Source organism: Nycticebus coucang, chromosome 10 (assembly GCF_027406575.1).
Source record: "Nycticebus coucang isolate mNycCou1 chromosome 10, mNycCou1.pri, whole genome shotgun sequence".
In the NCBI taxonomy this organism is placed as follows: Eukaryota; Metazoa; Chordata; class Mammalia; order Primates; family Lorisidae; genus Nycticebus; species Nycticebus coucang.
In genome coordinates, this window is record NC_069789.1 from 39,979,003 (window position 1) to 40,222,795 (window position 243,793).

The window sequence follows — 243,793 nt, forward strand, 5'->3', positions numbered from 1 at the left end:
CTGGGACTACAGGCACCTGCCACAATGCTTGGCTAATTTCTCTAATTTAGTACAGACAGGGTTTCACTCTTGCGCAGGCTAGTCTCAAAATTCTGAACTCAAGGGATCTGCCTTTCTCAGCCTCCCAGAGAGTGTAATCCCATGAGAAGATTACAGGCATAAGCCACCATGCCCAGCCACATTATCTCATTTAACATTTATATCCACCTGTCAGACAGCATAGGAATTATTACTTAACCTCTATTTCTAGAAAATTGGTAATATAATAGTACCAATTCCCATGGTTATTGTGAAGATCAAACAAGTTCATATACACATATCACCAAGCCCAAATTGGACATCCAACAATTTAGATGATGATAGCTATTACCCTGTTTCCTCGAAAATAAGACATCCTCCAAAAATAAGACCTACTTACAGGAAAGATAAGATGTCCCCTGAAAATAAGACCTAGCGCATCCTTGAGAGCACACCTTTCAGGGAAACAGGGTATCTCATTGAGGAAACTGAACCAAATCAGAGTAACTTTGCCAAGTCACCAAATCCATGTCAGAGTGAGTCTAGCAGCAAAGGTGACTTGATGATGAGTCATGGTGATCTTGACGTTGAACTCTTTAAATTTCCTCTAAGGGCAGAATTGGTCTCCATGTCTGGGACCAGGGGCTGAGTTTGCATAGGGGAACAGGCAAGTCACTTCTGGGGAATGCAGTCACAGAAGGACTCAAAGCCCATCTGATGATTCAGATCTCTGCTGCTGCTCCTTCCTAGACATCTGCCTGCCCCAGAAATGTCCTGAGCGTTTTCTTCCCTAACCTACTCACAGAAGGAGAAATGCAGCACGCCCTAGGACCAGTTTCACAAAACTGTCTCCTGGGTACTTGAACTAGGCTGGGGTCAGCAGGAACCATGCCTAGGAGAAGAAAGTAGATGGGTCAGGCCTAAAAAAGCAGCTGAAGGGTGTGCACCTTCCAGGAAGGTGGTAAGGGAAGAAGGGGTTTGGGAACAAGATGGAGAGAAAGAATGGACACATTATAAACATATATCAAAACATCACATTATATTCCACAAATATATGCAATTATTTTTTATCACTTAAAATCAAAATTTTAAAATAAATAAATGAATGAATGAAAAGTAAATTCCACATGGGCAGAAAACAAAGCCTGTGGTTTCAGAGATGGTATCAAGAGAAATCTCTACCTCAGTAACGAGTTAAGAGAAGAGGCAGAATGGGGAAGGGATACCCACGTAAAGGCACTGACATTCTTGGCCGACCTGACTTAGAGACGGAGCCAGTGCTCACTCCGGTATTGTCAAAAATGTTCTGCAAGAACAGGCAAAAATAACCTACAATGGGGAAAAATCAGAGGTGAGTCCCAAAGACTGGAAAAGAGCACACGGGAACCTTCTGCAGATGGTAATGCTCTATACCTGGATGGGGGTTTGGGTTACACAGGTGTATAAATTTGTCAAAACTGACTGAAAGATGTGTGCCTTTGACCAAATCCACCCTGCACCTGAAAAAAATAGACTCTACATATTGTTCTCTATTTAATGGACACATAGTGAAGTACTTATAATAAAGTGAACTGATGTCTGAAGTTCACTTTGAAATGTATCAAAATATGAAGTGGATTTATGAATGAATAGAGAGATGAACCGATATTGCTAAACAAACACATCACGAATTAATTGCATAATCTAGTTGGTGTTCACTGTAAATTTCTTTCAATCTTGTTTGAAAAGTAGGTTTTTATTTGTTTTTGAGATCAAGTCTTACTCTGTTGCCTGGGCTACAGTGCAGTGGCATCATCATAGCTCTCTGCAACCTCAGACTCCTAGACTCAATCCATCCTTCTTGAACAATAAGAAAAATATATATATTTTTTGTAAATAGGATCTTACTATGTTGCTTATAGCAAGCTGGTCTTGAACTCCTGGCCTCAAGCAATCTTCCCACCTCAGCTTCCCAGAGTACTAGAATTACAGATGTGAGCCACTGCACCCTACCTGAAAGGTTTTTTTTCTTTTTTTTTTTTTTGTAGAGACAGAGTCTCACTTTATGGCCCTCGGTAGAGTGCCATGGCATCACACAGCTCACAGCAACCTCCAACTCCTGGGCTTAAGCGATTCTCTTGCCTCAGCCTCCCAAGTAGCTGGGACTACAGGCGCCCGCCACAACGCCCAGCTATTTTTTTTTTGGTTGCAGTTCAGCCGGGGCTGGGTTTGAACCCGCCACCCTCGGTATATGGGGCTAGCGCCTTACTGACTGAGCCACAGGCGCCGCCCAGAAAGGTTTTAAGATAAAATGTGTGTAGGGTTGAAAAACAACCTACAAAAATATTTTTTCTTTCCTTTTTTTTTTTTTTTTCTTTGAGACCGAGTCTCACTATGTTGCCCTTAGTAGAGTGCTATGGCATCACAGCTCACAGCAACCTCAAACTCTTGCCGCAACAATGCCTGGCTATTTTTCTGTTGCAGCTGTCATTGTTGCTTTATCTGACCTGGGCCAGATATCAACCTGTCAGCCTCGGTGTGTGTGGCCAGCGCCCTACCCACTGAGCTATGGGCACCACCCAAAAAAATATTTTTTCATTGCCTTAATACTCAACATATACTTGATTTCAGACATGCAGCTTACCACACAAGACAAACCCAACTATTTTATAAAAATGCTACAATAATGCTGATATGAATTCTTAGGAAAATCCCCTCACTAGATGGCCCAATCTGAAGACATCATCTCCCAAACTCTGACTACAAATGTTTCGAACGCTATTTTCATTTTTAATCAATGACTGTTAGGTAGTAGTTCTTTACTGATTGCAAGAATTAAATTCTTGAAGCCCTAATGGTATGAAAACCCCAGTATGGAAATTAAGGAATTTAGAATCTTATTAGAAAAGGGCCATATAAAAGCTTATGCACAAATTTCACAGCAGCTTTATTTGTAAAAGCCAAAAACTGGAAGTAGCCAGAAAGTCCATCAATAGCTATATGGAGAAACAAATTGTATATTCCTACAATAGACTAGTACTCAGTAATAAAAGAAACCAGCACATACAAGAACGTAAAGGAAGCTCATATTAATTGAATTTGTTGATTCGAAGATGCTAGAACAAAATAAAGAATGCATGTTTTATGATTCTATTTTGGGACAAATGCTTGTATGCTCCCATAATTTATATGTTAAATCTCTAACCTTCAATGGGATGGCATTTGGAGATGAGGACTTTGGGAAGTAATTAGAGTTAAAGGTAGTCATAAAGATGGAGTCCTCATGGTAAGATAAGTGTCCTTATAAGGAAAGACACAGGTTGAGCTTGCTCTGGTTCTGTCTCCCCCTAAGCACACAAAGCAGAGGTCATGTGGGCATGTAGCATGGTCATGGCCACCCACCTGCAAGCCAAGAGACCAGGCCTCAGAATCAAGCCTACCTTTCCAGAATCTTGATCTTGCACTTCCCAGCCTCCAGAACTGTAAGAATTAAATTTCTGTTGTATAAGCCAAAAAAAAGGAGGAGGAGGAGGGGGAGGGGAAAGTGGAGGTAGAGGAGAAGGAAAAAAGGAAACAAGGCTGAGATATGGAGGTTCTAAAAAACTTCCAAAAAAGAGAAAAAAATTCTACCAGATATGTTCACAGTTAATGAAAGACAAAAACAGCAAAGTAAACAATTTAAATTTTTAAATATTTCAAACCAATAATCATTAGTACCACAAAACTAAATATTCATTCACCATATTTTTCTCACTGGACCATGGTTTCTCAACCTCAGCACCAGCAGCCCTTTGGGCTAGACACTTCTTTCTGTTTGTGGGGTTATCTTGCACACTGCAGGACATTTGACAACACCCTGGTCTCTACCCACTAGATGCCAGCAGCACCCACCTCAGTTGTGACACCAAAAACATCTTCAAATGTAGCCAAATGTCCGCAGAAGCAAAACTGTCCCTGGTGAGAACTATTTCCCCAGATCCCTTTCCCAGTGCTCCTTTCTCACTGTTTCAGCGTTACTGGTCCTCCTTCATGTGGCCCTTCTGGATATGGACAGCTCCTAACAACCCCTTGGAGACTCAATGCTCCACTGAGTTAGGGGTTAAGGTTTTAGCTCCAATACATTGCAATAACACTGGATAGAAATATTCAAATTATCCGGGCTCTCAGAGACAGGGAACAGTGACCTGCTACACCCTAGTAGCACCTCCCTCGCCCACAGCACATGGAGCATTGTTCTACATCATCATAAAGCACACACACGATTTGACTATAAGCTCTGTGAGAGCAGGGGTGTATGTCTTCACCTTTGATGGCCCAGCACTGAGCCAGTGGCTGGAACAGAGTAGATGCTCAATAAACACTTAAGGAAGAGAAACGAGAAGGGGCATAGTTGCAAGAACATCTGAATTTTACAATCTTTGCTTTCCTGCCAGGAGAACTCAACAGAGGGAAATAAGAGTTCAGAACACTTGCTCCAGGCAGCAAGCTTAACCTAATTGGTTTCTCATTCTGCATAAACCTAACAGATGTTTACATGAGTCAGACATTTGTTCTCTGGTCCTATTTTTTTTTTTTTTTTTTTTGTTTAACCACAGATCAATGAAAGTCAAGAAGACCGAGTCTCTCTACTTTTGCTTCAAGGCCTCTCCAAGTCCTCCTTCATGTGGATGGACCTCAACATTCTGTCATAGTCTAGGTCACATACTCATCTATACTACACCATTCACCTGCCAAGTTACCAAAACCCAAGTGCAAAACTTGAGACTGCCGGAGTTCAGACAGTCTGGAGCTGAGAAAGGATTTTATTCATTGTATCCCGTCTATCCGCAATGCACTGACGATAAGACAGCATATTGACAGTGGATGCAAAGAAGAGCCTGTGACCAGGTCCACACTGACTGTAACTCCAACAAGGCTTGACAGTAAACCTCTTTTTCAAGCAATTTTTTCTTTTAAATATGGACAACAGAAAGATTCAGGCACTCTTATGCTGGCCAGGAGAGAAAAATCAGAACAATTTTGAAGAACAATTGGGCACCTGATAACTTCGAAGTTCTACTTCTCCCCCTGGAAAACACATATGAATAAGTAATAAAGTGTTTTCAAGATAGTTTAATGAAATGTGGCTGATAATAATGAAAAACTGGAAACAAACTAAGTGCCCATCAACAAGTGAATGGTGTGATGAAATTGTACATTCATGCCAAGGCATGCTTGTGGCATCCAGCTGCTAAAACTAAAGTAACCACTACAAACTGAAATAGCTGGATTTCTAAGGCACTTTATTTTTTTTTAAGTGCAAATAACGTTTGTAGTAGGAACCCACACACACACACACACACATGTCCGTGAGTGCGCACACACAAACACACTCTAAACACTTTCTAAGAGCATAACATTATGCTTGTAAAACAAAAGGAAAATATGAGGGAAGATACACACCAATCTATCAACTGTCTTAAACTTGAGCTCCCGCGGCGCCTGTGGCTCAGTGAGTAGGGCGCCAGCCCCATATGCCGAGGGTGGCGGGTTCAAACCCAGCCCCGGCCAAACTGCAACCAAAAAATAGCCAGGCGTTGTGGCGGGCGCCTGTAGTCCCAGCTGCTTGGGAGGCTGAGGCAAGAGAATCGCGTAAGCCCAAGAGTTAGAGGTTGCTGTGAGCCGTGTGACGCCACGGCACTCTACCCGACCGCGGTACAGTGAGACTCTGTCTCTACAAAAAAAAAAAAAAACTTGAGCTCCAGAGCAGCAGGGGAGAAGAAGAAAGAAAGAGTGAGAGCATCGGTCAAGGGAGATTATACTCTTGTGTCTTTAGTATCTGAATTTTTTTAAGGAGAAAATATTCTTCTATAACTTAAAAAAATACTAAGAGGGAAAAAAAAGCTTACCTCTCTCTTCTCTGCAAGGGAAGAAAGACTATTAGATGAAACTTTCAAGGGAACAGCAGCTCTTGGAATTGATTTGGATGATCTGGGACAGGATTTTCCCTTTATACAGTCAGGGTGACATAGTTTAATTAAGGTGACTATGCATGTTCCCAATGCAAAAATACAAGTTCTTCCCTGCAAGAATTCTTCATCACTAGGAAGGGAAGCCATTTATATGGTGTGACGTTGGACTAAATAACCACTAGGGTTTAATTCTTACAATATAGTCATCCAATACATACAAGTAATAACAGTAGTCTCCATCAACTGAGCATTAGTATGTGCCCAGCACTGAGCTAAGTGCTCTCCAAGGCAGCCTCTCAGTCAATTGTCATAACCCCCAGGGAATGTGTAGTTACCCTATGCTGCCAATGAGGAACCAACTCCAGAATAAGCAGTGAGCTGAGAAACATGAAGCCACACTTGTTTCATTTCAAATTCCACTCTTTTACACACTATGCTATCCTGTCTGCCATTTGGGATATGCTTAAAAAAGGTATTGTTGGCCCTGTCTAAAATGAATGCTTCTCAGAGTTCTGAATGCGCCCTGCTGCTTATTGGTACCATGGGATAGTCTCTCTATGTCTAATAAAATGAAGTTGCCTCTATAGAACATTTTCCTGGATGTGGCATTCCTCACATTTTCTCCCAGAAGCTGTGTGATAATGAAGTTTCATTGTCATTTGAATGAAGTTGTAGAAAAGAAAATGAGTCCCAGGTCAGGAAGATGTGAATGGGAGGAAATGCTGTCCCAAGAGCACAGGCAGCTGGGTGCCTGGACGCGTCATAAAATTTTATTCTGAAATGCACAGATGATGGCTGTAAAACATCAGAAGTGTTTATCATAATCCCAAAGCATTCTGGGTGTGCTCCCCTTTGACAGTATTTTTGTGGACTTAACCTACTTGAGATGAAGACATCAAAATCACTTCAAGGCACAGTCCTACTGGGAGGCATGCCATGGGCTTCCCTCTATGAAGTCATTGTGCCACTTGTCATAGAGGAAGAAGGAATAAATAGGAAGTATTAACATGAGATGATGGCATGACCTGGAGTCTCACCTTTGCTGGTCACGTCCATATCTGACCAACCTTAGCAGTACCCAACCCACAGGGAGCCCATGCTACCGACCATACTTCACTGTTAAATGAGATCTTCAAACTCTACCAGCTATACAACTGTACATGCATGTGTGTGCTGTGTGTCACAGAACGAGACGATCTCTAGGCCAAAAATAGTTTTACTCTCTCCCTTTCTCTCTACCCACCTCATACAATTGTGCCCTTATAAAAAGTTCTATCCTTGGCATCAATTCCTTTTCTACATAAAACTTTGCTGTTTTCCTTAAAGACCACAGCATTTTTAATCAGTGTTCTTCCTCTGAATCACAGAACACAAAAAATTTTCTGAATGACTAATTTCTCTTTTTCAAGAATAGTACATAATTAGTACTACTCTAGATGCATAGGATAGAAATTAAATCATTACATACAATGTATGCTTTATGCATTAGGCCTTAATTCTCTCACTGAACCTCAGCTGAAAAGGCCTCAAGATGTACACAGCTATAGAATTAAGTCATGGAATATCATAATGGAAAAGGCTCTTAAAAGTTGTCCAGATCACACCTCCTTCTTAGGTATGAATTTCCAGTGTTACCCTGAAAAGTATCCAGTGAGCTTCTATCTGAACTATCAGAGACAGCAAACACCATTAAGGAAAGTCTTCATGTCTGGAAGTTCTTCCTCTGATAATGGTAAAAAGGGTCAAGATGATGAGGACCCTTAAAAGCTAGGTTAAGACATTTGGACTGCATCTTGTAGTAGTAACTGTCAAGTCCCCCAGTTCTCTGCAGGACCAGCAAAATCCCAAGCAAGTTCTCTGATTCTGCTGGGCATAATTATATTATTACAATGTGAATCATCCACAGACTTGCTGACAGGTTTAGAAAACTGATGCGGAGCTATCAGGTAGATGCTATCAACAGGTAATGCAATTCATCTCACTCACTGGGATTAGTTATCAGGTAGACAGTGCCTCGAGGAATGCTATTGCTGCCTGTAGCCTACCATGATTTCCCGCTACCTCCTTAAATAACCTGAAAATACCACATCCTAATGTCTTATGTTGTTTTCTCACATCAAGCCCAGGCTGAGGTTTCAGGTGTCCCATTGCAGCCAGAAGGGAGATTTATGGTCCTGTTATCAGCTCCAAACAGCAAGAGGCTGTGGTCACATTGGGGGAGGAAACAATAGCCCAGCAGGGAAGACCACAATGGAGGCTGCTGGTCAGCACCTGGAATCACCTGTGCCATACAGTCCCCGCTGGTGGGTGTACTGGACCAAATACTGGAAATAAAAATGTCCCATGAGTCTCTGGTGAACAACCCCATCCATTCAAGTGCTATGAACACAATCACTCATCAGAGGATTGGTGCTTGCGGCAAAATCCACGGTCACACATTTCAGAAGTGTTAAATCATCCCAGTAATATATAAGATAAAAAAAACCTATCACAGGTGTTTAGAACTAAAGAGTTCATGATAAATGGAGAAACAGTAACAGGACCCCTTTGAGGCTTATACATGCCCATGTTCAGACCACACCAGGGACATCTTATTCGCTTGTTATTGGCTTGTCCAGATGCATGCATTCCACTCTCCAAAGACAAAAAATGAGATTGTATAAGACAACTTTGATTTGTCAGACATGGGAATGTAGAGGACCTATTTAATTATTATTATTATCATCATCATTATGATGGCAACCACATATTTTCTCCAGTGCTATCAACCTACCACTATGGGACTCCCCTCTCCACTAATTGGGAACAACTGTTCCTCAATTAAATATAGGATATCTTCTTTTTCCTATAGGTGTTTTAAAATACATATCCTCTTTGTCATTACATACCCTGTATTATAAACTTCTGAAAGTCAGCTTTTACTAAGTATCATACAAAATATAGCACCATGCAGCCCTACTATGAAACTAATTTAGGGTTTTCACATGAAAGCTATAACCCAGTTACAACCTAAGAATAGGGGGAAGGGGGAAAGGGAGGGGAGGGAGGGGAGTGGTGGGTAGAGGGAAGGGGATTGGTGGGATTACACCAGCGGTGCATTTTACAAGGGTATATATGAAACTTGGTAAACGGTCTGTGAAGCTAGTGAATGATGCCCCATGAATATATCAATGTACACAGCTATGATTTAATAAAAAAAAAATAAAATATGCTTCTAAAACAGAAAAAAAAAAATATATAGCACCATGAACAAAGTGACTCCCATCTCTGACTCTTCCCTCACGCCGCTGTATTCTGCCAACCCCCCATCAGTAAGGGTTCACTAGGAGGAAGCCTCTCCTAGTCCTTCCTCTCACTCACAGCTCTCTCTCAGCTTTCTGGCATGGGCAGAAAAGGTGAGATCAGACTTCAGTTGACTTCAGAGAAATCCCAGCCCTAGGCAACAGGGAGAACCATTGAGCTCTTCCTGCCCTCAGATCAGGCTGCCAAATCCTTAGATTTGCCAAAGAATTTTTTTCCATTCTGACTCTAGGCTAAAGTCACCACTTATTCCCCTTGGTCTGTCACACGGATATCATTGCCTGCTGAGTCAGGACCTGGGATGAACCTGAGCTGGTGCCCCTAAAGGAAATGGCTCCAGGGTACCCAAGAGCAGCTGTCTTTTTCAGAGCCCTGCTCAAAGCACAGCCTCTCCAGAGACACTTCCCTGGTATATCCAGAGTAAGTGAGCAGGGGCTGGTCCAACCAACAATATTTACTGAGTGCCTATCACAGGGAGAGCATGATATCAAGGAGCCATTTCAGTAGTGTTCAATTCAGAAAAGGTTTACTGGGAAGCTTTCATTAGTAAGAGGTGGCATATATGGGCTCATGTTTAAGCTCTGAACCGTCCGGCCTGGTTCACTTCCTGGGTCGCCATCTCTGTGGATGTTGCGAAGTTAAACGAGTTAATATATCCAAAATAATTAAAAATCATGTCCATGATAAAATAAACAGTGTATAAGCCAGGTCGTGGGGATGCAATCATCAATAAGTTATCCTCCAGCCCTTTAAGTAAAAGGCAATCTGTAGAAGACAAGACACTGAGGCAGGGTGTTTCAACATGGTAGCGACTCTCACCCAATCTGCTACAACACGCTGATATACCTCAAGCACCTTACAGGTACCATGTCCTATTGTAAACTATAAGTACTCTAACAGCTACATTCATCATATGGTGAGTAGGGAGAGAATATTCTGCGGAAAAGGAATGGCCCCCAGCTTGTACTCCCCAAAATAAATCACATATTACTAGAAAATGTCAGAAATTTTCTTCCTAAGTGTAGAAGAAAACATTACTGGTCCACAAGTAGTTCTATTTAAACAACAAGAGTACTTAAGGATACTTTTTGTCTGCTATGAACAGAATATCCAGCAAAAAGGAATTTAATATAAGAACATGTTTTATCTTTTATAACAAAAAATCTAGAGGAAGACAGTCCCAAGTTTGGATCAGTAGCTCAATTACGTCCTTGAATCCCAGGCTCATTCCATTTTTCCAATCTTTAAACTTAAGCTCATAAAAATCTACGCTCATGGATGCAGAAAGTCTACCGTAGTTCAAGTCCTCCCAGGTAAACATGGTAATAATCAGCCAAGAAGTTTCCAGTGGTTTTCTTTTTTAGAATCACATTTCCCTCAAGTACCATTTACCAATATTGAACCACATGGCCAAGGCCTAGCTTCAAGGGGATCTGAGAAGCAAATGTCTGACATTTTTAGCCTCTGCAATGGGACATGAGTTATACCAGAAAAGAATGTAACCAACAGTTTCTGCATAGTGAATAGGTGAAGTGTCCAGAAACTGTGTTATTCACAGTTGAATAATCGGGTTATTCAAACCCTATTTTTGCTGGGATATAGTAATGATTGTACACTAATCATTAATATCTCATCAAATGTAGTTTTAAAACATTTAATCCCTTCAAATGTGCTGCCCAATCCTCTAGCATTTAAAAAGGGACCACAAACATGGAAAGGTCAAGCACTAGTTTGGTACATCCTAATAAATGTCACCCATGCAAATGAAATGCTATGAAGGAGGCTAGAAAATCAGCCAAGAAATTTGTATATAATCAAATGCTCATTTAGTAATTAATTTGAAACATCTACTATGTATCCTACACTGTGTTACATTAGTGAATAAGACAAAGTCCCTACCCTCATGAAATTTAAATTTTGTGGGTGTGACCATATGGCCTTTAGTTCCAAATACCCAATTGTCAGGAATTTTCTAATTTCTACTGTCCTAAGTGTATAGGAGTTTTAAGCATCTTATCCTCTGTGTCCCTTCTGCCAGAACCTGTGTCCTTACACTCTCCAACTAGGCAATTGTCTCTGTCATTTATAAATATTCTTATACAGGTGACCCTTGAACAACACAGTTTTGACTTGTGCAGATCAACTGATGGATTTTCTTCTACCTCTGCCTCCCCAAGGCAGCAAGACCAATCCTTCTGCTTCCTTTGCCTCTTCGGCCTAGTCAACATGATAACCACAAGCATTAAGACCCTTGTGATGATTTACTTCCATTTAATGAAGCATAAATATATTTTCTCTTCATTATGATTTTCTTAATAACATTTTCTTTTCTGTGGGTTACTTTATTGTCAGAGCATAATATATAACATATATAAATATACAAAACACATGTTAATCAACTTTTTGTAAGGTTTCTGGTCAACTCTAAGACTATTAGCAGTTAAGTTTTGGAGAATCAAATGTTACAAGAATTTTCAGCTGTGCTTGCAGTTAGCACCCCTAATACTGCATTGTTTGGGGTCATCTGTACTTATAAGAGTGTGTTTGTTTCATCAGGTCTATAAAAAATAAGAAAAACAAGACTTCTGATCATTTTGTGCACTCTAAAAATAACTAATGAAGTACAGATCATTCACTTTATTTAAGTGGCAATGTATCAGGGTAGAAAAAGTACAGACTGGTACGTACACATCCCAGTTGCTTATCAGCCACATAGCCATGGGTAAGTCACTTTTTGAGCCTTAGTTATCTCATCTGAAAATGGGCATGGGGATAATTCCTACGTTGCTATATAACGTTGCAATCACAGTACTAAATCTTGTTGCCAAGCATACACAAAATAAGTGTACAATAGCTGGCCTATTGTAGACCCTTGCTAAATAGAAGCTAGTAATAGTCACCCCTGCTCTTTGACCTCTGGTCTCACTTGCCATTTGTCAAATAAAGCAAACCCTTAGCAGCAGGTGGTCAGGGAAGCCAATTAATGCCTGCAGATGGCATGGTGATCTGCTAATTGCTCAAGGCTTCCAAAATCTAAATTGGTGTGGCTGTTCAGCTGCCAAGGACATCAAGTCTTCCTCTCTCTCTGCCCCTGCCTAAGTCCTGCTCCTGAGAATTCTGATGAAAACTCTCAGTTCTCTGGAGACATGTCAGCAGTTTGTGCTGTTAAAAATAAGTCTTTTGGACCCTGACCTGACATTTATGTGGAAACTGAAGGTGCCGAGTGCCATGTTTGATTCCTTTTATGCCAACCACCACTAGAAAATATAGAATATTTTTAATTTAGGGAGATTCTGACAGTTTTCTCAGGACTCAATTCTTTGACTATCACCCAGACAAATTTCATGACCAAGTATAAGATGAACAGAGAGAGGGTCTAAGAAGATATAAAGTAACTCAAGAAAATATCACTCAGCCTCTTTGCCTCTTGGCCTACTTTCCTTGGCAACAGAGGCTCATTCGCTGTCTCTGGTGAACATATCTTGCTCTTACTCTGTAAATCTACCTTCTCTTTAGCAATAAACTTTGTCTATGATTGCCTTTAAAAAAAAAAAGAAAGAAAATGTTGCTCCAATTAATTATTCAAGTAACAAAGCACAGTGTACACTCACTACTATGAATTAACAGACTTTTTAAGTAACTGAGTATTTCTGCGTAAGTAAATACAGTAGAACCTCCTTGGCTGACCACCTCCCTATACTGACCACTTCGTTAAGGTGACCTGATTGTCATAGACTGGACATGCACCACATGTACGTATCAGTACATTTGGCCTAGTTCCTTATGTTGTCCTCTGTATGTTGACCAGTTTGATATAGTCCCTTGGGTGGCCAACTTACAGAGGTTCTACTGTATATACTATGCTTTTTTTCCTAATAAATAATCAACTCAGTCTCCCAGCAACTCAAGAAACCATCTGTTTTTGTGAGCTCTGTCATTCACAGATGTCCTTCCTGAGTTTTAAACCACGACTCAGCCTGGGCTTCCTGCTAGGAAGTATGGGTAGTTTGCTACATATTGGGGAAGAGCCTAAGCTCATATTTTTTTCATTGTCATTCTAAAAACATGACATGTCACCCATACATCAAGACATCAATATGTCTCTGGCATTCTATCCTATGTGTTTAATATATGTGGGGTGAATGCAATTAAAAGTATTGGAGAAATGGACTAGGGAGGGAGGGGAAATAGACTGAGAGAAAAATCTCCCTTTTATAACTCAAAAGAGCATATGTCTGTGGAACTGTGTCTTCTTAAATAAGAAAAGTAAAAGGAAGGATTTGGGGAAAGGCCAAGCAAAGAAGAGCCGAGTGCTGTCCATTGCCTTTCAAGACCAGCATTGACAGGAAAATGTTGTTTATTTTTTTAATTTTCCAATATTCTATTAGGCAATTTTTCAAACATACAGTACAGTTGAAAGAATTATATGGTGATCAGCCATACACCCATCACATACATTCATACTGTTTTTCTTCTTCTTCACATGAAAGGAGTCTTTTTGTAGGGAGGCCACAAGTTTTGTGCCCCTCATCACAATGACCCTAGATTCCTGTCAGGTGTGTTATAAACAGAGGAGCTATTTTTTAGGCCCCATGCTCCGAGCACACCCTGGAAAGGGTTTTTAAGAATTGATAATTGCATGGCAAATCTCAGAAGCGAACTGTAGCTTTGCTGTTTGTCTCAGTCAGCTCAGGCTTATGTAACAAAATGCATGGCTTAAAGAACAGAAATTTATTTTCTTATAGTCCTGGAGGCAGGGAATTGTGAGATCAAGGTGCAGCTGATTCAGTCCCTGGCTGGTGCCCTCACATGATTGGGAGACAGAAACAGCAGCTCTCTGGTATCAATTCTGACAAAGACGGGAACCCTAATATTATGGCTGCACCCTTTTACCGCACACGACCTTAATTACTCCCTTACAGGCCCTATGTCCAAATACAGTCACATTGGGTGTTGAAGCTTCAACTGTCAATTTAGGGGAGACACAATTTAATCTCTAGCACTAGCAAAGGATTCTTTCCTTCTGAAGGCCCCTTTATAAACTAGACAGAGGCAGCCTTAGCACATATTGCATACTCCAAGACATAGTGACCAGGGGTCTCTGGCTCACTAGAAGTCCACAACTCAAGTTTTACCCTCCTCGTGGTTACACGCTTTTAAAAAGTTCTTTATTAATACTCAAATTTATTATTTAAAAGGAATCAAGAATTCCTGTGATAACATATGTTTTATGAATTCTTAATTCATAGTGGTAAGAATATTTGAGTGGGAAGGGTTTGAGATTCCTGTCCATTGGAGAATTATTAGAAATGAAGATAAGGAGAGATGAAAACCATAACACAGAAGAACGGTGGATAGGCTTTGAGTTGGACCCTACTTTGGGAGAATGCCTCCATTACTAAAACAAGGCCAATACACTCCACATTATTGATATTATTTTTAGTGCTGTCTTATACAGCTCCATTTTTTTTTCATTTAAAGAAAAATAGTGCCTCAAGGCCACAGAGAGGAAAATTCTAGGATTATATGTCCCTCTCAAATACCACACATACCCTGTTTAACTCAGCCAGCATTCATTAAGTCTCTACCACAGGCCAGAGGTCATTGTAGGCACTGACAAAGCTGAGGCTTAGGAGAAGTGATCATTTGCCCCACTGACAGATCTTTCCCTCTCCATGGGTCCCATGCCCTGCAGGTCTGGAGGTTGTGCCTGGCAGCAGCAAAGAACTGGACAAATACATCCAAATGTCCCCAGTCTAATAGATCAGTAGGATGATTATAATTTACAAAAATTTATTGTAAATTTCAAAATAGCTAGTAGAGAAGAATTTGGATGTTTCTAGCCTAAAGAAACAACAAATATTTAAAACAATGGCTATCCCCGATTTGATCTTACAAATTATGTGAATGTATTAAATTATCACAAGTACTGTGAAAATATCTACACCTATTATGTATCAATGAAATTTTTTGTTTGTTTGTTTAGCAAGCCCTGGCCAGGTATCAATGAAATTTTTTTAATTGACCCCTGCACATTCTGGTCCTGCTCCATCAGGACATGCCCAGAAGGAACTGTTGAGTAAAGACAACCTTGTATTCCACTCTGTAGAACTCTCCACCCCCAGCCCCAACAGTGCCTTGTGGAATACTGAGCCTTTCTTCTCCAGTTGTGACCATTTTGCACTGAGTCATCTATACTCCCTGTTGTAAACCACAGAGTCACACTTACAAGCCAGTTATCCAGAGTAGGAATCCAACAGCGCTCACATGCCAGCAGAGGAGTCAATCAGAGGAAATGTGGGCGTTTCTGAAAAGACTACCAGGTCCTATACCACTCCCCATCGCTCATATAGCTCTCCTCTTTCTCTCCCTGCTTCCTCCTCTTTATTCTCTTTTGCTTCTCACCTGACAATGAGTAAGAGAGTGTGTGAGCCTCTCTTAGAGATGCACAGTGCACATCAGTGAGAAATCTTTCACTCGAGAAACTTAGCTAACCCAATATTTCCCAACACATTTCTCTCTGGAGGCAGTGCACAGCCCTGTGGGTGGCTTCCAGGGGTTGCTGACCTGTTTCTAAGGATTTAAGCCAGGTCACTAAACTGCCCTAATTATAACTCTAGCGAAGATAGTGTTTGCCTTCAATCCCCTCTTATCTCACCTTCCTAGGAAATTCTCCTCACTTTGGGCATCCACCATGCATCGACTCTACCCCCACTCCATCCCTTACCACCTAAAATTCAGTATGTAGGAAACCACCAGGCCCTGTGCTTTCCAAGAAGGATGTGGTGCTTTAAGCCAGAATTTCTCACTGTGAGCTCTAAGGAATACTTATCCTCAAGAAATTGTTAAAGAAAAAGAGAGCGTTCATTGTTGAATGAGTTTGTATATTAATTCTCATATTGTGTATCACATTACTTATTAAAGGCTCTGAGAAGTCCTATATTAGAGAAATTTATCGAACCTTACTTTCCCAAATGCATTTGATCACAGCCCTCTTTTTAACTGATAACGGCAGAAAGAATTCTTACTCTGCAGATGCATTTTGAGAAACTGCTGCAGAACAATCTTCTCTTTTCAGCTTCTTCTTCCCTACTCCCTGTCTCATTCTGTCAGGATAAAGCTAGATATTTGAGCTAATCATAACATGTTGAGCTAACCACAATAGCAGCACATGCATATACATATTGATTGTTTGGTACTAGCTCCCGTTCTCTTGAGTACTACCCCTCCCCCAAAAAAAGACAAAAGCATCCTCACTTTACAGGTAAAGAAACTGAGATTTTTAAAAGGTAGAGAACTTTCTCAAGTCTCACCTAACCAGGAATGTCCAGTTGGGATGTGAGCCCAGGCCTTCTAACAACTTCTTCTGTACTAGCCATTCTGTCAATAGGGGTTGATAAGCTCTCTTTCCCAGACCTGTTTACTTTTGAAAGCCAAAGCAAAACCACAGTTTACTACCAGAAGAATGAAATTAATCCCTATTCTCAGAAACCAGGGAAGACTTGGAGGAAGTCAGAGGAGAATTTGGGGAGGCTGGTCTTCTTTTATGTCTTTCAGATGGCAGTCCCCTCTCTCCATGAGTGCAAGGAAAGCTCTGCCTGCTTGGGCCAGGGACCCTCCCAACCTCCTGTAAGCTAAGGTTGTAAGAATCTGCAAATGTCACATACTAAGATGTGTGAGGTACGTCTATGGAGTTGGGTTGTACAAAAATAACTTTGAATATTCTAAATTTGTGCAGCCTGCATATTTTGCTACCTACTTATAGCTTGGTTTGTAGTAGTATTCCAATGGGCTGAACTAAAACCTTCTTACCATCATAAATGAAAATTTTCTAACAAAAAAGGTAGGCCCATGACATAGTAGCTGTATCATGCTCCGTGTGCTACCTTTCAAAACCTAGAGATTCACTTACTATACTAGGTATTTTCTGAAAATCACAATCCTGAAAAGTCAGCACCCATTTTCAGCATCTATTAGTTCTCAAATGGATGGCAAATTCACCAAGTCCCCAAATCAGAATTTGGGGTGAGCTTCAATTGAAGACATTTTCTGGGCAGTGTACCTTCTAATGCATTGTCTGTGATGATAATCTGGTCTGCAGTGAAGCAGCAATGGAATCTCATTAGGCTCCAATCCAGCTCTGTTTGTACTTCTCCATCACCTTTATTTGTTTAAGAGGCCTGACAAGGCAAACGATCCTGATGTGGTGTTTACATTGCAGCTTTCACTAGAGCTTATTAAACTCATCCTTAGTTCATATAAGCTGCAGATAGGTGGCGAGGGCCAGTTAGTGTTGACAGTAAGTAACAGACACCCTGCCACAAGGTAACATGTTTATATTCTCCACTGGATGCCTGATGGATTTTGTCCCTGTAAAACTATCACAGATAATGAAGCTCCTATCAGATAAGTGACTATAATAAATGACTACAATTAGGTCTCTGGTTGATGAAAACACTTGGTGGTCTCTCCAGCCCAACTTGGATAAATCCCAGGCTAAGTTCACTTGGAAAAAAAAGAAACAAAATCAAATTTAAATGAAATTGACTCAGTAAAACACCATTCAATTTCAAAAGAAATAAGAGTTAAAAGAAATTGAGCTTTCATCTTCTTCCTTTATGCTTTCTCTTTTACTTTTCTTCCCATATGATTAATTAATTTCTGATATTGAATCCTTAGAAAATTCAAAGCACTCAATATGCCTCCTCTGGGAATGTTTCTATGAAATCTAGAATGGTGGAAAACACCACAGGACATCTAAGGTTGAGGAAGCTTCTCCAGAAGAAAGCTCTTGTCTTGCCCTATTACTGCATCCAGAAGAAAAACTGGACTAAATCACAGGGGGTCTTGGCATGGACTTCAGTCTGGCTGGATGGTCAAGGATCCATTTGGCAGCTCTCGAGGCATGACTGTAATCACTTATTTAAATGGTTTTTGTTTACACCAGACAGGCTCTCATTACATGATGGTGAAATGATAGCACAGAATTCAAGTGCTCTGATGAAAAGATCTTTAGAAGACATTTACTTTCTTATACAAAATAGTCATTTCCAGGATGACTTATAGATTTACAGTGAATATATATTATATGTAGATGTAGATAATATATGTATATGTAGATGTATAACTTAAGAATGTGCTGAAAGAAGGTTTGTATAGCCCTTTTAGAGACCTAAAAAGATGATACCAGCAAAGTAAAAAATGATTGGCAGGCAAACATGCCCTGCAGTTCACTGTGGAATTATTTTTCATCAGTGACAACTATCTTGTTTACGTCGTGTCATGTCAGCCTGCCCTAGATATCTCCCCACTCCTTCTCCCTGCCCTTCCCCCCTTATTTCCCTCCCCCTACTTGCCCCCAAAATTCCTACCATCCTTTCAGCCTTCTTTGAGTCACAACTACATTTTTCAAATTTGAATAGAAGGAAAATACTTTGCTGTGAAGGTATATTTACTCTGGGGGTTTCCATTTTTAATTTGATTTAACATTTTCTAATAATAGTTTTTGGAGAAATTACCCTGAATGGTAGAGTGATTCCCCCTAGGAATAAATGCTTTGGGAGTTGGGGGTGGGGTGGGGGTGATTGATGGGGCTTTTGTACATCCCTGTTGCCAGAAGACCTCATAAACTCAGGAAAGCTGCCCAGGCATCAGTCTGTTTACTTTTTCACGACTTTAAAGGTGATTTATTTGACCTTTGAAAACCAGGATCATACTTCTTGCTGAAAACAGTGCACATTTCAGCATAAATGGTGACTGTCAAGATGGTAAAGTCGCCAGTTCAAGGTTCTTTATCATTTTTTTCCCTGTTCTAATCAGAATGGGGAGTGTCTGCTGGATTCTTAGTAGAAACATATTTGAGGGACATTGTCTAAATATACGGAGATAAGTGTATGTCTATATACCATATGTACATACAGTTTCCATAACGATTTTTTTAAACTATTTATAAATGCCCTGGATATTAGATAAATAAGAGGTAGCATGGATAGAGAAAAGGCTTGGCATTTGAGATAAGAGTCCTTCCTTTACCAGCTGGTTTACTCTAATTTTATAAATTAGCATCTTACAAGTCAGAACTCTGCGGCCAAACCATCTGCATCAGGTTCCCAGATCTACCACTTACTCACTGTGTAATCATGAGCAAGATAATTAACCTCTCTGTGCCTTGATATCCTAATCTGTAAAATGGAATAATAATAATGCCTGTACCTCATGAGGTTGATGTGAAGATTAAATGAGTTAGAACATGTAGATTGCTTAACCCAGTGCTTGACATATAGAAAACAAGGTTAGTAATTATTATGTAAAGGGAGTAAAAAATCATACCTGCAACAAATAATGTCAGAACTAACATTACACAATTCATCTTAACACCTTGTACAAGGCAACAAGCTATAAGAACGCTACTCACTCACTGAACTGAAGAACTTCGTTCATACATGTATCTCTAAGAGTAAAGCCTGTGACTAGACAGGTTTTCAAAACATTGTAACCATAATGGGATTACACCTGCGGTGCATCTTACAAGGGAATATGTGAATCCTAGTAAATGTGGAATGTAAAGGTCTTAGCAACATAACTAAGAAAATGCCACGAAAACTATGTTAACTAGTGTGATGAAAATGTGTCAAACGGTCTATGAACCAAGTGTATGGTGCCCCATGATCATACTAATGTACACAGCTATGATTTAATAAAAAAATAAATTAATTAAAAAAAACATTGTAACTAAACTGTGAAGCAATAGGGCAGCAATATTATTTTACATATGAAGAAACTGAAGGTCAGAAAAATAAAATTACTCCCTCAAGGTCATGTAGCTCCTCAGAATATAGTGTTATGTGCATTCTACTGAAAATTCTAAGGTATCCTAATGTTACTTGTTGATGAGTAAGGGGATGCAGAAACGGCAAGTGTTTCTTCAGGTTCGTGAGGGCTGCTTCCCCTTCATGGGGACACAATCAGCAAAAGAAATGGCTCCCAGAACAGAGTGAAGGTCATTAGCCAAGGTCAGCATTTCCTTAACATTTAAAAATCAAGGAAGGAAATGAGGAAAAACACTCAACTGCACAGACTGGATTAAGAGAATTGCTTTACCAACCGTGTTCTTGGTTTTACTTCTTAGGGACATCAGAAAAGATATTTGGTACCAATAAGATTTTTATTTTAAAGTATTTTACGTATTTTTATTTATTTTTTTATTGTTAAATCATAGCTGTGTACATTAGTGCAATCAAGGGGTACAATGTGCTAGTTTCATATACAATCTGAAATATTCTCATCAAACTATTCCATAGCCTTCATGGCATTTTCGTACTTATTGTATGTAGACATTTGTATTCTGCCTTTAGTAAGTTTCGCCTGTACCCATTCTAAGATGCACCATAGGTGTGGCCCCACCCATTACCCTCCCTCCATCCTAACCTCCCCACTCCCTTCCCCTTCCTTGGCCCTTTCCTCATAGTCTTGTGCTATACTTGGGTTATAGCCTTCATGTGAAAGCTATAATTTAGCTTCATAGTAGGACTGAGTACATTGGATACTTTTTCTTCCATTCCTGAGATACTTTGCTAAGAAGAATATGTTCCAGCTCCATCCATGTAAACATGAAAGAGGTAAAGTCTCCATCTTTCTTTAAGGCTGCATAATATTCCATGCTACACATGTACCACAATTTGCTAGTCCATTCGTCGGTTGATCGGCACTTGGGCTTCTTCCATGACTTAGCAATTATGAATTGGTCTGCAATAAACATTCTGGTACAGATGTCTTTGTTATATTGTGACTTTTGTCTATATTGTGACTTCTGGGTATTGTGACTTCTGGGTATAAACCTAGTAAAGGAATTATAGGATCGAATGGCAGGTCTATTTTTAGGTCTCTAAGTATTCTCCAAACATCCTTCCAGAAGGAACGTATTAGTGTGCATTCCCACCAGCAGTGTAGAAGTGTGCCCCTTTTCTCCACATCCACGCCAACATCTCTGGTTTTGGGATTTTGTTATATGGGCTACTCTTACCGGGGTTAGGTGATATCTCAGAGTAGTTTTGATTTGCATTTCTCTGATGATTAAGGATGATGAGCTTTTTTTCATGTGTTTGTAGATTGTGCATCTGTCTTCTTTAGAGAAGTTTCTCTTCAAACCCCTTGCCCACCCTGAGATGGGATCACGTGTTCTTTTCTTGCTAACACATTTGAATTCTCCGTGGATTCTGGTTATTAGACTTTTATCAGAGGTATAACCTGCAAATATTTTCTCCCATTCTAAGGGCTGCCTGCTTGCTTTACTTACTATGTTCTTGGCTGTGCAGAAGCTTTTTAGTTTCATCAGGTCCCAGTAGTGTATTTTTGATACTGCTTCAATTGCCTGGGGAGTCCTCCTCATAAAATATTCACCCAGGCCGATTCCTTCAAGAGTTTTCCCTGCACTTTCTTCTAGTATTTTTATAGTTTTATGTCTTAAGTTTAAATCTTTTATCCAGTGAGAGTCTATCTTAGTTAATGGTGAAAGGTGTGGGTCCAGTTTCAATCTTCTACAGGTTGCCAGCCAGTTCACCGAGCACCATTTGCTAAATAGGAAATCTTTTCCCCACTGAATGTTTTTAATTGGCTTGTCAAAGATTAAATAACGGTAAGTAGCTGGATTCATCTCTTGGTTCTCCATTCTGTTCCAGACATCTACTTCTCTGTTTTTGTGCCAGTACCATACTGTTTTGATCACTATTGATTTATAGTACAGTCTCAGGTCTGGTAGCGTGATTCCTCCTGCTGTGTTTTTATTGCTGAGTAATGTTTTGGCTATTCGAGGTTTTTTCTGATTCCATATAAAACGAAGTACTATTTTTTCAAGATCTTTAAAATATGACACTGGAGCTTTAATAGGAATTGCATTAGAATTATATATTGCTTTGGGTAGTATGGACATTTTAACAATGTTGATTCTTCCCAGCCATGAACATGGTATGTTTTTCCATTTGTTAACATCTTCAGCTATTTCTTTTCTTAAAGTTTCATAGTTCTCTTTGTAGAGATCTTTCATGTCCTTTATTAGGTATACTCCCAAATGTTTCATCTTCTATGGCACTACTGTGAAAAGAATAGAGTCCTTGACTGTTTTTTCGGCTTGGTTATTGTTGGTATATATAAAGGCTACAGATTTATGGGTGTTGATTTTGTAGCCTGAGACATTGCTGGATTCCTTGATCACTTCTAAAAGTTTTGTAGTAGAATTTCTAGTGTTTTCCAGATATACAATCATATCATCTGCGAAGAGTGAAAGTTCGATCTCTTCTGACCCTATGTGGATAGCCTCAATCGCCTTTTCTTCCCTAATTGTGGTGACTAAAACCTTCCATTACAATGTTAAAGAGCAATGGAGACAATGGGCAACCTTGCCTGGTTCGTGATCTAAGTGGAAATGATTTCAATTTAACTCCATTCAATATGATATTGGCTGTGGGTTTGCTGTAGATGGCCTCTATTAGTTTCAGAAATGTCCCTTCTATACCAATTTTCTTAAGAGATCTGTTCATGAAGGGATGCTGGATATTATCAAAAGCTTTTTTCTGCATCAATTGAAAGGATCGTATGGTCCTTATTTTTTAGTTTGTTTATGTGCTGAATTACATTTATAGATTTATGTATATTGAACCAGCCTTGAGACCCTGGGATAAATCCCACTTGGTCGTGGTGTATAATTTTTTTGATGTGTTGTTCGATTCTGTTTGTTAAGATCTTATTGAGTATTTTAGCATCAATATTCATTAGTGATATTGGTCTATAATTTTCTTTTCATGTTGGGTCTTTCCCTGGTTTAGGGATCAAGGTGATGTTTGCTTTGTAGAATGTGTTGGGTAATATTCCTTCTTTTTCTATATTTTTGAAGAGGTTTAATAATATAGGTTCTAGTTGTCCTTTAAAGGTTTGGTAGAATTCTGACGTAAAGCCATCTGGTCCTGGGCTTTTCTTTTTAGGGAGATTTTGCGTACTTGATGCTATTTCAGAACTTGATATAGGCCTGTTCCAAATTTCCATTTCATTCTGGCTAAGTCTTGGTAGGTGGCATACTTCCAGGTATTGGTCGATTTCTTTCAGGTTTTCGTATTTCTGAGAGTAGAGTTTCTTGTAGTATTCGTTAAGGATTTTTTGAATTTCTGAGGTGTCTGTTGTTATTTCATCATTACCATTTCTGATTGATGAAATTAGAGATTTTACAGTTTTTTTCCTGGTTAGGTTATAAGAGGGAAATTTATTGCACTACAAGCCTTCCTCAGGAGAACGGAAAGACAGGAAGTTAACAACTTAATGGGACATCTCAAGCAACTGGAAAAGGAAGAACATTCCAACCCCAAACCCAGTAGAAGAAAAGAAATAACCAAAATTAGAGCAGAATTAAATGAAATTGAAAACAAAAGAATAATACAACAGATCAATAAATCAAAAAGCTGGTTTTTCGAAAAGGTCAATAAAATAGATAAACCTTTCACCAACCTAATCAGGAGAAAAAGAGTAAAATCTCTAATCTCATCAATCAGAATGACAAAGATGAAATAACAACAAACTCCTCAGAAATCAAAAAAATCCTTAATGAATATTACAAGAAACTTTATTCTCAGAAATATGAAAATCTGAAGGAAATTGACCAATACTTGGAAGCACGTCACCTTCCAAGACTTAACCAGAATCAAGTGGAAATGGTGAACAGGCCCATATCAAGTTCAGAAATAGCATCAACCATACAAAACCTCCTAAAAAAAAAAAGCCCGGGACCAGATGGTTTCACGTCTGCATTCTACCAAACCTTTAAAGAGGAATTAGTACCCATTTTACTCAACCTGTTCCAAAAGGTAGAAAAAGAAGGAAGACTACCCAACACGTTCTATGAAGCAAACATCACCCTGATCCCCAAACCAGGAAAAGACCCAACAAGAAAAGAAAATTATAGACCGATATCACTAATGAATATAGATGCAAAAATATTCAACAAGATCCTAACACACAGAATCCAGCAACACATCAAACAAATTATACATCATGACCAAGTCGGTTTCATCCCAGGATCTCAAGGCTGGTTCAATATACGTAAATCTATCAATGTAATCCAGCACATAAACAAATTAAAAAACAAAGAGCATATGATTCTCTCAATCGATGCAGAAAAAGCTTTTGATAATATCCAGCATTCCTTCATGATCAGAACACTTAAGAAAATCGGTATAGAAGGGACATTTCTTAAACTGATAGAGGCCATCTACAGCAAACCCACAGCCAATATCATATTGAATGGAGTTAAATTGGAATCATTTCCACTCAGATCAGGAACCAGACAAGGCTGCAGATTGTCTCCACTGCTCTTTAACATTGTAATGGAAGTTTTAGCCACTGCAATTAGGGAAGAAAAGGCAATCAAGGGTATCCATATAGGGTCAGAAGAGATCAAACTTTCGCTCTTCACAGATGATATGATAGTATATCTGGAAAACACTAGGAACTCTACTACAAAACTTTTAGAAGTGATCAAGGAATACAGCAGCGTCTCAGGTTACAAAATCAACATTCATAAATCGGTAGCCTTTATATATACCAACAACAGTCAAGTTGAAAAAACAGTTAAGGACTCTATCCCATTCACAGTAGTGACTAAGAAGATGAAATATTTGGGAATTTATCTAACAAAGGACGTGAAAGATCTCTATAAAGAGAACTATGAAACTCTAAGAAAAGAAATAGCTGAAAATATTAACAAATGGAAAAACATACCGTGCTCATGGCTGGGAAGAATCAATATTGTTAAAATGTCTATACTACCCAAAGCAATATATAATTTCAATGCAATCCCTATTAGAGCTCCACTGTCATATTTTAAAGATCTTGAAAAAAAATACTTCGTTTTATATGGAATCAGAAAAAACCTCGAATAGCCAAGACATTACTCAGAAATAAAAACAAAGCAGGAGGAATTACGCTACCAGACCTCAGACAATACTACAAATCAATAGTGATCAAAACAGCATGGTATTGGCACAAAAACAGAGAAGTAGATGTCTGGAACAGAATAGAGAACCAAGAGATGAATCCAGCTACTTACCGTTATTTAATCTTTGACAAGCCAATTATAAACATTCAGTGGGGAAAAGATTCCCTATTTAACAAATGGTGCTGGGTGAACTGGCTGGCAACCTGTAGAAGACTGAAAGTGGACCCACACCTTTCACCATTAACTAAGATAGACTCTCACTGGATCAAAGATTTGAACTTAAGACATGAAACTATAAAAATACTAGAAGAGAGTGCAGGGAAAACCCTTGAAGAAATCGGGCTGGGTGAGTATTTCATGAGGAGGACCCCCCAGGCAATTGAAGCAGCTTCAAAAGTACACTACTGGGACTTGATCAATCAAAAAGCCTTCTGCACAGCCAAGAACACAGTAAGTAAAGCAAGCAAACAGCCCTCAGAATGGGAGAAGATATTTGCAGGTTATGTCTCTGACAAAGGTTTAATAACCAGAATCCACAGAGAACTCAAATGCATTAGCAAGAATAGAACAAGGGATCCCATCGCAGGCTGGGCAAGGGATTGAAGAGAAACTTCTCTGAAGAAGACAGGTGCGCGGCCTTCAGACATATGAAAAAATGCTCATCATCTTTAATCATCAAAGAAATGCAAATCAAAACTACTTTGAGATACCATCTAACTCCAGTGAGACTAGCCTATATCACAAAATCCCAAGACCAGAGATGTTGGTGTGGATGTGGAGAAAAGGGAACACTTTTGCACTGCTGGTGGCAATGCAAATTAATACATTCCTTTTGAAAAGAGATATGGAGAACACTTAGAGATCTAAAAATAGATCTGCCATTCAATCCTGTAATCCCTGTACTGGGCATATACCCAGAAGACCAAAAAGCACATCATAACAAAGATATTTGTACCAGAATGTTTATTCCAGCTCAATTCATAATTGCTAAGTCATGGAAGAAGCCCAAGTGCCCATCAATCCACGAATGGATGAATAAATTGTGGTACATGTACACCATGGAATATTATGCAGCCTTAAAGAAAGATGGAGACTTTACCTCTTTCATGTTTACATGGATGGAGCTGGAACACATTCTTCTTAGTAAAGTATCTCAAGAGTGGAAGAAAAAGTACCCAATGTACTCAGCCCTACTATGAAACTAATTTAGGGTTTGCACATGAAAGCTATAACCCAGTTACCCTAAGAATAGGGGGAAGGGGGAAAGGGAGGGGAGGGAGCGGGGAGGTGGGTAGAGGGAAGGGGATTGGTGGGATTACACCAGTGGTGCATCTTACAAGGGTATATGTGAAACTTGGTGAACGGTCTGTAAAGCTAGTGAATGATACCCCATGATCATATCAATGTACACAGCTATGATTTAATTAAAAAAAAAAAAAACAGCATGCTTCCTAGGTATGTATGAGATCAGAATATTCAAGAGTGATTAGGAGTAAATGCGAGTGGCATTTCTGAGTATCCAGGCATTTTTGAAGATCTGGCTTTAACACCTACCGGGCCTAGTTGGTAGCCTGGACTATTTGCAGCACCATGGAAAATGCATTAGAAAATCACAAAGGTACATAATTCAAACCAACCTTCCCATGAGGTTCACTTAGTCCACAGTAACAAACAACAAACAGAAAGAAAAAATTTTAATTATTGGCTTATTAGATTTATCTAATAAGAAAAAAAATCTATATTATCTATTGTAGTACATCTCATGTACATAAAATGCACCAGTTTAAATAAGATTTATCAAACTCTTCCAGCAACTTGTTGTTCTGCATTAAAGTTCATTTCTTTATCACTTCCCATGTCACATCTTTAAAGCCAAGGAGGATAAAACTTGAATGGTGATAAATCTTGACAGAGCAATTCAGTTCCCTATCAAATTCATGGGTCTCAAGTAAAACACGGATGAGTGTCAAAATGTAAAAGGTCTACGTATTCTCTGGAACCTAACATCCTGGAACAGTTACTGCCTATTCCAGGACTAACACACACACACAACAGTGAGGATGCCAAATCTAGAGCTTAATGCCCTGTCAAGTAAGGTCAGGTTGGCTTCACTACTGCAAGGCCATTCTCCACATTTCTCTATGTCTAAGCAACCCTCACACACTTATGATGGGAAAGCAAAGAGGTCAGAGTGTCCATATGACCCAGAGAGTTCTGAGTTTATCCTCAGTTACCACTAAAAAGTAATAAATGAGGCTCCACCAAGGGTTAACTTCATATATGAAAACCAGCACACGTGCCCCTTTACCTGTGGTGATTATTAGCATACCCTTCTTAAGCATAAAAGGGATAATGGTGTATCTGGGTGTGTGCACAGTTAAGATTCAACTGCAAATATTCAGGCTGTTGTATTTTTAAATTACAGATCAAAAGTGGCTCCTGAATGAAATTCTGAATTTCTTCATAAATGAAATATTGTATATAAAAAGCTGGAATGATGGTTAATTCAAATACAAAAACTCACATACAAAACCCCTACTTTTTTCTTCCATAGAGTTCATACTAACATAACTGTTCTGTACTATAATTACACCACTACAGTAAAATACTAATAAAATACTTCAGTTAGCAAACTGAGGTTCTACTTCTTGACAACTGCATTAAAACTGCAGCCTAGGCAGAGCTGAGCAGCAGCATTCTTAAGCATGGTTCCCATCTTCCTGTTCTTGGGTTCCAAAGTGATTATCAAAGGAAGAAATCTGGTCTGTAAAGGACTCGGCCATCCACTGCCCATTTGGAATGCTACTGAATGCTGATTCGTCTCTTAACTCCACACTGTCGGCTGTTAGCCCATTTGAAGAGAAGCTGCGGGGTTCACCACCACATGGATTTTCATTATAAGCACCACCGTGTGCTGCTTCGTAACCTGGATCATATTTTTCTTCCTTAACAGCCATTTTCTTTGCATCCTCTTGTGCAAGCTGTAGGTCAAATATATACTGCACTTCTTGAACGTCTGTGTTTCGTTCAATGCCTTTCAACTGATCTCTTAAGTCCTTCAGCTTAATGTAGTAATGAACTTTGTCCTGGGCTCGAGGAAACTGAGCACATCTTGCACTGAATGATGGCATAACGTAACAGAGTTTCTGTGTCTGGATTTTTATGGGGCTGAAGACCAAATTCCAAGTTCTTAACCTTTACTCCAAAAACTTCTTTACTAAAAATTTCATAAATACATTTTCCATTAAACACTGCTATTCGTGGCTGATATTTCTGTAATTTCTGTACTAGAATATGTCCTCCTTCACAAAATTCTTTACTAGAAAGATCTTTGCTGCCCAGTGTTGTCCTTTCCACCATATTGGTAAACCCAATACCATACTTTCCTGGTAAAGTATGATCATATGATTCAGTTGGACTTCACTCAGCCCCAACATGAACAAACACTTCCAAAAATGGTTTCCAGGTCCAGGGTAATGATGCCCTTTGTATGCAGCCATGAGTCCTGGGTTTATGCCGATAATGATGATGTCCAGATTGAAGGTCAAGATATCAGGCAGAGTCTTGGTCAAAAGTTCAGCTTCTGAAACACCATTAAAACAGTCCACTTTTCTTTTCACTTTAAACGTGTCTGTAATTTTTTCTTGCTTGTCTTTTGATTTTGGGGACTTGCAAGATTTTTTTGACTCAGCAAGTTTTTTGGGTTCCACTGGTTTTTTTGGTTCTGTTGTTCTAGGTTTTCTTTTCCTTCCTTTGGGTGCCTCTTGTACAGGTTCCTGAGTAGGAACTGGCACTGGAACTTCTGCTGGCATGTGCTTTTCACTTGGAAGTGCCACATTAGGAGCTTCAGCCATCATTTGTTGAAATGGAAAGATACAGAAACCTGGAGGCAGCTGAAGGGAATAGCTGCCAGCATTCTCAGCTTCCATTCCCCATGGCCACTCGTGAGGGCAGATTCACCTGCCAGGCAAACAGATGACCAGCCTCTATAGTACGGGGGTGTACACAGGGCAACACGACAGTCAATTGTGCTGGTCTTTATGGAGGATAGGTCTGAGAATATCCTGGAGAGCTGGTTTAGTTATGGCAAATTTCTTCAACATGTGAATGTTGTTAAAGTATTTAATTTCTCCATCATAAATAAAACTCAGTTTATCTGGATACAGGATCCTGGGTTGAAAGTTGTTTTGTTTTAGGAGATTGAAAGTCGATGACCATCCTCTTCTAGCTTGAAAAGTTTCAGCAGAGAGATCTGCAGTTATTCTAATATCTTTGCCGTTGTAGGTGATGGTTTTCTTTCATCTGGCTGCTTTCAGAATTTTCTCCTTCATATTAACTTTAATGAAGATGATTATGATTTGTCTGGGGGATGTCTTATTTGGGTTGAGTCATGCTGGAGTTCTGAAACTGTCTGCTATCTGAATTTCAGAATCTCTTGGCATGTCTGGAAAGTTCTTCATAATCTCATGGAGAAGAGACTCTGTGCCTTGTGAAGATACTTCATCGCTTTCGGGGATCCCTGTAAGACGAATATTGGTTTTCCTCTAATTATCCCAGAGCCCTCTGAGAGAGTGATCTGTTTTTGCCCTCCATTTCTCTTCCTCTTTGAGAGTTTGGGAGCATTCAAAAGCTTTCTCTTCCATGTCAGAAATCCTTTCTTCTGCTTGCTCCATTCTGTTACTGAGGGATTCTACTGTGTTTCTCAGATCTTTGAGGGCTGCAACTTCTTGTCTCAATGTGTCAAAATCTTTGGTCATTTGGTCTTTGAATTCATTGAATTCTTGACATATCTTTTGGGTTACTGCTTGGAATTCTAATTCAATCTTATTTGCTATCCAGATTCTGCATTCGATTTCTGACATCTCAGCTATTTGTTTGTGCATGGGATCTTGTGCTGTGTCTGCCGCATTGATCCTTGGGGGAGTTGATCTACTCTGACTATTCATATTGCCAGAGTTTTTCTGTTGATTTCACCTCATGATTGCTTTTCACCGTTGCCTCTGGCTGTCCTCAGAGTTGGGGAGGTGTTTCTCCAAGATTAGACCCCAGCAGAATCACTCTATTGTTGCTGGATCTTTGTAGGGAGTGGCCCTGTGTAGTTCCTCTGGGGCTGCCCCAGCCAGGGAGTTCTGGTTGTGGAAGCAGCTCCGAAGTGTGACACACCCAGATCCAGCAACAGGGCGGGAGGTGGTGCGCATGGTTCTGGGAGTGCTTGGCACCCAGTGACTTCAGCACAGAGAGCCCAAGGCTCCAGCAGTCTCTGGCCAGGAGAAGGGCTCTGCGCAGAGGCAGGGAGGGCTCTGGAGGGCCTGCGGCTACCCGAGTCCCTGGCCAGACAAGTGGGCTGGTGTGGAGGCAGGGAGGGACAGGAGGGAGGACACAGGGTTGCTCAACTCCTGCAGTTCCTGGTCAGGGCATGTGGAGGCTCAGCGGGCATGGGTCTCAGGTTGGGGGTTGCAGCGCAGCTCTTATGGAGGTCCAGGCAGCACCAAGCCCAGGAGTTTGAGGTTGCTATGAGCTGTGATGCCATGGCACTCTACCCAGGGCAACAGCCCAAGGCTCTAGTGTGCCAAAACTGGTCTCACTCTGCCCGTGAGGGTTAAGGCTGTAAGGCAGCTCAGTCCCTGCCTTTAGGCTGCTCAGTCATTAGGTTACTACCTCCCACCTAATCCTTGCTCTGCGACCCTGAGGGCAGAGCTTGCTGGGCAGTTCTCTCACAATGGCTCCCTGTGGCCCACAGCCGAACACTATTAGCTCTGTCCGGCTCAGCAGCTCAGTCTGGGGCCCTAGACAATGCCCAAAGTTCTCCGCACTCCTGCTCAAGCTCTCCCCAAAGCAGTTCAACTGAGTGCCAAGTCCAAAAACACCGAAACAGTTCACAGGTAAGGCCTTTCCAGTTTGCAGCTTCACTGCTGCTTGTACTTACAGCTGCCAGCGGGATTAGGTCAATCAGGCACACGCAACCACTTGCCAGCTTTCCACTGTTTTTGTCCTTCTCTTGGGGTCCAGAAGTCCCTTGCTGACTCCTTGTATCCTCAAAGGGATGATTATAGGCAGATCCCACCAGCCAGAGATGCCTGGAGTCTTATCTCCCCAGACTCACTGTGCCCTGTTGCAGGGAGGCTGTTACTCAGCCACCATCTTGGATTATCCCTTTTTATATTTTTAGAACTCAATCCATCAATAGAAGAATAGACAACTGCAAAGTGAATCCATTCTCTTAAAATAGAGTTGGGTTTGTTTCTGCTGATGACTTTGCAAGCTTTCCCAACAACTGGCCAGCAGGAGAGGGTGGGAATACACGAGTGTTGAGGGGCGTGCGGGCAGGGACCAGGACACAGTGCACAAGCCAGTTGGGAGCTTATGGTAATATTTTGGAAAGCTGCTGGGAGCCCCATAGGTGCTGGGTGAATACTTAGGGTACAACAAATTGATATGTCCTAGAAAGCCACATTTAATGGACAGAGGGGACAAGCCTGGGGAATCAGAAGACAAATCCTTGGGATAGCAAAACTGTGTTTTCCCCGGCATTGAGGTTAGGAATGAGTGGCTGTTCCCTAGAAACCAGTTAGAGGCCATTCATTCTAGGAATAGACCAACTTGCTTCCAACACTTTCAGAAAGTAGAAACTGCTTACAGGCCATGCAGTTTGATCCCAATATCTCAACCTCTCCTGTGCTTCTCAGAGGTATCATTAATGGCTGCTGCAACAAGGTACCCACCCTTGACCTTGCACATGCCTAGCCCCAAACCTCACAAACTGAGAAGAACTCCATAGTTGCCCCCATTCTCCACGGTGACAGCCCATAATTTATTAGTCACTGCATTTCTCTTCAGGACGTGACAATTGCACGTGTTCTAAGGAGACAGCTGAAGGCCCATTAATCTTCAACCTGGTAGGGAAGAGACTGATGGTAATTTAATTTAACTGGATGGGTGAGGTAGATATAAAAGACCACAAGGTAAAAATGACAAGATTATTAACTGCACCCAGAGCCATCTGTTTGCCAAGCTGCCTCAATAAATGGAAGCAGGTTGGTTAAGCGTGAACCAAGGTTCAAGCAAGGTTTACAGAGGGGAGTTTCTGGCAGATGTGGGTAATGGCAAGGCTCCACATTTCCAGGGAGAAAGCAAAGGACTTTTGTGGTTAGAAGAGGAACTTGAGCTTCAACTAGCTTAGCAAGCAGGCTAAGGTTTAAAAGGTCAGGGCAAATTCAGAAATATTTCTCCCTTACACCCACAGAAAGGAAACGGTTGAACTTAATCACCAAGGTCCCCTCTTCGAGTCCTCCCTTGACTGACCTTTCATTCCAACTAACTCAATTTTTCCTCCTGTTCAAATTGTTTTTGAAGGCTGAGCTATAGCTCTTGGCCTAAGGGGAACCGAGTCCTCTAAAACAATCCTCACCAGCTCATAAAAGGACTATAGCACCTGCCTCATGCAGTTTCTGGGGAGCCCCACACCCCCGGAAGAGAAAGCATCAAGTAAAGGCATGGGAATTCATGACACCTCCTTGTCAGCATCCACTGTGCACAGACCAGCTGTGGGGGGTGGGGGGATGGCATTTATTCCCATTTCCTGCTATGGCTCAGGATTTGTGCGCAGAAACGTAAGGACCCACTTCCAGCTCTTTTCAATGTCCCACATTTATGCCTAAACTGACCATGATCCCAGCTCTGCCAAGGGCCTATTCTTTGCCCCACCTCCATGCCCAAATTCACCATGCCAAACAATAGATCAAGGGAACCCTATAGGTTACCATAAAACACTGGCACTATTTGTGTTAAAAATCCAACAGGTATAGGTATTCAGTGCCTTCTGCTTGACAAGGCATTCCTCTAAAATGAACCCTACTTAGTCCCATATGTGGGCAGAGCAATTAATTTCTCCACTTAACAGATGAAAAAATTGAGACTCAGAAGCATTGGGTTTACCCAGGTAGTAGGAAATAGGACAAATCTTAGAATCCCTCTATAAGTACTAATTTCACTTTAGTGTATATATTGTATACATGGCTATCTCTCTGTAGCAGACACCATTACTTGCCTCTACAAAAGTAATTGGCCCCCCTTTCCTCATTCACAAAACCAGAATTTTGTTCAGTAGTGGCCAGAGATACATTGGTCTCCAGAAGTGAACCCAATCTCTGCTCTAAGAATATGTGTGTGACCCATTTCTGACCTAAAAGATGAAAGAGGAAGTCTGCTAGACGGTTTCTGGAAAGATTTTTCCCCTGTGATAAGAGGAAGGTACATGAGGGAAAACACTGTTGGCCCGCATTGCCGATTCTCCCCTACTCTTGCCCACAGATGAATGAGGGTCTAATGATTGGAAAGATGCAGCTTTTCTGCAACAATGAGAGATAAGGCCTAGAACATCTAAGAGATACTAACCTTAAACCTCACAATCTTTAACCTGTTACACTAGCATCAATAACTGCATATCAACACACTTCTAGTTGAAGCCATTCTTAGTTGGGCATTTTACTTATTTAGTTGAGCTGGAGCTAAAGGCATTTCCAGTGAATATGCTGCCCCCACAAAATAACTAGAAGCTCAAGGACAAAGACTACATTTTATTTATGTGTGAGTCCCTTCTAGAATTTAGTCTAGGAGTAGGCACTTAATAAATGTTTGCTAGAATGAAGGAAAGAAGGGAAAAAAAGAGTGTGCTGCTGCCCTGAGTGTGATGAACTTGTCATAACCAGCAGAATAACACTTTGGGTCTTTGTTTGTACTTGCTGGTATTCTAAAGGATTCTGTATTATTATTGGTTTGACTGTCCAAGGACTTGTCTTACTTCTACCATTACTCTGCTTGCTTTCCTAGGAATGCTTTACTATGTCTACATACTCTGAACAATAACAACATGAGGTGAGGGGGTTGTTTTGTTTTGTTTTTGAGATAGAATCTTGCTCTGTTGTCCTGGCTGGAGTGCAGTGGCTGACACATAGTTAACTGCAACCTCAAAATCCTGAGGTCAAGCAGTCTCCCAAAGTGCTAGGATACAAGCATGTTTTTTTCAAAAAACAGAACAAGGCCAGGCTTAATAGTTCATGCTTATAATCCTATCACTCTGAGAGGCCAAGGTGGGTAGATTGCCTGAGCTTATATGTTCTAAATTGGCCTGAGCTAGAATGAGACCCCACCTCTAAAAATAGCTGGGCGTTGTGGCGGGCACCTGTAGTCCCAGCTACTTGGGAGACTGAGACAAGAAAATCACTTGAGCCCAGGAGCCTGAGGTTGCTATGAGCTATGATGCTGTGGCCAGGGGCTGAGAGTCTGTCTCAAAAAAAAAAAAAAAAAGTTAGTAATACATCTCTATGATGAAGGGATTTTTCCTATTTTACAAGAAGAATCGCATAAAGGTGATGGTGGAAATCAGTAAAGGAAAGAAAATTATTCAATAAATGATGAAATAATCTAATAATTATTTGAAAAAATTAAGTAAGATTCCTAATACTACACACCAAAATAAATTCCAGATGAATGATGGTTCACTATATTATAGGATAAATAATTATTAAATCCTTAAAAGAACTAAAGAACATGTTAATGAATATTTACATCAGCTTTGGAAGAACTTCTGAAGGCACGAACCATTAAAAGAAAAAATTGAAAAGCTGACTACATGAGCAGAGTCTGTGGCTCAGAGGAGTAGGGTGCTGGCCCCATATGCCGGAGGTGGTGGGTTCAAACCCAGCCCTGGCCAAAAACTGCAAAAAAAAAAAAAAAAATGCTAACTACATAAAAATTTATTTTTTATATAAAAAATCAACATGAACAAAATTAAAAGAAAAATAACACTGGAAAAATGTTTACATGCAAAGAGTTAATGTTTTAATCTGTCTGGGAATCATATAAGAAATCATGGCATAAAAGAACTCCAATTAAAAACATGCAAAAGACATTACCTCGAAATTGGCTAAAACAAAATAAAAAACACCAACAATAAAGAAGCATATGTAACTAGAGAATCTCACTGGTTAGCAAAAGACATTCAAATTAAGATGAGATTGCCTTTGCCATTTTGCCTATCACATTGGCAAAGATTTTTTTTTTCATTGTAATGTCAAGTGTTTGGGAGAGGTAGAAAGATGTGCTATTCATAAGCTTTTATGGGAACCAGAAAATAGAAAATGAAAATTCACAGAAAATGAAAAACAAAAAGAAAAGGAAAACCTTTCAGCCATAATATTATTTTATAGGATGCATCTACTCTTCCAAGATGAATACAAAAATATATCTGTAAATATATTGACTGCAGCATCATGTATCAGAAGTTTAGAAAGAATTAACCTAAATGTTGGCTAAATGACAGCATATCTGTTCAGTGTGGTTACAGAAAAAACATTGTCACAGGGAGATACAGTTACATGAAACAGGCAAAACAAGGAAGTCACTAAATAGTACACGCACCTTAACATAAAGTGGAAGTTGCTAGTGAGGCAATGGCAGCAGGCAATTTTTGTTGTTGTTGTTTTAGTCTATCTCAGTTTCTAAATGTTTCTGGGAATCACATGTATTATTTTTTATAATCAAAATAGTTAATTTTGCATACAAAAAAATATATAGCACAGCCTCTCTTGTTCTAATATCACAAACCTAGAAACAACCCACTGGGTCCTGATAGTGTGTCCAGTCAGGACTCATCACTTTCTAGTCCTTTCACGATACTGGCACGCACACCTAACAAGGCTGTGGTGCTAACAGAAAGAAATCCATATTCTCAGTGCACTAACAATCAATATTTTTGAACAAATTCTGTTCATGAACCTAACAAAATTATCTCCAGCCACCACCCTTACCGAGACATTATCTGGTATAATCCTGTAAGAGCCCTGTTCTGTTTTAGAGGAGGGTGGGCCCTCTGACCAGCACCCACAGAGAGCAATGGGTCAGGGCTGAGGGTGGTTACACACAAAGCCTGTGGGAAAGCCCAGTCAAGCAAGATCCCAGCCCAGCCAGAACTGCCAACTGGTCTGCAGTGTTTTGTCCCCTGGAGGTCCTTCTCCTCAACATTAGGACAGGGCTCAGCAAGAAGGTCTGAAAACACTGCTCATTTTCAGATTCATGCTCAGTAAGTTTTCTTCTCTGACTGATGCCTTATTTAGGATGATCCTAGGAATTTTTTTTGATAGAAAGCAAAATAAATTCATAATGTAGATCTATTTTTGTCCCATCTACTCTTACAACACAGATATCCAGACCAAGCCTCAGGCCTTAGTCTTCCCAGGTAACCCCCTCCCCGCTCCACCCACCCAAGCAGCAGTGCCTCATATCTGCTGAGGCTCCACTGTCTGTCACTTTCCTGAAGCCATTATTGTCCTGCTTGCTTCGCCAAAGCCCAAATGTACTTCACTTGCCCTCTCAGTAGTGTCCCTAAGGCACCCACTCCCTCGATCCCTATGTCATGGCACATGCTGACCGTGCTATGATCAGCAGTTACCTCTCTCCTCCACTGTTCTCTGAGCCCCTAAATAGCACAGCACATGTCTGATTCCCTCAGTGCCTGGCACAGAGGCTGGGACAGGGTCAGGTAGCTGCTCCCCTTTGGTGAGACCCACTGACAGTACAGTTTCCAAGTACTGTGGCCCCAGGAACCAGAAACCTTAGAAACCAGAAACCAAGAACGCTTAGAAAAAAACAGAAAATAGGATCTCATAGCCAAATGAAAGGGGAAAAATTAGAATCACACACATTGCTGCTGCAAAACAGAACACAACTGCAAAAACTGAATGAATGGGTGAATGAATAAATGCGTACACACATGCATACTCCTCTCCCTGGCCTGAGAAAGATCAAACATGGGGTAGGGTGGGCAAGGACCTAGCTAAAATATCTAGAAAATTATCTTTAGCTATGAAACAAGTTCTCCTAGAGCAGAGATTCTCAACCTGTGGGTCGCGACCCCTTTGTAACAATGAAAATACATCCTGCATATCAGATATTTACATTACGATTCATAACAGTAGCAAAATTACAGTTATGAAGTAGCAACTAAAATAATTTCATAGTTAGGGGTCACCACAAACATGAGGAACTGTATTAAAGGGTTGCAGCATTAGGAGGCATTAGGAAGGCTGAGAACCACTGTAGAGGAGGTGTGATTATTTTGAATCCTGAAGGACTGCATAAACCAATCCCAGACAAGGCAGTGCCTGGTGAGGCCCTGTCTTTGTACTTGTTGAGTGAGTTTAATGGTAGCCATACAGCAGTCAAATAACTAACCAGGTTACAGGGGAGTATTGAAATAGGCTTTATTCCAATCTTCTTGCTTTACACATGGGGAATTGATGCTCAAAGGAAAGCAGAGAATACTTCAGGAAATATTCTCAGTTACGTGGGTCTAGAATGCAGGTCTCCCCACCTCTAAAGTCATTAGAAGAGGGAATTCCTCCCTCAAAGTGAAAACAATATGGTAAATTGGGGGGGGAGGAGTAGAAATAACAGAGAATTTGCTTTGGGGGAAGCATGTGCTTTTGGAAAAAAGATGCTTTAGAAGCTATTTTTTTTTCTTCCAAGAAACTGTCCATACTTTTTTCTTTTGTCAAATATCTAGATTATTACAAAGAAGAATTAATGAGGAAGATGCCAAATTATACCTGAGTTGTTAGGACAGTGACTCTGAAATGGGGGTTGACTTCATTATTGTTTTCATAACATCACAGAAAAGATATGCATTCTTCATTTTAAACAATACCAATCACAGCTTCATCATGAAGGATGGTAAGTTTGGGGAAGTTACTTTACCTCTCCCCAAATTCAATTTCCTTAACTACAAAATGAAAACAATCATATCTACATCATCTAGACTATTTCTGCTGATTAAATTAGCTGTTGTACAAAGGCCTGGCGCACAAAAGGTACTTGATTAAACATTAGTTCTCCTCTTCCATTTTCCTCCTCTACAAATTATTCAAATGCATAATCAAAGCATGAGGAAACTACCACCACCTGGTGTACGGGTCTCAAAACTGCATAACCAATAGTAAAGGTGAAAATATAACCTCAACTGAGAAAACTGCAAAACGAATGTTCACAAAGAACAAAAAAAGATTATGCATAAAATACTTCAGTTATATGTGAGAAAGAAGACATCAGATATTCCAGGTTGATGCAGAGAATTAGTCAGAGTGAACTTCCTGGAAGAGGTACATCTTATTTTGAAATCCAAAGGGGGGTCGGGGTGGGTGGAAGGTTGTAGACTGATTGGAAAGAAGAAAGGAAATTTTTCTGAGAAAAGTTGATTTTAAAAAATCTTGAAGCAAAAGGTCTCGTTGGCAAATATTGTCAACTGGAGACTTTAGCCACCCTGCCTGCTAAGCCTTTAGGTATTTGATTAAACATTAGTTCTCCTTCTTCCAGAAGAATAAAAAGGGTAAGCATGGATGGCTGGATATAAGTCACCCCCACTACAAGGCTGGGACAGCCAGATGGTAGTATTTAAAGCACAGCATCTCTACCTAGTGGATGTCGGCCCTCTGTTCAGGACTTACTTTAATGAACAGGAAGTGTTGGAGGCAGCCATGTAGGCCCATTCTTCTGGGAGCCCCTGAAAGGATGGAAACGTGTTGCTCCAGACATGCACTATTCAGAATGTATAATTAGAGCATTAGGAAACTGCCTACCTCAGTGGGGCGAACTTTAGCCAGTGTATCTCCACCTGCTCTGGGTTTACGGAGATCTATTTTATCCCACATCCCACATCTCACTCTGAGTATGCATCCATGTGCCGAACAGCCTTGGCAACTGAACTGGGTGTGGTGCTGCAATCACGAGGCTAGCCAACACAGATCACAGCCAGGCACAATTGTCTCACAGACTCCATTTCTTGAAATGAAGGAAGAGATCACTCTGATTCTTCAGCAAAGATCAGACAAAACCATGAAGAATTTAGGTAAGAAGGACTAAACCTAGTAGGACCCAGAGCCAAGAGCCCTGGACAGTCAGAGTGGGCACTTCCATACGCTCTAGGCGACATTGGGTTAAAAGGAACTTCAGGATAATCTGAGAGTGGGAAAGAAGACAGCTGGACAGCTTTTAAAGAGAAGGAGATATGAGTCCCCCAAAACAGAGAGCCAGATTTGCAGCCCAATTCATAATTGCTAAATCATGGGAAAAGCCCAAGTGCCCATTGATCCACAAATGGATTTAAAAATTGTGGTATATGCACACCATGGAATATTATGCAGCCTTAAAGAAAGATGGAGACTTTACCTCTTTCATGTTTACATGGATGCAGCTGGAACATATTCTTCTTAGTAAAGTATCTCAAGAATGGAAGAAAAAGTATATAATGTATTCAGCCCTACTATGAAATTAATTTATGGCTTTCATATGAAAGCTCTAACCCCGTTATAACCTAAGAATATAAGGCAGGGGGAGAGGGAGGGGGGAGGATGGGCAGAGGGAGGGTGATTGGTGGGATTACACCTGCGGTGCATCTTACAAGGGTACATGTGAATCTTAGTAAATGTAGAGTATAAATGTCTTAACACAATAACTAAGAAAATGCCAGGAAGGCTATGTTAACCAGTGTGATGAAAATATGTTAAATAGTATATGAAACCAGTGTATGGTGCCCCATGATCGCATTAATGTACACAGCTATGATTTAATAAAAAAAAAAAAAAACAGACAACCAGGCAATATCACCCTGGTTGTATATGGCCCCTGGCATATTAGTACCAGCTGCCAAAGTAACTACCTCCTCCCTCACTCAGCAGCTTCTTTCATACTCACTATCCAGTGGCAGCAGCGTAAGATCCTCACCAAGGCAGAGAGGCCAGCAATGGTCCTTGTATGATGGTACTTAGAAACATCCTAAATACAGAGGCTTTCCTCTGACTTCACCCCCTTCTCCCTCCTATCAACATCAGGAAAAAACGAATTCTGTCTCCCTAGATCTAGAAGATGCATGATGGTGCCTGCAAGAGGAAAGAGTCTATTCCAAGATACATAAGAGGTGTCACAGGCATGTAGCATCTCCCAGCAGCAAACTTCAAAACCCTGTTTCTGAGTAATAGCAGTAATATTTTCCTCCCCTCCTTAAATTCTCAGTTATTTATTAATGTGAACTCACTTATCACGCATATGCCCTTAGGGCATACTCTTCCCTTCAGCTACATGTGATCTGGATGGGCTGTTTCTGCCAAGAGTCCTCCCAAACTGTTAGATCACTTATCCTTTAGAGGCAACAATGATGTCATTATGCAGCTCTGCAGCTTTTGATACCCTGACATCCTTTTTGTTTGTTTGTTTGTTTTGTTTTGTTTTTATTGAGACAGAATCTCGCTTTGTCACCCTTGCTAGAGTGCTGTTTCGTCATAGCTCACAGCAACCTCCAACTCTTGGTCTCAAGCGATTCTCTTGCCTCAGCCTCCCTAGTCACTGGGGCTACAGGTGCCCACCACAATGCCCAGCTATTTTTTGTTTGTTTGTTTTTTGTTTAGCAGGCCCAGCCAGGTTCGAACCCACCACCTCTGGGGCATGCGGCCAGCACCCTAACCACTGGGCTGTAGGCATTCAGCCAACCCTGACATTCTTATGTGGTGGCTGCTCACTATCATAATATATGGATTTGGCAAGTACTTGCTGCCATAACAAGAGTTCAATCCTCTTGAATTCCTTACCTCCTCTCTTATAACACCCCCTCCTTAATTCCAGATGTTGCCCTTAAAAGTAGACCCTGGTTTTGGCTGGGATCTGCTTCATAGACCACTTATGACATAATTTCTTTTGCTTTGTGACTATGTATCTAGCCAAGCCTGACCCTCACTCTATTGATTCTCCCTGAGTCATTTATCAACAGGGTGGCTGATTCCCCATGTCTGGGTAAGCACAGGGAGGTATTTCATCAAGACATTTGACACCTTCCCTTGAAGGATGAAGGACAAAACATATGAATGCCTCTAATTAACATCTAAAGGCAGCCTGGCCTCCCTGAAATTGCCCCTCCATGGAGCAGCTCTCAGTAAATCCACTGTAGGGACCTCTACCATTTCAACTCATTTATCAGCAATTCCATCTGCTTCAGTTTGGGGCACTCCATGCCTCTGTGGGTCTATCCTGTTTATCATGCTCCCTCAAGAGTCTCTGGCTTCCATGTGAGGCCTAATCCACACCTGTCATCTTTGCCAGTGATATAGCAGGGGCAGCTGTTGCTTCTTCCTCGATAGTATGGTGATTGCCAGAAAGCCAAAGAGGCCCACCATCTAATTTCCATGCTTGGAGCTAAATCTGTGTGTTCATGATCTTTCCTTGAAACGGTAGCAGCAGACGATGGTCCTTCTACCTTTTACGCCAAATTGATTTAATGTAATGTCTTCTTAAAGAGTGGTGAACTTATTCTCTGCTCCCAGTCAACTTCAAAGGCCAGCAGTCTCATTAACCTAATTGCCTGACTTTAAGTAACTTGCTTAAATTACCAATTAATGGATGGCCATTTGTGTCCAAACAAGACATTTTAAAGCATTCCCACTGAAAAGAATTTGCTTTCAACCATGACAGATGAGTGTCTCCTTTTAGAGAATTATTATAATAATTACAGTAGATAGGCTTCCAAGCCCTGAGAAATTTGTAAAGGAAAGGTGAAAATGACAAATTTACATAGAGCAAACTATGGAATGTTTCGTTAGTGATGGCATTTTGAAAAATTCTGTCATTCAACTGATATACACGAAAATTATAAAAGCAATTAAATGTCAGGTCTATGGAACATCTGTCCTTGGGGTGGGGGAATCCCTGAGGAAAAAGAATACTGAAACTATCAGTAGCCCCAGTTGGCTATGTTAAAGCTAATAAAATTACTAATGATAAATTCCTTGTGCTGTGCTGCTTCTGCTGGCTTTAGTCACAGTGAAGGAGGCAGTGAGATTGAATTATGGGCGGGATTCTTTTTATTGGTTTGAGATTTGGGAGGTGAGGGGGTTCCTTGGGAGATTCCTTTTATGTTTTGCTTTTTTCCCCTCTCATGAAGCGGCTGGTTTTCTCTTCAGTTCAAATGTCAATTTAAAATTTTATATATATATATATATGTGTGTGTGTGTGTGTGTGTGTGTGTGTGTGTGTATATATATATATATCAGGGCAATCATTAGAAGGCAAGAATTTGGACATGGGTGCTTCCCAAAACACCTGATATCTGCCAGGAAGGGCTTCTCAAGTCTCTACTGGGAGAGATCTGGGGGATGGGGAGATAAGGGCTGAACGGATGGCTGATAGGTGGGCCCTGGTAGAGAAAGGGAGAGAGTCCTTCAGTATAGGAAGTGACAGAGAGAAAGAAAAGCTGTGTAATGAGTGTTCTGGGGCTGTAGCCCCTTGGGCTCACTCACCCTACTGAGGCCAGACCCTTTCCTTTGCTGATTCAAGCTTAGTTTTAAATTTCTATCTGGAGATAGCAGCTATGGTATGCAAGTTATCACAATTCCACTGCAAGTCTTGAGAACAGCATGGATTCCTGAAGACAAGACGTACAGCCTAAGTTCCCAGGAATGGAACTCTGTGATAGTGAGGGCTGGTACTGATGTACTAGAGCATAGTTATCTAAAAGCCTGGGATTTTTATGGCTGCTCAGTCCCCTTAACATTAACCAAATAGGCTTTTTCCACCACAGACTAGAGTACTGGATAACAAACAGAGAAATCCAAAAATACTGGAGTGAAACTCACCTCAGATCTATCTCCTCTCTCCTCTTAACTGGAAGGTCCCAGATTCAAGACTCCATGAAAACTCTGGAACATGCGTATCAGTGTGTTAAGCAAAAGACACTGCTCTGAGAAGCACTGCCCAGAGACCAGAACTGCAATCATGCTCACAGCTCAGCAGTGGTCTGGGGTTTATTCCCACCTGCAGGCTGGTTTTCCTCCAAATCTAGTCATTGTTCTTTTCTGCGCTGTGCTATACCCAGGAGATCAACTTCAGTGGATTTCGATTTCTGCCTGAACTGATAGGACACACTGGCAGGAGACTGAGGCAGAAGGGTGGGAGGTGAGAAAAGAAAGTTCAGGTTATCTCTTCCTCCTGCTCCCCCTGGAAAAGGGGACACCTTTATGACAGAGGCTGTGGAGGACAGCCACAATGGAGTGCCTTCTCCACCCAGATCCAGGCTTCAGCAGCAACATTCTTAGTGTGGAAGGCTGAACAATGGTTCCCGAGGATAACAAGCTCCTGATCTCTGGAACCAGTGACTGTTAGCTAATATGGAAAAAGGGACTTTGCAAATGTGATTTAGTTAAGGAGTTTGAGATAAGAGATTATCCTAGATTATCTAGATGGACACTAAATGCAGCCACAGTGTGCTTATAAGAGGAAGACAGAAGAGAATTCTATGGGACCAGAGAAGCAGAGACTGGAGTAACTCAAACAGCAGCTAAGGAATGTTGCCAGTAACCAGAAGTTGAAAGAAGCAAGGGAGGTATTCTCCACCTGTGCTCACAAAAGGAATCAGCCCTGCCAACGCCTTGGCATTAGTCCAGGGAAGCACATTTTGGACTTCTGGACTCCAGAGCTGTAAGAAAATACATTTCTATGGTTTTTTGTCACTAAGTTTACATTAATTTGCTACAGCAACCTAGGAAACTAATATATCTCCCCAACCTCCTGTTGCTATTGGAAACATCACTTGTTGGTCACCACTGCTCTGTAAATAGTCCTTGATGAAAAAGTCTTTTTAAAAAATCCTGGTGGAGTGTGGTTTCTGTACGTTCTGCCAGAATCCTATCTGATATATTTTGTTCCAAATAGAAGTTAAGATGGTATTTTTTGAAATGATACAATAAAATTTTTGCTTAATGTGAAAATTTGAGAGAAAAAGAGAGTAAGAGTAGAAGATACAAAGCGGAAACTAATATTAGTATCCAAACTTCATACCATGTAGGCCTGAATACTTTTCAAGAATTAGCCTACAGAGTCTGCTCTAAATTCTCCAGTAGCCAATACAAAGAGAACAAGCATGATCAATTCTAGTTTGCTATTTCCTAAACTAGCCTGATAATAGAAATCAGTTGAATCCTTGCTCAGCATCCAAATATCCAGTTATAGTCTCATCCAGGACATATTAGAATTTAGTAGGGAAGTAGTAAAAATCTGGATTCAAACAAATATCTGAGATGAATTAGAAAAATCACAGAATTGGTGAGATAAGAATACAACATAGAGATTGTTCACAGAGGAACATTGTTAAGAATGTGAAAAAAGCAATCATCTCAAGGCTAGAAAGATTTCTCCAATCAAGGCTAGAAAGATACCCTTCCAGCAATGGTCATGCACTGTCTTCACTGCTTGTATAGCATACAGCTTTATTAGTAAGGTGGCAGCAGTAGGGATCTACTTATGAGAAATAAAATTTCAATGTAACTCTGCCTTAAATGAGGTTATATACTATAGTAAATTCCTATATTGTCTCTTCACTCTCCATTACCTGTTCCCCATTCCAAATAACCTCCCAATGTCCCAATGTCTATTCAGGGATTCCTGTGGTCTGGGGTAAAGAGGCAGCCAAGGGTAATGCAATTGAGGTATTTCATCCCTAGATCCTAATGACTGGATCAAGGAGAGGTATGTGAACTACATCAATCCAATCAGGTCTTTTCCTCAAGATTTGGGGTATAGTCAATTTCTTTTTCTATCAGGAATGTCCAACCTTTTTTTTCTGTGCTACACATTGGAAGAATAAGAGTTGTTTTGGGCTACATATTAAGTACACAAACACTAGCGAAAGCTAATCAGCAAATAAAAGGTCTGTGTATACTTTTCATGATATCTGACACAACAGACAAGTAAAAATAGTCCTCACAAAAACATCATGCAACTCAAGGGCCACAAGCTGGCCACCCTGTTAGAAGTGAGGCCATGATATCTGGAGGGAGGCCAGATGGAGCATAAAGTAGATACAAAAAGAATTGCAGAAAGTAGATACAAAAAGAACCCCACAGAAAACAGAGCTGGAGCCCTGATTCAACCCTGCATGAAACTCGTTCCACACTTCACTTGCTTTTTTTTTTTTTTTTTTTTTGTAGAGACAGAGTCTCACTGTACCGCCCTCAGTAGAGTGCCATGGCGTCATACGGCTCACAGCAACCTCTAACTCTTGGGCTTACGCGATTCTCTTGCCTCAGCCTCCCGAGCAGCTGGGACTACAGGCGCCCACCACAACGCCCGGCTATTTTTTTGTTGCAGTTTGGCCGGGGCTGGGTTTGAACCCGCCACCCTCCGCATATGGGGCCAGCACCCTACTCACTGAGCCACAGGCGCCGCCCCACACTTCACTTTCTTAATCATGCAAACCAATAAATTCCTTTTACTGGGTATGGCGTATTAGGTTGTTTTTCTTTTGCTTGCATCTACACGCATCCTATGCAGTATGCCTGTTGTATTTATCTAATTTCCTTCATTGGAAATCCACCCATAGGAAAATTCATAAAAAATGAAATCCTCAGAGAGGAATAAACTCTACAAAAAAGAAGCATTTGGTTCTTTTTAGTGACTGTTGTTATTTTAGGAAATTTTTTTCTCTCTGTTCCTCCCACTATACCAAAAGGATTGCTGAATGAGGAGTCTAGGTAACTTGTTCTGATTTTTGTCCTGAGTGCTAACCATCACCAGGCCTTTCCATACAGCCAAGGACTAAGCTTGAACTTATTTTCCTTTATCTGTGAATGTGCCATCAACTTTTCAGGCATTTCCCAGAAAATATCATTTCAAAAACTCTGTAACTTAACTCACCAGCCATCATTAACTCCCTAAACCCAGAATCAGCAGTCACCTGGGGAACCCAAGGGTGTATCCATTATTTAGTCTGGAGGAGACTGTTAGGATCTATAGGGATATAGAGATAAAGATAGAGGAATCAATGGAAATGGCATATTCAATGGAACCTGACTATATTTTGTAGACCCTGGCTATCCTTTCCCAACAACTTCAGCTATTTCAAATGACTGGCATTGATTTCTTAGCCAAAATAGTTAATACTTAGTCAAATACTTCTCATCTAAAGCCTAGAATCTAATTCTGAGCAACATAAAAATATTACTGATGGGACAGAGTTTATGAAATGGGCATAGTCTCAGTTTTGCAAAAGGAAAAAGTTCTGGAGATTAGTTATACAACGTAACCAGTCCTTAACAACACTGAACTCTATCTACACTTAAAAATTATTAAGATGGTAAATGTTATATGATTTGCATTTCACCACAATACACACACAGAGAGAGAGAAGGTTCCCAAAAAGTGTATACATATTTTAAGAAAGAAAAAAACTATCAAAATGTAATACTCAATATATACTGATAACTTTTGTTATCTTGTATGTCCTATAATTGCAGAAGTCAAGTGTGACTTGAGTATTACAATTTTAACACAGTTTTCTCCTTTCTTAAAATGTGTATACTTTTTTTGGCACCCTGTGTGTGTGTGTGTGTGTAACTGAAAGGGATGGGGAATTAAATTTTACTGTCATCCAGTGAGGTTTGCACTTCAGGTAAGTGATAATTATATCTAACACACATATAATATTATATAGTAATTACACTGTTAATGTTTCTTAAGTGCTTTTCAGTTGTCTAATATACTTCTCAAACAACCCTGAAGGAGAAATTATTTTTATTACTACTGCTTTTGGTATTTCTAATTTACTGATAAGGAAGCTGAGCCAGGTAGAGGCTTTCAAACTGGCCCACATCTTCCAAGCTGAGATGAGATACAAGCCCATTCCGTTTTACCCCAGAGTTCAGACTCTTTGCCACCAGCTAAGCTACCTCTCACTAGTTTGTGATGAGGAGCTATTACCTTCATCTTACAGAAGCAGGAACTGAAGCTCAGAGTTAAGAAAATGGTCCTGGGCGGCGCCTGTGGCTCAAAGGAGTAGGACACTGGCCCCATAGGAGGTGGAGGGTTCAAACCCAGCCTGGCCAGAAACTGCAAAAAAAAAAAAAAAAGAAAATGGTCCAAGATCATGAAGACAGGAAATGCAGAATCCAGACACAAATTTGGCCTTTCTGGTTCCAATGCCTCAGAAAAGTGTGCAATCTAGAATGTTCTAAGACAGCAATCTCAAACACTAATCTTAAAAAAATTATTGAAGATGCTAAAGGGCACTTGTTTGTGTGATTATATCTATTTTATATAATGCACAAGTTAGCACTGTGCAATAGAACTTCCTGTGAGGGTGGAAGTAGTCTACACGTGCTCTGTCTGGTGTGAAACCACCAGCCACATCAGCTTTTGAACAATGGGAATATGGCTGGTGTGGCTGAGAAAATAAATTTTTCATTTTATTTCATATTAATTAGTTTAACTGTAAATGGTGTCACAACACAGGTATAATTGCAAAACCAAAACATATTTAAGTGCATTTTTGTTGAGGTAAAATATAAAACCTACACATGTGTAAGACACTACAATAAGTGCACATTTTCCATAAGCCATCGAAGCCATGACATCAGCACACCTAACGTGGCCTCTGGGAAAATCCACCGTACACTTGTGAAAAAGGCAATAATCTTTTATTGTGAAAATGGTTTCACTTCAGGGACCCTCCGAAAGGACCGTTGGGGACCTGAGACCACACTTTGAGTCCCAGACTGACGAACAGCTCAACTCCTGGTGTGCAGGGGGAAGACCCCGCACGCTCCCTGCTCCGCGGTCTCCGCGCTGCCCCTGGGGGACGCGGGCGGTTGGGTTTCTCTGGTTCCCGGACTCGAGGCCTTCGGGGCCGCGGCGGGCGAGAAGCCCGGGGCTCGCTCTTGGTGGACACACGACCCGAGGGAGAGGGAGCTGCAACGGCGGCTCCGCTTGCAGCGGGAGAATTTTCTCTCTGAAGTTCCAAGTCTCCAAGACAGGGCAATCAAACCAAGACGTAGAAAGAAACTCGCAAAGTGAAATTCAAGATGCTGGAAAAGATGTAAAGGCCTCTTCTCCCGGGAGCCTCCGGCTTCCCCCCTCCTTCCGGCAGGCAGGAAAGACGAGGCCGTTCGAGGCGGGGAACAGAGGGCTTCACAGGGTCTTCTGGGGCAATTCAATCAAAGAAATTATTTTCCCACAGACGAAGCCAAAAATATCTTAATGGCTTTTTCCTGATTGAAGGATAAATCTTCTATTAATTTATCACCCAGCCCCAAACCGGTTGTGTCAACTCTGCCGCCCACCTCCTAAAACAATGGGAGAAATGATTCAAAATCCACTTATTTTCACGATTTCCATCTTCCCATTCTTATTTCTTCTTCCTCTTTTTACACACAGTTCTTTCATACTCCACTCCGATCCTTTTGCTCCTACCTCTTCTATTTTCAAATACGTCGCCAACTCCACCAAGGCCACGTCAGGAAAAAGTCGCAGACGTGCCGGATTAGAGGTGCTAAAGCCTTTGCCGGAGGCGCGACCCCCCACCTCCCCGGTGCAGACTGAAGACGACAATTAGAGTAATTACAGAGCCGCAGAGAGAGGCGTAGGGGCTTCCGCGGCCCCGCCTGCTCCACCCACCCCGCGCAGCCCGTGGCTCGCGTTTTAACCAAGCCGTGGTCCTAGCAGAGCGTCTGGGGCAGAGCCCCCCAGCCCCAGTAAATCAAGCCGAGGGCGAAAAGAGAATGTCAGGCAGACTCAGTCACAACTGCGGTGCGCAGTGATCACTCCCTGGGGGTAATCGTTAAATGGACGGTGTTTATTGCCTTGGGTCCTGGCTCCCTGCGCTAACCGCCACCGGCCGCAGCTCCCAGCTATGGGGCGGACCCGCGCGCCCCATCCCCAGGTCTGAAAAGGGGGTACACCGCGCCGGGTTCTGTGGGAATTCAGCCGCTCTCCACAGCGTGACTCTTAATGCTTGAGATTATTTGTTTCCTTAGTACCACAGATGATTTAGTTAATGTAGGCCCCGGAGAGAAGGAGATGTGAGCTATACCCAAATCTACTGTCTAACTTCGTGCCCTTAGGCAAGTTAACTTAATTTTCTTACCACAGTTTACCTACCATCTGTGAAGTGTGAATAATGTAAGTAATGACCTAGGCGGAATTTGGTACAAAGCAAATGAGCTAATACAGTCGAGTTTTTAAAGCAATCCCTGCCGCATGAACACGCAACAATTTACTACGTGTAAATTGAAAAGTTGTGCCTGGTATTGAAGTTAAACTGCTATGCAGTTACAACTCACCAGTTCCGGTGACTTGAGCAAAGGGACCTAGGTAGCCCTGACTGCCCAGCTCCTTTGTGTGGGTGTGGTCCAGCGAAGGGGTGGGGACAGTGTGGACGTGCCTCTTGCTAACCTCAGGCAGTGCAGAGTGAGCAGCAGGATCCCTAGTCTCCGCCTGAAATAGGCTTCCTGCCTGCAGACTGACTCCTCGACCATCTTCCTGCTTCCTCTGACACGGAAGGACCATGGCTTTCTCTCATTTGGTGAAATCAAATCTAGGCCCCAGATTCCCGAGGCCAGAGTCTAGGTCTAGAGGTGACACCTGGGATGGACAACCTGTCTCGCTTTAGGCCAAGGCGGAGGTTGCTGGACCTAGCATCCCACCCCGCGGGTACCGCGAGATTCCAAACAGACAATATAGACGTTCCCCCCACCTCATCCCCCCCACCCGCAAAGAAGCAGGACCTAGACACGTGAGCGTGTTTCCTACGGTTGTCCTTCAGGGTCAGAGCCTCATGGCCTGAGCCCACCTTTCGCCTGGACTTTCGTTTTCAGCCGTGCCCTCCCGGGGAGCTGAATGACCACAGCGAGGCAGAACAGAGTCGGACCGGCAGCATCCGTGACCACGGCGCCTGCGGCCCCAGCTCGAGGCCTCGAGCTTGCAGGGCCCCATCCTTCTGGTGCGCGGGGCTCTGGAGCCAGAAACTGTACACAGACCATAAATTTCCCGCCCGGCTCGGCTCAGCTCTCGGGAGGTCAAGGGCCGCACGCCTCCCATAGCCTCGGTGTGCGCCGACCCCTTCCTGGAGCCCCGGTTTCTGGGTCAGGCAGCAAAACGCTGCTGGTGCCGGCAGCGGCGCCTAGCCAGGTCACGTCGCTGTCCCAGTTGCCAGAGCACTGCAGCAGCCTTAGAACTCTGGCACACCCTGCAGAAGGGCTCCCCACCGCTGCCTAGGAGACGGGTTTGGGAGAGCAGAGCTAAGAAGGAAGGAGGCAAGGCCTGGGACAGGCCAGGTGAGAATGGAAACAGATAAAGCTACTAGGAATAAGAAAAAGGGAAGCTTCTGTGGCTCCCAGACCCATTCGCAGCTCTCTGTCCTGAGGTCTGGGGTAGGGATTACACAGTAAGCTCACAAGGCAGACCATTCGCTTGGAGATATTTTTGCACGGGGCCCCTCTTCGTTCAGCTGTCAATCTTGCATGCCGCCTGGGGGACACCAGGGATGTTCTTTCCCTGGTGGTGCATCAGCCATTTCCTAATAGATTTGTCTATGGTTAAGATGAATATTTTCAAAATGATCAGAATAATAAATCACAAATGACAACAAAGCTTTTCTTGGAATATTTCTTTTTTCCCTGGTTAAAGAAAATCCCTACAGCCCACCAGTTCAGGAATTGGAGCAAACAACTTGCATATTTCTGAGTCAGAGGCTGGGCCACACCCCTTGCCAGCTACCTACCTGGATCGAATTACTCAACCTTTCTGCTTCTCTGGGAAATGGTCACCTGTAAGAGAAGAAGAATAAAGACTTGAACGCTACCGCCCTGAGTTGCTGTGAAGGTTGAGGGAGATACAAGATTTTCACCTTTTGTTTAAAGAATGGAATAACTTGTGTGTCTTTCCCCCATTCTCCACGTGCGCGCTTTCATAGATAATTTAAAACCACTAGTGCGGTGACCCTCTCCCCAGCCAGAAGGAACTAGCAGGGATAGTAGTAGTAACAGGCTATTAACAACTCTCATTTACTGAGCGCCTTCTGTTTACCAGACCTGTGTCTGTGCTTTATATCAGGTTTGGGCCCCTAACCTATGAACTGCTTCAAAGTTAGTGAGCAAAGTGATGGGAAGGCTTAATGGGAGAGCTGCGGAGGACTGGAGAGACGAGATGGCTCTCCTCCCTCACCACCATTCCTCCACAATGTGATAACAAGGGAAAGAGGTGGGATAGAAATTAAAACTTCTGGTTCAGAGGATGTGCCTCAGAATGAGTTCAGATCGCTCCAAAAGGAACTCTGACATCCCCTAATTCAGAAGCCGCCCAGCACTTAGTAGGGGCTCAAATGATGTGTGTGCATATGTAGGTGGGTAACGCGGAGACTGTGAGTGGCCGTGTGTTGAGCTTGGCTTCTAAACATTGCCTCAGGGGACAGCAGTGTCGTGGGGTTTCTCTCTCTATCTTTTTAAAAAATATATATCTATCAGCTGCTCGGGAGGCTGAGGCAGGAGAATCGCTTAAGCCCAGGAGTTGGAGGTTGCTGTGAGCTGTGTGATGCCACAGCACTCTACAGAGGGCAATGAAGTGAGACTCTGTCTCTAAAATATATATATATATATATATACATATAGGCAAATCCATTCGTTTTTCAGCTCTAAAAAAATCGCTGTCTTTCGTTACATTTTGGTTCATAGACTCACCTCCATCTTCTCTGCCCTTCTCTCAGGTCACACAGCCTGTCCTCCAGATCCTCCCCCACGGTCACCCAGAAGGGAACCAGGGAAGCCCAGTTTCTCTGAAAATCCTGAATGGAATCCTCAAGAGTCCCAGGAGGAAAAGAAAGCCAGGGGACAGAGAACAAAGGGGGAAAAGACAAAACGACAAAAAAAGTGGGAAGACAAGAAACAAAGCAAGAAAAACAAGGAGAGTGATGGCCAAGGGAAATGGGAAAAATCAAATTACAGCTGGCATTCGATTTAAAAATAGTTTGTCCCAGAGCATGTCGGTGGTTTGACTCATTTTCTTTACAACTTTTCAGCCTATGTTTTTCAGCCACAAAACTGAGCTCTTAGCCTAGGAGAGTGTCAGCATAGGCTGCAGGGACACCGCAGTGGGCACAAAAAGGGGACTTGGCTTAGATCGCTGCAGGTGACCCAAGGTGACATCAGAGGGACCATCTCCTGGGTGCTTCCGTCGCGCACCAGACTGCCATCTGGACCAGCCAGCGAAGTCGAGGCTGGAGGCCCCACGCAGACAGTGGACTTGAATGCTCCGCATGTGGGTTAAACATATAACACCTCGTAGGAGGCGGTGCCCTCCTCTAGAACCTAAGCAGTGGCGCCCCGCGGAAGGGATGAAATTTCCGAGAGAGATCTGTGCCCCAGACCCGGAAAGCCTGGTTGCGCACAGTCTCCAGGGGGCACCGCTTTGGAAGGCGTGGGCAGCCTTCCATTCTCCGCGGAGCGGAATTCGAAAATATCCGGATTCAAGGGGGATTGCTCGATAAAACAATCCTATTTGCTCTTTGTTAGTTCTTCTGTTCATTGGTTCATTTTTTCATCCCTTCGCTTTCCACCACGTGCGGGCAATTGTGCTGGGTGCAGTCTTCTCCCTGATTCTGAGAAACAAAAATAAACAGTTCTGACAAATCAAATTTGCAGACTGGGAAATCTCAGCATGAGGCTAGCCCGATTTGAGAGCGGCTACACAACTCCGCGAAACAAGCACGCTTTTGCACTGCAGTGGGGTAAGGCGCCCTGAAGACAGACACGACTCGCCTTCGCTCCTTGGCACTGCTCTTCCCGGTTCCAAGAGAGGCTCTCACAGATCTCAGCGCTCTGTGCCGCAGGCCCTAGTGGGGAACGGGAGAAAGCACAGAAAGCTTCTGGTTCCTGTCCTTACCTTGACCGCTGGGGAGGTCCTCTCTGAGAGTGGTTTACCTCTACAAGACGAGATCCGTGATGCCCATCTGCCCACCAGATGAACGTGCGCGGTGTCGCGGGTCTGTATGGGGTCGTACTCTTGCGCTTGTTCTCTTGCAGCTCTGCGATGGCTGCAGGACCAAGCATCCCTGTGGCTCCTCCACCAAATGATTTGAGGCTCCAGCTCCTGAGGAAACCACCTTATCTTGTTGCCTAACTTCTTCCTGTGTTTGTAATGCTAACCATATTGTTACTGAGGATTCACTGGTACTAAAAACAGCCACAAAGGCCACAAGAATTATGTTAGTTATTTATTCAGGAAACACTTTTGGAGGCACCTTCCCAGTGCCAAGCGCTGTGCGAGGTGCTAGAGTTTCTCCAACCAAGAAACAGAGCCCACTCCTGCCCTCAAAAAACTAAGGCTGACTTTGTCCTTCAAAGGGATTACTTAATGTCCCTCATTGTGATTAGTTAGGAACTTGATAAAACTTACCAAATAACATTTTTTTCTTCACATAATCCCCACAGCAGGAGCATAATTTTCCTTTCTAGGATCCCTGCCACTTACTTAAGCTTTTCTCAGATTCTTGGTGTCAGCAAACTAGACTTTTCCTTTTCTAACTCCGCAGGATAATTCACAGTGACACATACAAGCATTATTGGGTGACTGCTGTGTGCACTGGGTACTGGGTGCAGTGCCAGTAACATAGAAGGAAAAAATGCCGATAGGTGACTGATGGATTTGGTGGGAACATGCAGCAACCCCGACAGCATGGAGCAGCACATGGAAACACCCTGGGTGGGCTACACCTTGGACTTTGGGGGTACACTGAGCATAGGGTTCTGGAGATCCAATGATTTAATTTCTTGGAAAGTAAGGATTGTTTTGCATTCTTTTTCCCCCCTACTGTGCAAACACTAACAAAGACCTCAATAAATATTGCAATGAAAATAGATAAATAACATCTAAGCCTTTTAGTACACTGGCCTCTGCCTTCATTTCACCATTTTTACTGCCATTAATCTTCTCAGTAATTTATGACTTAGATAATTTTAATCACATTCTTTTATGCCGTTGAGGAAACTGAAGCTAAAGAAACAGATAAATTTCCCAAAGCCTCATGCTAATGGTTTATGGGTGGGTGAGTGGATGAATGAATGACTGAATTTCTCTGGGGCTAGTTTGGATCCCCAGCACATCCCTGAGGTCAGATGAACACCTCCCAGCACACTCTGCCCTCAACTCCACCTGCTGGCCTCTTTCCTACATCCCTCAACTCAGAAAGTCGCTATAGGTCAAGGGAACCCCAGCTCTGACAATCCCTCAGGTGTTGTTACTGCTGCTGCCTTTGTGGCCTCGAGGTTTGGTGTCTGTCATGGGGGGGGGGCAAGTCCCAGGCTAGGGGAAGAGAGAAGCAGATAACTCAGCCGCTGCTGGGTGGGTGTGGGTGGGCCTGGAGCTTTACACTCTGCCCAGACCCCATGTGTCAAAGAGGACCAACACAAGTCAGAAAGCAACAGAGATGATGACCTTTTTCCTAAAGTAGGGTGTGTCCAGCACCCTGGACAGCATTAAGAAATTTACACGTGTTATTGAGGCAGGGCAGGCCAGAGGGTAGTGTGTCAACCCAGAGGAGGCCCAGGCCTCAACTGACAGAGGGACATCCCTCTGGAGCCACCAAGGGGAAGAAGCAGGGCTAACCCCAAGTCCACAATCTCAGGCAGCTATCGATAATTGGAATCAGAATCAGTTTGTGAGATGAGTTGGGTAGCATTTCTCACATTCTTGCTTAGTGCAGGAGGCAGTGACCCCAAGGGAGTCATGGGGACCCTGGTACTCACTCTCCAGGGCAGCTTGGACAAGTGTCCTTATGTCTCTTGGCCTGGGTTGCATCATCCCTAAAATCAGGGAGTTGGGAGTAATCACACCTGTGGGATGGCATCTGTGGCTCAAAGGAGTAGGACACCTATACCATATACCGGAGGTGGTGGGTTCAAACCCAGCCCTGGCCAAAAACTGCAAAAAAAAAAAAAAAGTAATCACACCTGCGGAGGCATCTACCGCTGGTTTCTAAAACCACAGAGCAAAGTGCAGGAGCAGCGAAGAAACCCAAGGGCCAGCGGTTCTCCAAGCTTGCTTGTCTGGGGGACCTGGGGATCCCTACAGAGCCTGCTGCTCCATTAGAACTCATAGGGAGCTGTGGCAAGGAATATCTTAGGAAGTGCACCTCGCCCTGTGTAAGCAGTCTGGACTGTCCGGATTCCCGGAGAGCGGCTGCAGCAGTGGGTAGGCGATGCGGCCTTTCGCGCACGAAGAGAAACCGCAGAGGCGGCCATTAGTTTGTCCTTGGGAAGCCAGCCAATCCCATCACAACCTCCAGGATGGTGACTGTAAGCTAGATGTGTGCTTGAGAACAGTTAAAACAGGTTTGTTGTTGTTGTTGTTGTTGTTGTTTTTGGCTCAGCACCTGTAGCTCAGGCGGCTAAGGCACCAGCCACATACACCAGAGCTGGTGGGTTCCAATACAGCCTGGGCCTGCCAAACACCAATGACAACTACAACCAAAAAATAGCAGGTCGTTGTGGCGAGCGCCTGTAGTCCCAGCTACCTGGAAGGCTGAGGCGAGAGAATCGCTTAAATTCAGGAGTTGGAGGTTGCTGTGAGCTGTGATGCCAGAGCACTCTACCCAGGGCGACAACTTGAGGCTCTGCCTCAAAATAAATAAATAAATAAATAAATAAATAAATAAATAAATACCGGGGTTTGTTTTTTTTTTAAATCTCTCAGGACCCGAACACCTGCAGTTCAGATCTGCCTTAGAACCCAATGCTTGCAACTTCACAAAGGCCAGGGAGCGCGCAATGCCTCCTTCGCCTCCTCCCCTCTTTGGCTAGAGGCTAAAGAAGAGGGGATGCTATTTCCCTGCGTGTTTAGGGTCCTCTCCGCCATCTTTAAAGCAGTGTCACTTCATCGTCTGTGGAGGGCTGAGCGCGAAGTCCTTCTGCCAGCTCTTCCCTCTTAGAGGAGGATAAGGGCTCAAGCAAACCCGAGGAGGGTGCGTTGACCTCAGCCTCTAGCTTCTCTTGCGCGCCATTTCTTGTTCCAGAGCCTCCCCAGACCCGGCCCATCCTGCGGACTGGGAGTCTGCCTTAACGTCCGCTTAAGGAGAGGTAACCTGGGGTCCAGGAGCAGGTTAAAGCTCAGCAGATTAAAGTGCAAGTCTTAAAATGCCAATGGAAAATCCCCTGCCGCGGGCCCTGGTTCCTGTCCCGCCCCTCTTCGGACCCATACCTCTGGCGTAAAATCCAGGGTCATTCTCCGGTTACTTTGGCCTCTGGTACCTTGAAAAGGAGGCTCTGGCGTGTAGAGCACTCCTACTTCGCCTATTCTGCGCCATCTACAGCCTCCTCTAAGCCGACATCCCACTCCAGATTAGGGAAAGAGAGCAGCCAGAGAAATGAGCCCAGAGCGACTGGGTTTTCTCTTTGGTCCCCTCCGAGGTGCAGCGGCGGTCAGAGGGATTTGCGACAACCCTCTGAGACACTGCCCCGCCTTCCCCACCTTGCAGGGGGTGTGTGAGGGGAGGCTGGAGTGATCTCTTTGTTTGGCCGGAGGGCCGGAGGCTCCCTTGAAGGCACACCTAGCCTTGACGTGCCGGGAGGCCTGACGGTTTTGACTTCGGTAGGACTGAGCAGCGAAGGCGGCATACTGCCTGCAATCCAGGTCTCTGCCCACTCTGGGCTGAAGCTGACAAATGGAGTAGACGGCGTTTCGCCTTTCAGCGGTTTGGGTCCGCGAAACTTGGCACTAGGCATCTTTTCTACGGAGTCGAGCGCCTCACCCACCCACACAGGCAGAATGAGGCAGAGGGAGGCTCCTCACTTTGCTTTGCCACATGGAGAAGATGGGGAAATTTATTTGCGTGGCTTTACCCACACAGCCGTGGGCTAGCTAGTAACCTGCCTGTCTCTCACGTGCCTGTGTGTCTCTCTGTGGGTCCATGTGAGTGCGCGGGTGGGGTCCTGCTGAGTCCCTCCCCCCACCCCAGCAGCGCAGCAAAACAAGTCCTGGTCGCCATCCCTCTATGTGCCTCGGTGCGCCTTGTTCCGTGGTTTCCGCGGGAACTCCTGGGGCATGCTAGGCAGAGCCCTGTCTCAAGGAAAGGGTTACCACTGTCCCAGTCCCGGGGAAGGGGTCAGGAGCGGGGCCGTGAACACCCCCTTCCTCCAAGCCCCGGCGAAGGCGCACTGGCGCCTTGCGGACATCCAGTGCTGGGCCTTCTCCGTGTCTGAAAACTCTCCGTGTTTGTCGAAAAATTTCTAGCTGCCCGGCCGCTCTTGCATCAATGCCCGCCAGGAGGATTCCAGTACCCGGGGTTGAGGGAACACTCCCAGGATGTGCCTACCAGCCCTAAATGTGACCATTTGTCCAGCCGCCTGCGGCTGCTCTTCTTCCAAATGAACTTGCAATTTCCCCTGGGCTTGCCATATGGATATATTCCGTTTCGTATGAAAATGTGGAAGAATTCCACAGCCCAGGATAAAGGGTCGAATAAGTTTCATGGGATAAATGTCCAGGAACTAGGGGTAGGTGGAGGCCCGGGCTCCAGCTTCCTGCCCCCAGGTGCCCATCTCTGGACTCACTTGTTCCTCATGCCCCCAGCTTTACCACTGCCCCTGGCTTGATAAAATCTGGAGGAGATAAGATCAAATACCTGAAATCATATCCCTACGTTCCCCCAAGTGATGGTTTCCTTCACTTTCCAAGGCCCAAGGGGCACCGTGAAAAAATTTAACCAGGGTTTGGCTCCAGCAGCAACCTTGAGGGCTCTATGAAGAGCCAGGGTAATTGTGGTTTGCATAATGCACTAACACCTCCCTATCTCTCCTTCCCTGCCCCGTCTCCTCAGATAGGTGTATATACCACCGAGTTATTCTCTTTAATGCCAGAACTGAATTTATGTGCCCCCAAAGTCAATGTCTTCTTTCCAGAATTTCAGTATTTGTGAAGTCAGAGGAAATGAATATTTAGTAATGAGGGCAAAATTTGAGGTTCAGAGGGAATCCCACAATTGGATGGCAGAGCCTCTGGAAGCCTCTAAGGAACAACTCAGCCCCAACCTGGAGTCCACAGGCAGGAAGGGAGGCTACCTTGACCCTGAACCTCCTGCAGCAAATTAGGGATAGCAACTAGCTCACTTTCTATTTAAGTTGGGGTCCCTTGTAGGGTGATCTGCCTTTCTTTTCTCTTCTCTGGTCTCTCCTCTGGTCTTTCCCTCTGCACTCCCTAAGGCTCTTTCTTCTAGGGGTCTAGTTCCATTTAGAGACTTAGGAAGCCGGCTGGGTCAGAAAGGGTGAATCTAGCATTCTGTGCTAGTTCAGGGACTTGCTTAGGCATCTGGCTACAGTCCTCCACAGAAGGTTAAACCTGCCCCCTTCCCTGCATGTGAAGTCCAGAACAGAGGTCCTGGAATGAGCTCTAGGGGAATGCCGTCAAAGTGGAAAAGAAGATAAGCAAAACTGAGAAGCTGCTGGGGAACCTTCTCACTCTGGTCAGAGGACTGAAGTGCATCCCAGTTCTCTACATCATCATCTCTCTGAAGCCTCTTCTATCTGAGAAATGGCTCCCCTACATGGATGCTGGGTCTTTGAGAAGTCTTGTGCCTTCCAGGAAGTCAGTGCCAAATAGATCCGGCTGGTCAGGGTTCTAACGTCTATTTATTTTAAAATTTCCCCAAACAGCATTTACCAACTCTAGACGTTCCTTAGTTTCAAGGGAAGAAGAGCCAGAGAGGCCACGTGTGAAAGAAAGGTTTGACCAGCTTTGGAAAACACACACACACATGCTTTAAGTGGCTCATCCTTCCATCAGCATCAAGGTGAAATAGGTTTCTATCTTCCAGCCACAAGAGGATGGGAAAGCTGCCTCTCAACTCCTGGTGGCTCAAGGGGAAACGAACTAAACTGGGTGTCTCCAGTGGCTGTATTGCAAAAGAAGATTTTTATGTGACAGGAGGAGTGCAGTTTGTAAATTTATCCCTGGCCAAATGTGAAGCTATAAGGTCACAGTTCCGATTTGGGCTCTGCCTCTACTTAACCTTAAACAAGGCATGTCCCCGCAGCACAATTGTTTTGGTATCTTTAAAACCAGGACCCTGGCACGCTAAGACCCAGGCTTCCAGCCCTAACCACTGTGACATACCTGTCCCTTCTTGCACAACATTAGACCTGCTTGGTGCCCCACCACCTTGAGCAAGGGGAGTTTGCTAGGAGAACCCCACTGTTCTGAGCCAGGCACTGAGCAGTCACCAATTGAGTATGGCTGTGCTCGATTGACTCCAGAGGACACCATCACATTCCCCACCCCACTCCATATACTCTAGCACCAAGGAGGGACACTCACTGCACCCAGACTCTGTTTGAGGAAACCATCTGCTGCATGGTCCTAATGAAGTGTTCAGCCTCCTCCACTCTCTGGCCATGTGCAGGGTTGCAGAGCCAGTGATAGGGAGGTTGGTATTGGCTAGGTCACCTCTGAACTAGGTGAAACCTCTAAGCCCTACCCAGATCTTTGCAGCAAGGTGGCTCTGAGGTTGAGCCTCTTTTCCTCAGAGCTCTAGTTCCCCATCTTCAGCTGCTGTTCTGAAATGCCCCAGGAATAAGGTTGGTGATCTAGAGCCTTAAGACTGATCACCTGATCCCCAAAAAGCCAAGCGGCCTTTACAAACCATAATAAACATTTTATTTACAAAAGTGCAGCACATCTTTGAGCCACAACCCCCGTGTGGGGAGGTACAGTTTCACCTAACACTTCACAGTTCTGAGCTGCTTGTGTCCAAGGAAAAGTGTTCTGACTGGCAATGGTAACCTTTGGCAAGGGGACACAGATTGGCCTCTCCTCAGAACTAAAACCATGTGGGCCACAGCCAGCAAAGGCATCAAGGAGAGAAGGGCAAAATGTGAATGTTAGGAAAGATGTTTCCCCGCTGCATCCCCAGCTCTAGCCCACTTGCCAAAATAAAGTAGGCACAAATCCACCTGTGAACAGGAGGCTGCATGCAGGGCCTGGGTCTCCTCCACCCTAGTCGGGTCTATAAACCGCCAAGCGGGGCTAGGCCAGGCTCAGGGCTCATGGGAGCACTGCTGACTGTGGGCTGGGGTGCGGGGAGCAGCTCTGAGGCGCCGCTGCTGCTGCTGCCGAGGCTGCTGGCGCTCCCCGCTGCGCTGCCGCTGCTGCTGCCGCTGCCGCCGCTGCTACAGATATTGCCGACGTTGCTAAAGCTAAAACTGGTGCCACTGGAGCCAGCACTGCTCCCACCACTCCCACCACAACCAGCAGTGACAAGGACACCAGTTGCAGAGGCCTTGATAACTGTTGTTTGGTTCAGAGACCGCTCAGCCCCCTCAGTCCTCTCGGTGTCGCTAGAAGCCATGTCCAGTGACTCAGAGTCGCTGCTCTCACTCTCAGCCTCGCCTTCGGAGCGGCTGGGGCTCCGCTCGTCCTGTTCGCCATCTGCAGCTGGGGCTCCTCCTGAAGGCTTCTCACCGGCTTCCTTGTCCTTGTCCTTCTGGGCCTGGGCCTCTTTGGAGTGCCGCCACTTCATCCGCCGGTTCTGGAACCACACCTTAACCTGGGCCACACCACAGAGGAGACAAGAAGAGGCAAAGAGGTGAGAAACAGGCTTATTCAGATTGCACTGGAGTAGACGCAGGACACATTCCCCTAAGGCAGGAAAATACCACTTACCATTTCCTGGAACTTCTGGGGGGGGGGAGCAGGCACTGTGCTAGGCACAGGGGAAGCTCCCTAGGGAAGCTGATAAGATGGTTCCCAACATGTGGTTGTCCTACCTCTGCTTAATGACCAGGGTCTGGGTGCTTGCTGGACAGGCAGGTTCCTGTACCCCACCCCCAAACCTTCCCTCTAATTTAAAGTGAAATGTCTTCACCTCACTAGAGGCAGAACCCCCATGACAATCCGATTAAACTTACTTACTTCTGACCCAGAAAAGAGCACATATAGCCCAAGATTTTGCACAAAATTTCAAGGGTTTGGTGAGCCAATGTTAAGAATTCCTATCTACATCGGCCCTCTCCTTTACTGTCCTTACCCAAAGCAAGTCATCCATACAAAAGCAATTCTTTTTTAAAAAGAAACTGTGGGAAGCAGAAAGGGGGAAAGGGGTTCAAAGTTAACCCCAGTGGAGTGGAGGCATTGCTGGACTTTCAATAGAAGAGCATTTCCTTGGCATGTTTGTACTCAGGAACTTATAAAGACCTTGCCCCTGGGATGGATAAACTAATTCTTCGGAAAGCTCAGAAAATGCTGGACTTAAAAGTGTGCAAAGTGGAGAAAAGGGGTAGAGATGGGGCAGACAATCTATATAAATATATACAATACCCTAGAGGACCCAATGCACTCACACAAGTTCCAGCTTCCCTTTTAAAAATAACATCTACAGCTGGTGGAAAGTGGCTGGGCTCCTCGTGTGTGTGTGTGTGTGTGTGTGTGTGTGTGTGTGTGTGTGTGTGTAAGAGAATTGTGTAATGGAGGACAGAAAGACACAGAAACAGCAATCAGGGGACCAAGGAGCTAAGAAGAGAAATTGGCCTGTGGCTTTAGCTTGCTGGGACGGTCAGCATCCAAGCAGCAAAGGCCACTGCTGTGGGGTGTGTAGAACAACAGTGAGTCTTCTACAGTTAAGGCTCACAAGGGGGGGAAAGGCCCAGTTATAGAATTTAAAAAGAAGAAAATATAATTAATTTAGGCACAATAGATTTCCTATTGTCTTGAAAAAAAATCAAATAAGCAGAACCTGTGAAATACTCCCTGGCATTCTAAGAAAAAAAATGTTTTTCTTTCTTTTCCTCTCCTTTCCTCTTCCTAAGCCTTAGAACATTGGACTGATTATGGCTGCTCCAAGCGGACTCCTCACCCTTCTAGAGCTAAGTAATTCCGTTTGAAATGGTATTTTCACTTCCTCACAACTGGGGATTTCACAATCCAACAGCAACATCAGGAGGAGGAGGAGGAAGGGAGAAAGGGCAGGAGGGAAAAAAACCCAACAACAATCTCCTGCCTTTGGGTTTTTATCTCTTCTGAAATAAACTGCCTTTTACAGCAAATTGCAGTACAGTTTAGTACATAATTATTATCTCCTGAGGCCTATTTATTTTCTCAGTTGTTCTCCAGTCTGTTGGCCAAAATAAACAAGCAGTGCTTATTGACATATATCTTCCAGGATGGGCTATTCTCTGTCCTTCTCCCTCACCCCCATCCCTAAGCTCCTCTTCTCCTGCCTCAAGTTGAGAAGTCCACAAAACTTCATGAAATTCACCGCCTTATGTTTTGACTCCAAGGAGTGAATGGGCCCAGTGGCAGTGGAGGTAGCTTGTAGGCTAGGTCTGTGCAATGCGCTGGAACTGGAGCTTCCTAACCTGTGCATCCGTAAGGCCCAGCATCGCTGCCAGCTGCTTTCGATCTGGCTTGGTCACGTACTTCTGAATTTCAAACCTCTTCTCAAGGCCTTTCCTCTGCAGGTTGGAGAAGACAGCACGTGACCATGAGCGCTTCCTCTTGTAAGTTTGCGGCATGGTGTCCTTAGTGAGCACAGCATAGGGACCTGCACCAGGAGGGAGTGAAAGGGGAGAGAAACAAAAGGGCTCCGTTAGTGTGAGTCTGCGGCCTGCCTGCCTGGGGCTCACTGTGCTGCTTCAAACCATTTTGTGTTAACAGTTGCTTCTATTCTTATCAGAAAGTTTCATGAACACAAGACTGGCCTTTCAAAGGAAGAATTTCACAGCTAATACTTAGTGGGCAAGCTTAAAGCCAATGTGGAGTGGAGACACCAGTCGGTTAATTCAAAGGGAAAAACATTAGGCCTGAGAAAGGTGGATGAAAATCGTCTAAGGGCCTGAATGGTCTACAGATGACAGCCCTGAATCTCGTGTGTGTGTGTGTGTGTGTGTGTGTGTGTGTGTGTGTGTGTGTGTGTGTGTGTGTGTGTTTTCCCTCCCGTGTACCTATGCACACAGACTTAACTTCGCTGACAAAGTGTTTAAGGTCATCCCCCAAAGTGTGTCTGTTAATAGACAACACCCCTTGGTGCCCCATTTTCAAACTCAACCTCTTGGAGAAAAGGCTAGGGAAAGTACCCTATCTGTCCATGCACACGTTTTCCAGGCGCCCCCACACCTTTAGGGAGGAGACCGACCAAAGGCTGCACTAGGTTGCTGAGAAATCTTTTGATTTCTCTCCCTGACTTGGTAGTCTCCTGCCCCAACAGAGATTGCGACACTGCCGCTGCCCCTGGAGGAGTCAGTTCTGAAATATCTGACTGTAAGTCGACCTGCCTGTTAGGCTATACTCTGAAATTTTCCGTACCTGGAAATGTGTCCTGGAACTGATGCTGAACTGAGTTTCTCGGATTCGAGCTTAATGGACTCAGGATGGCAGAAGCCTCGTTAATGGGATCTAGAGAGGCAAAGAACTGGCCAGCCGTGGGCTGCAGGCCGGGAAGGTGCACCCCAGAGGGCCGCCCACCGGTTAGCAGGGATGTGAGATCTGTGGGAAAGGGAAAAGAAAAGCCGGTTACACCTCGGGCAAATGTACACTCACTGGGTGGATTGGTTCCTCCTCCTCCCCTAGTCCTTCATTCGATTTGTTTGATTTGTTCGTTGGGAGGGAAATTAGGAGAGACCCTGTTTCGCATTGAAACCTCTCTCTCCCAGCAGTTGCCAGGGAGCTATGTGTTCCTGGCGCCACGTCCACGTATATAGCTAGCAAAGAAGAGCTTTACTTAAAACGGCCTGAGACTGTCACGATTTCAGGTGCCTTCTAAGAACTCCACAGGCATAAAACCTCTGTCCTTGGAAGACTCCACTCTGCTCTGTCCTCGTGGGAGTTTAGATCCCCAGTTTTATCTGTGTTTCTTGGGTGAGGTTTTACTAGAAATCAAGTAAAGTAAAGGAAAATGATCCCAAAAGGGCTTTCCCTGTCAGAAAATATAATTCTTTCTTCAAACACATGACTAAAGAGGTAAATTATAGTCATTTTAGCAAATATTTACAACCATTTTCATGAATGTTGATTCTGTGACATTTGTTTTGACGTAGAGCAGGTGTTTTAGACCTAAAGTTTCATAGTTTCCCATAATTAGTTTTCTCCTCCCCCCCCCTTTTACCAATTTGCCTTTAATTGTAAAAATACTTAAGGGCACCCAGACTGGCCCGGGATCGCGGGCGTGGGTCAGGGCTGTGGTCCGTGAGGCCTGCAGTCTCCCGCCCAAGACCTACCTCTCAGCGTGTTGCCTTCCTTGACTTTCGGGTCAAATTCTGCAGATAAAATGCGGTCAATTCCGAATTTGAGGTCTTTGCTGGAAGGGGCCGGGGCCGAGCTGCTATGGTGAGGGTTCGGGACCACTCGCGTCCCCAAGGTTGGGGGCTGCAGGGCGCCGGCCCGGGGTGGAGGAGGAGGCTGTGGCTGAGGGGGCTGTTGCTGCAGCGGCTGTTGCTGCTGCTGTTGTTGCTGTGGGTGATGGTGGTGGTAGGCGGCCGAGAGCGGAGACAGTCGCTGCGGGAAGCCAGCCGGGACTTCGGAGGGCGCCACCACTGGGGTGGGTCGAAGCGGGGATCTGGCGGCACCTTGGAAAGAGGCGTGCGGGTGAACCGAGCCCAAGTGCGCTGTGAGGGCGGCGGCTGAGGCCCCCGCCAGGCCCTCCGGAGCCGCCCCCGGGTCCCCTACGCCGGCGTGCAGGATGTCTGCAATGCAGAAGGAGGGCTTCTTGACCGCGGCGGGGTCCAAGGGGAAGGAGCAGCCGCCTTGGCCGGCCGAAGAGCAGTAAGCGGCCGACCAGAGGCTGAAGTTGGAGGCGTAAAAGGGAGCCAGACCGGCTGCGAACATCCTGGCGGGGTGAGCCCCACGGCTGCCCGGGTCTGGCCGGATCGGGTGGGCTGGTGCGCCGGGAGGACGTGCTGAGCCCAGGAGGAGGCGGCCCCAGCCGAGATTGATCCGCTTTCGCTTCTTCGCCCGCACTGAGGAAGAGAGGAGGGAAGCCTTAGAGCCACCGAGGGAGAAAGCGAGGGCCGGATCCAGGCCGGTCACCGCCTCGGTCCCTGGCCTCACTTTTAAAGGCGGCGGGGCGCCCGCGCTCTCCGTGGGCTGGAGGCGAGCGAGGGGCGCTGGGGAGGCTGGGCGGGCGGGGGCCGCGGCTCCGCACACGCCTGGGAAGCTAGAGGGACAGGAGCTGCACACCGAAAGAAAAAAACCAAACAGCTAAGTCCTAGAGCTAAATTTAAAACAACAACAATAATAATCCGTTAGTTAAAAAAAAAAAAGTAATACGAGGGTAAAAAAAAAAAAAAAAAAAAAAAAAACTCCTCTCTAAAAACTCCCAAAGTTTTTGGCAGGAGCTTTCGAGTCAGGCCCTGGGAAGGGCCTTGATCTGAGCGCTCATTGGCCAACCCCGTGACCAATGGGAGTGGGGAGTGCAGGGGCCTTGGGAAATGTGGGGCGTGGCCACATCTCTAGGCCACGCCCCGGCCACGCCAAAGTGTTTGCTGCGGCCGCGTGGGCTGATCCGGGTATGGCGCGTCTTTCCCTGCTGCGTATAGGCGGAGTAGTAGCTTCGGTGAGCTCTGACTCTCGTCTGACTTCAGCTCCGACCCGCCACCAAGAGAGCGGAGTTAGTCAAAGGAGATTTTCTGGAGCTCTCACGGAGTTGGGGGAGTTGGGGGCTGAGACTTGAAGGGGGAGAGTTGCCCTGAGATTTGGTGGGATGCAAAGCCCACCTCCCGGTGGACAACCGGACGCGCTCACGGCCCCCTAGCTTTCGTCCTCTTTACCTTGTTCTGCTCTCATCCCAAGAGTCTGGGTCCTCGGCAAAGTCCCCATCTTTGCCGAGCCTATGCCCTGACGCGTTGGCCGTGAGTCCTGGCCCAACTCAGCACCGCGTCGGCCCCGCTGCCTCGCAGGAGATGCTCCGGGAAGTTAGGAGGAGGGGCGTCCGCAAATTAGTTTTATTCTGAGCTTCCACATAGTGACAACTTGAACAAGTGACTTTTCAAACAAAATAAGATGGATGGCTACGACGTCTCCTTTAGAGGCAGCCAAACTTTCCCCGGAGCCTCAGCGACAGCAAAACGGGCTGCCTCCCGAAAGCCAGGAGAGCGGCACTGGCGTCCCCTCCTCTGCTGTACCTGGTAGGAGATGCCAGCCTCCTTTCTCCGCCACATCCCCAGATCACGTGGGGTCCGTTGTTTTGCAAGTGCCCACAAGTGCAGATTTCCACGGGGTTCAACACTACTTTCAATTCAGTGACAGTTTCCTCTGGAACCCGTTGGGCCTGGTCGCTGGAGGAGCTGCAGTGGTGGCCAACGTCCTATATTCACGCTTTGGGTCTTTAGAACGCAGGGTGGGTGTAGTGGGGGGGGGTTCTGCAACATCAACATCTCTATTTTAAGAATTCGTTCTCATCTAAATTATAGTCAGAACGGATTTCCCCACCCCCTCCCAAACAAACCACAGGCCACCCAGATGAGCTGTTCTTGCACATTTTCAGGAAGAAAATAAAATAAAAACAATAATGAAACCACTAAATCTTTTGTTTTCGGTTATCCTAATAAGCCACTCGTAACGGAGCTTCTGCAGCATTTTTATTCCTCTTCAGCACTAAGACGTCTTACCAAATAAACCCAGAAAGGCAGCTGAACTTGCAGTGTCTATTTCAAGTTCTGGATTTGGGCTCATTAAATTAATTTCTAGTAGCTTCTAGTGTCTTCTTGCAGATGCTGCCATTTTAAGCTTTTGATTTTCTTCTTGAAAGCAATCAATCACTTTCAATCAACTAGCACTGAGATCTCTCCCTGTCCCTCTCCCTTTCTTCCCCTCCCCTCCCTTCTTCTCCCTACCCACAGATCTTTTTTACTAAAAAGTTTTCTTGCCCTGCTCCTCCAAGCCGAGTTGGAGTGCTGTTTCCCTGGAGATGAATGGGTGTGGTCGGCTTAGACCAGGGGCATCTGGGGAGGGAGAGAAAAAAAAGTGCTTTGGATCTATCTGGAGGCAAAGGAGAGACAAGTACGAGGCACTGGAGGCTTTGGCAGAGGATTCTAGCTAGACTCAGATGGAAAGGCAGCGTGGCTGTAACTTCACAGCCTCCAGGGAAAGTCACTAGCGCAGAGTGTGTAGGGGCGGCTGTGAGACTTCTCCTCTCTTCTAGTACCACTTACAATTCAGACCTCGGACTAAGCCCAACTCACGGTCCTAAAAAAGGATGCATTTATGCTTCACCCCACTTTCATCCGTTCCAGAGTTTGGGACCCTCCGGGCACGGGTGCAGGGTACAACTTGGGGAAAAAACTAACACTCCGTGTTCCCTGCAGGGCCCACGACCCTCATCTGTCGGGCTTCAAGGCCCGGGTCGTAGGGCAGACGCAGCGAAGGCGAGTCCAGCCGCAACGCTTGCATCTCTCCACAAGGCCAGCGGCTGGATTGCAAGTTGCAACTTCGCCCTCACGCCCCTCTGCATTCCCAGGCAACCACATCAGCGCCATCCAGGGCCTACCCGGAGATCCCCGAGGCCAACTCCATAAGGAAGCTTTTGGAGCGACTCTCGCCTCCCCTCAACCCCCTTCCCCAGACCCAGGCCTCGCGCCTGCGGGCCCCTGGTCCAGTTCTGAGTCAGCAGACTCCCCTCCTCCTTGCTCCCCACCTCTCAGAACCAAGAAAGCTGCAGGAAACCCTGGGCTCGCCAGAGTTCAGGTCATCTCCTGTTTTTTGATGGACTCAAACTCCGACTAAATGAGCGGATGTGCCTGCGAGATTGGTCTCAAAATAGAAGTGGCCTTAGTATTTTAGGATACTGCAGAAATCCTTATTTCTTCCGGAGAAAAACTCTATAATGACTCCTAGCACTTCCCCTTTCAATATTTGTGCAACTTTATCTCCACCGGCAAGTTGCTCGGGTGACGCAAATCCGCCCTTGTGTATTACAACTACCAAAATAAATGCACGGAAATCAATTCCCTTCTAGCAATGAAAATATAAATATACAGCTGCGACTTTCCCCTTTAATCTTTGCTTTCCTAGCGGCTCCGGCTGTGGCGAAATGAACTGGCCCACAGCTACTGAAACCAGAGCTTTTGGCCCAAAGCTACCCAGGGTAGTAGCAGGGCTCACGGAGCCCTGTGGGACCTGTTAGCCAGGAGGGTTGAGGCCTTAGCAGAAGAGAAAAGGACCTAAATAAACCAAATTGACTTGAATTTGGTCTCCACAACTGCGACTCTACTGTGGCTGCATTATTTTAGAAGATAACACATTGAGTGGGGTTTCTGACCATTTCTGATTGATCACTTTCTTTCAACTCTCCCCTTCACTTTTCTTGGGCAGACATAGCCAAATACTATTTCACCACACTGGAAATTGAAAAGATCAGAGACATCAGGTGCATTTTACAATTTAACAGTATAGCTTATAGGGATTTAGCACTGAAAAAAAGGGACCTAAATCAGCAGCTTGTGCACTGAGTGAGGCCAGAACTAGGTGGCATCATCCTTTGGTTCTCCTTGTCTTTGGAGGCCCCATACTTAATTAATCAGTTCAAATTTTTGCCCTAACCCCAGGGACAAGTATCCATACTAAGCATAAAAGATCGATGATCGCGAATGCTGGGCTTTGTTTATTATAAGAACATAACTCTGCAAGGGCTTAAACTGGCCTGTGCTATCTGCTTTTGCTTTTTATGTGTAGACTGTGAGCAAAATAATATGCAGGGTAGTTGCACTGTGGACTTGGGATGCCCCCTACCCCATTTTAAATCTGCTTTCAAACATGAAAATAATTAAATATTCACAGTCAGAAAAAGAAGGAAACAGGGGCTACTCAGCTGCTTGAGAGATTTTGCAACAATGTAGGAATCTGTGTATATTATGTCTGTTGTTCTGCCAGCTGCAGATTTAGAGACTGGGCCCACACTAGCATTTAGTGGTAGTACAGGACTTCTGTTCCTTGAACATGCTAGATACTAAAGTTTAGGACTCTAGAGGCCCTTTGTAGACATATCCCACCACATACACAGACACACAGATAAACACACACTCTTTGCATTATTATAAAAGGCTGCAACTGTCTTTTCTTAGAAACTACTTAGAGTCATTTCAGAGTTTTTAAGGAGAGTTGGACTTCTCTATCAGGTCAGAAAGACAAATAATAGTATAATAGCACCACAAGCATTCATAGCCATTTGATTTATTCTTTTTCCTTTTTCCCATTTCCCAGGTGTGACAGACTTGCATGTGGCCCTGCCTTTGAACTTCAGCCACAGCTCTAACTTCAGAGCCTCAGACAACCCTTTAAGTCTATCCCAATTGCCCTTTCCTCTTACAAAGTTTCTAAATGTAGTAGAATCTCTGTAAGTTGATCACCCAGAGGATTATACCAAACTAGTTAACCTACAACATGGTCAACATAAGGAACAGGCCTACTGTACTGGTACATATATGTGGTGAATGTCTGGTCTATGAAAATTAAGTCAGCCTAAGGAGGTGGTCAGAGTAGGGAGGTGGTCAACTATGGAGGTTCTACTATATATCCATTCCCCCATTGTAGGATATAGCACATTTCTCTCTCTCTCTCTCTCTCTCTCTCTCTCTCTCTCTCTCTCTCTCTCTTTCTGTCTCTCTCTCTCTCACACACATACACACACAGAGACACATGCTGTCTAAGAATCTTAAAAATTTTGGGTGAGAGGGAGCAAGCCTGGCAGTTTGAGCTTTTCAGCCTTTATAAGTCATCTTCTCTGTATCTAGTCAAGAAAGACCCCAAATCTCATAAAGCCTACAGCTGAACCCATTTCAAAACGACACATTATAACACAGACTTCCATATATTTGCAATGAAATCATATCCTGGTAAGAGTAAAATCTGAGAGACCATGGTAGCATATAAGAGTTTAAATACTTCATTCCACTGGCTTCTATTTGGTACCTGTAAACAGTGCTCTCCACTCCCAATATGTTGTCCATTTACCTTGTAGAAACAGCATTTGTTACTTAAATTATTGAATCTGAATAGCTGGTTGTTAACCAGGAGAAGGAAGTATAAGTGAAAATCACATGTTGCAAACAACCCTGGTATTAGGAGGGAGACATGAAAGTCATTCCTAAAGCAGTAATTCTCTAAACAAACAAATAAACCTTCTTTCACTTGGAGACACATGTTCCAAGTTAGAACACAGGTTCTAAGGACAGAAGAGGGACTCAGGCCCAGACTAATAAGCAGGCATGGGCAGGGACCTTCTGAAAGGGGGAGATCCCGGAGCCAATGAAAGGAATTTTGTATAGATAGAGCCCAAAGGGTTGTCCCTATCTTAGGGGTTCCAATATATCCACCAGCACCCCATCATAATTAGGACAGCCCTGGATTTAATGCCAGAACCCGCTGCCCTGCCCCAGCCTACCAGGCCTTGGCTTCTCTCTTGATGAACCTGCCCAGTATGGAAAGTTGGTTCTCTGCTGACACCTGCTGGGCCATCTGCACATTGTTTTCTGGCAGTGACCATCTTGTGCCAACAACATTGCTGTGACCAAAACTGACTCTTTGCAAAAACACAGTTTTCTAAAATTGACTTCAACCAGCAGCTATTTCCATCCATATCATCCACAAGATGGAAATATCTAGTATTATGTGTTTAAAATAACTAGACAGGGTAAGAGAAGTGGTCGTTCTTCAATAATAATACTGTATATTTTACAGATCTCAATGCCAGTTCACATTTATCACCTCACTTATTCTTTAAAATAATCAACGATAAGCATGCAAAGGAGAGATTACTATCCCAATTTGAGTTTAGGAAGTTGATCCTCATGGAGGTTAAGTGGCATGTCCAAGGTTACATCGTTAGGAAATGGTACTGGAGGGAACATGGGCTAGGTTCTCTGACTCATCAACCAGTGCTATGCTACTCAGCCAATTTGTTCAGGGAAACAGATTATTCAGAGGAAAAACTCTCTGTACTCAATCAGAATGTGCACTGGTTTCAGGCAAAAGGCTGGAGAAGAAAAGAATGTCTAACCGGGAGATTGTCACATAAACACTGTTAACCAAGGGCAGGTTGGGGACCACATCATTAACTGGGGTTAGAGGTAGTATTAGGAAGACCCTGTGTTCAGAATATTTCTCTTCCTTTGCTTTCAGGGTACTGAAATTCTACTTCTGGAGGATTCCTTCTTTGGAGATGAGGCTTTGTACTATGAATTAACATATATGATCCTTTTCATTGTACAAATACTTGAGGACAGGAACTGTTTTGATAGGGAGAAGACAAAAGGGAGTTCTGAGCATAAGGTAAAACTAAAGAGAAAGGCTTTTTGAGGGGCACACAGGGAGCAGTGTAGGAGCCTTGGGGCTTAGGTGCCTTGCAAGGTCTAAAAAGGGGGCTTGGCACTGGTGGTACAATGGTTAGCCACATATACTGCGGCTGGCGCATTTGCTGGCAGGTTCAAACCTGTCCTGGGCTAGCTGAACAACAATGACAACTGCAACAAAAAAATAACCAGGCATTGTGGCGGGAGCCTGTTAGTCCCAGCTACTCAGGAGGCTGAGGCAAGAGAATTGCGTAAGTCCAGGAGTTTGAGGTTGCTGTGAGCTGTGACGCCATGGCACTACTGAGGGTGACATAGTGAGACTCTGTCTCAAAAATAAAAATAAATGGTGAGAAGGAAACAAAGATAGGAACCCAAACCTCAGAACTCTGTTATGTATTTCTCCCCCAGCACCAAGTAGGATTTCAATGCCCTATTGAACTACAGAATAAGAACAGTTTCTCATTACTAAAGCTCATAGTTATACAGGAGCATATTTCATGGCCTATGGTACTTATCTGATTCTTAGGTATTAAAAATGCTCCTAATACTAGTCTTCATAGATCTTGGAAAAGAATCAGAGTCTCACAAAAGTAGAATGGCAGGCCCAGTGTCACAAAATAGGCCTAGGAAGACATTTATCCAAACTGTCTCACCTTCCCCTCTTGTCCTTCATCATAACAACCCGGCCACCTTAATCCACTGTGACTGGAGAGTGGAGACTATTTTGGTTGCTAGCAAAGCCCTGACTCAAGCTCCACGGCCCTCTGTTTCTCAGAATGTCTCTAGCTTCAAATGTTTTATCTCTCTTGTGTTCACTCACCTCTTCCTACTCGTCCTCCCACAGCAGCCACATGCAATGGAGATTTCCACAGGAAGCATGGCAGCTGAGATATTCAAGAGACAGGAGCCCAAGAACCCTGTGAACAGAGGCTTCTGTGCAGACACTCAGAAGGAGGCCTCTCTGAAAGTATCAGGAGCCTCAGCACAGACCTAGAGTGGCCTGTTACCCTAGGCCACTAGGAAGTAAAGGGGTTTCAATTTCTCTCTCCCTTCTTTTGCTTCTTTTCCCTCCCATAGCAAATATAATTTTAGAAATCAAGGTCATGTAGAATCTTCTGAAATTTCTCTTAGAATTTTCCAAACCTACTGCCAACCTTCCTGGTTGAGAGTCACCTTCCTTCATGCCTAGATAGATAAAAATGTAAGTACTCTGCTTACTCCCCCAAGTACTCTGCTAAGCACTTGACAGACATCATCTCATTTGATTCTAAAAACAAGCCCAGGATGGAACTATCATTATTATTTCCATTTTACTTGGGGGAAAGGGAAGCTTAAACTAGTTAAGTAATAAGTGGTACACATGGCATTTGAACTTGCATTTTTGACCAGCAGGTTCCTTGCTTATTATTGATCTTTAATCTTATGTGTCAACTTGACTGGGCCATAGGGTATCCAAATATTTAGTTAAACATTATTTGGGGAGTGTCTGTGAGGGTGTTTTTGGATGAGGCTAACATTTGTGTTGGTGAACTGAATGAAGCAGATGCCCTCCCCAGTGTGAATGGGCCTTATCTAATCCATTAGAAGAAGAATAGAACAAAAGACTGAGAAAGGGAGAATTTTCTTTCTCTGCTTGCCTGTACAGAGATAGTGGTCTTTTCCTGCACTCACACTAGAATTTACACCATCAAACTTCCTGATTCTCAGGCCTTCCATCTCAAACTGGAACCACACCACCCCTGTTCCTGGTTCTCCATCCTGCAGAAAGCAATTCATGGAATTTCTCAGCTTCCATAACTTTTGAGCCAAAAAAATATATGCACACACATACAGAATGTGCCCAAAAAATGTATACACATTTTAAGAGTTGTTATTTATGTATTACTTTTCTAAGTTGTATTGAAAGTATTAGTGGTCACGTGTACTTAGACTTGCTACACACATCCATTTTACCTGCAATTTGTACACTTCTGAGGAACGACTATTTTACTTTCAACAAAATATCTTAAATGTGTATACACTTTTTGGTATCCATGCATGTGTATGTGTGTAGCATATACTATATGTGCTATACTTATATGTATCCTACAGTTCTATTTCTCTGGAGAACCTTAACACATTTATCTCTTCTCCAGTCTCTCTTTGTTCTTATTTTTTCTTTGTATAATGGACTGGAATTTTATCTCCCAGTCACAATTGCCCCAAGTAGTAACCTGTTCAAAAGTCTTTTCTGGCCTTTTGTATCTGAAATCCTTCATCTCCACTGACTCAGTTTCAATTCCCCTACTTAATCAAGTGTGTTTTCCTCTACTCCAGTCTTCCTGCCTCTTTCTGGTCCACAGAGCTAAGAATAAGGAGAGTACCTTAGCATACAGAGCCCCATTCACTTCATCTGCCTTCATTCCTCCTCTTTTCATAATGGTTCAGCGTCACTGACTTTCTTTTTATCCCCAAAACATGCTAAGCTCACTGAGTTTGGACTTGTGGTTCCTTCTGCCTAAGACACCCTTCCCTGGAATTTTGCATGACTGTCTTCTGTGTCACTCAGAGCTCAGCTCAGTTAACTGTTATCTGATGAATGAAGCCATCCTTGAAATCCTGCTCCTCGTTTTCTATAACTCTATCTTATTTTATTTTCCTCAAAGCATTTATTAATACCTGAAAACTATCTTACTTGTTTTTACATGTATTTTACACGTCATCTGTCTATTCACGCCAGACTGCAAACCCCATGAAAACAGCTTCTGTAGGTTCACCACTGTATCTCCTATAAACAACACCAAGAAAACAGTAAATGTTCAATAAATTTTTATGAACTTAACCAGAAAATATGTTAGTGTCTTTCTTACTCTATCATCCTCTCTGAAATAGTTCTATCCTCCCAAAGCTACATCTACCATTTCTTTCACAATCCAAATTGATGCCATAAGATCATTTTGATTGGTCCCACACCTGATACCTATTCACATCTCTTTTCAAAAAATCTATAGAAACTCTCTCATTCTGTGCTCATCACTTTTCTCATGCTTTACTTTTATGATTTCATTCCTTATGGGCCACTATTTGAGGAAAAGTCTTTATGCAACATATTTCTTTCTTGACTATGTCAAGAAGATGAGCTATCCTAGGGAGTTTAAAGGAAAAATATAGATGTAGTCATAAAAAAGTTTGTCCAAATTCCAAGAAATAGAGTAGGATTCAGTCTTTCATTTGAAAAACAGTAGCAATGGGCTTGGCACATGTAGCTCAGCAGATAGGGCGCCAGCCACATACACCAGAGCTGACAGGTTCAAATCCAGCCCAGGCCTGCCAAAATGACAATGACGACTACAGCCAAAAAATAGCCAGGCATTGTGGCAGGTGCCTGTAGTCCCAGCTACTTGGGAAACTGAGGTAACAGAATCACTTGAGCCCAAGAGTTAGAGGTTGCTGTGAGCTGTGACGCCACAGTACTCTACCCAGGGTGACCTAGTGAGACTTTGTCTCTAAAAAAAAAAATTAAAAAATAGTAATAATAAAAGAAAAACAGTACCAATGGATACCAGTTAATCTCAAAGGCCCTATCATGTCCCCATATTCTGTTAAATCAATGATCCTCCATCCTTGGTATTGGGTGTTTAGGAAATGCAAGGGCTCTGATGTCATTATTTCTGCACTGTAACCAGAGTCAATAGCAGGTGACTCTAAATTCTCAGGGATTATATAGGTTTAGCAACACATTGGGGAAGAAAGCTTTGCTTTCCTACTCTGCTTTATTTTACCAAGAAATATTCAAGAGTTAAATGAATTCTCAGCACTCTCTGGAGAAAAACTTTAAGTACAGTCCAAAGAGGTGAGAAGGAGGAATAAATCATTACACTGAGCTTAGTTAAGTTTCAGGGACAACAGAGAAATCAGTTTATAGGACTTAGTGTGTTGCCCGATTTTGATGCAGTTATTTATTAGATAATAAACATTAATTCATGAAAGTTAGGTCGGGTTCTTCCCATACGTACCCAGGACCTATTTGTCTCAAACCTGTGAGGTATTCCATTTTCTATACTGCATAACAAATTACCATAGTGATTTGTTTCTCAAGGCTACTTTTTAAATTCTGTATTTGATCTTTCATGAAATTGACATTTTCACTTGTATTTTAGTTGTTTTTCATTTTCTTTATCTAGATTGTCTTTTATTGGTTTTATTTCTTTCTGATGAGACTTTAATGCCTTTCTTACTAATAGCTGTGAACTTTTATATGCTATTAAACACATATTATTATTCTTTGTCATATTTGATTTTTCCCAGTCTGTGGCATGCCTTCCCTGGCTTTGGCTCTCTCCCTAAACTTCCTTGAGAGCTTGGGTCTTGATATAGGCCTACAAGTCAAAGTGCTCTTGTGCGTCTTCCTAATAGCTCTGTTATGATCCCTGGGCTTGGGGGAAACAACTGCCTTATTCTTTGTTAGATCTCCCCAGTGCCTTCTGAACTCCTGTGTGGCTCCAGATAGGCTGAGACCACAGCTTCTGGCCTGCAGCATTCACTACTTGACTACCTACCTACCCTGTTTCCCCCAAAATGAGACATCCTCCAAAAATAAGACCTACTTACAGGAAAGATAAGACACCCCCTGAAAATAAGACTTAGTGCATCTTTGGGAGCACACCTTAAAATAAGACACTGTCTTATTTTCGGGGAAACAGGGTAGCTTTTCTGGCAGCTGAGACTTCACTCTGCTTAGTTTCAGTTTTAGCTCTTCCCAGTTAACCTCTCTTAAGGACAAATATGTCAAAAGTGTAAAAAAAGAAAAAAGTGGGGGGATGAGGGCAGTGACATTTAACTTACCCTTAAGCTAAACATCTATGGCCAATTCTATGATGAGCAGGGATAGGTGGTCACAACTCATCATTATAGTTTGCTTTGAAATATATGTTTAACATTTGTTTAATAAACTTGGTTGTAATGTTATTCTTGCTTCTTACTGTGTTTACTGAATTGTTTTCAAGAAATGCCTCTTTTTTACACTCTCACATAAGCTCCATTATGAAAGCTGTTTGGATTTTTACTAAGCAGGAATATCCACAGTACTTTTGTTAATTTAGACGTTACCTAAGAACAAGAGAAACATCTGGGTGTTTCTACAGCTATCACATGAAGCAACGTGATTTTAATCCTATGGCAAGACATAGGGAATCTGTCTCGGGGATGGCAGATTCTCAAACCAAATTCCAGACCCACTATAATCCTAGTGGAAGAAGGGGAGGCATTCAACATACATGTACAGGGAGCTCTTCAGTATGCTTCAATCTCTAAAAAATCATGTACCGAAGTTGGAAATTATAAAGAAGTCCAAGAGAGTGGCACCAGTGCCACCCTGGGTAGAGTGCCGTCGCGTCATAACTCAAAGCAACATCACACTCTTGGGCTCAAGCAATTCTCTTGCCTCAACCTCCCAAGTAGCTGGGACTACAGGCACCCACCACAATGCCCGACTATTTTTTTAGAGACAGGATCTTGCTCTTGCTCAAGCTGGTCTTGAACTGGTGAGCTCAAGCAGTTCACCCACCTTGGCCGCCCAGAATGCTAGAATTACAGGCGTGAGCCAGAGAGTCCATGTCTAACCACATGGTAAAGCTAAACATGTAACATATGTCATTGTAACCAGCAAGGCTTTTAAACCATGTCTGAAAAGAGAGATGAAAATGCATCAGGCTTCATTGAAAATGGTGTGATATCAGCTGATAATAGAGAAAGATCAGAATTATTCAACTATTAATTTACTCAAAACTTCTTCTTTGGGGAATTATTATTATTATAAATAATAAATAATTTTTAAGTAATTCATATAAATTTGAAGTTCAATTCAGTACCTGATTTTACTATTTCCTCTTTCTTAAAGGTGCATTAAAAGAAAAAAGTGGTTGCTTTGTATCAATTTTCTCCTTGAGATTTACTACTTTTTATCCCAAAGTACTAAAAAGCATTCTGATACAATCTTAGATTCATTGTTAACTATATCTTTGGGAATTTGTGAGAAATAGGAGAGATGCCAAAACTAGAGGCAAAACATAGGCCAAATTTTAAAGGGATTTTAAACTTGAGAATAGTAAATATAATACCTTTCCCTGAAAATTGTGGAATGGGAGTATAAAGTGGATTATTTGTCTGCTTTGGAAAATCTTATATGATTCCACTGAAGCAATATGGTTTTTAAGAACAAGTTATACTACACTAATAACATTTCTTTTTTCTAAAAAGCCTATTAAGTTGATAGAGTAATTCATTCATTACATTTACAAATAACTTATTAAGCCAGGTGCTATATGCCAGGAACTCTTCTAGACCTTGGCTACCCAGCAGAACAAAACAAAACAAAACTTCTGGCTTTCAAGAAGCGTGCATTCAGCTGGGCACTGTGGCTCACGCCTGTAATCCTAGCACTCTGGGAGGCTTAGGAGGGCGGACTGCTTGAACTCACAAGTTCAAGACCAGCCTGAGCAAGAACTAGACCCCTTCTCTAAAAAGATAGCTGGGTGTTGCGGTGGTCACCTGTAGTTCTAGCTACTCGGAGGCTGAGGCAAGAGAATCGCTTGAGCCCAAGAGTGTGAGGTTGCTTTGAGTTATGATGCCACAGCACTCTACCCAGGATGATAAAGTCAGACTCTGTCTCAAAAATAAAAAAAAAGAAGAAGAAAAAGAAGAAAAAGCGTACATTCTAGTGATGAAGCAGGCAGAAATCAAACAGATGCATTATATATTAATGGTAATAAATGCATTATTTCATTATAAAAACAGCCTAGGATATTTTTTAAAAAGTAAGAGTAATAACACTGAAAAACTGTATTTTGACATAAGCAAAACATTCAATAGTGGCTGCATCATACACTGTAAGGCAAGATGGTGAAATATTGATCAATGATTGAATTCTTCAAGCTGATATCCAGTAATTGGCATGAACCCAGAGGAGTTGTTTTAAGAATATACCTTAGATATATTCCAGTTGTGATCTATAATTTACATGAGAATATAGAAGGCATCACACCAAATATATAGCACAACAAAGCTAAGAAAGCCAATATGTAAACCCCAAAATGGCAAAATGATGGTATTAAGCCTCTCCTCTATCTCAAAAAGAAGAACGAGGAGGAGGAGGAGGAGGAGGAGGAAGAGGAGGAGGAAGCAGCAGCATATATTCTAGTGATGAAACAGGCAGAAAACATGAACACTAAAAAGTGCAGTCGAAAATCAACTTTTTCTAAACTCTGGAAACTAACCAAAATCTTGCAATAATTTGAGATGTGTTTATTCCAGATCTAAACCTTTATTCCATGGCTAAACTTTGGAAAGACTAGTGAGATTTCCTGCATCATAGCTTTCCTTATTCTGATCTCTCTATTCTCAGTTATGTGATAACCCTGAAAACCAACAGCTTTGCCATCATGGTACCATCAAAACCAGCAGCATAGAAGTCACTAGAATAGGAGAAGTAATTTGGGGGGGCTCCCCAAAACTCTCATCCCCAGAGAATTGTCAGTCTTGATCTCTCTGACAGTTCTCTGTAAGGCCCCACTTGCAGGACCAACCTTTATTTCAGAGGCCATTCTGTGTGAACAGTAATGCCTTTTTCTCAAGGCTATTGGTCAAAACAATCAGCAACACTTGTTTAATATTTCAGCTGCCTGAGGCTTCAATAACATCTGGGAGCGAACAAGAGGCTGCCAAAGTCAAAATAATAGACTGGCCAATAAACTGTCCATAGGAGGCTTTCTAAAGCTCTGACCTATTCCTGGGAATCTATAAGGTCATGTGCATATGCAGAGCTGTGCAACTGCCCAGAAAAATCTGAGGAGACCCTGATTCAACTCACCCCTGGTTCAACTTGATGCTATGCAAAATCAGGGAATAAAGGCTAAAGTATAATGGTAAACTGCCTGCAAAAGCATTAAAAATTCACCACCAACAAATAGAGTCTCTTGGCAAAGGTGGGGAGAGATACTGATGCAAAACAATATTAAAAACTCTGCCTGTAAATTAGTTGAACAATAAGCTAATCAGAGATTTCAGTGGCTACATGGGAAGAAAAGAGGTGGCTTTACATAATTAGTTCAGGGAAGTCACTAAACAAACAACTCTAATAATACACAGAAAAAAACCCAATGTCTGTTTGAGAGTAGAATCTGATTTCCAGATTTATCGTATTTTTTTTTAATGTTCGAGTTAAAAACTAACACTACAAGACATTACCCCCCCCCAAAAAAAAACCCCCAGAAAAGTATGCCCCATACTCAAGCAAAAGAAGTAGTCAAAAGAAATTGTCCCAGAGGAAGTCTATACTTTGGACTCACTATGTAAAGACTTAAAATCAGCTATTATGAAATATTTTCAAAGAACTAAAGGAAACCATGTCTAAAGAACTAAAAGGAAGGAGGCAAGACAGCACACTAGAAGCAGCCTGCACATGCAGCTCTAAAGGACAGGATCAAAAGTTGCAAGTGGATGCCCACTTATGGATGGGCCTTCTTGGAAAGAGCATTGTGAATCACTGGAGAAGTGATGGGGGACATTCAGAGTAAAGAAGAAGGTGATGGGGTGATCCATTCTAGAAGATCGGAAAGTACCTGAGGAAAGTATCCACTTGTGGGGAAGCACAGGAGGCGAGTGCCCTATGGTTCCATGCACCCCACATACACAACGCACCTGAGCTGTAAGGGGGCACCACAGACCTCTGTACTGATCAGGGAGCTTCCTGGAATCTGTGCAATAACAGGGCTCTGGTGAGTGGGTGCAGCAGGGGCCTGGTGACTTCCATTCCCAGGTTGATAAAACTGACACCATTCTGAGCTCTCAGGTGTGGGGCACCAGGTCTACACAGAGCTTAGCTTTGCTGAAGCCACCTCTACATTATCTCCACTGGGTCATGGAGCAGGCAAAATGGTTGCTCTCTTGTGCTGTGTCCTGTAGCTGGGAGCAAAACACCCCTTCCCCTGGCAGAGGATTTGAGTAGAATGTGTACCATGCCACCTGAGAGGCCCTGTAGCACTGCCTCTATGGGACCTGGGCAGGGGGAAAATGACACACTCAGAAGCTCTGGTCCCACAGCCCTGTCCTTTTGCCCCTCATGCTGCCACTTGGCCATCTGTGGCCCTCCTTCTTACCCTTCTGGCTCAACCGTAAGCCCTGATCATGTAGCTCCTGACCTGCATCTAGGCTGGGGCCACAGTTCTGAGGCTTCTGCTGCCCTGTACTCATGACTGTGTCTCCAAAGCTTCACCACTGCCATAAGGCCTTGTGGCCCCACCTCCAAGACTCCCACCAGCTACCTACAGGAAATACCACCATGGTCCAATGTCAGAACTTATACATACTTTGTTCTGGGTAGATATCTAGTAATGGAATTACAGGATCAATTGGAAGGCCAACTTGTAGTTCTTTGAGAAGTCTCCATACTTCTTTTCATAAAAAAAGTTGTATTAGTTTGCAATCCCAGCAGCAGTGTAGAAGTGTCCCCTTCTCTCCACATCCATGCCAGCATCTGCAATTTGGGGATATTGTGATGTGGGCTAATCTTACTGATGGAGAATTTACATATTTTATGTTTACCTGGATGGAGTTGAAACACATTCTTAGTAAAGTAACTTAAGAATGGGGAAAAAAGTATCCAATGTGCCCAATACTAATTTGAAACCAATATATAAACACTTACATACTCATACGAATGATAAAACACAAGGAGAAGGGGTGTAAAGGGAGAGGGGAGGGGGAAGGGGGTTGGCAAGAGGAGGGAGAGCATTTGGTGAAATCTCACCTAATGTGCACAATACAAAATTATTCAGCACACCCCTGTAGGTAAGGGGCTGTCACACAACTTGAACTTTACCTTGGAAGTGAGAACAATGTAACCTAAAAATTGGTTCCCTCATAGTAATATGAAATTAAAAAATATGGTATTGTGTCTAGAAAATCCAAAAAACTTCACCAAAATACTCCTAAAATTGATAAATAAATTTAGCAAAGTCTCAGATTACAAAATCAATGTATACAAATCAGTAGGATTTCTATATAACATAACAGTCAAGCTAAGAGTCAAAGTAAATACTCCATACCATTTACAAGAGCTACAAAGAAAATAAAATACCTAGGAATATACTTAATTAAGGAAGTGAAAGATCTCTACAGGGAGATTTACAAAACACTGAGGAAAAAAATTACAGATGACACAAACAAATGGAAAAGTTTGTCATACTGAAGGATTGCTAGAATCAATATTTTTAAAATGTCCACACTGCCAAAAGTGGTTTATAGAGTCAAAACAATCCCCATCAAAATACTAAAATATTTCACAGACCTAGAAAAAGTAATTCTATCCTTCATTTGGAATCAAAAAAGAGCCTAAATAGCCAAATAAATCATGAGCAAAAATAACAAATCTAGAAGCATCACATTTCCTGACTTCAAATTAGATTACAAAGCAATAGTAGCCAAAACAGCATGGTACTGGTATGAAATTATAGACATAGACCAATGGAACAGAATAGAGAATCCAGAAATAAAACCTTTTAGCTACAACCAACTGATCTTTGACAAAGCAGAAAACACACACTGGGGAAAGGAAGCCCTATTCAAACTGGACAGCCACATGCAGAAGAAGGAAACAGGACAACAAAGAAACATTGGAGCTACACCAAATAAACCTAATTGATATATACAGACATTTCATCCAACTACTGCAAAAGGCACATTGTTTTCATCAAGACATGGAATAGTCTCCAAAATGGATCATATCTTGGCCATAGGACAAGTCACAACAAATAGAAAAAAAATAGAAATTATATCAAGCATCTTCTCTGACCACAATGGAATAAAACTAGAAATCAACAACAAGAGGAACTTTGGAAAATACACAAACACATGGAAATTAAAAAAAAAACTCTTGAACAACCAATGGGTCAATGAATAAATAAAGAAGAACATTTTTAAATTTCTTGGAACAAATAAAAATGAAAATACAATATACCAAAATATATGGCATATAGCTGTACTAACAGGAAAGTTTATAGCAATAAGCCCCATATCAAAAAAGCAGAAAGACTTCAAATGTACAACCTAAGGAACCGCAGAGAACTAGAAAAGCAAGAACTTTTTTTAAAAAGTAGAAATAATAAAGATAAGAAGAGAAACAGTGAAATTCAGATCCCCCCAGAACACAGCAGATGAATGCAACATACAGTTAGTTTTTTAAAAAGACAAAGAAAATTGACAAACTTTTAACTAAAGGAACTAAGAAAAAAAGAAAGAAGACTCAAATAAATAAAATCAAATGAAAAATGAGACATAGCCACAGAAATACAAAGAAGTCTTAGAGATTACATATACCAACAAATTGGAAAACCTAGAAGAAATGAACAAATTTCTGGACACATAAAACCTACCAAGAGGGAACCAAGAAGAAATGATCAAAGCCATACAAAAAGTCTCCCATCAAAGAAAAGCCCCAGGATGTGATGGCTTCACTGCTGAATTCTACCAAACATTTAAAGAAATAATAACAATTCTACTCAAACTCTTAAAAAAAATTGAAGAGGAGGAAATACATTCAACCTTACTCTATAAAGCCAACATTATCCTGATACCAAAATCAGATAAGAACACACACATAAAAGAAAATACAGACCAATATCACTAATGAAAATAGATGCAAAAATCTTCAGCAAAATACTAGCAAACTGAATTCAACAACACATTTTAACAAGTTATTCACCACGATCAAGTGAGATTCATCCTAGGGATAAAAGGATAGTTCAACTAATAAATGTGATGTATCACATTAACAGAATCAAAAACAAAAACCATACTATCATTTCAATAGATATGAAAAAGCATTCAACAAAATTCGACATCCCTTTAAGATAAAACCCCTCAACATACTGGATATAGAAGGAACATACTTCAAAATAATGAAAGTCATGTATGACAAACCCACAGCTAACACCATTCTGAGTGGGAAAAAACTAAAAAGCCTTTCCTTTAACATTTGGAATAATACAAAGTTGCCCACTTTCACCACTTTTATTCAACATAATACTAGAAGTCCTGGCCAGACCAATTAGGCTAAAGAAAGAAATAATCAACAACAAGTCAAATTACCCCTTATACTTCAAAAAATCAAGAGTCTACAAAGAAAAAAAGAACCCCTGTTAGAACAGATAAAATACAGGGTCAATATATAAAACCAGTAGCATTTTTATATACAGTGATCAGTTTGGAAAAGAAATCAAGAAAGTAATTTTATTTATAATGCCTACAAAGAATATAAAATACCTAGGAATCATTTTTACCAAAGAAGTAAAAGATCTCTACACAGAAAACTATAGAACTCTGAAACAGAAGAGGACACCAAAAATGGCAACATATTCCATGCTCATGGATTGGAAGAACAGATATCACTAAAATGACCACACTACCCAAAGCAATCTACAGATTCAATATGATCCCTATGAAAATACCAATGACATTTTACAAAAATATAAAAAACAACCTTGAAATTCACATAAAATCACAAAAGACTTCAAACAGCCAAAGCAATCTTGAGAAGAAAAAAAAAATTAAGCTGTAGATATCACACTGACTTGGTACCTGACTTCAAAATATACTGCAAAATGGGGGTGGAGACAAGATGGCTGACTGAAGCCAGCTTTGCACAGAGGCTCCCATCCAGAAGGAGACTTAAAGGACAGAAATTTAGCAAGTAACCTGGTAGATTAGAGCTGCACCAAGAGAGAATTTGAAGAATGCACAACAACAACGCTGAGGAAAGCTGCAACCACAAGGATACAAACAAAAGGTACAAAATCCATCACCAAGCAGAAGGGAATCCCCTCCCCCATGAAAATGGCTCGGAGTGCCCCACAAACAAATGAGCAGAATTCAAAGTTCCTCCCACTACACTCCACGGGAGAGACCCTCTAAAAACTAGACCTACCTCACCTATCAGGGTGCCAGGGCGTCCTCCTGCCAGGCATAAAACTGTATATATTCTCTACCTGCAACTCTGAGCTCCCAGCACTCCCCTCCACTCTCACTCTGAGGTCTGGAGGCTTATCCCTGAGGAATACAGATTCTTGGGTGATTTCTCAAGGGATATGGACAGGGCCTAAACTGCAGTTAGTCAGTGCTGACTCTGCAGCATGAAAGTGAGGAGAGGACAGTCGGCTGAGAGGGAACCCCACCGGAGCAGCAGTGCCCCAAGGCACAGAGCAGCAGCCGTCTTTTGACAACAATAGGCTCACTCCTGGATATTCCGAAGTCCAACCCCCTGCCTCCCTGGGCAACCAGAGGAGGCTGGGCATCTACTCAGGTGGCAACCACTACGGAACAGATCTGGAACGGAAACGCAGGTCCCTTGAGTAAAGGGTTTGCCTGAAGCGGTACCGGCCTGAATGGAGCTTGGGGAATAGAAATGCATGCACAGAGCCGGGGAGTTCCCAGTGTGGGGCTGAACCAGAGGACCACTTTACTAAGCCTAAGATGCACCCGGTACTCAGGGGATAGTCAGCCTATAGAAAAAGGAAGACATGAGGCTAGAACTGACAGCTAACCGAATACAAACCTGCAGGAGCAAAGACAGGGCCTGAGGCCCAGGCTCTGGGAACTCAAAACAGCTTCTCTTCTGCAGGGGAATTTAGCAGGGACAGAAACAAATTCCCGCAAAGTTGTTCTGTTCTGTTCTGTCAGTAACATCAATCAGGGGCAGGGCTGGAACTGAGTGAACACCCCCCAGCCACCATCAAGTGCCCAAGGTTGTCAGGCCTCACCTCCCCCTGCTAGATAGAGGCAGAGCACAGCAGCCTGGCTGAGCAGAAATAGAATTCCTTGTGATTCAGACAGGTGCAAACCCCTGGAGTATCTGCTCACTACAGGCAACTGGTTCACAGCCCTGCGGGGCTATCAGTGACTGGGTGTGACAGAGGTGCAAGATGGAGAAGGAGGCATCAACCTTCCCAGACTGATCTATTTGCTGGGTGGGTCCTCCTGACTCCACAGAACACTGGAGCAAGCAATATCTGAGTAGTCACCAGACCCCTGTGATCCAGTTGCCAGAGTCCTTTTAAACTCTTCCACCTGAGACAAGTACTGACTGAGACAATTGATTTGGACCTTTTGAACTGAGCCAATCACCCGACACTATTCAGGTGGTGCCCTGGGTATGTGGTTGTGGGAAGGTTTGATTTTCCTTTTCCAATTGTTGCCTGTGGGTGGCAGGGGGACTTAATTGCTGGTATTTCTCCACTGCTGAGACTTCAACCCAGAGTAACTGTTTCACTAGGGTTGAACAGAGACCAGCTGAAAACAAGACAGAACCACTTAGCCCCACCAAACCAAAGTAGTCCCCAGTTTCTCAGGCTATAGCACAGTATGGGTCCTTGACAAAGCTCCAGGGGAAGAATAAAATGGTGTAAAACAATCATGGGGTGGAATCAGTGGAAAAACTCTGGTAATATGAATAACCAGACTAGATCAACCTCCCCAAGAAAAGATATGGCAGACGTAACTGAAGATCCCATTCATAAACAGCTGGCCAAGATGTCAGAAATCGAATTCAGAATTTGGATTGCAAACAAGATTAATAGAAGGGAGAAAAATTTAGAATTAGAAATTTGAGGAACAATTCAAAAGTCATAATTAGATATTCGAGGAGAAATTCAAAAGTTGTCTCAAGAATTTAACGAATTTAAAGACAAAATCACCAAAGATTTTGACACAGTGAAGCAAGAATTTGCAACCCTCAAAGATCTGAAAAATACAATAGAATCTTCACTAACAGAGTGGAGAAAGCAGAAGGAAGGATTTCTGACATTGAAGACAAAGTCTTTGAACGCTCCCAAACTCTCAAAGAGGAAGAGAAATAGAGACCAAAAACGGAACATTCTCACAGAGAGCTCTGGGATAATTCAAAGAAGGCTAATATCTGCCTCATTGAAATCCCTGAAATCCCACAGAGGCCCTTCTCCATGAAATTATGAAAGAGAATTTTCCAGACATGCCAAGAGATTCTGAAATTCAGATAGCAGACATTTCAGAAACCCAGCACAACTCAATCCGAATAAGACATCCCCCAGGCATATCATAATTAACTTCACCAAAGTTAATATGAAGGAGAAAATTCTGAAAGCAGCCAGACGTAAGAAATCCATTACCTACAAAGGAAAGGATATTACAATGACTGCAGATCTCTCTGCTGAAACTTTTCAAGCCAGAAGAGGGTGGTCATCAACTTTAAATCTCCTACAGCGAAATAGCTTTCAACCCCGGATCCTGTATCCAGCTAAACTGAGTTTCATTTATCATGGAGAAATTAAATACTTTAATGACATTCATATGTTGAAGAAATTTGCCATAACCAAACCAGCTCTTCAGGATATTCTCAGACCTATCCTCCATAATGACCAACCCAATCCTCTACCACAAAAGTAAACTTACTCAGAAACTTTTAATCAAACTCCAACTTCCACAGTGGCAAAAGGATTAAAAATGTCTACTGGACGTTCAAAAAACTTGATACCCAAAATTTTACCAGACTTATCAATATTCTTCATTAATGTGAATGGCTTAAACTGTCCGCTAAAGAGGCACAGGTTAGCTAACTGGATACAAAAACTCAGGCCAGATATTTGCTGCATACAAGATTCACATCTTACCTTAAAAGACAAATATAGACTCAGGGTGAAAGGATGGTCATCTATATTTCAGGCAAATGATAATCAGATAAAAGCAGGTGTTGCAATTCTATTTGCAGATACAACAGCCTTTAAACCAACAAAAGTAAGGAAGGATAAGAATGGTCACTTCATATTTGTTAAGGGTAATACTCATTATGATGAGATTTCAATTATTAATATCTATGCACCCAACCAGAATGCACCTCAATTTATACGAGAAACTCTAACAGACATGAGCAACTTGATTTCCTCAAGCTCCATAATAGTTGGAGATTTCAACACTCCTTTGGCAGTGTTGGATTGATCCTCCAATAAAAAGCTAAGCAAAGAAATTTTAGATTTAAATGTAACCATCCAACATTTGGATTTAGCAGACGTCTACAGAACATTTCATCCCAACAAAACTGAATACACGTACTTCTCATCAGCCCATGGAACATACTCCAAAGTCAATCACATCTTAGGTCACAAGTCTACCCTCAGTAAATTTAAAGAAATAGAAATGAATCCTTACATCTTCTCGGACCACCATGGAATAAAAGTCAAACACAGTAGCAACAGGAATCTGCATACCCGTACAAAAACATGGACGTTAAATAACCTTATGCTGAATGATAGCTGGGTCAGAGATGAGATTAAGAAGAAAATTGCCAAATTTTTGGAACAAAATGACAATAAAGACACGAATTATCACAACCACTGGGATACCGCAATGGCAGTCCCAAGAGGGAAATTTATAGCACTGCAAGCCTTCCTCAAGAGAACAAAAAGAGAGGAAGTCAACAACTTAATGGGACATCTCAAGCAACTGGAAAAGGAAGAACATTCCGACCCGAACCCAATAGAAGAAAAGAAATAACCAAAATTAGAGCAGAATTAAATGAAATTGAAAACAAAAGAATTATACAACAGATCAATAAATCAAAAAGTTGGTTTTTTGAAAAGGTCAAAAAAATAGATAAACCCTTGGCTAAGCTAACCAGGAAAAAAAGAGTAAAATCTCTAATCTCACCAATCAGAAACGATAAAGACGAAATAACAACAGACTCCTCAGAAATTCAAAAAATCCTTAATGAATATTACAAGAAACTATATTCTCAGAAATATAAAAATCTGAAGGAAATTGACCAATACTTGGAAGCACGTCAGCTTCCAAGACTTAGCCAGAATCAAGTGGACATTTTGAACAGGCCCATATCAAGTTCTGAAATAGCATCAACCATACAAAATCTCCCTAAAAAGAAAACCCTGGGACCAGATGTCTTCACATCAGAATTCTACCAAACCTTTAAAGAGGAATTACCTATACTACTCAACCTGTTCCAAAATGTAGAAATAGAAGGAAGACTACCCAACACGTTCTATGAAGCAAACATCACCCTGATCCCCAAACCAGGAAAAGACCCAAAAAGAAAAGAAAATTTTTGACCAATATCACTAATGAATATAGATGCAAAAATATTCAACAAGATCCTAACACACAGAATCCAGCAACACATCAAACAAGTTATATATACATCATGACATAGTCAGTTTTATCCCAGGGTCTCAAGGCTGGTTCAATACACGTAAATCTATAAGTATAATTCAACACATAAACAAATTAAAAAACAAAGACCATATGATTCTCTCGATTGATGCAGAAAAAGCTTTTGATAATATCCAGCATCCCTTCATGATTAGAACACTTAAGAAAATTGGTATAGAAGGGACATTTCTTAAACTGATAGAGGCCATCTACAGCAAACCCACAGCCAATATCATATCGAATGGAGTTAAATTGGAGTCATTTCCACTTAGATCAGGAACCAGACAAGGCTGACCATTGTCTCCACTGCTCTTTAACATTGTAATAGAAGTTTTAGCCACCACAATTAGGGAAGAAAAGGTGATCAAGGGTATCCATATAGGGTAAGAAGAGATCAAACTTTCACTCTTCACAGATGATATGATTGTATATCTGGAAAACACCAGGGATTCTACTACAAAACTCTTAGAAGTGATCAAGGAATACAGCAGTGTCTCAGGTTACAAAATCAACATTCATAAATCGGTAGCCTTTATATATACCAACAATAGTCAAGCTGAAAAAACAGTAAGGACTCTATTTCATTCACAGTAGTGTCAAAGAAGATGAAATATTTGGGAGTTTATCTAACAAACAATGTGAAAGATATCTATAAAGAGAACTATGAAACTCTAAGAAAAGAAATAGCTGAAAATGTTAACAAATGGAAAAACATACCATGCTCATGGCTAGGAAGAATCAACATTGTTAAAATGTCCATACTACCTAAAGCCATATACAATTTTAATGCAATCCCTATTAAAGCTCCACTGTCATACTTTAAAGATCTTGAAAAAAATAATACTTCATTTTATATGGAATCAGAAAAAACTTCGAATAGCCAAGACATTACTCAGAAATAAAAACAAAGCAGGAGGAGTCACGCTACCAGACCTCAGACTATACTATAAATCGATAGTAATCAAAACAGCATGGTACTGGCACAAAAACTGAGAAGTAGATGTCTGGAACAGAATAGAGAACCAAGAGATGAATCCAGCTACTTACCATTATTTGATCCTTGACAAAGCAATTGAAAACATTCAGTGGGGAAAAGATTCCCTATTTAACAAATGGTGCTGGGTGAACTGGCTGGCAACCTGTAGAAGACTGAAACTGGACCCACACCTTCCACCATTAACTAAGATAGACTCTCACTGGATTAAAGATTTAAACTTAAGACATGAAACTATAAAAACACTAGAAGAGAGTGCAGGCAAAACTCTTGAAGAAATCGGTCTGGGCGAGTATTTCATGAGGAGGACACCCCAGGCAATTGAAGCAGCTTCAAAAATACACTACTGGGACTTGATCAAACTAAAAACTTTTGCACATCCAAGGACACAGTAAGTAAAGCAAGAAAACAGTCCTCAGAATGGGAGAAGATATTTGCAGGTTATATCTCCGCCAAAGGTTTAATAACCAGAATCCACAGAAAACTCAACCGTATAAGCAAGAAAAGAACAAGTGATCTCATCACAGGCTGGGCAAGGGACTTGAAGAGAAACTTCTCTGAAGAAGACAGGTGCACGGCCTACAGACATATGAAAAAATGCTCATCATCTTTAATCATCAGAGAAATGCAAATCAAAACTACTTTGAGATAACATCTAACTCCAGTAAGATTAGCCCATGTCACAAAATCCCAAGACGAGAGATTTTGGCGTGGATATGGAGAAAAGGGAACACTTCTACACTGCTGGTGGGAATGCAAATTAATACACTGCTTTCGGAAAGATGTTTGGAGAACACTTAGAGATCTAAAAATAGATCTGCCATTCAATCCTATAATTTCTCTACTAGGCATATACCCAGAAGACCAAAAATCACATCATAACAAAGATATTTGTACCAGAATGTTTATTACAGCCCAATTCATAATGGCTAAGTCATGGAAAAAGCCCAAGTGCCCATCGATCCACGAATGGATTAATAAATTGTGGTATATAAACCATGGAATATCATGCAGCCTTAAAGAAAGATAGAGACTTTACCTCTTTCACGTTTACATGGATGGAGCTGGAACATAAAGTATCTCAAGAATGGAAGAAAAAGTATACAATGTACTCAGCCCTACTATGAAACTAATTTATGGCTTTTACATGAAAGCTATAACCCAGTTATAACCTATGAATTAGGGGAATGGGGAAAGGGAAGGGATGGAGGGGGGAGGTGAGCGGAGGAAGGGTGATTGGTGTGATTACACCTGCGGTGCATCTTACAAGGGTATATGTGAAACTTAGTAAATGGAGAATGTAAATGTCTTAACACAATAACTACGAAAATGCCAGAAAGGCTATATTAACCAGTGTGATGAAAATGTGTCAAATGGTCTATAAAACCAGTGTATGGTGCCCCACCCCACCCCACCCCCAAAAAATATATATATATACTGCAAAACTATAGTAACAAACATCAGCATGGTACTGGCACAAAAACAGATGCATAGACTAATGAAACAGAATAAAGTATCTACATATAAATCCATGAATCTACAGTCAACTCATTTTCAGCAAAGATACAACAACCTGCAATGGTAAAGGACAGAGTTTTTCAAATGCAGTGCTGGGAAAAAATGGGCAGCATATATATAAGGATAAAACACGTCCCCTCTCACCATATACAAAAATCAAATCAAAATGGATTAAAGACTTAAATCAAAGACCTGAAACTATGAAAACATTGGGGAAATGCTCTAGGACAGTGGTCTAGACAAAGGTTTTGTGTGTGTCAGACCTCAAAAGCACAGGTAACTGTAGAAAAAGTAGACGAATGAGATGATATTAAGTTAGAAAGTATTTGCACTGCAAGGACCCAATTAATGAAGTGAAGAAATGAGAGAAAATATTTGCAAACCATTCATCTTGTGAGGGATTAATAATCAGAACATATAAAGATCTCAAACAACTGCCAAAAAATCAATAATTCAATTGAAAAATTGACAAAAGATATGAATAGGCATTTCTCAAAAGAAGGCACACAAATGGCCAACAGGTAGATGAAAAATGCTAAACATTACTAATCATCAGAGAAATGCAAATCCAAACCACCAGGAGGTATTATCTCAAAGAGATATCATCTCATCCTCATTAAAATGTCTTTTATCAAAAAGATAGAATAATGGATGCAGGTGAGAATGTGGAAAAAGGGAAACTCTCACTATTGTTGGGAATATAAATTAGTACAGCCACTATGGGAAAACAGTATGAAGAATCTTCAAAACATTAACAAGAAAAAACAACTACCATCTGATCCAGCAGTTCCACTACTGGGTATATGTCCAAAAGAAAGGAAATAGGTATGTCCAAAGACCCTTCATCTGCTCCCATGTTTATTGCAGCACTATTCGCAATAGCCACAATGTGGAATCAACCTAAGCGCCCATCGATGGATAAATGAATACAGAATACATGGTACTTATACACAACAGACTATTACTCAGCTATAAAAAAATAATGAAATCCTCTCACTTGCAGCAACATAGAGGAACTGGGTGGAGGTCATTATGTTAAGTGAAATAGCCAGGCTAAGAAAGGCAAACATGCTCTCACTCTCTGTGAAGTGGCCCTCATGAAGACAGAGAGTAGATTCCTGATTACCCGAGGCTAGGAAGGGTAGGGGGAAGAAAAGATGAAGAGAGATTGATTAATGATATAAATATGCACTTTGATAAAAGAAATAAGATCTGGTGTTTGATAGATCAGTAGGGTGATAATAATTTATCATGTGGCCATCATTTTTGCTAATTTTTATTTCAAAATAGCTAGACGCAAGTAAGTCAACTGTTCCTAGCAAAAAGAAAAGATATACGTTTAAGCTAATAAATATTGCAATTATACTAATTTGATCTTTACAAATTATATAAATGTATTAAATTCTTATGCACTCTGAAAATATGTACATCTATTATATATCAATACAAAAACAGAATTTTTACAAAAAGAAGTTGGAAGACCTAGTTCAATCTCACATAAGGAAAAGATAAGTAACTGGGTACATACCACTTAGAAGAAGTGAAATTACATGCAGGTATAATGGCTTGATCACGTATTTGCAAAAGTATCCTGTATAAAAGACAGTATAGTGGTAATACATTTTGACATTGGAAGGTAGAGACAAGGAGTAGAGGTAACCATTAAAAGAACTAATGAGAGAAAGGTGATATGAAAGCAGATTTCAGTCCAGTAAATTAAAAGAAAATCATAAGCTTCTTTGTGATTTCCTTGTTACAAGTAAAATTTAATGGTAATAATAACAGCTAAATAGTACTTATTCCAGTGCCAGGCATGGCATCAAATACTTGCCTTGCGTTATATTATTTACTCCTAGCAATAGTTTATTCAGAACCCACCAGAATCATCTTTACTGATACTTTTTTGAAATAAATATTTGACAATATCTACCTTACTGTATTCTGCAGAAGAAACCCCAAGAAAACATAAACATAATTATTTTCCTTTTAAAACGGCTAAATATATAGGTATATTAATATTTTCAATTACATTATTTTTCTTCTGTTATCTTTACTAATCTTTTTTGTTACTGTTATTATTCCAAAATTGAATGTATTATTTTTTTTAATTTCAGATTGATATAAAGGTACAAATGTTTGTTTTCATTTCTAAGGGTTGTAGTTGAACCCTTCACCCAGGATATATGCTGTATACTCTTACATTTGCATATTAGGTGAGAACTTTGAATACATTATTTTTTAATCTTTCATTTTTCTAAGAGAAATGCGCTATGAAATTATAAAATTCCTCTGAGTTTTGCTTTGGCTACATCCCATTTGTTTTGGTAAAAGGTTTTATATTATTTACTTCTAAATTTGCAGTTATACCCATGAACTTAGAAAAGTATTTTAAAATTTCCAAGTAGAGAGATTTAATGTGTATGTGTCTATCATTTTTTTTAATTTCTATTTTTATTAAATATAAATAGAAAGGTATTTTAAAATTTCCAAGTAGAGAGATTTAATGTGTATGTGGCTATCATTTTTTTTTAATTTCTATTTTTATTGCATTGCACTCAGAGAATGTAACTTGCACAACCCCATTCACCTTGGAATTTGTTGATGCTTTCTCTGTGGTTGAACATATCATCTAATTTTGTGAATTTTTGCATATTTTTAAAAATAATATGTGTTATTTGTTGAATGTCGAGTTTCACATGCATCTATTAAATATGTGTATATTGTTGAAATGCTATTACTCTACCATTTTTTGTATATAATCTTTTTTCTGATTTTTCATCAGTTTCTCCTTATATTCTTACTAGTTTTGTTTTGTTTTGTTTTGTTTTTTTGAAGTTATTAGGTGTATGACATTAATAACTTCTTGGTGGGATGTACTTTTAATTAGTATTAGTACTTTTAATTTGTGTTTAGCCTTAAATTCCATTTTATCTCCTACGAATACTTCTAGCTTACTCAAATTGAATTTTAACATTTTGACTAATGTTACATTCAGATTTCAACCTTGAAAAGATAGAAAAGCATATTCAGAAAAGTTGCCTTTTTCCTCTGGTATCCCAAAGCCATAGAAATTTCCCTCCCCAGACACAACTGTCATTGGTATATTGAATATATATCTGAATTTGGGGTTGGGCAGGAAAGGCAGATACGAACTTCAGCTGCCATCTTGATTCAGACTCTGAATATTATGTCAGTGTTGTGAATGCAGCTAGAATATGTTCCCTTGTATCAGTCTAGAATTGCAAATTCATATGTTAGGCACAAAGAGAATTTCTGTGGTTTATGTGTCTAGATCCTGTGGTCTAGAGAAGTCATTCCATATTTCAGAATCTAGGCTGTTTCCTAGCTTGTTGGTAGGCAAGGAAAGTAGGAAGGGGATGGTGGGTTTGGAATTGGGGAAGTGCTGAAATAGGTTTAGCCCTTCATCCTGAAGAAATCTTCCAGTTTTCTTTTTTGAAATGCCCACCCATGATGGACTTTTTAACCTTTCAAGATTGCTGGGCTCAACCAATCAATCAATCAATTAATGGTTTTAACTGATGCTTATCATCAGTATATACACAAGCTGGATCCTACATCTGGGGAGCTTAAAATTTCAATGCGGCTAAAAAAATTCATGAAATAAGTAGTAACATGATAAAACATAAAGGCACAAGTGTGTGCCTTAGGATGATCTTTTTGGTCTTAGAAAAGTGGTATTGGGATAATTTACAGAACTACAATGTATATCCTTAAATAGAGCATTATTTTCTGCGGCTATTCTCTGCACATAGCATTTGAAAAACAGCCCTGTGATATTAATGAAAATCACACCCAAAGCATGATTTACATTAACTGACAATGTACGGTTGTACTGCAGATGAAGAATTAACTCCCCTTCCACTTATCATTCTCTTAAATTTTTCACCATTCTTAATCTTACTCGGTCTTTTCTTTCTCTCTCCCCCACTCCTTTTCTTTTTCTTCTCCACTTTCCTTTTCTCACTCCATCTGATGAAGTATTCCCAACAAGCACTCTGGACAACCCCTGCTCTGTGGGCCTCCCTCCTGAGAAATTAGGTGGCTGTGTCAATGCCTCTGATGCCTATTTTTACACTTGTGTTTGTCCGGAGTCTGACGTGGTTTATCACAGTCTCTCCAAAGGCCCATTGTTCAGCACTTCAAGAAGAATGTTGTTATATTGACTGTTAGTGCGTCAGCTTGGCTCTCTCTGGAGGAGCTCTTGGATGAAATTAGATAATTTCCATTAGGAGACTGTGCATTATTAGTCCCTGGTGCCAAACTGGAGAATGAGCCAAGGTGACTATTTCTGGCCAGGCTCACCTCAGGAAGGAACCTTCTTGGCTTTAATGGGATTTTGCTATTGTTGGTTGCCTTCTGTTTGACACCAGGCCAGCCCAGGGTTTAAAATTGTTTAGAAAGCTGCATGAAATATAATAGAGCCCCAGCCATTTGCTGAGGCACATTCTTGCACAATGTTTATTTTGAAAAAGGGAAAAAAATATATTGTCCTTGGCAGACAACAATTAAAAAAAGAAAGAAAGAAAGAAAGCAGTAACCTGAATCTCTGGCCATATGCTTCATGTTGCTAGTTGTGTTTAAAAACTCCCTGCTGGTATTAGAGAATTTCCCACTAACGTGATAAATCTCTTGTAGTATTTATAAGCATCTTCATTACAGACCCAGAAATATCACCAAGACCTTCAAGTTTAAGGCTGTTTGGAATGAATGGGTGATGAGGAGGAAAAGGGCTGAAAGAATTCCAGGCTCACACTAGTCCCAGTCTGGACCCCAGATGTCAAGTCCACAGAAATTCCCCTGCCTTTCTCTCAAGTTAAAACCAATTCTAGGAGCTGGGCCTTTATGAGCTGGTTGTGTTCCAAGCACAGCTAATCATTGAAGCAATGGACAATAGTAGAAATAAAATTCCTCTGCAGTCTTGTGGACATTCTAAGGATCAGGCTTTGATCAGAATGGTGATGGGTGATTTGGGGTGGGGCGGTTCGGGGGGCTCGGGGTTAGTTCAGTAAAAGCTGGTCCACCATCCTGGTTGACATTGGTGAAAAATTTATTTCTATTTTGGTATTACTATCACAAGAGTCTAAAGATTTTGAGATGTTAGACATTTTTTAATGACATGAAATCCCTAAATTGCTTTCTTACAGACTTGTCTAGTGTCACAGGCTTGGCATTTCTTTATTCTCCCACCCCTTTTGGGCTAAGTGCTTATGTGACAAGATGGTAATCAGAAGAGGACAAAACAAAACACAACCCAAGGCAGGATCTCAATTGACAACCCTTGAAAAAGCAATCAGGTTTTATGTATAACTGTTACTTGGTTGAATTAAAATGATGTTTCCCAAGAATGTTGAAAGATAAAATCTTCAAGCCTAGAAACCAGTTCCATCAATTGACATTTAGATGTCTTCAGACTTATTGCTTCCTTTCAATTATTAGGCTTTAGCCTTGGCCTTTTCCTCTTCAGCTCTTTCAATAAATAATATGTACAATTAAGTCTTGACTGTCAACAACAATGGAGGAGAAGGGAAGCAGAGATAATTAAAAGATAATCACCAAAGTTAACCGCCAAATCAACTTTAGACAGAAGCGTCACTCTTTTCCCATGAAATCTTTCATCAGAAATGCTGACCCACAGCCAAAACTGACTGATGGATAGTGTATGAGACCTACATAAGAGGAAATAGAGACATGCAATTCCAGAATGTATGTGGGTCATGTACAGATTCTGCCCTGGTCCTGCCTAGATAATGGGATCATGTTTTAAGAAGGAAGCCAAGGCATCCACTGGGCCAGAAATGAGTTGTTCCACATGGAAGGCAGAATTCTAAACTGACCCTTAAATTCCAGCCCATGATGAGCATGCTGTACACAACCCACTCCGTGAATGTGGGCAAATCCTATGAACAGGGGAGGTTATCATACATGTGATTAGGCTATCGTACATAGGAAAAATGAACAAATTTTGCAGGTGTAATTGAGTTCCCAAATCAGTTGATTTTGGGTGAAATAAAAGGGAGGTTAGCTTGTATGGGTTATGACTTAAGTTAAAATTCTTAAGGGAGAGATGGTCCTTCTTCAGGAGAGAGGCACTGCCTTAGTTAGTTAGGACTATGATAGCAAAGTAGCATAGACTGAGAGGCTTATAAACAATGGAAATACATTTCTCACAGTCTGGATGCTGAAAGTCCAATGTCAGCCTGGGGAGGTTCTGGGGAGGGCTCTCTTTTAGGTTTGTAGATGACTGCCTTCTTGCTGTGTCCTTACATGGTAGAAAGATTGCCAGAGACCTCTCTAGAGGTCCTTTTATAAGGACACTAGTCACATTTATGAAAGCTGCATTATCATGACCTAAGTATCCCATCTCCTCACATCATCGCAATTGGGTTAGAATTTCAACATCTAAATTTTAGAAGGACATAAATATTGAGTCTGTAACAGACACTTTTCAACTGGCCTTTAAAAAACATACAGCCTGTTATCAGAGCTTATTAACATTACTGTCACTAAAGTTCATATTCAGCCACCACTGTTAAATTTGACTGGCTTTAAAAACAAACAAAAAACCAGCCATACTGTCAACTGACTGTGGAGAGAGGCAGATCCAGCAGTGGAGTCCTAGTGAGGAACTGAATTCTGCCAACAACCTGAATGAGCTTGCAAGTGGAGCCCAAGCTCCAGATGAGAATCCTGCTGGCCAACACTGTACCTTGGGTGATCCTGAGCAGAGGATTCAGCTAAGCCGTGCATGGACACCTCACCCACAAAACTGTGTTAAGCAACTAAATTTGTCATAGTTTGTTGCACAGCAATAGATGGCTAACAAAAGCCACCCTATGGACAACTTGGCCAGTTCTAAAATGGCCAGAAGCTCTGTCTGAAGTCTGCTGTTGCAATAGGTCCACAGATGGCAATTCATCTATGAGGACAACCTACAGTGAGCTGGAGACTTTTCGGCGTCCATGCCTGAGATCTCCCAACTGCCTTTAGCTGGATGTGGCTGGCTGCCTGCCTGGGGTTCTTGAGGCCCTGTGGAAGCACTGGTCATTTTCTACCGGAGGCAGCAGTGTGTAAAGTGGAAATGACACATTTTGAGTCCACACTAGCCTGGACTTGAATGCTCTTTTTGATACTTATTAGCCATTAACTTGGTCAAGTCATTTACTCTTACTGAGTCTCTGATTTGTGAAAGTTAGATGATAATATAATTTCCAGTGTTATCTTTTTTTTAAACTTTATTCAAATTAATATGAAGGCAGGGTGGCACCTGCAGCTCAATGGGTAGGGTGCCGGCCCTATAAACCAAGGGTGGCAGGTTCAAACCTGGCCCCAGTCAAACTGCAACAAAAAATAGCCAGGTGTTGTGGCAGGTGCCTGTGGCACTCTACCGAGAGTGATAAAATGAGACTCTGTCTCTAAAAAAAAAAAATATATATATATATATATATGCGCACAATGTTTAGGTAACATTGTTCTCACTCCCAGGGTAAAGTTCCATTTGCAGAAGAGCCCTCTTAAGAAGTGAATAAGTAATCTATATGAAACAACCAGCCCAGAGCCTGCAATAGTGCTAAATTCGTGAATTACCTTTAAGCTTAAGCTCTGTCAGACTGCCTCAGTTCAATTCTGCCTCTGCTACTTGCCAGTAAGTTATTTAACTTCTCTCTGCTTCCATATAACCACGAATAAAATAAAAACAACATTGGCATTTATTGTATACTGTTGTTTCAAGTATTTGATAAAATAAGGTAAAGCACTTATCATCTGCATGGCACATGCTAATGTTAATTTTTGCTATTATGATCCCTTTCTTCTCAATTCCCAAACTAGCATTCATCGCTTCTTCTTCCATGGTATGCTGGACTGTTACTGTAGTTCTACAATAGCACTTCTAATATTCTCAGGTATCTGTAATACAAAAAGTCATAGGCATGTCCTCCTCTCCCATTCTACCTTTTGCTTTGTGAGGGCTGGAGTGATAACTGATTTATTTCTGCAATCCTTGCCCATTACCCTTCCAGATGGTAAATGATCAAAAGTGTTGACTTGACTGAATTTTGAATTGAATTGCACACAGCCAGTATCAGCTAGGCACTATTTATGCAGCCCAGGAACTGGCAGGGACCTTGCAGGCTCTTTTGGTCTTTTCTTCTTGGTAGATCATCTCAGACCAACTCAATGTGACTCTAGCTTTGGTTGAAATATCCCTGCAGAAAGACTTGTCCATACGTACTTACCATTCACCAACCAACCAACTGAGCATTTATTTTCTGGGCATACATACATCTAGTAGATTCTTTGTTGGTACAAACCAAGAAGCAGAAGACAGATTCCTGGTCTCAAAAAGCATCACCATCTGGCAAGGGACATTCTTCCTAACCCAGAAACTCCTTTCTCCCATGCCCACTCCCTGCAGCGCTGCTTACACCTTCTCCTCCAAACTCGAGAGACTCCCCAAGACAGCTGCTGGCCATCCTCAGCCACACAGACCCACATAATTAAGGCCCATTACTGGGTCACCCCGCAGCCCTTGCCTCACTTAGGCTCTGCTGGAAAACAAGGATATTAATGAAGACCTGACCAGCAGGGCCACTGTGAGAAATAACTCATTAAAATGGCTGCACTGAGCAATGAAAAGGCCAGAGAACAGGGCCCGGCAGCTTTCCCTGGCACTCCATTCATTTTCAAGGGAAAACAATTCCGGATCAGAGCTATAAAAAGAATGCCGAAGATAAAGTGCGTCTGTCTCCCCACCTCGGGCTATTTGTTTTCAATGAGGACTCAGGCACTTGCCTGCCTCCTTTTCAGCCTTTATCACAGCACGTTTCTCATCTGCTCTTTTATTCATGCTGGCTCATTTTCATTGTCTCCTGCCCAGAAATGTTTGATAAGAATCTAGCTGAATGGCATTAGGAAAATCCGCTGTTCAACAAAGGAACCTGCCTTTGGGCCCCAGGCACTTCAAAGCTCTCACAATATCTTATTTTTATTGTTTCTTTGTGGATTCTTTTTTCCAAAAGTATGAACAATGTGGTTTGCATTTGACCTTCTGTGGGAAAACATATTTCTCATTAGTTGGAACCTGAAGATAGAGTAATACATCCTAAGATTTGTAAAAATGCTTGAAATTTCCTTTGTCTTCTAAATAGAGTACAATAGCTCTGATTAGACCTCACTGGAGGCATCAGTAGAAACTAAGGCTCAAGAGGTCACGACTAGATTGGTCCAGACTTAATTTCACACATCTTTATTGACTTATTAATTCAGTATAACTGAGAGGTTAATATATGCAAAGTATCATGATAGTGTTGAGGGGAGCAGAAACAGCCTAAGTTTTCACAGGAAGGGACAGGCACATCTAGCAGGCACTGTCGCCAAGGGCATGAATAAGGGACCAGTGAATGATATAAACAATGAGTATAAAATTCCAGGGGATTCAAGACCCTTCCAACTTGGGCCTTAATTCTAAGGATTACTCTTAAGGGTACATAGAGCTAGTGTAACTGATCAGGTTAGTCAAAACAAAGTTAGTAACACATGATAGAGACCAGGAATTAAAGAGAATATTGCACATGGCAAGAAAGCACAAAATTGAAGGGAAATGGTAAAGTGGCTTCCTGTAATCACTCTTAGAAGCAGGACTAACTCTGCCTTAGACATGAATGGATTAAAAGAACAAAAAAGAGAAAAAAAGAAGCAGCAGGACTAACTAATAGTGCACAGTCAGCAAAAGTCATTCTTTTGGATTTTTTTCTCCTCTCAAACACTGTTCCTGGCCTTCCCCAGTGACATATTGACACTCATTGGAGTTACTTTCCTGGACCTCAAAATGAAGGCAGCACACATTCCTATCTCATTCAAACTGTTTACCCAGCATCTAGCAGGGTACAGGTATGTGGTTTATGAATGAATCAAATAAAAACCTGAGTCTGTGAGTAAGAGATCTCTTGAAAGAGACTCAGCATTACGTTTCCTTTCTTCCATCAACTCTCCTTTTGGGGGGGACACCTGTGGCAAATATTTAAATTAATTCTATTTCTCTGTCCTTGTCATATCATCATCATCATCAGTCCTGACAAGGCTCCTTTCTTATTTTATTTTATTTATTTCCTCCTTTTCTTTTTCTTTTTCTTTTTTCTTTCCCTCCTTTTATTTTTCTAGCCTGACTTTCACTCCTCTCTTTCAAACTCCTGGGTATCTAATGTATGTTCTTAGTGCATACCTGTAAATATCATGGTGTTATTATGAATGTGTTTAACTTACACAAATAGATTTAGCCGTGGATTTCATTCTATTCATTACTCTTTCAGTCAATAGTATATTTTAAAGATCTGGTCATGTTGTCATATATATATATATTTTTTTTTTATTTTTTTTTTTTTAATTCTGAGTACTGCATTGTATTCCACTGTTTGTGTATGCCATCTCATACTTATCCCTCAAGAATGGATATATGGTTGCCTTTAACTCCACACTGTTTCAAGTACCCCTACTAAAAAAATCAGTCTTTTCCTTACTGATGTTGATAACTTGTAATTTTGATAACAATTTCAAATTTACAGAAAAGCTGAAGACTAGTGCAAGGAATCCCTATATACTCTTACACAGACTTACCAATTATTACCCATTTGCTTTATCATTCTCCATCTACTTATTTCTGTCTGAAGGCATTGTTAATCATTTGAGAATAAGCTGGAGATATAAGGGGGTTGGAGATACCAACCCCCTTATACCTAAATATTTTAGTATTTATTTCCTTAAGTACGTGAACATTCTCTTCTGTATTGTCAAAATCAGGTTATATTCCAGTGTTTATTTCCTTAAGTACATGAACATTCTCTTATGTATTGTCAAATTCAGTTTATTTAACACTGATACCATACTACCATCTAATGTGGAGTGCGTATTTAAATTTTATCATTTGTCCCAATAACAGGCATAGATCTATTCTGCTTCCCTAAACCAGTATCCAATCCAGGATTATGCACTATATTGTGCTGGCTTGTCTCTTTAATTTTTTTTTTAAATTTGGAACAGTTTCTCAGACTTTTTTCTCAACCACGACCTTTAAAAGAGCAAAGACCAGTTATTTTGTAGAATACTCTTCAACTTAGTCTTATCTAAATTTGCTTGGTATAAGGCAATGTCTACCATATTTCACCACTGTAATGGGAGTATTTTTTTCCTTTGAAACTTAATAAGTAACATATTGGAAGATCCTATGAGACAATCTAAATATTCTGTTCCTCCCCCAAATTTCACTCTTCAGTTTTTGTACCCATTGATTATTTTCTAGCTCTCTCATTCCCTCTATCACAGGGGAAAGCTTGCTCTTTACCCATATGTATTTATTAGTATTAATTAACATCAATATGGATTGATGGATTCTCAGTGTATAAATGAGCTTAATTTATTACTATTACTATGTAATTACAAAATTATCCTGGATTTGACCAGTGACAGCCACTTCAGACTTGCTCCAGTATGGTTTTAACATAGCCTCATTCTTGGTTAAGCACTTCCTAACTTCCTGGTGCAACAAGATGTTCTGGGCTCCTCTTAGACTTCTCCTGCCCCCACCCTAGGCTCCTTTCCTCTAAGGAGCCCAGATTGGCTTTATTTTATTTTACTTTTTAAGGCAAGCATGAGACAAAGTTTATTGGATAAGAGAAATTTAGGTATACAGAGTAAGAAAGCTTACAAAGTGGGACATATTTGCCATAGACAGTGAACAGGCCCCCATTGCATGGACAAGTAAACAAAGAGCCCCCCTGATTTGCTTTAATGGGAAATGATACTTAGAAACCAAGATCTGGGCATAGAATCACTGCTACTGATATGTTATAGCTTCTAGGGTCCTCTCAGAGGACAGTGGCTAGAAAATACATAATACATAATTACTTTACCATGCTGATATTCATACTGATCCCTCTGATCTCAATTCAGCAACATAGGGTATATCCTATACTTCTTTCTTGTTGCATTTGTGCCTCCAACAATGAGAAATCTGTCTCTCATTATCCTCAGTTTATTTACTCATTTGCTAACCATCATTACTTCAATAGCAAACATAACTTATTTCTATGCTTGTTTATAGTTCTTTTTATATAAAAGTTTCAAAAGTGACATGCACAAATCTTAAGTGTACAATTTGACAAGTAGTGGCAAATGAATACTTCCACCTGACCTACACAACTATCAAGCTATAACCCACCCGCCCCCAAGAAAATTCCCTCATCAACCACCTCCCTACAACCCACAGCCATTTTAAATATTTTTCACTGTAGATTTGTGTCTGTTCGCCTGCTCTTGACTTCGTACAAACGGGATCATAAAGCGCTATATCTCCTCCTTCTGGTTGCTCCTCCCTTGGTCCACATGTTTAAGAGATTGGTCCATGCTGTCGTGGATGCTAATAGTTCTTTCCTTTTTATTGTTCAGTACCACACCATTGTACGAACATGCCACAATATATCCATCTATTCTTCTATTCATACACATCTGAGTGGTTTCCAGTTGTTGTCTATTATGAACAAAGCTGCTATAAACATTCTCGTAAAAGTCTTTTTGTGACTATATGTTTCACTTCACTAATCTTCTCAAAGAACCAATTTTGGTTTTGCTCATTGTCTCTATTCTTTGATTTCTTTCTTCTCTTATTCCTAGTATTCCTTTTCTTATATTTAATTCTTTTTCTAGCTTCATAAAGTGTATACCTTGGTTGTTTAGTAGGTCTTTTTCCAATGTGAGTATTAACACTATCATGCCTTTATCTAAATGTATATTCTGTGTCTCTGTATATACTTTTATTGTTAATAGTTTCTAATCTAATTCTGCTGTAATAGAGAAGTTTCTATCTATTGAAATTTATTCAGATTTATTATATAGTCAGCATTTAATCCATCTTAGTAATTGTTCCATGTGCACATGAAAAAAATGTGCAAACCACAGATTAGTTGTCATGTTCTATAAATGTCAGATTACAGTGGATTAACACATTGTTCAGATCTTCTATATTTTCACATATCACTTTTTGTTCATTTGTTCTATTAATTTCTCAGAAAAGTTAAAAATACCTCCAATTATGATTATGAAATTATTTATTTTTCTCCTTAGTTCTATCAATTTTGCTTTGTGTATTTTACAGCTGTTATTACACATCTAGAATTATGTTTTCCTGATGAGTTCACATTTTATTATTATGAAATACATATCTTATCTCTAGTACATATCTTGCCTTATGCCCAAATTATGTTTTGCCTAATATTAGTAAGTGATGTCTAATTAACATAACTTTCTTTTGCTTGTTGTTTGCATTATAAATCATTTACTTTCAGTCTGTGTCCTTAAATTACAGGTACCTCTCTTGTTTGACAGCAATGTGGTTTTGCTTTTTTATGCATTCTGACAAACTTTGCCTATTAAATTGCTCTATTAATACTTAGTGAAATTATTAATATGTTTAATTCAGGTTCATTGTTTGCTCTTTGTTTTCGGTTTCTCCCACTTGTTTTTTTATTCACTGTTCTTCCCTTTCCTCCTTCGTTTGCATTAACTGAATATTTTTTTAGCATTCCATTTTACCTCCTCTATTGGCTTTTTAGCTTTACCTGTTCTAGGGTTCAAATATGCATCCTTACCTTAGAGTTAATGGTTCATGAACTGGAAGAACATGGCAACAGTACAGTCTTGTTTATGCCCCCAGCCTTTGTGAGATTCTTACATGCATACCACATCTTTATACATTATAAACCCCCAGTAGAATACCCAATTTTTTTCTTTAAATAGCCATATATTTTAAAGAAATTAAGAGAAGAAAAAAGAACTTTAAGCCTCCCGGGTTCTCTATATTTTTTATATCTCATATTCACATTTAGACATATTCATGAGTTATTCTTGCTTTGTGTTTCCAACATCCTTTATTAGGACTTTGAAGGTACTTGTTCAGTTTATTTATATTCCTGTTCCTCCCAGAGCAGTGACTTTGCTTTCTCTGGGATGTGTTGTTCAGTTTGGAGCCTTTCCTTCATAATGCTTATGTTCCTTGAAGTTATTTTTCTCTTTTTCTTCTGAACTCCTATCCACTAGAGACTATCAGCTACCTTTACTGCTAGTGCATACCTTGGAGAAGAGTCAAAAGTCTGTCTTAGACCTTACAAACGCCCAGTGACTTAGGAGCGGGGCATGTCTCTAGGCCCTTGAGCAGAATAATGCAATTACATTATGATTTCTGCTTATGCAAATCCACCACTCACTCAGTGAAACAGCCAGAACCGCCTCTTAGGCACTGCTCCCTTTCAGAGGCTGTGTTTTTTTGTAGTACTTGCCAAGCCCAAAGCCTCAGCAGGCATGTTCTAGTTAGAGGATAGGCAGAGACCTGTCCAGCAAGCCTCTATTTACCACCCTAGGTAGGGTCTAGGATCTTACTCTGCTGCCTTTGCAATCCTGTATTAGGTCCATGCAGTGGGCAGCAATCCACTCAAGCAAACATAGGGTAGGAGACCCACCAGGAGAGCATTTTCCCGGCACAGTCCTTGTGTACCAGTCAGAGTTCTCCAGAGAAATGAAACCAGTAGACCCAGGGAAGCTGATGTGAAGTTCCCATCTGAGACCAAAGGCCTGAGAACCAGAAGAGCTTACGGTATAGGTTCCAGTTTGAAAGGTAACAGGTGCAAGGCCCTAGAACAGCCCAAGAGTAGCTGAATCTGAAGGCTGGAAAAGACTGATGTTCCTGTTCAAACAGTCAGAAGGAGTTTCTTGCTTTTTTTTTGTTCTCACCAAAAGAGAACAAAATTGATTCCACTGATTAAATGAGGCCCACCCAAATTAGGGAATGCAATCTGCTTTATTCAGTCTATGATTCAGATGTTAATCTCATCCAGAAACACTCTCACCAACATGTTCAGGATAATGCCTGACAAATGTCAGGGCACCCATGGTCCAGTTAGCTGACCAAAGAGAAGCCCTCAGGTGCCGCCCCTGCCCCGGCGCCCTCTCCGTCTCCATGTTGCTGTCTCCCACCTCACCGTGATCTCCACAGTTTTTCTCTTACTTTCCAGGATCATTTCAAGATTGGGCTCTGGGAGGAATCCAGCATCCTATGGTAGTTCACCACCTTTTGTGGAACTGGAAGCTTTCAAAGCATTTAATTCCCATCTTATGTAGGAAACCTTAATTGTGGGATTTCTCTAAGATGTTTCTTAAAAAGACATGAGAGACTTATTAGCAATTTTCTTGACAATTTCTTCTAATTGGAAAGAAATTTAAAAGGAAAACACAGGCTTGCTACCAACCAAGTTAGGCTTGCTTGGTTTTTCATGGATGTATTTTGTTTTTAATAAATGATGCTAATAGTTGAAATTTAATAGAACAGCCATATAAGAAACATGGCAGGTCATGGGTCAAAAGAAGTTAACCATAGGAAGGGGAAATTTTGAATAAGACAATTAATGAGATTCACTGAGTGATAAATATAGTATATCATGTGAGCTTTTAGTCCCAGTGGAAAATAATTGTATAGACTTAATGTTATTGATAGTACCAGATTTCCCTTCCCCTGGGGGAGCATTTCCCAGCCCTTCATCCAAACCTCTGTTTGAAGCGCCCCCTGCATGCCTCTTCCTAATGGGTCTCCAAAGCTCTGTTGGAGAATGTTGCAGGGTGAATGGAGAGGCACAGAGGTCCAGCCTAAAAACTGAATCCAGACAAACATGTTAGGCATCAAAGCACTGTTAAAACCTCAAGCTGGGCTCTAGTGTGGTATGTTTATGTTTTAAATTGCATTTCAGGGCTTGGCCCAGCCCCTTAGTTCTTGAGCAAGAGGTGAGATTTTCACTGCATTATTACTCAGTTTTTTGACCCATGGAGACAGCTCTCTGGCTGTTCTCGTAGAGAGAGGCATATGTAGGTTCACTCACAGATTTCTTTGCATTTTTCTTCCTGCCAGGCCAGGCGGTCTCAAATGAGGCAACTGGTTGCCAAGAAGCGCAGACTGTGAAATCCAGAACCAACTCTGGAAATCCTCTGCTCACCTCACAGTTTACAGTGGGGGAGACTGAGGCCCAGAGCAAACATATTTAGTATGTTAACGTATGTCCACCTAACGTATGTAACATACTAAATACTACTGATTTTTAAAATTTCTCCATCAAGGCTCTCTTCTGTTAAAAGGGGATGTGTCACTCATCTTGACATTTTTTGAATGAATGAATGGCCCTGGTTTTCAGAGATAATGCTGTTATTCCTCTGCACTTTTGCTTCTTTAAATTATTTATTTCTTGGTGGTAGTGAGGGGGTAGGTGGTAGAGATAAATTAGCTAATGCTAATCAGCATTAGCTTTTTTGTTTGGATGCCAGGGTTTGTAGCCAGGATTGAGCACTGAAGGAAAGCGAGAGACAGGGCACGGGGAGATGCTGCCTTGTTTTCACAGCCCTGAATGACACACAGAAATGCATTGTTCACTCAGTTGTCAGTCAACATGCTTTCGTGAAGCCATTTTGATGTGTCAGTTGTGTAAGATGCTGGGCATACAGAGCGAAAGGATATGGTCCCAGTCTTCAAGTAGCTGAGAAGACACAAACCAAGAAATGGTGAATTGGGGGCAGCATGTTACATGCTGTGATGGAGGTAGACATGGGTGCCATGGAAGCACAGAGGAGAGACCCAACCAAGCAGGCATCAATCCCATCTCTCTCAGGGCTTATTCAGACATGCCTGTGTGTCTAGTCCAGAAACTCTATCTACAGAGTTCCAGGGGAAGAAGGTGTTGGAGATGAGGGAATAGGATTGGGCTGGGCATAGGCACACTGTGTATGGCACTATGCTCCTTCCCGTGTAGACCATGAGTATATGCTGCTCACTTCCTTTGCTTGGAATGCTTTTCCCCACTCCTCAGGCTTGGCCGACCACACCCTCTGCCCAGCTGAGGCAGTTACCTTGCAGGAATCATCTGTAGTGCTCCCTGAGCACCCTGAGCTTCTGGGTCACAGCACTCACCACATCAGCCACTGATTCTTTGTGTGATTCACTGCTCAGCACCAGGCCTCCCTGCTGCAGGGTAAGCTCCATCAATGACAGAAGCGCCTGCATTTGTTTGCTCAAGACGAGCCCAAAGTGGGTGCTCAATAGGCATTTAGTGAGGCTCAATATGACTTTACCGTGTTGCTCTTGCCTCTAGCACCTCACAATCTTTTTTTTTTGCAGTTTTTGGCCGGGGCTCGGTTTGAACCTGCCACCTCCAGCATATGGGGCTGGCGCCCTACTCCTTTGAGCCACAGGCGCCACCCAGCACCTCACAACCTTTATGGAGGCAGTTCAGTGGGCAGCTAAGCAGTAAAGAGGCTTTTGACAATGCTGTCCCTGACCTCTCCTTCCTAACCTGGCACATCATCACATCTTCAAACTGAGGAATGCATTTGAAGAGGTGGGTCAGGCAGAGAGGGGATTTGTTGTACTAGGTTTAAAAAAGCAACATAGACATAACTTCTGAAGGCAGTGATGACTTGGAAGGAGAGAGTCCAGGGCACTGTCTCCACCACTGGTGTAGGCACATGGCTGAGCAGGAAAGAAATGCCCACAGGTGGACTGACACAAAGTGATTTTAGATGAGAGCCCTCAAGCGACATCCCAAGGACAGGTGCTAAGAATTATATACATGACTTGGTTTCCTCTTGAGCTGTTTCTGCAAAAGTTCTTGGCCTTTCCCTAAAGGGGATCCCTTAAAGATCCTCTTTAACAAAAGTAAACAATTTCCAAACCGCAGTTCTTTGAGTTATTTAGAACAATTTAATTTCCATACACCTCCTGGCATACCGCTGATAACCTCTGCCAAACAACCAACATGTAGATAATTTGCAAAGTGCTTTTACATTCACTACAATTTGACCCTCACAACATTACATATAGGTATTCTCATCATTATATCATCATACCCATTTTGTGGCTGTCCAGAGATCTACAAAGATGAGGATATTTGCCCATCATCACACCATCAGCAAAGCCAGAATTGGAGCGAAAACAGACCATATTCTCTGCCACCTGCCAGTCCCCCCTTGCCTGGCTCATGAGGTCCGACATTTTCCCAACAGAATCAGTTGATGTTGGAACTCAAAGCGTTACTTTCCAGAAGGCAGGCCTGGACATTAGCATGTTAGCGTGGGGCTGGTCTGATAATTTCCAGCTGGGATCCAAGAAAAGGAAAAGGCTTCCACATACCAAGAACATTGTTATTAAGCTCTCTTGACCCAGCTGCCCCACAGTAACCCCGACATTTGTTCTCTCAGCATATGCGGGTGGGAGGGTGCAGCTGGACATGCAGCCCTGCACTCTTTGCACTGGAGCAGTGCAGACAGGGTCTGAGGATGTGGACGCCCTCCCCAGCACTGGCTTTGGGAAGCACATCTGGCAACCCGAAGGAAGTTCACTGCAGTAAGGTGGGCACACTGGTGAGGGCGGCAGGAGGAACAGAACAGGAGGTGGGAGATGGACCTGGTTTTCAAAATCAGCCTCCAGGCTGTCATCTCCAGAGGGGGAGCTCTCAGGGGAAGAACGGGGTCCTAGACACAAAGGGATAATAAGGGAGGAAGCAAGTGAAGTTGCTTATCTCTTTTATTTATTTTTCTTCTCCCATTTCCGCTTGTGCTCCTCCAACCACACTCCCCCTCAGCTCTGGTTTCCTGGCCAGGATCTGGCCAATAACCTCCTACAATAGCCCCTCAACCCTGATCTGGTCCCAGTAATCTCTTCTCCAAGCTCTGCTGAGGGCCACATTTACCACCACACAGGATTTCCGTAGGTGATAACCACAGGGCCTGATCACCCAGAACTGTCCCTCCTCTCCTGACAGTGGCTACTTATAACAAGGGAAGAATTCTCCTCTCTCCCAACAATGTGACTCCGTGTCTTACCTACACCCAACAACTGAGCCAGTCTCTTGATAAGCAACACCTCACTCTCGTGTCCCTCCCTCCCTGAACACCGTGGATGGAGACTTTAAGAAAAAGCAAACATCTGGACTGTTCGGTACTGGACACTATAGTTGAAGTGCCCCACAAGGATAGGCAAGAGCTCCAAGAGGCACTGAGGTGAATTTCTCATGTGAGCCCCTCACTTACAGATCTCTAGTCCAAGGATTATGAGAAGCACCTCAAATGCCACCTTGCCGGGCCTCTTGGACACATCTCGCCCATCCAGCTCCCCACAGTGGCCCTTGGTGGCCATTCTCACATCCTCACCCTGCCATCCTCACTCCGAGCTGCTAGCTTTTCACTCAAAAAAGTACGTACCTCATAGGCTGATGTGTTCTTTGTTTTTTAACATCCAATCGATATGTAATGCACATTCAGAAAAGTACACAAGTCACAAGCTCACTGAACTTTCACCAAGTGGACACACTTGGGTCATCAAGATCACTGACAGACTGTTTCCCAAGTCCAGAAGACCTTTCCTACAGCCCAGCCCGGGCACTATGTCCCCCCACCCAGCGTACCCACGTCCGGCCTTCTGATACCATCAATCAGGCCTACCTTATGGGGGTTACTTTTAAGAAGCTGGATTCCAGAAAGGCACAAAAAAGCCTTAAATTTTTCTTCATCAGTAGTATCTGAAGTTGGGGAGGCTTGCTGAGGTATTCCATTTTTAAAATGGAATGGTATTCCATTCCATTTTATTTTCAGCTGTCAAGATCTTTAACTCCTTAACACCACATGGACTGTGAGGAATTTTAGGGAAAGAATTACCCCAGCGAGGAGCACAGCAGTGGGCAGAATGCCCAGTGTGGAGGCAAGTGAGATGAGATAAACAAGACGAAGGCATGGTAAGGAGAGGAGGGCTACAAGAATCTGAGGCCTCCAGGGACGGACTGCCAAGATGGCAGGAAACCTGAAAACATGCTAACATTTTTACCAAAGGGAGAAAAAAAAAAAAAAAGAGTTCCGACTTCTTCCTGCTGTCTTTAGGGCATCGTTGTCTCCTTCAGCCTCTCCCCCCCCCATTTCTAGAGAAGCATTTCTATGCTAAGCAAAGACACACCCTCTCCTCTGCACTCAAACAAGACCAGCATGAAAAAGTCTAATGTAAGACGTATGTGTGACTGTCTGTTGTGGTAAAATACATGTAACAGAAAACTTACTATTGGTGACAGTTAGCACGTTCTCAATACTGTAATGACCAATGTCACTATCTAGTTCAGGACATTTTCATCATCCAAAAAGGAAACCCTGTAGCTATTACACAATAATTTTCCATTCTCAAAACCAGGGTTAGATGCGACAAAGTGGGTAGCAACACCTTAACTAGCTGTGTGTTGCACAGGCCTAGCACCTCTTCCATCTTTCTCTCCTTGATACAACATTCAAATACAAAATTTTAAATTTTTTAGTAACCACATTTAAAAGGTCAAAGAAACAAATGAAAGTAATTCTAATAACTTATTTAACCCAATATATTCAAACTATTGTCATTTTAACATATAATCATTATAAAAATAATTGCTGAAACATCCTACACTTTCATTTCTACCGTCTTTGCAATCTGGTGTGTATTTTACACAGACAGCACATCTCAAACTGGACTAGCCACATTTCAAGTGCTCAGTGGCCACGTGTGGACCATGTTGGACAGTGCGGCTTTAACCAATTCATAGGATGCTATGAACATCCTAAATTACCTTTGTAAAAGGTGATTATTAAACATACAAAGGTTCTAAGGTTACAGTTTTATTTATAATGTGAACTCATAAAGCCCAATGCAAGGAAAACTATAACCACTTTTTAGCACTTGGCATGCAGGGACTTCTTTGTAGTTCATTTCTGGTCGCTGTGGCCTGACAAACCTCTGGTCCCATCAGCCATTCTCTAGCAAAGTGGGAGGTGGCACAGGCAAAGCTCAAAACCTGGACTTACAGCCTGGCATCAAGGGAAGTTGCCCTGGCAGTTTTAAGGGTTGTAGTTCATCCTTTCTTTGCAGCCTAGCGGAAGGTGAGTCCAGAATGGTCAACCCTTTGCACGTCTATACCACGTGCCTGTGTTGTCACTCCTTTGCCACAGTCAGCACCCCTTCCCTCATGCTGCCTGGCATTCGCGAGGTGTCTGTGAAGACTCTTCTTCAGGGAGAAATGTCCTTTTTGGAGAGACTCAATTGGGAATTAAAGACGAGGGATGAATTCAGTGCCTTTTCCAAACTTCTTCCAACCTCCAGGTCTTTGTGGCATCCTGGAGGGTGGTTAACGAGCTTGTGTCTCAGAGCCCTTCCGGGGTGCTAGGACACCATTCATTCCTCCACTCGACGCAGACACACACACTCTGCTCCACCTCCAATTCTGCCACACAGAAAAACACCCAAAGGAATAAGAAAACTCACTGGGTAAACACAAAATGCTAAACAGAAGCATATTTATTTGCTCAGAAAGAAAAAAATCTAGCAGAAACCAGACTTGGTATCCTAGAATGCAGAAACATTTTTTTTTTTAGAAGCTTCATGCCACAGTGCCCAGGTTAGAAAAAAAACAAATGTACCATTTCGTATGTTTATACCAACATCTGATTTAATATTACACAGTTTTGCTTAGTCACAAACCAGAACAAATACTGTTAGATTTATCACATCCTTCTACTTGGAGACTTAAGTAATCATAGTTATTAATAATGGAGCCATCCCACAGACCAAGGAAAAGCTTTACAATTCTTTGAGACCTAAGATTCCTGAGAGGCAGGTTATTTTCAAGAAGGATTTAAGGTTTTAAAGCTCTCAATGAAGCTCAAAATTCATCTTTTCCATTTCACATGAGAAGAGTTTCCTCTGAAGCTTGGCAGGGAAGGAGAAAGAGAGAAAACCAGCTGGCACCCAGAACCCGCCCTCCCCCCCAACACACTCTTAGAGAATGGGGCAGTCATTCGTCAGCATTCCTAACCCTTACCTTGTCTTCCAAAAAAAAAGACAAAGAAAAATGAAAAATGAGTACACACCATTGGCTCCCATGCTTTTCTGATTTTTAATGCTATATTCAGGACCTTCTTATTTGCTGATTCATTAAAAGACACTACTTGATTTTTTTAAGAAACAAATATTCTTGCAAAACATACTTTTTCATGTATTCCTCCACACATACTTGCACAGATGGGCATTTGTTGCACAGATGGGCATTTGTTACACAAATGGTACACAAGTGTTAAGCCCCAGGCATTGCCCCCGCATGGCTCCTCATTCAGGATTGGTGGGAAACGTGGTAGTTGACTCTGTTGTATGCAGGCTCAGTTGTGGGTCTGGTGCCTTCCGACCTTTGATCTCTTTCAGGGCTTAGATAGTCCTCTGCTGCATTCAAAACTGGGGTTGCAGTCCCTCAGGGGCTGGATCAGTGTTCTCTCCTCACCCAAAATAGGCACCTCCATGCTCAGCCATGAGGTAGTCTAATGGATTCCATTTTTCTCAGGAAGCCAAGATTTGTCACTCCAGTATTTCTTTATACACCATTAAGGAGAATGTCCACATTTGGTGTAAGGTGAATAGGAGTAACAGACATTTGGTCTAACTTCAGGTAAAAAATTTGTAACAGTTTGGCGTGCTTATAAAAATGAGAATTCCTAGGTTCCACTGAAGACCCACCAAATCGGGTCACCTGGGAATCAGACAGGGGATATCCATGTGCTTCGGTATACCCCGAGGCTTACATAGGCAGTCTTAAAGTTTTTTCATTAAGTCATAAGCAAGTGTTTCAAAACAAGAGTGTAGGATCAAACCAGTTTCTGGTTGAAAATACTACCACTCTTTGAATTAATTTTAATCAATTTCTTTCTCAGTAGCACATTGCCAGGAGTAAAAAGATTTGAGTTCTAATTCTAGCCAATCACCTGTAACAATGGCAAGCTACTTAACTTTCACCAAACCTCACTGAGGTGAGTTATGCAATCAGGATAAGAGTGATTTTTATTTATTTATTTATTTATTTATTTTTTATTTTATTTTATTTTATTTATTGTTGAGGATTCACTGAGGGTACAATAAGCCAGGTTACACTGATTGCAATTGTTAGGAAAAGTCCCTCTTGCAATCATGTCTTGCCCCCTATTTTTTTTTTTTATTAAATCATAGCTGTGTACATTGATATGATCATGGGGCATCATTCACTAGCTTCACAGACCGTTTGACACACTTTCATCACACTGGTTAACATACTGAAGCAGCTTACAAAAGACTTTCACATCCAACCCACCTCTCTGGGTTGTCACCAAGATCAAATAGCATAGAGTAAAGGAAAGTGCTCTGCAGATTTCACGGCAATTAGAATGTGGTTTTACTAGGTTTTGTTTGGGTTCTGTTCTGGTTTTGTTTGTATACGTGTATGTTTGTTTGTTTGCTTTTTAGAGATTTTTTTTATTATTAAATCATAGCTGTGTACATTGATATGATCATGGGGCATCATTCACTAGCTTCACAGACCGTTTGACACACTTTCATCACACTGGTTAATATAGCCTTCCTGGCATTCTCTCAGTTACTGTGCCAAGACACTTACATTCCACATTTACCAAGTTTCACATATACCCTTGTAAAATCCCACCAATCACCCTCCCTCTACCGCCTCCCCCCTCCCTCCCCTCCCTTTCCCCCTTCCCCCTATTCTTAGGTTGTAACTGGGTTATAGCTTTCATGTGAAAGCCCTAAATTACCTCCAAGACAGCATAGGAAAAACACTGGAAGATATTGGCCTGGGGGAAGACTTCATGAAGAAGACTGCCATGGCAATTGCAACAACAACAAAAATAAACGAACGGGACTTCATTAAACTGAAAAGCTTCTGTACAGCTGAGGAGACAATAACCAAAGCAAAGAGACAATCTACACAATGGGAAAGGATATTTGCATATTTTCAATCAGACAAAAGCTCGGTAACTAGGATCTATAGAGAACTCAAATTAATCCACATGAAAAAAGCCAACAATCCCATATATCAATGGGCAAGAGACATGAATAGAACTTTCTCTAAAGATGACAGACGAATGGCTAACAAACATATGAAAAAATGTTCATCATCTCTATATATTAGAGAAATGCAAATCAAAACAACCCTGATATATCATCTATCCCCAGTGAGAATGGCCCACATCACAAAATCTCAAAACTGCAGATGCTGGCGTGGATGTGGAGAGAAGGGAACACTTTTACACTGCTGGTGGGACTGCAAACTAGTACAACCTTTCTGGAAGGAAGTATGGAGAAACCTCAAAGCACTCAAGCTAGACCTCCCATTTGATCCTGCAATCTCATTACTGGGCATCTACCCAGAAGGAAAAAAATCCTTTTATCATAAGGACACTTGCAGCTCAATTTACAATTGCCAAAATGTGGAAACAGCCTAAATGCCCACCAACCCAGGAATGGATTAACAAGCTGTGGTATATGTATACCATGGAATACTATTCAGCCATTAAAAAAAATGGAGATTTTACATCCTTCGTATTAACCTGGATGGAAGTGGAAGACATTATTCTTAGTAAAGCATCACAAGAATGGAGAAGCATGAATCCTATGTACTCAATTTTGATATGAGGACAATTAATGACAATTAAGGTTATGGGCGGGGAAGCAGAAAGAGGGACGGAGGGAGGGGGGTGGGGCCTTGGTGTGTGTCACACTTTATGGGGGCAAGACATGATTGCAACAGGGACTTTACCTAACAATTGCAATCAGTGTAACCTGGCCTATTGTACCCTCAATGAATCCCCAACAATAAAAAAAAAAAAAGCCCTAAATTAGTTTCATAGTAGGGCTGAGTACATTAGGTACTTTTTCTTCCATTCTTGAGATACTTTACTAACAAGAGTATGTTCCAGCTCCATCCATGTAAACATGAAAGAGGTAAAGTCTCCATCTTTCTTTAAGGCTGCATAATATTCCATGGTGTACATATACCACAATTAATCCATTCATGGATCGATGGGCACTTGGGCATTTTCCATGACTTAGCAATTATGAATTGGGCTGCAATAAACATTCTGGTACAAATATCTTTGTTATGATGTGATTTTTGGTCTTCTGGGTATATGCCCAGTAGAGGGATTACAGGATTGAATGGCAGATCTATTTTTAGATCTCTAAGTGTTCTCCATATCTCTTTCCAAAAGGAATGTATTAATTTGCATTGCCACCAGCAGTGCAAAAGTGTTCCCTTTTCTCCACATCCACGCCAACATCTCTGGTCTTGAGATTTTGTGATATAGGCTAGTCTCACTGGAGTTAGATGATATCTCAAAGTAGTTTTGATTTGCATTTCTCTGATGATTAAAGATGATGAGCATTTTTAAACTAAGATAGACTCTCCCTGGATTAAAGATTTAAACTTAAGACATGAAACTATAAAAAATACTAGAGGAGAGTGCAGGGAAAACCCTTGAAGAAATCGGTCTGGGCGAGTATTTTATGAGGAGGACCCCCTGGGCAATTGAAGCAGCTTCAAAAATACATTACTGGGACTTGATCAAACTAAAAAGCTTCTGCACAGCCAAGAACACAGTAAGTAAAGCAAGCAAACAGCCCTCAGAATGGGAGAAGATATTTGCAGGTTATGTCTCCGACAAAGGTTTAATAACCAGAATCCACAGAGAACTCAAACACATTAGCAAGAAAAGAACAAGTGATCCCATTGCAGGCTGGGCAAGGGATTTGAAGAGAAACTTCTCTGAAGAAGACAGGTGCACGGCCTTCAAACATATGAAAAAATGTTTTTTAGAGATTAAAGTATCTGCTTTGTTATAATAATAGCCATGTTAGAATATGTAGTTTAAGAATACAGATATGATGGAATTTTTAATACTAATTAATATTAATTAATTAATGAATCCATGTATTGAATTTGTCCCCCAGTGTTAGGCAGCACTGGGAAACTGCAGGCCTCTTCCAACTAGGGCAGCGTCTTTCTGCCAAGATCAACGCTCTAACCAAAGGCACCAGAGTCCCAGCACCCTAAGTCAGGCAGAGTCCATAGAGAAAGGGGAGGACAGTGGGGAGAAAAAGCAGAGCTTACATTTGTTGCTTCCGAATTTACCAATCAGATCTCCCCTGAAAGGAGGATGTGAAAACGTGAAGAGACAGAGAGGGGCCAAGACTAAGGAATGTCTCTTCATCTGGACATGTAAGGGATAAATGCGATTACAATACACTTACTACAGCTTATAGAGAGGTTGTCTTCTCTACCCCCAAATTCCAAAGAACAGTTTTTTGTTCTTTGAAACCATTATGCTTATAGTCAACCAAAAGTAGGGACAGCTCCTTCAGAGAGAGAATCAGCTGCCACCCCCATCACCAGTCACTTCCACCGTAGATCTTGCTGGGCAGGCAGTGTGGCGTTTTGCCCAGTAAGGTTCTGAGATGGGTCAGTACAGTACATGATGTTCTTCTGGAAAATACCCTTCTGTAGTCGAGACAAAAAGTGTGGATCCTTTTATTTTCCATCTCAAGTTATTTCCAGCCTCACTGACCAATTTAACTGATTAGCAGTAAAATCAAATAATATCATAATTACATAATTAATTACATAATTCCCCAACAACAAATCAACAGCAATACCAAATTACCAGGGAGCCTGAACTCCACAATTAAATCCCCTTAAAAGTTAAGATCCAAAGAAAGAAGTTAAATTAAAATGGGAAATTAAAACGTGAAGTTAAATTATCTCACTCTCAATCAAGTTAAAATTCACAGACATTAAATTTCAATTTCTTATTCTCTTTAGTCTCGGCAGGAAGAGTTCCTAATGGGCTAGGTGGGGTCAGGTCTCTTCAGCAGCAATAACGTAGGATGTCTTTCCAGAAAGGGGACTTACGGTTTGAATTAATTTAACTTCAAGTCTGTTATGTGCTTCACTTTTTTCTTTTTTGACTTTTTTAATTTTTATTATTTTTAACTTTATTATTTTTTTGAGACAGAGTCTCACTTTGTCACCTTCGGTAGAGTGCCATGGTGTCACAGCTCACAGCAACCTCAAACTCTTGGCCTTAGGAGATTCTCTTGCCTCAGCCTCTCAAGTAGCTGGGACTACAAATGCTCACCACAATGCCCCACTATTTTTTTGTTTGTTTTAGTTGTCATTGTTGTTTAGCAGGCCTGGGCCAGGTTCGAACCTGCCTACCCCAGTGCATGTGGCTGGCACCCTAACCACTGAGCTATAGGTGCTGAGACTTTTTATTTTCCTTTTTCAACCTTTTTAAATTGTAGTAAAATACATACAACATAAAATTTTCACCATCACAACCATTTTAAGTGACTGTCCGGTAGTATAGTTGGTTGTAACCAACCTCCAGAACTCTTCATCTTATAAAACTGAAATTCAATAAGCATTAAACAACAACTCCTCATTCCCCATTCCTCCCAGACCCTGACAACTACTCTTCTGTTTTCTGCTTCTATGAGTTTGACTGCTCTAAGTACCTTGTGTAAGTGAAGCTACATGGTATGTGAACTAGGCATGGTGAAGCCAGCCTGTAGTCCCAGCTACTTGGAAGGCTGAGATAGGAGGATCACTTGAGCCCAGGAGTTCAAAACAAGCATAGGCAACATAGTGAGACCTCATCTGAAAAGAGAGGGGAAGGGAAGGGAAGGGAAGAGGAGAAAGGGAAGGGGAGGGGAAAGGAGGGGAGGGGAGAGGAGGGGAAGGGAAGGGAGGGAAATTATAGATATTTGTCCTTGTCTGCTATGTAACTGGCTTATTTCATTTACCATACTGTCCTCAAGTCTCATCCATGTTGTAGCATGTGTCAGAACTCCTCTGCAGGGCCGAATAATATTTCATTGTATGTATATGCCACATTTTGTGTGTCCATTCATCTGGCAATGGGCACTTAGCTTGTTTCTACCTTTTGGCTATTGTGAATAATGCTGCTATGGACATGCATGCATGTGACTCAATTTTTAAATTGCTCAAAATGTTTAAACAATATTAGACATTATCAACAACACAAATTTAGAAAATAATCCAGTTCCCAGTCCCAGGGAATTTATCCAGGCAAAATCTCATCCCTAAAGCCTGGTATTTGTGTTGCCAAAAACTGTAGCCGATTCAGAAGGAGAAATTCCTCTCATAAGATTCTTCTAAGGGAAAAGGGCAAATGGTTTTTATTGACATGCTCATCATTCGCTGCCAGGGGCCTATAATCCATGGACAGGCACCATGTTCACCGCATCTGGGGGAGATGAACTCACCCGAGAGAACAGTCTGCTCTCTCACAGAGTAGCATCTGAGACACTACTCTCTTAAACATATTTTCATGGTTTAAAATAAAAACACTATTAAAGTGTTTCTCAAGTAAAGATTTATTTTATGCCTAAGAAGCTTGTATTGCAGACACTATTAATAAAGAACAACACTTCTGAGTGTGGTGTGACACAGAGGAAAGCAAAGTGCTCCTCCCGTTCTACAGACCAAGCCCACAACGGTGTCTGCCCAACATGTGGCTTGCCAACTGGACTGATGCAAAATGTCAGACACACATCTCAGAAAAGGAACTTGTCCCACAGGAAGCAAGATATTGGGGAGTGGGGAGGATGAAATAATCAAAAATTCAAGACACCATGTAACTCAGAAAAATGTTGGTTGGGCCACACATTGCTAAGACTTACAATTTTTATTTTGTTTTCTTTTCAAAGGCCTTGGTATATAATGAGAATACAGCTTTAAGAACTAAGATTCACCCCATCAAGCATTAATGATGTCCAGAAACTATGTGAACAATCTTACTCAACATCCCTAAGACGTTTATATCTGTCCAACACAAAACCAGAGGGGGGAACATGTTAATTTTCTCAGCCTTTTGATAGCATATGTACAAGATCTCCCCACAAAAAGCCCCAGATAGATTCTCTAGGACTCCATCTGCCTTAAAATATAGACTTGCATTTATCTTGGCCACATTAACGAGATCTGTTTGACCAATACATTTATATTTATGATGACTAAGGGCAGATTATGGTTGTTAAAATTTGTCCTTGGGACATGAAAACACTCCTCTGTCATTAATACATTTTGTAATATAAACTATGATGTCAGGTCAACGTAAAGGGTAAAAACGTTCCTAAAGTATGCACACATCATTTTTTAAAGCAATTGAGCCTAATGGAATAACAAAGGTCATCATAACAAACCATTACAGCCTTGGTCTTGGCAACTCTGGCCACAGAAGAACCTCCAAGAAACGATCATCATTCCTCCAATGTTATGGCATCCAGACGACAGGAATGGCTCGCAAATGAGTCATACGGGCTCAGATCCGCAGTAGCTATGTGAGCGCGGGACGATCAATTATTCATGTGTTTACAAAGAGCTTTCCCGGTTGATGTTAACCAGAGCTGCCTGCAAAGAAGAGCTCTCCAGCTGTCCTCGGCCATCCTGGGCCTCCAACTAACAAGCGGCTTTAATTGCTGGGCAAGTCCTCTGGAAGGTGCCCCTCCCCTAGACCAAGTAAACTCAATCTCTCTGAGACTCTATTAGGTGTAAAAATGTTAAGCAGAAATAGTCATGACAACAATACTTTCTTTACAGTACTCCCAACACATTCTAAGGAAGTGGACAGAAGTTAGACTTCACTTAGCCCTCACAGGGCTCCACCAGGAGACCACTGAAGCCAGGTCAGGGATTGGCAGAGGACACAGAGAACAGAATGAAGGGGAGCAAGTAGGGCCTGTGGGTTTCTTGAAGGAGGTAAGAGGGAGTGTTTACCTCTGGCAGCTAAGGGAGCATGGTTGTGGACCACCAAGCAAGAGCAAGTGCATTTTGGTTAATAGCCAAATGTGAGTGAACTTGACCCACCCATCAGCAATGGCCTTGGAAGATGTTGGATGAGAAGTCGCTTCTCAAGCTTTTTTGTTACTTAACACAACCTACGCCTGTCCGGTAAGACTGGGAATGCAATGAAGGCAACTCCTCTTTCTGACCTAAGCCACAGAGAACAGGAGCAGGTGGCCTCACAGGTCCCCCACAAGCTGTGTTTTGAGGGAAAGCAGGGTTATCATCAGAGCTGTAGCCCCATCTTCTTCCCTCAGACAGCACAGTCAGAGCAGACAGGGCGATTCCTCAGGTACATTTTTATTACCCCCAATTCCAGGAACATCTGTGATGCTGAGTCAGATTCCCCCCTTGCTTGAAATTGGGTAACTTCAGATGCTCTCTTAAGTCTTTCATCCATTTCAAAGAATGAGGTAGAAGCAAACAGTGTCTGTTCTTGCTGACAGGCGAGCATGGTATAAAGTGCCTACACTATGGCTGGGGCAGCAGAACCCTGGGGTAATTCTGCTTCATGGGGTGGGAGGCAGTTCTCACGAAGAGGAGTTGCAATAGGAAGGTACAGCCAGCGGACAGAGCGCTCCCCCTGACACCTGAGGCATCCGGAGCACTTTCATCACAGCGCACTGGTATAAGGCCCAGACTGGAGAAAGTTTGGGTTTCCCTCCTTCACCCCATCCCAGCCTATCCATCCATGAATGCAGGTTCAGAAAATGATCCCAAAGAAAAGGAATACTCCCTAAAGCCCACAAAAGAAGACAGGTCTAAGACACTTCTCTCTGCGTCCCGCCACCTTCAAAGCCCCTGTCGCACCTTTCTGCACTTTCCTTTCCTCCTAGTCAGAGGAAGGATGGAGCGAAGGAGCACCCAGCGAGAGGCCTCCCCCATGCGGCTGGGAACACACCAGTCTTGCTAAATGGGATTCTTTGTCCCATTGTGGTACTCTTTCTGGAGTTCAGAGCCAGAGTTTCTCGAAAGATGGTCAAAGACAGGTGGGCATCATGGCAGGCGCCTGTAGTCCCAGGTACTGGTGAGGCTAAAGCAAAAAGATCCCTGGAGGCCAAGAGATTGAGGTTGCTGTGAGCTATGATGCTGCCACAGCACTCTACCCAGGGTGACAGACTGAGAATCTGTCTCAAAAAAAAAAAAATGTGTATCCTCAATGAATCCCCAAAAGTTAAAAAAAAAGAAATGAAGATGGTCAAAAACAAACCTTTGGGAAGGGTGATATTAAACACAGATGTCTTTATGCAGGCTCTCTGGAGCCTTCTGTGTTGAAGAGCAGTGAGGCAGGTGGAACTTTCCAAACTTACCCGACCATGGATTCTTTGCAGGACCACCCTCCAGGCAAACTTTCAGAATTCCATGGGCCAATAAAATTTTAGGAAATACAGTGTTAAGGGGTGGTAGCAACATCCTGATTAGACCTACAATCAAGATCTGGCCTGAGAGTCACTCTGTGACTTTGGAGGAACTCTAATGCATGGGTCCTTATGAAAGTTTTGAGATACACAACAATAAGAAACATAAAATCTATGCCACGTAAACAAATGAAGCCCTCCCAGCGGCCACAACAAGCCGAGCAAGTTGAAACTTGCACAGGTGAATCAGAAGGGATACTCCAGACTATTTCTTTTTCTTTTTCTTTCTTTCTTTTTTTTTTTTTTTTGAGACAAAGTCTCACTTTGTTGCCCTTGGTAGAGTGCCATGGCATCACAACAGCAACCTCAAATTCTTGGGATTAAATGACTCTCTTGCCTCAGTCTCCCAAGTAGCTGGGACTACAGGCGCCCGTCACAACACCCGATTATTTTCAGAGACAGGGTCTCACTCTTGCTCAGGCTGGTCTCAAACCTCTGAGCTCAGGCAATCCACCACCCTCAGCCTCCCAGAGTGCTAGGATTACACGCGTGAGCCACCATGCCCAGCCTTGACTGTGTTTCTTGAAAGTGAAATAATGGACCATAACACTGTCTCAAAACTGCCACAGTGACCAACATATATCTGTTCTCTACCATCATAGATTACTTTACTTTGTCACGCTCTGGGAACTCTGGGGGCACCTGTCTGGAGCTCCAGTCTGCCACCACTGTTGTTGACAGCTTCATAAATAGTTTCCCAAAGTCCCATTTGGGTAGTGGAGCTGACACTTTGCACACGAGTGCAAACTGGCAGCCCTCCCACTGGCTCATCTCCTCACCTGCTGTGTCATCTGTAAAGGTGGAAGATCATTTCTCACACGGACTGCCTGATTTCCATCAGGCCCGCCTCAGTCTCCTTCCTCCCTGTGTATGTTCGTTGCTGCTCTGACCTCCAGGTTGCAAGTCTCTAATTTTCTCTGTAGAATAGTCATGAAAGTGAGCCTTTCCCACATTGTCCTTTGCAAGACCTCCAGCTCTGGGTCTGTAAAGCTCCACTGTGATCACAGCATGAAGTTGCCACACAGAAGGAAATGCCCACCGAGCGTAAATATTTAGGTCTGACCCCTAATGTGTGAATGTCCATCACCCGCTGTTATAAGGAGATCTTCCTGAAGGTCTGTGACAGCCTACGTTCCTGATCCTGTATTTCAAGGGGACTTGTGTACATGTGTCCAACATCCAAAATAAACAAGACATCAGCTTTGCCTTTGGCATTAACCAACTCATTAAATATAAAATAAACACAAGTAAATGGCTTTAAATCTCAGTGACAGAAACCTTGGCAAGTGCTCTGAGATTCTGGAGGTCACTGGATCCTCTCTCCCTTCGAACAGGACTCTTTTTCAGGCTGTAAAAGAGAGCAGAAGGAGACTCTCACCCAGTGAAATGAATATCTGGGTTCCTGCTTCCATTTGAGAATTGCCCTGTAGTGCTAGCTGGCCCAGAATGATGAGTTCTGCCTAAAGTGTGACCCTTGACATGGACGGGCATGATGAAGTTGATGCTACTTCTCACAAGAGATTAGAAATTCAGTTCTCAGACCTTCAGCTTTGCCACTGATTACAAATACCTTGGTGTAGCCACCAAAGCCAGCCTTGGATTTCTAATCAGTCCCTAAACACTGGCTACTCACAGAGAGCTGATATTCACACAGCTTCCTAAATCCCGTGGGCATTCATCCTACCATGGGTTCCCCAGGTCCTGTTAGTGATGCTGCTTGCCAAACTCTTCATTCTTAATCAATCTATCTGTAGTTTCAGTATAAGGTGGATTTACTGGGGAAAGTAATGGCCCAGGTTGTCTGGATAATTTTCAATTCTCCACTTCACATCAAGTGGGCAGAAAACAATCTGCAATAATTCAAACCACCAGAAAACACACCAGGTATGCGCGCTCACTTCTTAACTTACAATTTTATCCCAAAGCTCAGCTAGGTTTCCGTGATCATTAACCTCTTTTATAAACTAAAGTGAAAAATGCACAGCTTTGGTAAAAAGCATGTTTACTTGTTAACTCTTCAAAAACGAGTGTTATCTGGGATGAAGCATGTGAGCAGGTCCATTTTTCAGAAAACCCAGCTCTGGTCAGGTGTCAGAATTATTGTCTTTGTCTGTTCACCTCATTCAGCTTTTAAAGTCTTCTTCTTGTGCCAAGAGCTTACTAAGATCTGAAATTAGTCAAAGTAACTTCCATTTATTTATAGTTTTTAAAACATTTTTCATGATTCAGTCAACTTCCTAACTGACTAACTGTCCTTCAATCAAAGGACAAATGGCAATGAAAGACCTCAGATCTTAGAGTTGCATAGTTTAGTAAAAAATTAGATATTGGATTTTAATCAAACTAACATATCCTGTTCTCTTCTCCTTTTAAAGATTTTCAGTGATATATTTCAAATCACACCATCAGAGTTCTCCACAGACTTCAGAACTTTTTCACCCTGAATTTTACTGAGTCATGAGTTGAAGGGACCAGCAAGGATCCAGAGGCCTTTATGATAGCACAACCACCTTTCTGAGACCTTTTAGGAAATCAAATGCAATCTGAGAAGTAATACATGGGTCATTACAAAAGTTCTGAGATACACAAAAATCAAGAAATGTAAAATCCACTCAAATGGAAACAATCAAGTCCTTCCAGCAACACCAATAAGCTGAGCAAGTCGAAACTTGCATGGGTCAATCAGAAATGATAACTCAACCTATCAACTGAGTTTCTTGGAAGTGAAATAATGGAACATAAAATAGCCTGTCTCAAAACTTTCACAGTGACTCACATAGTGCCAGATTCAAGAAGATCTGATAAATTAATACTTGAAGTGCTTCCTGAAAGTCAGGCTTTTTATGCCCTTTGAAAAGCTAGCCTGAGGATTGAGGAGAAAAGCGAAGTTGCATTTCAGCCTTATTTGGGCAGTAGTTTAATTTTTACTGCAAGCCCCAGCCACAAAAGTAATAAAACATTCCAGAACATTCTTCTGGCTCTCCCACTCTTCCTCTTTCTCTTCTCTTCCCCTGAAGAGTGGTATATGTAGTGAGAAGATAGAGACTGGCACTCTTGGTAGATAAATGGAGAAGCAGAATTATCCCACAGTTGCGGTTAAATAGGGAGTTTTCAGAATGCTGTGGAGTCCCACTAAGTTATCAAAACTATATTTCTTTGCTTTGTGCACAGGGACACTAGAAATATCAAAATATGAAGATAGTCCAAAAGAGGAAAAAATTGAAAATCACAAATCTCAAGAAAATGCTGAGGTGTTAGATGAAACATGGCTTCTAGTTTTGTCATTTTTGAGGATATTTTTGAAAGGCGTCTAGGCGTCTAGTATTCCAGGGCATGTGGTTCCTATTACTGGCTCAGCAGGTACACAGGGTCTCCCACTTTGATTGTCCCTGGGTTTTCCAGAACAAAATACTGTCCAAAGAGAGGTGATTTTCCATATAACTTTTGTTCAGAAGGGTCACACTTGCGGTAACTGCAATAGGAGAAAGATTATGATGAGTCATAGCCCAACAGAAACAAGAAGAGCCCAGCCAGCTCATGGCTTCTTCTCAGCCCAGGTTAAGTATTCACCCCACACAGGACTGCTGTGTCACACAGCTTGAAGGGCACCTTCCCATCAAAGTCTAACAGAACAGTGCATCCAGGAGCTGGGCAGCCCACCCAGTGCACAAGTACAGAAGCAACCAATGACCATATTCCCACATCCTTTCTCTATGCTAATGTTCCCCTTTTCAGCACTGAGATTAGGTACTCAGTATGTCCAGACATACTTTACCACCTTCCTTTTCCCCAGGCATTTCTCCTCCTGGCTCCTCCACATTTGCCATTTGAACCTGGAGTCATCCTTTATGCCATCGTCTTCACTGCCCATAGCTGGTCCAGTTGTGGGGTCCTGAAGTGCTTCCTGCACATCATTTGACCCTGCTTGCTTTTCCTCATTCCCACCTTCACAGCCTTGCTTCCAGAGTGTTCAGACTATCATAATAACATCTTAATTCTCCAACTCACTTTCAATTCACTGTTGAAGTTACACTGTATTACTGTGTTAATTGTGCTTTGGTCCTCTCAGTCCTGGGCTCAGAAACCTTCCAGGTTCCCCAGTACCTAAGCAGGGAGGATCATCCAACCTGTGGCCTGCAGGAACGTTCATTTTGTGAGGACTTTTGCTTACCTGTGCTGTCAGATATCAGGAAAAGTTTGCACAGGACCTTTGTTTTTCTTATCAGCTTTCATTTGTGTTTGTGTATTTAATGTGTAGCCCAAGACAACTCTTACTCTTTCCATGTCCAGAGGAAAAACAAAAGTGTTGGACACCCCTGTTATTCTTTAGGCCCTAAAAAGTAACATTCCAACTCTTCAGCCTGGTTTGCAGAGCCCTCCACCCAGCCTCAGCTGGCTTTTTGAAACCCATTGCCCTCTGCTCCTTTCCTGCACCTGTGCAGCACTCACTGGATTTCGCCTGGCTTTGCACTCTACTACCTCTGTGAGTCCTCTATGATTCCTGTGGGATGTCCCTCCTCTAGGTCCCATGCATTAGAATTCTACCTGCCTCAAATTTCAACTCCCGGGGATGAAGCCCGGGATCACCCAGTCAAGAGTAATTTCTCCCCCCTCAATTCTCTTCATGTCTTGTCCTGCAATGTCAGGGCACAAGTCCATTTGTTCTATAAGACAAAATCCCTGGGGAGTAGGAACTGTGTCTAATGCCCTTGTACTGCTCATACCCAACACTGGGCCTCAGTGTCACCCATGACCCACAATTTATTCAACAGATAAATGTGCTGGTGAGTAAAACCCTCTATCAGAAAGTATGACTGACTATCTTTGCCAGGCAGAAAACTCAAGAAGCTGCAGGAGGAAGGGACACGAGCAGATCTGTGGAGAAAACATGTCAAGATTTCCCTTGAAGGAAGTTTTCCTTCCATTTTTTGTTTACACTAACCCCAGTTTTCTATCATGTTTATATTTAAAACATCATTATAGAAAGCATTAATTCTATTCTGCCTTGCTTTTAAAAAGTTTATTGCAACAATTCACTTCTAATTTTGTTCTTCAAATCAGAAATGGCTATGAGACAATGCAGAAAGTGAAATCTAGAACCTTCTCTGAAGACCCTCAGCTCCTTGCTCAGACTGTAAACACCATGTTGGTATTACCACTGTGTCCATTCTGTTCCCTGCTACATTCTCACAACTTGGTACAGTGCCTGCTCCACTATAACCACTCTAAAATGTGTTGGTTGAACAAATGAATGAATAAACAAACGAATAAAAATGATGAGCTCTTGCTCCAGGCTTCCTGCCTTGCCAAGAGTGTCCCCTCTGTCTGTAATCAGGTTTCTGCAATGACTTTCGCCCCAACGTACCCAGGTATCTGTCCCAGTCTGCCTCCCCTCTGTCAGTAAGCAAAATCCAGGACATTCTGAGATCTGCATCTGTCAGAGTGTGGCCTATTCAAGGTCAGGGGCAGATCCATTCTATCAGTTGGGATTTCTTGATGCTGCTCAGCTCCACAGTCTTGGATTGTGGTTCCCAAGCCCAGGTCCATGGGCTGTAGGAACTGGCCGCACAACAGGAGGGGAGCAGCCCCACGAGTGAGGGAAGCTTCATCTGTACTTACAGCTGCTCCCCATGGATCGCATCACCACCTGAGCTCCACCTCCTGTCACATCAGCATTAGATTCTCATACGAGCAGGAACTCCGCTGTAAACTGTGCATGCGAGGGATGTAGATTGTGCTCCTTATGAGAATCGAATGCCTAATGATCTGAGGTCGAGCTGAGAACATACGCAACACACTTCAGGTGTCACTGTCTCCCATCACCCCCAGATGGGACTGTTTAGTTGCAGGAAAACAAGCTCACAGCTCCCACAGATTCTAAATCATGGTGAGTTCTATAATCATTTCATATATTACAATGTAATAATAATAATAATAAAGTGCACAATAAATGTAACACACTTGAGTTGTCCCCAAACATCCCCTGGTCCCTGGAAAAACTGTCTTCCACGAAACCAGTCCCTGGTGCCAGAAAAGGCTAGGGATTACTGGTCAAAGGTCCCAGGCTCTGATTATCTCAGGGGAAATTGAAAGTTGGCGTTTGGTGCCTCACACGTGGACAGTTTATAAAGAACTTCACGCATGGTATCTCTTTTTGTCCTTACAATCTACCTCCGTGGGAATGTAATCATCCCATTTCACAGGGGAGTCTCCAAGGAGTTGCTGATTGCCAAGGTCACAGATCTAAGTGGCCCAGACAGGGCAGAGTCCGGGTCCAATGCCAACCTGACCATTTAGCTGCCTTCCAAGTGCAGCCTCGAGCCTGAGAGGAATTGAGGGGTCTAAACTTGCTCCTCTCCACAAAGGCTTAGCCACTCCTGGGTGTCACTTCTCCCTTCCCAGCAACCACACATGGACACACACATTCACTCCCCGCACCAGGTCACTGAGGAGTGGGGAACCCAGAAGAGCTGCCCCTCCCAGCACGGCCCCCTCAAACTGGGCAGGTTGGGGTGAGGGGGTTGGTTTGTGAAAAGTGCAGGTGTGATCACCTGGTTCACAAGGTGACTGTCCACTTCCTAGTCTAGGAGTAGAAATGGGACGCGCTCTGGGGGGCGGTGAAGCTGTCCAGGGCTTTCCTACAGGACGGCCGCAGAGCTGGTGGCAGGCTATCTCCACCCTCTACAGTCCCCTGCCCAGTCAAAACAGCCCCTCACGGCTGAGGGAGCGATTAGGTCGTTGGTGACCCCTTGTGGTGCCGATGGTGCATTGCAAGCCGTCTAGGAATCCCTGTGCTCACTGACTTTGTTCAACAGACTGGTGTTGTCTCATACATGGATCTTCTAGAACTTTTTGCCCACTATATATATATATTTCAGGTGGGATTAATAAATTACAAGATCATTTAAAATCTCCTTTATTAGTGCTTTTTCTCTTTTAATTAATACAAAGCACGCCAAAAGAGGGAGGCCTAAAGCACCTTGTTTAGCACACTTTCAGGGTAGTGTGAACAGAAACAGCCTGTTACCTATAAAGTGCCGTGCACCACAGAGGGCTGCTTCTTATTTACATGGCTTGCTTTGCTCACTCACTGGTCAATGTCCAGGACATGACTATAGCCAGTAGTCCCTGCTTTCTGGTCACTGCTCAGTCTCCACTGCTGGGGTTCATGGGGCCACAAGTCACACCACCGGCACAGGCCACAACTTACAATCTCTATGGCCAGGTTAGGAATGAACAGCCTAGTGAAAGCCCAGGACAGGCTTTACTGAGTCCACACCCCAGAGGCTGCTCGCTGAGCAGGTCTGGGTCAGGTTTCATATAGAGCAGCTTCAGAGAATGGAGAGCAGAGTCCTCAGGCTTCCTGTCAGAAGGTGGCAAGTTTACAAACTGAGACTATCAATGACTCTGGCTTTCATGGTCATTGCATATTTTATCATCTGTAAAAATATATATATTTCCTTATGTTGGTCTACCAGAAGAGGTATTGTAAGTCTATACAAATTTGTATACAAATAAAGTCTATACAAATAAAGAAACTGAAACTTCAAGGCACTAACTGACTTGTCAATGTCACACAATTAGTAGGTGACGAAGCCAGACTGGGCAGAGAAAGTCTGTCTCTTCAGAGTCACACCACTATATCCTTTCTACTTTCAGCTCAGCACAGCATAGCCTGGCACAAGGGGCTGGTGGCAAACACCATTCCTGTCAAAGCATCCCTGCATCCAGCAAAATTGTCACACTTTTGAGTGTCCATGTAGTAACAATGCTGTTTTCTTTCCACTAGGACAAGATGTTGCATCAATGACAGACTCTAGCTACCCCTTTGGCCATGGAAATCAGTGTGTACATCACCCTTCCATAAGAAAGAAAAGAGTAATTCCACTTTCACATTTTCCTGTTGGGCAGCCAGGCCCCCACTGTGCCACCCACTGTGAATATTTTACTGGCAAAGGTCCCCGTGCCTCTGTCCTACTGATGTATTTCTTCTTTGTGTCGGGCTCTGCCTGTGGGTTACTAACAGCAGCAGGTAGGATTCACCAGGCAAAGCCATCTCCTGCTGAGCACTTGCAACACCAGGCGGGGCAGCACCAGCACACATGTGCAGGAAGCAGCCAGATGGCAGTGTGGCTCTGAGCAAGCTGCCCCACAGCAGAGAGGCTGTGGTTGACACCGCTGTTTGCTTCCCTTCTGTGATTTATGTGATGCTGCCAGGCCTTTCTCTTCCCAATTTATGACCACCTGTCCTGGGGAGAACATAAATTAGATATCCATGGCAATTTAAATCTCACTAAGAGATAGGAGAAGACACCTACACTGGCTGCACTGTCTCCTGGGGTATTAGAGCAATTAGGGCCAGATCGGGCTGCATAAAGCCTGCAGAAGATCAGGGAGATGTGCTGGCTTCCTCACCCCCGCCTTCATGCCCTCACTCTGTGTTTAGGGTCAATTATCCTCCTTCTATAAACACAGGCTCCCAGTGGAGGGAGGGGGGGTGCTGAAGATTCAGAGAACCAGCCCAAACACACAGAGGGCTTTTAGGAGGCCCTTTCTGTAAGCACATAAACTCTGTACATCCAGAGGGGAGGGATGTCCAACACCAAGCAGCACAATGAAGGCAGAGGGAGAACAAGATGGATAAAAAGGATGGCAGCCAACTCCCCAAGTCACTTGGCTGCCTGGCACAAGAATCATCTGCCTCTGCCCTGAGTCCCTTACTTATAAGGAATAACACCCGGGGCCGGAATCGGAGGGAGGACTTGCTGGTGATCACAATAGTTAGTATACTGTGCACACAGCCAGGTCTCTTTCCACTGGCCCACCCTGCTCCCTTCTCCCTGTAGCTCCTCTGCCCACAGAAAACAGAAGACTGAGAGCATTTCAAAGAATAACTATGGTCTACCATGCCTGTTTCTCAAAACTCTGCTCCTGCCATAAATATTCTGTCACAGAGTGACATTTTTCCCAAAATTTCATTATGAAATTTCTCAAGTAGGCAAACAAAAGAATTTTACAATGTAGATCCATTTGCCAAATGCTTGGATTCTACACTGAACATTTTCTTTTCTTTTCTTTCTTTTTTTTTTTTTGAGACAGAGTCTCAGTATGCTGCTCTCAGTATAGTGCCATGATGTCACAGCTCCACAGCAACCTCAAACTCTTGAGCTTAAGCAATTCTTTTGCCTCAGCCTCCCAAGTAGCTGGGACTACAGGCACCCGCCACAATGCCCGGCTATTTTTTGGTTGCAGTTGTCCTTTAGCAGGCCCAGGTTGGGCTTGAACCTGCCAGCCTCGGTGTATGTGGCTGGTACCCTACCCACTGAGCTATGGGCGCCACCCTACCCTGAACATTTTCTATACTGTATTTCCGTTATCCAACCTTCAATCCACCTTTTTATTTTTTTTTTTTTTTGCATTTCCAAAAAAGTTGCAGACATCAGTACACTTTCCCCTCTGAACAGTTCAGCTTGCATAGCAATATCTAGAGTTAAAATGTTATTTACTTTTTTAAGCAAAACTTACTTGGAATGAAATGTATCAATCTTAAATGTTCCATATTTACAGAAAAGTCATTTTATATTTTGAGTGTTGAGAAATATCCCTCAAAATGACGAGACTGCCCTTAGATTGGTCTATATCCCCTCTGAATGCTCCTGTAGGTCACGTCCAATGCCAGAGGACCTAGGTAATTAGCAGCCATTTGCTGTGCACCTGGAAGGTTCCTCAACTCCCACAAACCCCCTTTTTCCTTAACTCCCCTAACCACCCTGTTTGATTTCTCTCTTGACTGCTTTCTCTCTGCCAGGTGGCTTAGGCCCTTGATGGCCATCTGTCCACTTTGCTGTGGCCCGGCCCTCATACTGTGACCCATCTCCACAGATGGCCAGTGCTGGTCAGGGGGGTCAGGCCAGGGGCTTGTGCTTAGAGGGGCATGAGCTGATGAGACACAGGTTCGACCTGCCTGAGAGAGGACCCAGACAGTGGCTCTGAGACAGCTGCATGGGCAGGGAGGGTACTGGGAGGGACTGGTGCTGATCAAAGAAGACTGAATTGTTGAACCAAAAATGGCCATAAGCACAGTGAGAGGTGGCAGTAAGAGGAGGTAGCAGGCCTCACATTCCAGGGAATGAGTCTTGCCCCACAAACCCTCAGCATAATTTCTCCATCTGTGCTCTTTAATGATGGCTTTGCCACAAGAGGGTCACACCTCAACTGCATTCTTTCTCCAAGTCTTCCAGGGCTTTGCCAGAGCAGACCCCTACCCTTCCCACTCTACAAGTGATACCTGGGGTTGCCAAATCAGGACGAAAGCCACCGGTCTCAGGGGCTGCAGATCTGAGACATGACATCTGTGACCCTGCATTCAGTGTGAGGGGACCAATTAAGATAAGCACCAGAAGTTCAGTTCAGAGTTTCAACAATTTCCTGGGCCCCGGATTTGGCAGATACCAGCACCGAAGTAAGTGGATCCTAAATTATTATTACTTTAGCAAAAGTAATGTAGGTTAATTATAGAAAGTTTAGAGACTATAATTAAGAATAATTTTTTTCTGTAGTCTATACTCTCCCCCAGAAGTGTCTTCATTAACATCTCAAGTTATACCTATTCAGCGTTTGTTTGTTTTGTTTTGTTTTTTGAGGCAGGGTCTTGCTTTACCAGAGAGCAGTGATAAAATCATAGCTTACAGCAACCTCAAACCCCCTGGGTTCAAGCAATCCTCCTGCCTCAGCCTCCCAAGTAGCTGGCACTACAGGTGTGTGCCACGATGCCTGGCTAATTTATTCTATTTTTGGTAGAATCTAGGGCAGTGTTTTTCAACTTTTTTAAAAAATTTCATGGCACAGTTGAACCTGTAAACTTCTGCAGCACACTTAAATTATGTATCAAAAAGAAGTAAAAAAGACTATACTTACTGTGCTTTAAATTTCTTTTGAAAATAATTTAATTAATGATCTTTTTAAAAATTTCATAACACACCTAAGATTCTCTCATGGGACACCACTGCGTCATGGCACACCAGTTGAAAATCACTGGTCTAGGTCTTGCCTTGCTCAGGCGGGTCTTGAACTCCTGGCCTCAAGCAGTCCTCCCACCTCAGCCTCCCAGAGTGCTAGGATTACAGGTCTGAGGCACAGCACCTGGCCTTACATCCTTTTATCTACTCATGTGAATTGATATATTCTTTTAAAGAAAAATTAAATAAACAAAAACAAAAAAATAAATACTACACATGCTATTTTTGTAATCAGCTTTGTAAAATTAATATGTTACCTTGACCATCTTTATATATAATTTTAAATTATTCTCTGTAACTGTGTCTTTCACTTAAATGTTTTTCTTAGGGAATTTTTTTTTTTTAGACAGAGCCTAAAGCTATCGCCCTGGGTAGAGTGCTGTGACATCACAGCTCACAGCAACCTCCAACCCCTGGGCTCAAGCAATTCTCCTGCCTCTGCCTCCCAAGTAGCTGGGACTACAGGCGCCTGCCATAAGGCCCGGCTATTTTTTGGTTGCAGCCATCATTGTTGTTTTGTGGGCTCAGGCTGGATTCGAACTTGCCAGCTCAGGTGTATGTGGCTGGCGCCTTAGCTGCTTGAGCCACAGACGCCGAGCCCTTAGGGGATTTTAAAGTAAACATCATAGTAGAAAGAATAATGCAATAAACTCCAATATAATTATCATCCAAATTTTATTTGGAAATTTTTTTATGTATTCATCTATCCTTTTTAATTTTTGCTAAAATTACATATAGTAAATCCCAGGCATCATGTCTGGCTTTACATATTGCAAATCCCGGCAACAAGCTTCTCTAAGATATATTGATACTTTCTATATAACCACTATGCCATTATGACACCTAATCAGTTAGAAATAAACCTAACATTCATTCCATAATAAAATTTGCCAAAATAACTAAGCAATGTTGTCTTCATTGCTTTATTTGAATTGCGAAAATTCTAAATGAAAGATAAAATTATCAGTGCAAGAAGACACTGGTAGCCAAAGGACCCAGATCTCCTGGTCAGTGGGACCCTCTTTAGCTTCAAGACTGCATGTGTGTGGTGTTTTCACTGCTTCTTTTTATGAAGATTAAGCAACAAATATTGCTCTGTCCCAGGCACCTACACCCAAGGATGTGGCCCTGTCTGCCCAGTCCTACCTCTTCAGCGTCTCCAGCGGTTCCTTCCTGCTCATGATGCCAGTGTCCGGGTCCACTGTGGTTAAAATGCACCTGGACACACACACACACACACACACAAAAAAAATCACTCAGGAGGCAAAGCAGAGTGACCTCACTGAACCCTGGAAGGGACCGGGAAGGCCTTACCTGGAACAAGCCATCACCCTTTTCAGTTCCACATCACCAATACGAAGCACATCCCAAGAATCCTAGGGGACAAAGCAGAAATTCCTATCAGACTAGGCCCTTGCCTTGACACACGTGTGTACGGAGTTCACAGGAGTCTCAACACCTAATGACATGTCTCACCACAAAGACAGCAGACCTTTATCTCAGTCCTGGGAAGCCAACAGGTATTCACACACCTTCGTGTTCCCTCTCTCTTTAGATATGTCAGTTCATTCACCTGAGATGAGAGGTTTTCATGGAATCTCACCTCCTTCAGGAAGCCTCCCTGACTGATCCCACTTGCCTCCTGGGGAAGTGGGGATACAGAGGGAGCAATGAAAGGGGGTTATTTATTGCTTTAGGCTGTATCAGATCCCCCGTGCCTCAGGCCTAAGGTTACACAGGTTAGGATCCGAAGTCCCTGTGCATGTGCCTCTTGTAGGACCCCTGCCTGGACGTGAAGGAATCAAGAGCTGCACCAACAGCCACTGCTCTTTGATCTCCCTGGGGCATTTACAAAGCCCTGGAGGAGGGGCAGGTACTTAGCCACTAATGTGTGGGCTGGGTCAGTGGATCTTACTTTTCAGGACAAATCCATGTCAGTGGACTGAGCTCCTCAAATCCAACAGGGAAGATAGGACATAGATACATGAAAACCAAGGATTGGTATTTTTTTTCAAAAATTCCACAAAATTTGAGAAAATGTGTTATAAGGCAGCTTGCTATGTGCTGATTTAAAGGTGCAAGGGAGATGATCATTCTGGGAGCTTAGAGCAACAAATCTTTAGGCTGGTCTGACCAGGGGAAGTTTCATAGAATATGCGAGATGGGAACTGAGTCTCGAAGGGCAGAGATTTGAGAGGCACAAAAGAAGTTTGCAAGACTCCAGGCAGAGGGGACAGTATTTAGAAGGAAGAGTGCTGAGGGGACAAAGACCACCTGGTTGTAGTCCTGACCTGAGTCTCAGAAAAAAGTGGAGGCTGAAGGCACAGATGTGACAGGCACCTGCCCTGTCCTTTGTTGATCTGAGCTGAGGGACAGACAGACTTCCAAACTCAGAATTTTAATTATGACAGTGTATATTATTCTTGGTATATGTATTGGGGAGATTTGTTTAGTTTTATTTTAAATCATAAAATGAGTCCCTTAACTGCGTTTTTCTCAACAGCTGGGCAATCTGGGCCCCACAGATTAGAGCAGCCACGGGCTGGCCTGTGAACAGCTCTCCACCAGGGGGCACCGTGGTCAGAAAAACACATAAGGCACAAAAGGAGAGAAATGAGAGTTCCGGTTAGGAAATTAATTCATTACTAATTAGAAGACTATTCCCTGAGCCCTGTCTATATGCAATAAAAATTACTTGGAATTGACTCACAGATGAGGTAAAAATTCCACCAGAAGAAAAGTTCTATTTGGCAAAGACGAGGAAAAGAAGAAAACTACCCCCGTCGTACTCACACTGCGGGCCAAGTGAGCATGAGAGTCTTCCTTCCAACGTATAATCCCTGGAGGTGAGCACTGTAACAGAACAAGCCCGGGTATGGGCAAGGCACAGAGCACAGGAGGGAAGAAACAGGTCTGGGTCTGGCAACCAGAGCAGACTTCACAGGGGAGGTGGCTTGTCATCCACACTTTTGAAGGTCAGGAGTTTTAAAGAGAGGGATGCAAGATTCTCAGTGACTAGAGACAGAATATCTATGAGGTTCCAGGTCCTAGTTTAGAGCTTTTACTGGTAATAAAGGATGGGAAAACAAATTGTAACCATGTTCTGGAGGAATGTAATGACAGAGTGGGAAGTGTGGACCTTCCGAGGAACAGAGTGCCACTGAGGGCCTGTGAGCAAGGCAACAACACGGAATCTGTCACAGAATTTTAGAGTGGGAGAGATCATGCTGGTGCTCTGGAAGGCAGGGCCCAGGCAACGTCCAGGAGGGACCACTCGGTGGTCTGTACTCGAAGTGACCAAGGCCTTATTTGGCTGGTGGCTGAGAACAGAAAGGGGAGCTAATGTGACTGGGGCCAGGAGGAACATAGCAGAGGGAGGAGGCAGGACAATGTTGACAATACTCTAAGCCTGGACAGAAACTGTGACATCGTCAGGAGTCGGGTGGTGGTGGAAGGGAGGGATGCCGGGGTGGGAGCACATAGGTCTGAGTTTGGAAATGTGGCCAAGCAGCCCAGAGGGAACCCAGGCCTGGATACGGGGAGGGACCTGGTACTGGTGACAGAGGGGTGCAGCAGGAGACAGTGTGATCACCCTGGGAGGTAGAGAGAAAAAGGGCTCATGGCCAGCACTTGGGAAACCAGACCCTGAGTGAGGAAGTGAAGGACCAACAGCACAGAAGTGAGCAGCCAGGGGGATAAGTCCTGAGGAATGGTGCCCAGCAGTCCACAGGTAGGGTGGCAATGACTGAGGCAGTGTGGGTGGGTGTCCCTGCTGTGACTTCAGGCAGAAAAGAAGGCATTGGATGTGAGGGTCAGAGGTGCAGATGGTGGGCGTGAAGAGGACAAAAAGGAAGCAGTTGCAGTTATTGAAAGGGTAGGTTCACTATCCAGAAGCTTCCGTGCAGATCCTTGGCCCTCCTCCTTGATGGCCATGCTAGCGAGCTCTCCCCAGCTGCACCCTGGCTCCACCTATTCTAATCCTTCTCCAGACTCTTGTGAGAGGCAAATGTGTGCCATGCAAACCAGAATCTGTCATTCCCTAGCCTAAAATCCTTCCCAGAGCCCCGCAACCTGACACCAAGTACCTGCACTCTCAGCTCCCCTCCTTGTCCACACCCCAGTGCTGCTAGGTGGCAGTTTTCTCCTGACTCTGTAGCCCTGAGTGTGTATCCCTGCTCCCTCATGCTTCCCTCATTCACTTCACAAATAATCAGTGGGCACTGACTCTGGGCCAGGTGCTCTCCTAGGAGCTGCAGATACAGTTGTCGTGTCCTCACGCAGGACATGGGAGTGTGTGTCGTGGGCACTGGGGCATGGATAGGCACGGTGTAGGGTGGTCAGCAACAGCTTCAGCAGGAAACTGAAAGAGGAATGGAGCAGGCCCTGCAGGCATGTCAGGGGAGGCCCGTAGAGGACCCAGCCTGGCCGGGCTCTGAGTAAGGAAGGAGGTCAGGGTAACTGGAGAATGGTGAGGGAGTGGGGAGTAAGAGGGGGTGAGGCCTGGGAGCTGGCAGGGAACAGAGTCATGTTGGATGCCACTGTAAGGACGTTTTACGTGGAGGACCATGGGAGGTGTTGAGCAGAAGAATCCCATGATGTGACCTAGGTTTGCAAGGTTCCTTAGACTGGTGTGTTCAGAACAGACCATGAGTGGTGGCTGGGGCAGGAGCAGAGAGGCCAGTGAACACAGGTGTGCTGGCAGTGACCCAGTCCAGGGAGGGCATCAGGGAGAGGCAGAGGGCACAGCCACCAGGATGTGTCACTTGTATGAACACAGGATCTGAGAGAAAGGAACGAACAAAGGGAGGTTCCAAGAGTGGGGCCTGAGTACCTAGAAGTCAGAGCTGCCATGAGCTGAGTGCAGTAAGGCTGGGCAGAGCTGGTTTGGAGTGGAAAGTGTACTTTCTGTGTCACACATCTACACGGGGACATGCAGAAGGCAGTCGGAGGAGGAGGCCAAGGTCTGAGCGCTGGGTCACAGGGAAAAATGGAGTCCAAGCAGTGGAATTCTCTCCTAATTCTCAGGGGTACTAATTCTGTCCTTCAGTTTTGCTGTGAGGAGAAAACAAAGGTAAGTCTGATGCCAGAATCATGTGAACACTGGAAACCAAGCCTGAGGCCTTTCAACCTAAGTTCCAATGCAGATGTCTAAAGGTAGAATGAAGGTGGCATTGCAAGTGGTTTGGGGAAATGCCATCAAGTTCAAGGGCAACAACTCCTGCCAAGTCCACTCAGCTACCCTGCAGTAAGTGTCGATCTTCCCCAGGGAACCATGGACTAAACATAAAGCCCCTCTCTAACAAAAGACAAGCACATGCTCTATTTGTTCCATGGCCCACGCGGATCACATAGTCTACACTAACTAAATGTGGCTCAAAACCAGTGTGCCTACTCAGAATTCTCCTTAGAAGCCTCAGACACTGAACTGCGTCCTTGGCAACACAGTCTCTGCTTCATCCACATCTGTACACTCTAGACAGAAGGTCCTCAGTAAACGTAAAAATTGAATTCTTGTGTAGTACAGAGTCAATAAATAGTGCACCCTTCAGAATAATCTAATCCAATGTCAAATTCTCTCATACCTTAAAGAAAAAAAAGGTAAAGCCAAGCAAAGAGGCCAAAAAGACATAGCATTACCTCCGCATAGACACCACATCCAGAAATGATAATATTGGGCCTGAAGTTAGTGGCTTTAACTTTCTTCTCTAGCCTGGAGTTGAGATCCGCCAAGGATGCCTCAGAAAGAATCAAGAATGGGCTGGCATCTGGGTAAGCAATCTGGTAAGGAAATACAAACTGTTATTATATACTTCTCAGAGGTTACCTGAGTCCAGTTCCAGAAAATATCCTCCCTACCCCACCCCATCCCACACACCATCTTTCTATGTATTTCTCTAGGTCCTTTTATAGAAAAGTCACATTAACTCAGAAACTTTAAATGGCTTTGCAGACAACAGGAACTACATGGTGGAGCGAAAGGAACATGACCTCGGAATCCTAGAGCTGCCACTAGGCCTGGGTCCTTGAGGACATCACTACCTTCACAAGGCTTCAATTGCCCAAATGTTTAATAAGGTGGTTGGGTTTGATGGCCTTATTATGTTTGCTCAGAATGCTCACTAATTCCAGAGTTATTTTTCATGTAACTTACAAATTAATGTTAAGTATACTGACTGTAATTTTTTTTATGGCCAAAGTAAAAATAGTGTATAGGACTGCCGGCCCTACTTTTATGATGAATCCTTACAGTCTTCGGCCTTGATCATCCAACCTGATCATTTGAAGTCTTTGGATCTCTTTACCTGCACCAACCTGCACAACTATTGTCTGACACATAACTGCAAACAAACTGTAAACAGTTTGGACTCCATGTACAATTAAGAATGGAGTGAAAAAAGTACTCATATAGAATGGTTTTGAAAACCCTATTGGCACCAGAATACCTATACAAATTGGATGATAGATATTCAAGGGGAAAATGGAAATGCAAAGTGTCCCCCACATCAAGAAACACAACATATGCTCCCAAGGGAAGGGCTTTATTTCTGTCTATTGCTTGTGATTGGGGGTGCCTGGGGGCTTCCTGGCAAACAACAGCCCCGGTTCACGAGAGATACCACCTGTGCCTGATGGGCTGGGGGTGACTGCTGTCCACCTGCGGAGAAAAAAGCTGTGCCTCTCACCCGCTCTTTGGCTGGGAACAAGTCTTTTATTTGCTGAGGATGTCTCGGTCGCATGTGAGGTTCAAAGTGTACCAGGCGGTAGGGCTGCGTCTTTAGAAAACTCGTTATCCACTGTGCAGCAGCCTCACCACAGTCTCTGCCCTCAATCTCCAGGCCGTGCACTCTGCAGGGACAACAGGAGCAAAGGACACAGATAGCTCTGAAAATCTGTACATCCTCACATGCCCGGGACATATCAAAAAGGCTGTACCAAGCTGTGATTCCCTAATTATCAGAAGACATATTTTACTGTAAACCCTAATGAAGACGAAAACATTTTAAAAGACTTCCTTTCTCCATTTTCAAAATCAAGTGATGCATACCTGTGTCTCCTACCCCGAAGGAAAACAGGGAGGCTAAATGTTGACAATACATTTGAAAATGTATTCAGTTGAAGAAAACTACCCTATCAGTTTAAGTAAACTAATAATTATTGCAAAACCCTGTTCACCCAGCAGAAATTTACTCACAGGCCTGGCTACACTTTGCCAATAAATAACAACTATGTACATGGGAATGTTCTCCGAAGTCCACATTATAAATAACAACAATCCACTGGATTTGATCGCTAGCAGTAACTCTGTAAGATTCCAAGTCCCACTTCCCCAACAGAATTGTTTCGGATTACCTGAATCTCATAACTGTATAGAAGAAATAAATGCTGCAGTATAGACCAATGTTTCCTAAAGTGCAGGACCATTACTGTTCTGGATATTCAAGATAACTGCAGGGAGCATCTTAATACAGCATTGGGCAACTGCATAAAGAAAGCGATCACACAAGTGATCTCTTCAGCTTAGTGATAATAAATCCTTAACGTTTAGCAACACTTGATAACTACCTCTTCTAACAAAGAAAGAAGAGGTTCCAGGTCTAGAGACCTCAGTGGGCAACAGTTTCTAGCTAGAATCTGTAACTTTCTTGTGAAGAGAAGGGATTGTTTCAGTTACCTTCAACACCAGGAAAAATCATACACCTGTTTAGATTTTCCTTTTGAAAGAAATGTGCTTACGGGGTTATTTTTTTAAAGCTAAATCAACTTAAAAATATTAAGTAAATAAGACTACAGGTAGTTTGTGGTTCGCCCTATATCATGGTGATGTTATACAAAAGCCTAAAGTTTGGGAAAGCATGGAAGTTTACTTGGGATGCCTAGGTCTATGACCTTGGTGATATTTTCTTATGCTGAGACTCAGTTTCTTCATCCATAAAATGGGAATAAAAGCACGACTTTGTTGTAAGGGTTAGGGCCAATCTTAAAGAAGTCCTCCCAAATAATTCTTAGTATTGGGATGTGCTCAGTAGGGAGCAGTAATTATTCTAGGGGTCTCCCCCCACCCCACCGAGCTATTTCAAGCTGTCATTACATAGTTACTCCATAAATCAAACATTTAATCAAACAAAGGCATCAATCTCTAATAACAATGTATAAATGAATTTTTATATTGTAAAACATGGTAAGAGTATAGGGTCTTCTGTTTTCATATAATTTTATTTAATGGCTCTTTATACATAATGAGAAATTATTACTACTAGTGTCTCAGTTACTGCATTAAGCAGTGATATTAGTTGTATTCAAAGTTTTCATGAATTTTAAAAACTTTAGTATTCATATAGAAACACACATTGCCCTGGTACACGGCTTGCTGCATTTTCACACACTGTCATCCCCACCATCCTATACCGACCTCCCAAGAGTCAGAGGGCTGAATATACGTGCACACCTTTGCCATAATGAGACCATTTATCGACAAACACCAGGAGCATCTGCCTTACTCTTTTCTGAATTAGGATGAGGAATAAATAAAAAGAACAGAATCAACGTGCACAAATTCCTACATCCAAATGGGTATTATCTTCCAAAGCAGTTACCTTGGGAAGTAACACACATTCTAATCTAATACTATCACATTGTATTAGTATCTACTTATTACTACTTTTAAGCCCAACCTCATATTTTAAACCAAAAGAATGGACCTATATAGATTGATCACCTTATTCACTGGATTAAGCGCCACATGATGTTTTTGCTTTTTGCAAAAATACAATTCACCATAAGAGGGTGAAGATTTCCAGAAATGAGTGTTTGTGTCGTTTAATGTCTAAAATGTTAATTCTGAAAGTGCCTTGAGCAATGGTAGCGTTACCAAGACCTATGTATAGAGGCAGCTTTGAAGGTCATCTCCTTTTAGATGCCTCTTCATGGTGCTGGTGCAAAAAAGAATCAGCCTCCTTTTCCTAGAGTCAAACTCTTACAGCCCACCAAAGACCCTCCCCTGGGCCCTGCCATTCAGCAGCCTGGGGCTTTCCTTTGTTGCTTCTACAGGAAAGTCAGAGGGGAAGACATGAACAGCAAGGTGCCTAAATTCCTTGGAGCTTCAATTGTTAGGAACTATATTTCCCAAGTTAAAGCTTCTCCATTTATCGTGGGCCATTTCAACATCTGTCCCGTTAACCTGACACTGAGTTCCATGGCAATCTTTATGTATAATAGGTCCTGGGGTTCAGGTTTATAATCGTCTGGAACTAGCAGCCCCTGAGTGAACAGCATTTGTTCTTTGTCTTTATCCTGATCCTCCTATGTTTCTGCCGAGTTCTGAGCAACCTCAGCCATATCCTTGGAACCAGAAGAGTCCAAGCAAAAAAAAAAAAGAAAGAAAGAAAAGAAAAACTATTCCAAATCTTCTTAAACCTTTCACAAAGAAATTTAAGCATGCATTGTTTAAAGCTATTTCCCTGAATAATCCATTTTCAGGGATTGTTTTTATTTCTGAGTAATGTCTTGGCTATTCGAGATTTTTTCTGACTCCATATAAAACGATATATTATTTTTTTAGAGATCTTTAAAGTATGACAATGGAGATTTAATAGGAATTGCATTAAAATTGTGTATTGCTTTGGGTAGTATAGACATTTTGACAGTGTTGATTTTTCCTAGCCATGAGCTGGGAAATTCTCTGTATGTCATTAGTAGCAGCCAGTTTTTGAGAAGACCAAATAACAAGCTTAACCATAAAAACCAAGTATACTGGCTGTGATCATGACCTTCTGAAAATGACCCTAGGGCCCCAAGACCTCATCAGAAATCTTTAGGAAACTGCGAGCTGAGGTTACAACTCCTTCACAAGAGAATGCCCTGGGCTGCCAAAAGAAACCCAGTCCAGATGTTCCTTGGAATCGTTGCTCAGAGTCTGCATACTAATAGGATACCTAAACCTTTCCATTTTGCAACTTCCAGACCTAGTGCACATATAGGACTGTGAAAAAAAGTTTTTACACAACTTTAAATGAATTAAAAATTAAATTTCAGAAAATTTTAACTATAATAAAGTATGGCTAAATATCTAATCACGACAAACAAACATGAACCAGCACAAACACAAAATACAAATTGTCATAGGATTGTTAAAAGTTTACCTCGTACAATCAAAAATGCAACCTAACTAAAAGAAATTACTGTTTTTGCCTATCAAAATGGCACAGTATTTTTGAACATAATGGTTAAAATGCATTTAGACAGATATGTTCACAAACTGATGGCCATATAAGCTTGGTAAAACCATTCTGCAAACAATTTAGCAACCAGTATCACAAGTCTTTAGGATTCATACCCATTTCAAATAAAACACTGATAGCATTCTTTGCCTAAAGAAATAATAATAGTTATATGAACAAAGATTTATACCAAGGTGTTCCTGACATTCCTCTTCATATGTGGAAAACACTAAAAGTAATCCAAATGTTTTATCATGGGTGTATATTAAAATGCATTGGAGGTCGTTCACAGAATAAAATAGTTTGCCAATGTGAAAAATGATATTTTTGAAGATTTTTTAACAACAAGAAAAAATACTTAACATATCAACTTTTTTTTTTGGAGACAGAGTCTCACTACGTTGCACTCTCTCACAGCAATCTCAAACTCTTGGATTTAAGCCATGCTCTTGCCTCAGTCTCTCAAGTAGCTGGGACTACAGGCGCCCACCACAACATCTGGCTATTTTGTTGTTGTTTAGCAGGCCTGGGCTGGGTTCAAACCTGCCAGCCTCTGTGTATGTGGCCGGCACCCTAACCACTGAGTTATGGCTGCCAAGCCTCAACGTAAGTATTATATATAAATAGCATTCATGAGGATTTTTTTGGCTAGGTAACCCTAACTCAGTGAGTAGGGCACCAGCTACATACACCCAAGCTGGCAGGTTCGAGCCCAGCCTGGACCTGCTAAACAACAATGACAACTACAACCAAAAAATAGCCCGACATTGTGGCAGGCACCTGTAGTCCCAGCTACTTGGGAGGCTGAGGCAAAACAATCGCTTAAGCCCAAAAGAGTTGGAGGTTACTGTAAGCTGTGACGTCACAGCACTCTACCAAGGGAAACATAGTGAGACTCTGTCTTAAGAAAAAAAAGAGGATTTTTTTGTTTGGGTTTTTTTTTGTTTGTTTTGTTTTGTTTTGTTTTTTATTTGTTTGTTTGTTTGGTATTACAGACAGTCTCCATGTTACCGTTAAGATAAGTTCCTTAGAATGCCTTTAGGTCACCTTTGTATATAACTCCGATCCCTGATGAATGGTGCATGTATAGTAATAATAATACTATAATGGCTCATATGCAGTAGTAATAATACAGTGTAATACTATAATTATATCAGTAATAATACCCCTGTACTACAATAAGTTACAAACAATACTGTGCTTTCTTTTAATTCAAACAGAACATAAAAATCAACTCATCCAAAAAGATTAGATGAGAGAAATTTCAAGAAAGAATATTGCCCATGCCAGTGGCTCAGGCCTATAATTCTAGCACTCCGGGAGGCTGAGGCGGGTGGATTATTTGACAAGTTCAGGAGTTCCAGACCATCCTGAGCAAGAGGAAAATCCTGCCTCTACCAAAAAATAGGAAAGCTAACCAGGCATGGTAGTACATGCCTGTAGTCCCAGCTACTCAGAAGGCTGAGGCAAGATGATTGCTCAAGCCCAAGAGTTTGAGATGGCTGTGAGCTATGATGCCATAGCACTCCACCCAGGGCAACAGAGTAAGACTTTGTCTCAAAAAAAACAGTATGGGGGGCGGCGCCTGTGGCTCAGTGAGTAGGGCGCTGGCCCCATATGCCGAGGGTGGCGGGTTCAAACCCAGCCCCGGCCAAACTGCAACAAAAAAATAGCCGGGCGTTGTGGCGGGCGCCTGTAATCCCAGCTGTTCGGGAGGCTGAGGCAAGAGAATCGCGTAAGCCCAAGAGTTAGAGGTTGCTGTGAGCTGTGTGACGCCACAGCACTCTACCCGAGGGCGGTACAGTGAGACTCTGTCTCTACAAAAAAAAAAAAAAAAAACAGTATGGGGATCAGTGCCTAGAGCTCACAGGAGCTGGCGGGTTTGAATCCAAACTAGGCCTGCCAAACAACAACTATAACCAAAAAATAGCCAGGCATTGTGGCCGGCACCTGTAATCCCAGCTACTTGGGAGGCTGAGGCAAGAGAATCACTTGAGTCCAAGAGTTGGAGGTTGCTGTGAGCTGTGACACCACAGCACGTTTCCGAGGGCAAGCCATAAAAGTGAGACTCTGTCTCAAAAAAAAGAATAGTAAAGGTTAACACTCACTTAATGTCTCATCAACACTAGGCAATGTTACACTTGTTATCATCTAACCCAGGCATCCTCAAACTTTTTAAACAGGGGGCCAATTCACTGTCCCTCAGACCGTTGGAGGGCCGGACTATAGTTTAAAAAGAAAAAACTATGAACAAATTCCTATGCACACTGCACATATCTTATTTTGAAGTAAAAAAAAACAAAACGGGAACAAATACAATCACACCACCTCATGTGGCCACGGGCCGCAGTTTGAGGACCCCTGATAATCAAATCAATAATAACCTTTCTATTTTACTAATTAATGTACTACACTGCTTGGTAATAACTGATATTTCCACTAGAGCACTGCCTTTCACATGTTCTTTCCCAAAATTTCTCCTTACTCTCACTTTATAATTGCTCTGACAGTCAAGCCACTGAAGCCTAATCTGTTTTCTCAATGAATGACAGCACTTAGGCTTTCTTCAGACAATTATTTCTATTTTCATTTTCATTGTAATCATCCTTCCCTTTGCTGCAGGCTCACCTGCACTTTGGAGGACTGGTCATAAGGGTAAACACATTCACAAAACCAAGTAAAATAGGTAAGATGAAAGTGATGCTGATATGTCAGTGACCATATCAACAAGAGACAGCCTCTAGTGTAAAGATGCTGAGCCAGTGAACTGCTCACGCCGTGCAGCATGTGGAGAAGAAACCAGTTTCTGAATTACTAATTTATTTCATTATAAATTATCCTTATGGAAAGCCTTGGGGCCCATTCATAAATTGGGTTATGGGTAACCCAAGGACTGCCTGTATTTCAACTAGGCATTTAAAGTAGTAGCCATGGAGACAGAAAGAAAATATGCCAAAATATTGATTATAGTTATCACAGTCTTCGTTTTCCTCCCTTTTTGTTGGTATTTCCCAATTTTTCAACAATGAATAGGCATTCCTTTTTTTTTTTTTTTTTTTTGCAGTTTTTGGCCGGGGCTGGGCTTGAACCTGCTCCTCCGGCATATGGGGCCAGCACCCCACGCCTTTTAGCCACAAGCGCCACCTTAGGCATTACTTTCATAGTAAGAAAAATTCCAATGAAAATATACTATGTTTAAAACTCGGATATACTGTAATAGAAATTATGTAAGTATTGCAATATATGAACTTTTCATAAATTCTTTGGATTTTTTTCAGGTAACTGCATTTTTTAATAGGTTTTTATTTTCTATCATGGGCTATGAATTACATTTCATATTCATACTGTATTTTATTTTATTTTATTTTATTTTTTGAGACAGAGTCTAATTTTGTTGCCTTGGGTAGAGTGCTGTGGCATCTTGATAGGTCTGTGGAAACCATAACAAGAGTATAATCAAATCAAACTTTAATTTTTCCCATTAAGAGATAAAAATGCAACCCTTGACATGATTGCTTAGAGGCAAAGCTAGTTTTCCTAGAATGATTTCTTCCTTGTAGCCCTTCTGATGCTGAGGAAGGATTTTCAGCACGGAGAACCCTCCTGCACCAAATCTCCACCCTCAGTCTGACACCAACCACTGGGCAGCTGCAGGGTGGATCATTCTTCTGGTTGCAGCTGCTCTTTTCTTATTTTGGAAACTTCCTCTCATTATAACTAAACATCGTCGGTCATAGCTATTTGACACTCCATTCCTAACTCAGATTTGGAAAGTACTCAGCTTTTCCAAGCAAAGTAGGAAAAGTCCTATGATACACATAAATCTAATGTCACCTCTCCTGGGACACTCTCTGCCACCATTCCCCCCCACACCCCCATTTGTGCTTGATCCTTTGATGACATTATTTTTATCTTGCTGGCATGTCAATATGCTTTTGTTTCCATGTTTCTTTCACTTAGGACTTTTATGTTTTTCATGCCCATAATACAAGCTTCAAAAGCTGCTTCCTTGTTTCTCCCTCTTTTAGATCTTTATGGTGTTCAGGACTTGGCCCTGCACATGGTACATTGGCAATCAATGGTTAATTATTGACATATTTTCAGGATTCCCTCCATCGTCCACACTTTTTCAAAATTGCATGAACAATTAATCACCCCAAGGCTAAGACCTGCCCTTTTCTTACCTGCACCTGCGCACCGTATTTGTGGTGGGCATTTGGATGGGTAGCAGCAGGTCCTTCGTGTAGGCGGCACTGAGTGTCAGGGCATCACCATCACATGTCAGGGAAATCAGGACCAGGCGAGGTTCCTGGCGAGCAGTAACCATATTCCCTTCCTCATTGATCACAAGCCAAAACCTGCCATTTTCAAACACAGGATACGTGTGGACCACCACAACAGGCAGCCAGACTTTAAGAGACCTTCAATTATACGCTATCATCTTTGATTTCCTTCCCATCAGCCTGCTGTGTGTGAGTTTGAGTGTGTGTGTCCAAAATGTCAACACAACAACATACAGGACTGACTCTGTCAGTTAATTTCAAAGGATTTAGTTTAACTCAAGCTTCTGACATACAATATCTGCAGAACATTTTGAACTTCTTAATGGCATAGAAATCAAAGATGTTAATTATATTTTCATCTCAATTGCCAGAAAGCTTGATCACTTTCATTAAACATGCCCCAAGGAGATGACAAGACCATTTCACAGGATGACTTTAGAGGCTGAAGGAAGCACAGTGCCCGGCACACAGTAGGCATTGCGTGCTTGCCTCCCGAAATAACATGACCATTGCTCTTGTTCACAGAGCATGAGATTCACTGGAGCGGCCTACAGTGTCACACCTTGCCAATTCCACACCACCATATTTTAAACAATTTTTACTATTCAGTGCTGTGCATTCTACAATTGGCTCAATGGTAGATTGTTAATCTGGTCAATGTTTCTTCTGAGCCAGTACTCCTGGTCTAGAGGTACTTTCTAAAAAAAGATAAATGGGGAAATTAGAGCAATAGAAAGAACCATTTCCAGGAAAAACCCCAATGCAATTGTGTAAGTTACCTCAGTTACCAAGCAGCATAACCATGGCATTTTCATCATTTTAGTACATGCTGATCGAATGATTACAATTAGAGAAGTGAGTGTGTGCTCTGGGGATTCCCAGGCATAAGCAAAAAAATATGGCAGATACTTTAGGTTATTAAAGATATATTTTGCAGCCCCTCTCACAGGTGATGATGTTGTCCAGCTACACTAGGAAAACATGGTTAATATGAGTCCTTTCCTTAATTGCCCTTTAATCAGCCCTTCCTGCTACAAAGAGACAGAGCCAAGCTCTGGTCTGCCCAAAATCCTTGGGACTGCACAGAAGCATTCTTTCTAATAATTCTTACTGATTGTACCCTCAATGAATCCCCAACAATAAAAAAAGAATTCTTACTGATAATAATGGCAATCTGATATTTCTAAAATGCAGACCTGATCTTGTCACTCCCTCATTCAAAATCCCACAGTGGTTACTGCTTTCTAAATGAAACCCTAACTCCTAAGCAACACATGTAAGACCCTTCCTAATCCAACTGTTTTCCCAACCATTCTTACCTCCCCACACACATGCCAGTCTTTTATATATATATTTTTTAATTGTAGTAAACATATACAACATAAAATATCTAGCACACTCCTACGTCTTGACCCAAGAGAACTGAAAGCAGAGACTGCTACCCGTGCATTACTGTTCCCTGCAGCTTTATTCACAATGCTCAAAAGGTGGAAACAACCCAGTGTCCATCAACAGAGAACGGAACTTTTCAAATGTGATTTTAACCATTTTGAAGTGCACGTTCAGTGGCATTATGTACATCTGTGGTGTTGTGCAACCAGCACCACTCTTTATTTGCAAAACCTTTTCATCATCTCAAACACAAACTCTGTACCCATTAAGCAAAAGCTCCTCATTTTGCCCTCCTCCCAGCCCCTGGTGATCTGTAATCCACTTTCTCTCTCTATGAATTTATCTATTTTAGATATTTCACATAACTGGAATTATGCAATATTTGTCCTTCAGTGTCTGGCTTATTTCAATTAGCATTATGTTCTCAAGGTCGATCCACATTGTAGCGTGTATCAGAATTTCTTTCCTTTATGAGTAATATTCCATTGTGTACACCATATTTTGTTTATCCCCTCATCCAACAGGGGGTGCTTGGGTGGTTTCCACCTTTTGGTTATTGTGAATAATGTTGCAGTGAACATTCAGCATTCAATGCTACAAAGAACATTCATCAAGTCCCTGTATTCTTTTTCTTTTTTTTTTTTTCAGATTAATATAAGTGTACGTGCTATTAGGTTATATTGTTTGCATTTGCAAGGAAAAGTCCTGGTTGTATTTGAGTCCTTCACCCAGGAGGTGTGCCACATACCCCTACATTGCACCTGTTAGGTGGGAGCTTACTAAGCATCCCCCTCCCCACCCGACCCCACCCCCACTTGAATGTCATTGTATTTTTCTCTCATTTAAGGCCTATAGTTGTTCTACTACTAAGTACACAGAATGCTTGATTTTCCTTTCTTCTTTTTTGGCTGGGCAGGGTTTGAACCTGCCACCTCCCGTATATGGGGCCCGCGGCCTACTCCTTGAGCCACAGATGCTGCCCTTTGATTTTCCATTCTTGAGATACTTTACTAAGGAGAATGTTCTTCAAGTCCATGTTTTCAATTCCCTTCAGTAAATACCTTAGAGTATGCCTGCCTTTCCCCCAGCATGCCCTATCCTCCCAAGCCCATTATCTTTGCCCCCACTTATTTCCCCCTCTCTACAATGTTTTTATCCCAATTTACCTGTCTGCAAAGTTTATAACCATTTTAATTTTCAGCTCATGCTGTTACTTCCTCTGTGAAATCTTCCCTGAGCTCCCCAGACAGCTTCCCACTGCTACCACTGTTTTCCCTGGGACTTGTGACAACTTCCACTAAGGCTGAGAGCCTGGGTTGGCTTCTCTTGGCCACACTTTCTGGGAGTGTGTAATGACAAAAATAAAAAATTTACCCTGGTGTCTGGTACAAATGCTGACTCTTGTTTATCTATTGCAATGAGCTAAACAAATGCTTTTTAAATCTATATGATAAAATTACAATGCCCTTTGCCTCTGGGACCTACAAAAACAAATTCAATGATTTCTGCTATCCTTTTGAACCCAGTCTACAAACCATGGAATATTTAGGATTCTTGGCTTTCTTCCTGAGACGAAGGTGCACAGCTCATCTTTTAACTATGTCACCGGTTGCTGTCTGTGTGGAGGACTGATAAGAAAAAGGTTACAACCCCCACCAGTCCTGTGTCACTAGCTGAGCTGTGCTGGGGATGGAGTTCGAAGTGCAGCCTCTCTATGAGGCCCAATGCTGGCCTGAAGCCAGACCCAAAAAAGAACAAAGTTGCAGGCTCTGAGGTTTTGCAACCTCCGCTGAGCCCCAGGAATCCACACATTTCTCAGAACCCAGAGAGGGCATTAATAAAATCACTATTTACAATGCCCCAGTGTGCTAAAGAAAACAAGAGTTCTGGTTCCACTGTCGTGTGGCCCTGAGCTCAGTTTCATTATACACAGACACACACACACGCACACACACAGACAGCGTGCTTTAGAGGAGGGACAGTAACATTTGCAATAGCGCTTCTTAAGCTGCGGGAAGGTATTCAACTGCTGTCACAATTACCAAGCGCTCTACCTTGGTAAGCTCTTTAAGGACTGGACTCTACTGCTCCATCTTTCCCCAAGATCTCAAGAAAGTTACTAAAAATAAAGTGACGGGGACCAACCACTCCCCTGAAGCTCTCCAACGCCGCTAGACCGAAATTAAGTTGACTGGCGCACTGGCAGACCCCTGAGCAGGGGCTCCACACCTCGTTAGGGACACCTGAGGCCAAAGAGCCAGTGGGCGGTGGAAACGTGCCCGTTTCCGGGGACCCGCTCGGGACCACGCGGCCCAGAGTCCCGGGTACCTAGCATCTGTTGGCGGATGACGAAGATCACTTTTTCTCTTTGTCGTTGTCCCACCCCAGCTCCCGGTTTCTTTGTAAGGGGAAAAAGGACAAGCAGGATTCTCTGCAGATGTTCCCGCTTCCCGCCACTCCTCACCCACTTGCCCGGAGCCGGGTCACCTGTGTCCGGTGCCCCGACTCGGCGTACCTGTCCCGCAGGTGGCCGCTGCGCAGCCCCATGGCCGTGCACTCCGCGGAGCTCACTGGCACCCCCTTGCAGGACTTGACTGGGTAGATCCAGAGCTGAGCCACCGCGCCCACCTGTTGCAGCCGCCGGCGCCGCCTGGACCGCCCGCGGAGCCAAGCGACTGCCCCCAGCACCACCGCGGCCATTCCCAGCACTGCGACCCCGAGCCAGCCGGACCCGGGCCGTGCGAGGAGGCGCGGCGCGGGGAGGCCCAGGCGAGCCAGCGCCGACGAGCCGGCGCCCATGGCCGAGAGAGACGCGGGCGGAGGGAGCGGCTGTGGGCTTAGCGCTCGGCTCTGGGGACACCGAGTCGAAGCACCGCGAGCGCCACTGGCCTTTGGCTCCGAGCCCACCGGGCGGGCGGCTCCTGAGCCCTTCTAGGCCAATCAGAGCGCCGTGTTCTTCTAGGGGCGGTCCCTGGGGAGCCGGGAGGTGGGAGGCGGTGGCTCAGCTTCCACGTGGTCTTCACCCCACTCTCTCCTCCACCATCCATCGTCGGCGACTGAGAGGCGCTGTGCCCTTTCCCCTGCGGTCTCTGCAAGCGACTATTTACCCATTTTGTGGAGTTGTTTATTTGACCTTAAATAGACAAAATATAAAATTTGCAGGGCAAAGCTTGATTTTGAAATCACAAATCAGGCAGCGGGCAGCTGTCTCTTGGAGATAGCGAGCAGGTCGGCACAGGCTGACCAGTGCGGAGTGTCTAGCTGTCCTCCGGCGCCCTCCCGGCAGGCTGCGCAGGGGGCGAGCCGGTATCTGAAGGTGGAGAGCTGCGACTGGGCCCCGGAGCCGGCGAACCGAGGCCGCGCTTCCCAGCGTTCCCCCGCCGCAGCTCTGAGCGCCGATGGGCGTCGGAGGGCGCCCTCTACAGGGCTTGTCCTGGCAGGAAGCCACGGAGCTGGAGCTGCGTTCTCTGGGCCCAGAGCTGGGAAGGTTGGTGCTGCCACAGGTCCCCAGGCTGCGTGGGGGTGGAAGGAGAGTCGCCTTGTCCTGTAGGCACTCACCTCAGTCACATCTCACTTCTAAATCAGGTCACATTCTATACGACAAGGTCAGCTACCACGGTCAGAGTGATTTAGAAGCCTTAGGCTCCTGTTTGATGTTCAGGCTGTCAAACAAAAAATTAACCTGATGCTCGTTAAAATGACGGGGAAGACTTTATTCAAGCCTGTTGTAAAAGGGTTATTACAATAGAGGAGAAAGATTGAACTTAACTCTATATTACAGCAAAGACAGCTCGGTATTTGTAGCCCAGGAGCAAAGTTGAGGAAGGTCAATGGATGGAAAATTACTGAGACATCATGGGAAGGGGATCCTTGCTACACCAACTTAGGATGCTTGCTGAAAGCGAGGAAAGGACTTACACATCAAAAGTGAGAGGTGAGAAACTTGAGCAGATGTTAAGAATGATCAAATGCACAGGATGGGGAAATTTTCTCTAAACTGACTTAACAGGATCCTTGCTGAAACTAGATTTTGCGGGGTGGGGGGTTTAAAAGGTTGAGGTCTCGTCAAGAGGGCTCAGAGAAGTCTGACTGAAGTTTGGTCAAGGAGAGTCCCTGGCAGCGCCTGCTCATTCTCGTGGGCCAAGAGTGTGCACTTATTTTTTTCTTTTTCTTTTTTTCTTTCTTTCTTTCTTTTTTTTTTTTTTTGAGACAGAGTCTCACTATGTCACCCTTGGTAGAGTGCCGTCGTGCCACAGCTCACAGCAACCTCAAACTCTTGGGCTTAAGAGATTCTCCTGCCTCAGCCTCCCAAGTAGCTGGGACTACGGGCGCCCACCACAACGCCGGGCTAAGGAGTGTGATATCAATATTCAGCCAGAATGGTCCATGCTGATAGAAGGTGTCTTGGCAAGAGAAGGGAGGGTCTCCCAAGGGGAGTGAACCTCTCCCCAGCTGGCAGCTCACTTCAGGATCCGTCTTTCTAGAACATTGTTCCTTTTACAGATTGATCTGTCTTATTATTCTATCTTATCTGCCCTATTCTTTTCTCTCGGGTCACCCTCACTCTCTCTCCATTCCTGTGAGATCCAGAAACTGTGTTCAGAGTACAGACATCCAGCTGTCGGACTACATCAGTGATCAGTCCTCTTCTGGGAAGGAGCTGGCAAGAGAAGGGGACTTGTATAGATCCAGCTTCGCTGAGAGAAGTGTTGATTGATGGTGAAGCGTGACCTTGGTGACCAGGATGGAGGACACAGCTCAACAGGAAGCAGGACTTGAGCTCCACGTTTACTTTCTCTCCCTCTCAAATTTCTCTTCAGAAATTTAAAAGGGAAAAAAATGGTTTCTTCATTATTTTTAAAATTTTTTGGCTTCTCCATTTTTTTTTTTCTTTTTGGTTGGTTGAGGTTCATTGAGGGCACAAAGAAACAGGTCACACTGGCTGTATTTGTTAGGTTATGTCTCTTATAATCATGTCCCTGCCCAAAAGAGATTACCATACACTGTAACCCCCGAGCCCCTTCCTTTTTCCGCTCTCCCTGCTCCCTCATTCCCCCTGCCCTTCATCTTGAATTGAGTTTTTCTCTTATGTGGGTATTATATTATCAATGGGCTTCATGTTAGAATTGAGTACATTGGATTCTTGCTTCTCCATTCTAAGAAGAATGTGTTTCAACTCTATCCAGGTTAATACAAAAGATGTAAAGTCTCCATCTTTTTTAGTGGCTAAATAGCTTGTTAATACATTCCTGGGTTGGTGGGCATCTAGGTTGTTTCCACATTTTAGTAATTGTAAATTGAGCTGCAATAAACAGTCTAGTGTAAATGTTCTTATAATAAAATGGGTAGATGCCCGGTAATGGGATTGCAAGATCAAATGGAAGGTCTAATTTGAGTTCTTTGAGGATTCTCCATACTTCCTTCTAAAAAGATTGTATTAGTTTGCAGTCACACCAACAGAGTAAAAGTGTTCCTTTCTCTCCACATCCATGTCTGCATCGGCAGCCTTGAGAGTTTATGATACAGGCTATTCTCACTAGGGTTAGTCAGGGTGATTTTGCTTTGCATTTCTCTAATAATTAAGGATGAAGAGCATTTTTTCCAATGTTTGTTAGCCATTGGTCTTGTCAGAGAAGGTTCTGTTCATATGTCTTGCCCAATGGTAGAGGGGATTGTTTACTCTTTTTTGTTGATTGATTTGAGCTCTCTGTAGATTCTAGTTATCAACCCTTTGTCAGTGGCTTCTCCATTTTAATGGTTGACTTTAAAGTCAGCATAATTGTTCAACTTCAACACTTCCAAAATCTACCCAGGGATACAGCTCACTTACCACTTTTACCTCACGAGGGAGGGAAATGGAGGTTCATTTTAGTCCCAGAACCCAGCAAAGGAAAATGGAGCTAGAACAGCTGCTCCTCAGTGACAGCTAGGAAGTCTCCGTGCAGTCACAGGCCATCATGCCTCAGGTGGGTCATCTGTGTCCCTGCCATTCCACTGCCAGCCCCCACCAGTGACAGGAGGTAATGTTTGTAGTCAGATTGTGTCTCTGGAGGCATCAAAAAGGGTAAGGAAAACTGAATAACAGTTACTGTAGTTCAAATTTAAAATGAGAAAAACCCTGGAAGTGGGCTCATAAATACAAAGAAAAAAGTAGGATTGAAATTCACATTTATTAATAATAAACCATAAAATTGTAAGTAGGTTAATTCATAGATTAATTACTTCAGTGAGTATTTTTGCCTAGACCAAAATAGTTCATTCCTTTTTGCTGCAAAAAAATAATTATTTGCACCTAAAAAATATATTAACATTTTCATCTTCCCACTTCCACTCTCAAAATTTCATTCTCCTTTAAATTCCATTCTCATCTTTATATTACTTGGAATTGCAGGTGGTGCATACAACACACATAAGCAAATTAATTTTATAATGCTTAATGAAGTTGTAACAGAATATAAAAATAAGCCCTGTGAAGTGATTTCTGTTATAGGTGAGAATTCACCTCTGAGCTATTCAGCAGACATGATTTTGTTCACCCAGCAGAACTAACAAGTTTACCAGGTCAAAGGGAGAGCAAGAAGCTGGGGGAGTAGAAAATGAGCCAGCAGAAAAAGAAGTAAAGTTTTTATCGAAAGCAAAGCATAGATAAACGTAGATTTTTCCCCTGGCTGGTGAAAGGAGACACCACACAAAGGCAATAGATTAATACGAGTACTTCCATCCCAATTACTCCTATATTTATCTGTAAGAATTCCCATTGGTTCCTTGCAGGCCTTCAGGTGTGCTCTCCTGGTTTCATCGGTTGTGGATTACCTCAGTTGTCACAAAAATCCAATTTTCTTTATTTTGTATCAATAATGATTAACCGTTATTTTACTAGTGATGGTACGACAGTGTCTGTTACTCTTATGATGTTTGTGGCAATTATGGTGTGCCTTGGTCTGTGACAGAAATCCTTACTTTTGTTTTAGGGGGGATCATTCATGGGCTACAAGTCATGTGTCGCAGGCCAGAAGTCATATTTTACAGGAACAGCGTTGTACTTGGTTACCTAGATCACATGCACCCAAAATTCCTAGTTTTGCCCTTTCCAACTTTCTTGTCCAGAAGGCCATAATTCTCTTCCACCTCCCTGTAGCTCCTTTAACTTCTTATCATCCCCAATCAATTTCTGTGCTCAAGTACAATCCTGATTTTATAATGGTAAGGCAAGAAACACAAGTGAAAACTCAATAAAGTCAATAAGACTCGATGGCTATATAAAGACAAAGCATTTCTGAGTGTGTTAACATGTAAAGGCACATCGGGAAACAATGATCTGCTTCCCATTTCTGCTAAAACATAGGGTGATAGGAAACAAAATTTAAAAAATGTTTTGCAGCTTTTTAGCTGATTCATTAAAGTGTCTTTATTCATCAGCATTAAAGTCAGGAATAGCCACAGTAATATTCAAAGTAACTTTATAGACAATTGTATTTATTAGAAAAGTCTTCATTACATAAAATTGATATACCTTCATGTTTCCAAATCACCTCCAAGACTTTCCTTGCATTAGCCCAAGCATACATAGCTCTAAAAAGTTAAAAGTAGAGTTTCGTTCCCAGGGTAAAGATGGCTAAAGGCTGAGTATGACAGATTCTCTGAGCTATTGTTAAAATCCTGGTCAGTGCGTCCTAGATGTTGAAACCTAAATAAATAATAAGAATCTCTGGTTAAAATGCAAGTAATACAAACTTTACCAATATACCTTAATGTTTTGAAAAAAGCAGCCTATTAAGATTGAGTTTTGGCTATTTTTCCCATATATGTGGGAATCCTTTTGAAAACAATTGGTCAAGATGCTAAAAGGTATGTCTATACCCTATGAGTCAGTAATTCCACTTTTAGGAATCTAACTTACAGACAAATCCTTAGTTTTGAAATATTCTGCATACAAAGATTTATACTATGAAATTACTGATAAAAACATTGAATATAGGCGGAGCCTATGGCTCAAGGAGCAGGGCACTGGCCCCATATACTGGAGGTGGTGGGTTCAAACCAGGCCCTGGCCAATAAAAAGCAACAAAAAATAAAATAAAATAAAAAATATTGAATATAGTCCAAGTGTCAACTTCTGTAAAAATGGTGTTTAAAATCTGTCACACATTTATACAGTATAGTACTATGAAATCATCAAAAATGGTTTGAATAGATTGGAAAGCTATAAAAGTGCTTATGATCTATCTATTTATACCTATGCCTATATATCCATATTACACATACCATACAGATCTGTGTGCCATAGATAGATACAGAGCTATATATAGACAGAGAGATCACAGCAATTATGGCTATATTAAACAAACAAAAAAATCCACCAGAATAAAATTTAAAAACAGTGACAGGCTCAGCTCCTGTAGCTGAGGGGTGAGGGCACCAGCCACCAACACCGGAGCTGGCGGGTTCAAATCCAGCCCAGGCCTGCCAAACAACAACGACAACTACAACAACAACAAAAATAGCTGGGCATTGTGGTGGGTGCCTGTAGTCCCAGCTACTTGAGAGGCTGAGGCAAGAGAATCACCTAAGCCCAGGAGTTTGAGGTTGCTGTGAGCTGTGACGCCACAGCATTCTACCCAGGGTGACAGCTTGAGGCTCTGTCTCAAAAAAGAAAAAAAAGAAAGAAAACAAAACCATGACAATAGGTGATTGCTTTTATACTTCTTTTCTGCTCTTTTCTAAATTTTCCCTGGTGAACATGCACTATATTGCATTTATAATGAAACAGATAAACTTTCATATAATTAAATTTTAAGTAGATAAATGAACTCAAGAAACATTGGCCAAGTATTAACCTTTAAGAAAAAAAAAAGCTTTAATTTGTCCTTTAACCTGTTGTGTGAAGGAGATCTTCCAAAAAGTGTGGTGGGCTCACACAAAATAGATAAGTAACATTGCTGCCATTTTTAAAGCCCCAACAGAAGTGTATAACCAAAGAGAAAACTCCTTAACAATTCTGGGGGGCAAGCTGCAGGGAAGGCTTTCTACAGAGGGACGTGGGCCCCTGAGGTGTGGGGAGATGTGCATTTAGAGCAGAGCCGCACAGGAGCAGCACCCAGGAAGTGCCCAGGGTCTGTGAAGAGGCGGGACACATGACAACGCTGGCAGGGAGCTTAATGCCAAATGGCTCTGCACTGTGAGCAAACGGGAGCATTCTGCACCTCCCTCTGCACACCCACAACTTCTACCCAACTTCTACCCTATTTAATATCCCCTCTCTTCAATCCATCCACATATGGCCCTCCGGACCATCTTCCAAAAATATGGCTGTGCTCACGATTTGGGTATAAACAGGTTCCACAGCAACATTTACCTGTAAACTATCTTGCAAGAACCATATCTGGCTGTGTCCCTCCTCTCCATCCTCATCTCCCCACACCCCTGCTCCAGTACGCTCCTAGGTTACTACCGAGGTTAGAACCTCTAGGAGCTTCCATCACATGAGACCCTGGAGCACTCTCCTGGCCCCTTCTCAGCAGTTCTTGTTTCATCTCTGCTCTCAAGCTATCTCCACCACTCTATCTAGAAAAAAATATCTTTCTCCTCTGAACCCACGGAACACCGTATCTATGCCCACGCCTCAGGCCCTTAGGTGTAGGTGCTTCTTCCCACATGGGACTGCAGGGCACAACATTGCAGAAACATGGTCTCCTACTTCTATCTTCAGAACCCCTGGTCAGCTGATCTACCTGAACCTTTGTTTCTTGTCCATAAAGTGCCTAATATCATATCTATCTCACATAGGTCCTCTCACAGAGGATTACAAAAGAAACACATTACCTTAGGTTCTTTAATACCCAAGGCCTCCTGGGAGACAACCAGAAATTGAGGCTGAGGTAGACACAGAAGCTCCTTGACTTCATCCACTGCAAAACAGGGTCTCATTGGGTGGGTTTGTGACCAAATGATAAGGAGAACCCCTAATTGGTAGGTGTCTCAAAGGCCACTGGGCTTCCTCAAATGCAGACAACACGTGAAAGCCCTCGACTCGGGCACTGATCCAGGTCTAGTTAATTGTGGCTGGAACAAGACACAGGATCAGTCTCACTCAAGCTAATGGCTTACGCTTGGCTCTCCTTTCTCCCAGGGCTTTTAGAAATAGTAGACACTGGGCGGCGCCTGTGGCTCAAGGAGTAGGGCGCCAGTCCCATACGCCAGAAGTGGCAGGTTCAAACCTAGCCCTGGCCAAAAACCAAAAAAAAAAAAAAAAAGAAATAGTAGACACTTCAGAACTTCACAATTTTCTCTCCAGTATTTACGGTATTTCATAAAATCCAAAAAATACTGATCATAAGACGCACCATTATTTTATCTCATCACTAATACTTTTTAAGGGCCATCGTGTTAGCTCACACCTGTATTACTAACCACGGCGGGCAGACTGCTTGAGCTCAGGAGTTCAAGACCAGTCTGAGCAAGAGTGAGACCCACTCCCAATCCCCTACTCCGAGTCTCTGAGACTATATGGGTCCACCACAATGCCCCACTGGTTTTCCTATTTTTGGTAGAAATGAGGTCTTGCTCTTGCTCGGGCTGGTCTTGAACTCTTGAGCTCAAGAAATCCACTCACCTCTGCCTCCCAGAATGCTAGGATTGCAGGCATGAGCCATGGTGCCCAGCCAATAAATAAAACTTAAAAATAAAAAAGTATTTGATTTAAACATTTTCCCAAGTTGATTTTGAATAATTTAAATATTTCCACTTCACTTTTCTATCCAAGACAGAAAAAAATACATAGATAACATATAAACCACTTGCTTTCATTGCCTTATTCCTTAGTGAACTAGGGACACACACCTATCTTTCTCCTGGGGCTCTTCCATCAGTATTTTTTTTCTTCCATCAGTATTTTATAACTAAATAGGAAAGAGGTGTGAGAAGGCTTGGTGCAAGTACACACAGTACTGAGAGGAATAGAAATAAAGGGCATCGTCCAGCTCCAAAGACCAGAATACAAAACTGCTTGTTCTCTCAAAAATTAAAGCAGCCTATCATAGAAAACATCTTAGCATAAGAAAATGTGGCAATGGCTTCAAGACAGTGTACTCCAAAAGCAAAGCTGACCATTTACCATATCAGTCTAGTGGAACCATCATTTCACCATCCGATACACAGGGTCACCAACTCGCAGGTTTCCAATTTTTTCCACTGAATAATAGATCCCAAAAAGTGGGGATGACTTGTATATTGGCTTCTCAGAAGGATCGCACAGTCGGTAGCTGAAAGAAGCAAACATTTATGATCAGGCACAGAAATTCATTATCAGGCATGAAAAAGATCGAATTACTCTCAATAGAATTTAAGTTTTCATTCCAGATTCTTTATAAATAAATAGCGAGCCTTTTCTAAAATCTTGGCAGAGAAGTCTATGGACAATTAGACCAAATGCAAATAGTTTTTTCTAGAAGTATTCCAAGAGTCTAAACAATTTTTCTATGGCTTAAATTTAAGACCAAAAAGAAAAAAAAAAGTGTACATGTAAGTGTAAAATAAGGACTTTGTTTACATGAGTACCTTTAACTTCACAACTCATTGAAACAAATACTCAGGACATTTCAAAATGGAACTGCTCTGAACTCTTCAAACCTCCATTTAATGCATTTAAGCACTATGCTTTCAGCCAAGTGTATAAGCCTAAACCTGGGATTTGTTGGTGAACAAAATTAAGACAGAGCTGCAGTTTGCAGGTGCGTCTAGACCATTGCAGAAGTTACTTTTTCCAATGTCATATCCGAAGGAAAAAAAAAATGAATTGCATTGCATCTTAAAAAAAAAAAACAGAGGCTCAGCACCTATAGCACAGTGGTTATGGTGCCAGCCATATACACCGAGGCTGGCAGATTCAAACCTGGACGGGGCCTGCTAAACAACGACAACTATAACAAAAAATAGCCAGGCATTGTGGTGGACGCCTGTAGTCCCAGCTACTATGAGGCAAGGCAAGAGAATGGCTTAAGCCTAAGAGTTTGAGGTTGCTGTGAGCTGTGACACTATAGCACTCCACCGTGACATAGTGAGACTCTGTCTCAAAAAAAAAAAACAAACCAGAATTGTGAATCTGAAGATTTCATGAAATAACCTCTTCTCTAACCTAAACCCATGGGAAACAAAAAATAACACATTGTTAACCTAGGTCTAAAGAAACATCCTACACTGAGAACTAAAATCAGCCAAACTTCTTTAAATAACAAAATAAAACAAAATAAAAATCCCAGGCATAAGAGAAGCTCCCAGATAACCAAATTGTGACAGCTCATTATATTTCTTTTTTCTACGTTTTCATTATGCAATTTCAATTATTCTCATATTCCTTGATATTGATTCAAATAAAGGAATCTGAGTTGCAGGAAACATAGTTAAATAAAGTATGTAAGGCCTTAATTTGGAAATATGTGTGTAAATATTATCAAATATTGAGGGATATTAAAATTTCAAAATGCAGTATTATACAATTAAAAATTTATCAAAAGTGGCCGGGCGCAGTAGCACATGCCTATAATCCTAGCACTCTGGGAGGCCAAGGTGGGCAGGTTGCTTGAGCTCAGAAGTTCAAGACCAGCCTGAGCAAAACCAAGACCTCATCTCTAAGAATAAAATAAATAGGCCCGTAGCTCAATGAGTAGCTCAGTGAGTAGGGCGCCAGCCACATACACCAAAGCTGGCAGGTTTGAACCCAGCCCGAGCCAGTTAAAATGAACAATGACAAATGCAACCAAAAAATAGCCAGGTGTTGTGGTGGGCGCCGTAGACCCAGCTACTTGGGAGGCTAAGGCAAGAGAACCACTCAAGTCCAAGAGTTTGAGGTTGCTGTGAGTTGTGATGCTATGGCACTCTACCAAGGGCTACATATTGAGACTCTGTCTCAAAAAATAATAATAAAATAAAATAAATAAAATGTTGCAGAAAGACAAGGCCCAATGGAGAGAAAGAGCAACCAAATACCATGTTCATAAGAGGAAGAAGGACTTTATTCACCAGCCAGGAGCTTACGGCATAAAAGAATTCCAAATGGCCCTGCTCCCCGACTGGCTTGGTCTTTCCCTTTTTATTGACAGTCAAAAAGTTCCAACCCATAGATACCCTTCTCTTTGGCCAGTTTGAATCAAGAGGGAGATGCTATTCCAGCCCGTACAGAACTACACGATTTCACAGAAGTGGAAATTTCCAAGTTCCAGGAAGTTAAGTTTACAGATTGCCAAGAGCTGAGTCACCAACGAGAGGACCCTGCAGGTGTATCCTTGTGGTCTCCTTGAGAAGACCTCTTCTCCTAGACCTCACCCTTCTTTAGTATCCTCTCTCAAAATAGAGAGGAGTTGTGGTGGGTGCCTATAGTCCCAGCTACTTGGAGGCTGCAGCAAGAGAATCACTTGAGCCCAAGAGTTTGAAGTTGCTGTGAGCTGTGACAGCACAGCACTCAACTGAGGGCAACAAAGTGAGGCTCTGTCTCAAAAAAAAAAAAAATTATCTAAGGTACTAGAGGATCCATCCAGAAAAAAAGGAGGAAGCATCAAATACTCACATTAACTGATAGACATAAAACAACAAGAAGGCATATGGAAGATACTCTAGATAGAAAGGTAGTTCTTGGTGGAGATAATAACATTGTAAATACACTGGACACATTGGTGTTCTACCTCTTCAGGGTTTCCAGCGGTTCCTTCCTGTCTATGACTCCAGTATCTGGGTCCACCGTGGTCATAATGCACCTGTCATGCAATCACTAAGGGTTAGGCAATGGTTAAGAACCAACGGAGGTCCCCCAGCCCAGAGATGGAGTATCTAGAATCCTTACCTGGGGCAAGCCATTACTCTTTTCATTTCTACACTACCAATTAGCAGTTCATCCCAGGTATCCTAAGAGAAAGGGGAAAGTTAGCTTTTAAATCAAGTCCATTAGACTTTAAGTCAGTTTATTCTTTAAGAATAAAGAAAACATCAAGACCTCAAGGTCAACTATAACTTGAACTTTACCTTAGAAATGAAAACAATGTAACCTAACATTTGTACTCTGATATTAATCTAAAATTTAAGAAGAAAAAAAAAGACACCAAGGCCAGGTGCAGTGGCTCACTCCTGTGTTCTTTATCTTTAAGGCAAAAATGTCTGCCCTGCTGAGACCTGATGACTTAAAAATTTGTCCTTTGTCCAGGTCTGGAGAGAAAGGAGGGCCTCACTACGTTGCCCCATAAATAAGCAGCATCTGTAGTCAGACACAACTAACGTTCCTTGGAAAATGGCTTCCTTATCTCAACCTGGTTTTTGGAAACCGTGAGTCTGAGGGATTTGGTGAGAAATCAGTCTCCGAGTCAGGAAGTAAGGAGATCTGCTCCTGATCACCTGGTCACTTCACTTGGGCAGGACAGAAGTCTCTTTCTGCAGGAGGCAGAGCAGGGCAGGGCACGGGTAGGGACTAACATCAAAATGTTTCCTATCTACCACTAAAGACCAGGTTATGCTCTGGCTCTCCTTCAGAGGTAAACTAACTCCTCCCACTCACCATCCAGGGCTTATATGGTGATTTAGCAAATGCACAAAAGGTTCTCCAGTACTTAACTGGGCCTTCAGAACTCGGAAACCTACTGGATATGACCACAGACAACTACAGACTGAGGATGCCCTTGAAGGAGCTCAGGAAATTTCACCCCGAAACATGACTCCTTGTTATAAATAATATTTTGAATTAAAGTTTCTTAGAGAGCAACAGGCCTTGAAAGGGGCTTTCCCTCAATCTGCATAAACTGATGGACCCATCAGGAAGAACAACTGATCTACCCACCTCCATCTCAGTATATGGCAGGAAAGATCAAGAATGCCACCAGCCCTGGCCCAAATCATTTTAAACATAATATCTGTCTCTCAGGTTAATTTAATTTGCAAAGAGAATCATTTACAAGTCAACCATTTACAACTCACCCTCTCTTGGCAACCATCTACTACATTTAAATAGAATCACTTATATTCCTCATCTCTCCTCCACCCTAAAAGGAGGGTATTTTGAGACTATTCTGGACCACCTGGGGATATTGAGTAATCACTCTGCATTCTCCCCATGCGTATGGTAAACAAACTTTTCTCTTATCAATCTGCCTTAATTTTGAGCTGATCTTTCAGCAAAACTTCCCTGGTGCAGGGGAACTTTCAGGAACACACATTGTGTAAAGAATGGACTCTAGGTCTCCTAGCCTGGACGTAGTAAGACAAACTGCAAGACAACCCCGAAGTGGCTAACCTCCTGGCGGAACAGGCATCGGAGGCGACTTCCCCCAGAAGCCCCGTGCCCCAGCCTGAAGGCAGCCGGAAAGGCCGGAAGCCTCTCGCCACACGAGGGCGCTGCGGCCACAGGAATAGGAGCCCTTCCGTCCTCCCCTTGCTGGCCCAATCCAAGGCTCTCCAAGTATCTTGTGTCCAATCTCTTTTTAGAAGCGCGGATAAATTTAAGCCTTCAAAGCCACATGCCAGCGGAAATTTTGCAAGTATCTTGCGTCCAATCTCTTTTAAGAAGCGCGGATAAATTTAAGCTTTCAAAGCCACATACCAGCGGAAATTTTGCATCATGGTTCTGATGCAAGGGAAGGGAAGCAGGGAAATCTGAAAAGTTTAGTTAGGCTTCCTAGCTCAATGAGACAGATCAAAGTTACCTCTCACACTGAGATAACCGCAGCACCCAGGTTAGAATAGCAAATTGTCTGCATTCCTAAGAATTGTTGGCAGCACCCCCAAATGCCAGGTCTCATTACTTCCCAAAATAGTAATTATTACATATAATAACGCCACTCATCCTCATCTAATCATTGTCAGCATTTTAGTGTAAATTATTATTCACAGTAAAAAAATACGATAGTATTTTTAATTATTTAATTTAATTATCAAATTTAATTATTAATTCAGTTATTAGAAGAAAATAATCAGGGCGGCTCCTGTGGCTCAAAGGAGTAGGGCCTCATATACCGGAGGTGCCGGGTTCAAACCCGGCCCCGGCCAAAAAACTGCAAAAAAAAAAAAGAAGAAGAAGAAAATAAGTTTTAAATTATTGAAAGGATTGAATTTAAATTAATGAAATGTTCTATCCAGCAAGATTCCAGGCTATTCCCCAAGCTGAACACAGCAGGTGTGTTTCGAGCGTCCCCTGCTGGCGAGCAGCCTAACAAAAATCTGGCCTTCTAAAGAAATCTGGGCCGTTAGGAGTGTGTGTGTGTGTGTGTGTGTGTGTGTGTGTGGTTTTTGCCGGGGCTGGGTTTGAACGCGCCACCTTCGGCATATGGGGCCGGCACATACTCCTTAGACCCACAGGCGCCGCTTCCCCATTAGGACTTTTATTTAGAGTGAAGGGATAAAAATCAAAGTGTTTTCCAGGTGGAAGAAGTAAGGAAAGGAAGAGAAAACCTTAAAGAAGTGAGGGAAATACTATACATAATGGGATCATCTCTGTGGAAATAGTCCTGAGAATTTGCTATGAATTTGCACACATCTTGTAAATACTAAATCAAGACTGTATGATTTTCTATCACCAGCAGCACCCGGAAAAAGAAGTAAGGGTGAGGGAGCAGTGGAGCACACAGAAAGGCACGGAAGAGGGTGTTTGTCCACTCAGAACCTTAATGACAAGCCACATAGACATTGGCCAAGTAAAAATTAAATGTATGAAACTTTAAATATAATCTGTGTAGGAGATTCTCCCTCCTTTTCCTTCTATACATTCATATATGCATGTAAGAATGTGTGTATACACAGACACACATGGCTATATACACACGCAAATATATGGCTCTATGTACAGAGAGGGACTACATAGTGACATAGAGGAAATATATATCTGTACATATGTATATTCTATATATGTGGACACAGCCATACTTATACATGCATACATATATAAAGAGGAATACATCAGAGGAGGATGGAGACCAAAGTTCATTCTTAATTACCAACTTATCACAGAAGGACAAGACATCTGAGAATAAGATGGAAAAACAGACGGCACAAGCCTGAGTGGCCTGCTGAGGAAGATCTTGAAGAACACAGAACAGACCAGCAATTCCAATCAGATCAACAGCTATGAGCCTTTTGTTCCTGAGACCTACCTGCCACCCCCATTCTGCCCCTTCATCTCCTCAAACTCAGCCACAGGAGAGGTTCTTCCCCTTCCCTGCTCCTGGTTTTCTATCAGCTTCTCACACACTGTCCTACTGTGCTGTACATGCAATTGTTAGAAGAATGTTAAACCACTGTGGGATAAATTAAGGGAATAAACAAAAATAATTGTTCCATTTTGAATTCCCAAGCATTTTTCTGGTTTGGTATCAATGACCCTGCATGAGTATAGAAAGCTTAGAAAGTCATTTACTAGAGACTGGCTAAGTACATGTGGGACATATACACAATGATTACCATTCTGGCATGAGAAAGAAGGATGTGAATCTATATTTATTAACACTGAATAAATTTCAACATGTTGCTTAATTTAAAAAGCAACAATTATATGTATATAATATATATGGGATGGTTCTATTTAGGCAAAAATATCTGGATACATATAGTTATGTGTATATGTTTATAGCAATACATCTGGAAGACTCCTCACCAAAATTTAACCATTACATCTCTTAATAATAAACTTTAATTTTGGCCGGGCACAATGGATCACATTGGAAGGCCGAGGCGGGTGGATTGCCTGAGCTCAGGGGTCCGAGACCAGCCTGATTGAGACCCCATCTCTATAAATAGCCGGGGTTTGTGGCAGCTGCCTGTAGTCCCAGCTACTTAGGAGGCTGCAGCAAGAGAATCACTAGAGCCCAAGAGTTTGAGGTTGCTGTGAGCTGTGACCCCATCACAGTCTACCAAGGGCAACAAAGTGAGACTCTGTCTCAAAAAAAATAAGTAGATAAATAAGTTTTAATTTTAATTTTTTTCCTCTTTTGCTTTATTTTCTACCAGCAGCATGATAATCCCAACAGCACACTTAAAAAGATCATTTTAGTCTTGGACTAGGTAGTTTCTGAGATTCTTTCTGACATTAAACACATAGTATCTTCTCCAAAACCAATTCAGCAATTCTCTGACACCAACTGGGTGTTCAACAGTTCAGTTCAATTCTGACACTACCAGAAGTTAGTACGACCCCACAGGATAAAGTAAGGGTGTCCTCAGTCAAGCTCAGAACACCCTTTCTTCTTACCAACTGGCTGTAAATAAAAGGTCCCACAGCCCCTTCCTCAGGTATAAGAATTTGCTAGAATGACCCACAGGGCTCAGGACGGGATTTGCTCTTGCTGGTTTATGATAAAGAATAAAACTCAGTAACAGCCAAAGGAAAAGAGGCACAAGGCAAGATCCAGAGGTGGGGGGTCCCCGGACTTCCATGCCCTCTCTGAGTACACTACCCTTCAGCACCTCAGTGCATTCACCACCCTGGAAGCTCTCCAAATCCCACCTTTTAGGGGGTTTATGGTGATTTCATTTCATAGGAATGACTGATTAAATCACTGGTCATTGGTGAATGAATTCAACCTCCAGCCCCTCTCCCTTCCCCAGAGGTCAAGGGGTGGCTGAACATCCCAACCCTCTGCTCATGATTTAGTCTTTCTGAGGACCAGCTCCCATCCTGAAGCTGTCTAGGGACATTTTCCTTCCCCCAAGTGTTGTCTCATTAGCTTAAACTCTGATGTAATTGGAAGGGGCACTGCTGGTTCAGTGCCCGTAGCTCCGCAGCTACAGCACCAGCCACATACACCAGGGCTGGTGGGTTGGAACCCAGCCCAAGGCCTGCCAAACAACGACAACTGTAACAAAAAAAAAAAAAAAATAGCTGGGCATAGTGATAACCACCTGTAGTCCCAGCTACTTGAGAGGCTGAGGCAAAAGAATCCCTTGAGCACAGGCGTTTGAGGTTGCTGTGAGTTGTGACGCCATGGCACCCTACCAAGGGTGACATAGTGAGACTCTGTCTCAGAAAAAGAAGAAAAAAAGGCACTGCTCTGACCCCAATTCCCGAGGAAAATACAAGGGCTTAGGACCTTCCTGCCAAAACCAGGGACCAACAACCATATGGTATATTTCCCATTAGACCACAAAGTTAAACCATCTCAAACCAAAAGTCGTTTTTCTATTCCTGAGATATACAAGCAAATGAATACTCTTTTGAATGAATATTCCAAAAGGTAATCACTCTCCTATAAAGACAGCCCATGGCATTCTTCCTACAATTGGATCCAATTTATATCAAGCAAGTCTTCAGCACGCTGCACGTGCGCGCGTACACACACACACACACACACACACACACAGCTGCTCAGTGTTGCTTTCTCCTGTCCCCTAAGTGTGACCACCTTATCTCAGCTGCAACCCTCTATCCACTGATGACTTAATCTCACATGGTCCTAAAATCCTTGCTGGTAAAGATGTAATTTTAGCATCTATCTCAGAGATAAGCACCCGGTAAGCCCTCAATAAACTGTTGCAAACATGGTGGTGGTATGAACTTGCAGGAAAAACTTTTCTGAGCTGAAGTAAAACTGTTTCATGACCAAATTTCTTTAAGAGACTAAGACAGGATGCCACACGCTAAGAATTACCAATTTAAATGCGACATTGCTTTTCACTTATCAAATTAGTTCAGAATGTAGATCATAATCTTCAAACGATTACAGCGGTGCTGGCAAGAGGACAATGAAAAGGACATGCCTACAACTCAGCTTGGGAGAATACAAGTCAGTACAAGGTTTCTGGAAAGCAATTTGGCACTATATATGGAGAGCCCTTAAAATGCTGATTTAGCATGTCCTCAGAATAAATTTAGAAATGTAGATAAAGAGTGTTTTACAAAGCTGTTCATTATTTATGTAAGAGGAGACGGAAAACAACCTAAATGTTCGATAATAAAATAGTGATCAAACAAGTTATTGCAGAGTTATATGAGGGACTCATGCAGAAGCACCAAAACCAGGCTACTGAAGGATTTGTATAGACAGAGATGTCTGCCATAGGCAATTAAGCAAAAATCGTGGTGGTCTCTATATAACACCACGTAGCACATAAACAATATTGGAAACACCACAGAATGCTATCACTGGCTATCTTTTGATAGTAGGATGGGGAGAAATTTTTATTCCTCTCTTTAAAAGAAAACTGTATTCGTCAAGCTGTACAAAGAGGATATGTTACTTTTTTAAAAATTATCTTATATTAAAAAAAAGAACTTCATCTGAAAAAGTTTCCTGAATTGAAACATTAAAAAGCTTTCCATGGCCCTGGATGCAGACTCCCCGGGGCTTTCTGATGTCCCATGTGAGAGCGTCACTGTAGAGAAGCAATATCCTGTATCACTGAAGTGCAGGTACCTCACATTACACAATAGCTGGTGTGGGCTCCTGCCAAGTCGCAGCAGACACTGTCCTGTAAACCTAACCACATAGTAAATGAACCCAGAGGAATCTGCTGTTTGGGACGCTTGGACCTGGAAAATCCTGGTAGCTTCAGTTCCCTGGACATGACTCACTTTCAAGAAAAGCAGTGTCAGGTTACAAAAAGGAAAGATAGAGACCTTGCCATCTGGCCGTGTGTCTCTGATGTGTATTCACTGAGTGGGATTCTTTGTGGGGCCAATGAAGCCGCATGTGTCCCACCCATATACCAGTTTCCTCTTACAGAAGGGTAGTACCATAAGGAGTTGGGTGCCTCATGGACATTAGATACCCTAGTCTCCCCTCTGGGCTTGGTTTCTGTCTAAAATCCCAGAGGGTTCCACATCCACCAACAGCAGAGTCTAGGAGAGGCAGCTCCCAGTTGAATCCCCAAGGGCAGTAGCCTTGGCTGCTTTACACTGCTCTTCAGCACCTTGGGCGGGGGCTGTGACTCGCGCCCTCCAGAGGCCATCAAGAGAAAGTTTGGGTGATGGGGGGTAGAAGTCCCCCCAGAACTCCTAACCACCTCTACTTCAACATCTGTATTTGGGCTTGGCGCTCATCGCAGTGGTTACAGCCAGCCACATACACCAAGGGTGGCGGGTTCGAATTCAGCCCAGACCAGCTAAAACCGGCGGATGCCTGTAGTCCAGCTACTTGGTGAGGCTGAGACAAGAGAATCGCTTAAGCCTAAGGGTTTGAGGTTGCCGTGAGCTGTGACGCCACAGTATTCTATCTGGGGTGACATAGTGAGATGCTGTCTCAAAAAAAAAAAATCTGTATTTGATGGGCTTATCTCTTGAGTAGCTATGTAAAGCAATTGACCACTCCTTACACATGATTTATAAGCATGTGTTCAGGTGCCATATTTGCTCAAAGGGAATACCCATGTCTCTTGCCATTAAAGACATATTATCTCCTTGATCAGAAACATAACACATACCACATTCAGAGGTGGGTGAGATATAATAAAAACAACTCCATGGCAAGATTGTTGCCTCTAATTCAGTTCAATAAAGTCTCACATAAATAATGTCTTATTAACTCAGAACCAGTGATAAACGTGAAAACGTAGGATGAAGGAAAACTTGAGAACTGGACCTCACGTGATTTTTAGGAAGATTAGATGAGTGCACTTACCAAAAAAGTTGGTACAATATGAGTGTCTGCTTTTAAAAACACAAAGCCAACAGAGAAAATATATTGGGGGCAGGGGGGAATGAGAGCCATTTGTGCTAAAGCACCTTTATTGACAACACACACACACACACACACAATAGAGAGAAGAAAATTTCCAGAGAATTATACAACTAGGGCTGCAAAGAACCAAGTCCCTTAGTAGAACTTGCTAACTCCAAGAGCCTTTCTGGGGTGCCCTAACGAAATACTCATGTCAGAAAAGCTCCCCAGATAAGCAGCTGAGGCCCTCACCTTGAAAGGCCCACAGGGAGGGCACAAGGGCACGGGCCCCTGCAGTCCACCACATCCATTGCCCAGACCCCTTGCTGGTACTTTTGGTCAATTCAGGAAGAAAAAACGACTTTAGATGCTTTAGTTTGCTTCTAACAGAGGCAGTAAACGTGAACTTTGGGCCAATCTTCATCATGCCAAGGCCGATACCTGCTACTCCTCTCCACTTTCTACCGACCCCACCTGTCCTGCCCATTCCAGAGGGCAGCACCTGATCTCCCAATCTCTGGCCCAGCAGGGTAAGTGGGGGCCCAATGCCATTTTACTACATGACCTGGCCATGGTAGAGTTGTAGAGTTGTGTAAATCGCTGATATCCATGGACTTTTGATAGCCAGCCAAGATACAAATCCTGACTAGGCCCATGCTAGCTGTGTGACCGTGAGCAAGTTGCTCAACTTCTCAGAGTCTCAGTTTTCTCCTTGAAAAAGAAGACTCAAGGGCGGTGCCTGTGGCTCGAAGGAGAAGGGTGCCAGCCCCATACACCGGAGGTGGGAGGTTCAAACCTGGCCCCGGCCAAAAAACTGCAAAAAAAAAAAAAAGAGAAGACTCAAAACACCACCCACTTCCATAACGATCAAATATTTTTCACCATGGTCCACAGTAAAAATTACATTTACACTCTTTCCTGATACTGTCTTAAGCATACATATAACAGACAAAAGTTTTACAAAATAATTTTTACCCCTTGTACATATAGTTTACTCTAATATCTTTTATTTTATCTTGTTCTCTTGTTTTTAATGTCAGTCAGGACATACTAAACTGATATTATAACCCAATAACAGGTTGTGAACCACAGTCTAGAAAGGTTAACTAGGAAAATCAAATGGGACCATGCATACAAGGGTCTGGCATGGTACCTGCTACCTAGTTAAGTGTTCTATAATTGTGAGCCATTATGTATTATTTTTAATATAGTATTATCATTACTATTGCTGCTTTAAAAAATCCCTGAAGCCAGGTAGAGACTGATGTTCTGAGACCAATAAAGAGATATGTTATCTAAAATCCTAACTCATCCCGACTCAGGTCACTGAAGACTGAAAAGTCTTGTAATGATGATTTGCAATAATTTTCCTTTCAACAGCTGAGAAGGCCAAGACGGGGAGGACCCAATTCACATAACCAGCATGTCACGGGGCTGGGATTCAAAGCACAGCTGTCTGGCTTCAGAGTCTCCCTCTCTAGAAGTTTCTTGGGGAAGCCCTTCCCAAGGAACAGATTTTTTTCTGCCAGGTCTTCACAGTTCTTACATAACGTGGAGTGAGGACTGATATTAACAAGACATCCCTTTAAAAATGCCAAAGCCAGCTCACCAGCTAGATAATTTCTGGGAACTATTGCTTCGTGGATTAATTTCTAGTCCAAACATTAGTAACATGTATTCTAACCATGGAGCAAAGTTCAGAAAACACTGATCCTCACCATAGTCAACTACACAGATAAGAAGCTTTGGTTGATTTCATTGCTTTGAAACTTCATTGCTCAGCATTGCCAGAACTCAAACACACCACACTGGCCTAAGGGAAGCAGCCTTTTAAAACTTGTTTAGTTTTCTGAGTTACTTGGGGAAAGTACAAAGTCCTTGGGACCACAAAGAATACACGTTGCATAATGCATTCTCCTATTGCTCGGTATTTTTGCAGTAAATAGTGGCCTGAATTTGTCCACCATGCTCATGTTTGCTTTTTTTCTTTTTACTATTACTTGGTCTTTTAAATATTTATGTGTATTAGCTTTTACATTCATATTTAACAAAGTCTGACTAATTGAAAGAGTTATAGTTTTGTGCAGGCACCAGGTAGACAAGTTAATGAATAAGGGCCTGACCTACCGGGTTTCCTAATTGAAGGCAGAACAAATCAGCAATATTAACATCATTTCATAGTAAGGATTTTTTTAATGTGGTTGGCCAGAGAACTCTTCAATAAAAATAAGAACATTCCACCTTATTTACTATTTCTGTAATCCCATCACGGTACCGGAATAAAACAGCAAATAAATTTGGAAGCATAAGTTCAATTAACATTTTATCATCTCTAAAAAAACGATACCCACTCATACTGCCTAAGAGAGCAAGATTAGGCTACATCAGTCTTAGGTTAAATCTGATAAGTTACAGTAGAGCGAAAATTCTTGATTGGCAACTTACAGCAAAAATTTTTCAGCCAGGTATAAGAGCATTTTTTCTTCTTATTTCCTTGGCTCAAGATCTCATACTAAAATGAATACCAAAATAATTTACCCTTCAGTGGAGACAAATAAAGAAAAATTGTATTCCCTTGAGATTTCTCAGAAGATAATGGATAAATTATAGGATTCCCATGGAAAAACTATTCACTAATTCTATTAACTATTCACTGAGCACTAATTTCACTCCATGAGAGCACTTAATGACTTTTTCTTACATACACACAATGCCAGGAAGTGGGAAGAGAGGGCAGGGTTACTGGGATGTCAGTGAGGCTCGAGCCTCAGGCCCCTACCCTCATTTGCACCAGATCTTTCAGGGCCCTGCACTTAGTTTTATTTTTGTTGCCTTCTTTTCCTTAAACGGGCCCCCAAACTGTATAAAGTTCGGGTCCCACCAAATCTGGATTTATTCTTGGGGAGAAAATCAAGTTCCTTTCCTTGAGGGGTCTCCTCTGCTCCAGCACCCTTGGTCACCTGTCATCTATGACCTCCACGGTCCCCACACCCTCCTGATTCACCTGGGATGATGTTGTCAACCAGCCCTATCTCCACACTGATGCAAGTTTCAGGTAAAGCCTGCCGATCTGCCTTTTAGGGAAAAGACTCTCCCTTGAGTGTGCCCCTGGTATTTCTGCCTCAGGCTTCCATACCTTTCCAAGCATGTACTAGACAGTCACCAGAATAGTCTGTGTCTGGCACCCTGTAGGCATTCAGGAGATGTTTGTTAAAGGAATGCAAATCATAATTACCTCCTTGCTCAGAATCCTGACCAGGCTCCTTGATTTCCACAGTATAAACTCCCTGGTGTGGTGGCCTTCAGCGGGTCCCAGTCCAGCCTCCTCCTGCTACTTCTCCATTACTCCCAGCCCCGCTCTCCCCTGGTTCTGAAATACTCCCAGGTGCCCCTTTGTTCATGGTCTCTTGTGCTGCTAGGGATGGCTGCCCCCCGTACCCATGAAGGCCTTCCACTGCCCCCAGGTTGGGCACACACAGATGGACAGCATTGCTTCTGGGCGGCCTGGTCTGACCGAAGCCAGGAAAGCAGCCTGCGGGGTGGAGTGTGAGAAGCGAAGCTGAGACACTGCTGCTGGCCCAGTCTGCTCAGCCCACGTTCTTCCCCACACTCCCGCGATTGTCCAGCTACAGTTTCATCAGGATCGTCAGGACGGTTGTCTCAGGAGACTCTGACAACTAGTCACACAGACACATAGTTGTTGTGATATTGGTAAAGGTTACTTTGATGATATGATGTTTTCTTTCATGATTCTCTTATTTTGTTACTGAAAATTACATTTATGTTGTTTAAACATTGCATTATTAGAGTGAAGACTACTTTTCTGTAGTCTTCTGTGTTCTGTCAGATACAGTTAAAATTTTCTAGGTTTGTTTCCTGGTATTCCCATTATAAAAGTTACTAAAATTGTAACTGAGCTAAGGCGCCAGCCACATACACCAGAGCTGGCGGGTTCAAATCCAGCCCAGGCCTGCCAAACAATAACGACAACTACAACCAAAAAATAGCCAGGCATGGTGGTGGGCGCCTATAGTCCCAGCTACTTGGGAGACTGAGGCAAGAGAATCGCTTAAGCCCAGGAGTTTGAGGTTGCTGTGAGCTGTGATGTCACAGCACCCTACCAGAGTGACAACTTGAGACTCTGTCTAAAAAAAAAAATTTTAACAGGCAGAACAGAATTGAGAGGCTACTCTGGCTGTTGTCCAGAATCACTAGCCTTCTGACAATAAAGCTTGTTCAGGCCTAAACCCCATCTGGTTAACATGACCCCTCCCCACCCCCAGGACTCCCTTCTCCAGGCAGATTTAGGGAGTTCTATTTTTAAGCATCTCTAGCACCTTCTAAGTATATATACGAAAGCATTTCTCACATTTGACTGCTGTTGTTTCCAGGCCATGTGTTTTGTACTAGAAAATTCTGAAGGTCAAGACCCATATCTTTTCATCACTGTATCCAGGGCTCTTACATAACCTGCCTGGCTCATAGCAAATAATGATTTTTTTTAATTAACAAATGTAAAGAAGAATTAAAGAAATTAGATAACAAAAGACTAGACAGCTTCACCAAGTAGACAACTTCTATAGACACCACTATTCAAATTATCAAATACTATAAAGTAACTTCATACACAATGATTTATACTAGGCTTGATGCAAAGATCTTTATAGTAAAGGACAATGTTTACCAGCAAATAAGGGTACATTTCCCTCACACAAAAGGAAGTGTGGTCATTCAAAGGAGGAAAGAATTAAACCAAGAGGGTGTAGAAGAGCTTCTTCTCTCATAGTTAACTACTTGGGGTGCATAAATTGAAACTGTCACCCAACTCCACAGAAGCTGGAGTTGCAAGTCTTGGGTTCTAAGGCCAACACCAGCACTTATATGGTAGACAAAGCGTGTAACAGCTCTGAGCTTCAGTTTCCTTATGAAAAGGGGATAACAATACAGACTTCACAGGGTTGTACTGAAGACCAAATAAAGTCATTTATCTGAAGTGATTAACTACTTCAGTGCCTAGGGCTCAGTAAATACCCAAGAAATGGCATTTTTTATTGCTATTTCCAGTGCTCTGAAAGTTTAGCACACCACACACCCCAGGCTTAATATGCTTCTGATACTTCAAGCAACACTCAATTACATGTACTTCAGGTACAGAGCACCAGGTTCCTATGGGTCCTAATGTGGCATGTCCCTGAAGAAGGTGGGAATTCTTGATGTCAGTCCCGTAGGAAAGCATGTGGGGCCTCTGGAGAGAACTACACCAGGGGTGGGTTTCCTGTATCCTCTTGGTGGCCACTTTGAGAAATGGGGCTTCTAGGAGTCTCATATCTTTAAGAGCACTCCTGGGTGCTACAAGGAAGTAGGAGATGGCTGCCCTTTTTATCTTTGTTCTCTGTTGTTAGCCCTGAGCTATGATTATATATTCTAATCTCATATTTGCAATATTTGCAATTTGGAGTCCTGCATATCTGCATATTTACAGATTTAATTTTCTCCAGGTAGGGTGGGGCCTACCCCCTGACCACCCCCACCACCCCCACCACCCTCACCCGGGAGTGGGGTAGGGCCTACCCCCGACCACCCCTACCACCCCCGCCACTCTCACCCGGGAGTGGGGTGGGGCCTACCCCTGACCACCCCTACCACCCTCACCACCCTCACCCAGAAGTGGGGTGGGGCCTACTCTCCTAACCCCCATATTTGCAGTTTGGAATCCTGACTGGTTGCTTTGGGGCCAGAGACCAGTGAGGTGATGGTGGCAGAAATAAGTGAACTCTACAAGGTTAAGGTGACTCTTGGAAAAGGAGGGTCTCCCCAATTCTAACCTTGGAGGAGCTGAGGTGGGTTAGCTAGAAGAGAAAGCTGTTCCCTTAGCACTTTGGACAGTACATCTTAGCATGATACACAAAAGCAGTGGGCCTCTTACCTCCTCAAAAGCATCACAGCCTGTCACCACGATATTTGGCCTGAAATGCTCCATTTTCACTTTATTCTCCATTCTGGTATTCAAATCTGCCAGCGAGGCTTCTGAAAGGATCAGGATGGGGCTGCAGTCAGGGTAGGCCACCTATGCCAAGAACACAGAGCAATCAGTCTTCCCCATCCCATGAGATCACTCAGGCCAACCGCAGGCTGAGCAAAGTCCAGAAGCAAAACCACATAAGGATGGAATTAGGAAGCAGTGCTCTGGAGGACAAGGTGGCTTCAAGCTGGAGAACAGCCAGATCAGTGCCAGAGCACAGTTCGTGTCCACACACAGGCCAGCATCATCTTCCGGGCCTCCCCCATCATGTTCCTTCCTCCTGCCTCAGCAGCGACCCCTTTCCATATCACCCTCAAACAGGCCTGCCTCTGCTGCCCATGTGCTGTTCTCCAGGAATAATTTCTTCAACTACACCATTCACTCCAGAAGCATTTGTTGAGTCCTTCATAGGCACTGGGCACTGTTCTAGGTGGAGAAACTTCAGTGAACAAAGCAGATAAAAAAAGCCCTGCCCTCAAAGACCTGGTGGTTGAGAGGATATGTGGAAAAAGTCCCTGAGGTTCTTGCATTTTAAATCTTAGCTCACAGCAGAATCAATTAGTCTTTGGTCCAAGGCTGGCACAGAGGACAGTTCCATTAGAAGGAGGGGCCTTTCCTGCTCCTGGAATAACCACACCTCACAGTCTGTGAAGCGGGGGCCTGCAAAAGGCTGCTTCTGTGATTTTAGAAAACTTGGATTTAGTCCCCAACTTCTTACTTTCACTTCTCCAACCAGTTTTCTCCTGAGTGTCCATCTACCAGGGAGTCACCCCCACTCCTGCCTCCACAACATCTCCCACCTTCAGCCCTTTACATACCCTAGAGATCTCACATTCGAGACATCTTATTTTCCTCTTCATCCCCAGGACCTCTGCCCAGCTTGTGTCCTCATCGCCACTCACCTGGGCCATTACCATATTTTCCCAACTGAGGTCTTTTTAAAAAATTTGTTAATTAATTTATTTATTTCAGTTTGGCTGGGGCTGAGTTTGAACCCACCACCTCTGGCATATGGTGCCGGCGCCCTACTCCTTTGAGCCCCCCCACCTGAGGCCTTAAGAGAGACTCTTTTGTGGGCTAGGAAGGAAGCCAGAATAAGAAGGGTAGCCTGTGAGCTCTGTAAGCTCTGTAACACTTAGAATCCAATCTCTGTAAGCTCACCTGATAATTCTGTGTAGTGAAAGGGAGAAGTTTTCCTGAGGGTCTTCCCTTCATGTTCGTTTCAAACTGAACCAACCTGAAGGCTTCTGTTTTCAAGAAGTTGCTGAACCACTGAGCTGCCTCATCACCACAGTCTCTGCCTTTAATGTCAACACCAAAAACCCTGGGGGGATTCCAAGAGAACACAGGTTACTTTTTTATAATAACACACTGAGAGGTGACCTCAAAAATGGACAGTGAGACTGCTGGGACCTAAATATCCCAGAAGACCATGAGTGACCCATGAGTTAAAGCTGGGCAGAAGCAGGGAGAGAGGGGAAGATTAGAATGTGCTCTAAGGAAGAGCTTCCCATACCCTAATGCACATGAAAATCATCCGGGATCTTGTTTAAATGCAGATTCTGGGTCAGCAGATCTGAGTTGGAGCCTGAGATTCTGAATTCCCAGCAAGCCTCTAGGGATGCCTGAGCTGCTGGTCCATGGACCATACTTTGAGTAGCAAGGATTTGGGATGCTTTCAGAAGAGGAGAGGGGTTGCCTTGTGGCAGATGCACCTTGAGCTTGTGAAGCCTGAAAGCCAGTCTACAAGGTGGAGTCTGAGAAGCTAAGCTAAAGCAGTCCAGCTGACCTAGTCTGCTCAGCCTTTGCCACACAGCTTCCATGAGTATCTAGTTAAGGTTTTACTGTATTGTGAGGATATCTGTCTCAAAAGACTTTGGAGGAGGTAGCCACACATAGACAATGAGTATTGTTAGAACAAAAGTTACTTTGATTTTGTTTTTCTTGATGATTTTCTTAGATATTTTGTTACGGTAAAGGTTATTTTTATTACTATATTGTTAAGAGTGAGGGTTACTTTTCTGTCCTTAAACATGTTGCATTGTTAGAGTCAAGACTACTCTGATATTCTTTTCTGTCGGATAAAGTTAAATTTTCTAGGTTTGTTTCCTTGTATTTTAGAACAAGGAAGTCTTTGAGGGACCATTCTCCCTGTTCTCCAGAATTGCTGGCCTTCTGATAATAAAGCTTGTTGGACCTAATTCCCATCTCTACATTCAGCTGACAGTGACAGGCGGCCAGATCTTCTTTGTCTAGTAACACTTAGAATCCAACAGGTCTGGTTCAAATTGGAATTCTGCCATTTCTTGGTTCTGTGACTTTGAGTAAATCACTTACTCCTCTGTCCTTTATTTCTGGAGTTGGAGCCTGAGATTCTGAATTCCCAACAAACTGCAGATGATAATATAGCTACTTACCCTACTTGGTGGGAGCATACACTTTAGATATACAGTGGCTTTCAAGTACTTTTTGCTTGAATACCCCAAAGGAGTTTTAAAAAGCCATGTACCCTTTATAGAACTATAAGTTGCAGGTAAACTTTTCATTGTAAGTGTAATTTGTTGTGAAAATTATAATTTAAGTTGAATTTAAACATTGACATTTAAATAAATGATTACATTATGATTTTAAAAGTGTACAATGGGATCTAAATCCCATGTCAGTTTGGTACCTACCACCACACATTTTAAAAATACATAAGATCTACTTTATGGCCAGGCACATCCACACACTTGTGATCCCACCACTCTGAGAGGCCAAGGCAAGTGGATTGCTTAAACTCAGAAGTTCAAGACCAGTCTGAGCAAGAGCAAGACCCCATCTCTACTAAAAATAGAAAAACTCCTCAGGCATCATGGCGGTGCCTGTAGTCCCAGCTACTCGGGAGGCTAAAGCAAAAGGAATGCTCAAGCTCAAGAGTCTAATGTTACTCTGACCTTTGATGCCATGACACTTAATGCAGTATGACAAAGAGACACTGTCTCAAAAAATATATATATTTAAGGGTTCAAATTTTTATATTATTCCTCTTTTTATTCTTTTTTTTTGGGGGGGATTCACTTTGGGTTCAAGAAACCGGGTTACACTTATTGCATTTCTTAGGTAAAGTCCTTCTTACAATCATATCTTGTCTTCAAAAGGTGTAGCACACACCAAGGCCCCACCTCACCTCCCTCCTTTCCTCTCTCTCCTCTTCCTTTTCCCACCTATCCCTACTTCTTTCTCTCTCTGTTCTCCCCTTCCCCCATCTCCACCACATCCTTAGTTGTCATTAATTATCCTCATATCAAAATTGAGTACATAGGATTCATGCTTCTCCATTCTTGTGATGCTTTACTAAGAATAATGTGTTCCACTTACTTCCAGGTTAATACGAAGGATGTAAAGTCTCCATTTTTTTTAATGGCTGAATAGTATTCCATGGTGTACATATACCACAGCTTGTTAATCCATTCCTGGGTTGGTGGGCATTTAGGCTGTTCCCACATTTTAGCAATGGTAAATTGAGCTGCAATAAACAGTCTAGTGCAAGTGTCCTTATGATAAAAGTATTTTTTTCCTTCTGGGTAGATGCCCAGTAATGGGATTGCAGGATCAAATGGGAGGTCTAGCTTGAGTTCTTTTGGGGTTCTCCATACTTCCTTCCAGAAAGGTTGTACTAGTTTGCAGTCCCACCAGCAGTGTAAAAGTGTTCCCTTCTCTCCACATCCATGCCAGCATCTGTGGTTTTGAGATTTTGTGATGTGGGCCATTCAGGCTGCGGTTGTATCTCAGGATGGTTTTGATTTGCATTTCTCTAATAGATAGGGATGATGAACATTTTTTCATATGTTTGTTAGCCATTCGTCTGTCTTCTTTAGAGAAAGTTCTATTCATGTCTCTTGCCCATTGATATATGGGATTGTTGGCTTTTTTCATGTGGATTAATTTGAGTTCTCTATAGATCCTAGTTATCAAGCTTTTATCTGATTCAAAATATGCAAATATCCTTTCTCTTTGTGTAAGTTGTCTATTTGCTTTGGTTATTGTCTCCTTAGCTGTACAGAAGCTTTTCAGTTTAATTAAGTCCCATTTGTTTATTTTTGTTGTTGTAATTGCCACGGCAGTCTTCTTCATGAAGTCTTTCCCCAGGCCAATATCTTCCAGTGTTTTTCCTCTGCTTTCTTTGAGGATTTTTATTGTTTCATGCCTTAAATTTAAGTCCTTTATCCATCTTGAATCAATTTTTATGAATGGAGAAAGGTGTGGGTCCAGTTTCAGTCTTTTACTGAAAGATACCCAGTTCTCCCAGAACTGTGGATATCCAGTTCTCCCAGCACCACTTATTGAATAGGGAGTCTTTCCCCAAAGGTATGTTCTTGTTTAGTTTATCGAAGATTAAGTGGTTGTAAGAAGTTAGTTTCATTTCCTGGTTTTCTATTAGATTCCAAATGTGTATGTCTCTATTTTTGTGCCAGTACCATGCTATCTTGACCACTATGGCTTTGTAGTACAGACTAAAATCTGGTATGCTGATGCCCCCAGCTTTGTTTTTATTACTAAGAACTGCCTTAGCTATACCAGGTCTTTTCTGGTTCCATACAAAATGCAGAATCATTTTTTCCAAATCTTGAGTACAATGTTGGTATTTTGATAGGAATGGCATTGAATAGGTAGATTGCTTTGGGAAGTATAGACATTTTAACAATGTTGATTCTTCCCATCCATGAGCATGGTATGTTCTTCCATTTGTTAATATCCTCTGCTATTTCCTTTCTGAGGATTTCATAATTTTCCTTACAGAGGTCCTTCACCTCCTTTGTTAGGTATATTCCTAGGTATTTCATTTTCTTTGAAACTATGGTGAAGGGAATTGTGTCCTTAATTAGCCTTTCATCTCGACTATTATTGGCATACACAAAGGCAACTGACTTGTGGACACTGATTTTATATCCTGAGACATTACTGTATTTTTTTATGACTTCCAGTAGTCTTATGGTTGAGTCTTTGGGGTTCTCTAAGTATAAGAGCCTGTCATCAGCAAAAAGGGGAGAGTTTGGCCTGCTCTGTGCCCATTGGATTCCCTTTATTTCCTTGTCTTGCCTAATTGTATTGGCTAGAACTTCTAGCACAATGTTGAATAGAAAAGGTGACAGAGAACAACCTTGTCTGTTTCCAGTTCTAAGATGAAAAGCTTTCAGTTTTACTCCATTCAGTAAAATATTAGCTGTGTGTTTGTCATAGATAGTTTCAATCAGTTTCAGAAATGTGCCACCTATGCCTATACTCTTCAGTGTTCTAATTAGAAAAGGATGCTGGATTTTATTTAATGCTTTTTATGCATCTATTGAGAGGATCATGTGGTCTTTATTTTTGCTTCTGTTAATATGGTGGATAATGTTTATGGATATGTGTATGTTAAACCAGGCTTGCATTCCTGGGCTGAAACACACTTGATCATGAGGTATGACTTTTTTGATGATAACCTGTTATCTATTGGCTAAGATTTTGTTGAGAATTTTTGCATCTATATTCATTGGTCTGAAATTCTCCTTTTTAGGTGGGTCTTTTCCTGGTTTTGGTATCAGGGTGATGTTTGCTTCATAGAATGTGTTGGGGAAGATTCCTTCTTCCTCAATTTTTTGGAATAATTTCTGCAGTACAGGAACAAGCTCTTCCTTGAAGGTTTAATAGAATTCTGGTGTGATGCCATCCAGACCAGGGCATTTTTTGGTTGGAAGCTTTTTTATTGTTTCTTTAATCTCAGTGCTTGAAATTGGTCTGTTCAGGAGCTCTATTTTTTCCTGGCTAAGTCTAGGGAGAGAGTGTGATTCTAAATATTGATCCATTTCCTTCACATTGTCAAATTTCTGGGCATAGAGTTTCTGGTAGTATTCAGAGATGATCTCTTGTATCTCTGTGGCATCTGTTGTTATTTCCCCCTTTTTCATTTCTGATTGAGGTTACTAGAGATTTTACTTTTCTATTTCTAGTTAGTCTGGCCAAAGGTTTATCTATTTTATTTATTTTTTCAAAAAGCCAACTCCTTGTTTCATTAATTTTCTGACTGATTCTTTTGTTTTCCATTTCTTTGATCTCTGATTTAATTTTGGATATTTCTTTTCTTCTACTGGGTTTAGGCTTAGATTGTTCTTCTTTTTCCAATTCCATAAAATGGCTTTTGAGTTTCTTGATGTGCTCTCTTCCTGTTTTTTGAATGAAGGCATCTAAAATGATAAATTTTCCTCCCCAAACTGCTTTTGCAGAATCCCACAGGTTTTGGTAGCTTGTGTCTTCATTGTTGTTATGCTCAAGGAAGTTAATGATTTCCTGTTTTATTTCTTCCTGCACCCACTGTCATTCAACAGAAGGTTGTTTAATTTCCATGCCTTTGGGGTTGAACGTTTTTGTTGGAGTTGAGTTCCACCTTTAGTGCCTTGTGGTCTGAGAAGATACAAGGCAAAATTTCAATTCTTTTGATTCTGTTGAGGTTTGTTTTGTGTCCTAGGGTATGATCAATTTTGGAGAATGTCCAGGGGGTGATGAGAAGAATGTATATTCTTTATCTTTGGGGTGGAGTGTTCTATATACATCTATCAATCACAGTTGTTCTAGGGTCTCATTTAAGTTCCTTATATCTTTGTTTAATTTCTGTTTGGAGGATCTGTTCAGCTCTGTAAGAGGAGTGTTAAAGTCCCCTGTTATTATGGTATTATAGGATATTATATTGTTCAGACTGAGTAAGGTCTGTTTCAAGAATCTGGGAGCATTTAAATTGGGTGCATAAATATTTAGAATTGAAACTTCTTCTTCTTGTATTTTTCCCTTGACCAATATAAAGTGACCATCTTTGTCTTTTTTTTAAGTTAGTTGCTTTAAATCCACATATATCTGAAAATAAGATTGCAACCTCTCTTTTCTTCTGAATTCTATTTGCCTGAAAAATTGTCTTCCAACCCTAATTCTGAGTTTTAATTTGTCTTTTGAAGCCAGGTGTGTTTCCTGCACACACAAAATGGATGGCTTGTGTTTTTTAATCCAGTCAGCCAATCTATGCCTCTTCAGTGGGGAATTCAAGCCATCAACATTTATTGAGATAATTGATAAGTATAGTAATGTTCTATTCATCTCATTTTGTGAGAGTCCATTGCTTAGTTTTATCTTTTGTATCAGTGTGGAAGTTAGGTTCTGTCCTTTAATTGCTGAGTTCTTTGCTACTGATCCATTGCGATGGTCAGTGTATAGAACAGGTTGAAATATTTCCTGTAGAGCTGGTCTTGTTGTGACGAATTTCCTCAGTGTTTGTATATAAGTAAATGATTTGATTTCTCTGTCAATTTTAAAGCTTAACTTAGCAGGTTATAGAATTATGGGCTGGAAATTGTTCTGTTTAAGTAGATTAAAGGTAGATGACCATTGTCTTCTTGCTTAGAAACTTTCATTAGAGAAGTCTGCAGTCACCCTGATGGATTTGCCCCTGTAGGTTAATTGGCACTTACTCCTGGTAGCTTGCAGAATCTTTTCTTTTGTCTTAATTTTGGACAGGTTCATCACAATGTGTCTTGGAGAAGCTTGGTTAGAGTTGAGGTGACCTGGTGTCTGATATTCCTCTGTGTGCCAAGAACCAGAGGCAGAGGCCTAATATATATTTCTTATTATATCACAATACCACAGGACTACTGATAATATTGTTAAAGGAAAAATTTTGGAGTTTAATTGATGAAGGAATGATCCCCCAAAGCAGCAGGGACCACAGGCACCCGCAACAACGCTCGGCTATTTTTGTTGTTGTTGTTGCAGTTGTCATTGTTGTTCAGCTGTCCGGGGCCACGTTCGAACCTGCCAACCTGGATGTATGTGGCCAGCGCCCTACCCACAGAACTATGGGTGCGGCCAATCATGTTGGAATGTTTTAAAGTAGATAAACTATGGTAAAAATTTATACAAATTTCATGACCTGACCTATATCACTTAAAGTTAACTGACCAAGAACAAAAAAATTTTACATCTTCCTCAGACTCTCACTGACCCCCACTGTGTTTGGTCCTCAGTTACCTCTTGCAAGCCTCCTCCCCTTTCTCCTTCCCATAACATAAAAAGGAGACTAAAGTTCATACTAACTGAAGATGGTTCTTTAGAATATTAGTCTGTCATCTTCTTGGTGCCCCAGCAACTTGTTTCCCAACTTACTGGCTGTCCTGCAGCAAGCAGTACAAGCTTGGACTCAGTTACTGACCTGCAAACAGACTATAACCTCCCAATCGTATACCAATCACAGAGTTTCCACCAATCACAGCCACCTAGATGTTTGAATTGTGTTCAAATAAGGAAAACCCTAAATTGTAACAAATCCAGCTGTTTCTGTACCTCATTTCCATTTTCTGTGTATGTATCACTTTCCTTTCTCTATCCATAAATCCTCTCTAACCATGCAGGAGCATCAGAGTTGCTCTGAATCTATTCTTGTCCATGGGGCTGCCTGACTCATGGATCATTCCTTCATCAATTAAACTCCAAAATTTTTCCTTTAACAATATTATCAGTAGTCCTGTGGTATTGTGATATAATAAGAAATATATATTAGGCCTCTGCCTCTGGTTCTTGGCACACAGATACTAAAATCCTTGGAATTTCTAAAATGATGTGTTTTCTGTACACTAATGGCAGGGCTGGTGCCTGGGGTCTCCTGAATACCCTCTGGAGGGGGCTGGTTGCCAGGGGAACCGACCCCACCAAAGAAGGTTGGGACTTTAGTGCCACCCTCAAGCTTCCAGGAGGGGAGAAGAACTAAAAGTTGAGTTGATTACCAATAGTCAATAATCTAATCAATTGTGCCTTTGTGATAAAAACCTAAAGGACTGGATTTGGACAGCTTCCAGATTACCAAGAACATGGAAGTCTCTGGAGGGTGGCACATCTGGACATGTTATGGACGCTCGAGGTGAAACCATCCGTATTAAAATAATGTAAAGCCACAAGGCACAAGCAGCAATTTGATTAGCCATAAGTTTACCAGCCATTGTTCCCTAACTTTCTTGCTGCTATAATTGCTCACTGCTTAACAGCACCATCCTCTCTGTATCTCTCTCTGTCTCTCCCTCTGTCTCCCTCTCTGTCTCTCTCTCTCTCTGTATCTCTCTCTGTCTCTCCCTCTGTCTCTCCATCTCTCTCTGTCTCTCCCTCTCTCTGTCTCTCTCTCTGTCTCTCTCTCTGTTTCCCTCTCTGTCTCTCTCTCTGTCTCTCTCTCTCTGTCTCTCTCTGTCTCTCCCTCTCTCTGTCTCTGTCTCTCTCTCTGTTTCCCTCTGTTTCTCTCTGTCTCTGTTTCTCTCTCTGTCTCTCTCTCTCTGTCTCTCTGTGTCTCCCTTTCTGTCTCTCCCTCTCTGTCTCTCTCTCTGTCTCTCTGTCTCTCCCTTTCTGTCTCTCCCTCTCTGTCTCTCTCTCTGTCTCTCTGTCTCTGTCTCTCCCTCTCTCTCTCCCTCTCTCTGTCTCTCCCTCTCTCTGTCTCTCTCTCTGTCTCTCTCTCTGTCTCTCCCTCTCTCTGTCTCTCCCTCTCTCTGTCTCTCCCTCTCTGTCTCTCTCTCTGTCTCTGTCTCTCCCTCTCTCTCTCCCTCTCTCTGTCTCTCCCTCTCTCTGTCTCTCCCTCTCTCTGTCTCTCCCTCTCTGTCTCTCTCTCTGTCTCTGTCTCTCCCTCTCTCTCCCTCTCTCTGGCTCTCCCTCTCTCTGTCTCTCCCTCTCTCTGTCTCTCCCTCTCTCTGTCTCTCCTTCTCTGTCTCTCTCTGTCTCTGTCTCTCCCTCTCTCTCTCCCTCTCTGTCTCTCCCTCTCTCTGTCTCTCCCTCTCTCTCTCCCTCTCTCGGTCTCTCCCTCTCTCTGTCTCTCCCTCTCTGTCTCTCTCTGTCTCTCTCTCTGTCTCTGTCTCTCTCTCTCCCTCTCTCTGTCTCTCTCTCTCTCTCTCCCTCTCTCCCTCTCTGTCTCTCCCTCTCTCCCCTCTCCTTACACCAAGGAAAGATCATGTAAGGACATAATGAAAAGTGGCCACCTGCAATCTAGGAAGAGATCCCTTACCAGGCACTGAATTTACCAGCCCTTGGATCATAGGCTCAGACTACAGAAAATAACTGTCATGCTGTCTAAGCCACCCAGTCTATGATATTTTGTTGTAGCAGCCAGAGATGACTAAAACACCATTTTAGTTGAGGTTACTCTCACGCAAAGGTGGAGCTGGGATTTGAACCCACCAGGCTGAACTAGCTACAGCACATCTAACCAGCTGGAGAGGGTGGCACTGATTGCCCCTCTGTGTCAACACGGATGCCCAGCCCTCAGTGGCTGGTCACACCAAATGACTAGGGTTTCAGGCTCTCTATTCCTATCTCCTCCACAAATACAACTGATGTATGAAACAGAATGACAGAAGAACAGGCTTCGCTTGCTGTCTTTGTCAGACCCCTCCACAAGATCCTCTCCCTCTCCCTCCTATCCAAGGAGGTTTATCCCTCCCTAGAGTTCCACTGTTTCAGCATATAGGTGGAAACTTCTTCAGCATCAGTGACAAAGTGAGTTTGCAGGGTAACATCCATATCCTTCACTGTCCTGGGAACCTGTCATTCTGGAAAAGCTTTTCCTGTCCCTGTACATAGGTGCTAAAAGCAAAAGCCTAGGAGGCAGGTGGGTTCAAATCCCAGCTCCACCTTGAGTGACAATGACCTAAGTCTGGGTTTCCTTATTTGTCAAGTGGAATTAGTGATATCTGCCTCATAGGCTTGCTAAAATGATTAATTAAAATATTGTATTTAGTGAATTAATTCTTTAGCCTTTTGAAAATTTGGTACCATGAGTAATGGATTTCAGCTCAAATGCTTTTCTTGAAAAAGTATAAGATGAGGGCTTAGAGCATTACATGAGCCGTTTCTCTGAGTCTTGGACCTTAGCACAACATCAATTTCCACACTCAAAAAGCTCAGTTGGTTACAAATGGTTCCAGATCATCCCATGACAAGCATCTAAGTCCCTAGGACTTCCTAATATCAAAGCACAAGATTCCAGCGAGCCATAGAACTTGTCAGCAAATCAGGGGTCCCATAGAGCAAAAGGAAGCCAAGGCCTGTGGTGTGTCTCTGGCCAGAGGTGTAAGTCCCTTAAACCCCATTCCTGCTGAATGTGCCTTAGTCTCAACCTCAGACCTCAGAGGCTGCAGAGTCACACTGAAAAACTCCAGCAATCTTATCATCCAGCCCTGAGGTAGAGCTGGTAAAATCTCACTAACTCTCTGGTCTGCCTGGTTGGAGGGCTGACCCATTCAAGTAGAAGAAAGGTCCCTTCCACTTGAATGAAAGGAGATGAGGTCTAAAGACCGATGCCGTGTACCCCTAGATAGTTGTATTAGTCATGCTTTTTGTTTTCTGCACTTGTGATTCTTTGACATCTTGGGGCTCACGCTGAAGGGGCTGCCACTCCCAGGGCCAGCCGGTTGCTAGAAATAGTGCACTGATGACCTGCAAGCAGGCAAGCATGCTGCCCACACGGGTGCCAGCCCAGCCTGAGCCCACAGCCCAACCACTTCACATGCTGGGCCACGGGTCCCCTGCCCTGATTACCCACAGCCAGAGACCAGAAAATTAGGGACAACCCCAGGGCCCCAGAGCCTGCTAAAATTATTCAGATTAGCTGGTCCAAAGCCTGTCTCCCCACCTTGCTTTTTCTTTCCTATGGAAATCACAATAAATACTCCCACCCACATTTTCCCCTTTCTTGCTCCACCTTCTGACCAACCTTAGCACTTTCCCAAGTGGCCTTGTGTGATATGCCTTGCCTCTGATTCCAGGGAATCTGTCAGTATAAATAATTTCTTCATGACAGTCCTTCTGTGTCCACGTGTCTTAGATATCTGAGTAAAACAAATTCCAGGGACACTTAAAACAATACTCTGCATCATCGACTCACACCTGTAACCATTCTGATCCCAAACTAGACTACACTTCTCTTAAACATTTCCTTTACCAATTTCATTGTCAACTGTACAAGCTGTGGCCAGACAGAATGCAGAGAGGAGCCTAAAGGGAAAGCAGGTCTGCTGCAGCCCTGGACGCCCCAAGCAGAGCACCTGCAGTCATGGAGTATGTTTGAGGATGGCAGCTTGCCAGGCAAAACCAGCTGGTCCACCCCAGGCGCCTTGAAGGTCAGGCAGTTGTTCTCATAGGTGATGGAGACCAGCACAAGACGAGGCTCCTGCCGGGCAGTGACCATATGTCCATCTTCCTTAATCACCAGCCAAAACCTGCAGAGAAACAGACAAAGACACACTTAGAAAATCCTCTTCTGGACAGGTGTGAGCAGGTGCGGTGGCTCACACCTGTAATCCTAGATCTCTGGGAGGCCAAGGTGGGTAGATTTCCTGAGCTCAAGGAGTTCCAGCCTGAGTTTGAGTGAGACCTGGTCTCTACTAAAAAAAAAAACAGAATAATTATCTGGGCATTTTGGTAGGTGCCTTCAATCCTAGCTACTCAGAAAGCTGAGGCAGGAGGATTGCTTTGAGCCTAGGAATTTGAAGTTGCCGTGAACTATGGTAACACCACAGCCCTTTACCCAGGGCAAGAAGTGAGATTCTGCCTCAGAAAAAAAAAAAAGAAGAAGAAAAAGAAGAAAGAAAAGAAAAGGAAAGGAAAGAAAAAAAAATAAAATCTTCTTTCACCTCTCAATAGCTTCCTCTAAGTTACTATTTCCTCAAAACTCTCTGCCTACCCCAAGTTGGGACTCAATAATTCCTTTCTAGACATTTATTCAAGTCTGGCCAAATTATTTGAGTCTAAGAGTTGGTGACTCTAAAAAGCTCTTATTTAGCAGAAATGGTCCTGAGAAACAGAGTCTCACCAATATATGAAGATCTCTAGTTTCAAAAGCCAGAAAAAAAGAGGCTGGCTTAGGGGTCATCCCTCACTGCTTAGCCAACCAATGCTTATTTGGGGACTGTGCTTTGGCAGAAGCCGCCCCACGCCTGTTGAACATGTCTCAGAGGCCCTGAAAGAAGCAAAATGTCTTCCATATCTTTTTGTTATAGAACTGAATGCAGTTGACCCAAACTGTTGGCCGGAATGAACTGGATCCCAAGAGAAAGGCCTTGCAATGTTGCTGCCTCCAAGAGAACCCACATTGGCTTCTGCTCTGCTGACCTTGCTGCCGTATATGAAACTTTCTAAACAGCCCTCCTTCTTCATATACATATGCTGACATAGAGAACAAAGACTCACAAAAGTCATGTATTAGACTAGTCTTCTTCAACCATTTTTATCTCATGGCACACTTGAACCTAGAGATAAATTTCCAAGGCACAAATAAATTATGTTGATTTTAAAAAAGAGTTTAAAAAGAATACACTTACGGTGGTTTGAACTTCCTTTGAAAATAATTTAATTAACTATCTCTAAATTTTTTCAAGGCACACCTAAGATCTTCTTCAGGGCACATCAGTGTGCCAAGGCACACAGGTTGAAAATCGCCGTGTTAGATAAAAATTCCACTTATCTCACAGAGAGCTCATCAGGCTGATGAGTTGGGGCAGCTGGCCAGCCAAGCCTCATTTGGGCTTTTGTCTACCAGCCTAGCATAAGTTTGGGTTATACTGCACAAATGATTGAGTTGCCATAATAAAGAAAGAAAAATCATTCCACTACTAGGGAAAATAAATGTCATATCACTATTTTAGAAAGAATATAGAGTCTGCAGACAAGGGAATTGTGTGAGGAACCCTATGAGCAGCACCTGAAAGCTAGAGGCTTTTCCAGGATAAAAAGCACAGCCCCTTCTACGACGGGCGCAGCGCCTCCCAGGAAGACATTTCCAAATATCACTGAAGCCAAATGGGGCTGTCTCAAGGAACCTCATAAGTATATCTAGTATCAGAGCTCAGGGAGCCCTATCTCTGTCCTTTTCTGACCCTGGCAGACAGTCTCACACCTGGAACCTCCCTATCAGCACAGTCCTTCCAGGTGCTGCCTAAACTGTCCCTTCTCTGCAACTGAGCCAGCAGACGATGGCTAGCAGCCTGCCCCCTGCCAGCTGGCATGTTTGATGGAATGGCAGTGCAAAGGTGTTTTAGAAACTGTCTCGGATACTCCCTTCCCAAGAACTGGCAATGCTGGGCAATAGCAAGTCCCCAGCCCTCTGAGGAGGGCTCCTTTTCTTTCTAGGGGTCTTTGTAATGTAGGGATAAGGCAGAAAAAGAAGGCAGAGACAGCCTAGTGCGGTCATTCGGGCCAATACCAGACCCTAACCACCCTGAACAAGGAAGTCACGTGCAAGTGGCCAGCCTGGGACCACCTGAAGACGGATGAGTTATTACACTAAGTGAGCTGCCTTACAAACTGTTTGTGCTTATCTTCTGTGACAGCAGTTTACGGCCTGATCTCCAGACAATGCTGGAAACTATTACCTCTGTTACCAGACAATGCTATGGGACTGTTACCATTGTCCCATAAAGTGTTTCCCTCCTGCTGGAGAAAGGACCCATACTCTGTGGAGTAGGATCTGTCACCTGTCTCTGTCTCAGTAAAACCTTCCTGTAGACCGTTGGCTTGCTCTCAAATTCATTCCTGCCAGAAGCCAAGAACCCATTTGGAGAGTTCATGGGACTTTCCTCTCTTCATTGGGATGCCCCCTGCATTATCTGGATCCCAGGTCTCTCTGATCCTCTTATCCGTAGGGTGGTTCTGCAAATCAGAGGATTCCTGCAGATTGCATTATAGTCCCATTGCCTTGGGGCTGGGCCCTATTCCCTATTTCCTGCCCAGTTCCTATAGGCAGAAACAAACCATCCTAACCTATAGGAACCTATAGGTAGGTTCCTATAGGTTAAACTCACCAAAGCCTATGCCTTTAACTTCTGTCAACTTGGGCAATAATATTTTTTACCTCTTAACACACAAATAATGCCCTGAATGAATAATTCGCTCTATTCTGCCAGATCTGAATAAAAGATTAAGTCTAGAGCAGGAATTTTATTGTGACCAATTTTGGTTAACCTCACCAAAGCCTATGCCTTTAACTTCTGACATCCTCCATGGCCAAACAAGACTCCGTCTGTGATCTGCACACAACTAGCCTCATGTGCAAATAGGAGGGACACCCCTGTTTCCTGATCACTTCTGACAGCCCCTCACCAGGCTGTCTTCTCATCTGGCCTTCAATGTGGCTCACAGCCCCACACTCAGCTCCAGCCCATTGCATAATCACATGAGAGTCAAGTGCTGGGGTTAACAGCGGAAAATGGGAGGTGCCTGTAGCTCAGTGGGTAGGGCGCCATACACCCTACATACACCAAGGTGGGCAGGTTAGAACCCAGCCCAGGCCTGCTAAACAACGATGACAACTCCAACCAAAAAATAGCCGGACACTGTGGCGGGCACCTGTAGTCCCAGCTACTTGGGAGCATGAGGCAAGAGAATTGCTTAAGCCTAAGAGTTAGAGGTTGCTCTGGACTGTGATGCTACGGCACTCTACCAAGGGTGACATAGTAAGACACTGTCTCAAAAAAAAAAAAAAAAATCAGCGGGAAATGGTGGCTAGAGGCTTCCTGCCTGTTGCTGTAATTACAAAGGCAAGTGGAAACTTGCAAGGAGTCCAATGTGGGGACAGGACAAAGACAATGATCAAAGGTAAACCCTTGCCATTTATAATGTATATCAGCCATTTAATTACCCTGTCAACTTGAGCAATAATATTTTTTACCTCTTAATACACAAATAATGCCCAGTGAATGAATAATTAGCTCTATTCTGCCAGATCTGAATAAAAGATTAAGTCTAGAGCAGGAATTTTGTTGTGACCAAGTTACTCTAACTTGGTGTGTGATGGGAAGTGCCAGCACCTTGGTTTTCCGCCAAGAGTGAGCACATAACAGGATCAGTGCAGTAGACCAGAGCTCTGTTGCCGAAGAAAGCAACAGTGGCCCAAACCATTAAGCCCAAAACAATGGCTAAATCTCATTTCTCAATTACAACTGGCCTGGGGAGCAGGACTGAGCCCGAAGGTGAGGGAAGAAATGAAGGCCTGGCTTCTGCCTGGCACTCTGGGAGGCCCAGACGGGTGGAGTTTGAGACCAGCCTGAGCAAGGGCGAGACCCATCTCTACTAAAAATAGAAAAACTGAGGGCAAGAGGATTGCTTGAGCCCAAGAGTTTGAGGTGGCTGTGAACTACGACGCCATAGCACTCTACTCAGGGTGCCGGAGTAAGACTAAATAAAAAGGCTGGCTTCGTGAAGGGGTATATGGCTGCTAAGGAGACCAGATCTTTACAAAATCAGGGAAGACAGCCAACCTCTCCCAGCGTCTGCTCCACGCAGCCAATGCCAGCGTTCTTCTGGACTGGCTTTAAACACCTCAAAGATTAGGGTGCTCACACCAAGTGTTTACAAGCATACTAAGAGATCTGGGCAAAAAAAACTGTAGAAATCTGAGGGCACAGAGCACTTACAGAGGGAACTCCAAGCTTCTAACAATTCTAAAGACACTGGTTCAGAATGAGATTACATAAACGAGGCCTTCTCCTTCATTCTAGGAATACTTATAACTGTGTTATTATATTCTTAGGATGAAAGAAGAGCAGCCGTTAAACAGAGTTTTTTCTAGCAAGCTTCCTTTCAAACTTTCAGTTACACTTTGGTAAATAAAATCTAGGGAAAATGGAGTCTTAGAGACCATCAAGTTCAACCCTCTTTTGCAGATGAGAAAATTGAGGAGCAGAGACATTGTCCTAATCCCTGGTGCAATCCTTACACTTCTATATCATGCGTATATCATAGACATAGCCTAAATGCTGCACCCATACAGATCTGAGTTCAAATCCCCCCAGCACGCATTGGCTTTGTGATCTTAGGTGAGATACTCAACTTTTCTGATATTGCTTCCTTATTTACAAAATGGAGACAATAATATCCAGCCCTTAAGATTGTTTTTTTTTTTATTTTTTTATTTTATTTTTGTTTTCTTTTTTGTGTTTTTTTGGCTGGGGCTGGGTTTGAACCGGCCACCTCCAGCAAATGGGGCAGGCGCCCTACTCCTCTGAGCCACAGGCACCGCCCCAGCCCTTAAGATTGTTGTGAGACTTTTTTTTTTTTAGACAAAGTCTCACTTTCTTGCCCCTGTTAGAGTGCCATTGCATCACAGCTCACAGCAACCTCAAACTCTTGGGATCAAGCCATCCTCTTGCCTCAGCCTCCCAAGTAGCTGGGACTACAGGGCACCTGCCACAATGCCTAGTTATTTTTTAGAGATGGGGTCTTACTCTTGCCCAGACTGGCCTCAAACTCATGAACTCAAGCCATCCACTCGCCTAGGCCTCCCAGCGTGCTGGGATTATAAGCATGAGCCACCATGACTGGCCTGGCAGGGGTCCTCAAACTACGGCCCGCAGGCCACATGAGGCGGTGTGATTATATTTGTTTCTGTTTTGTTTTTTTACTTCAAAATAAGATATGTGCAGTGTGCATAGGAATTTGTTCACAGGTTTTTTTTAAACAATAGTCCAGCCCTCCAACAGTCTGAGGGACAGTGAACTGGCCCCCTGTTTAAAAAGTTTGAGGACCTCTGGACTACTCCACAGGACAAGATTTAGCTCAGTGTCAGCTGCATGTTAAGCACTGAATAACTGGTTGTTTCCTTGCCCTTCCCTCCACCCCAGGCTTCACCCCAGATCACCCCACTCCTCACAGACCTTCATGGCTCAAAACAAGGACAGAGTGATAGGGTTGTATTTATTTTAGGGTGCCCACGGAAGCAGAAAAGCACAACGGATGCATATTTTCTTTCTGGGGTAGCAAGAATCATGGGAAGCAGTGACAGTGAGACGTGGGAAAGCAATAGTTATTCAAGTAATTCAGGTGGCCAAAGGAAAGGCAGATAAGAACTGGGAATCTGTGAAATGACCTCAGTCCTCCAAGAGAGGGTGGATGTAGGGCAACTCCATTCCCCTCACTGAGCACGACAAAGATTTGCTTCTCCTAATTTTGAGGAGGGTATCCTGTCCCTCTGTGCCTGACGTCTTTACAGCAATAAGAAGGCTTTTCTTTCCTCATACTTAAGCTCTAAATATCCTCTTCTTCTTAAAGGTCCCAGATAAAACCCTTTAATTATAGCTTCTGTATTACCTAGGAGAGTTTAAATGCTCTACCTGAGTTGGCGTCACTCTCTTGGTGATTGATTCAGTAAGCTTGGGATGGAAATCTCCAGAAATTATAGTTTTAGCAAACTTTCAAGGATTATAAACGTAGGGTAGGGGTAGGGGAATGGGGAATGAGTCACATGGTCTGCACAAACAATACTTCTCTTAAGACTTGTTGAAGTTTTCCAGTGCAATAGAGCTCATATTTCTTCAAGTGGACAGCTGTCACCGGAGGACAGTGCACACATGTGTCCTGGAGTGAACACAGGGCAGCAGATGGGCCTCTGCTAGAGGGTTGCTTGAATAATTAATTTGCTAACTTCCTTCCCTTCAGACACAGGACAACAGCAGAAAACATCCCAGCTAAGTGAGGAGGCATCTTATCCCCGAGTATGAAATCTCTATGTGTCAGGTCCTATGTGGGCCTAAACTTCTTTGCTGAAAACCCCGCTGCCTCTGGAAGAAGGGAACACACTATTCCCTTAACAGCAGGCATCAGAGCCTCACCTGGGAGGCCACCTGCTCTCCCCAGTAGAAGATTCATTTCTCATAAAATGTGCTGGGCCTCTGCATATGGGGCCAGAGCCCTGTCTCTACAACAACAACAAAAAATGTGCCGGGCCTCCCAGGCACTCTCAGGGTTGGAGAAGTGTGAGCAACAAGCCCCAGCAAGGCCTAACTAAGCCAGTGACCTGACCATCTCCAAAGTCCTGCATTGCTCCCTCTGATGCCAACAGTGTGCTATTTTTCTACTATAGTACTACACACTCAGACAGAAGCTTTAGAGCTAGCAGGAGCTTTGGCCATAACCTGGTCGGACCCCTTATTGTTCAAAGGAGGAATCTCTCATCCCAGCAGGGGTAGGGGATTGCCCCTACCTACTTTACCAAAAATAAGTCAGACATGGCCTTGACCTTCCCAGCGAATAGATCAAATGTCAAACAGTCAACCCAGGAAACTCTGGTGGCAGCCCTCTATTCGCCTTCCCCAGATAGGGCAGGCCCCACGCTGTCACGTGCACCTGGGCCCAGCCATACCTGTCCCGCAGGTGGCCGCTGCGCAGCCCCATGGCCGTGCACTCCGCCGCGCTCACCGCCACCCCCTTACAGGACTTGACCGGGTAGATCCACAGCTTCGCCACCGTGCCCACCTGCTGCAGCTGCCGGCGCCGCCTAAGCCACCCACGGTGCCAAGCCACAGCCCCCAGCGCCGCCGCGGCCACTCCCAGCGCAGCGACCCCGAGCCACCCTGGCCGGGTCTGCGCAGGAAGGCGCGGCGCGGGGAGGCCGAGGCGGACTACCGCCGACCAGCCGGTGCCCATGGCCGAGCGCGAGATCGCAGACAGGCACAGACCGGGCGGCTACTGGGGCCTGTGAGGGCGAGGAGGCGCTTAAGGCTCTGGGCGGCGGGAGGAGCCAAAGGGTGAAAGGGACCAGTGGTTGAGCTGGTCCCTTTCACCCTTTCACCGCCGGCGTGACAGGAGGGAAGATACCCCTGAATGCGGTGCTGGGAGCCGGGAGGTAACCGGGGCAGCAAGGCGGAGAGTGGCCGGGGATACTCTGGGTGTCCCCGGAGGCACGACACCCAAAGCAAGTGGGCTTCCCTACCGACCGGCGTCCCCGGGCTGCTCACTTTCACTTTACTTCTTTCTCGTATCCCCTTCCCCTTACAGAGGCCACAGTCACCCGCTGAAGGTGACCCTTCATTTGCCTTCACTCACCTTTGCAGGTGGGTAGTTTGCAAATACAGTGGAACCTCCAGAGCCGACCCCCTCCCTACGCTGACCCCATCCTTAAGTTGACCTCATTTTCCTAAACCAGACATGCACCACAAGTCAGTCCAGTGGCCTAGTACCTATGTTGACCACCTCCATCCACCTCCATATGTCGACCAGTTTGTCACCGTCCCTTGCGGAGGGTCAACTAACGCAGGCTCTGCTGTGTTTTCTCCGGTTCTGTGGGGCGTCTCTTCACTTTACGGATCATTTCCTTTGCTGGGCAAAAGCTTTTTAGCTTGACCCCTTTTGTCCAGATTTGCTTTTGGTTGCCTGTGCTCTGCGGGTATTTATTACTCAAGAAGTCCCTGCCCAGACCAGCATCCTGGAGTGTTTACCCAATGTTTTATTTCAGTGGTTTCACAGTTTCAGGTTTTAGATTTAAGGCATTAACTCATTTTCATTTGATTTTTGTATATGGCAAGAGATGAGGGTCTAGTTTCATTCTTCCACAGGTGGATACCCAGTTTTCCCAGTGCCATTTGTTTATTGAAGAGCCTGTCCTTTCCCCTTTGTATGTTGTTGACCACTGTTTCAAAAATGAGTTCACTTTAGACATGTGGGTTTATTTCTGGATTCTCCACTCTGTCTGATCTTTCTTGGCGCATTTACTAAAAAGGACTTACAATGACAAGTCCTTCTTCCCTTGCCTTGAGATGTATGTGTATCTCCCGCAGCTCAGAAGCATCTTTCTCAAAGGTCTGAAAGCCATTTCTTTGACATGTGATCGGCAGGGAGGACAGGACCTCCGTTCCCCAGGCTCTGCGGGCGGGTGGAGTCCAGCTTGCCCACGGCCAGCTGGCAGAGGCAGTGCCCCATGGTGTTGACCTGACCACCCCTTTGTGGTTTTCCACTGGGGCCCTCTTGGGGTCCCCCTCTTCTTTCTCTTCCTGCCTTTAATACACTGGCACACCTCTACACATGTGGGGAAGGAGCTCCGCTCTTTCCCTTACTGAGTAGTTACTGAAGCCCATTTTCGTGCTTTAACTAATGCCCAGCCTTGTTTGTCTTTAACAGCTCCATTCAAGCAAGCAATTGGGGTAGCAGAGAATTTTCTCAGACAAGTTAAGGTTTGAGGTCATTCTTTTTTGTTTCTAAGAGCTTGTCCCTTAAAACTGTGACACAGTTCTGGGAAAGCTTAAGGAGGCTGACCAATGTGCCACTTCCCATGTCTGGAGTAGCTGCCAGCCTCTTTCTGAAAATTGAAACATAAAATAAGGCCTGAATCTCCACCACCACCGCCAGAAAACAGACTGTTTGAAATCCTAGGTCAGCAGAATAAGCCCTTACACTTCCCACACATTCTCATCATGCTCAAAAGCCAAGACTTTTATATTTGTTTTTAAGCACAGTGTCAGGGATGAAGCGTGTGTAAATTACTCCTTTGCCTCTCCAGATTTTTGAACAGGGTCAGAGCCCCCGCTGCCCACGAGCCTGTGGTCAGAGCCAAGAGTCGGTAAAGCCATCACCCACTCTGGACATGAGCTCCCTAACAGAGCATATGTCTTTTTGATTAATTATTGGTTCCTTTCAACACATACTTTTCAATGATTCACCAGGCTTTGCCCTAAATTGGCACTAGGGATTTAAAGTTCAGAAAAAGATGCCCTTTCATCCCTGGAAGACTTAAGCCATCTCTCCTGTGAGCCCAGAGGGTAATGGCAGAGAGGTGTGCCATCCAGATGCAGCAAAAGCAGTGACAAAAAAGCAATTTACATCTTAGGATAGAGGTGTTTTCACAAGAGGGAGCTTTTGAGCTGAGATTGAACTTGAGTGGGGGCAGAGGAGAAGGTTCTGAACAGATGGAATAGCACAGGCCATGGCCCGAGGAAGCTGAAGGCACCAGTAAGGGTGGCATGTTTGGGCAGCCACCCACAGTCCGGCCTTATTAAGAAGGTACCTGTGGGTGCAGCAGGTTCCAGGAGTGGAGGCAGGACAGGTGGGCAGGGGTCCGATCAAGATGCTGCTATCTCCACTTAGTGTGGAGACACCTAGGAATGCCACTACAGGTGCCCACCACAATATCTGGCTATTTTTTTTTTTATTTTTAGTAGAGATGGGGGTCTTACTCTTGCTCAGGTTGGTCTTGAACTCCTGAGCCCAAGCGATCTACCTGCTCCAGCCTCTCAGAATGCTAGGATTACTGGCATGAGGCCAGGAGGCCTGTCTTCTTTTGAAATCTTAATCTCAGAGAATAGCACCCCCACCCAGACTTTTATGCTAGAGAGCGGAGGCAACTGTGTGCACCTTTCCCCGCTCTCTGTTAGTGTTCTATCATCACCACCTCTTGCCTACTATCTCTCCATCCCTACTGTTATTTCTCCCTGATTCAGGATTACTGCAGCTATGCCTGAACTGGGGCATTTGTCATTCATTGAAACGCCTGGGTGGTCTTCCTTCCCAGAGCAGCCAGAGTGACCTTCCTAACACCTAGGTCTGATCACACCTCATTGCTGTTTGGTGTCCCAGCTACTTGGGAGGCTGAAGCAAGAGGACAGCTTGAGCCCAAGAGTTTTAGGTTGCTGGGAGTTATGCGGATACCACGGCATTCTGCCTAGGGCAACAGAGTGAGACTTTGTCTCAACAACGACAACAATGATTTCAAGAGCAGAAGATGTAGGGGAACAGATGGTGAGCACTGTTGTGGACATCCAAAGTGAGGTATTTGGGGGCCATCAAAAAAGAAATAATTGGCTCAGCTCCTGAAGCTAAGCGGCAAGGCGCTGGCCACATATACTGGGGCTGGTAGGTTGGAATCCATCCCTGGCCTGCCAAACAACAATGACAACTACAACAAGAACAACAGCAAAATAGCCAGGCATTGTGGCGGGCACCTGTAGTCTCAGCTACTTGGGAGGCTGAGGCAAGAGAATTGCTTAAGCCCAAGAGTTTGATTGAGGTTGCTGTGAACTATGATGCCACAGCACTCTACCGAGGGCAACATAGTGACACTCTGTCTCAAAATAAATAAATAAATAAATAAAATAAAAAAGAAAAAGAAAAAAAAATAGTGACTTAAACAGGTGACTTAACCTTCTATTCTTCCATCTCCTCATCCACAAAATAATAAAGATAATTTATTATCTCATTGTAAAATAATAAGATAATCTAAATTTGGATTTCCCAAATTCATGCTGGCATTGGGCTCCAGCGGCCAAACAAATGAGGGACTTTGCCACGGTGAGCGCCACTCTCTGCTGTCCTCACCCACCATTACCCATCCTCTAGCTTGCCCTGATTGCCTTTTCAGGGGGTGATTTCAGGAGAGCAGGAAATTCCTTTTTAACAATGGATATATCTTCATCCCAGCATCTCCATTTGTAGAATTTATGAGGGGTTATGGAAGGTCGAGGTCCAGCAGTCTTATCACCTGTTTGCTTTTCTGTTTTCCCCTTTTGATTTGAGTGATTAAGATGTCTATATTTTTCTTGTTGATGTATAAAAGACTTTAAATTAATAAAATTACCCTTTCATCAGGTGTTTCAGAGTTGTCAGATTTTCTCCCCTAGTTTGTCATTTTTTGGCAACCTCTGTCATTGTCTGCCTGGAAGCACTGATAGAGCAAAATAAAAACTCTGTCAATTAAAAAATAAAAAAGGGAGTCTAAAATGCAAATATTGCCTTGCCCAGCCAGGTCCTCCTCAGGAAGATGTGCCCAGCAGCCAATAGACATCTGAATGAGGCCGTGCAACACTCTCCTGGGGAGATGAGCTCATCAGATTACCAGGCTGTGATGGGTAAGTAACCTTCAACTCACACAACAAACCTTATGAATCAGGACAGGCAAAAATGTAACAACCTCAATGATCTATCAAAGTAAAAGTTTATTTCTCATTTATACCCCCAGTTCAATGCAGGCCAAGCATTAACCAAAGGTCCACTTAAAAAAGTTATAGAACTCTGCAACCTGTAACCCCAGCTACTCGGGAGGCCGAGGCAGGAGGATCACTGGAGTCCAGGGGGTTTGAGACCTCTCACTGGGAGAGGATGGCAGTGCTTCCGAGGTTTACTTCTCCCTTTCAGCATAATGACTCTCATCCTGAGATTTTTATTTTTCTGTTACAATTCCCACAAGCTCTCTCACCAGTGTGATCAATATTTTCTTTCTCCCCATGCAGATTTTAACAGGAAAACCAGCAAAGGGCAGTTACTTGTGTGTTAGTGGGGCATCTCCTTCAGGTTGCAAGGAGGAGACACATGTTCGGCATATGTTAGAATTGGGGGTTTATGGTTGGGACACCCAGGAAAGTAATGCTTGTCTGTCAAATTCAAGTCTTGGAGGCTGAGAGCTTCGGAAGCTAAAGAACTTCAGGAGAACAACTCCAAGAGCTGATTGGTTTTCAGTGACAAACAACCTTAATCCAACCCCTGCTATATGCTAGATGCTGGTATTTAGTCTTTAAAAATAATACAGGGCTGGGTGTGCTCTCTCACGCCTGCAATCCTAGTACTTTGGGAGCCCAAGGTGGGAGATCACTTGAGGCTAGGAGTTCAAGACCAGCCTGGGCAACATAGACTCATATCTCTATGCAGAAAGATTGTTTAAACTCGCCAGCTGTGGTGGTCTGTGCCTGTAGTCCTAGTGACCCAGAAGGCTGAGGTGGGAGTATTGTGTGAGCCTAGGTGTTCACTCCCCTGCACTCCAGCCAGACAACAGAATGAGACCCAATCTCTGGAAAAAAAAAAAAAAAGAGGAAGACAGAATCTCCTATCAGAAGCCAGTAGACTGCCAAGAACACACATCAGTAATTAGGTTATGTGGTGTGAAGAATCAGAGGGGAAGAGCAGATCTCTGACTGATGAGAACCATTTGCTAAATGAAGAAAGGGAAAGGGTGACCGAGAACATGGTGTTTTTGAGGACCTAAATTCAATCGTGGCTGGAAAGGAGAGGGTAAAGGCTGGGAGAAAGTAGAGACGAAGAAAGGTAAACAAGTTCAGAGGGCAGAAAGAATTACATGTGTGTAGAGGAATGTGGACTTTTCCCAGAGGGCATGAAAGGTCAGTGTCCTTATGTACCAAGAAGAAGAGAATCTGGGTGGTTAGAAACATGGGAGGAGCGTAAATTTCACTTTATATACAACAATAACTTCTGAATTCTGAACCATGAAAATTATTACTTAGTAAAAAAATTCAAAACTTATTTTAAAATATTTTTTATAATGAGTTTAGAAGTGTACTAGACTCTGGGTGAACAAAACAGCAACTATTTTTTACCAATCTACTTAATGTTTTTAAGGTTTTATGACCTGTCAGAGACACAGCATAGCCTTTTCCCTGAGCTCAGGGGTCCAAGACCAGCCTGAGCCAGAGTGAGGCCCCATCTCTAAAAATAGCCAGGCATTGTGGTGGGCACCTATAGTCCCAGCTACTTGGGAGGCTGAGGCAAGAGAATTGCTTGAGACCAGGAGTTTGAGGAGAGTTTGAGCTTGCTGTGAGCTGTGATGCCACAGCACTCTACCCAGGACAAAGTGAGACTCTGCCTCAAAAAAAGATATGCAAACAAATAATTATAAAATAAGCAATATAATAACTGTTTTATTAAAGTTATGGGCTCAGACCTTTGAAAGCACAAGTTGGGGGCTGGGCAGCTTGCTCTGCTGAAGGTTGGTGGAGGGTAACATGTAAACTGGGTTTTGAAGAATACATAGGAGCTTCAAAAATAAAAGCAAGAGTAACTCATCAAAGAGAAACACAGTTTCTTGAAAAGGCCTAAAATGTTCTTGGAGGAAAACAGTTCGGTATGATGATCAGGGAAGCATAAGAAATGGCAGAAAGCAAAGCTAACAGGCAGGATGAGGCCAAATTGTGTAGGCTTTACATGTTGTCTCAAGCACTGTGAATTTCTATCCTAGAGAGTTCAAACCACTGCTTGTTTTATTTGGCTTGTACAATTGTTTTAATTAGGAAGTTTCTAGCTTGTCTTGAAAAATCAAAATATCTGGCAGTATGAGCTCTATATTCTGCATAACACAATCAACTGGACCTGACTACCTCCTTTAGACACCACCCCACCACCCTGTGTAGTGGCTCCAGGACCCAGTCCTGAATTCAACCCAACCCCTCTGCTGGGCCTTTGTGTTTTTTCAGGGACAGAGGAGATTTCCCAGGCAATTACTCATGATTTCCACCAGGGGGCGTCTGTGATCTAGGTTTTGGAGGGAAGGGTGGGGAGGAAGTGGCTTGGAGCTGGTTCTAGTCGGGAAAGGAAAGGAAACCCTCCTTTCCTTCCTGGTAAGAAAGTCCCAAGGAGCAACTTCCTGTGACTTAACTTAGGGAAAAGTCAGGACTAAGACGCATTTACAGATCAAGTATTTTGAAATAGGAGGATACTATTCAGATACTATTGCCTGTATCTGAAATGTCACAGGCAATAGTAAAGTATGGCTTTGTTTCTCCCACACTTTTCTATTACTCCTGACATTTGAATAATACTTTGTGGTCTGTAAGACTGTCAGAGGCAGGACAGTATTGGGTCCCCACAGTAATCCCAGATCTGAAATAGGATAAGGCATCTGTTTCTGCACTAGCTGACACACTCAAGAGTTTCTTGTCTCGCCTAAAAGCACCCACCCAGCAAGAAGGAGGCAGGCCCTCTGCCCTGGCCACTTCCTTCTGCTCATTCTGGGAGAGGAGAAGGAGAGGCCAAGGCCTCTGGGCAAAGACCGGGTGCTGAGAACACATGGCTGGAGTGTTACAGCAATTTTCTTCTTCAGTAGGTCCTTGGTCTCGGGAATTTGAAGAATGAACCCACTGACCACAGATCAGTGGTTAAGATAGGATTTTATTAGACAGAAAGGAATACAGAAGGAGTAAAACGCACCAGAGCTTCTGGTAGAGGGAAAGACCCGAGTGGGAAGACTATGTGGTTCTTTGTCTAGGGGTATTAGGTCTTGAGAATTACATTTGGCCAGGACTTGGCAAATAGAAAGTTTGGAGTTTTCAAAGTTAAGGAGTGTTATGGATAAAGGAATGAATGCAGTCCCTCCAGCTCAGGGCAAAAGGTCATGAAATTGCCCAGGCCTAGGAAAACTGAGGTCCCCTGTCCAGCCTTGAATGGGGGAAATCTGTGTCAAGAGGAAAGGAGCAAGGGATAGAAGGGCCAGAGAAAGAAATTAAGAGGCAGGTGAATTCTGGCATACTTCTTAACTGAGAAGTGCCCTTTCATCCACTGGAACTTGTGCATCCACCCGAGTATCTCAAGCAGTGTAAAATCTGAGTTTATACCTGTTAAAAAAATAAATGGCCCAAGGAATTTGTTGGGCCTTGACCTGTTTGCAGGAAGGGCACTGATACTCCTTCAATATGGGGCACACAATTATGAGGCATGGACTGATGATGCTGGGGGGCAGGGCCCTTCTTTCCTCTGGTCAACTTGGTGCTAGGTGTCTCCCCCAGGGTCCCTTAATGGCAAGGGCTGTGTGCCATTATGGCCTCGACTGTGAGGCTGTTATCAGTCAGGATGCAGAATCCTGCTTCCTCTCCTGGTTTTCAGTTGTTTTTTTCTCTGTGTTTGTTTTTCTTTAGGCTGCTACAGAGAGATGAGCTTTTAATCTCAGCGGCATGTGCCTGGCTCAGAGTGGAGGAAGAAGCCTGGGAAGGGAAGAGAATCTCCTTGCTGGGGGCACCCTTTGCAAAACAAGGCTCTTGTAAAGTAAACACCCCTTGATATTTCCCCCCACCTCCCCATGCCCTGCCACCTCCCCAGGAAAAAATCATATAACATCTCTTCCTCCATGGTTAGTGACAAAACAACGTCCATTGGCACAGTGCTCACACCTGTAATCCCAGCACTCTGGGAGGCCCAGCTGGGTAGATTGCTTGACCTTAGGAGTTTGAGACCAATCTGGGCCAGAGCGAGACCCCATCTCTAAAAATAGCCGGGCATTGTGGTGGGTGCAAAAGACTTGGGAGACTGAGGCAAGAAAATCACTTGAACTCAAGAGTTTGAGGTTGCTGTGAGCTATGAAACCACAGCAGTCAACCCCAGGGCAACAGAATGAGACTCTGTCTCTCACACACACACACACACAAAAGGTCCATCTTTTATTCTACTCATTCATTCATCCCTCCCATGAAAGTCTAAAATCTGTCATAACCATGGCTAGAAAATAATGGTGTAAGTATGATCCTCTGTCTAACACTGGATCTAACCCTGGTTGTTGTGAGCTATGACGTCATAGCACTCTACCCAGGGTGACAGCTTGAGACTCTGTCCCAAAATAAATAAATAAATGAAGTGCACACAAGTTTTTAGTATATTTACTGTATTATGCAACTAACACTTCTCATTCCAAAACATTTTTATCACCACAAAAAGAAACCTGAGACCTGTAAGTCCCAACTTTCCCCTTCCCTCCTCACCTGGCAACCACTAAGCTGCTTTCTGTCACCATGGATTTGCCTTTTCTTGTCATTGCCTATATAGACTCACACACTAATGTGGCCTTTGTGCTCAGCTTCTTTCCCTTAGCGTGATGTTGTCAGAGTTCATCCTTGCCGCAGCATGTATCAGTACGTTCCTACCACACTTCGTTAATCCATTCATCTGTTGACAAACATTTGGATTATTTCTACTTTTTGGCTATTATTAATAGCACTGCTAGGACTATTTGCTTACAAGTTTTGTGAGAATGTGCTTTCAATTCTCATAGGTGTATACTGGGGTGGAAATGCGGGGTCCTACGGTAACTCTGTGTTTAACTTTTTGAGGAACTGCCAGGCTGTTTTCCACAGTAGCTGTACCACTGTTAACATTCCCACAGGTAATATATGAAGTTTCCTTTCTTTCTTAACCCAAGCAGTCTGAGGGGCTGTTGAGATAGTCTTAGGTGAACCTACCTTCAAAGAGAAATGGATGTTTGCACAGTGCTGGTGAGAAGACACCCGACCCTCAGCATTGTGCTGGATGATCTGTCCAAACCAAAGACAGGAAAGGGGAACTTGCACTTTCTCACCCTCATCAATTCGGGGGTTATGTTTGGTGTTTACGAGATGGAGAACCATTTAACAAATGTTCTCTATTGCAGAGGATGTAGGCCTGCACTTAGTCTATTCCTTATAAGGCCCTGGGCCTCAGAGGACGGCTGTGGCAAAGACAGTACCCTTTACAGTGTGGAGGGTTGAGGAATGTGGGAGAGCTTTTCCCTAGAACTGCCCTCTCTTAATGTTCCCTTCAAAGTGTGCGATGATACAAAATACCGATGTGGTCAGCTAATTTATAAAAAATAGGCTCAGTGCATCCTGTTACAGAAATCCCATCAGCAGGCCAGGCACGACAGCTAGGATTTCTCGTAATCCTAGCACTTTGGGAGGCCAAGATGTGAGAATGCTTGAGCCCAGTTCAAAATTAGCCCAGGCAGCATAGTTAGACTCTGTATCTACAAAAAAATAAATAAAAATTAGCCCAGTATGGTGGCACTTGTCTGTAGTCCCAGCTACTCAGGAAGCTGAGGAGAGAAGAGTGCTTGAGCCCAGGAGTTTAAGGTTGCAGTGAGCTATGTCCAGTTAATTACATAAAATATTGTAACTCATTATTATTATTAGAAAAGCCATCATGATGTTTTCTTTCACATCCTAATTTTTTATAATCTAAATACTTTGCATTTGAATATTTCCTTCCATTTCAAGATATTTACAATTTGTTTCAACATCTAAGAATGATGAGAAAAGAACCAACATTCCTGAATCATACGTGTAGAAATGTATGTGTCTTAGGATTCTGAAATTCTTTGAGGCAGGCCATGTGGATTTCATGTGTCAACACTGCATTGGAGGAGGGAGGAAGATTGGTGAGCTCTCACCTAATGAGCACAAGGGAAGAGTATGGCACACTTTCTAGGTGAGGGAACCCAACTACAACGGGGACCTTACTTAACAAACACAACCATTGTAACCTAATCATTTGTACCCTTATGTTAATCTGAAATTTAAAAAATAAAAATATTTGAAGTATTTTTTAAAAACCATTGCATTGGAGGCTCTTACCAGAGCAATTAGACGAAAAAAAGAAAGAAAAAACCCTAGCATCTATATTAGAAGAGAGGTAAACTCATCTCAAGATGACATTATGTTGTATGTAAAAAATCCTAAATAGGCTCAGCGCCCAGAGCTCAGCGGCTAGGGCGCCAGCCACATACACTAGAGCTGGCACGTTCGAATCTAGCATGGGCCAAACAACAATGACAACTACAATAAAAAAATAGCCAGGCATTGTGGCAGGCACCTGTAGTCCCTGCTACTTGGGAGGCTGAAGCAAGAGAATCGCTTGAGCCCAAGAGTTTTAGGTTGCTGTGAGCTGATGCCTTGGCATTCTACCAAGGGCGATAGCTTGAGACTCTGTCTGGAAAAAAAGAAAGAAAGAAAATCCTAAGTAATCACTAAAAAACTATTAAATCAGTAAATAAATTTAGCAAGATAAGAGAATATAAGAACTATATGCAAAAAATCAGCTGTATTAAAAAAATCAATTGTATTTCTATACAACAGCAAATCAATGACGTCAAAAGGACATTTAAAAAATATATTTATTAATTCAAAAAGAATAAAATACTTACAAATAAATTTTATTTAAATAGTGCCAAACTTGTATTCTGAAGACTAGACAACATCATTGAAAAAAATTAAAGAAGAGTTAAATAAATATGAAGACAAGCCATGTTTACAGACTGGAAGACTTAATGTTGTTTAGATGAAATTGTCCCCAAAATTAATTTATAGGTTCAGTGCAATCCTACCAAAAACCTCATCTCGATTTTTTAGTGGAAGTTGACAAGTTAATCATAAAATTTTATAGAAATGCAAGGGACCAAGAAGGTAAAACAATTTTGAAAAAGGAAAACCCACGAAGGTGGAGGACTCACACTTTCCCATTTCGAAGTTCACTATACCACAAAGCTACAAATACAAAGACATTTTTCATACTAGCACCAATGTAGGCGGGTAGTTCAGTGGAACAGAACTGAGAGTTCAGAGATAAATCTTCATATTCGCATTTGCTTGACTTTTGACATGAGTCCCCAAACGATTCAATTTGAGAAAAGAAATATCTTCTCAATAAATGGTGCTGGAACAACTGGGTATGCACATTCAAAATGCACCATACAGGGCGGCACCTGTGGCTCAGTGAGTGGGGTGCCAGCCCCCTATACCGAGGGTGGTGGGTTCGAACCCAGCCCTGGCCAAACTGCAACAACAAAACAAAAAGTGCACCCCAGAGAAGTTTGACTCAAAATGGATCATGTAAGAGTTAAAACTATAAAACTTGTAGGAGAAAATAAAAGTGCAAATTTTTAAGATCTTGGGTTAAGCTAAGTTTTCTTAGCTAACCCCAAAAATACGTGACAAAAGACAATATAGTTATAGTGGACTCCATCAAAATTAAAAAGTTGTGTATTTCAAAGGACACCAGAAAGAAATTTTCATTCTTTCAAATGTAAGAAAATACTGACAAATCATATATCTGATAAGGGACTAGTATCCAGAATATATAAAGTAGTGTTACAACTCAATGATCATAAAACAAATAACTAATCTAAAAGCAAAGGATTTGTATAAATATTGCTGTAAAGAAGATATTCAAATGGCCAATAAACCCAAGAAAAGATACTCAACCTCATTACCTGTCAGGGAAATGTAATTAAAACCACCTTGAGCTATATTGATGGTGATAATCAAAAAGATAATAACAAATGTTGGTGAAAATGTAGAGAAATGGAAACTTTCATACATTCCTGGTGGGAATATAAAATGATATAGACACTTTGGAAAACAGTTTGGTAGTTTTTCAAATGTTATCCATGGAGTTGCCAATGACTCAGACCTTCCATTGAGGGTGATGGTATTATGACTATCCATAGATTTTTGTCCATGATTCCTGGCTCATAACTTCCATAGTCCTTTTATTATCATATTGGGGCACTTTAGGCCTCAGACACAGAATCTCTGTTTCAGATTTTCTCTTACCCTCCTCTCACCTTCTCAAGACAGGACTCTAATCTGATTGTGGATCAAAATGCCCTCATTCCAGAGAGGGTCCTGCCCTGAACCCTGCAGGAAGGAATGCCACGCAGAGAGGGCAAGAAAAGTCTAAACAGATGGGCCTTGCTGGGTATAGATCATGTCCTTTGTCTCCAGTCACATTTCTATACTATTGTCAACCAGGCTTATGTCCTGAAGGCACCATAAACACCCACAAGACCAGGTTCAAAGAGTCTCTGGACAGCTGAACAAATGGAGCTTCCTAGAGGGAGGCATCTTTTCCTCCGTACCCTTTGTAATATCCTTTGTACTAAACTAGTAGGTGGGTTTTCCTGAGTTCTGTGAGCCACTCCAGCAAATTAATCTAAGCCAAAGAGAGGGGTGTGGGAACCCCAACCTAAAGACAGTTGCTCAGAAGTTCCAGAGGCTCAAACATGTGACTAGTGTCTAAAGCAAGGGGGCCTCAGCCCTCTGTGGGGTCTGACACTATCTCTAGGTAGACAGCATCAGAATTGCATTAGAGGATACCCAGGTGGTGCTTACTACAGAATTGATTGCTTGCTTACTAGTGGGGAGAAATACCCACATATTTCGGAGTCACAGAAGTCTTCTTTTGCGTTAATTGTAATTGTGTTTATGTGAGACCATTATGTGATACCAGAGGAAAAGCCTGGTTTGTGTTTTCCCTAACATAGATATGTACCCATGAAAATTGAAAATACGTGTCCACACAAAACATGTAGGTAAATGTTCATAACAACATTTTTCATAATAACCGAAACATGGTAACAGCCCACATATCGTCAACAGCTAAATGGCTCAACAAGATGCAATATAGCCATACGATGGAGTATTATTCCACTGTAAAAATGAACGAAGCACAATGTGGATGTACCTTGAAAACATTATGCCAAGTAAAAGAAGACAGTCACAAAGGGCCACATTTTATGAATCTATTTATATGAAGTGTCCAGAATGGGCAAATCTGTAGAAAAAGGAAGTAGACTAGTGGATATTGGGGTTGAGAAGAAATGAGGGATGACTGCATGTGGGTAAAATTGTTTCTTTTGGAGGTCATGAAAATGTTCTAAATTTGGTTTTGGTGACATTGCACAATCCTGGGAACCTTGTAAAAACCACTGAATTTACACTTAAAAAGGGTAAATCATATGGTATGTAAATTCTATTTCAATAAATCTATTTCAAAAAGAAACTGACTGTTCTTGTGTACAAAAGCTTAGTAGATTCAGAGGATATAGCAACAGCTTAGAAACAGCACTCCTATCCCAGTCGTTCAAAGAGAAATCAAACTGCCCTTCAACATAGTCATCTAAGTGAGTAACACTTTCAAGGGGCCAAGGTTTTGGAGATAGGAAAGGTCCCCCAGGCTGGGGCAGAGAGAGAGAAAGGGACGGTTTCAGAAAAAAAAATGTTATTTCACCTGGGTGTGGAAATGGGAACAGTTTTTAGCAGGAAAGCATAGGAGAGCTGGGTGTGTGGTCTTGCAGCTGCAGCAGATCCCATACAAAGGCACAAAGGATGGAAATGTGAAAGTTTAAGGATTAATAAAGGAGCAATGGAAATTTAAAAAACTCAATTGGATAAGTTAAAACAGCATATTTTTGTGTTAATCCGCATTTCTATTATAAGTGAAGATGTATTTGCAATCTGCTATTTTTTTCTTTTTAATGTACAAGAGTTCTACATAAATTTAGCATATATTATAATTTATATTACACACACATATATGAGCTTTTTATATTGAAATCACAATTATTAGCCAGGCGTTGTGGTGGGCACCTGTAGTCCCAGCTACTCGGGAGGCTGAGGCAAGAGAATCGCTTAAGCCCAGGAGTTGGAGGTTGCTGTGAGCTGTGTGAGGCCACGGCACTCTACCGAGGGCCATAAAGTGAGACTCTGTCTCTACAAAAAAAAAAAAAAAAAAAAGGAAATCACAATTATATCTGAATCATAGGTGAGGATATGGCATGGTATAGGAATGTATTTATAATCATTCTTTTTAAAAAATCAATAGTGAATTGTTTCAGCATTCTTTATCAAGTAATCCAACCTTACCACATAAATTTTTTTTTTTTTTTTGAGACAGAGATTCAAGCTGTCACCCTGGGTACAGTGCCATGGCATCATAACCTCCCACTCTTGGACTCAAGTGAACTGCTTGCCTCAGTTTTTCTATTTTTAGTAGGTACAGGGTCTTGCTTCTTGCTCAGGCTGGTCTCGAACCCATGAGCTCAATCTATCCACCTGCCTTGGCCTCCCAGAGTGCTAGGATTACAGGCATGAGCCACCTTACCTGGCTTACCACATAAATTTAAATCACCTCCATCATCATATAAATAGTGGCTCCAAGTCAGGGGGCCTGCTTGTCCTCTGATTCTCATGCTCCCTGGACCAGCGCAGTTGACACAGCAGTTTGAGAAGCACCTTTCTCCAGAAGTGAAAATTGGAAGCTTCCTAAACAAACAAATTTAGTCTATTTCATGCAATCACCTCACAGGATGTTCTAGAAGACATCAAACAATTTGGCAGATAACTACCACAATATCTCTGGGTGGTGGAATTACCTATGTTTTTCATTTTCTTCTTTTCTTCTTTATTCAAGTCTTCTGTGACTATTTAGAAGATAAGTAATTAATATTAATAAAACAAAAACACTTCCAGGGCATTGAAAGCCCTAAAGGTTTAAAAGAACTTATCCACAGGCCTCTGGGTCCATCACGCAGCATTATGCTGGGCTCAGGGTTGCTAGAGATTTTTGTGTCAAAATCACCTGGCTGGCTCCCCCTAAGAATGACCATCTTGGAGTGTGAGCCTCAGTATCCCATCGCGCCCTCATCCTGACCCACCTAAATTCTATTTCTCCCAGGGCGAGTTCTTCCCTCCATCTTCCTTTGACTAAGAGATGTCCAACCTGCAGCCTGCTCTGTGTGGGGGTGGGGGAATGGGGGGGAACTTGTGCTAATTCTGTGAGGACTTCTTTGCTCATCTGTGGTGTCAGATAACATGAAAAGTATGCCTAGATCTTTATTTTGCTGGTCAGCATTCCTTAATGTTTGTGTATGTACTGTGTGGCCCAAGGCAGCTCTCATTCTTCCAACATGCAGCAGAGAAGAAAAAAGGTTGAACTCCCTGCTTCAGGCCCCAAAGCATCACCTGAGGGATACCCTTAACTAACATGGGGCTGGGCTGGGTAAAAGGTGCTGCACAGACATCCCCCAACAGGGGGATTCCACAGAGTTGCCCCTGGTGCAGGCCAGTTGTTGGAAGCCACAAAGTAGCTTCTTCCCTGGGTTTTGGATAAACCAACATGGGGGACCCATAGACTCTCTAATGGGAAGAAAGGAGCTCGTGGGGAGCTACCTTGTGCAATGACCAATGGACAACCTATAAAAGGTGTGCCAGGGGGTCTGGGGATCAGAGTAGAAAATGTGTTTCAGGATCCACCTGGACAGAAGGCATAAATAATAGGGTGTGACATCTGCCAGGGGGTCTCTCACAGGGCCTGTGCCCTCAGGCTCCTCTGCCTCTCTCCCTCACTTAAATAAGGGGCTGTTGTGAGGATTAAATGACATGTGATATCAAACATGGGTCTAGCAGGGCCTGAACTTCACAGGGACATGCCTGTTACATTCCTTCACACAGCCCTGCCTCACATGCGCAGCAAGTACAGCCCCCGTGTCTCTCAGGAGGGCCTGGAATGTGCCTTGAAGCAGAGCCCAACCAGCAGCAGGGGACACCAGCAGGGAGCATGTGTACAGTAAGTCTCCGACTCCCCAAGGGAGGCCAAGGTCAGGGCCAGGTCCAGCCATGTAACTACCCAGGCTTCAAAGTAAAACTGGCAACAGGGCAGGAAATACTCTTGCTGTGGCAGAAAACCCCAGGGCCTTGCACATTGTATTCTGGTCCAGCATAGGGTATTGTGCAAATTAAACAAATAAAGAGCAGTCTTGGCCCTGAGATCAAAAGACTTTTTGGCATTCTCTTGTTTTCCCCCCAGCTGGGGCCTTCCCTGCTGTTCAGAGCAGAATTCAAGAGAATTCTTTGGTTCCTCTCTTTCCCTCACCTGTCCACATTAGCAAATTGTATCACCACTGCTTTTCAATGGGGCTCCTTTCCCATCACTCCTGGAAATACCCAATGACCTCTCCACCCCTCCCCACACCAGTGGTGCCCACCCTGGGCCCATTCTGTCTCCATAGCATCTGGGGGGTCTTTCAAAACATGGAAGGGCTCTCAGCACCACCCCTGCCCCTACTTAGAACCCATCAGACATTGCCCCTTCACTTCCTCTTGCTGCCCAGAGCATGGGGCCCTTCCTGCCGACTCCCACCTCCCAGGGAACACCACTGCCACCCCTTTCCTGAGTACACTGTGCCCCAGCCGCACAGGGTTACCTCCCTCCAGCCATGATGAGCTCCCACCCTCCTGGAGACGTTCCTTCTTCTGACAGCCGGTATAGCTCTGTCCTGGCCACCACACCTGCCCCACCTGCCCCACGGCTGCCCTGGCCTTCCACAAGCCTCCTCCCTACCCACCCTGGAGGCTAGGGCCCCCTCATTTGCTTCCTCCAGAGCTGTCTATTCATCTTTTATTCTAGGTCTGTTCCTCACTAGGAGCCCAGGGGACAGGCACCATGACCCTGGTTACTTGTACACTGTCCCAGCCCAATGCAGTATAGAGTAACTGCATAGATAGCATCTGTTGAATGACTGTCTGAATGACTCGGCATGTGAAAGAAAGCAGGAATTGATACACAAATGTCACCACTGAGCCACGCACATTTTTTTGACTTTTCAAGATATAGTGTCTAATCTGTTATGGAATTAGATACAATGTCATGGTGAGTTAGGGAGGGACCCCAAGCACACACCCACCTATTGGACCTCAGGCTGGTTTTGAGCCTCAGAAATTCCAGTGGGAAACTGGAGAGCTGATGCCTTGGGAAGAACCCAGCACCTGGCATGCCAGCACCTCTTCTCTATCTGCATTTTGTCCATCCTTAATTACTGCAATATAGAGGGGAACTCAACACAGAATACTTCCGACACCAGTGCAGGGGGGTTTCCCACATACTAAGCAATTCTCCAGCCAACACCAAGTGGGTATCCTACAGTTCGATTCAATTCTGACACCATCTACCTGGACTCAGAGCCAGATCCCTTAGATGAGGGCTCAGTCCCACAAGATGCTCTCAACTTCACACATCATTCACAACTAATGGCTTGTCATCTACACTTCTGATTGGCCGGCTATAAATCAGGGTTCCCACAACCTGCTCTGTACGTTCTATTACTACGCTCACAGAACCAAGGGGAACACGTTTACCAGTTTATTATTTTAATAAAGGATATGATAGGATATGGATGAACGGCCTGATGAAGAGGCACATGGATAAGGTCTGGAAGGGTCCCAAGTGCAGGAGCTTCTGTTCCCATGGAGTTGGGGTGCCACCCTTCCAGCACACGGGTATTTTCACCAATCTGAGAGCTCTTCGAACCCCATAGATTTGTGATTTCTATGGATACTTCAAGATAGAGGCATGATCAATTATTATCTTGTCTCTATTCCCCTCTTGTTGGAGGATGAAGATGAAGTTGAAAGCTCCAACTTTCTAACCATGGTTGGTCTTTCTGGGGACCAGCCCACAGCCAGCCACTCATTAGAACAAAAGATGCTCCTGTCACCCAGGAAAGTACAAGGATCTTAGGGACTCTGTGGTAGGAACCAGGGACAGAGACCAAATATAAATTTCTTGTTATATCATTGATAATGGTTTCAATGTGTCTGCTCTAAAATTGAGGTGTCACCAATGTAATAGTATTATTAATAGGTGGGGCTTTCAGAGATGAGCAGGCTGTGAGGGCTCCTGCCTCATAAGTAGCACTAAGGCCCTTGTGAAGGAGCTTCATTGAGAGAGTTTATCCCTTTTGCTCTGCCACTTTTGGCCATTGGAGAGGACCCAGCAGTTCTTCTCCTCTGAGGACACAGCAGTGAGATGCCATCTTGGAGGCAGAGGTGGGCCTTCACCCAACCTGCTGGTGCCATGATCTTGATGTTCCCAGCCTCCAGAACCATGAGAATATAAATTTCCACTCCATAGTATTCTGTTACCATGAGACAGATGAAGACAATCACAACGTCACATCCATTCTTCAGCTCCTCCCAGAGAGCTTCCATTCAAGTGTGTGGTGTGACCAAATAAGCCAGCAAACTGACAGAGAAGTCAGTCCGGACTGGGGCAGTGGGCAGAGGCTGTGATGGAGAGAAGCGCCTCAGCTGGGATGGGGCTGAGGGCACGTTCCAGGCACGGTCCTCACCTTACCTGCTTCAGGGTCCTCTTTCGTGAAATATGCTAACAAGAGTCTCCGCCTCTTAGAGAAACACTAAAAATAAGTCAGGCCCTGCACTCTTCTGTTCAAGACCCTGCAATGTGCCTCACTCCATTCACAACAAAAGCCAAATCTCTATGGCAGCCTGCCAAGCCTGCAGGGTGGCCCCATCCCCAACTCCATGTCCCCCAACCCCATGTCCCCCAACCCCAGCCCCTGAACTCACCCCTCCCTCTAGACCCCCACCCCACTGCAGCTGGGTATCCTGCTGCCCCTTAGTCAGGCCGGGCTACACACGGGACAAATTCCATCCACCTCGCCATCATACCCAGGGCAGCCCAGCCAGATCTCTGAGCCATAGCTCAGTGTCCTGCCCTCCTCGCACATGCACTTTCTGTACCTGCAGGCAGGAGGAGCTGAGTGCAGCAGGTGCCTTCAGATTGAATTTTTTAGTGGAGTCCCCAGTGAGCCAGGGACAGCTCACTGACAGCTTACTTGTTCCTGAGCAGTGCTGTCCAGTGGAAGTGCCCCAGCCCACACATTCTCCACAAATTGTTGTTTTATGTTGGGGGGGCGGATTTTATGTTGGACATTAAGCAATGAACAGGGACCAATCTTGAGTAGGGAGATGCCGACAGGAGGCTGGGGTGAAGGCCAGGGCACGAGCTCTCCTGGCCAGTCCTGACAGAGCTGCTATGGGGACCTTTGGTCAGGAGGGAGCATGGAGCAGAGGGTGTGGTGGGGTTGGGAAAACAGCTTAGATATCTATCCTTGGCGGGATAGAGGCTGCTGGGAAGTGATTCCCATTGTTTCTGTTTCTGCCACTGTGGGCGCCTTGAAAGGAGGACACAGACCTGGTGATTATCAGATTGGCCTTGAGAGCTCTTTGAGAAGTCTAGAGGGAGGAAGAAAAGGAAATGGCTACCTTGAACACATAACAGATAAGCAATGATCAAAGGAAATGAGACGTGATTTCCTAAGAGGCTGGCCGAAAATGCCTCAGACTCAGAATACCAGAGCAGGGGGAGACTGATGTACCATCCACTTCCACATTATTTTACAGAAGAAGATGCCCAGGTCCAGACAGGTGAAGAGGCTGGTTACAAGTCACACAGCTAATTGTTTTTCATTCCCAGTGTAGTGCTCAGATTACTCCCTGGCGCTCAGAGCAGGAGGAAAGGGAAGCCCTAAATGCCTTCTCCTGCCCTCCGCTGTTAGTTGAGGATGGTTCCTCATTCCCAGCTAGGGCTGGACAACCTGCCCAAGTGTGCATAATGACATCATGGCCCAGGGCCTCAGCAGGGTCTTGAGACCAGGGGGCTACTGCACCGCCACTCCCTGGCTTGGAGGTCAAGATCCAGCCTGACACTTTCCCCTTGGCCACCAGCTTCCATGGCTCTATGGACCAGGATGCCTGGAAGAACCAATTCCAGTCCCAGCCAATCAGCAAGAGGTGAGGTCCTGCTCACAGCAGAAGGTACCTCCTCTGTAAAGGCCTCTGCTCTGCCAGGTCCTGGTCACCCCACTCCAGCCACACTGTCACTCAGTTTTCTCCCAACTTTAGGCCTCTGCACATGTTCTTCTTTTTTTTTTTTAAAGGAGATTTGGGGGTTGGGATGAGCATATGCGCACAGTTGCCTTTTTCGTTGTTGTTGTTGTTGTTGACACAGAGTTCTACCCTATGCCCCGAGCAGAGTGTAATGGCGTCATAGCTCACTATAACCTCAGACTAGGGGTTGTGGCATCCTGCTGCCTCAGCCTCTGAAGGTGCAGGGATCATAGGCACTCATCGCAGTGCCTGGCTGGGTTTTTCCATTTTTTTACTGAATTGGTGTCTCACTCTTGCTCAGACAAGCCTTGAATGCCTGAGCTCAAGCAATCCTCCCACCTCAGCCTCCCACAATGCTGGGATTGCAGGCGTGAGCCCCCGCGCCCAGCTCTGCACATGTTCTCACCACTGCCTGAAATGCTCTTCCTCTCCCAGCCGGCAGTCCTGCTTACTCAGTAGGCCCCAGCTCAGGCATGCCTTCCATTTGGGAAGCCTTCCTAAGACAGCTGAGGCGCCCTCCTTCGGGCCTCCCTGATCCCCACGTGTACATGCTTATCCTGCTGGATTCTTCTTTTTTTTTTTTTTAACAAAGAGTCTCACTTTGTAGCCCTTGGTAGAGTGCCCATGGCGTCACAGCTCACAGCAACCTCAAACTCTTGGGCTTAAGCAATTCTCTTGCCTCAGACTCCCAAGTAGCTGGGATAACAGGCACCTGCCACAACGCCCGGCTATTTTTAGAGATGAGGTCTCTCTCTGGCTCAGGCTGGTCTCAAACCTGTGAGCTCAGGCAATCCACCCATCTCTGCCTCCCAGGTGCTGGGATTACAGGCGTGAGCCACCGCGCCCGGCCCATCCTGCTGGATTGTAACTGCCCGTGACAGTACACAACACACACTGAGCACTTCCTCCGGGTTTTCTTCACCATGAGGTTAAGAAGTGCTAGTACCCTACCCCCATTTGTCAAATGAAGAAACTGTTATTCAGAGAGCTTGAGCCTCTGGCCCAAGGTCACACAGTGTGGAGTCAGATTCCACAGAGCCAATGTAGTGGAAAGGATGCCATGCCTGCTAGATACCCCTTAGAGGAAGGACCCTGGCACACCTGCTGGGAGTGCTGTCAGCAGAGAATGTTTCAGCTCAGAGCCTTTTAAGGACTGCCTTGGCAACAAGCCCATCAACATGGTGTGCCAGGGCTGGTCATCCCAATGCAAGTCGGGTCCACCCTGAAAGGCCTTTCTAGCTTCCCAACTCCTGGGGTGATGGGCTGAGGCCTTTGCTGGACCTGGCCTACAGCTCGACTTCTTCCCCTGCTGGGTCCTGCTGCTTCTCCTTAGGGGTTGACCCCAAGACACCTCAAATCATCACCCTGTACCTGAAACTCCAACCTGGGACCCTGAAGCCAAGAGACACACACACATTCAGCTATAATCACTCTGTCCTATTGCCTCCCAGGAGAGCAAGTGCTCAAACTTACTTGTTGAATAAATGAACAAGTGCACAAATGAAGAGATTCTTTGGGTAATTAAGGAAAGTGCCCATTTGCCTTCCAGGTTCTCATTATAGCTATTAGTAAGTGAGCAGGTCACCACCATGTTTACAGTGAACATAGCTGTGACCTCTGTGCCCCTCCTGAGAGTCCCAGGGCTTTCCCATCTATCCTAAGGCTGCCTGTTTGTCCCCTGAACACTCCTGCCCCAGGGAGTTGACAGGCCTTCTTCTGCATGTCTGCATTACAGACATGGCCAGTTTGGCTGTCCAGAAACAAGGACGCAGGCCAAGTAGAAGCAAATTCAGGGAGAAAACCCACAGTCCTTCCTTGTTTCAGGTGGCTGGAAAGGACCAAAAGGACCAAAAGCTTCAAACCCTTCCCTGCCTCTAGCCTTGTTTAGCCCTGATCCTCTCTCCTGCTGCTCTGGAGCCACCCCCACCTACCCAGCTCAGCTCCCTGCAGCTCTCCACAGTGTTTGCAAACAACGGAAAAGCTGTGTCTCCACTCCAGGAGAGAAAAACACTAATGGATCAGGACTCAGTTTGTGTCTCTTTCCTCTTCTTCTCATCCCACCTCTGCCAGGTTCCCTCCCTCAAAATGTTATTGGATGGACAGAGAAGGTCTGAAGGTGGCCGCCTGTCACTGTTAGCCAAAATGCAGAGACAGGGACAGGTCCGCCAAACTTTGTCAGAAGACTAGACAGTAGTCTTTCCCAGACTGTTCTGTTCTTCCATTTCCAAAATTATAGTTTTATACACAAAATTACAATTTTATACACAAAAGTTCAAAGCAAAGACCACATTGACCCTTATTTTAAATAATAATCAGCATAACTCAGTGACCTATTGCAACATTCCAATTCAAAAGTTACTCTCCTAGTCAGCGCCTGTGGCTCAAAGGAGTAGGGCACCGGCCCCCTATGCCATAAGTGGCAGGTTCAAACCCAGCCCCATACAAAAAAAAAAAAAAAAAAAAACCTGCCAAAGTTACTCTCCTAAATCAATCCATGTAAACTACTCATGATAGACATCTTTAGGATGAAAGCCAAACTTACAAGTCAGTAAGAATGGGAACAGGAGGTAAAGGTCACTTAGGCCAACCAGACCAGCTATGTCATGTTGGCCCTAGCCTGCCTGACTCCATCTTATTCTGACATGTGCTTTCACCACTCTCCCCACCCTTCCCCAGCCCTGAGCTCCGGGCCTCTTCTCCCACCTATAGCTCAGGGGCAGCGATTGAAGGAGAATACTTAGTATCCTACAGGATAGGTTGGTAATATACTTCACATTTACCCCTCCAAAGAAGCCTCTGAAGTAGGTATTATTTGCTCTACTTCACAAATAACACAAAACTAAGCCCTGAAATTGAAACTTGTGGAACTTGTGTATGGTCACACAGCTAGAGGATTAGAACCCAGGTTGTGTGATACCAGCACTGTTCCCATTAAGCAGAGTAGCTTCCTCCTGCCCCTGAGGCTTTGGCATGTGGCTCCTGGGCCCATAGGGTGGTCACAGAGAGCTGGCTCCAGGGGAACAAAATTACCAGCTAGCAAGAACTGTTACTGCACCAGCAGAAATCACAGGGAAGTGTGGCAGAATGACAAAGTAAATTCAACCCCACTGACATGGGGTCACACATCCCTTTATGCCCTTCCCTCCCCAGCAGCTAGGCAGTCTCAGCACCTCAAGGTTCCAGATTAGGATGGGCTGGTCAGCACTGCAAGTCTTTTCTGGACTCTTTCTAACTCCTTGGATTACAATAATGCAACAAGGGATGCATTGGATGTGATTATGTTTAAAGCTTTTCTTTTCCTTGTGGAGAATCTCTTTCACTGGAGATTCACAGGAACATGAGACAAAGTCTCAAACGTAAGAAGACATTTGTGCTCATTTCTTTTGCTTAGGTAACTTCACAAAGCCCCAGATTCTGGAACATTCTGCACAAAGGTGCTGAGAAGGCAGAACAGGATAGAGTACATGCCCCCCACCCCCAACATTGGCAGAGTCATCATATTCCTTAAATATAGTACCTGTAGCTCAGCAGCTAGGGCACCAGCCACATACACCAGAGCTGGCGGGTTCGAATCCAGCCCAGGCCTGCTAAACAACAATGACAACTACAACCAAAAAATAGTCGGCTGTTGCAGTGGGCGCCTGTAGTCCAGCTACTTGGGAGGCTGAGACAAGAGAATTGATTAAGCCCAAGAGTTTGAGGTTGCTATGAGATGTGATGCCATGGCACTCTACCCAGGGCAACTTAGTGAGACTGTCTCAAAAAAAAAAAAAAAAAGACTTAAACTATAAGTAGAACCTCCATAGCTGGCCACCTCCCTACACACCTCCTTAAGCTGACCTTGTTTTCACAGAGCAGACATGTACCACATGTACTTATCAGTACAGTAAGCCTAGTTCCTTATGGTGATCTCCTCTGCGTGGTGACCAGCTTGTTACAGTCCCTCAGGTGGTCATCTTACAGAGGCTCTGCTAAACTTTAATGTAGGGGGTTAGTGGGGAGGGGGCGGAGGGAGGGAGATGGGTGTGCTCCCACCTAAGAGGCACGATGTAAGGGTCCATGGCACACCCCCTGGGTGAGGGACACAGCTACAACAGGGATTTTACCTAACAAACACAGACAATATAACCTAATTGTTTATACCCTCATATTAATAGGAAATAATATATATATGTGTGTGTGTATATATATATATGTAATATGTATATGGGTTTAGTAATTATGCCTCTGTGATTGACAGCCAATTGTGCTCTTGTACCCAAACTTTGCCATGTTTTTGCAGGTATCGAATCTCAACCACCTGTGTGTAAGCAGTGAAATGCTGTCCTCAGGCTATAGATCTCAGTAAGCTTTGTTAATAAAACTGACTTGAATTCTTTAAAAGCTTCATTTTTTTTCTCTTTAGTCAACAGGAGCCTGTGAGGAAAAGGAAATGACCAGCAGCTGAAACTGGCAGAAAGCTTTAGCCAAGAGTCCCAGTTTCGGCACCTACTGGCCATAGCACTGGAGCCAAACAAATTCCCTAATGTCCCTGAGGTTGGTTTTCTTTCCTGTAAGAGATAATCATCACAGCACCTGTTGGTGGGGTGAACACAAAGCCACACACATAAACCTTTTCCTCACCTCATCTTCCTCCCCTCCAAGAACAAAGACCACAAAGGGCTCAGCAGGCCCCCACCCAAAAATTCACACCACAAGATGCCTAGCCCACCAGGAGAATCTTTCCACCCCTTAAGGCCCCATATGGAAGAGGTCTCTAACTGTGTTGGGACAGTCGCCCTCTTTGGCTCTGCCAGGGGAGTCTCAATCACCTTCCTTAAACCTGGCCTGAATCTCTCCTGCTCTCTGGTCTCTGAGTCACGCACCACCACCGTACCTTTCAGTACTCACCTCCTGGATGATGTTGTTATTGAGAATGAATGAATCTGAGAATTAAACAAAATGGTGCTGTTAAACCACCCAGCACAGTGCCTGGCACACCTACCAGATATCCTCTTCCCAGACCCCATGTGCCCCAGAACGTGACCAAGGGAAGCAGATGAAATCAAGGGCTTGTGGGATTTTGTGAATGGCTCATTGATTTATTAAAAGGAAAACACTGATTTTGTATGGAAGAATGATAACTATAAAGAAAGTTCATAATGAACGTCATATGCCTATTTCTCCTCAACTTTAAAGAACTCAAAATATAAACATCATCACCTTCAACTGAGGTATCTCTTGCTTCCAAGTTCTGTGTCTGTGGGCATGATAATAATACCTAATTCACAGGTCTTTCAATGATTAAAGAAGATAAACATGTATTTTGTTTTTCCAATGGGCATCTTCTATTGTTTCACCACTATCTACTTGGACAGTAACTCTAAACATCTTTCATAGGAAGGGGAGAAAAACACAACAAATTATTTACTTCCATTATCATTATTATTATTATTATTATTTTAGAGACGGAGTCTCACTTTGTCACCGTCGGTAGATTGCCGTGATGTCACAGTTCACAGCAACCTGCAGCTCTTGGGCTTAGGCGATTCTCTTGCCTCAGCCTCCCGAGTAGCTGGGACTACAGGCACCTGCCACAATGCCTGGTTATTTTTTGGTTGTAGTTGTCATTGTTGTTTGGCAGACCCGGGCTGGGTTTCAACCCTCAAGCTCCAGGGTATGTGACTGGTGCCCTAGCCACTGAGCTACAGGCGCCGAGCCTTTATTTCCATTATCAATGAAGAAAGTGGGCGCTGGCCCCATATACCGAGGGTGGCAGGTTCAAACCCGGCCCTGGCCAAACTGCAACAACAAAAAAAATAGCCAGGCGCTATGGCTAGTGCCTGTCATCCCAGCTACTCAGGAGGCTGAGGCAAGACACTTGCCTAAGCCCAGGAGTTGGAGGTTTCTGTGAGCTGTGATGCCACGGCACTCTACCGAGGGCGATAAAGTAAGACTCTGTCTCAACAAAACAAAACAAACTGAAGAAAATAAGCCTTGGATGGAAGTGATGACTTTGGAATTAAAGAGCAAGTGAAATGTGTGAGCTCTTCAGCCCTGTTTCTGTCCAGTCCTTTGGCTCTGGTTTTATGCCAGGTCTGAGCCAGATGCATTTGCTTAGAGCCTTGTCAACAGGATATGCAAGAGGAACCACTGAGAAACACACTTTTAAAAGCCAAGGCAGTCCTCTAGGTGCTCGATTCTTATCCTCCTTTGTTTCTCTGGAAGGGAAAAGAGGGGGGAGGCCAAAGCACCTAGGGGCAGACATTTGGTGTCAGGCTTCTAACAATCAGTCCTTGTTCTGCCCCGGCCTGGCTCCTTCCAGGGAGGCTGGTGTGGTGCCCACCAGGCACAAGCCCTGTGATCTGAAGGTCTCCTTTCCCTTTGGCTAGAATGTTCCTCGGAGTGGTTGGCTCAAAAACAATACTGCCCCTAAAACACACACACACACACACTAATTTATTTCCCCACATTTCTTCCTGAATGGTCAAGGGAGATAGTTTTTTAAACTCTGGAACCATCTGAATTTTTTGTGAAACCAGGGAGCCTCTCAAACGCAGCCTTTGCAAGGATGCTGGGGCATAATTTTTTTTTTAAACCTTTAACTTTGTATATATATTTTATTATAAAATAAGCTTACAGGGAGCTCTATTAAAATTCAAAACATTGTGGAGGTGAGGGCATCATAGAGTTAATGCAGTCTGTTAGTCACTGGCAGAGTCCCCAGGCCCAGCCCTTAACTTTGCAGCCCCAAAGGCAGATGCCCTGTGGGGCAGGCCCCAGGTGCCCACTGCTTCCCTGCAGAGGCAGAGAAAACCAACAGCCTGCATCAGAATCTTAGCTGTCTGGAGAAAATTCAGCTTCCCAGCCACATGCTGGAGTCTAAGTCAGAGTTGGAAGTTTTAGAAATTTTCATTTTTAAGGCACTCGAGCTGAGGCTCCTGCACACTGCTAAAAGCAGTTGTGCCCAGCTTCTAGAGAACTGCGCCCACCCACCCCCAGCACCTAAGTAGAGTTCCCAGGTGAGTCGGGACCCTGTCCCCACTCTGTCCTTTCTGAGCAGCCCCCAGACTCCTACTGGGTTCCAAAGGGCAGTCTCTGTGGCCGCCTGCCATCACCTGTAGTACCAAGTTGGCAGCCTTGGAATCTCCCTCAAGCGAGGCTAGAAAGTGAGGGGGAGAAAAACCTGTCACACACAGAAACATTAAATAAATGGGGCTTTTATTTACATAATAGGACAACAAAGGATGCAAAAGAAGCCTCTCAGTCAAGTATGTAATGGGAAAGCTCTATAACTCAATTCTCAGGGGGCGGGGCACTGAAATAAAAACATTTTTTAAATTAAAGAGAAAGAAAAGGTAAAAAGATAAACAGCAACAGTATCCAAGTTCTAAGCTCAAAGAACTGAGTAAGAGAAAAACACAGGCATGTCACAGGAGAAAGGATGACTCAGGCCCAGTGACAGTTTGAAGTTCATCTTCTGTACCCATGAACCTGACTCCCAGAACAATCCCTGCAAGGATTTGACTTTCAACATTTCTGAGTTAATTCTTAACCAGAATTTAAAGGATTTCAAGGCCAAATATGCTTGACCTTATAGTTTTTCCACTGTGGGGAAGGGTGGAGTGAGGAAGCTATTTTTTTGGACAGATGGCCTCAGCAGCTCTGGTCCCTTCCTTGGGCCTCCCTTCCACTCCCCACCAGGAATCTGTGGATTCACAGGGCAGGGTGTCCCCCAAGCCTCCTGTCTTCATCTCCTGTGACCTGCAGCCCCTACAGGTCCTGACTCTTTTCCACTAACTGTGTTTGGTTTCTCCCATTTATGTCTCTCCCTTCAGGCTATAATTATCCCACACGTGTGAACATGTGCCATGTCAACTCGCATCATCCTGCTAAAAGGAGATTACTTGTTTTCTCTTTTTCTCACAAATATTAATGATGCAAGAATTGGGTCCTAGTTTCTCTTCAACATGAAGTTAAAGCTTCAGAAAATGAAGCTAAGTCTAGCTTCCCAGCTATTAACACCACTTCCTCCTTCACCCATTCCTTTCTCTGTCCATGTGTCTGTCTGTCTTGCTACCTTCCCCACCTTCCAATGCCTCTATTACAGTTGGGCTTGACAGAAGCAGCATGAGCATCCTGGCCTCCCTGCACGCCCTGGGAAACCTCCTGGGGAAACGGGTAGGTGCTGCCACTGACCCTGAAGACTGGTCAGCATCGATCACTTTGGACTTCTGCATATACTGGAAATAAAGTCAGAACAGTGCCCTTCAGAGGAGCATGGTGTGGAGGAACGGTTCTTTATCTCCCTGTCCTGCCTCCAGTGGCAGTCCACGGGTCATCCCTGGTGGGTACCAGGCCCGGGACCCACACCATGCTAACCTTTGAGTTCAGATGCAATGAGGTCAAACTGGGCAGCACAGACGAGGAAGGGATGCTAAAGGCAGCCCCACGAGCGCAGACGCAGAGGGCTCTCAAGCACCAGCCATGGAAGTTCTGGCCACCCAGGCTCCCCTGACCCTACCTAGATGCACAGGCCTAGCCCACTGAAGGTCCTCCACAGTGATGCTCCTGACCTGAGTCTTGTCCTGCCACTTCTCTCCCACATGTCCGGTTTTGTTCCCACTTCCTTCACACCCGTCTCCTACTTACTGGTTCCTCCATACTTTCATTTCCAGATTTTGTATCTCCCTCCCTCCCTATCTCTCTCAGTTCCTGGTGCAGAAGGGGAGTTGAGCAGCTGTTGGGACTGGACAGATGCTGCCAGGAGTCCCAGCTGAAGCCAGCTGACACTTGCAGGGGATTCTGGGCCACACCAGGCACCACAGCCCCTGGGAGCAATCCCTCAGCCAATCTGTCCCAGCCACCCAGCCTGCATCTGAACTTGCCCCTCCTCCACCCCTCCGTGTCAGCTGCACAGCCCTGCAAAGATGGGTAGAAATGACAAGCTTTTATCTACTTTACACAGTCATGAACATGTCAACACGGTTTTCAAAAAGGTCTGTCTCCCTTCCTTCTTCTCAAGCCTGTAATTAAACTCCTGATGATAGAGCGGCAGAGGAATAAGACAGGGAGGACAAGTGGGGAAATAGCTCCTGAGCTGCCCTCAGAACAGAGACCCATGACCTTTCCAGGAGAATGTAGCAGATCATCTGAAGTCAACATCCCTTCCTCCCCCTCGAAATCACCACTCCCTTTCCCGCCCACACCACTCAAATCTGTCAAGTGTTTTCCTTATCCAACACCTGCCACCTTCACCGGAAGGCTCAGGCTTCAGCAGAGCAACTCAAATCCCAAACCTGACCTCCACGTCATTCTCTGCAGGGACTGACCAACGGATCCACATGTGTCTGAGAGTCATGAAAAGCTCAGCAGATAGATAGGGATGACTCATTCATAATCCTCATCCGATTCAACAAAGAAAGACATTTTTTCTCTTCTAAGTGTGCTGTGAGTTCAAGTCTGAAATGCTCCTGGGTCCACGTTGTTCCCAGGGCAGAGGCTCCTTTCATTCCGTAGTGTCTGCCCAAGCAGCTCCGGATCATTAGCGCACAAAGGAAACCACACTGGTAGTGACTCCAAATGGCGCAGCATAGGCCGTGGCGAACCCCTGCAGGCCGATGACCACGTAGCGGCATCCTTTGGTGATGACCTTCCCAACGTTCTAGTAGGAATAGAAGAGAAATGTAAAGGATTTCAGTTAGGCATCTTTTTAATTCCTCCAAGCGCCATGACGACCTACATAAAAAAAATCATTTTTTCCTCCTTCTCCCACAGCAAATTAGCAAGTTATCGTGTTTCCACATCTCTGGTGGAAGATTCCTACCCCAGCCTGACAACACGTGGTGACTCAGAGCAGACATCACCACTCTGCCAGGTGCTTTCAAGCAAAGCATATTTCTAGATAATTCAGACAACATCCCTTCCTCCCCCTCGAAATCATCACTCCCTTTCCTGCCCACATGGCTCAAATCCGTCAAGTGTTTTCCTCCATCCAACACCTGCCACCTTCACCTGAAGGCTGAAGCTTCAGCAGAGCAACTCAAATCCCAAACCTGACCTCCACGTCATTCTCTGCAGGGACTGACCAACGGATCCACATGTGTCTGAGAGTCATGAAAAGCTCTAGAAAAAGGAATGAGGCTGCCTATTCTAAATCTAAGCCAGTTTGTTTCATTTTTTAAAACCAAAGTCCATTAGTCTTCTCTGTTCTAGCTAAAACTTACTGGACCATCTGAAGGCTGGGCCAAGTTTTCCTTCCTTCGCCCTCAAAAGCCCCCCGGCCCCTCCTCCTTCCAGGGCATGCTCTTGTCTGACCCACACACCCGGCTTCTTGCAGTCATCTGCCATTCTCTCATCACTCTGCTCTTACGCAGCAGAACCTCCACTGCTGACCACCTCCCACACTGACCACCTACTTAAGTTGACCTACTGTTTGTAGACTGCACATGCACCCCATGTACGTATCAGTACAAAAGGCCTGGCTCCTTAGCTTGTCCACCTCCATATGTTGACCACTTTGTTATAGTCCCTTGGGTGGTCAACTTATAGGGGCTCTACTGTTTACGTCTTACATTTCCAATACACTTGTAAGCTTCTGAGGGCAAGGTCCAATATCACTCTCTTGGTACCCACTCTTCCTTTTCCTTCTCTGCAAGGCTGGACAGGGGACATCCAAAGGATTCAAATGAGATTGCAACAGAAAAATTAAGACCACCAGCACCAACTAGCATTTACTACATAGTTGCCCCCGGTCTTCTCCCCACCCCCAGCCTCTGTCATCACTCTCGGTGACATCAATGTCCATGGAGATGACCTGTGCACACACCTGTGTGACCTCATCTCACACCCCTTCTCTCTCCTCCCTTTGGCTTTTCCCACTCCCATAACCATGGAGACTGTTTTCATTTAAATTCCTGATCACAATCAAACTTGACTTCGACTTCCTACACTGCCCTGCAAACCTCTCCTATCTAATAGGGTACTTTGCCTCTCTCCCAGGTACTACCTCAGACCCCTTCCTTTCTCCTCAAGCTTTCCCTCCCACAACATACGCAGACATACACATCTCCATTCCAGCATTTTTACGTTTCACTGAAAAAAGCCAGAAGTCATCGGGACGTTCATGCATCTTCCCACCCCTCTGTGTCTGCACCTTGGCCTCCTCCATCTTTCCAGCACTACAGTGGAGAAATGGCCTTCTTCCCACAGGCCCATTCCTGGACACTTGCTGTGGGTCCCTCTCTGACCCTGCTCTTGGCTCTCCTCGCCTCTTTCTTTCCACTGGCTAACACACACGCCTGCCTTGACTCCCTAGGGCTGTGCCCTCTCCTTCAACCAAAACAAGCAGAAGGACTATACCCCTGACCTGCCTCCACTTCCACACTTCCTATCCCCTGTCTCTGGCTCTTACCTCCACCCATGCAGGGACTGACTGGTCATGGGCAGCTACACGTGCCAGACCCAGTGGAGGCTCTTCTGTCTTCCCCTGCCTCACCTCTCAGTAGCTTTGATACACTTCATGAAATAATGGTTTGGCCTCTCTGACTTCATGTTCTCTTGGTTCTCCCCTGTCTTACAGGGAACTCCTCAGCTGTCTTTGCTAGGTTATCTCTCTACCCAACTTTAAAGCATCAGAGTTCTTCAGTACTAGGTCCTATTCTCTATCTCTCTTACTCTTTCTGTCTTTTTCCCTATAATCTATCCTTAGGTGGTCTCTTCTATTACCAATGACTTTGAGTATTTCCAGAATGCCAGCAACTCTTCTGCTTAGACTCAAATATTCAACTCTATTCTTGAGATCTCCACTTCTTGAGACCCCACAAATCCTCTGGTGTGCACTCTCCCTTGTAATACTGATCAAATAAGCCTTATAATTGGCTACTGGTATATCTCTAGTGGCTTTTGGCTATTGGCTTCAATGGGAAGCAAGCACAGAAAGGTTACATTTATCCAAGCTTATGTAGCTGGTTAGAGGCAGAAGTGAAGTTCAATTCCAAAGAACTCTCACCTAAGAGCCTATGTTTCCCTTCTTTAACACAGGCAGTAGGTCACCTTGTAGTGAGCAGCTCACGGCCTGCCCTTGACTTTTCGGCTCTTCGTTAAATAACTTTCCATGGCCTCAGTTTCCTCACCTATACAATGGGAATGTATAGTAACCACTTCACGGTGTTGGTAAGAGAATTAAATGAGTTCATGCAAGGAAAGCAGAAGTACCCCACCATGTGAGCCATTATTATGCAAAATAATACCTGCTTCTTTTTGTTACATATACAGTAACATATAAATCCAAGATTTCTTTTGTGTGTGTGTTTTTTTGGCCAGGGCTGGGTTTGAACCCGCCACCTCCGGCATATGGGACCGGCGCCCCACTCCTTGAGCCACAGGCGCCGCCCAAATCCAAGATATTTTTTTTTTTTGTAGAGACAGAGTCTCACTGTACCGCCCCCAGGTAGAGTGCCATGGCGTCACACGGCTCACAGCAACCTCTAACTCTTGGGCTTACGCGATTCTCTTGCCTCAGCCTCCCGAGCAGCTGGGACTACAGGCGCCCGCCACAACACCCGGCTATTTTTTTGTTGCAGTTTGACCGGGGCTGGGTTTGAACCCGCCACCCTCGGCATATGGGGCCGGCGCCCTACTCACTGAGCCACAGGCGCTCCCCAAAACCCAAGATATTTTTATCTGTTCAGGAAAGCTTCTCAGGAAAGTATAATTCTTTATTTATTTATTTATTTTATTTATTTATATTTTTTTGTGGTTTTTGGCCGGGGCTGGGTTTGAACCCACCACCTCCAGTATATGGGACTGGCGCCCTATCCCTTTGAGCCACAGGCGCCACCCCAGGAAAGTATAATTCTTTATGATTTCTGGCTTACTTGAGATTTCCATTGTCCCAACCCCATAAATGATCACGCAGGACACAGATTGAGAGTACAAGCTGCGAGAGGTGGCTTCCCATAGATGCAGGGCAAGCGCCGGGCACCTTTTGCGGAGTCCTTTTATTGAGAAAATACATAATGGACAGAAAGATGACTAAGCAAAGACATGCAGGGGCTGCGAGCTCAGGGAAATGATCTCATAGATGCCAAGAGAGTATGTGCTCAAGGAAATGATCTCCAAAGGTGGTAAGAGAGTATGTACTTAAGGAAATGATCCCCATAAAGACGATATGCAATTTTCCTCCACTAATCCTTCAAAGAACTGCCATTATTCCATAGCTTAAATTACAGGGTCCTCTGCAACAACACAGTGTGAATGGGGACTTGCCATGCTCTATACTGTATCTCCAGCAGGTAGAAAGCCTAAGTGTTTCTTTCAGTGCCTCTTCTGCTTACAAGGAGCTTGGGAGAATCAGGTAATGTCTATGTCTTCTCTCAACACTGCTTGCCGGGATACTACTCTGCTGATTTCTCAGTGCGACTTTGGGCTGAGCCAAGCCTGCAAACATGTGGGGGCGGGAAGTGATGTTGCTAAGAGATACACCTCTCTCTGTGATAAGTATCCTTGGGAGAACTATCCTTACATGTTTGAAACAAACAACAAAAAGTACTCTTATTCTTTGAACAATCAAGATTGATCCTATATATATATATATATATATATTTTTTTTTTTTTTTTTTTTTTGAGATAGGATCTCTCACTCTGTCCCCTAGGCTAGAGTGCCATGGTGTCATCATAGCTCACACCAACCTCAAACTCTTGGGCAGAAGTGAGCCTCCTGCCTTAGCTTCCCCAGTAGCTAGGACTAGGACTACAGGCATGTATTCTGCCTGGTCTCGAATGCCTAAACAAGCTCAAGCAATCCTTCCAGCTCAGCTTCCCAGAGTGCTAGGATTACAGTCGTGAGCCACCATGCCCGGCCAATAGTGATCCTTTATAAACAAAGCCACCAGAACTTTGATTGTCTGCATTAAATTTGACAGTTTGGATATAAGTACATCCATTTTCCTCATCCCTGTTATTTTTTAAAAATCTACTTGTCACTTCATATTTGCAATTTAGCAAAAAAACCCTACTAAAATAGCTCATTAACAGGAACAATGTCAAAATACAGACTTGAGAAATGAAATGCAAAGAAAAGTAAAATATCTATCAACCACCACCTCAGTGTCAATTTGAAAGAGCAGATTTGGAATTCTTTGATCTGAGTCTAGCTTTCTACCCAAAGACTCTCTCAAAGGAGCCCTGGGGTACAGGGGGGCAAAGAGGTATCACCTGTTTTCTTTCTCCACATTGGAGCCTGATTACCCTCTTAAGTTGGCTCCAAGAGAGCAGAAACTGAAACTGCTCCTTTCAAGGGCCAGAAAGGCCACATCCAACCCTGACCTGACCATGTCCTCTCCCCTAGCCTTCTGGGCCACACTGTTGAACTAAAATGCAACACTTGAGCCTTCATGCCCACAGATCTTGCAATGGTCCCTGTAGCCTGGATGACACTCCTTCTCTATTTAGGGACATCTTTTCTTCAGTCAAGGCAAAATTCACATAACATAAAATCCACCATTGTAAAGTGTACAGTTCAGTGGGATTTAGAACCTTTACAGTGTTGTGCAGCTTCCGCTTCTATGCAGCGATGTTGAATGATGAAAACACACAGGAAGCCGTGAAGCCATTGCTCTCCTCCTTCCCCCAGTCCCTGGCAACCACAACTGGTGTTCTGTCTGGATGTATCTATTCTGGATATTTTGTACAAATGGAATTATAACACAATATGTGGCCTTGTGGATCTGGCTTATTTCATTTACCATAGTGTTTTTAGAGGTTCGTCTATGTTGTATATGTGTCAGTATTTCCTGTATGTGGGTAAATAATATTTGATTGTACTGACATACCACATTCTGTTTATCCATTTGTCAGTTGATGGATATTTGGATTGTTTATACCTTTGGACTATTTTAAATAATGCTTCTATGAATGTGTGTATAAATATTTGTTTGGTTTTCAATTACTTTGATTTTAGCCCTAGAAGTGGATTTGCTGAATCACAGGGTAGTTCTATGTTTAATTTTTTGAGAAACTACCACCTTATTGCCCATAGTGGCTGTGCCAATGTACATTCTCAACAGTAATGTGCAAAGATTCTTACTTCGCCACATTCTTGACAACACGTATTTTGTATTTGGATTTTTTTTTTAAGTAGCCATCTTAAAGGGTATGAAGTAGCACTTCATCGCTATCTGGTGACTGAAGTCATCCTTCCGTAACCAGTTTTCACATCACCTTGACTTTCAGCCTCACCTGTGAGGAACTAACTGCCTTCACTCTGTGCCCCCACCTTCACAGGGAAGCCTCAGCAGAGCGCCTCTGCCCAGGATGCTGGGGCTTCTCCGGGCAGGACTGCATCACAGTGGCTCTGGCATCTGCAGTGCTTAGCAAAATGCCTGGCACATAGTGTGCGCCTCCAAAACACCTTCACGTGCTGATCCTGAGCAGATGCTTCCTCAGTATCAATCCACTTTATACTCTTTATTAATATATTTTATCACTACTTGCTGTGTCCTGCTCCAAAAGCTGCTGACATACCTTTAAAGAGGCTGATAAACTTCAGGTCCCAGGCATGGAGGCTGTATGGTTTCAGGTTATGATAAGACGCTCTGTGTAAAGGACAGGGATAACTAGACAGTCATAAATCAGGTGGGGCCCAAGGCCTTTGGCCTGGACATAATCACTTTTGAAATTTTTTTCTGAGTAGCTTGCCCAGGCCAAGGGAGCTTCCAGAAGTAGTTTCAAATGCTTCCAGGCAGAGGCGCCTGGGAAGGGCCTTGAGCTTTGATCTCAGAGAAGATAACTCATATATGCCACGTTCATCCTGCCTCCCCACTCCCAAGGTAAAAGGCTGAATATATGAAGGCCTCAGAGTACGTGGTTGGCTCGGAGAAGGGAAACATGAATTCAACAAGTGCATATTTGTGTGTTTACAGAGCTCCCATGCCCTAGAAACGACCTTGGCAGTATTTGGGGGGAATAACCAAAACCGATCTCAGTCGGTGGGTGCGATTAGCTGGAGAGGATGTTATCAGAAGGCAAAGTGGGCTCCAGCTCCTTTCTTCAACTGGAAGAAAGAAGCCTGGCCGCGCTGAAGTTTCAGCATTCCCATCTGCAATACAGACCCCGGTAGGAACTACCTTGGTGAGAACCCTGGAGCTGTGTTAACCCGCCAGCAGCCCGGCAGCTGGTTGGCCCAGCGCGACTCCAGATCTCATTTCTATTTTGACTTGTGACTCACACGTTTCCTCTGGCAAGGGGGTCGCAGGGGCAGCGCCCAGAGGCAGTTCAGAGTGGACGGTCAGGCCCCGACCCCCGCCCTGCGCCGTCGCGGCCCCAGCCCCGGGGACAGGCGCAGGGCCCCTACCTTGCCGTACTTCTTCAGCTTCTGCCGGTACCTCCTCTTGGGCTTCTCGCCTGCGGCCGGCTCCTCCAGCGGCTCGTAGCGCTCGGGCAGGGCGGCGAGGTGCACTCTGCGCGCGCTCCGGGGCCCGGGGCGCAGCCCGCTCTCCGCCGCCTCGTCCCCGCACTCCAGGTGCTCCAGGATGGCCTCCGCCTCCTCGTCCCCCGCCGTCCGCCCGCGCCCTCGGGGCCCGCGGCGCGGCAGGCCGCTCGCCGCCTTGCTTCGGAGCCGGGCTCCCACCGTCATGACGCCGCAGCCCCTCCGGCGAAGGTCCGAGCGCCGAGAAGCCAACCTTCGCTCTCCGCCCGCTCCCGCGCGGGGCCGCCAGCCCCAGCCAGCCCGGACGGGGCGGGGGACCCGGGGATGCGGGCGCAGCGCCCCCTGGCCGTGGGGTTAGGGACGGTTCTGGCTCCGCTCGCGCTTGGCCTCCCCGGTGGCGAGCGCGCTCCGCCAGTTCTGCACCCCGCATCCCAGCACCTGTCGCCAAAGGGGGGTAGAACACGCCGAAAGCTCCGCGGACGGTGAACATAGGAAACACGTGCAACTGCACTTGTAACAGAACCAATTAAAGGACCCTAAATAGTGGGACTCTGTTGCCCACGTTCGAATTGGCGAACAAGATTTTGATAATAAATGTCACACTCTGTGGGGCCGGTGAGATGGTCACCATCACACGGGGTGGAAGCGCATGTTGGTGGCGAGCTTCCGGAAAGGCGACCAGAAAACATGGACGGAGAGTCTTTAGAAAGCGTCCATATTCTTCTAGAAAATAATCAGAAACGCGAGGCAGTGTGTGCACGGTGTTTATATCAGTCTGATTCCCAGGGACTCACAGGGAAAAAGCGGAGCAAATCACCGAGGACAGCAAACTGCGCTCTGCCGCAGACACATGGCTGCACGAGATGCCTTCTACAAGGACGATTCTCAAGGACATCACCGCTGAGACGCGCGTTCTCGCTGTTCTGTGAATCTCAACCTGCTAGAAGGCCTTATTTTGTTATGTGGGTAACTGGAATTCTGGGGAACATAGAATTGAGTGTAAGATAATATGGGTTATTATTTTAGTAGTGTGTTAACATTAAAGTTTGCTATAAGTTGAAGACTAATGTGGATATGCTGGTCTAAGTACGTAAAATATATGATGATTTGGCTCATTAGAAAATAAGAAGTAGGGGCGGCGCCTGTGGCTCAGTCGGTAAGGCGCCGGCCCCACATGCCGAGGGTGGCGGGTTCAGACCCAGCCCCTGCCAAACTGCAACCAAAAAATAGCCGGGCATCGTGGCGGGCGCCTGTAGTCCCAGCTGCTCGGGAGGCTGAGGCAAGAGAATCGCGTAAGCCCAGGAGTTGGAGATTGCTGTGAGCTGTGTGAGGCCACGGCACTCTACCGAGGGCCATAAAGTGAGACTCTGTCTCTACAAAAAAAAAAAAAAAAAAAATAGAAAATAAGAAGTAGGGCAGTGCCTGTGCTCAATGGGTAGGGCGCCAGCCACATGCACTTGGGCTGGTGGGTACAAACCCAACCCGGGCCTCCTAAAACAAACAAACAAAAAAATAGACGGGCATTGTGGAGGGCACCGGTAGTCCCAGCTACTTGGGAGGCTGAGGCAAGAGAATCACTTAAGCCCAAGAGTTTGAGGTTGCTGTGAGCTGTGATGCCACAGCACTCTACCAAGGGTGACACAGTGAGACTCTGTCTCAATTTAAAAAATATATATATATATATGATAATTTTGTGATTCCAACTCAGTGTGTAATCCAGTAGGCAGTAACAAATGCTGGTTAGGATGTGGAGAAAGGAGAACACTGTACTCTGTTGATGGGAACATAAATTAGGCTTGCCACTATACAGAACAGTATGGAGATTCCTCAAAAAACTGAAATTAGAACTAACATATGATCCAGCAGTCCCACTGCTAAGTATATATCCAACAGAGGAGAAATCAGTATATCAAAAAGATATCTGCACTCCCATGTTTATTGCAGCATCATTCTCAATAGCCATGATTGGGAATAAAAAAAATATGGCACATATACACAGGGAGTATTATTCAGCCATAAAAAAGAATGAAATCTTATTATTGACAATAGCATGAATGGAAGTGGAACACTGTGTTAAATGAAATAAGTCAAACACAGAAAGACAAATCTTGCACGTTCTCACTCATATGTGGGAGCTAAATACTGAAACAATCCATCTCATGGAGACAGAGAGTAGAATGATGATTACCAGAAGCTAGCTGGTAAAGGAAGCAAGGCGGATAGGGTAAGGTGGGGTTGGTTAACGGGGGCAAAGATACAGTTAGATAGATAGAATGAACAATATTTGATAGGATAACGAAGTGACTACAGTCAGTAAGTTATTATATTCTTTAAAATAACTACAAGAGTGGAACTAGAATGTTCCCAGCACAAATAAATGATAACTGCTTGAGGTGGTGGATACCCCAATTACACTGATTTGCTTAATACACATTATATGCCTGTATCAAAATATCACATGTACCTCATAAGTACATACAACTATTGCATACCCATAGTAATTAAAAATAATTTATAAAAGAAAAATATTAATTCATTTAGACTTCTAGTTGAATGTCATGTAATAAATGATTTAACTTATATTTGATATTATAATTATAAACTTCATATGTAAAATATAATTTATGTATATTCAACTTCAGGTGAAAGAGGTATGAAAATAAATTTAATTTACCATGTTTATAAGAATTACACGAAGTTCTGTTACATAAATAAAATACTTGAAAATAAAGGTCAATGTTAAGCTTGTAAAAGATGGCCAGGCACAGTGGCTCATGCCTATAATCACAGAACTTGGGAGACAGTGGTAAGAGGAATGCTTGAGATCAGGAGTTCAAGAACTGCCTGGGCAACAAAGCCAGACCTCAACTCTACAAAAGAAAAACAAAATAGCCTACCTGGGAATGGTGGTGTGCATCCCTAGTCCTAGCTACTTGGGATGCTGACGCAGGAAGATCCCTCCTGCCTAGAAGTTTAAGTAAGCTATGATTGCACCACTGCACTCCAGCCTGGGAAACAGAATGAGATCTTGCCTCTAAAAACAAAGCAAAACAAAACAAACAAACAAAAAGCCTTTGTAAATACTTCTTAAAATGTGTAAGAGAATTAAATGATAAGTAAAGGGGAAAAGTGCAACCTTACAGTGATTATGAAATTTTATTAAGTTCGTAAATAGTGATTTGAATTTAAAAGTAGATTTGTGTATTTGTAATTTTACTAAAGCAACTGTTAATTTATAAACAAATTGGTAGTCCTTTTTATATGGAAGAAACTGACCTTGAAGACCTCAAGACTGCTTATCAAATGGAGACTAAGGTGGAACATCCATAGAATCTGAAATTTTTTTTTTCATCAGTAAAAAATATTGTTCAGATCCTGTGATGATATTTAGCTTGACTTTAAAGGCAAAACCCTAGAACAATTGAAAATGGATTTCTAGATTAAGTCTCTGAAGATCACCAGTGAACAAGCGGGACTCAAGGAGAAGTAGGCAGAGACCGTCTTTCTGTTAACTTTCCACTGCCTCTTTAGAACTTATTCTGTGCAGAGAGAGAGTGTCTTCCTTACTCCTGGTTGAAAACTTAGGTACTCTTAAAATTTTCTGATCACAACTGAGATAATAAAAAGTCACAAAGTTGTAAACACAGTCTTTCCTTACATAATCTTAAATTTCATAATGTTTATTTGCATGCAATACTCAGAATGTTGAACTTGACTTAAAGTAAGTTCCCTGCCCCCTGATGTGGGCTGTGTATCTACATGTATGCGGTGGGGGTGGGAGAGTAGGAGGTTGGGTGGGGGACAGTTCTTCATTTTCTCCCCATCTAAGAATGTTCTCCAGCCTCCTAGGCTTGCAAACTGGTTTCTGACCCTTCCAGGGCCACAACAGAGATGAAAACCGAAAACTTCTTCCTTCACTGTGGTCTCACCTGCAGGGCCTAGAAGGTGATTTTTATTCTATTTTATTTTATTTTAAGACAGAATCTCAAGTTGTCACCCTGGGTAGAGTGCCATGGTGTCACACAGCTCATAGCAACCTCCAACTCCTGGGCTTAGGCGATTCTCTTGCCTCAGCCTCCTGAGTAGCTGGGACTACAAACACCGGCCACAACACCCGGCTATTTTGTTGTTGTTGTTGCAGTTGTCATCATTGTTTAGCTGGCCCGGGCCGGGTTCAAACCCACCGACCTCAGTGTTTGCGGCTGGTGCCATAACTACTGTGCTACGGGCGCGAGCCCCTAGCAGGTGATTTAAGTGAGCACTTTTCTTGGTCTTGTAGGGGCCTTCACTAGGTTTGTTCTATTCTGCTAGTCATGACCCAACCAATACCTTCTAATCCCCAGTTTCTTATGCCCTCCTCAATCTCCGGAAGTCCTATAGTTCATCACCAGGACTATGATCTGAATATTTGTATTCCCCCAAAATTTGTATGTTAAATTTGAACCCCCTAGGTGATGGTATAGGAGGTGGCGCCTTTGGTGAAGTGATTAGGTCATGAGGCTAGAGCCCTCATCCACCAGATTAGTGCCCTTATAAAAGAGGCCCCAGAGGGAACCCTTGCCTCTTCTGCTACATGAAGACAAAGCAAGAAGTGGAATCTGCTTGAACCTTAATCTTGAGCTCCCCAGCTTCCAAAACTCTGAGAAATAACTTTTTGCTGTTTATAAGCTGACCAGTGGATGATACTTTGTTACAGACTCCTGAATGCACTTAGACGACCAGTTTTCCTGTCCTGAGTGCATGAAGCCTGTAGTTTTCCTGTCCTGAGTGCATGAAGCCTGTAGGGGACCATGTGGGGACAGGATTTGACATAGAGAATTCAGTGTGTCCAGTTCACCCAAAGGGCTGAAAGAGCAGGCTCTGGCCAGGGCATCTCCAGCGTAACTCTGTGAATGACAACCACCACAGAGCTGTTGCTTATGCTGTCAGGAAGTGGGGACAAAAGGAGGCTGCCACGGGAGCTGCTGGCTGTAAGGATGCACCAAGTTAGCTGCTACCTAGAAATCTCCCAGCCCCCACAGTTAGCCTCAACCCTCCCACGCCTGTGTAATGGTCTGCTAGAGCTGCCATAATGCTGCAGACTGAGTAGCTGAAATGGCCAAAGTTTATTTTCTCGGAGTTCTGGAGGCAGGAGGTCTGATGTCACCGTGTCATTGGTCTGGTTTCTCTTGAGGCTTCTCCGCTTGGCTTGCAGCTGGCGGCCTCTGTCTGTGTCCTCACATGGTCTTTTCTTCTGTGCATGTACACCCCCAGGGTGTCTGCCTCTTTTACAAGGACACCAGTCTGATTAACTCAGGGCCCCACCTTTGTGACCTTTTTTGACCTTAATTACCTCTGTAAAGATCCCATCTCCAAATACTGTAACATTTAAGGTACCGGAAGTTAAGGCTTCAACATGTGAATTTGGGGGCAGAGACGATTCAGTCCCTAAGACACTTCTGAGTCTGCACAGACAAAACAAAGACACTCCCTGCCCTGTCTCTTGACAAACACGGGCATTCTGGCCCCCAAAGACCTGACACCTACCAGATTGTGCTTGTCAGCAGGAGCAGCAAAAGCATGGCTTCCAACTCCCTCTGCCTTCCAAAAGTCTTGGGACTGTGCCCTATTACCCTAAGTTTTAACTTGCTCAACATCCCTGGGTACCTCAGGGACCTGGAACATGTTGTTTTCACCTCCTAGACTCTGTCAATTAGGAGTTTGGACAGTTGGAGAAGAATGTTGAGTGACAATGCACAACATTTACTGGCCATAGGAATCTTTCTTTACTGATAAGAGCTAGAATCTGCTCTCCAAAGGAGCTAAGACATTGGATAGCTGAGGTTCATAAAAGTGTATCATGCTCTGGCCTGGCACCCATAGCATAGCACAGTGGTTAAGGCACCAGCCACATACACTGAGGGTGGTGGGTTTGAACCTGACCCAGGCCAGGTAAACAACAACAAATGCAACAAAAAATAGCTGGGTGTTGTGGCAGGTACCTGTAGTCCCAGATACTTGGGAGACTGAGGCAAGAGAATCGCTTAAGCACAAGAGTTTGAGGTTGCTATGAGCTGTGATGCCAAAGCACTCTACTGAGGGTGACATAGTGAGAGTCTGTCTAAAAAAAAGAAGATATCATGCTCTAATTCACTCCATAAGCAAGAAAATAACATTTTAAAATAATTTTTGTAGGCTGGTGCCTGTAGCTCAATGGCTAAGGCTCCAGCCACATACACCAGAGCTGGTGGGTTCAAATCCAGCCCAGGCCTGCCAAACAACAATGACAACTACAACCGGGCATTGTGGGGGATGCCTATAGTCCCAGCTACTTGGGAGGCTGAGGCAGGAGAATTGCTTAAGCCTAAGAGTTTGAGGTTGCTGTGAGCTGTGATGCCATAGCAGTCTACTGAAGGTGACAAAGTGAGACTCTGTCTCAAAAAAAACTAATAACAATAATAATTTTTGTAGTTCTGTTTCAAGTTCCCAGGCCAGTAAGATTTGCTGATCTGAACTTTGTAACTTTCTGTTGCACTGATGCATTCCTTTCTGTGTTTACTTCCCAGGAATGGCAGAACCTCCTTGTACTCATGAGATAACTACAGAGCCTTCTACCCTCTGTTTGTCTGGAAAACACAAAATAAGTGATCCACCACCACAAATTGTGCCCACTGAGTCTGTGCACAAGCTTGAAAAAATTACCAGTATTCAACCCCTAGCTCATTATAATACTAAAATCCCTGCCTGCCCTGGGAGGGACTTATCCCAGATTTTTTGTTCATGGGATGTATGTACTAGCGTGACTTCTCACTGCACTTTTGTGCCCTGACCCCTACCCTGAACACATAATGATTTTTCACTCCTCTCACGCATTATTCATTTTCACAACTCCCCTGACCCTGTTGGTCAGAGAGGTTGATTCCAGGCAGTCTATGCCTCCCCCTCTCACCAAATGCATCTGCTGAAATAATTCCTTTCTTCCTTGGCAATCCTTGTCTCAGTAATTGTCTTTCTGTGCCATGAACAACATTAACTCCCCTTGTGGGTTCATTAACAATGTTATTGAGTAAGAAAATGGTCAGAGATCTCAGAAGCTTAAAAATAATTGCTTATTTGGAATAACTTGTATAGAAATAGTTACAGATGTTTAAGAGAAAATAAACTTTCCATTTATAGATATATAAAGCCTTCATGTTTTAATCTTTTATTTTGTAATAAATAGGTGAATTTAGAAAGAGAGAATCTATGTGGACCTGAGGTTGTATGAATTAAAATTGTTTAAAAGTATTAGTTTATTGGGCAGTGCCTGTGGCTCAAAGGAGTAGGGTGCCAGCCCCATATACCGGAGGTGGCAGGTTCAAACCTGGCCCGGCCAAAAACTGCAAAAAAAAAGTATTAGTTTATTTATTTACTTATTTTGAAAACAACAGAAAATTTACTCTTTCACGGTTCTGGAGGACAGGAATTTGAAATCGAGTTGCTGGCAGGGTCGGTTCCTTCTGGAGGATCTGAGGGAGAATCCAGCCTCTCTCCTAGCTTCCAGTGATGGTGATGGCGGCAGTGGTGGCAGTGGTGGCAGTGGCAGGCCATCCCTAGCATTCCTTGGCTTGCAGCTATGTAATTCCAACCTCTGCCTTCATCTTTCACATGGTGAAGTATTAGTTTATTTTTACAGGATAGATTTAAACTCAAGTAGAAATATAGCTTTGGAACTCATTAGAACTGGTTATAAACCATGAAACAGACAGGAAAACACGTTTAATTTTCCAAAGATTTCAACTTAAAAGGGGTAGGGGATGGTGGCAGTACTTTTGAACCCTGACTATGCTTCAGCTTTTGAAGAGCCTAAAAAGGGAGGATGGTAAACCACTACTTTTAGGTTAATTTTTTTTTTTAATTTTGGGCCTCCTGTATTAAATACATTTTAGTTCAAAGGGTGATCAAAATAGACGACATTCTAGAAGACATTTCACATTTGCATGTTAGTTTTTAATCTTCTTAAAATACAGATCTGTGGTAATCATGCAGGCTCCCAAATACACACAAATGGGAATTTGGGGCACAGCGCACTCTTATTTTACCTAAGGGGTTGGATTTCTGTACCAAAGTTAAAGGGCAAAGACTCACAGTAAATACAATGTATTGTGGAATTGCAATTAAAGGATGTTACAACTGACATTTGCAACCACCATGAAACAAGGGTCTTCTATACATTGTTTCTTGTGGAATCTGAAGAATGTTTTACAATCAAGACCAAGCTTCTTCCTGTGTCATTAGGGGCTGACCACTGTGAGCCACCAAGAGTTAGCTGAGCTGGCAGAAGGAGAGCTGGGCACAGCACTAAACAGATCACATTCACATCTGGTTAGCCCAGACATTAAAGTTCTGGGCCATCACTGTCAAGAGCCCAGGCCTTTGTTCTTCTTTGTCTTTGAGCTGGGAGGGGATGGAGCACAGCATCAGAGTTTGGGATCACGTTTGGTGTCATTCCTCCCACTGCAGCGCTGATGCAGGAGAAAGCTCGCTGCTTTCCAGAGCTTTCTCCTGTCAGCACATCCGTGAGGGTGAGAGCAGAATCACAGGGCTGCATGATTTGTTTATTTTCTTTTAAGGAACGTTTCCACATTTCAAAGTCTGCACTCTAATTAAAAGCATGACTGGCTTCTCCTCACCCCAGAAAAAGTGTCTTTCACTGCGGGAAGAGCACTCTCTGTCCACGTTCACTTATATCAGCCATTTCACCAGGTTTGGAAACTGTCCGTCTCTGGGGTCCATTTGCCCAGGCTTCCTTCCACCCACCACTCTTTGATACCCCTGTAGAATATGATTTTTATTTGTGTGCACACAGATTTATATCTGTCTTATCACCAGGTTGAAAGTCTTTGCATCATTCTATATCAGCAGAACTCTCCTGTGGATAACGTTTTAAAGTATAATAGCTAACATTTAGATAAAGAGAAGGGCTTGTGACGCACAGGTGCCTCGGCGCGCGTATTGGCTGGTTGGGCTGCGCGCCGGCTAGGCTACGCGCTCTCGTCTGAGCCGCTCACTGCAAGGTAGAGTCTGGTGCCCCCGCCGCCGCCTCCTGCCCTGCAGCCGCCGCCACTGCCGCCGCCTGTGTCGCCGCCGCCTCGGGACCGGCTGTATGATAAGGCCACAATCTTCAATGAGTAAACATATTCCTCAGTTCTGTGGTGTTCTGGGTCACACATTTATGGGGTTTCTGAAGGGCAGTGGAGATGACTGCCAGGCACAGCACGACCTCTATGCAGACAAGTGAACTGTAGAAATTCATTACGACTCCACCAAGAAGCCCCCGTAAGAGCGGTTAACCTGGACACAGAAGTGTTGACTTGAAATCTGCAGAGCATTTTACAAGAGTTCCGACCCGGATGGGGTAAACCTCAGTGCACTTCCTTTCTGTTGCCTCAGTATTACTGGATGGAAGAATTGCTGCTTCTTGTTAGGAGGTTCATGTCATTTATCATTACTTCCAACTTCACCCTCAAAGCACTGAGAATTTCAAGTGGAGTATATTGAAGTAGACTTCAGTTTCTTTGCATCATTTGTGTATTCAATTTTTTAAATTCTTTCATAACCCTTTTGAGTGTTTTTTAACTAAATTAACATGGCTCGAACGAACCGCCCAGCTCCTGTAGAAGTCACATACAAGAACATGAGATTTCTTATTACACACAATGCAACCAATGCGACCTTAAACAAATTTATAGAGGAACTTAAGAAGTATGGAGTTACCACAATAGTAAGAGTGCGTGAAGCAACTTACGACACTACTCTTGTGGAGGAAGAAGGCATCCATGTTCTCGACTGGCCTTTTGATGATGGTGCACCACCATCTAACCAGATTGTTGATAACTGGTTAAGTCTCGTAAAAATCAAGTTTCGTGAAGAACCTGGTTGTTGTATTGCCGTTCATTGTGTTGCAGGCCTTGGGAGAGCACCAGTGCTCCTTGCTCTCGCGTTAATTGAAGGTGGGATGAAATACGAAGATGCAGTACAATTCATAAGACAAAAGCGGCGGGAGCTTTTAACAGCAAGCAACTTTTGTATTTGGAGAAGTATCGTCCTAAGGCGGCTGCGCTTCAAAGACTCCAATGGTCATAGAAACAACTGTTGCATTCAATAAAACTGGGGTGCCTGATGCTATTGCCTCGGAAGTAAAACTTGAGACAGAACCTAATTTGTCATATGTACGTGTATTAGCCAACATGTTGGCTTGATTAATGAAGCTTCCACAGGAGTATTGTAAAGCAGTTTTACCAGGCCACAAGCTTAACAGAATTGCAACCTCTATGTTTGGGTTATAGTCAACCTTTCTGGACACTAAGCAAAAGATTCTTGCTGTTCACCATTTAAATATGCTTATTATTTGTACCAATTGACCTTTCCTGAAATCATGGGGTATTACTGAGTTATGTCTTATTTAAATCTATTCCCATGCCAGAATCTTATCAATATATAAGAAATTTAGAAAGATTAGGTGCCAAAATACCGAGCACAATACTTGCATATTTTTAGTATCGTACAGAAGTAAAATCCCAGGAACTATGAACACTCTAGACTTTATGTGGTTTATCCAGTCATTTCAGACATCAAAAGAAGGCCCTTGGGTTATTTGCCTGCTCACTTTATGTTTACATCTCCCACATTTATACCAGTATACATCAGGTTTGCTCAACCATTGATTTTTTTTTTCCTTTTGGATTTTTACCAAGTCTTAGACTTGGATTATTTAATGTCTTTCTATAAATCTCATTTTGT

At 43.3% G+C, this 243,793-nt stretch overlaps 4 protein-coding genes, 3 long non-coding RNA genes, 1 other non-coding gene and 3 pseudogenes across 19 annotated transcripts; 3 read left to right on the forward strand and 8 right to left on the reverse strand.

Moving 5' to 3' along the window:
* Positions 1 to 13,729: 13,729 nt before the first annotated feature.
* LOC128598017 (small nucleolar RNA SNORA11) lies at positions 13,730 to 13,858 on the reverse strand. The gene has a single exon (XR_008383538.1). It is a non-coding gene; the product is annotated as a small nucleolar RNA SNORA11 (small nucleolar RNA).
* Positions 13,859 to 27,824: 13,966 nt separating this feature from the next.
* On the reverse strand, positions 27,825 to 29,156 carry LOC128597103 (G/T mismatch-specific thymine DNA glycosylase-like; annotated as a pseudogene).
* Positions 29,157 to 59,691: 30,535 nt separating this feature from the next.
* On the reverse strand, positions 59,692 to 66,631 carry HLX (H2.0 like homeobox). 2 transcript variants are annotated; one of them, XM_053607782.1, is made up of 5 exons: positions 65,832 to 66,631; positions 64,284 to 65,021; positions 63,373 to 63,552; positions 62,427 to 62,611; positions 59,692 to 60,619 (listed from the first exon to the last, which is right to left on the reverse strand). In XM_053607782.1, exons 1-5 carry the CDS (start codon positions 65,878 to 65,880, stop codon positions 60,080 to 60,082), a joined length of 1,692 nt encoding a protein of 563 aa, XP_053463757.1. In that variant the 5' UTR covers positions 65,881 to 66,631; the 3' UTR covers positions 59,692 to 60,079. The 2 variants fall into 2 exon arrangements, with proteins under 2 accessions (XP_053463757.1, XP_053463758.1); XM_053607783.1 differs by having other exon boundaries at positions 65,113 to 66,631.
* A 44,717-nt stretch (positions 66,632 to 111,348) lies between these two features.
* LOC128598027 (uncharacterized) lies at positions 111,349 to 111,452 on the reverse strand (annotated as a pseudogene).
* Positions 111,453 to 119,700: 8,248 nt separating this feature from the next.
* MTARC1 (mitochondrial amidoxime reducing component 1) lies at positions 119,701 to 152,078 on the reverse strand. 10 transcript variants are annotated; one of them, XR_008382946.1, is made up of 10 exons: positions 151,716 to 152,076; positions 147,710 to 147,883; positions 139,992 to 140,154; positions 138,946 to 139,086; positions 136,102 to 136,227; positions 134,807 to 134,950; positions 134,623 to 134,684; positions 134,455 to 134,526; positions 124,297 to 125,762; positions 119,701 to 123,638 (listed from the first exon to the last, which is right to left on the reverse strand). XR_008382946.1 is itself a non-coding variant. In XM_053604226.1 (9 exons), exons 1-9 carry the CDS (start codon positions 151,997 to 151,999, stop codon positions 125,636 to 125,638), a joined length of 1,227 nt encoding a protein of 408 aa, XP_053460201.1. In that variant the 5' UTR covers positions 152,000 to 152,076; the 3' UTR covers positions 119,701 to 125,635. The 10 variants fall into 10 exon arrangements, 8 of the variants coding, with proteins under 8 accessions (XP_053460201.1, XP_053460202.1, XP_053460199.1 ...); XR_008382945.1 differs by having other exon boundaries at positions 124,201 to 125,762; XM_053604226.1 differs by having other exon boundaries at positions 119,701 to 125,762; positions 136,102 to 136,161.
* Positions 152,079 to 152,276: 198 nt separating this feature from the next.
* On the forward strand, positions 152,277 to 156,476 carry LOC128595531 (uncharacterized). Its single transcript, XR_008382948.1, has 3 exons — positions 152,277 to 152,687; positions 152,982 to 153,134; positions 153,414 to 156,476. It is a non-coding gene; the product is annotated as an uncharacterized LOC128595531 (long non-coding RNA).
* A 179-nt stretch (positions 156,477 to 156,655) lies between these two features.
* MTARC2 (mitochondrial amidoxime reducing component 2) lies at positions 156,656 to 196,971 on the reverse strand. 2 transcript variants are annotated; one of them, XM_053604235.1, is made up of 8 exons: positions 196,828 to 196,971; positions 188,923 to 189,096; positions 178,004 to 178,166; positions 176,747 to 176,887; positions 163,035 to 163,096; positions 162,877 to 162,948; positions 160,314 to 160,461; positions 156,656 to 156,887 (listed from the first exon to the last, which is right to left on the reverse strand). In XM_053604235.1, the coding sequence occupies exons 1-7, from the start codon at positions 196,854 to 196,856 to the stop codon at positions 160,335 to 160,337; spliced, it is 768 nt and encodes a 255-aa protein (XP_053460210.1). In that variant the 5' UTR covers positions 196,857 to 196,971; the 3' UTR covers positions 156,656 to 156,887; positions 160,314 to 160,334. The 2 variants fall into 2 exon arrangements, with proteins under 2 accessions (XP_053460210.1, XP_053460208.1); XM_053604233.1 differs by lacking the exon at positions 196,828 to 196,971 and adding an exon at positions 196,011 to 196,353.
* LOC128595530 (uncharacterized) lies at positions 196,370 to 208,027 on the forward strand. The gene is made up of 3 exons (XR_008382947.1): positions 196,370 to 196,493; positions 200,378 to 200,484; positions 204,274 to 208,027. It is a non-coding gene; the product is annotated as an uncharacterized LOC128595530 (long non-coding RNA).
* Positions 208,028 to 210,717: 2,690 nt separating this feature from the next.
* Positions 210,718 to 215,611, reverse strand: LOC128595532 (uncharacterized). Its single transcript, XR_008382949.1, has 3 exons — positions 215,476 to 215,611; positions 211,311 to 211,358; positions 210,718 to 211,200 (listed from the first exon to the last, which is right to left on the reverse strand). It is a non-coding gene; the product is annotated as an uncharacterized LOC128595532 (long non-coding RNA).
* A 10,384-nt stretch (positions 215,612 to 225,995) lies between these two features.
* C10H1orf115 (chromosome 10 C1orf115 homolog) lies at positions 225,996 to 233,337 on the reverse strand. The gene is made up of 2 exons (XM_053607456.1): positions 232,958 to 233,337; positions 225,996 to 226,267 (listed from the first exon to the last, which is right to left on the reverse strand). The coding sequence occupies exons 1-2, from the start codon at positions 233,237 to 233,239 to the stop codon at positions 226,148 to 226,150; spliced, it is 402 nt and encodes a 133-aa protein (XP_053463431.1). The 5' UTR covers positions 233,240 to 233,337; the 3' UTR covers positions 225,996 to 226,147.
* An 8,903-nt stretch (positions 233,338 to 242,240) lies between these two features.
* LOC128596916 (protein tyrosine phosphatase type IVA 1-like) lies at positions 242,241 to 243,408 on the forward strand (annotated as a pseudogene).
* The last annotated feature ends 385 nt before the right edge of the window (positions 243,409 to 243,793 follow it).

Bases quoted from the DNA above. Each gene is read 5' to 3' on its own strand.
- MTARC1 (XM_053604224.1), bottom strand. From the start codon at position 151,999: ATGGGCGCCGGCTCGTCGGCGCTGGCTCGCCTGGGCCTCCCCGCGCCG. The intron at 139,087-139,991 runs GTGAGAGGCACA...TTTCCTTACCAG, and splicing joins TGTTCCCAGCCAAAGAGCGG to ATTGCTTACCCAGATGCCAG. The intron at 125,763-134,454 runs GTAGGACTGGGC...CTCCTATTGCAG, and splicing joins CCGCTGGAGACGCTGAAGAG to TTACCGCAAGTGTGACCCTT.
- HLX (XM_053607782.1), bottom strand. From the start codon at position 65,880: ATGGGGACTTTGCCGAGGACCCAGACTCTTGGGATGAGAGCAGAACAA. The intron at 65,022-65,831 runs GTAAAGAGGACG...TCTCTTCCTCAG, and splicing joins TGGGATGAGAGCAGAACAAG to TGCGGGCGAAGAAGCGAAAG. The intron at 60,620-62,426 runs GTTAGGAAGCTC...GGTGTGGCCCAG, and splicing joins TGGGCCTTACGGATGCACAG to GTTAAGGTGTGGTTCCAGAA.
- C10H1orf115 (XM_053607456.1), bottom strand. From the start codon at position 233,239: ATGACGGTGGGAGCCCGGCTCCGAAGCAAGGCGGCGAGCGGCCTGCCG. The intron at 226,268-232,957 runs GTAGGGGCCCTG...TATTCCTACTAG, and splicing joins AGCTGAAGAAGTACGGCAAG to AACGTTGGGAAGGTCATCAC.
- MTARC2 (XM_053604233.1), bottom strand. From the start codon at position 196,294: ATGGGCACCGGCTGGTCGGCGGTAGTCCGCCTCGGCCTCCCCGCGCCG. The intron at 176,888-178,003 runs GTGAGCTTACAG...TTCTTGGCATAG, and splicing joins TCACTACACAGAATTATCAG to GTGGCCTACCCTGACTGCAG. The intron at 160,462-162,876 runs GTAGAACACCAA...TGCTTCTTTCAG, and splicing joins CCGCTGGAAACCCTGAAGAG to CTACCGACTGTGCGATCCTT.